At 37.0% G+C, this 271,719-nt stretch overlaps 12 protein-coding genes across 29 annotated transcripts; 5 read left to right on the top strand and 7 right to left on the bottom strand.

Moving 5' to 3' along the window:
- Positions 1-40,000: 40,000 nt before the first annotated feature.
- pi4kab (phosphatidylinositol 4-kinase, catalytic, alpha b) lies at positions 40,001-71,312 on the bottom strand. Of its 3 annotated transcripts, none has more exons than XM_032578510.1 (55): positions 71,127-71,312; positions 68,448-68,564; positions 67,521-67,614; positions 66,450-66,538; positions 66,285-66,357; positions 65,936-66,198; positions 65,674-65,740; positions 63,926-64,071; positions 63,773-63,838; positions 63,561-63,657; positions 63,290-63,481; positions 63,095-63,195; positions 62,849-62,978; positions 61,142-61,271; positions 60,958-61,053; positions 60,659-60,842; positions 60,193-60,296; positions 59,438-59,606; positions 59,302-59,352; positions 54,465-54,573; positions 53,718-53,854; positions 53,502-53,635; positions 53,320-53,402; positions 53,170-53,240; positions 52,961-53,085; positions 52,806-52,887; positions 52,011-52,094; positions 51,656-51,745; positions 51,394-51,513; positions 50,238-50,252; positions 49,998-50,090; positions 49,757-49,913; positions 49,530-49,657; positions 49,274-49,432; positions 48,432-48,583; positions 48,210-48,317; positions 47,973-48,100; positions 47,595-47,753; positions 47,414-47,493; positions 47,112-47,311; positions 46,841-46,931; positions 46,019-46,186; positions 45,842-45,895; positions 45,629-45,749; positions 45,389-45,518; positions 43,933-44,076; positions 43,763-43,833; positions 43,561-43,664; positions 43,368-43,472; positions 42,664-42,789; positions 42,451-42,571; positions 41,593-41,752; positions 41,302-41,391; positions 41,115-41,198; positions 40,001-41,025 (listed from the first exon to the last, which is right to left on the bottom strand). In XM_032578510.1, exons 1-55 carry the CDS (start codon positions 71,223-71,225, stop codon positions 40,974-40,976), a joined length of 6,303 nt encoding a protein of 2,100 aa, XP_032434401.1. In that variant the 5' UTR covers positions 71,226-71,312; the 3' UTR covers positions 40,001-40,973. The 3 variants fall into 3 exon arrangements, with proteins under 3 accessions (XP_032434401.1, XP_032434403.1, XP_032434402.1); XM_032578512.1 differs by having other exon boundaries at positions 47,595-47,711; XM_032578511.1 differs by lacking the exon at positions 50,238-50,252.
- Positions 54,872-58,682, top strand: serpind1 (serpin peptidase inhibitor, clade D (heparin cofactor), member 1). 2 transcript variants are annotated; one of them, XM_032578514.1, is made up of 7 exons: positions 54,872-54,966; positions 55,091-55,354; positions 55,505-56,148; positions 56,228-56,376; positions 57,419-57,543; positions 57,975-58,119; positions 58,200-58,391. In XM_032578514.1, exons 2-7 carry the CDS (start codon positions 55,092-55,094, stop codon positions 58,389-58,391), a joined length of 1,518 nt encoding a protein of 505 aa, XP_032434405.1. In that variant the 5' UTR covers positions 54,872-54,966; position 55,091. The 2 variants fall into 2 exon arrangements, with proteins under 2 accessions (XP_032434405.1, XP_032434404.1); XM_032578513.1 differs by lacking the exon at positions 54,872-54,966 and having other exon boundaries at positions 55,092-55,354; positions 58,200-58,682.
- Positions 71,313-72,810: 1,498 nt separating the features above from the next.
- snap29 (synaptosome associated protein 29) lies at positions 72,811-77,042 on the top strand. Of its 3 annotated transcripts, none has more exons than XM_032579380.1 (6): positions 72,811-72,921; positions 73,668-73,898; positions 74,728-74,921; positions 75,416-75,501; positions 75,584-75,688; positions 76,023-76,183. In XM_032579380.1, exons 2-6 carry the CDS (start codon positions 73,668-73,670, stop codon positions 76,181-76,183), a joined length of 777 nt encoding a protein of 258 aa, XP_032435271.1. In that variant the 5' UTR covers positions 72,811-72,921. The 3 variants fall into 3 exon arrangements, with proteins under 3 accessions (XP_032435271.1, XP_032435272.1, XP_032435273.1); XM_032579381.1 differs by lacking the exon at positions 72,811-72,921 and adding an exon at positions 73,112-73,214; XM_032579382.1 differs by lacking the exon at positions 72,811-72,921 and having other exon boundaries at positions 76,023-77,042.
- Positions 77,043-81,051: 4,009 nt separating this feature from the next.
- Positions 81,052-99,267, bottom strand: LOC116729100 (somatomedin-B and thrombospondin type-1 domain-containing protein). 2 transcript variants are annotated; one of them, XM_032577442.1, is made up of 5 exons: positions 98,472-99,267; positions 88,747-88,932; positions 87,740-87,830; positions 83,258-83,416; positions 81,052-83,081 (listed from the first exon to the last, which is right to left on the bottom strand). In XM_032577442.1, exons 1-5 carry the CDS (start codon positions 98,719-98,721, stop codon positions 82,976-82,978), a joined length of 792 nt encoding a protein of 263 aa, XP_032433333.1. In that variant the 5' UTR covers positions 98,722-99,267; the 3' UTR covers positions 81,052-82,975. The 2 variants fall into 2 exon arrangements, with proteins under 2 accessions (XP_032433333.1, XP_032433334.1); XM_032577443.1 differs by having other exon boundaries at positions 88,747-88,929.
- A 1,417-nt stretch (positions 99,268-100,684) lies between these two features.
- On the bottom strand, positions 100,685-127,566 carry LOC116729099 (tricarboxylate transport protein B, mitochondrial). 2 transcript variants are annotated; one of them, XM_032577440.1, is made up of 9 exons: positions 127,267-127,566; positions 114,212-114,319; positions 112,991-113,090; positions 106,982-107,120; positions 106,591-106,675; positions 106,319-106,423; positions 105,268-105,383; positions 105,072-105,145; positions 100,685-103,017 (listed from the first exon to the last, which is right to left on the bottom strand). In XM_032577440.1, exons 1-9 carry the CDS (start codon positions 127,376-127,378, stop codon positions 102,903-102,905), a joined length of 954 nt encoding a protein of 317 aa, XP_032433331.1. In that variant the 5' UTR covers positions 127,379-127,566; the 3' UTR covers positions 100,685-102,902. The 2 variants fall into 2 exon arrangements, with proteins under 2 accessions (XP_032433331.1, XP_032433332.1); XM_032577441.1 differs by lacking the exons at positions 112,991-113,090; positions 114,212-114,319; positions 127,267-127,566 and adding exons at positions 110,333-110,337; positions 118,891-118,897.
- A 1,609-nt stretch (positions 127,567-129,175) lies between these two features.
- Positions 129,176-169,542, bottom strand: cltcl1 (clathrin, heavy chain-like 1). 4 transcript variants are annotated; one of them, XM_032577435.1, is made up of 33 exons: positions 169,275-169,542; positions 156,246-156,453; positions 155,889-155,891; positions 153,926-154,194; positions 151,660-151,821; positions 151,465-151,578; positions 151,203-151,376; positions 150,131-150,328; positions 149,298-149,498; positions 149,054-149,206; positions 148,797-148,919; positions 147,855-147,992; positions 146,266-146,430; positions 145,941-146,121; positions 145,263-145,426; positions 145,053-145,178; positions 144,805-144,947; positions 143,992-144,226; positions 143,779-143,901; positions 143,548-143,693; positions 143,292-143,475; positions 142,390-142,582; positions 142,151-142,308; positions 141,217-141,381; positions 138,663-138,938; positions 138,141-138,290; positions 137,214-137,345; positions 137,004-137,114; positions 136,572-136,742; positions 135,157-135,378; positions 134,867-134,893; positions 131,748-131,823; positions 129,176-130,556 (listed from the first exon to the last, which is right to left on the bottom strand). In XM_032577435.1, the coding sequence occupies exons 1-33, from the start codon at positions 169,314-169,316 to the stop codon at positions 130,387-130,389; spliced, it is 5,103 nt and encodes a 1,700-aa protein (XP_032433326.1). In that variant the 5' UTR covers positions 169,317-169,542; the 3' UTR covers positions 129,176-130,386. The 4 variants fall into 4 exon arrangements, with proteins under 4 accessions (XP_032433326.1, XP_032433327.1, XP_032433328.1 ...); XM_032577436.1 differs by lacking the exon at positions 155,889-155,891; XM_032577437.1 differs by lacking the exon at positions 134,867-134,893 and having other exon boundaries at positions 169,275-169,541.
- Positions 169,543-171,022: 1,480 nt separating this feature from the next.
- Positions 171,023-182,662, bottom strand: LOC116729098 (B-cell linker protein). Its single transcript, XM_032577439.1, has 19 exons — positions 182,488-182,662; positions 179,190-179,215; positions 179,054-179,082; positions 178,940-178,977; positions 178,609-178,702; positions 177,863-177,915; positions 177,751-177,772; positions 177,574-177,669; positions 176,884-176,912; positions 176,634-176,670; positions 176,475-176,529; positions 175,494-175,524; positions 175,297-175,333; positions 175,129-175,207; positions 174,964-175,001; positions 174,834-174,868; positions 174,108-174,176; positions 172,958-173,116; positions 171,023-172,249 (listed from the first exon to the last, which is right to left on the bottom strand). The coding sequence occupies exons 1-19, from the start codon at positions 182,488-182,490 to the stop codon at positions 172,133-172,135; spliced, it is 1,047 nt and encodes a 348-aa protein (XP_032433330.1). The 5' UTR covers positions 182,491-182,662; the 3' UTR covers positions 171,023-172,132.
- A 5,855-nt stretch (positions 182,663-188,517) lies between these two features.
- plat (plasminogen activator, tissue) lies at positions 188,518-206,739 on the bottom strand. Of its 5 annotated transcripts, XM_032579331.1 has the most exons (16): positions 206,607-206,727; positions 205,982-206,051; positions 199,531-199,633; positions 198,148-198,271; positions 197,268-197,402; positions 196,488-196,598; positions 194,090-194,264; positions 192,710-192,801; positions 192,448-192,622; positions 192,277-192,362; positions 191,270-191,335; positions 190,987-191,191; positions 190,750-190,886; positions 190,359-190,499; positions 190,112-190,260; positions 188,518-189,386 (listed from the first exon to the last, which is right to left on the bottom strand). In XM_032579331.1, exons 3-16 carry the CDS (start codon positions 199,591-199,593, stop codon positions 189,219-189,221), a joined length of 1,827 nt encoding a protein of 608 aa, XP_032435222.1. In that variant the 5' UTR covers positions 199,594-199,633; positions 205,982-206,051; positions 206,607-206,727; the 3' UTR covers positions 188,518-189,218. The 5 variants fall into 5 exon arrangements, with proteins under 5 accessions (XP_032435222.1, XP_032435221.1, XP_032435223.1 ...); XM_032579330.1 differs by lacking the exon at positions 205,982-206,051 and having other exon boundaries at positions 206,607-206,739; XM_032579332.1 differs by lacking the exon at positions 205,982-206,051 and having other exon boundaries at positions 198,229-198,271; positions 206,607-206,739.
- A 4,164-nt stretch (positions 206,740-210,903) lies between these two features.
- Positions 210,904-243,033, top strand: ikbkb (inhibitor of nuclear factor kappa B kinase subunit beta). The gene is made up of 22 exons (XM_032578664.1): positions 210,904-211,056; positions 214,289-214,404; positions 219,385-219,479; positions 223,991-224,111; positions 225,867-225,936; positions 228,194-228,282; positions 230,568-230,657; positions 230,751-230,875; positions 232,683-232,790; positions 234,188-234,317; positions 234,385-234,579; positions 234,650-234,764; positions 235,885-236,008; positions 237,598-237,749; positions 237,883-237,944; positions 238,020-238,120; positions 238,205-238,254; positions 238,348-238,447; positions 241,386-241,533; positions 241,740-241,837; positions 242,082-242,175; positions 242,259-243,033. The coding sequence occupies exons 2-22, from the start codon at positions 214,300-214,302 to the stop codon at positions 242,316-242,318; spliced, it is 2,232 nt and encodes a 743-aa protein (XP_032434555.1). The 5' UTR covers positions 210,904-211,056; positions 214,289-214,299; the 3' UTR covers positions 242,319-243,033.
- A 537-nt stretch (positions 243,034-243,570) lies between these two features.
- On the bottom strand, positions 243,571-257,149 carry vdac3 (voltage-dependent anion channel 3). 3 transcript variants are annotated; one of them, XM_032578665.1, is made up of 10 exons: positions 257,026-257,149; positions 253,368-253,484; positions 251,433-251,504; positions 250,394-250,443; positions 248,010-248,162; positions 247,874-247,926; positions 247,568-247,795; positions 245,827-245,977; positions 244,546-244,603; positions 243,571-244,444 (listed from the first exon to the last, which is right to left on the bottom strand). In XM_032578665.1, exons 2-10 carry the CDS (start codon positions 253,480-253,482, stop codon positions 244,353-244,355), a joined length of 972 nt encoding a protein of 323 aa, XP_032434556.1. In that variant the 5' UTR covers positions 253,483-253,484; positions 257,026-257,149; the 3' UTR covers positions 243,571-244,352. The 3 variants fall into 3 exon arrangements, with proteins under 3 accessions (XP_032434556.1, XP_032434558.1, XP_032434557.1); XM_032578667.1 differs by lacking the exon at positions 253,368-253,484 and having other exon boundaries at positions 257,026-257,144; XM_032578666.1 differs by lacking the exon at positions 257,026-257,149 and having other exon boundaries at positions 253,368-253,504.
- A 1,416-nt stretch (positions 257,150-258,565) lies between these two features.
- enkd1 (enkurin domain containing 1) lies at positions 258,566-263,628 on the top strand. Of its 2 annotated transcripts, none has more exons than XM_032579374.1 (8): positions 258,566-259,443; positions 259,945-260,047; positions 260,668-260,892; positions 261,031-261,203; positions 261,287-261,430; positions 261,634-261,770; positions 262,546-262,682; positions 262,770-263,628. In XM_032579374.1, the coding sequence occupies exons 2-8, from the start codon at positions 259,963-259,965 to the stop codon at positions 262,928-262,930; spliced, it is 1,062 nt and encodes a 353-aa protein (XP_032435265.1). In that variant the 5' UTR covers positions 258,566-259,443; positions 259,945-259,962; the 3' UTR covers positions 262,931-263,628. The 2 variants fall into 2 exon arrangements, with proteins under 2 accessions (XP_032435265.1, XP_032435264.1); XM_032579373.1 differs by having other exon boundaries at positions 258,567-259,443; positions 259,948-260,047.
- A 990-nt stretch (positions 263,629-264,618) lies between these two features.
- Positions 264,619-270,069, top strand: polb (polymerase (DNA directed), beta). Its single transcript, XM_032579372.1, has 14 exons — positions 264,619-264,831; positions 265,082-265,139; positions 265,484-265,550; positions 265,927-266,001; positions 266,266-266,324; positions 266,440-266,489; positions 266,658-266,709; positions 266,808-266,862; positions 266,958-267,030; positions 267,110-267,180; positions 267,285-267,371; positions 267,514-267,584; positions 268,972-269,111; positions 269,200-270,069. The coding sequence occupies exons 1-14, from the start codon at positions 264,771-264,773 to the stop codon at positions 269,292-269,294; spliced, it is 1,014 nt and encodes a 337-aa protein (XP_032435263.1). The 5' UTR covers positions 264,619-264,770; the 3' UTR covers positions 269,295-270,069.
- The last annotated feature ends 1,650 nt before the right edge of the window (positions 270,070-271,719 follow it).

Here is a 271,719-nt window from a genome sequence, read left to right as displayed (position 1 = left end):
TCTTAAAACAGGTGAAACAAGATGGTGTGGTCAGTTGACATCAAAATGCATCTGTCATGCGGGCAACATGAACACTACATCCCACTGAATCCTCCGTCCTCGCCATTAAACATGGTGGTGGCAGCATCATGCTGTTTCTTGAGAGACAGGAACACTGGATGGAGCTAAAATACTAGTAAATCCACATAAAAGCCAGTAACTGGCAAAATTTAAAAACTGGTGGGTTTTTTTAGATGCTCTCCAGTCAGTTAGTATGAAATTGATTTACTTTGTAAGGAAGAGTGGGCAATCAGTTTCTAGATGTGCAGGTAGAGGCAACACCAAAAGATTATGGCTTTAAGTCCTACAAAAGGTGATTATGTAAAGGATTGACTCAGATTATCTGAGAAAAGTATCAAAGCCTTTTTCATTTTCCATCAACTTTATAATCTCACATTCTTTTGGGTTGGTCTGTAACATTTAATCCCATAAAAAATACATAGGCTTAGATGTAACTATAAAAGCTCAACTAGAAAGTGTCCTTGTTTTGTAGAAATGACAGTTTGATACATTATCTATGTTCTTCTGTTGAGTTGATTTAACTGTTTCAGTCAGCTGGCTGTTTTCAGGAAGTTCTACCTGATTGCACCAAAGTTGGGTAATGCTTTTTACAGACAGGTGCGTGTTTAATTACAGTTTGTGTAATTCATTCCTGGTAAATGAAAACTTGTTGGCAGCATTTCACACAAGATAGCAATAGGGAAGCATGCATAGAGAGCACTGAAGCATGAAGAGTAGGAACTGCCTTCAAATGAGGTTTGGCAAGTTGGCTATTTGTCAAAGGGAGAAAACATGGAAAAGTAAGAATCACTGATATTAATTTCAACAGCATTCAGGTAACTTGTATATTATGTTGCAAAAGTATTCATACTCTTTGGTTTTCTTGGCATTATAATCACAAAGTTCAAGGATTTTTATTTGGATTTTATGGTATGGACAATCAGAAGGTTGCACATAATTATGATTAGAAAATTACAGATATGTACAGATAAAACCCCCAGAAAAGTATAAGAGTAGGGTAGAGTATCTAAAAATTAAGTTTGTAGTTTAAACATAATAAAATGTGGCACTGTTTCAGTTGTATGAAAACTATTTCACACAAATGGCAAGTTGGCTATTTTAGGTAATAATGAGATTTATAGAACTTAAGTCATTAGTCTACCACTCTTAGACTGTTGAATCTAATTCATCTTCTGTGTTAGATTCAAACTGAGCCGTGGTAAAAACTGGGTCTATTCCAAGCCTCTTTAAGGGCCCCTTCCCCCAGTGTCTCTCGTTTTACTTTGATGCTCTGGCAGGAATGCCCATAGCTGTCGGCTTTTTTACCTGCCAATCACTTACATTAAACACACACACACACACACACACACACACAGAGAGAGATAACATGTGGAGTCGTTTGCTAACTCCCTTCTGAGCTATGCAGATGAGCTTGTTCAACCGTGCTGTCAGCCTTGCATCTGAGTGAAACACTTTCTGCTGATTAGTTCCCACTTTTAATTCAGTACGCTCAGTTCTTACTCTTCTGCTTCTCGTCATTCTGGCACAGGTCAAAGTGTAGGGAACTGGCACATTTATTTCTCCTCTGTGCCATTTGGGACAAACTGTGCCCCTATAGGTGTCAGATGCTAAATGACCCTGAATAGAAGTTGCTCAGAAACAATGGCCCTGGTGTCGATAGCCCTATACCCTTCCCTCCCCCCAACCCGAGGACCTCTCTCTGCTAATATCAGCGCCAACCATACACAATGGGGTGAGCATGGGAGGGAGGACGGGGGTGGGCTGTGTGAACTGAGTGGATGTTACCCACACAAAGATCTGGAGGTGCTGCTTTGCAGCCTGTTCTGACTCCTCACACTCTGTGTTTTTCTGGTTTCAATGACAAAAAAAAAAAAGAAAAAAAATCAGAATTGCACAAAAATTCCCTAGCCTTTCCCAACTTTTTCCTGGGTGGGTTTGTGGGTCTGAGAACATGAGTGGAATTTACCAGGGTCTGCCCAGGTGGGTTCAGGCTTGCCTGTTTTCGTCTGAGATGGCCCTCCATAATCTGAGGAATGTGGATGAGAGATGCCTGGCCTGCCCACCGTGGGCGAGGGAGATGGACAGAGCCTGTTACAAGGGGGTGTCCACCCACATGGAGCCCACACCCACTTTTATCTGCAGTGCCAGATGACCTTCTTGTCCCTGAGCTGATATTACGCAGATGTGCTCAAGTCTTGTCTTGGTCACTACCTTTGCCTTACCCTCAGTATGAAGAAGAGTTTGACACTGATAATCATATGGTGTAGCTTATCTAGATTTTCCGTCTTAAGTATTCGACAACTGCCAAACGGTTGTCATTTGTCAAATAAATATATATCTGAGTTTATAAATATAGCTAGTATGTTCTGTTTATTTGTGCAGAACATGGTCAGATGTTTCTTCTATTATGTTTTCAGCCCAAGCCCAAATTCGTAACCGCATCTGCTGCTCGGACACACTTCTATTGATGTGACATTGTGGATCAGCTGCACAAAGCTTTTCAATGCATGGGCATTTCATTAATTCATACCGTTTTGTCAGTTATATTATCAGAGGTGTGGAGAAGAGCATTATCTAAAAACAAAGAAAAAAGACATACCAGTTGTTTTTCTACTTTGGTTACTTTATTGGGAGGATTTTAGTGGACTAAGCATTTTGTTGACAAATGCTTAGTTAGCTTTCTCAGTAAAAAGTGTCTTCATTTTTAAATTAGATAAAATCAAAGCTGCTGAAAAGCTACAAACTAGCACAGATGATCATTTTCAGCTTTCTCATGTGAACTGTGCTTCCAGTTTTTCTTTTTATCTCTTATGAAGTTGCAAAATAATGTGCTAAGTTTACACATTTACATTAATTTTAATAGTTTGAGCTTTTACTGATTTATTGGAGCTGTTGTTTCACAGATTTTTCTGAATAAAGGTAATTTGAAAAGATTGAATTTATGGTGGATTTTCTTCTATTCCTACAGAGCAAAAGTTATGCACACAGGCTCCACTTACTGATCAATAAAGGAACAAATTAATCACTTTAAAGATGTACTTTTACACACATAAACAAGGCAAATATCTTTTGGGATATTTTTATTTTATTAAGAAAGTTATGAATGATTCAGGGTCACAATGACCAAATGTTTGCAGAAGCCACAGTGAGGCTTTTATGATTATTAAGTACAAAAATGTTGGAGGTAGTATTATGCTGTGGGAAAGTTTTGTGCTCAACAAACTGGTACTTCCAAATTCTTCTACAGAAATGTGGAAACAACTGAGTGTTTCAGGATGATCATATAAAGTTAATCTAATCAAAGACAAAACATAAAACAATTATATATTTAGAAAAGTACATTAAAAAAATCTGTCCATGGTCTATCTTAACAAGGAGAGCTAACTTGCAGGCCCAGTTTCTGGTTGGGATCTGAAAATACAACAATGAGTTTTTAAAACTAGCAGTATAATCATATTCATGGAAAACCCCACCATCAAATTAAAAACTGATTTAAAAATGGATAAAACAAATCTACTGTCATACTTACAAGATGACACTGAATCACTCCACTGATCATTTATAGATTTTGTTAAATAGGAGTTTTTGTCAGGAAATTTACCATTTTTCTCAGATATATATGGCCAGAATTATGGCAGAATTTTATTGATGATTAAAAAACATGAGACCAGGTTGCAACTTGTTAAATGACATTGGATCAGTACCATGTGTATATTTGACTGTGGATTAGAGAAAAATCATTGTCCATTTGTAATGCAAAAAAAAAGGTTTTTGTAAATATGTTCTATAAATAATTCACCCTAGAAAAATATTTTAAATAAATCATTAAAAACCAATAAAGTAACATGGGATCCATATCTATGATGAGTGTGTTTGTAACCACTGGTTTCTGAAATATAATAGACATAACTTAATCTCAAAAGACTAGGTGGTAATATCTAAATTTACCACCATCACCATCAGTATTAATGGAGGATCTCCCTTTAGCCAAAGCCTCTTGCACCAAGAAAAATAAGTATTGGTTGGTTTTAAAGCAGAACTGAGTTCTATGGGCCTAAAGTTGCTGTGTTGAGTGACTGTATATACAGACAAACTAGAAAGACAGAAATCTGCTCCAGGATATAAGGAAATGTCCAGAAGAGGGATTTATGCATTCTGCTCATGTGTGCATTTATCTTCAATGTTTTGATGGGCATCAATTATTAACAATGTGTCGGACTGACGCCATGGAGCCTCGGGTTGTGTGTGCACCCGTTACAGGCTGAGCAGGGAAGGAGATCTGGGGAAATGTTGATTCAGTGCCTGTCTACCCCTTCGAAACACAGCACAGTCTTATTCATCTCCCAGCTTCCAACGCTGCTTCTCCTTTTCAAAGTTTTTTCATGTGCCTGCCTCTGCCTGTGGGGCCGTTCCTTCTTTCCATTCAACCAGTGCTGCCCTCCTCCCTCTCTCCTTTCTCCTCAGGGATGAGGGCATCAAACCCTGTCCCACTGGGAAGACAAGTGTCTTGGCACAAAAGTGCAGCACTGCAGGCAATGTATATTTCTCCATTTGTGTGGGATTTTATTGATTTCTTTGAGCGTGTGAGAATCCACACGTGTATATGACAATACCGTGTTCTGGCTCTATCTCATTATATCTTCACGCACACGCATACACAGATGTTTCTCTGACAGCGTTGGTCTCATGGTGGTGCAGGACAAGGATTCACTCAGTCCTTCATCAATAACCCATCAGTATTGATGAGGACTAAGCTCACTCTGACCATCAATACCTGATCTTATATTCTGTAGGGCTGCTTGTGGAGCGCGGGGAGGATGTCCAAGGCTGGCTTGCAAAAACAGAAGGCAAAAACATTGCATGGTTCAATAAACAATATGAGGTAAGGTTAAATAGAACTATAGAATTGCAAAAAAGACACAGATAAACCGTGTTCAATTGATACAACATTCTGTATCAAGAGCAGCTGATACAGGAAGACAAGATACATAAATACACCCCTCACCAGAGAGAAAGAAAGAAAACTTCCAAAGAAAGACTCCCATTCACTAAATCAGAATATGCATTCTGATGAGGCTCATCTGTCAGATTAATAGCACATTTTAAAAATTGACAACCTTTAAGCAGGTTTAAAATCTACTTTTCATTAAGGTTGCATTTCTGTGTTAAATTTTATATTGGTCTGATTTTAAATGGTATGTTTTCATTAGCTGTAATCAGAAAATCATTATAATTAACAGAAATAAAGGCTTTCACACACACTGTACTTCCAGGGAGTACACAAGTTTAAATTGCATTGGGATTGCATGAGGAGGAAACTTTTGCTCACTTAGGGAAAAGTAATGTAGGTCAGGCAATAGAGACTTTAAGTAAAGACCATGACTTCAGGAACAACGCTGTTTGGACAGCATAAAACTGAATTGTTTGTGACCCAGAACATTGGACTTGTTTGGCATAAATCAAGTGCAGTACGTCAGGAATGAGTCAGGGACCTACCATGTATCAGAGGATGCCCAAGGAAAATGTAAACATTTTTAAAAAAGAAGCAAAAATACCACCTTGGGTGAAGAGTTTGCAAACATTTTTCTCATGTAGAAGAACATTGTTGATTAAATCTTTTTGGTAAATGAGTCAAACTAGTTTAATATTAGTTGTTTAACTGAAATTAAATCACTTTATATTCAAAAGATGAAGAATAGAAATATGTAGACACATTAATTATAAACTAAGTATTTAGTGTGGTGTCCTAGTTTTTATATTACTTTACAATATTCACATCTGCTTTATGTCTCAACCTACTCTCTAGATTGGATGCTATTTACTCTGTTTTGCTCTGTTCTTTTCTTTTTACCCTCTTGTGAAATTAATCTTCTCAATCTTTTTGTCCCTCTCCTTTTTTATTGAACCTGTACTGCTGAGTCACCAAGCGCTTTGACGTGAAAGGCAGAGACGGGGAGCGAGGGAAGGATGAAGGAGAAAGAGCTCGGCAGGTGGTGGGCACCGTTGCAGCCGCAGCCCGCCGAGTCCTTTCAGCTGGCACACAAACCGCGAGGCTGCCACTGAGGCCCTGCTTTCCATCAGAATATTGGCCCTGCTCTTTCCCCTCTTTAAAACGATAAACGGGGAGAACAGGCTTGGCCCGGAATAATAGGATCCTTTCTTTCTGCCCCTGCCATGTGTGAGTGTGGGAACAATGGCCGGGACAGGGAGGGGAAATGATTCAAAGTGAGATTTTCACCTGCTCCCTTCAGCCCCGGCTCTGCTCCTTTTCAGACCATGCTAATGCCAGTTCATTTGCAGAGCACTACTGTAAGCTGTGACAGAGAGGCACACACTAAAAATGCACAAGACGCCTTTCGCTTTTTTTTTTTTTTTTTTTTGTGTAGAACAGTTTAGATTATTGTGCTTCAAGGCGTCCATTTGGGTAATCACTCTCATTATCATCATTATCCCATTTTCAGGCCTAAATAAGAATTAGAAGGTGTCTCATCTTAATGGTGTTGTTGCTGTTGGTGCATTATGTTGCCTCGAATGGCAGCTGCAAAGTTTAGATCTTCTTTTGAACATTTAAATATCTTTTTCTGTATTCAAAGCCTTTATTTGGTACATCTATCAATGCTATATTAGTTGAATCGAGTATGTTTTTTTTTTGTTTGTAATATTGCTCTGGAGGAGCGTTTTCCAGACTTGACCATCTTTTTAATGATCTGCCTTATTATTTATTTCTGAAACAGTGAAAAACTGAGAGGTAAAGCAGAGATGGACTGAAAATATATCTGCTGCTCTTTCTCACTTGTCGTTTTCAAATCACTGAGAGCAGTCATCCATTTCCTTACAAAATAAATAATAATAATAAAAAAAACAATGGCAAAGTAAAAGTAATTAATATTTCCATGGAAGCAAGGGGAACCATGTCTTTGTTGAGCATTAACTTGCTAAACGACCCAACATTCAGTTGTTTCTATTTTTTGGTAGAGTCAAACAGATCTTTGTTTCGTTTGGAAGACTTCATGATGCTATGCACTATAGCTAGGATCCAAGGGAAGAAATAAATTCATAGCGCAACAGCTTTAGTTCCTACTGAGCTTTATACATGCTGCAATCAGAGTATTTGTGCTGATCATGTCTCTATCTTTATGATCACAGTCATAAGGTCTCAGTTTAACAAAGCACCTTGGAGAATTTTATCATATTGAGCTGACAACTCTGCAGTAATTATGTCACTATGTAACTATGTGATGTTAGCATGGCAACATGGATGTGAGGGTGCTGGAAGGCATCACTTTCACACTTTGTTTGACAGTAAGGCTTATGTTTTTGTCCTGTTTTCATTCTGAGGATCACTAACCTCTCTGTTTGAGGGCAACTTCTTTACCTGGCATGACTTCACCTGGAGGGAATTCCCTAATCATTCACTTTATTGGGGCAAACCATTGGGCCAACGCTTTACTTTTATTTGACACCAATAGTCAAATGCATGTTGTGTAAGTAAAATAACTTTGGAAAGTGACCTACAGTAACCTCTGACATTTGATCAGCGGATTTGTCTGCATGCACTTTAGCAAGATTGTAACTGTTGGGTTTTTTAAGCTGCATTGAAGTTGTGACCTTGGTGCCAGAAACTGCAGCTGGTGAATCTGTTAAATATCCTCTTAAAAATTAAAAGAAAGACATACAGAGTTCAGAAAAACTGCTGCAGCCCTTTTCCAGCACTTTTTTAAACCTTCATAAATGCAATAAATTAAAGTGCTGAAGAAGGCAAAAGTGATTCTAATCCAGTATTAGGAAGTTGTACCTAAATAAAGTGATAATGAAGCAGTTATTTGTCTGTTTGAGTCATTTAAAGAGGCGGGTTACACAATACAAAGGCTTCCTTCTTTCTCTCTGTCTTGCTGACACGTGAATAGCCTTCTTTTCTAAATGTGAAATTTAAATTAAATAAGCTAAAATACAAGCACAGAAACAAATATAAATATCTTATTTGTTTTGGGTCTCCAAATTTATTTGTCAGAATAAATTACTTGTCATTTTTTAAGTTCATCATTGCAGAAATCAGGTTTCAATGCTTTTCTGTCCTCTTTCTGTTTTGGAACATAATTTTGAAACTTAAAAACAACCATGTAAAGCGAAATAAAATAAAACAAAATAGGTTTATGGGTATTGAACCGTGATATAATATGTAGCCAGAAACCCATTAAAATGCTGTCTACATCGTTTTAAACTGTGTGATTGTGAGCGTGAGTGGGAATAAAAATAGCAATAGGTATTTTGTTCCATATAACACAGTAGGAGTGTAACAGGTAAATCTTCTATGGATGCAAACTCGACTAAAAACCCACCTGTTTGGAATTGTATTTGAAACGTAATCAATTACAAATTTATTGCTGGAACTTGACTTAATGTCGTGTTTTGATTGTTGATTCTATGTTGCATTGTGTTTCTGTGTTTGATATGATGTAAAGCACTTTGAAATGAATGAAAATTTGATTGATTGATAGCCTCTTCCTCATCATTTGCACCATGCGATAAGCACATTTGGAACATTTGAAGGTTATCATAGAGAAGGAAGTTATTTGTCTTAAAAAGTAATCAGTGTCATAACTCTTTTGCTTTCTAATCTCCCTTTTTATCATATTTCTCAGCCTTTTGTGTCTGTGTGCCTGCATAATTTAATTTAATACAGAGTTTTAATCCTACTGTCTAAACACACCCATAATACCACATATCTCTTGTGTCAAAAGTCCAGCTTTTATTTTAGTAGCTGCTGCCTATGTAAAGTCAAAGACAAAACATTAGTTTAACAAGAAGTCATTTCTTCAGCATGCTTCTGTTTCATAAAAGAAAGAAACACAGATGTGCGCAGAGGCGCAGTAGTTCCTTTCATGTTGGTTAAAATGCTCCTGATTTGACCAGATAAAATATGAGAAAGTAAAAGATGTAAAAGAAAAACCCCTCCTGTGTCAGGGTTCATTATTTTAAAAGAAATAACAATGGAGCCTTGGAAGGTCTTGCTCTGCTGGAAGATCAAGCAGTATCTGAAAGTGTCTCAGTTTCAAAGAAATCCCTCCTCTTTGTTTCTGCTCCTCATTAGCCTGCAGGGTGCTTTCATTGAAAGCTGGGACTTGGACTCAAGATAATATCAAACATACTGTTAAATTAAAATAGGAAATCAAAAACTTTGTTCATTTGATGATACCTCTTTGTTCCCTTAAGTTAAGTTTTGTATATTTTAGAAGTCACTACCTGAGTCGAATTGCAGAAACCTATTAAAGACATCGAGGTGATCTAATTGACTGTTTCTTTATATTTTACATATAAAATAAACTATTCTCCACTTGGAATCTTAATCAATAAAGAAGAAATAGTCAATCAGTCGTAATTAAAACAAGAGTAGCTAACATAATAAAATTACACAGTAGATAAAGTTTGTATGATGATTTGAACCGGATTTGAAAAAAATGTTTTTATTTTAATGGACTAATCTCAAATATTAACCTGTTAATATTTAATTTTAGTTCATAAGCAGCTACAGTCCCACCTTGATTTAAATGGTCATTCTGAAAGAAAAAAGAATCAACCCACATTAAAAACATACATCACAGTACAGAAATTTTGAGCTAACTCTTCTGTTTTGAAGCATTTTCATCTGGCTGTAGGGATGCACAATATAACAGCATTAACATCCGTATTGGTCAATATTAGTCATTTTTATTTGTCATTGGTCCTAGTAAATAAAACTGTACTGATATTAACAGCTGGTATTTATTTCCATCTTGTGTTTGTTTCAGAGCAGGGGGCTGGTCATGTGATATTTGTTTGGTCATGTGACCGTGACGCAGCACAGCAGGGTGTTTATGGAGAGCTTAGCTGAAGCAGAGCAGCAGTGAAGTCAGCGGTGTGTTTGTGTTTTTCAAGGTCATCAAAATAGTTGATGGTCATTCAAAACTCCAGGCTGAATAAACAGGTGACACAGCTTTTTTGATGGCAGTGCAAAAACCATGCACAATTTGAATATTTTATAAACAGCTGTTTAAAATAGCAAAGTTATTTTTTCATTTCTTTACAGTTCCCTTTAAGCTGTATGCTTCATGCTGTCATCTTTTAGAATCTGTCTTCCATTTGCTTATTAGCTGTGTCTGAGTCCTTAACCCTCTTTTCTCCACTCTGGTTTATATTAAAAATTTTTTTTACACCTTTCCACTTTATGTAGATTACAGCAGATTTCTATTTCTTATGTTTCTTCGTTTTTCTCTTTCTCATTTTTGTCCTTTTTCATATTTTATTGTCTATTATCCCTTTTTCATGCTGTCTTTACTTGCCTCATGTAAATCTTTCTTTTCTGCTCCTTCTTGGGTTAAGGACAGATAAAGAGCAGAGACAGTGATAACAAATAGACTAATGTGAAGGTAAAGGTTGTGTCTCTGCAGAAAACTCCCTGGTGGCACAGGATGATGTCTTAACCCTGAAGCAACCACATTGCATTGTGGGAAAGGAGTTTGTGGCAGCCTTACTCAGGGGAAGAAAAGAATAAAGGAATGCTTTTTTATTTGTTTGTTTCGCAAAGAATAAAATCTAACATTACACAAACTACCATCTCACAAGTGTACCTAGTGACATGTTTAACATTTTAAAAACTTGCTGTGTGAGAAATTTCTATTTAACCTTCCATTGGAATGATTTTTGTCCTTTTATTTGAATTAACAATGTGGAAAACTGGCATTTGTCTAAGAAAGTGTACTTTCAATGATGTGTCCTTTTCTGTTTTAAGGCTGAATTTTTTTTTATTTCTGCTGCAGTTGTGTGTGTGAAGGCCAAACACGTCTGCAGCATAGAAATTGCCCAGTCCTAGCCGGTGTGGTCTGATGCTGAAGGGAGACGGAGGAATCATTGTGTGCAGAGAAGAAAAGAAACAGAGGCAAGTTGTGGGAAGCATATTAAAACAATTGTTGTTCAGTTAATCTGTTATTCCAGATTTCTGATCATCATTCACTCAGACTCTTTTATTCTAAACATGGTTCTGCAGCATTAGCTTCAAACTGATCTACTCTGTGAACATGCTAACTAAAATAACAATAAAAGCGGATAATATTGAATTTCATTCCAAGCACTGTTATACAATCACAAGAGGTTTTACTGTGCTGCAGGTTGTGTGCGACTAATTTTTTAAAAATGCCAGAGATGAGATGTGGAAATAAGGAATGTAGAGTTGCAGGAGCCTTTAAGTGTTGCCTACACCTGTTCAACTCCTTATTAACATAAATTGCAGATCCGTTTGTCACTTGGCAGCAATTCAAAGCATTTTGACATTATCTCTATGTAGTGGGAAAAAATGGGAAAAATTTAGATTTAAGTGAGTTTGAATTTGATCTGGATGTTGGTGGCAGAAAGGCTAGTGTGAGTATTTCAGACTCTGCTGATCCAGACGGATCTTCACACGAAACCATTTCTCAGGTTTAAGAACACATCCAGTGTGCAGCACTTTAGTGGATGAAAATGTGTTACAGATGTCAGAGGTCTCTTAATGAATACCTATGGTGCAAAATAGGATTCCTGAAGCTAACATAAACAATAAACAGAAAAAACATTAAAGGAAAAAGAAAGAAAAAAAGAAAGGAAAATTGTAATCTGAAGAACCTAAATTCAAATGCCCAAATAATAAAAATAACCTAACAAACAAAAACACTAAGATCTAATTAAACGGATAACAAAGAAAGGATCAAAACAGAAATACAAATGAAACCCAAAGCACCACAAAACACTGATCATAAAAAACACACATTTTACACCATAACTAAAACAGGGGCACATCAAACTCTTTTTCTAAAAAAAAAAAATGAAAGAAGAAAATTCAAGTTGATCTGTTTTTCTTATGCTTTGCAATCTCTTGCAGTGTTGTTCGAAATTACGAACTTGATTTACTGGTCTGTATTTCCATGAGATTAGATTGTTTGACTTAGAACAGGTGATCTGTTAAAATATTTTCTAACGAATTCAATCAAATCTCTTACAAATTCTTTATTACAATTTTTTGTAATTTAAATAAAAAAATATTGGAAATACTAAACAAGACAAAAAACAACCCAAACATTTTCCTAGTATTGAGTTATTTGATACTCTTCCTGTTTTGGATCACAACTATCTGGTATTTTGAGCCAAAAAAGTATTCTGTTCTTTTACCTTCTTTGTTTAGAGAAGAATACAAATCCCATGATGCTTAAAAACAGTTGCACTCTAACACATGCCCTGTACTTACTCAGCTTCATCCCTCTTCATCAACTCTGGAGACGTTCCAAAATGTTGCACTGACATTTTAAATGAGCCCACAGTCTCAGCTGAATAAGGCTGTTTTAGTAAGAGGGCACCTGGAAAGGGTCTAATAACCTAAGAGCTGAGCCTGACCCTGTATTCACGACACCATTACTATGCTAATGCTTACACAGCAATTGCGGCTGTATTGTTCAGTCACGGATTCTCCGAGCGTGCCTGATATGAGTGCATTAGTGTGAGAGAGAGGACGAACGGAGACTACTGTGTCTAATGAGAGCATGTGTGTTCAATCTGCATTTATGGAATCAGATACTTTCACGTCTGAGGCCATCCAGGAGATAATGGAGTGGATGAGTGAGTGGCAGGTTCTTTCAAGGCTCAGGGATTCATCAACTCTGTCTTTACTCCTAAGTTTCTTCAAGCCCTCCCCCAAGCACTCTCTTCCCATCCTCTGCTGGAGGTGATTGGCTTCAGAGCAGGAAAGGATGTTATGGAGTATGAATAATTGAGGAGAAAAAGAAGCATGTAAGCTGACCCCTAGCTGTCCCTGCCTGTGTAGGGCCAATCCTGCTCAGGAGTCCACCTTCAACTGTTCCACAACCTGGGTATCAAACTACACCAGCCAGTCACCGGAAAGGGTTAAAGACGGTTGGTGGTGGACGATGAAACATGGTGCTTGAGAGACCTTCAGTGTGGGTTTCTACATCGTGTGAGTGTGCACACACCTTCAGTCGAGGGTCAGTTTGAGGTTGCGTTGCACTTATCCTTTCATTCCCAGGAGAGCACCACACTCTGCAGCCCTGCACGTCAGTGTGTGTGCGAGGAGGAAGGAGGCGGGAGGAATGTGTGCGGGTGAGTCGGTGAATGAGTTTTATGCCCTCCTGGTTTCTTTTAAGGTTCCAGGGGAGCCACAAAGGAATGAGAGATTGTTGCCATGCAGGCTTGACCCCATTCAGTTCCTGAAAGATGTAGAGTGGCTGCAGCGTGGGCCAGCACTCCCAGTCAGATGGTGAGTGAGGCTGATGGGCACTGCAGACCCACACAGACGAGTAAACACACCACACACCTACAACTCTCTCACCATGGTTTCTGGGGAATGTCGTGGGGCAAGTCGAAGCAGATCTCTGGTAATTCCACCCTGCCTGGCAGCGATGTTAGTGTGCTGGAGTGTTTATGTGTGAGGCAGACAGGTAAGAGGGTAAATATGCTCTGGCTTGCAGCCTGCAAGAGGATTTGAGGTTTTACACAGACATGAAGATGATGTTTGGGGCTTCTCTGTGGTCGTAATATCTTCTCTAGCAGTGACGTCAGTTTTCTACTCATAAGCACAAACAATCTGTGGACAATACTGAGAGTCATGAGAGGAAGTCTGTGCAATTGATTAAAGCATTTCATCTTCTGCCTCATGTGACTCTGTAAAGGAATTCAACTTCCCATTGCTACAGTGTTAATGATTGCTGATTAACTGTGACAGTGAAGCTGCTTGTCATAAGACCTTCTGCTGCTCATCCAGTGTTTTTAAAGGCCTTTCATGACCCCAGTTTGTTTTTTACTTTAAATAATCATGACAATTGCTCTACACACAGTGATTTGCAAAAGTATTCATCCCTCATGAACTTTTTCACATTTTGTCACATGCACATACCACAATAATCAATGAAGAAATTAGAATTTGTAAGGGAAAGAAAAATTGTATGTGCGCAGTTATGTTATCCTCATCCTGTCCAGGTTGAGGGTCATCTTGCCCAATGACTGCTGGAAACAGGCAGCAGCCTCCCTGTGACCATGCATAGATGGATGGATCTTCTTTTCAGGTCACTCATGAATCGACTTTGGTTTGTTACTTGTAGCTTTATTTAGTAATGATGACTGAGTAGCAATTGGTTTCACATTGCAAAATCATTCCAAGTATATTTTGTTTAGTTTCTAGTGCAAATATCTTAGTGCACTTGAAATAAGACAAAACTAACTTACAAGTATCTTTCCAGAAAGATATGGGAGTTTGTTTTAAGTCAATAATCTCTTAATATTAATAAAAAAATATATACTTGCATACCACTGGCAGATTTTTTTAACTTATAGGACAGGAAAACTGTAAGTACTTTTTTTTATTTATATAGAAGAATTATAGAGTTAAAACAAACTCCCATATCTTGCTGAAAAGTTACTTGTAAGTTAATTTTGTCTAATTCAAAACATTATAAACTAGACAAAAATACTTGGTCATACTTGTGTTTTTGAAATGCATTAAATTATTATTAACTTTATGATGAGAATATTGACATGGTTGCAATCAAAGATTCAAGTTTAAGGTAATTCAAAGTGTTTTTAGTAGGATAAAGACCTTGAAGCATTTTCTGATGAAGATATCTTTGCCTTTAAGTGAAGCATTTTGTGGTGGTGAATCGGCCATCTGGGGTTTGATTTCCAACGTTTTATCTTTTGCTGCGTACCTTCCACTCTTCCATTTCTATTAAAGGTTTTCTATTATTTACCAATGCATCCTGCTGATCATCCTGATATTACTGATCCAGAAAGGGAGAGAGTTTGGTGGTCACCTCAACATTTCATTTGTTTCACTAACAATTACTTTTTTTTCGTTGCCAATTTTTTTGTCTGCAACATTCCAGTCTTTATTCTATGCAAACATACGTCAGAGTAAATTTTGCTCTCTTTCAACTATGAAAGTCGTGGTTTATTCATCATCATGTTGTTTTTTTTAAAAACCTGATTAAATGCATAGTAATCTTAGTGTCACAAAACAGTTGACTTTGAAGAAAGTAACTAAAATTTTCAAAAAATTGCTCTCTATTATCATTCAGGCATTTAGCAAATGCAAATAATTTTTCTAATACAAACTGACAGAACAAAAAGAAAAAATTAATCTAATTTAGTGTCAGACATTGTGTGTAAATATTAAGTTTCCATTTGTTTTATTTTAACAATGTGTGTCAAATCATCCTGTGTTACTTCAAACCATGCAGCTGTTTATAGAGACATTTTGATGTTGTGCTAACTTTTGGTTTGTGTATATAATTTTGCAGCTAAAAAAGACAAATCCAGGCGTGCCGTGGTGGCGTAGGGGATAGCGCGACCCATGTTTGGAGGCTTTGAGTCATCGACGCGGGTTCCCGATGATATTTGCCCCATGTTGTCCCCCCTCTCTTTCCCACTTTCCTGTCAGCCTACTTTCATATAAGGGACACTAGAGCCCACAAAAAGACCCCCTGGAGGGGTAAAAAGACAAATCCAAATCTTTTAAAAAATTTCTTAAACACTTTTCCTACAGTTCAAAGTAATAATCTCATTACTGCAGTAGCAAAGCAATTTACAGGTGACTTTTCAGTCCCATGATTTGGACTGCGGGTCTCTGCATGCCCATAACCAGTAAAACCAGTGGCTCTTGTGTTGCATGCATGTTTTTTTTCTTTTTCTTCTTGTTTTCCCACCACTGGCTCCTCAGTTATGATTTCTTTAGTCTGTATGCAGCCTCACTCAATTTCTTAGTTTTTTCACATTTTGCCTTTTTTGCTATTCCACATATTTTAAAACAATTACTTTCAGTGCTACAGTAAAATTTATTATTTGAGGCTTTACTGCTTAATGTTGCTGTAATACAGTATTATATTGCAAGCCTTTAATTTAAAACATCTGTGCAAACACTGAAAAAACAAAGTTGCATTTTTTTCCAGAGCTGGTTAAATGGCCTCTTGTCTCTGAATGTTGAGGCAATAACAGCTTCATTATTGTTTCACAAGTGGACTGCTATAGTATGACAGTAGCTTGACAGGTAATAAAATCCTGGGCTACCTCAAGCAGACAAATGAGCCACACGCCAACACAATGAATATAAATTTGCTCTTGCCCAAAGGGGGAGTTATGAATCCTTATGTTGGGTTTGTTCTGGTTGCAAACATGCATATCAGATTAAAGGTAAGATCCACATTCTTTCGGGCTGTTTCTCATGCTCAAGCCCTCTTTCTGTGTGTTTGTGCGTCTTTTTGACTGCGTTGAACCTGTTCACCCGAAGACTAGACTCCACGACTCTGCTCTCACTGACAGGATTTGCTCCAGGCCTCCTATCTGGCCCCTGTTGTTCAGGTGTTTTAAAGAAGCTTGTGATGAATGATTTTTACCACTTTCAATGTGTATCTCCACTTTTCTCCAAACATTACAGCTGTTTATCATACAGATGGTGTCATAGCCTCTCCCCATTTAGGTTATGGAAAGAGAAAAGATGGAAGATTTCTGTAATGCCACCACTTGCTATGTTCTCTAGTTGGGCTCTTAATGGCTCTGTCCCCTCTTTTACTCACCAACCCACCACACCCACCTTCGCTTTTCTTAATCATAGTGACCCAGCCCACCTTGAGCCAACATGCTTTAGCATACTCAGCAGTGCTGGAGTAATCAGTAATCAGCCTATGGGCCTAAGCCTCTCCCCATGTCGGCAGCCCGGCCTCTCCTGTCATCTCTTCCAAGTCAGAGGGATAAGAGCTGTAGGCATCACCTAAAGGGTGCCCTTTACTAACACACCCAAACACGTATTATTGCTTTATAAATGTTCTTTAATTGGTTCTAATGAACTAGAAGGAATAAAGCACATTTGTTTTCAACATTAGAAACTGGTTTTCCAAAATTTTAAATACAGGTTCAAATCTGTTTTCTGCTTTCCACATGACATCTCCAACCGCTTTAGAAACCTAAGGTATTTCCTAAAGTATAATATTTTAGATCTAAATTACTCTTGTACTTTTTGTATAATTGTGTTTTACTTACAGACATTCCTCTTTATCTTTTGAGATTGTACTCTTCAATATCTTCTGATACAAACAGATTAAAGTTATCATTTAAAAGTGATGTGAGTGACTATACTTACAGTGTTTGACCGTGAAATGGCACCAGGATAATTTTAATGCTTCTAAGCAATGCTCCAGATCTTAAAGATCAACTTTCAGCGAGGTTTTGGTTGTGCAGTTGCTGGCACTGTTGCCTTGTCCCAGTCCCAGGTTTAAATCCTAAGCTGCAGTTTTTCTGCCTGGTATTTCCACATTCCCCCTTTACATGAGTGGGCTCTCGCCAGGTACTATGGCTTAATCTCACAGTCCAAAAGCATAACTTAGGTTGGTAATTCAAAATTCCTGTCTCCCCCAATAAACAATGGAGATAAGCGATAGCATCCTTGTGATCCTGCAAGGAGAAGCCAATAGTTAGTTTTAAACTCAGAACAATGTTTTACAGCCTAACTGTACTTTAAACGTCTCTATAACTTTATCCCTAACTTGCATGGTGTGTTGCTAGGTGTTTATTATGTTCAGTAATGTACTCTAAGGCACTGTAAGTCCCCACATCTTTAACTTTATCCAAGATTTGTGTCAGACAAGGCCACAACATCTGAGTCGTCAATGTTGGCGTAGTGAATCATTTATATCTCTGGTTATTCTGCTGCGAGTTTTATTTATAGAAGGGCAAAAGGACCAAAATCTCAGCATTCTTAGCCAGCAGCTCCCTTTTCCTTTTCTGTAGAGGCCGTGCATCAAGCTCTGTAATGTTCTGTTGTATGACAAATACAAATACTCTCGCCCACATGATGAAAACATCATGTAGGATGAATAATGCTTTCACATCTTTCCATAACCAAATTCTGTGATGTTTTTTTCACCTTTGAACCCTCAAAGGTGCCTTTATTGCTATAATGAGAGGTTTACGCATCACATCTCTGCTTTAATATAAAATACCAACTCAGTCACAGAAAGACAAGATGCCTTTATCTTTGTCTTCACATTTTCCATCTGATCTACAAACATGATCTGTTGAAATAGTGGAGTTCTGATTACAGCTTCCTACTTTAAATAATGATCCCTCACAGATGTCGCTGCAATGCTGGTGTTCAAACGCCTGCAGCTGCACCATTTCTCTCACCATTTTTGATGCACATCTAGTACTGGGACTTCTCCAAATGTTACATCAACCCAACAGCATAACTTCAGGTGATTTGCTTACTTGCTTGCATGAACTGTATGGGTGTATCTCTATTTCTCACATTTCTTTATTCATTCTGCAAGTTTCTGCTTGTATCTCACTCTTCTCTTCCAGCTTGCCAGCTTCTCACACTTGCCAGCTTGATTTATTTTATTTATTTATTATTTATTTTTATGATCCGTAAGGGTTTGCACTACCAACCTCTGCACAAGCAATTACATAGTATCTCGAGGAAAGGAACGGCACACAAAGACAGTGGGGGTGGGTGTCATTAGTGTTGCCACAGCAACCTCCATCAACCCCCTTCCTCATTTTATGAAATTCTCCTGGTAATCCAGCCCAGATACAGGGGAAGTTGCAGTAAATGATTTATTAACGAGCTGATGGAATTATTCTTGATCATTGTTCACACTAATTCTCAAAGTGCTCCATGGTGACATTGGGCATGCTTTCATTTTCCTGTGTAAATCATCATAAGCATTCACTGGAGCCATCATTATAATCTTACCTTGCATCAGTTCCATTTAGTACGAGATAAAAGGGAGTGCAACATCTGCACTATTATCAGATTTAATATTCCTGCCATCACGGTTTCAATCAAGGCTGCCTGCTGCTCTGTGATGTCTGCGTAGCAAAAGGTCAGAAATATGGAAAACAACTTCTGTAGCTTTATAATGCTAATAAAAAGTAAAACGGCAGTGATGAGGAGATTATTATGATTCATGGTAAGCAGTTTGTGCAGAAGATTGCTTTACTTTAATAACTAATTTGTGTTAAATACAAACAAATGTGATACCCTACAACATATTAAGCCTCTAAATTCATAAAGTCTTTCTCGCAATTAACTTTTGATTCCAATAAAGCCTAAAACTCTTATTGCAAACTTCTCCTTTTACAGAACACGGCAGGGATGTTGTCCTTTTCACCCAATTATACCGTTTTATGAATGTATTGTTTATTATTTTTGGGAAAACCAATTTAACAAGAGCAATCAGGATTTATGTTATAAGAGATAAACTCTGACTGATTATATTAGTTAACACCCATAAAGCAATGATGTGTCATTTTTATTTCTGGAGCAGTAATTGTAGTGCTCTGATGTTTTGCAATGACAAAATACACAGCAGTGAATTTTGAAATAATTTTTTTCACAACTTTTATCACCATCTTAATAAATAGCATAGATATTCTGAAAATATGCTATGTCTATGTCACACATCAGCCTGTAGCTGTGACCAGAAAACATTAATTTAAATGGAAAAAAGCTCTGCATGCATAAACATGTTTGCAGCATTAAATAGAAAACAGTCTCTAACTAGTTTAAAAGTATGCAAATTTGCTTTTGCAACTTGTAATAAAATTGTAACATACTTATCAAACTTTTAATGAGACCTAGATTTCATGTCTCATTTGTGGAAACGCAAACTGACTTAATTTCTTCCTTTTTTTACACTTAACATAAGACCTTAATTTTGAAAGCATAGCTCAACAAACTCCAAATGCCAACACAGTTGTGCTGAAACTGATGCAAAGTACAAACCAGCTTAACAGAAAACAAGATAGATATGGTATTAATTTTCCAACTTATTTTAATATAAACTAAAAAAGAAGTGACCTAGAAACTTGGGGGCACAGATGTATAATATTTTTATTTTATGTGACTTTATGATAATGTATTGTGAGCAGTGATTTACAAGGTATTACTTAACCCACTGAATTTAGCTTGAAAAAATTAAGGTCTCATAATTTGTTGAAAAAGATTTAATGGTTTAAAACTTCAAATGTTTGTTTTTTTATCCAGAAAAATTGCTGCAACTAATATGATGTAGTTGTTAATTGTCAAGACAGAAAGGGCTTATTTACATTAAATGAGCTCCTGAATTTTATATATAAAAAAACAAAGAAAACAATTGCTTGTACTGCTGTTAAAGAATGCATATCTTCTTTTTCTGTTATTTCTATATTAATATTCTCCATGTTCCTATTCACCCCATCTGTGTTTTTCTCCTATTTTCCTCTTCATGCTCTCTCTTTGGCATGTTCATTAGTGTTACAGCAGAGAGCTGTTCGTCGTGGCGAGTGGAAGAGGGAGCAGAGGGAGCCCCAGGTTCATAATGGGAAACAGCATGGTGCATATAGTACACAAACACATCAGTGCTTCCAACTCTGCAGATGCCCTGCACAGAGAGGGAGCAAGGAGCCACTTGTGTGTGGGTCAGCTGTAAAATATTCATTAATGTGGCCGTTATACAGATTACTCACTGATGCAGAACCTGATTTTTACAGAAAGTGTGTATCGCTGCAGTGGTAATGTTTTCTGCGTTCAACGGGGTAATCATATCAGAGGCAACATTGCGATCATGATGTTAAACTACATAACGATTCCTTCCTTGAATTTTCAAGCTGCACATTTACAATTTTAACCCACAACACCTCAGCAGTGGTTTCCACCTCCCAAGGACGTCCATGCAGCTTGTGTACTATGTGCATGGAAATCAGGTCAAAGATTTCTGTGGCAACTCTTTGGTATGAATGTATTTTGTTTAATACTTTTGATTTTATTTGTTTGAACCGTTCTTTGTTTAGGAGAAAAATGACAACATGAAACTTCTATTATTTCAAAAGCATGAATTTGGCACACAACTTTAAATTTATTGTGAATTTTCTGTAATCCACCTAAGGTCAAAATTATCTTGGGATCCCCTAATTGCTGCTGAAAATAGGTGCTACAAAAAAGCTATTGCAAAATTGCATTTCTTTCCTGCATTTTTATTGGTTGGAGGACAGCAGAAGGAGGGGCTTGCCCAGAGTAGCCAGTGGATGCAGACACAACCACTTCCACTAAAACAAAACTGCACTGAGAAAAATGAACCTGCCATAAAGTAAATTTAATATAACTGAATTTCTTAAGTCAACAATAAAAATTCAAGATGGTATCTTTTCACAAATATGTGAAGTATTGAAGTCAAAAATATATATTGTAATTTTTTTCTGGAAATAAATTGGATCCACACAACAAAAAACAACATTGTTGTCTTTACTCTGTTTAATTCAATATTTCAAAATACCAAATACTACCCATAAGCCAACAGAGTTTCCAAGCAGCACTGGACCAGTGGTGATTTGAAGTATATAAACTTGTTTCTTACTGTAGATTATCTTGTTGCTAAGCCATCTATGCAACAAAACTCTACACTACAGTATAATGATGAGGTAGATCTTAAAATCTTCTGGTCATTTCAGTGCTGTGTAAAGGTATTCCCAAATGTAATACTAAACCGAGAACACCACTACAGGAATTATCCAGGTCCTCCTTGTGATATTGAAAAGGTGTGTCAACCATGACAGCCAAACAACATCTAAAGACTTCTCTTGGTGCAAATATCATCCAGGAACATAAGCCATGGTGACGGACTCTCCTCAACACCTCTGACTTTCACCTTCACCTCTAAAGACATGCTGCTCCATCAGTCCATCAGCTTGTGTAGTGTACGCAGTATCTCCTGAATTATGAAACAAACATCTCTTGAGCATTTGAATCAAAGCTGTGTGTGTGTAACTAGTCACTAAACCAGTTTTCTATTCACTTATTTATTCGAAACATGAGAAATGCTGTCATTTAAGTTTTATTTAAAACCATCTTCCAGTTGTCCTGCGTTTTGCTTACCACCCTCCACCTTTTCTCATCATCACCTCCTGTAAAGAAGCAGCACCAGTGAGGATTCCTTGCTTCCCCCCTCCTCTCCTTGCTCTGCGTCCAGTCCAACACCTGCCTTCCCTCCTCTCACTCCTTCCTCGTTTTCCTCCTGGTTTCTACTTCTCCCCTCTCTCCACAGGAGTTTCTACTTTCTCAGCCTTTTCTCTGTCCTCACCTACACGCTCTCCATTCCTTATGCAGATAACTCCCTCCACTCTCTGGACCCCTCGTTGCTGGTCCAGGTCCATTCATCTCTGTCACACTGCATTAGTGCCATGAGGGGCACATACACACATATACACACAGGTTTCTGGCACAGGCTACTGTTAGGAGGTGTGGGGGAGGTCATGACAGCAGGCGTCTCCAAAGCTGGCCAATGAATATAGATCACCTAGCTATTCTGAAGCACTGAGGCCCCCAAGACCTTCTCTGTGGCCCTCGGGGACTCTGAGACCTTAGAGTGGGTCATACCTGCTCTGTGTGGATGCAGATTCGACCAAAATGGCTCCAGCAGTCTTTCTGTGTGGCGTATGTGAACACTTTGCTTCCAATGGGTAGTTGTGTGACATAAATTGTTGTAATTTACCATTTTGTCCCTGTTAGATTTTTTTTTTCTAAACGACTTCACTGCAGCTGCAGCAGAAAACAACAGACTTGGGAATAAAAGAGTGGGGATAGACAAGCATCCTTAGTGTTTCTTTTCCTCCAGCAAAGCAGAGCACAATAGAGTAATGATCTGTAAGAGTTTACCTTTTAACGACTAAATGAAGCCACCCACCCTAATTATTATCTTTATTTTCTGAGATTTTACAGGAAGTGGGAATTCCATTTTATTTTTACATAAAAAGTGCACAAAGTTAAATGAACTGTCATAGGTTTGAGTAAATTAGAAATGCAAAATTTAACTTTTTCAAGTGTCACATTTCATGCAAAGCATTTATATAAATATACACACAGCTCTGAAAGAAATAAAGAGCCCACTACACTGAACCTCATTGAAAACCTCCTGGTTATTCCATCATTGATTTCTGAACTCTTCCTGAGTTTAAACATTAGTATTGTTGTTTCTAATTGAATATGAACTTGTTCTCTTTGCATTATTTAAAGTCTGAAAGCTCTGCGTCTTTTTCGTTATTTTGACCATTTCTCATTTTCTGCAAATAAATACTACATTTTTGCTTGGAATTTCAGAAACATGTCAGAAGTTCATAGAATAAAAGAACAATGTTCATTTTACTCAAACAAAAGCCTGTCAAGAGTAAAATCAGTTTATTCTTATTTTTCTTCCATAGCAGTATGTATTAAAACTATAAACTTGCAGATGAACAAAACAAATACTCCTTTCATGTAAGAGCCATTCCAGTCATTCTTGTGGAAGATACATTGTCTCTTGAAAGTGGTTCAGGCACATGTGTATGCAGGCATACACATGTGCCTGTGTGTGAGCATTATTTTCCTGTTTCCCTGCCTTCTGACCGCCTGCATGCTTGTGTATACAGAAGAGTGGTGCCAAAAAGGATTCATCAGTAAGTCTGTGGTCAGCTATGTGCCAGTGAGGAGAGGTAATCTGTCTTGCTGTATTGTTGTATTGTGTAGAGCTTGTGTGCCCAATCCCCCGAAAGCATGCAGAAGGCATCCTAATCTGCTTGGAGAATTACTAAAGCAGCTCCGAGGTCAGTGCTGCGGTTTCTAGAAAAACAGACAAGAAAGAAAAGGGTGTGTGTTTTGAAGTCTACATTTAATAAACTCATTCTTAATGGTGTCTTTATAAACTATCTGTATTGTGTCTTTATATCTCCACCTAGCCGTCATAGTTGTGTTTATGTCACGTTTATGTCATAAATAAAAACTAAGGAGATAATCTTTGAATTATTCAAAATAGAGCATATTGGGATCTTAACCTGGAAGCAACATGTCTTTTTATCTTGTTAGAAATTATATAAATGATGTTGAACAAGAAAAGGAAATAAGTGAATATTTGCAACAAAAAAAAACAAAACATTAAGTTTATCCATTCAAAAATTACATGTCTTGTCTTTGCAGTAAATCCAACTGAATATTGGCTGAAGAAGATTTTCTAGTGATAGGATTCTGTTTTTATTAATGTTTTGCACAATATCTTAACTTCATTGAAATTTGGATTGTATGTTTGTTTTTAAGCTCTGTTTCCTAGATTGTGTTTGATGGCAGAGATTACATTGGAAGTAAAAATGAGGAGTTGAAGCGAGGAAATGCCAGACAGCGAAGCTTTTTCTGGTCCTCACTCTTTCTGTGTGTGTTTATATGCACACATTTCCTCACACACTTGCAGTCAGACTCATACATTTACCTGGAAACACTTTTTCACAAGCACAGTGACAGGATGAACCTCCAGTCCTGCAACACTTAATGAAAACACACAGAAAGTCAGTCAGCACGACCGTGAATATTAACTTTCTCACACTGACTAATGGTAATTGTGTTTGTGTGGCTCTTGTAGCAGTCTGTGCTACAGCTGAAGGTTTTTTATCTTTTCTGTTTATCATTGAAAAGAAAGAGCCGCCATCCATCGATGACAAGTGTATCTGAGGGCTGTTTGAGATTCAAACACAGAGAGCTGGGCTGCCCACACACCCTCTCCTGACATGCAAATATAAAAGGAATGGTCCCCGGGCACTGGGGGAGGAACACAGAGGGTAGCTATTAGATGGGGAGAAAAACAGAATACCAAATTAAAGAGACAACAGAGAAGAGGGAAAACAGCCGCATTCCTTAGTGCCAGGCAAATCTGTCAAGGTGAAATGAGTGAAGATGTACACTCAAACCTGTGGTACAGGTTGTCTTGCTGTCAGGTGTGTGCAATGTTTTTCTCTACTGGAAAAACACAGAAGTAGTGAAGGGCTTTTTTATGAATGCACAAACCATAATGGGAGAATGTGTTAAAATAAATTAAACGAGTCATGCATTCATGTTCCTCCAGTTTTGTGGTTTTGAGTGAGTCATAATATCTCATAACATACAGCCGAGGTTGTAGACCTACATAAACTTGAATGTTAAGCAGACATTCAACCACCTCAAGAATCTCATGAATGCGGCAATCCCTGCAAAGGTGCAGAGAAACTGTTATTTCATCATATACCGTCTCCATTTCAGATGTCAGTTCACCTGCTGCCATAAATATCAACCGCATGAAAGCAGCTTTGATTGACATGTGAATATATTCTGCAATAAGCCGCGTTTGCCTTCAAAATTAACATTCACACTTTCTGCTGTTTGCAACACAGTTCACGTGTTAAATTTCTCCCTTACACAATACATGACTACATGACTGTGCACATCTGTCACTGTCTTAATACTTAAAAAACAACAAATCTGATTAACTGATTAACTGTATGTTCTGTTTACGTACAATTACTAACATTTTTTTTATCACAGTTTGACATTAAATCATTCTAAACTTTTCCTGTTTAGACAAGTTAGGATGACCAAAATTATTTCAATTTTCTACACACTTAAATAATTAGAGCTAGAATTGTTTCATTGTATTTTTCTCACTTCTGAAGTTGACATAGAATAAGGTTACTATGCCTTTAAAGTAGTTTAGTAAAGCTTAGATGAAGACATTGTGGCTTGGTTGAATCCAAAAAAGATATGAATGACGCAGATAAAGTATTCTGGATAACACCACATTTTGAATTTTTGTTTGCCCCACTTGGAGACAAAAAGAGAGCTACCAGAGTTGTCATTTCAGTTTTGAGTTGTTGTTGTTATTGCATGTAGAAGTAATCTACCCAGAAATGAAAAATAGTTCATGCATTTGTCACTTTAAGGTTCAACCAGTGCAATTGTTTACTCTCACCAAGTTCACAAAATGAAGTGCTAATTACCAACGAATTTTGTCTCAAGGCACATTTTTAAAAAATAAAGAAATAAATGGCCTCAACTATAACTGAGACAAATCTAAATTACTTTGCAAACTAAAAGATTGTTTGAAGAAACTCTAGAGGTGCTTTGTTCTCTTTGGGAAAGAGCCTGAGAGGTTGTGTTTGTTTGTTTGTTTGTTTTTAATAAAAAGTAAGTAAGTAGTAAGTTTATGTAGCACTCTTCTCAGACAGCAATCACTAGGTGCTTTACAGTAAAAATAGCTGCCAAAAAAACAGTAAAAAACAATGAAAACGCAATAATATAAACATTTAGGAAATACATCATGACATCATGAAGGCATAGCAGCTCATGACGCAATGAGGCTAAAATGCTTGCTTAAAAAAGAACATCCTAAATGCTTAAGTAAGAACTTGAATTTCAAATTCAGTTACGACATGCAGTTATAAATAACCTTCAGACATTTTATTATTCCCAATAATAAAATGAGAATAATAAAATAATACACCATTTTTTTGTATGTGTAAGCTGATTTTTTCAGACAATTACTCAAACAGTTTGATTTCTTGTAGGCTCCCATCATCTAGTCAGATTTCATTACAGGGAGCTGAGCCAATATCATGAAAACTATCTGCAGGAAGCAGATAGAAAGTGACAAACCTGCTGTTTTCATCAGAAGGTTACCAAAACAAAATATAAACCAATGAGTGGCTATAGGCAGCTGTCAGGGTTACAGTTAGAAAACAGGACACTTGCCGACCAATTTAACTTTGCGGTGAAATGAAATAATCCTACTTAGCATTGAAATAACAAACTGAGGGAAGCACATACCAGTTACATACGAAGAATGTACTTTGTTTTTTTGTTTGTTTTTTTTTCTTTGACCCCAGTTTGTGTACATATGTGCAAGTGTGTGTGTTAAGTGTAAAAGACACACACTTTTACTGCTCCATGACCCCGCTCATGTAAACATGGACACACTCCGACGAGGTGCTGAATGGCAGCGATTATGAGAGACCAGAGCTACGCTCACACTCTCTGGGAGCTCTGCCAAAAGGGAAAGACCCACAGTGCAAGGCTTCCCCTGGCTCTCTGCCAACGCTCCATTAACAGCGGGAGGAGGAGGAGCAGGATGGAGAGAGAGAGAGAGGGATGTGGGGAAAAAGAGGAAGTGAAGAGGAAGGAAGAGTCAGAGGGGAGGGAATAGCATCGTGTTTGGGGAAACAGAAAAGAGTAAAAATCTACATGTTTTTTTTTTTTGTATTCCCTGGAAGATGGGATATAATTTAGCTATTTCAATTCTTCATGTTATTAGTCCATAATATTAGATTTTTATCCACCAGGGAGTGTTTATTCAGAGTAAAATATCTGGTTGATGAAAAATTTTGCTTGTGTGAAACAGTTTACTTAATGGAAGCTTATTGAATTTATTGGATTACTGCTACTGGAAAGTGCCAGCAGAAGCACTCTGGCAGTTAGATGAAGCCATAAAGAGGCAGATGTTCATGTTTACTTCCTTCTGTAGGGCACAAAAGGCAGATAAAGAAGTACATAAAAATCAGTAAGGCTTCCTTGATATTTGGATGAAAATCCTTTGGGAAAATATGGTTGCTAGCGAATATAATTGACAGTATCTAACAATGTTGGCCAAAATAGTGTTCTTAAAATTTTCATTCTTGTAGCTGGCAAATACTTAAAATTAGACGGCTTATATCTAAGCTGAGGCCTTTCTTTGTGCAGCTGGGATGCTCTTGCTCTCCAGGGAATCTGGCTTCAATCCATGAAGACACCTTTGAACTTGCACCACAGTCTTGTTGGTGACTCTGTGTGAGAGCATGTTTAGTCATTTCTCTCTGAGTGCACTTTGATGTACTGGTGACCCGTTTAGCGTCAGCCCACCCTCAGCAGCTGATTGCTGGAAAGGCAAGAAGCCTCGTCCAAGACCTAACAGAAAATCAAAAGTAAATGTTGTGATTTCTGTCTGTGTTCTGACCCTCTGCTTTGGTCATTAGATACGAATCATGGCCACAAGATTGAGAGACTGGATCCAAGTACTAGAAGTGAGCTGAGTTCAGTCTTGTAGATGGAGTCAGTTGAGATGGTTCAAAACCTTTGGTCTAATTGCTAAAACACATGTAAACAAGTATTTTCTATGTATTTTTGCTTTATTGTTGTAACAAATGTTTTGAAATTGTCAAGAAAACTGGAATGAGGGACTGGTCCAGTCTCAAGTCAGGAAATGAGTGGGATCTTCAACCTGTTGCTCTTGTAGTGAACAGTCTCAGATATTATATTTTCAACTCGGTTTTACTGAGTTACTTCCAGATTTACAACCTTTAATTCAGACTTCAGGAGCCTCTCAATGTGAATTTCCTACTTGTGAGACAGAAATTCAGACTTCTGAAAGCAACAGGATATTCCTGTTTTCTCTTGTTTGCTTAATTGATTTGTCTGTTAGAGCTTGAGAAGCTCTTACATGTGTGTTTGTGTAGTTGGTGTAGGTACATTATCCTTTTGTTGTGTGAGACATACAAATGGAAAACCATTTAATGTAATCACAAATCATCAATAATTTAACTTTAAATCATGGAACACATTATGGGGGCTCCACGTTGATGCCACTGTTGCCTTGCAGGAAGAAGGTTCGAATCCCGCCTTGGGGTTTTTTTCTGCATGGACTTTGCATGTTCTGTTTGCACTTGAGTAGCTACTCTGACATGCTTCCACAACACATGTGTCAAACCCAAGGCCAGGGAACCAAATCATCAATAAGTCCCTCCAGTTTTTCACAAATATGCAAAATTCACACAAAATCAACAAATCCCCCCATTTTTGTTTCTGATTTTCTGCTGCAAATGTTTCTCAAAATTGGCCAAAAACATTAAGTTTAAGTGACAGCTGCCTCAGCCTTACTTGATGTCAAATTATAGTCCGTGACCGATACGGCGATTAATTAAAAGTCACATTTAACATCATACATTAGCTCAAATATTGTAAAAATTCCTTACAAATATTTCTAAATTAGCACCACAAAATCTGTGATTTTGATTGCAAAAAACCCACAAAAACAATCCCGAAAGCCTAGATGGACTGATCAGTGTGAAAAGATGTTCAATATTATTTAATTTACAGAAACACTTACTGAATGCTGAAACAAACAGCTGTTTATTGATATGTTAACAGTTTAATGGGTTTTACCAATACATTCTGGCACAAACGGCCCTTTAAGATCATTCAGATTTTTGATATGACCAAAATGAAAATGAGTTTGACACCCCTGGGATGGAGAAACAGATGGGTAGATGAGAAAGAGGACATATAGAATTGATTGATATTTTCAGTTATAAAGTGAAAATTCTTGCTCATTTAATACTTGATGCTCTTTGGTCATTGAAACAGATGGTCGGAGCATGTTAGGTTATTTATCTTCTCTTATCCCATAAGTTTAAGAAATATTGCAGGAGCCCTCAGCTCCTGTTGAGATGAGCTGAGCATGACCCACTTTAAATGACAGAGGGAGAATCACAGAGAATAAGGGGAACAAACCAGTCCAAACAAGAAAAGATCTTTGTCAGGGTCATGTGTTGTTTGCCAGGTCATACCTTTTCTGTCCTTTGCCCGTCTGGCCTGTTATCAGAGAGTGGCTCAGTCTGTCAGCTGACTACAGATGACCATGTGCTGACCCCTAAAACCTCCGATCAAATCATGTGATAGCTGCATTTACCCCAGAACGACACTCAGTTCGACATGCTCGTCCTACAAAAACAAGATAACTTCATCAGTCATCTTGAAACAGAGGAGATGAGTCAGAGAAACAGCAAGTTTTGCACAAACTTCAGAAGGTTGGAATCACACCTCTGTGACATGTGCACCACAAAGTTGAACCACCTGTTGTTCAGTTCACATCATCTATATCAGTCAGTCAATTGGTAGACCGTCATGGTGCAGTTTTTATACCCTATAAAGGCTTTAAGATAAAAACATGAGGCGATGGAAAACAAATAAACAGAGACAACAAACAGAGGTGATACTGGTTTTAAAACTGAAGAAATAAAATTGTGTTGATAATGATTCTAATGTTATTAGATGAGTGTTAAAACACAACTTGTAAAAATATTCTAAAAAGTGCAGTAAAAATACAGACATACAAATTTAAGATTAGGATTAAATTAGGAATAATTTTACCAACATGGCTGCTGCTCTCTTTTTCAGGTTATTCTTCACAAACCAGAGAAATGGTTGAGTGTGAAACCCCCTAAAGAGTTGTGCTCAGAAATCCAGTAAAACTTTTGTTTTAAGTTGTTCTACACATAAAGTGAGTTTTCTGTTGCCTTTTACTCATCCTGTCTATTTTCTTTCTATTTTTCCAGTTTAACAGAATAAACTTTATTATGTTGCAACACAATCACACCACGTTGGCAACGAGCAGGGGTTTATTGGAATGTGTATTTCACACCAGGCAGGCAGCTCTTCTTATTAGCATGACAAGTCAAACTATTCAGACAAGCATTGATCTGTGGGAATAAAGGAACATATCAGGTTTTGGGATGTGTTTAATGTGCTCCCTTTTTCCTGGACATATTTATAGTGTGAGTTTGGTTCTGATGTCTGCTAACAGACCTCAGGAGCACTTAGGTTTATCACCCATTTGAGTTTAGTGTTCCTGTTATAAATTTCGACATTTATACCATCTGCTCTAGAACCCAGATGATTTATTTACTGCTTTCTGGGGAAAATAAGCAAGAGCGTCTTCATTCTGCTTTCTAGACATATAAAAAAAACACCAGGTGTTTGTTTACGCATTCGTTGCTTCCCTGGACAGCAGTCTTACAATTTGAGTTTTCACATGTCTGCCTGTCTCATTTTATCTTTATGCTGCAGTGCTGTTCAGGTAGACTGCAAAATAGAATTTGACCTCTACAATGTCCCTTCTAATCTGAAGTAATTGTCGCAAATAGTCCTTCGTCATAACTGCATATGTTGCAGTGTTGCAGTGTTGATCTCCGAGACCAGTTCTGCATGCAGTTCTGCTCTGAGAAAGTTTTCATCTGTCTGCACGTAAAAGTCTGCATTTCTTACTACGCCTTCCACAGTTTTCCAACAACTTTGCACTACTAGCAGTTCAATTAATATACAGTAACCAAATTCTCCTTTTACCCTCCAATCTCTTTCCTCCCCTGCTGAGGGGAAAAAATGTGTCTCATTCCAATTTAATGCATGGCCAATTCCCACATCGACAGAGCAGTAATTAAAATCCACACGCAAAGCCCCATTCATCAGTGGAGATGACAGAAAGGGGGGCGGAGCATGGGGGGTTCTGTTTCTGTACCCTTGAATTTAGGAATTCGTACTACCTTGTGAAGAGAAACAGAGAGGGAGGGAGAGTTTAGGCTGGTCTCTCTCTGTTGATATTTTGTTTTCAGTCTGGCTGCACCTAAAATTCACACAATAAACCAACCAATACAACCCGGTGGAAATAAAGCTTTGCTTTTGCCTTACTCTCCAGTACCTGCAGCATTATCCTCTGATTACCATAACCGGCTCTCCTTACAGCCCCGCCCATCATATTAGTAGTAGCTCCTCTTCCTTATGACAGACTACACACCCCACTCCAACCTATTGCAACCCCACAGCAGTTTTTTTTTTGTTCTGACAGAATCCCTGCTGTGCTTTCTTGGCTTTACGCACAAAAACACACGTACACATAACACAAACACTGCATGACCGTGACCCTCAGAGAGACCTGCGCACATTCACAATGTCTTTCAGGGGTTAGGAGGACACCAGAGGGGCTCTGGAAGGTCGATTGTGTGTGTGTGTGTGCGCGTGTGGGGGCGTGCATGTTTGTGTGTGAGACATTGTTTGTCATCTGTGATTACGTGTGGTGCCACCCAGCAGCTGTTTGCATGTTTTATACTAATGTCTGTTGGGCGAGGTTTTGTCTGGTGCCTCAGTGACATCACAAAGCTTTTGAGCTCACTCATGGCCTAACATATTCCTACAGTTATATTTGAAACAGATTTGTGGTCTTTGAAAAAATGATCAAGTTGTCCATCTGAATATTCAGAAATAACTTAAACAACTGTGTGCTACAGACATAACATAAGTAGGTGCTGATATCATCCAAGTTAACAGTATCTTGCTTTACATTTGAAAAAACTAAAGCATATTTCCAAGTCAGTTTTGTTTTAATTTCATTAGGCGTTAAAAATGAGGGATTATATCACACCTAACTCCAATTGAGAAGCAGGAAGTGCCCAGAAGTTGTACTCAAGTAAGAGTAGAAATACTTCATAGTAAAATTACACAAATGAAAGTAAAAAGTACAGCATAGTAAAAATACTTCTAAAAGTAATTCTTAAAAATACTTCTAAAAGTAATTCTTGTCAAAAAAGTTACTAGAGTAAATGTCATTGAGTAAATTACATTAGTTATTACCCAACTCTGATAATGTACATACACAGACGTTGTAACTTTAGTTCTATGAAAGGCCAGTAAAATTATGGCAGAATAGAATATTTTTCTAACAGGATTGAAATTAGTGAGAAAAAAAAACATTAAATAAAAAAATAATTATTATTATTTGTTTTTTTGCATTGACTGTAGCAAAAGGAAAGTTTGTGAGCTGTAAGGGGAACACAATGGTGGTCTCTGCACAGCCGTTCCAGTCCCAGTGGTGGTGGCATATGTCCAGGGTCTCTGTTCCCCCCTTCTACCCTTCTCCCCTCTGAGTCCCTTCTCTCTGTCTGTCTCTCTTTCTCTCCATCCAGCAGTGGACTGCACTTGAGCTTGAATGGCCAAAGCAGGAGAGGCAGCTGCCTGTGCACCAGAGAGAGAGTGAGTGAGTGAGGGGGGTGCACAGATTTTAATGAGATGCACAGTGTCAATGGCCACTCTCTCTGAAGAGGGCAAGAAGAAAAGGGCGCTCTCTCTTTTTCTCCCCGCTCCTCTGTGCCCCTTTCCTCCGGCTCCCTCACTCTGCATCTCCTGCCCTCCTCCCCAGCTGGCGAGGGGGCTTTGTTAGGCGCCAGATGATACCCCAGATGCCCCAGCCCAGCCGCCCCTTTCAGCTACATTCACCAGGCTCCCCTCAGGTCAGAGGTCACCACCGGGCATCTGAATGGGTCTCCGTGGTAACAGTGGCCACGGTGGTTGAGAGTGGCAGAGGCTTTTTGTTACCGACTGGTTGCCATGGACGGTGGTTTATTACTCTGATTCAGCCTCAAACTGAAATCTCAAGCATATTTTCAGCAAATATCTATAATTTTGAAATCATAGAATATTTTCTGCTTTTTTAAAATTAAAACTAGCTTTTATTGCACAAAATTTAACAGGAAAAGCAAACTTTTGATTAGGCAAAATGGGAGTAATAAAAAGATAAGAGTTGGCTAATGAAGCCTTAAACATTTCTTCATAGGTCTTCTGGGCTGTTTGGCAAATACTTTGACTAATAAGCTGGTAGTTTTCAGTTTGGTGTTGCTTTCGCCCTCTGCTGGCCAAACGCATAATTACAACCCGCATCAAACTGGTGCCATCCAGTGAACTTTGACTTTCAAGTCAGAATAAGAGGAAAAATGATTAATTTATTGATTCTTTTTTTTTTTTTTTTACTGTATCTGGGATGTATTTAAATATTTATCATCTGATGTTAAATCATTGACTTATTTAACATCTGTCAAGTTTTTATTTGTGCAAACACATATAATTGCTTTTTTCTTAATATTTTTGTATGAAATATACTCTGACTAGAAAGGATTAAGCAGGTGATTTTTTTAAGTTATTTGGCCTTTTTCTTTTACTACATGTAATGTATGGTCAGAAACACTTTCAGAATTGTTTCTCTAATCTGGGTTTCTTTTAACAAATTATCAAATATATTTGTTGTATATTTTTTAAATGAATTTTGCATGTTTCATATGAATGGATTATTATTTTTATTTTCTCAAACAGAACTTTATAGTTGAAGGTTTAACTGTCTCTTTTTCATAGGCTTTATTAACTGGTAATATGAAAGCAACATTTTCAGTAGCAAAAGTACATAAACTGCAGAACACTCCCATTCAATTTAACATTAAACACACACAGACTGATGCTTTGAAACTTTTATTTACATTAATTATGGGAATGTTCTGCTTATCGCTCAAAAAAAACATAACACGAAAGATGAAAATCTTACATTAGAGAATTAGAAAAAATATTTTTTCATACAAAAATTTGTGCTTAATAAAAAGTTATTATTGTCAAAAAGGTACCTTTAATCTGAAAAACAAATCTCATCATACATTTTGTTACTGAGTACATATAAAAATGCACACCACAAAAAAAGGAGTTTTCATCTACAAATCCTGCATAAAAGACCTGAGTCTTATGTGTTTTCTTGATTTAAAGGGAACCATCTTGGACTCCTAAGTTAAGGTTTTAGCTCTGAAATGAGATGGATTTCCTCTGCTCTGCTCCCTTGTCTCGCTTCTCCTTACTTGCAGGCTCTCCTGGTCACGCTGTCCAAACAGATCAAAGGTCATACGATAAGGAGACGTCGAACACTGGGGCCCATTCAGCTGCACAACCACAAGTGAATAACATGTGGGCATCCAGAATCAGCAAAGAAGGCAGAAAGAAAGGAGAAAGGAGAAAGTTTTAGCTTTGGCGTGTGTCTTGACAACTCATTGTGCGTGTTGGAGTCGATTTAATTGAAGCAGACATTGAAAGGCTTTTAAAACACTGAGTTGTTATGCAAATTCAGGATTTCAGACTGAAATTTCATCATGCGTGGATTTAATCTTACTGATGGGAGAAAAGGTTCTTGTGAGTAGCCTCCTTGTGTTTTCCTGCCCACATTTAAATCATGGTTTTGCTGCCACTCTTTGGGCTGGCAGGTAAACCATTACTGCTTAGGTCCGACTTCTCCCTTAAGTCATTAGAACATCAGATAACACAAATGATCAGCAGTGCAGAGGAAAGGCCGACCCCAGCGTTGCCCTGCGGCTACATGTAAATTGCAGCAAAGCCAGACAATGTGTCACCAATCGATAGGAAAATTTTGTTTGGTTGTGTTTCTCTTTGCTTTCTATTTCACAAAAATAAATTATACTGAATAAAAATAATTCAGAATATAATAGAAATGTTGATTCTGTAATTCTATTGAAAAAGTACAACTCATGTCACAGAGAGATCGATATATTTCAAGTATCCTTTTCTGTTTAATTATTCTGATTATTACAGATTACTGCTCATAAAAAGCCCCAAAATAGTTAATTAGAAAAGAATAATTAAAATTGTTTTTAATACTTACATACTTACAGAGAAATAAAACGAACATACAGCAATATAGGCTTAATAAACCAGTGACTTGCGGTCAGGGGAGGCAGGTGTCATCATAGAAAAATAATATATGATTATAAGATAATTTATATTGCTATTTCCACCCTGTAGTTTGTACTATAAAGTACCTATTTTTCATTTAGCTTAACCAATTCTGATTATTTTTTTCTTCAAAATCGCTGAATTTTCGCAGTATCCCATTCAAATGCTTGGAAGTGCAGCAGGTGAGGCAGCAGCCAGCTGAGCCTCACCTGGGATTGCGCAACCTCTCGCTAACTGCGCTGGCTGTCATTCTATGGGAGCATGCTCCTCCTGTCTGTACGTCCCCAATAAAATGGTTAAAAAAAAATTTAATGTATGAACTTGAATTTAGCTTATGTATATAATCTACCATGTTTTTTGTCACCAACTGTGTGTGTAACGTGTTTCCTGTGCTGAGGAGAGATCAGAAAGGCAGAGAACAGATTCGAGGTGAGGCAGGCAGTTCTCTTGCCTCATGGCAGGGGGCGCTCATGATCCCAGACATTGTGACTCTACAACTGCAGAGTAAGAGACAGTAACAGCGAGCTAGCCATACGGTAAAGTCAAGTGCAGCGATATATTTATAGTTTTTTCCTCATACCACAGCAATCACTTATTAATAATCGCAAAAATAAACATTAAGCCTAAAACCATGCTACTGCAACAGACTGAATGCTCTGCTCTTTGTGTGGGAAATATTTGAGTGGGGTTTTTTTTGTGGCGTTGTTGTCAGTTGTTATGGCAACGAGTTTGCGCGTAGCTGCGTCGATACAGAGAGCGAGAAAGAAGTGGTTTTGAGTTGTACTTTAACAGTTTTTCCCTTTGCTGTGGAGTACAGCACGACATTAATAATATCTACATGTCCAAGTTTGTTTGAGTTAATGGAATTATTCTATTCCATTATTCAGCGCGGCTGTGCATGACATGTTAAAAAATAGTCTTTTTACCCTCCAGGTTGTCCGCATGCGCAAGATTTCCTTATGTGAACAATAACATGCAGGGGGTCTATACTTGTAAATCTGATTATGATTACGTCAGTGCCTCACCAGCTATGAACCTCGCCGCACGTCACTGTAATAAACAATGTTCAACACTTTACAAATGAGCCTCATCTGAGCACATTTTAAAAGTTTTTCAGTATGACGGTACATATATTTAAATCTGTAACAGCCTTCTAATGTACTTATGTACTAATGTAACCTTAATGGACCTTAACCCATTTTCAGAAGTGAGGAAGTCTTCTGCATGTGACAGGAAACATCTTCAACAAACAAGAGAACATGTCCAGTTGCCTTCTGTTGAAACACGCAGGAACGTGTAAAATCTTCTGTCATGAGGATTATGTCTATCAGCTTTAAGGCTGGTGCTTCAAGCTGTTTTGACATAGATTGCAGAACAGTTTATTGTTCCTGCTTACACATGCAAACATGGAATGTAGTCCTTAGTGTAAATTATAACAAGATAAAATATAGATTATTCAAATATAAACTTATTTGTTGTAAAATAAAATAAATAACCCCCTTTAAAGTGTATTTAGAGTCCCTTCAGCCGTTTTTTTAATTGTCTTTAAAACTATGCAGTAATAGAGAGAAACAATAAGTGTGAAGATGAATGATGTGTAATAAAGGTGCATTCACCTGAGAATTAAAGCAGAAAGTCTCAGCTTGAGGGCATCTTTATGCATTCGGTATGCACCATAAGCGCTCAGAGAACAGGTTACAGTTATAATGCGCTATTTAAAGCCATTTGTAGTCAAAGCCATCTTGCACTAGCCAGCTGAAGTACTATGATTCAGGTCCTCTCCTGGAGCTGCAGGCCAAAGCTCACATGCTACAGCTCCATGAAAGCATGAAAGAAAAAAAAGAAACACAACTCCTGCAGCTACAGGTTGACATTTTTGTGGCAAACATTCTTTTTAAAGCCATAAAAAAAACCTGTGTCAACTCTGCTATTCAGGGTTACGGCCTCTTTTCCTGATTAGCCCCAGCACCTCATCAATAGGCCTGACTGTCTGCTCCGGTCATCCGGACAAACAGCTCTTTCTGCTCAACAGCTCAGAGAGGAGTTAATTATGGCATAGCACATGGCTGGCATACTGAGCCATGGCCTCGCCAGCGAAAGAAGCATGAATGTGTCACAAGATGCCCTGCAGTTTGATTCATGTGATAAGAAAGGAGGCCAACAAAACCAAAACAAAGGAAGAATTTCTTTAAGGAAAACAGAAATTTCACCTATTGGAAAGTCATCTAAAATGTAGATCTGAGTCAGAAACATTATAATTGATATTTTTAGTTAACACTAGGACAAATAAAATCACTTCCACTATTTACTCCTTAGGCCTACAATACTCTTATTTTTTGTTCTGTTATTGAAAGGAGACATTTATAGACTGTGTATTTGTTACTCAGACAGGGTATTTGCTTTTTTGTAAAAGCAAAAGCAAAAGCCAAGCTAAATCAGAGAAAAAGTTAAATTATAAATCGCCATACAAAAGCAATAATTTGCTTGACGCCACCTAGTGGTGGTGGCTGAAGGAGTAATTGGACTTCAAAAGTCTGGATCTCAGTTTCAAGCTGTAAAATCAGGCAGTGAGAATGCCAAGTTGGAAAGTCCATGAGCAGCTTCAAGTTGAATATCCAACATGGATATTCAAGCATTTGTACTAAAAAGCTTGAATTTCCAAGTTCTGTGTTGAAAATATTAGATGGAAATCCTCAGAACATAGAATAATAACGTGGAAACTCAGATGTTACTGATGTACATATTTTTTGTAAATATATTTCTTTACTGATAACACCAACACTGATTAGCATCTCAGCTATTTGATTTGCATTGTGGATGTGCAGCAACTGTGTGATGCCTTCATGTCAATCTGGACCAAAATCTCTAAGGAATATTTCCAACATAGTGTTAATTAATTGTTAATTATGTAATTGAAACAACATTGAACGGGAAAAGGGTTTGAACCTATACACACAATTTGTATCTAATAAAGTGGTCAGTGACTATATAATATTTGTATGGACATTAAGCTGTTGCACAAATCGGTAACATCTGGATGCTGCCAAAAAAACAGGCCACCTATCTGCATTTTTTCCCTCATATTGGCTTTATTTTAACTAAACCTCAGATGTGTTTGCTGTGAAACAGATAAGGCTCTCAGTTTGTTGTTGTGGGATCACCTCTTTGTCTTTCATAGATGTTTTCACTCCCGTCATCTCATAACGATTGCCTGGCCTCCAGTGTGTTGACAAGAGCTGTGTTGGCTTTTTCCTGAGGGCTCTCATTTTCTTCCAGCGACGCATTCAACAGCCCACATTCCATCAAACACATCCCAAAGAAGATCTCATTTTGCTCTTATTAGAGTTCACTGAATAAATAAATTACTGACAGATACTGAAGCTGAAGCAAAATGTTACCAAGATTAATATTTAAAATAACTGGATAGAATTAATCACTTTCACTGTTTTTCCTTCATTTACTCCTGGTAGGTTGTCTGCAGATGGAGCACATGGAGATTTTAGGTGCAGCCAAGGAACTAAAGTAAACCTGGCAATCTGCAAATGCCGTGGTTGGTTTTATTGTGCCTTTTAAACAGCAATAGATTTTTTTTAACAATCTGCTTTGCTAGAGCATTTCAAACAGGTGAGAACATGTTAGCCCCTATGCAAACTAATGCAGCTGTCAGTTTTCAGACTCTGTACCTAAGAGAAGCATCAACAGCATCAAGATCATCCTCAGCTATGAGTCTTTTTGCCTCTGCCTTAGTTTTCTTTTTCCAGGTAGTGAAAAGCAACAACCTCAAAGAACGAGGATTAATAATGCAGAAGAAGTCAGGCAGCGTATTGACTGATTGATCGAGTAAGTGCCATTATCCTTCAATCAGTCAAGAAAGGCAATAAAGAGCTCGACAGTGACGTCACATGCCGCTCTCTGGTGGATGGAAACGTACAATAAGCATAGTACAACAGCACTATATTTTGAGCTGATTTATTACAGTTCAACCAATAAATTAAATTGCATAAATCAACATGTTATTTTACACAGACTAATTGAGAGAATCCATTCATAAATAAAATGTTAAACTTTACTATAATTACAAGGATTACACGACACTCCTACAGTGGCAAAGTCAATAACATGAGGCAATCTGAAATAGTTCCTCAGCTGGATAAAATTTTACCATCTGGCTTTAAATTGTCACCAGAGTGAATTGGAATAGTGCTGGAATAAACTGAACTGATTTGACATTAATTTGAACCAGTTTGATTCTGGAAAATTGGATATAAATTGGAATCCGTTTACTTTGTCTTGATATTTGGTGAAACTTATGAATAAACTGAATCAAACTATTTCCTCTTTCCCCCCCCCAATGAAGCTCAGTAAATCTATATTAAAACATATAATGTTTAGTTAAGATACAACTCTATGTTGTAAAAAGCATGTTTTAAAAATTAAGAAATTATGTAAGAGTATTTTTTACTTTGAACAGTTTTATTTTACATACAGACTTGCATTAAAAATTTTGGTTCATTTTCCTTCTTTTCCCTCTGTTCCTTAAACTCATAAATAGCAGGAACATTTTACTTGAACAATGTTGCATTTAAACCTTTAAATTAAAATACAAATTCAGGGCAGGAAACATGGATTATTCTCCATCTCTAAAGTATGTCAATATGTTTCTTAAATGTCAGGTGTATTTGACACAAATTCGTAAAATCAAAATAGATTTTAAACTAAATCTACCACCAGATGTCCTATTTAAGATTTATGTTGGAACATAGAAAACAGTTTTTTTTAGTTAATAGAACTTTATTTAGTTTCATATCTGCATTCTCATTCAAAAGGCAAGAAAATAGAAAAGGAGACAGAAGATGGATCATGGATATAAATATACAAAGAGGAGGTTTGTTTTTATAACCAGTAACAATCAAGAAATTAAATTAACCATATTTGACATGAGGCACAGCCATCTGAATTACCAAAAGCAAATTCTGCCAGAAGCCACATTGGACACAAGCCAAATGGTAATTAACATTTAACTTCGTGCAACTGCCCAACATTAAAAATGTACCATAACATTGTTCCACAGACAACAAAAAACTTTGCTTTCAGTGGGCCACCTTCTCCTTCCCATACTTTGGCAAAGATACATATTTACAAGTCAGTCTTGATGTTTTCCAGAACTTGTGCGCAACGTTTCACTCGTTGAAATGGAAAATATGAAAAACTCCAAAATACACTGTGACACCCATGCAGATACAGTCAAGTCTTTCTGCAAAAACACATGGCAACTCCAGCTGGTTCATTAAAAAGAGAAGCACAGTAGTACAGTCAGGATGTAGTACAGGATGACTGAATAGGCCACATTGGTCAGAACTGGTACACGTTTACTTCTGTTACCATAAAATATCCACTTACGGTCAAATTCCAAACCAAAATTAAGATCATCAGAAGCTACATTCACAAATAGTACAATTAAGAACTTGGCACAAACTCTGACAAAGTATTTACTGAACGTGCAGATTAACGAGAGACACTCGTTGAAATACACAGAAGTCAAGATGCTAGTGCAACCGTACAATAATTAGGAGTAAGATTGATTTCAAAATAACACAATAAATAAAGGATGATAAAGCAAATACTAAGGACAATATCCAACAACCAGCAAAAACAACTAAGTTGCAATTTCCAGACGGGAATTCAACAAAAGGCACACGCATTATGTACCGGCCAACAGACGCACATGCTCAGGCACTGACGTTTAGTATGGGATCTGGTTTTGGTAGTACTGGAGCATATCGTACGTTCGGCTCCTGTACGAAAAAGAAAACAGGAATCAGTCAGGGAAAAAAAATTCTGGAATTTAACATTAAAGAATGAAACATGGATAAAATTCACCGACCTGTTGCTGAGGAAACAGTTCTGGATGATTTTAATGATGAAGGAAGCTGCATCTTTCTCACTCAAACCAGGGTTGAATCGTTGACTGCATGTGCAGAAACATTATAAGCAACAACAGCTAATGGCATTTTAAACACGAGTGTGTTTATTCAAAACCACTAAATCACCAAAAGTCGAGCGAGACTCACGTGAGTAGTTTGATGGTCTGCCCTCTGAAGCAGGGAAGTCCTGTGTCCAGCATGAGATTTACTAAAGAGACCACTGCGTCCATGTAGGGCCTGAATCAATGCAGGAAAATTTATCATTATTATTACTTCAAATCTCACTGTGCTCTAGGTTGGTGGTAATGGGCAAGCTCATTACAAAAAGCCACAAGTTAGTTCCTGACATTTATTGGATTAATTAAACATTGCCCGTTTTTCATCAGTCCTCCTGAGATTGGGGACTAAAGATGGACTTCAGTCTCTTTGCGAGCTCACCTCACAGCCAGGTATCCCCTCACACACATCTCCATGAACCACTTGAAAGGCGTCGCCTCCATCTTCCCACCCATGATCATCACCATCTCATCCGTCAGCTTGATATCCGGCTCCCAGCCGAGATTCCCTCCAGGAGAACTTTCAAACATGAACCCAAAGTCTAAAAGGCATAAACAGCCACAAACGTGATGGTTAAAGGTTGGGATTAGCTAGTGCAAGACAATAACATAATATTTTGCCACTATAAATACACAGGAGGCTACTTTAAAACAGCTATAAATATTGTGGACAAAAGATAAAATAGAAGGAATAACTATACATTCAAAGATTTTTTTTCACTGTGGCTATAATTAGCGACGCCCAACAATTTCTAGAAAAAAATTTAGCTGATATATACTATTATACTATATTTCAATATATACTTTACTTTTTAAAGCACTCATTTTCTAGACATATTTAATTGGCAACATATCATTTCTTGCTTCCCAGAGGTATAAATATGTCAGCGGCTCTCTTTTTGTTATAATAAGAAAGTCGAGAGAACATGGGATTTAATAAGGGAAGATGTGTGTTAATATCAGAAAAAAAGAAAAGAAAAAAAACTCAGACTCACTGACAGAACTGCAGCAAGAAATTTGAAACTCTGCTATATAAATCAAAAATAAATATATTTTAAGGTTCTTTTTTTTTTTTAACACATCTTCACCAGGAGTACCAATATATGTGAGAGGCTCTTTATATTTTGCAAATGTTGCCAGACTTTTTAAGGTTTTCTTGTCATGCACAAATGTTGTGCGAAACTGTTGCAAAAACATTCCAGAGAGATGACAGCAAAAAAGATGCTTCAGAGGTGCCCACCAATGTGAATGAGATGGCCCTGGCTGTCCAGCATGATGTTGCCGTTGTGTCTGTCTTTTATCTGCAGCAGGAAGAGCAGCAAGCTGTACGCTGCCATACTGCGGATGAAGTTATATCGTGCCTGGAAAGACGAGCGTTAGTGGAGATGTTAGTTTACACTGCGGCGTCAGGAAAGTTTGGATGAATAATGTCAGGAAGCCTGTGTGAGTTTACCTTCTGAAATGCGAGTGTGGATTCGTCTCCATACTGATTCCTGAAGTAATCGTACATGCCAAAGTCGGTCTGTCGGCCCAGTTGGTCCCGAGACTTACAGTTTGGGATGCACTCAATCACTCCACACTAAGAAAGCAGAGATATTACACATATTTAAAAAGGTAGAAAATGGATGGATGGATGAATTTAATAGTTTGTAGTTTCTATTTAAGGTCTACTCTGTAGTAACTAAGTAAATAGGGATCATGCACATTTTTCATATTAGCACCACAATTTCCAGCCCCTTAAGCTGGATTTCAAAGTTACATTGAGAAATTCACTTTAAATTTACAGTTAATAAACTTGTAAAATAGTGATGCTTTCAACCTGCTAAAACAAGACAACACGTGCATGTATGTGTGTATCTTTTAGACAATGTGACAGGGTATAAAGTATCTGCCAAATATTTTTCCTTTCACTTATTTTCTTTTTAGAAATAAAATAAATAAAATGGTAGGTAATTACACACTATTTTAGACTGTATAGGAACCCTCTGTGAGTCGGTATCTCTTATTTTACGAAGGTTTTGAGTTGGTATGTTTTAGTTCTTGAAAGCTTTTGTACAATTAATTTGGACTAGTTATCCTCCTATACTCCCTTTGCCTGCAGGTACAAATTTTGTGATATTTTTCGACTTCTTAGTGTCAGGAAGAGTAAAGTCTTACTCCAGGTGCTGTGGCGACCACTCTGTACGGAAATACATAGAGATCCAGCCCCACCATCTGGAAGATGTTCTTGAACAGGCTGATGATCTGCAGAGCCAACATGTCCTGAAAACACACAAACAAACAAAATGGTAAGAAAAAGATCATCTGTTAAAAGATGACATCAGGGAGGGTTGATGTGCGCAATCGAGACCTGTCTGCAGTCATCTCCAACTTTGAAGATTGCCGCCTGCCAGCATGTACTGGCCTTTTCCTCAACGTCCGTCTCGTCCTCAGAACGTAAATGGCACTGAAGGCCTGAAGGAAGTTGTTCAAAATATTGAGAATATATAAATCTTTACACATTCGGGGCAATTTATCACACAAAGTTGAAAACTTTGCTTAACCAACAGTACCTTCTTTTTCTAGCTCACTCACTCTACATCTCTTAACTTTGAACTTGGCCAAGTACGGTGCTTTGGCAGCGCTGAGTAAAGGTGCAAAAGGGAGAAAATTAATTTTAAACTTTTTACATACAAAGATAATTTGCTAATACTGATCATTTGTGGTTGATTTGGAGGCCCACCTCTGCATGGGAGTACCGGACTTATAATCTATGTCCAAAACTATGGCCTCAGGGTTACTGGGAAGGTAACAGCCATACTGGACTTTAATCTGCGACAATGCCTCCAGACAGGCTTTCTTCCTCTCTTCCCCTTTAGGAATAGGTCTAAAAAAAGACAAACAAAAACAAGTTAAAAAGTTTTCCAATCTTTGTGTTTGAATGTTTGTTACTTAGACTACTGAGCTCTATGGGCATCAAACTAAACAACTTCAGACCACAAGTGACAACGTTCTTCTGATGCAAGTCACAGAGGAGAGTCACTAATACTGAGTGGAGGCCTTCCCTGTTGTTGCAATTAGTGCTGTAATGAGGGCAGAGGGGAAACTTTCCGTCTCTTGTGAGCTGACAGAACACCTTCTCTCAGAAACCAGCGCATTGGCTCCACATATTCACTGACATATGGTAACACAGCAGTGTCTTCCAGGGCAATAGATAATGAAAATGACAGAGGAGCAAATAGTCACTAAATTAATGAACAACAAAGGGATTCAGAGGCAGGAAGTGAAACAAAACACCTTTGCCATTGGGAAAACGCATCATAAACCTCAACAGATTACTTGCCGTGTTCTCCTTAACAAAAACTACTCACTAGTAACTTTAAGACTAAAAGAGAAGATCAGCATTCTTTATGTTTCACTCACTGTCAGTAAGTTTGACTATAAATGTATGTATTGGTACCAAGACCTAACAGTATTTAACCAGGAAAAATGGTTAAATACTGAAGATATAAAGGATATAGACTTGAATGTATGTCCTTTATACATTCAAATGTATAGAGAATAAAGTTAGGAGTGTTACGGGAATTATAAAAAATAGTAAGTTGGAATAATTTTAAAAATTCTGAAGCTCTTTTTTTTTAATGTCAGTCGTCATTAGAACTTTGCAAAGAGATTTATGTCAAGAACCTTTTTTTGTACCAATAAGGATCATTTACATGAGACATTTCATGTAATCTCGTTGCTTGTACTTGTGACAGTGCAATGACAATAAAGTTTAATTCTAATTCTAATTCTAGTTCGTAGATGCTGCATCTCGCTCCCAAACCACTGCGACACCAAAACAATACCTCTGCAAATGCTATTATTGTCACTTTTGAGTTTTATTATGCTTTTTTCCTGTGCTACAACAGTGAAAACCTCTTTTTTTTTTCTCATCCCTTAAGCCAATCAATGAACAGCGCCTGTTCACGTCACATTTTGGTCCTGCTCAGCTTCAATGATCCCTGCTCCCAATCAGGGATTAAAAAAGCAAGTATTAGGCTGGAAAAACTAGTAATGGAAACCTTTACAAAGCGGACTGAGTACAGCAGAACCGAGTCTAGTAGAGTCAGTGGAAAATGGGAACGTGAGACTTCAGGGTAGAAAAAAAACAGCCTTTAAAGGATGGAGTTAGGTTCAGGTTTAAAGAGTGCGCCTACTTGATAATGGCGGACACATTGGTGATCTTGTTGAAGAAGTCAAACTCCCTTTGGTAAAAGTCTTTGGCTGGGCCAGACAGAGATCCAGTGATCTCCTCCACCATCTCTTCCAGCAGGTCCCCAATGTCCGCTGAATAAACAAACAAAAACAAAAATAAAAACCTGACTGTTTTTTTACAGTCTTAACCCCTCTGGATGTGTTGTTTGTGTGCTCATGTTGATTCTGGATAAATATCTCACGGTCTTTCTGGTGTCCTTCCTCATCCAGGAATATGTTGGTCTTCATGTTCCAGATGAACTGGTGAGCCAACAGCTGAGACTTCTGAGCGGCCCACAGGATGTACTCTCTCACGTAGCCCATCTAGATTCAAATGTATGCAGGATAAAGTTAGGAGTGCAAGCACACTGTAAGAGTTTAAATAAATTTGCCACATCAGAAAATTAAGTGCCCACCTTATCATACCGAAGGGCTTGGACAATTTGAGGAATGTAAAATAAAATGGCATCCTACAACAAAATAAATGAGAAAAAAATACTTTTAATGCATCCATTTTGACTTATCAATACAAATTAAATAGCTTTTACAATACTAATAGTAATTGTACATATTTTACGTGTGTATTTGCATACAGGAGGAAAGGAGCGTAGCACTTTGACCCCATACTGGGCCGTGAGAGGGTGAGGAGGGTACATGGAGGAGAAGTATGACAGTCCAGTTGGTGGATCTGCTGGGGCCCAGCACAGGATATGACTCAGTTCTGGGGAGTCCGCATCAATTGTATGGCAGGTCACCAAGAACTGAAGGAAAAAGTATGAAGAATATAACTTAGCCAACATTTACATCACTTGGCCAACAAGGTGCAAAGAAAAGCCTCCTGGGGAAGCTCTGTTTATGAGTCATTTAGGTGTGTGTACAAATGTAACAGGTATACATTGTCAAAATGAATTATGTAGAAAATGATCCAGCTCTTTGGAGATGGCTGGTCTCCATCTCCCCTGTTTCCTCTTTAAACACAGAGCTCATTAAGAGTTTGTTCAAGCAGAGCAAAACGACAAGGGCAACAGGAACCTTCCAGAGCAAAACATCAACTATGAGATCAGTGAGCAGCTTTTAATCAAAAACTTTAAAGTTACAAACTCTGTTTAACTTGATCCATCGTAAAGGTATCAGTTTATTAGGTACATTAATTTCTGGCATAAAAATAAAACATTGCATCGCCTGTGAAACATGGCAGTAGCAGAATATTGAGCTAATCTGAAGTTAATTCAGATGGAAATGGTTTGAAAAGCCTTGAAATATTTTGCCATAATCTAAATTAAAAAACAAAACTTGAAATTTTAACAGTGGTGTGCATGCTTTAGCCAGAAATAGGTATTTTTTAAATGTCTTTTTTAACTACAAATGCATTAACAACTATCTAGATGAATTGCATTTTTATGGCAAGCGCTAACCTTTACTGCTTCAGGAACGTCACACACAGCAGCCGGATCCATTCGTACCAGACGTGTCACTTCAGACACAATAGACTTTGAGTTTTTAAATCTGAAACGCACAAGACAAAACGGAGAATGCACGCACTGATGAAGAAGCAACTATAAAGATTTTAAAAAATAAAAGGATTCACCCTCTAAAAACTGAACTTCAATATTTATGAACAAATGAAAAACGAATACATATTTTTAATTAAACCTATTTAGGTTTAATTCCTGTTTATTTGTGTACCTGGCAGGCAGCTGCAGAGCCAGGTAGGGAGATATAGTCCAGGCCATGTTGACGTTGTCTTTCCCCTGTTTTTCTGACAAACTGATATATTTGGACCTCCAGTTGGCAATGCTGGTTTCCACTGACTGCTCTGTTGCGATGGCGAGCTCCTGAGTGGATAACGGGTTGTACCAGATCGTCAGACGCTCGATCTCACTAGCCTGGGGAAAAGCATAAAGACCTTTCATCATCAAGGACCAGGTTCCGTACTTGCCTTTACAACAGTATATTTACAAATTACAAAAGTTAATGAAGGTGAATACCAGTAAAGCCAGTAACAGAATCCTGCGTTTCATGTAATATTTGTGCAGCTCGGATCCTCGGTTGTTTTCTTTAGAGAGTCCTAAAACAAAAAAATATGACGGAAACAGACGAGTGATCTGTATGTTTATAGGAAACCAAAATAAGAAGGAAGGTTTAACTATGGTATTCTGAGAGTTTCACCTGACTTCTTGGAAATGGTGGACATCCCGGAGGTCAAGGGGTAAGTGTTGATCCATCCCTGGGCAATCTGCTGCCTCTGACCAACAGCTGCGTCCAGACTGTTCCGGCTATCTGCAACTGCCATTACAGATAGGCTTTTCAATGACATCTCCTGGGGATCTAGACAAACACTAGCATCATAAAGCCATCCTAAATTTAGAACACATGTACGGTTTCTGAAAATCCTGGAAAAGCAGAAGCTGTTTTTTTTCCCCATAAATCTGATTTGACTAGTAAGAAAATTTCTTTTAGAGTGAGATATTAGTGAAATCTCAGTGTGTCTGAATGGATGATTCATTCATTTCCTGTGAAAGACTAGACCGTTAGTCAATGTTCTACCTGGTGGGACCAGCTGGGTGGCAGTCAGGTACTTCTTGTCAGACAGCAGGCAGGCATAGAACTTTATCATTATACTGATGTCTTCTCTGAGCCTCTTATCTGCCTGAGTGGGAAATCTGGGTGCAACACTACAGAAAAGCAGAGATGAAAAAGGTCTTTACAACAAAATGTTCAGTTTAAAATCCAAAAATACAGATTTCTATTCAATCTAAACTCATTTTATACATGATTTTGTACCTGAAGAAGTCAAAGGCTGTGGAATAGATCTTTTCTCGCAGCATATTTCTGATAGTGGCGTTTGTCACAACATCAGCATGTAGTAGAGTTAAACCCAAAGTCAGCAGTCTGAAGGGAAGAAAAGTTTATGATATACTGTGATAGTTCAGTGGTTTTTCATTATTTTTACTAAACAGAGTGATATTTAAATCATTTTACTGTTTTGATGATAACAAGTAATACCTGAATCTTGGTCCAATGGCAGCAACGTGTCGATTCATGTTGCTTTTGGATCCTCCAATATTCAGTGAAAGAGATCTCTGCAAAATGGAAATGAAGATCTCCACCTGGTCTGCACTGCTGTACTTGGCTATCTCAAACCTCTGCACCAGGAACTGAAAGCAGAACAGGAAAAAGTTTGGTGTGAGTTAGTATTAAAACAGTCCAGCATTACGTACGGGACTAACAAGGATGTTTTGGATGTTTTCCGTCTTAAAACAATTCAGAACAGCTGTACTAATAATCCCATTTCTATATTTTGAGAGGTCAACCAAGAAGCTCATTTAAAAATTGTGTCTGTATTAATTTAATTCTTTAAACTGCTTTCTGAATGCAACTAGGATGAGAAAAAAAGCCACTGAAATGCAAAAATAAGCAAAACAAGCAAAACTATCCAAATTTCAGTCATCGCTAAAACACTTTGATGTTTACAGTTACAACTTGACAAAATGTGAAAAGTTCAAGATTATGAATACTTTTGCTGGGTATGTAAACCTTTAGTCTTCTAATTTTTAAACACCTTACTGAGAGTGCAAAAGCAAATTTTAAGTGTTCTTCCCACACTAAAGAGGACTTTTTGTACGATTTGGTAGGGCTATTGTGTAAGGTCTGTAAAAACCAAAACTATGAACTAATACTCAGTCAGGTAGCAGTTGAACAAAGTATAAGTATGTGATATCTGATAAACATTTGAATTGTGCTTTCTACAGTTTTACATTACTTTAACATTACCATAACACTAGTGAAATTAAAACATAAAAATCGAAAAAGCAAAGATCAAAACTGAACAATTGCATCTGACTGACCTCTATCCAGAGGAAGTGAGGTACGACATCGGGAGCGCAGGGTGCAGGCTGGCTTTCCTCCGAGACAGCCAGGGGTCCGGCCCCGGCATGAGTTTCTGAAAACAAACCCATCTTCAGCTCCACGGTCATCTGCCACGCTCCGGCCATCTCACGCATGAACTAAAATGGAAAGAATTACGATATTTAAACACAACGATGCACAGGCGTTTTTTAATGCATTGGTGACATATTTTCAAAATATGTAGGAAATACATACTGGCACTTCCACCCCATTGTGTGCAGCAAGCAGCCATTCCCAGCAGGCAATAGCAGTTTCCATCCCATGCTCTGAAAACATCTTCAGCGGAGACCAGCACAGATGGTGGAGCAGCTGTGGATCACAGTCTGAAATACAACTTAGATTAACTAACTGAAAGCACAAAATCATATTGCAAATTCATATTTTGATTTTATGAGATGGAATAGCGGAGAGCTGGTACTCACTTTTGGTATTTATAAGCAGAGCGGCCATCTTGAACATGCATTGTGTGAAGGCTTCAGGATCTTTTCTTTCTAGAGTGCTGGTCATCTGACTGATCATCAGCTTCGTAAGGTCAGAGCTGCTGTGAGATTTCTCTGAAAACTGGATCATACCAACCACCTAAAGAAAAAAAACACAAACAGATTAAGGAGTCATGTAATCTGAAGAAAATCTGCAGGAAACAAATTTAATGCTAATCTTTACCTCTCCAGTGTAGCGGTTTCTTAGGTTGAGTGATGCCATAAAATTGGAGTAATCCTTCTTCACACACTCTGGTCTCTCTGTCAGCTGAGTGATCTACACAGAAAACACACTTTGTAAAGCTTAAGACCAAACAGTGAAAAGCCTGTAGAGTAAAACATGCATCTGTGCAGTAACAGTTTAAGATAAAATTATTGTACAATGCTTAAACCTTGTCTCTCTGTTTTTAGTGTTGAGACCAACCTGAGGGAAAGCAGCCTAGTGTTGGCAGCACAATGGAAGACAGCATCAGTTTAACCAGTTAGCCAAATGGGTAACCAGCCATTCAACCCAACCGTCCATTGCGGGTAAGTAACCAGGTAAGCCGTAAATCAGCCAAGCAACCAGGAAGGCAGTTTGGTGCAGTTAAATAAAGACAAAATACAACAAATGAAGCAAATAAAAAGACAAATTGAGCAGAATGCAAGCACAGGAACATATAAGAAATGCTCAGCAAGCAAAATAACATCACACAGAGCATGCACACACACCATACAGTACCGTAAACAGCCAGATATCGGTTGCTTACATGCCAACTGTATGGATTTCAAACTGAATATAACATGTTTGCACAAAACAAACACTTCATCAGTGGCAAGAAAAAAGCCAAATGGCTGCTGTAAATGGCACATGTGCTCTTGTAAAAGAAAGCAATTAATACCAAAGTTTATTAAGCAGCCAACCAATAGGGCAATAACTTAGCAATATAAGGTTGCGATATTTATTAAAGGTACTGATAATATTTATATTGATGATGACCAGTAACAGATATGTGTTATATAATTCTGTACACTTTCAACACTATGAATATACATGACCACACGGCTGACATTGCTCCCTTCAGTCCTTCGAGGCATTACTGTTACATGCTGAAACAAATGTCACATGATCAACTCCTCCACCCCCACCCAAAACACACACACAAGCGACAAAAAGATAAAAACCAACACTGTCCACTAATATCTCCCCAGGTTTACTTATTGCACCAAAACAGATATGTTAAAAATGAATAACATCGGCAGATACCGGCGTTAATCTCCATTCATGGTGTATAATTTTGACAGCATGAAACAGAGAAATATTAATGTGAACCCATTTTTTGTTTTGTTTTTTGTTTCATTGAGGTTCTGTGTTGTATCATCACTACCCTCCAGAAAAAAAATTAAAATAAATTATTAAATTGCAATTCATGCCCAAGATGTAAACTGGATTTACTTACATCTGGCTAAAAGGGTTTAGTAATTGCTTGCCATTTTATACATCACAATTTTTATAGCCTCATAGTCTTTATCTTTGTTTAAATCTAATATTTAAAATTGTGATGATATGAAGTATGTATTATTGTGTATCTGTGACTCACCCCCAGTATAGTGCTCTGCCTGTTGTAGCCTGCAAAGTGCAGAATGCTTTCTGTGGCCATGGCGAGGCCTGTGTGCTGACTGAGTCCTGACACCCAAATATGATGTTTGTTCAGGTACTCCTGCATGAAAATTACCAGAAAACATTAACCTCATAAAATAATTTTGTAAAGTCAACCTTGACTTGATTATTCTGGCAAAAAAAAATAAAAATTCCATTCACTTTATTAAATCTGTCAGTCATCCATAAAACAAGAAACCTACCTGTAGGTGGGACTTGGTGACTGAAGGGGCCCATTTCATTGCCTCTTTTAAGATCTCACCACAGCGTGCTGCAAAGTCCTTAACGATGCTCTGCAATGAAATGCAAATGTAAAACTTATTAATCAAGAACATGAGCAAATATTTTCACTAAATGGGTACAGAAATTAGCTTCACTCTTTAACTTATTGCAGCACATTATCAAAAACCAATACGTGTACCAGTTATCACAAACTGTTCACATTATTTTTCGTTATAAAATATACTCCGAGGATTCACACTAAAATTAATACATATGTCTAAAATAATACTACTCTGCCCTCTAGTGTCCAAATGTGGTTTCACAAGTCGGACTCACCTCTCGAGCTTCATATGTGTCCGGAACAGTAATCCTGTAAGGTGTGTCTGGAATGTCATAGTAAGGTTGATCCTTGTGAATGTCCTAAATAAAGAACAAGAAAATGTATAATTTATTATACAACTTCAAACATTTAAACCATTACAACTGTTGGGCCGGGAGTCAAAAATTACTTCTTAACACAGTAAGTGAAAATAATGCCCTCTAATGCAAGTTAGCGCTCACCTTTTCATACCACAAAGCAGAAACAGCTACGTTTGTTTATATAATAATTAAGCAAAGCAAAAGGATAGAATCCTGCGTATTACCAGAGAAATATGCAGGATACTTGCATATTTTTTTTAATAGTTGCTCTTTTTTATCCAATGAATACTGCATGAAAACTCCCGCTGAGTGTGTAAAAAATTACTGTTATTGGTTTTTACTTAAACCTCAAGATTAGTGCCTTCATAAGTTATTAAAATGCTTATTGACTGTTATATATTTAATAACAAAAAAAAAAAATAATCTGTGAACAAATTTCTGCCTGTTCTTTTAGTTTATTTCCAAAGTTGTTGTTTTTTTTTTTGTTTGTTTTTTTTTGCTGGCATACTTTGATATTCTTATCTACCACCTCAAGTTCAAACTGCACAATTTTTCCATTCAATACATTTAAAAATTTGGAAAATGTCCTTGTTTTGTGTCCGAACTTTATACTAAGTAGTGCTGGTAAAATCTGCCCAACTGAGAACAACAGCTTTCAGCAATCATCACATTGAGGGATTTTTTCCCCATCAGCTTCTAGTGCATACTTACAGCATTTAAAGACAGAGAGAGTGTCTGCAAAATATCCAACATGGTCTTTAGGACTCTACCACTCCACAGAAGATGAGGGAAGCTTTAAAGGGACACAAAAATTAGCTGAGACAATTTATTAAAAATCCGAGCATATATAAACTTCGTCGACTCACGTTTCAGCCAGACCAGAGAGGTATTTGTCTGCCACCCTGCGTATTCTCTTGTGAGTGTGGTTAAAGTTGACCAATAAGAACTGAGCATGTCGCTCCAGCTCCTCTTCATGTTCTTTAGTTTTTGTCTAAAACAAGAAAAATGCAAAAATGCTCATAACCCCAAACTGAAGAATTAAGTCTTTGCCTGTTCAGAGATTACACTCATCTACCTTTTCAGCCATCATCTGGAGGAAGACATCAAATACCTTATCACCCACACAAATAATGCACTGCAGCATTCCTATAGGAAAAACATTGAGTATAGGAAGTTAATCATAAACGACAAATAATATGTGAACTAAAGTGGTTTAAGCCCTCACCAGATTTATCTTTTTGGATGGCTTTGTCCTCAAAGTACCGAAACATCACTTGGAACCTGTCAGCATCGTTGGATCGGGACATCCTGACAGTAAAAGTGTGAGAAAACTATCAAAGAACTGCACATACCAATTTTAATATATCATGGAAGAGACAGGTCAAGTGTAAAGGCAGATGAGCTGACCTCATGTATTCTAATCGGTAGACAGAGAGAAGGTAGGTGGACATGGCAAAGTCGAGCTTGTTGATGAAGACAGCGCCTTCAGGAGAAGGGTCGAGCAGATTGACGATTGTGGATCGCAGTTCACTCAACTCGGCCTAGAAGACAGAGATTCACAATCTAACAACCTGCTGCTGCAATTTAATCAAATTTAGAGCATGTAGCTATTTAAGAGTGTACCGGCGTCACTGTGTCATTTTTCAGAGCTGAGTTGTACTGCAGCTCAGAACGAAGAGGCTCTCCACTTGGGAAGGTAAGGAGAGGAGATTTTGTGGCGATTTCACACACGCCTTCGTACCATTCCTCTGGCCAAAGCCCTGAAAACACAGCACATCAAATATGTATATGCATCAATAAACTAATGAAATAGACCTATATTTCATTAGTTTATAGCAATACATGCTATATTGACTAAGCATGTATCCATGACACAGTAGTTTTGACAACCACCTTTAGCTACAGTAAATTCAAGTCCCATCTCCTGTATGACCTCAGTCTGTCGTGTCATCATGGAAGACTTTTGGCTCACAATTCTTTCACAGATTGCTTAGTTTTTTTCTGCACAGGTTTATTAAAGATCCAAACACATATTTTCAATCAAACTGAGGCTTACAATTTGAGTGGGTCTTTGTAATATGTCGATTTTGGTCTTTTTTGCCCATATTTTTCTAAATAAGCTGCTCTGTTTAGGATCCTTGACTTGTTAATGATTCAGCTGGGGCCGATCTTCAGCTGTCAGAGAGATGGCTTCACATCTGACACTATAATACTTGTGATTAACTCTTCATATGAATTTGGTAACTTATGGCCAATAAAGCAAGCCAAAATATGAAATTGTAAGTGCCAACTCTTTTTATTTTAGGTCCTTCAGAAGTGCTGAAGTTTTGCAAAGATGATGAATGCAATAGGAGTCAATCTCCTGCTCACCTGATCCTTCCGCAGCAAAACCCATGACCACAGAGTACAACCAGAAGTCCCTGAAAAGCTTCTGGAGACGAGGCTTGGCCTCCTTTATCGGTGGAAGTCGCCTGGTCAACTGTAAGTTTGAAAAAAATAATTAAAAAATGATGACAAATGTAGGATAATTACTACTCCAGAGGAATACGTTTAACTACTCCCAATGCAAACAGTTAAATTAGTTGTTACATGCAAGAAACAAGTCAAAGAAAGACCTATAAATTAGACAAAAAGTTTTAAAAGGACATGTTAGCATAGAGGAAATTAATTAATTAAAAATTAATCAGAATAAACATTTTTTTTAACAGAGGAGATGAACTGTGAAGAGTTAAAGGTTTTAGTCAGTCAGCGGACTTTTTGGACTGTTTGATCTGGTCTATTTGTTCAAGAGGAGCACACATCAAAGTTCAGTTTTGAATTCTTCGTCCTACAAACAAAATCAGCACAGAACTTCCCACCAGTCACAGTAAAGGTAAGATACTTTACAGACTGCTAATTTACACAGAAATCCTTGGCTTTTTATCTTGTTTAGTAGAATCTATTTGTCAAATCATTGAAACATTTTGCTCTAAACGTTTTATTTGCTCTGCCTTCAGGATGTGGGTCTTCACCGTCATTTCTGTGGTGTGTATGCTGGCCAGTCCGTCTCTGGCCGGCATTAAAGAGCTCAGTTCCCACTTCAATGACCCAAATCCAAACCCTAGAGGCTTACAGCCAGGTAGTCCAGTGGATGTCGAGGCCATTCCTTTGGACTTCCACAAAGAAAACACTGTCACCAATGACCTCGTTTTTGACGGCTTTGAGGATGAAGATTATATTGACTTTGATAAGATCTTGGCCGCAGGAAGTGATGATTACATGTAAGTTTCAGGGGATTTGTTTGTGTTGGATAACTTATTGAAAATAACTTTAATAATGGGGTATACACAATCTCAAAGTAGTATATTTTAGGACATAAATTCCAGTTAAATTTATTTTGAAACATGCATTATGAATTTAATAATTTTCAGTGAGGGGGATGAGATCGACGAGATAGCCACACCGGCCCCAGACATCGATGTCTTTGCAGAGTGGTCCGACCCGAAGATTCGCCGAGCCAGACTCCTACGGCTCTTCCATGGTCATTCTCGCCTTCAGCGCCTCAACATGGTGAACGCTCGCTTTGGCTTTAATCTCTACAGAAGTATCCGTAACGACGTCAACCAGACTGACAACATCCTGCTGGCACCTGCTGGGATCTCCATCGCCATGGGGATGATGTCTCTAGGTGCTGGATCTGAAACTCACCATCAGATCTACAAAGCCTTGGGATTCGCAGAGTTTGTCAATGCTAGTCATCACTACGACAACACAACAGTCCATAAGCTGTTCAGGAAGTTGACGCACAGGCTTTTCAGGAGGAACTTTGGCTACACGCTCCGGTCTGTCAATGACGTCTACCTTAAAAAAAACGTGTCAGTAAAAGAAACCTTCCGCACCGAAACGAAGGCCTATTATTTTGCCGAGCCACAGTCAGTAGACTTCAGAGAGCCAGCATTCCTGAACAAGGCCAACCGCCGCATTGAAAAACTAACCAAAGGGTTGATCAAGGAGCCGCTGAAGAGTATGGATCCAAATATGGTGCTGATGCTACTTAACTACCTGTACTTCAAAGGTGAGAGAAATACAATTTTACAATGAAGTAATGTCAAAGCATAAATGTCAATGACAGTCTTTGGTCCTTGTACAAACAGGGACGTGGGAGCAGAAATTCCCAAAAGAAATGACTCACTACCGAAACTTTAGAGTCAATGACAAAACAAATGTACGCGTGCCGATGATGATGAACAAGGGGAACTACCTGGCTGCTGCCGACCATGAGCTGGAGTGTGACATCCTGCAGGTGGGTGGCTTTATACAGATTAGAGCTGAACAATATCAGGAGAATTGAGGTAATTAGTTGAGTATTCCAAGGACAACGATTTATCCATGTTTTTCTCACCACTCTCTTTCCTCTCCATTATCATGGGGTCATGTTATGATGATCCCACCATTTTCCATGAGATTTAGCCTTTTGACCAAAATCTAGATCATGTGTTGGTGTAAAGGACAGTGGGACTTCATCTGACTGAGCTCATGAATCAAGTCACTGAGTATGAATGCAGGATGTCTGAACAGTTATAGCCTACCAACTATTGCATTCAGGAAATTCTTTGCAATTGCAATATTATATATGTTTTCACTCAGTGAGTCAAAAAACAAAATCTTGATAAGTGAAATGCTAAAATTGAGGTGTGATGTGGCAAATCAAAGATGAAGCAACAATTCCACTTCTCAAGCATTATTAGATTTTTGTCCTTAGACAAAAATGGAAGAAATTCAACAAGGAAAAAAAGTCTGGAGAAGCAAAGTTTTTTCCAAACTCATCCAGACCTAAGAAACATTAAAAGCAAATTTCAGAATTTTCAGGACTGCATAGGGACTCCTATATCAATAAGTATCCAATCAAGTAAAATCAATAAATAACTTCATAGTAAAGATGTCTCCTTCAGCAAGAATCAAAAGCGGGTGAAAACAAATGGCTTTTCATCAGGAATTTTAAAATGACTGAATCAGAGTAAACCAACCTGTCAAAGGCAGGTTCTGAATCCAGGAGGGTTCCACAGTAACTGCTTTGTTGTTCTTAAATTAAATGGGCTACAGGACAATGTAGGGAGACTAAAAAAGCTGCAATTTTGGTTTTTCTCCCCTGTTAAAGGGTACTGTAGGTATAGTTTGTAGACTGATGCCTTCATGATGACTGATTGCCCTGAATAGTTATTACAATGACAATGGAGACTGAATATTTTGTGCAGCTCTAATCTTTATATTCAACAAGAATGTCAGACAAGCACACAAAATAATCCATAATCAGCTAACCAGCATATAAACCTTCTTATCTTCAGCTTCCATACACAGGAAACATCAGCATGCTCATTGCTTTGCCAAGAAAGATCACTGGCATGAGGACGCTGGAGCAGCAGATTTCACCAACTGTTGTCAACAAGTGGCTCAAGAACATGACAAACAGGTCGGTCACAAGCAAATATTTAAAGTGACCGTATTTGCCGTTTACAAAGCAGTCCATCACTGCATTTGCTGTTACACAAATGGACAGAAAGAAATAGTTGTGATGCTGAGTAATCACTGCAATAGGGACTTACTGGAAATGCAACAGAACATTTAAATTTAGCACCTGCAAAAACTTCTTCAACAGTATGAACGTTCAATAGAAATGCCCTGTCGCAATAAATAAGCTGTAATCAGCATGTGCAGCAAAGACATGCAAAAAACAGGAATATGAATTATTAGACTAGTAAAACTGTTTATATCTTCAGCAACAGGGTAAATATCAGCAAGGTAACACAATATTTACTCTTGCTGAGTAATAAACTTTTCAGTGGAAACAGTGCAGATTTAGTTGTGCTTAATTGTGACGACAGCATCCTTTGTCTCTGCTAGGACTCGTGAGGTCTCGTTACCTCGCTTCAAACTGGAGCAAAACTATGACCTGATGGAAAATCTGAAGGAGATGGGACTCACTGACATTTTCAAGGAGAGTGGAGATTTCAGTGGAATGACTTCAGAAAAAGTTGCCTTGAACTGGGTGAGTAAAACAGAGAAATGCCAACATCACGGTCTTCATCATCTTTTTATATTCTGAAATATTTAATGGTGTTATTGCAGCTGAAGCACCAGGGAACCATCACTGTGAACGAGGAGGGAACAGAAGCTGCTGCCCTGACTCAAGTGGGGTTCATGCCGCTCTCCTCTCAGATTCGCTTCACAGTGGATCATCCGTTCCTGTTCCTGATCTACGAGCACCGCACAGACTGCCTCGTGTTCATTGGCCGGGTGGTAAACCCCTCACAGAACTGATCATCTAAAATTTGAAACAACTTCTCAGGAGTCTCTTTTCTTTTTTAAAAACAATGTAGACTCAGAATGAACACTCAAACTTCTTCAAATTGATCAAAGTACGAAGTCTGTGTAATTGGCTCACTGTACGCTTGTTATCTGTCTGTTAATGTTTTATAATTTACAAGGTGGGTGGAGAAGTGTGCAGACATTATTATGTCACTGTAGATACTCTAATGCTGTACCATGGTGATTTCAAACAAAATGTAAAAACACCACAGATGGTGAGATAATAAAATACATAACACCAAATCAGAAAAGTGAATAAAATCTGTTTTTGTTCAAATTCTTCTTAAATGAAGAAAAGTGTCTAAATTTGGTTTAATAACTTACTTTGAACTAACCTAAAACTCCTGAGGTAAACATAATGACAAAGTACTATTGGATATAAACATATTTAGTAGGTCAGTTTTTAATACTAAAACACAAAGAACGCATCAGATTGAATTTTACAACCACAATGTCCTTACAGAACTCCAGTCGCAACAACTTCTTACACATGCAATTTGTGTTCATAATTCCCAAAATATCAATGTTTTTATTACCTGGGCAGAGGCTGCTCTGTTCAAAATATGTTTGCCTCAAGAAATTATCTCCTATATGATTTTATTTTTATTTTCCCCCATTTAGAAATTCATAAAGCTTGAAAATAATACCTATTTAGTCATAACTCTTAACATTGATTCCTTTCTAAACTTTTGATGTTAACTGATTTTTGACACCTTGAATTTAAAACGGCTGCAGTCATGAGATTGATTTTGTTATTTATTGTTTTTGATTTTTGCTATTTTTCTTATTCTTTAAGTAAAAGTCAAATACTTTTACTTTGGGAAACAATTTCAATACCAACCGTCTCTAAGCACTTACTTACCACAGCTATGACTGGAATAAGAACTCCAAGGTTTCCAGCACTACTGGATGCCTATGGAGAGAAAAAAATTATTAACATAAAAAAGCAATGTGTATTTTCCTTTTGTGTTTGGATGCTGAGGCAATGGTGAACACACCTTCAGTGCTGTTCCCTTGTCAGAGGCCCTTTCACTTGCTCTTTTTCCTTCCAGTCCCAGTTGGACAAAAAGCTCTAAAAGGTTCACCAGCAGCTCATCCACCAGTTGCTCCACCTGCAGGTTGGCTGCGATGTTTGCTAAAGCATTGATCACAGCCAGAGAGCAATGCCTTGAAGGGAAAAAGGTTGAATAGATGAAAAAATCCCTGAGAAAATGCTAAAGTCTACATAAACATAAATTATTTAGGGCTAAAATTACAAACTGCCTCTTAGTTAAAAACATAATGAAGTTATTGTTTCAAGTTTCTTGAGAGGCCAAAGAAGAAGTTTAAGGGCAAATGATAACCTCCAACTTGAGAATTTAAAAGAAAAAAAAAGCTTTTCCCTCATTAAAATCACAATACAATTTAATCTGGTTTTCTTTTTTTTTTTTTTTTTAAGGTTTTCTTACACAACACCTAAACTGAAAGACCTTTGCATTCAGAGGACAAGTAGGTGGTGGAAAATTAAAGTATTTCATATAAAAAGAAGGACAAACAGTTCTCCTGTGAGAGACTAAAACCTTTGGATGATTGTAAAGCCTTGAAATATAATCCTTGACATTTTTTGTGGAAATTTCATTTGGAGTACTTTACACTGAGATGGGTATGTTATAGGTGACTGGGGAATTTATAGTATCCAACACATTAGCAAATAAAATCTGATACTAAAATATTAGAATCATCATAAAAATATATTTCTATGATGTATCCTGACCTGTAACCATGATCTCTGTAGTCTTTGGTGGCTGAGTAAACCACAGAACTGGCTTTCACGCTGATCTGCTGAAACAGATTCCACACCTCCTGGTAGATGTACGGCTGGAAGAAAAGAAGACGAAAGATAACATGCTAATCAGTGAACTGCACATCTATTTTAAACCCCTAAATGTAGTTCATTACAATCAACACTGGCTGGTTGTCACAAGATACCCTATTAAAAACCAACTGATGTGTCACATATTCAACGCAGATGGTGAGTGATTAGATAACACCCACCAGATGCACAGGAATAGCAATACTCAAGTCCGTCTTGTGACAATATATAATCTTCCTCCTCTGCCACCAAACACACAGATTTAAGCTCTGTGCACTTTTACATTAATCAATCTGAACTTTTATATTCCCTCTAATCCTAAATAGATTAAATCTGGTGCAGAGTTGTGCGACCACTTTGGACTCACATTCCCTGTGATGACCAGGCAGCCCAGTTGGTCTATGATGAGCACATCCAGCTGGGACGGAGGCTGGCAGAACTTTTGTTGAAGGATTTGTAAGATGTGTTCCATGACTTTGGGAGTGTCTCTGAGAGCGACTGCAATATGACCCAGCGCTTTGATGGTATGCTGTGGAATTAGATGAGCGTCCCTGAGAGAGGCAAAAGTTATATTTTTAAAACCATTCCTCTGAGTCACCTTCATTTGAATGTATTCTGGGTGACTAAACCAGATTTCCTAAACTTCCTGCTAGAAATGCAGCTCACTTATCCTTCTCCTGTGAAATGTACAGACGGTTGGAGAGACTTGCTAAAAAGGCCTCTACGATCACGTTGTCCAATGTCAAACCGGCTTGGAGACATCTGAGGGAGAAAAACAAACAGAGTGAACATTTACAAAAAAACCTCAGAAGTTCAACTGTCAGGTGTGCCTGGTGTGTTTTCATTTTACCTGCAGATGTTGTCGATGGAAATGTCTCTGAGCTGCTCGTACATGGAGGGCTGGTCTCTTTTATTTGTGAACATGTTGACGGTTGACTGACAATACTCATTCGTCACATTTATCTTAATATCTCCTGTGCCTAAAGAAAACAACGGGTGTTAAATGTAAGAGGTAAACTATCAGAAACCAAGCTGTGCAGACAGTACAGGCAAAAAAAAAATCTGTAACCTGAAATGCATTGAATCTGTAACTGTTCAGATGAATGGTGGATGAACATTAAAACTAACTGATGCTGTCTGTATGTCAATGTGTAATTAGTCAGACTAATTTGTCTTCTTCGCTTTCAGCCAAGATTACTTTTGTATTTTATAAACTGGACCTCTAAAACTTTTAGTGTGTTGTTTTATGCTAAGCACAGAAATATTATACATGACTCTCCTGATCTAAATCCCATAAATAAATATATAATTTTGCTGTATTGTAGTAGCATAATCTGACACAAAAACTGTAGAATCCAACTTTTAAATTTTCACCAAAAACATTGGCATCACAAAATATCTCACTAAAAAAATCTTATGGAAGGAAATTTTTATCTATAAATTACTCTTCACAATTGATCAGTGAGCCTAGGAACTGTAAATTAGTAATCGATTACTTCCTGTTTTCCTGAGGTATAGACATGATGCAACACCAAGGCACATTTCACCTAGCCACTCTTCAGAAGAGAAAACACTAGAAAAACAATCGCATTCAGAGAAGCCGGGTAGGTTTTAATCTTATTAAGTCAGGAAATGGCAGTAACTAAATAGTTACTTGCCCGCAGCGAAGTCAGAGTAATAATTAAAAGTTTAAAATGACTGGAACTAGACGAGCAAGACTGGACGAGGACCCGAGTTTGTTTTTCTGCCACAAACAGTGCGAAGGATGGAGAGAGGTTAAATAAAATCCAAAACAACCTGTCTGAGACTTGCAGCAAAAAAGTGGTATCTTGGAGTTCACCTTGTTTCCACCACAACTATATGACAATCTACAAACCAAAAATGTGTCTGGGAGGCATGCCAGAAAACATCCTGTTCTGTCCTTCCATTACAATTACAAACATAATGTTAGCTTAACACTAATTGGTTTTAATTAGGACTATGGTCAAATGATATTAAGATTTTTGGCTTTTCAGGAGCAACACTCCAGGTGGGCTCTGAGTAAAACACAAAATAAGGTTGTAAAGAATAACAGTACAGAGGAGGGTCTGTTTCTCCCTAAAGATCTTAGGAATCCTGTTATAAAGACATAACATTATGAAGTCTTTGAAATACCAGGACATTTTAAACAACAAAACTGGTGTACAGTGACAGAAAACTTAAAATGTGTTGTATTTTGATTCTTTTTGCAGGATATTGATCCTAAACATAGGGCCAAATCAACACATGACAAAAGTCATTACAATTAGGTGTTTTATTTTCTGTAGTATTTTTTTACCCAAATGAATAAATGTATATTAACTAAGAATTGAATTTTTCAAAAACTTTCAGAGTAACATTTTTGTATATGCAGCTTAACGCTACATTTATATGAAGGCATCTTACACCAGAGCTGCCAATAATTATTAAGGGTTCTGTAAATTTCAATCTTAGTTAACCAAACATTAATCCTCAAAAGTCTGAGGTCAGGAAGAAGCTGCTTGGTGCATATGAAACAGTCTGTGTGTACGGCATGTACCTGTGCTGTGTTGGCTGTGATATTTGTAGAGCTTAGTAAGAACGGGGGAAGGAACGACCAGAAAATCCTTCAGACAATTCGATGCAGAGTGGGCAACAACCGGAAACCTTTCACAAAGACGTCCAAGACCCTGGCAGAGCGGACAAGAGAAACCAAAGCAATGTAAATGACGAGCTCTCATCCAATGACCAGTACTTTGTGTGCCATATTCCTCTTAGTCTGTATGTATTTTGTCTATATACAAACCTGCAAGCAACAAATGAGCAGGGGCATGTGAGCAATAACAACTTTGCTAGAAGTTTTTGACTGCAGCTTTTCTGACAGTTTGTTGCACAAATTCTCAGCTCCTGGAAAGAGAAAAAACAGCCAAAGTGACACATCTAGAAGAAATAAAACTATCCACCTCCTCTCTGATAGTGGAGTTCTGCTCCGACGGATTACCTTGCTCGTCTTTGATGGCCCACACCATGAGATCCACACAGGCAGCATTGGCTTGGCATCGAAGTTTGAGCAGGCTCTGTTCCCCGGGCAACCCTGCCGTATTGTGAAGTACCCGCTGCAGCTCTGACTGGCTGCTGCTAAACTGCTCCAGGACAAAGTCGTGTACTTCCCGCACAAATGCATACTCCAATGCTGGAAATACAATATGGCAGCTTGATACAGTAGTAAATGTACCACTAAATAGCTTTAGTACATAAAAAGAATCTGTTACCTTTCAAGTTGTACAGAGTGTCTCGCAGCATTTTGAACACACACACATACAGGGGGTCACTGAAGGTTTTGTAATAGAAGTTGATTCCAGCATTAGACTTTAAGAATAAAAAAGGAAGAAAGCAATGAACAAATTATTCCACTGATAGAAAGTGACATTTATATTTGCACTCTGCTAATATTAAGAGAAACAAATTGCTTTTATCTAATCACCTCTGTAACTTCGGTCAGAAGGGTGTCCAGAGTCTTCAATAAAGAGTCGGAAGCAAAGTTTTTCACCTGTAAATCAACAAGATTTGCTCAGATTTGCAGAATGGAAATCAGCAGAAGCAAATGTAAAAAATAAAAATAAAAAAGCTACTGCACCATTCTGAGGAGCTGTTGGAGCAGATTAAGAGGAACCTCCACCTCATTTTCACTGGCACCCATAAAAAGAGGAGACATTGAGAAACTGGAGCTGATTGTAGTGAAATAGTAGTCAGGCTCTACTGAGCTGTTGTCTGGGACAGCAACTGTGGAAAAAAAAAATCGAAAACATAAAAAGATTAGTGGAAACAATAAGGTAAGCATTAAATAAATAATATAAAATAAGAAACAGCAATTACAAATTTAAATGTATTTATTAAAGGCAGTTATGTCAAACCACAGTTTTCTCTGAGTAAACATTATAAATATTTACATAAACCCCACAGCTCATAAACAAAGTGCATTGCAAAAGTATTTATACCCCTTAAACTTTTTCAAATGTTATAACAGAATAAAATCAAACGGGGCATTTTATTTGTATTTTATATGATAGACCAACACAAAGTAGAGCATAGGTTTTAAGTTCAGTCAGATTCATCCTAATTCACTTCAGTCTGGAGAAGTAGAAGATGACTTTAATTATCATTTTGTTTAACAAACAAAATCTAAATATGTCAAATGTATATATACACAGCCCCCATTTCTCTGATTTTCTTGAGAGAAAAAAAATCAGCGCAATCAAATACTTCCAAAAGTCTAGTTTGATATACGACTGACTCAGCATAAATCCAGCTGCTCTTTGAAGGCCTCTGAGGTTTGTTAGAGAACGATATCTAACCAAGAAGACCAAGAAACCCAGCATACAAGTCGGTTATATAGTTATGGACAAGTTTAAAGGGTGTTAGGTTATTAAACTTTGTAGATCTCACAGCACTGTTCAATCATTCATCTGAAAGTGGAAAAACTAGAGCACAACTGCAACATAAACAGACAACCCTAAACTGACTGAGCTGACAGGCTGAGCTCCAACACAACAATGGCCCCAAAGACACAGCTACTGAAACAATGGATGGTTTAGATGCTCATTTTCAAAGATGACTGACGTTGGGCCATGTCACAATAACAGCTAAGGAAATGTCAGTCTCTATACATGAAAAGCTGACACACACATATTCCTTGCAGCTGAAGTTACAGTGAAATGTAATTCTACAAAACATTGACTCAGGTGGACTTTACACAAACTAATGCCGCTTTTCATATTTTTATTTGGGGAAAAAAAACGGATTTCTTCCACATCCCAATTAAACAATACTTTGTGTGAGTCTGTCATATAAATGTGTAATAAAATACAGTTGAACCTAAAGACAAATTAAACGTAGGGTTGGGCACCTATATATATATATATCTATATATATACATATATAGATCTGTATAGATCTACATATGTTTAGACAAACAGACAGACAGACGGACAGATATCTCGCAATAGACATGTGATCAATATCAATGGGAAATACATCCGAATGAACGTTCAATAAATTCATTGAACTCCAATTCAGAACCACACAGCATTCTGGGGGATGTAGGCAGAGGAAAGGCTTTAGCCTCTCATGGCCAGATTTCTCCACTCTGTGTCATAACTGGTTAAAATTAGAAAACAACAGAATAGAGTGAAACAGGAAAGATCATGTCAGGTCGGCAGTATTTCAGGTATTTAAAACAAAAAACTAATCAAAAATTATAGACTGAAATGAAACGCTCATATTGCGATACATTTTTCAGCTGTATTGCTCATCTCTAGTTCAAAAGATATTAATAATTTTGCAGAAGGAAAGTATTCAAGACGAATTGAGATTCTTAACTTTTACCTTCACAGTTATGTAGGCTACGAGTCGTGGAAGAGCAAGGTGACTGGCCTGCTGGGTCTGTGAGAGTCTATCACAAAGCAAATTAAAAGACACTTCATAAATCAGAAAAATTTAAGTCATTTATGAATTAACCAATTCAACCTTTAACAGTAATCTAGTCACACAGGATACAAGAATGCTAAAGCTGTGCAAACACGTTAAACTTTTTGAAAACAAAGTTTTTTGTGAATATCACCAACTTTCTATCACAACGCACACCAACCTGTATAGAGGAATCCAAGTTGCACGCTGAGCGTCTGCACACGTTGTTGCCCTGAACCACTGACAGCAGTGCAGACGGCATAATAGAACGAAAGTCGTTGAAGGATCTGCGTCGGACGCTTTCATTTTCCTCCGTGGGGCAGCGGATCTGAGGCAAATCTTTGCGGAACAACTTGGACAGCAGGGCTTCTTCTGAATGGCTGTAGCGGCCGAAGGCTCGAGTCATGCCGAGCAGACTGGGGATAATGTACCTGCACAGGAAAACTGCAGAAAACAAAGGCACCCTAAAGCTTTTTTTTTTTCAGAAACATTATCTAACAAATTGTTGTTTTTGGAACTTGTGTATGTACCTTTGTCATGATTATCAGGGTTTTGGATTATATCCTGAAATACCCCCATGACTTCCAGTATTGTGCTTAAGATCTGAAGAGAAGGTAACAAATAATATGTTAGCACTTGCAAAAATTTTAACCTGGAGTCAAAAATCATAAACAACCACTTCATTTTGAACTGACATCAAGTCGGGACTGGGGGTCTCTCTGAGCCACATCTGATAAAATTGTTACTAGACAAAAACTGAAGTTTTCTGCAACTGGGAGAAAATCTGAAAAGCAAGAAGAGGAAACAAAAAAGTCATAAATATACATTGTACATAAAAATCAACAACATTAAGAAACAGGAAGAAAATTATTAAGAAGTCCCTTAAAGGAGACAGTTTCTAGCTGCTCAGAACACTAGCAACCAGATATATTACATAACATATTATACTTGCAGAAGTAATGCTTAACAAACAAATAACAGCAGCAACATACTGTATGTCTTAGTAGAGAAACTTCAAGTCATCTAATCTGAGCTTACATACAGTATGACATGATGGTATAAAGAAACCAATAAATGACCACAGCACCACTGGTTTTAATGGAGTGCTATTCCCACCTACTCCCAAACTCTGCTCTATTTTTTGTCCTTCCGCCATTCTAAACTCAGAAATCTAACTGGAAGGTGATTTTCCCTCCTATAGTTCTGATCACTTTTGCTTTTCAGATGAAATAAAACTCAATTCATACCTGCTATGAATCCGTTTTGTGCCTGACTGGAAACCCACGTAGTTAATAATTTACTGTAGATCATATTATCTACTAATACGAAGTCACTGAGTTATTTTGATTTGATAGGAAGTCTGTCATTTGTCATGATAACACAAGGGTCGACTGTCTAAGCTAAGCTCTTTCTGAAATGTTTTCTCAGCATTTACGGCCATAACTCACTGAAATACTCACCTGCCAACAATAATAAACTGACTGAAATAGCTAAAGAGTACAAAATAGTTTATTTACAGGTTTAAAATGGAAGTGGGCTGCAGCAAAATGATGATGCATAGGTACAACCTGAGCCAGAGAGAGCCAGTAGTGGGTGGACTTTAACTTTAACCAGCCGTAATCAGACACATTAAGATCACTGCCTGGATCACTGCCTTCTAAAAGGAGTTCTACTTGTACTTGTAAAACAAAAACGGTCTCTTGGTGCACTGCTGCAGCATGTAAAAAGAGGTTACTGTAAATCAAAGGTAAGAGGATTTCACATACCTTTTTCTTTCTTTCCTAACCCTTCTTCGATCCACTGGACCCGTGGAAGGCCTTTCAATAGGCTCAGCAAGTAGGGAACAATCATGTCTTTGTGCTGTGGGAGAAAAGCAAATCATTACACATCACAAACAAACGCACAAGGGAGTACCTTAGTTTACCAAGAAAGTTCTGACAGCTCATATTTATGAGGCAGGCTTAAAATCTGACATCCGATCTGGGATCTATACCAGTATTTAAACAACATTAAGGTGAAAGTTAAGCTATCACTTCTATACACTCCCAGGGTAAGGAAGAGTGTCTCAGTTTGATGAGTTTAGAGGCTTACAGGGTCAGCTGAATGTCTAATCACCTTCTTAAAGAGATTATGAGAATAAACTTATAAAAGTGACATGCATAATGTGGAGTCTTGTGAGAGACTAGAAGCCAGAAGTTGACTGATAGTAGTTAAACATTAAAGTGAATGCATTTTTTTAAAAACAAAAAATGAAAACAACATAAAATATAAAGCATTACTTTTTTGTATTAGATTACCATTTGTGCTATCTGGAGTTCACCATGCTAAAAAGTACCAATATTTTTTGTACTTTAAATGTTTTCATGATAAAATGAATATCTCTTCACTGTTTTTTTGTTTTGTTTTTTTTTGTTTGTTTTTACCCCTCCAGGGGGTATTTTGTGGGCTCTAGTGTCCCTTATATGATAGTAGGCTGACAGGAAACGGGAAAGGAGAGGGGGGAAGACATGCGGCAAATGTCATCGGGTCCGAGAGTCGAACCCGCGACGGCCGCGTCGAGGACTCAAGGCCTCCAAATATGGGTCGCGCTAACCCCTACGCCACCACGGCACGCCCAGGACCTACTGGTTTAAATACAAGACCTGAACACAAAATGAAACTACTCTGTTAAGGCAACACTGACCAACACCTACCTGAAGGCCAGACTCCACCAGAAACACAGCGAGCGCAATAACTGCATCTCTGCGCCGCACGTCTAAAGTGAACACACCACGCACTTCTACTGGACACATACATTGCAGCTTCTGGACCTAAAAGAGAACAACAAATTAATTTAAATTTAAAACATACACCACCTGACCACAGACAGCAATACAAGAGAACTAGGAAAGTTGGAAAGTCCAGAAGTTTTATAATATGTTTAATGTGTGATAAAAAAAAAGAAGAAAAAAAAAGGAGGCAAGAATATAAGAACTTGCACGACCGTGATTGTGGATCATTTTTAAAAAATGAAGAACAGAAGTAGAGAGTAAGTACTGAGAATATCTTGAACAGTGAGCATCAAATATTTTCCAGGCACATAGTGCCATTTTAGAGCAAAATCAAGTTAACTATGTTACCGTCAGTTGTTATAGAAATGTTGTGTATATTAAACATGGCTTAAAAGAAATTTCACTTGGAATTTGACACTTGGAAATTGCCATCTATCTCTATGATAACGCCTATTTGGTCCAAAACTGTGCCTTCTGCACATCCTCACAACAATGCTCCTCTATGATGCCATTTGCAACCGTTCTTAGAGCGTTGGACTGAATAATAGTTTGTATTAGCTATGAAGACATGCAGTTCCACTGCTAATTGCTGCTGCCACTAGTCTGGAGGAGCTGAGTGGGAAATGTGTGGGGGTGGGGTGGTCTGTGAGCCGGAAACTCGGCTGGAAATAGGTGGCGCTTTGTATGAGAAAGTGCTTAGGCAACCCTAAATGGCTGCCGCAGGCGATTCAAGGATTTCTCAAACAGGCATGAAAGAATCAAAGCAACACTCCAGGTATGTTTTTAATTAGGAAACAACATTATAACCTGATGTAAAGCCCAAAAAAGTCATTGTTTTTACTTTTTTACATAATACCTACCTTTTAAATGTGCAGGGGAGAACTTCAAACAGAGCTCTGACATTAAAATAAGACCTTGGTGAAAATTCAAAACCTTGGATATGATACTGCATGAGCTACTCAAAAAAATGCTAGAGTGGAGTATTTAATAACCAAACAAAAATATAAGATTATGAGTATTCTTTTTGTGTAGTGATACTAAATTTGATATCAACCCTAATAATTTATCATCAAAGCATACATCTTCACAGTGTGCAGTTCTTTCTGTGTCCAATTTTTTTCCCTCCAAAGTTGCAGTGTTTGATTAAAATTCTTATTTTTCAGTATTGTATTATACTTTGCCAATATTAGAAACTGACCAATTAACTGCAAGAAAACATTCATATCTTGTGCTTTCTATGAACACACAATCTAAACTGGTTTAGTATCTATAGCCTTATCTGTTTACCATATCAGCTTCAATACATATCCACCCTAAAGTTTACAAACACTCATCATCAGCATGACTAATATATCATTTGAGCTTTTAGTAATATATTTAAACTTTTATTTTCTCAGATGGAATAATTATACAAAACACAACTTCTAAGAATTGTGAAAATGACAATTGAATGCTCAAGTTTAACAGCTTAGAAGTAACAAAGACTCAAACAGACCTTTGATTAATATTTGAATAAACCTTTTGCTAGTCAACGGAAATGACATGCTTTTACCAACATGTTTCCGGAATAATCCTGGCAGGATATTTACACACAACTCGTGGTAGAAAGAAGCTTCTACGTACAATAAAATAGACAACTAAACTTTGTAGCCCACAGAGACATGCAAATTTATTTCTGTGCGAAACATTTTATCACTAGATGAGAAAAAGATTAAGCTATTTGGCCAGAATAACAAGAGGGATGTTTGGAACAGCTATGGTGAGGCTTTTAAAGCTAGGACCAGATAACATTAAGCAAGTAGAATCCACTTGACTTTGTAGAATATACTTAAATATTGTGGGATACAGGAAATCAAAATATCTCATCGTGATCTATTATTTCTGATAGGAAGTGTGGTCAAATATCCAGTCAAAATTGATAGAGATGTGAGTGTGTGTATGTATCCAGCCTGTATGTATTCTGATCAAAATCTCCAACAAAAATTTAGCCTGTGCATCTTACGCTCGTCTTGAAAATTCACCTTGATGTGCAATGATTTCAGTCTACAAGGTGAACATTTATTTAATTTAGTATGACATCGATGCCTATGGCAAAGTGTAAACGTGTCACTGTAACTCGAAGCTAAATAAGATAATAATTTAATTGACAACGTATGGACTCCTGGCTCAACATGTTGGACTTATTTTACTACTTGAAATAAAAAATCCTAAATAAAGGTCGATATTTGATCTCCTCTAAAGAACAGGTCAGTAATTGTATAAGGAGTGAGCTCTCGTCAATGATCTGTAAACCTGTTTGACTGCAGCATTCATCCAGTCGGACTACTCTGCCAGTGTGATGCAGTAAATAACAACTCAGCACCGACAGTATTTTCATCTACATCCCACCCCTTCTCAAACATTACATAAAGATACAGACAAGAAAACCCCGCAATAGTTACTCCCAATCACCGACGCTCACAGAACCGTCAAATATTAGCTCTGCTGACAGGTCTGTGATCAAAATAAAAAGACGCCGCCTGTGCGGAAGCGAAGCGAAACCCTGAACACCAACGTTCATTCTGACCAACTCGACTAATGTTCGTTTTTCTTTTTTCTCACCTTTTCCAAAGCGGCAGGTCTGTGGGCAGCGAGCGAGCGGGCCAGAGACAGCACTGTGTTGAAATAAAAACCTCTCGAACTGCCTCCCACCAAAGCCATGTTTACGTCTCTACATGAAGCCTGCGGAATGAATTCGCCACTGAGAGGAGTCCGCGGAGCAACTGCTACTAGCGCTGGGGAAGCCGCAGTACGGCAGCTCGGCGCGGACAAACCCAGCCGCGAGTGCCAGCTGTTTAATGATTTGCGATTAATTTGTGCAAATTACGCAAAAATAAATAAACATAAAAAAAAACAATAAAGAAGGTAATATATTTTTTTACAATTTTACAGGCAAAATAAATGAACAAAACATTTTTTTATTTTTATTATCATCTTTAGTAGTAGTACTACTACTAAAGATGTACTACTACTACTAGTAGTCGTCGTAGTAGTAGTAGTAGTACCGCTGAAAGGGTTTATATAGAATATGTTTTATTGTTCATGCCTTGCATGTTTCACTAACTATCTAATATCCCTTAAGGTTTTGTATATAAAACATTGTAAAAATTTTGCTTTTCTTATTTTCAGGTACTTCACATTTAATTTGTCACATTCATTAAATTAGAATATGCATTCTGGTCTGCTTGTCAGAAAGGTCCTTTTTTGAAAACGAACAATTATCATTATTTACAGAAATAAAGATTTCAGGCTTATGTCTGTGTGTAATTTATCTAAAAAAACCCAGATTTTTTTCAGTGAATTAATAAATTACATAAATATATTACATTTGTTACCTTTCCATTAATATTCAAATGTATTAAACATAACAGAATATACAAGTAGTGTCCCATTGCACCGTGGTGAGTAGTCCTCTGTTTATCTGAGCAATTTGTTATAGTCCAATACTATTTTGGCTGTTTTTTTATTATGGTTTGTTGTTGTATTAAGAAAGGGAGATTTCAATGACCATGACAAGTCTAAAGATCATGCACACAGACTTGGTAATTAAATTATTTCTGACTCCTCTGATTCTGATAATGTTCATATTTTAAACATTAAAATGTAAAATTATTTTTGAAATAAATTTTATATATTTGAAATAAATAGTTAAATTATTCTTATTCTTATAGACACCTTTATACAGTGTGAAGATTAAATTGTGGTCATATATTTTTTCTAGCTTTTATAAACAATGAAAAGTCAGGTTTGTGAATGTCACAAAAAATCACGTTATGAGGAAATAATCTTTTACATTTTTAAAGAAAACCTTTTCACATATACATTGTTTTAAGTTTAGCTTCTTTCACTTTCTTTTTAAAAATACAAACAAAATATCTTACTTTTCTTCACAAAATGGCTCCACTGGGCAAGACATTTCATATTTCTAAAAGGAAACCGGTTTTAGCATTAATAAACAGGATTTACCTCAAATGGAGGGAAAAGGCTCAAGAGAGAGATGTACAAGTGTCAGGAATAGCTCACACTGCAATAATTAACATGATAAAACCTGGTAAAAGACATTGAATATAATTGGTAGCTTGAAGATGAAAACTCAAAATAGATTTTATTGCTATTCTTTACTGAAACAGTAACGTACCAGAACATGTCCATTTTAATTTTTCCAGTTACATAAGTCTTATTTGTAATTACTTTAAATTCTTTAATTTGAGTAGCAGCTGGCTCCAGCATGTCTGCGTTTTTGTCACGCAGTAATAGCCCTTACGGCATGACGCAGCTACGTCAGCAAACCTGACAGGAAGTGCTAACCGTCAGCTGAGCGAGCGACAACAACGTCTGGGGCATCGATACTGAAAAGGTTTATCTGTCATCTTGGTCTTTATTGTCATTTTTTGAAATATCATTTAGATTGAATCCAATATATAAGTAGGAAAAACTTCATTTTTTCAAGTTTTTTTTTAGCCGTAGTTTATTTACTACCGGGTGTGGCCATGGGTCATATCTGATTGGCTGCTTAGCCGTCTTTCCACAAAAGCTATCCCTTGAAAACGCCAAAACCGAAAAAGCTTGTCTTTGTAATACAGCTACAGTTACAACTAATGATGTATTTAACTGTCTTTGTCACGTAAACGTCGCGTTCATTCTGTGGAGGTTCGTTAAAGCTAATGACTTTATCTTAAAAACAAATCTTAAGATTAGCATAGTATCTTTTCATAATTAATAAGCTTTATAATTATAGGTAATAAAGTGCGTTATGTAATAGTTACAGTGTTGCTTACTGAGTTATCAACTATGTTACAAAAGCTAACTCTTTTCCAGAGTGAATTACATTGTTGATTAAAGATTATTTCTTCACATGTGTTAATAATTAGTAAAATTAACTGAATGTGAATTTGTCATGTAGTTCATGTCCAGACTGATTGCTTCATTCGTTAGGTCAGCATTTTGTTTTAGTTTCACACAATGCCCTTAACTTCACTCAGGAGTTTTACATAACAAAACATACCAAGGGTAAAAGCTCATTATTGACTAAAGCTAATCCTGCTTACACACTAAAAGCTTTAGATAACACTATTTAGTCAAAACACTGTGTTTCCTTCACAGATGGCTTACCCTACATCCCTCAACCCATTTGCTGATGACAATGAGGAAGATTTTAAGCCCAAAAGGAGTGGCTTTGAAGATGAAAGTGACAGTGGGATGACGGATGCAGAGAGGCAGCAGAGGTACCTTCAGCAGGAAGTGATGCGCACTGCACAGTCTGCTGTGGACAGCTCTTACCGTTCGCTGAGCCTCATCTATGATTCTGAGAAGATGGGTGTGGAAACTGCAGAGGTACAGCCAGATGTCCACAGCAGCACCCATCATTGATATGAAAGTCATGTTCACTGGAGGAAAAGGACAAAAAAACTTATATCACAATTTTTTTTCCTGAATGGAGCAGTTTTGATGATTATCCCAATACATTTTTAAATTAAAAGACTAGTTCCTAAGATATTATTTGTTTCAAAACAAACTTAAAGAACACATTAAAATTAGTGATAAAACATTAGTTATACCTAATGATTTATTTTAAAAAATTGTGATAAATTAAATACAGATGAATTACAGAAATGTATGGATTCATAGTGACATTTTATCATGACTTTATTGGTGTACAAAACCCTTTTTCAGCACTGTTTAAAAGTAAAATATCTTTTAGTACAATCAAACTGTAATGGAAATCAAATTCATGCTTCTGTTTATAATTTATTCTCCATCTTCTAAAACCTCTCAAATAAGGTTCTGCCTGTCAGGCCACATGTATTGACTGACTTATTGAATTTTAAAGCCTCCCTATATCATTGTTGTTGACATTTTTTGTCCCTCAATAAATTATAGAATTTTTTATATTACTAAGCATTAATGGTAACACTGGGTTTTTAAGGATTCGTGTTAATTGTTCTTTTTCTGAGATCCAATGATGCCACAGTAAATAATTTTTAAAACAAAAGTTTAACAATTATACAGATAGATAGATTTTGATCATAGAGAAAGCCAAATCTGTGCACACAATTCTTGCTTTTAAAATAATTAAAGTTGTGTGATAAACAGTCATTGCATGCTGTAATTTTGTATTCTTCATCTTTACATAATTTTTTTTATCTGGCATTTGTTTCTCTAGGAGTTGGTGCGACAGGGTGAGGTCTTGAAGCGAACGGACAAGATGTTAGACAACATGGATGAAGACCTGAAAACCAGTCAGAGGCATATCACCAGTATCAAGAGTGTGTGGGGAGGATTTGTCAACTACTTTAAGGGCAAACCAGAAACAAAACCTACACCTGAAGAGCCAAAGGCCTATCAGGCTAACGAAAGGCAAGTTTCTCTTCCTCCTCTCTTGTGTCAGTTTCTTATCGTCACTTCCCTGTTTGTTGTAGACCAGATTAGTGTGTGTTTATCAGCTCTTGAAGCTTTTGTTAAGCAAGAGGTTACTGGCGTTAAAGCATGCTTTCAGGGAAACGGAATATTTTCTGTTGGTTGGAATTAAATCCAGATCATACCATATTGTTGTAACATGTTTTGTTTGAAAATGCAACTTCTGTGATTTTAAGACGAAATTTCAACCAAAGTTTATAAACATAAAAAAACGTTGGAGAAAAACATTACAAATTGTACATTAATCATATTTAATTGAAAAATTCATAATTTATTTGATTGTGAAGTGTTTTTATGACTCTTTGACAGAGACATTGATACAACATATTATTTAAATGCACAGCTTGAAATTTGGTCAGAACAGATAAAATCATTTCAGGTGGGATTATATATTGTTTTTCACTGATTGGCTGAACAATGCTTCCCTGTCTCAGACTACAGACTGCCATGTCTGGTAGCAGAGAACACGAGGACAAGTACCAGGCCAGCCATCCCAATCTAAGAAAGTTGGATACAGGAGGTGAGAGCTGGCACAAAGAAGATCTCAGCTTGGTATTACCATCATCAGCTGGCTGAAACTATTTCTAATTGTTGTGTTTCAGGTTTTGGAGCTGCTGCATCGATGGATGACAGCTCCTCCAGACAGAATGGATACCCTCAGAACAGATACCTGAGGGACGCTCACCAGACGCTTGACAACAATTTAGGTAACAAAAATCTATCCCTTTTAATTATTATAATTAAATTACTAGTTATATAGTGTATGTAATTCTGAAAGATACTCTTTAAATCATTATGTTATCTTTGTCAACCCTGAATTCTTTTTAATACAGCTTTTGTAAATGTTAAAACGTGTTAATTTTGCTTTTGGTTTAAGCATATATTCATAAAGTATATCTTTCTATACAATGTATACAATTCTACTTTATGAAAAAATAAGAGATCCTTATACATATGAGATAAAGATTTTGATTTTAAATAGCTCTTCTAATACCTGGTTAACATATGAATAATGTCTAACTTTCTCTGTGAATGACTTAGATGAAATGTCCAGTGGCTTGGCAAGACTGAAGAACCTCGGACTCGGTCTTCAGTCAGAGATTAATGACCAGGACGACTCCATCGGATCCCTGCTTAACAAAGTGGATACAATGGATGCCAAGATCATCAACACCAACCAGCAGCTTAAAAATCTTAAATAAGACTCACTAATTCAACATTAGATACAAACTAGCAGTGGGTCACCCTCACTCTGGACCCATCCTGGCCTTTGTCCAATAAAGAGTAGTATATTTTATTTTTGTCTTTTTTAGTTTATCTCCCACTAGAAAATAACTGTGATTTTTTTGTTTCTTTGTCAGGAATTGAAATGTGTTTTTCACATATGCTCTATTTTTTTCTCCGTCAAGTCTCACTACATTTCTGTCTTAATGTTTCATGAAGTGTTTTTTTTTTTTGCCCAGTCACCAAAGATGTGCATTGGAATGTTTCCTAATTTGCATTTCAAGCAAATTGATTTGAAAGATGAAGATCATTTTAAGATGTAGGTTCTCAAAATGTGTTCTTTATCTGTTTTTATGTACACTGTATAGCTAGCTTAAATGTATAAACAATACACAACCAAACAGAACATTTAGCTGAAGTCACATTTGCCTTACATGTGGTGGAAATGTAAAGTCTTTGATTCCATGTCAGGGTTATGCTTCAACCAGTTCTTCTTCCCACAAAATGGTTTGCTTTGAATTTTGTCTTATTTGATTTGCACTGATTCAGTCCTGCACAATTATTTCAAAGCATAAATAGAATCAAAAAGCTATTATATGTTAAAAAAAAAATCAGCAATGAAGGAATAAACCCACTATCAAAGTCATAATGTTAAATATCTACAATGTATTTTATTTCCAAGTTAGAAACATGATTGTTTCTCACCAAATTATTTTATAATTCTGTTGATTTATTTGAAAAAAAATGTTAATGTTGCTAAGCAATGTGTAATTTTTGCCACATATGTCATGCATTTTAATTAAATTTGTATGTATAATAAAGAATATTCTTTTGGGACTCCGTCTTTCTGAATAGTTTAAATTTTGTGCAATATCAACATTGCCACAAGATGGCGTTATACTGCTTGATCAGCTGCTAAGAAATTGTCACGTGTAATACTACGTTGTTGAATAAATCTAAGGATTTATTCTAAAAGGATGTATTTTGTGTTAGAACTGCACAAGAAAACATTTGTTATACTTTAATTACAAAGAGAACATTTTAGCTCTCTCTGTTATTAAATTATTTCACGTCTGGGGTGTGTGCCACCTGTGCTGTTGTGAACAGATCATCTCCCTATGTTAGGCTATCCATTCATTATCATTCCTCGGTGTTGGACCAGCTGCTCCCACCGGCAGAACAAGCATTCATCAGCATGACTTGCTAATTACAGTATCAGCCTCCTCAACATATTTCAGCCATAGAAAAGGAAGAAGACATTTTTGTGGTGCCTTAAGCAAAACTCGTTTTGAAGCATAAGTGATGTGGAAAGGAGTGAACCGAAGCTGTCATTTATCTGTAGGAAACATTTTTATATTTCTATGTATTTTATGCATTAAGTTATTTTGTATCATTGTGTTTTACATCTCAGGGGTAATGGCTCAGTTTAGATTTTGCTTTCATGCTTATATTAAGCTGATATCTTTTTGTGCTTTTTTCTACATTTCCTTCCTTCATTTTTGAGAGTTTTTGATCCCACCATAGTTCTGAGTCTACACTCGTACAAGTGTAAAATCACAAATATCCGATCAGCGATGCATCAAAAAATGTTTGTCTTGGCATGATTGGATCTCAGTGCTGCAATCAAAACATTTTGCCAATACATACTGATTAATTTAGCAAAAACCTGTGTACTACTCTAAGTTGGTTGAAATCTCATAGGTGTCATCAGGATTACAAGTGGAGTTCCTCAAGGCTTTGTTTTTAGACCACCTTTAGTTAATATCTTTATTATCCCCCAAGTCTTATTCTTTCAAAAATTTTTTCAATACTTTTGCTGATAACACAAAGACCAGAATATCCTACAATGTAATGCTCAAAATACAGAACCTATTGCAAAAATGCAAGGTTGAATTCTAAACTCATCAAACTATGGAAACTGTTAGATACTGAAGTATAATATTGAACTTAGATGTCAATGTTAGCTACAAAAAAGCTACTACAACTATCTTAAAATATTACAAGAATCCAGGCTTTTCTGCCAAAACAGGACTCAGTAAAAATGGTTCATTAAGGGACACAACATCTTAGGCCCCTCATCCAAAATGCTCCTGCCAGAGTTTTAACCAACACCAGAAAAACAGGCCACATCACCACACTCCTTAATTCACAGTATTTAGTTCGACAGTGACCTGTTAACACGGTGTTGCTTGATTCAAAACAATACTTGTTTTATTGTTGTCAACTTGATGATACTTTGAAATAAACCTGTTTACAGGGGAAACCTAAGCTCAAGGTGGAAGCAGACATCGTTTGACTCCTAATAAACAGAAGTTACCTCTTGGACCTTTCCCTTCACAACATACATGTGGACTACAGGAACGCTTTGAACAGCTGTCGGGTAAAAAGCAAACAGTGGCCGTGTTGTGACAAAAGCAGCCCGTGTTGGAATGCCTCGCTTTTCAGGAACTGTAATCCCAGAACACACGGCTGTCGGACCCCATCAGGCACCAAGCCAGGGACGGGCCTACCTGCCCTTTTGAGAAGCAGGAGCAAGGCAGCATGGGGGATGGACTGTCAGGCTGACGGCACTCTACCGCCATCGCTGCAGCAAGAGAAAATAAAGGGTTGTGATGAAGGGAGGGCTGGTAGAGAGGAAGAGGAGGATTGAGGGAGGAGATCAAAGACAGGAGGAAGGCAGGCAGAGGAAGCAAACCACCTTTAAGAGTGACGCAGAAAGCTTCAACAATCAGTTTTCTAATAAAGATATTTTTAAACATATTTGTAATAGTGGATTTGAGATTTTGTGATCTTATGATCTTTAAACAAAATCATTTTATATTCTTAAAGTGACTTTAACTGACTCAATATTCTAATCAGAAATAATTATACAAAATTACATCAACTGTTTGAAATGTTTTATAACATAATGGCTTTTTTTTTTTTATTAAGTGGGTAATGCGAAGTAGGTATCAGTAGTCAGTACCTTACCAGCTACAAGCTGATTTTTGTTTTAGTTTAAATAAATGTGTAAAGTCTCTAAAACAGCTGTAATACCTACTTGCAGTTTATTTGAACCCAAGTCATGACAAAGTGAGACGGATGTGAACAAAACTCCTATAAAAATAGCTAAATCATTTTTGTGATTTTTAAAATATATTTTAAAATATCTATGGATATCTACTTCACATAAATTCAGCTCTAACTGTATCTGTAAAAAATCTCTATGTAGTCACTTTGTGTGTGAATGGAATGCATATTCATTGAGCAATTATTTTTTTTTTAATTCAAAATATTTTGCATAGAATGGGCAAGGCCTAGAGAATGCAACTGCACCTCTCATTCAGATGCAAATTATAACATTTTGGTTAGACAAAATGTTATGATACTTTCTGAAGTGATATGAAGCCTAGGCACAAATTCAAACTGGAAGACTCTTTTAGCCCCACCTGCATCATCCAACCGGAGCTTACGGCTCATCACCGTTGATTGATTGACGTCGGTCCAAGACTCGTCACGTCCAATCACCGTCCAAGCCCCAGCTGATAAGGACCACCATCCATGGCGTCTCGTGCTTTCCAGCAGAGCTCAACCCACCTCCACCCCTTCACCTCCACTCGCTCGGCTGTCCGGCCGCATTCTTCACTGCCTCCACCACCAGTGCCGGGTCCTGGGGGATGACGTTCCTAACAGCATATGGAATGCTCATCGGAGCCCATCGCAAAGTTTGCGATAATGTCCTCAGCCGGGGCCCGAGCACCAAAGATTTAATTCATGCTGTTAATAAACTTTTCTAATTGTTTCCCTTTTCTCCGTCTGAGTCTCTCCAGATTGAAATGATGGATGAACATATAAAACCTTCATTTGTGGAGCATTCATATCATCCTGGCATAGAGAAATATCGGACTAGTCAGCTGGAATGCCTGCAATCAATTCCTGTGTTAGAAACAACTGTATAAATGTCATATAAAGTTTGATTTATTGGGCAAAAGCCTTATGATTGTGTTTAAATTTGGTTTCTGAAGTCTCATGACTGTCTGAACTTATTTCACTTATATGATGTTCGTATTTCAATTATACTGATGAGTAATAAAGGTTCCCTGCTTTGTCACGTTGACCATGCCAGAGCTGACATCTGGAGCTGTAAGGATTAGATAAACAGAAGTCAAATCTCAGAGCAGCCTGTTGAGAAACTAGTCCTCACAGAAAGCCTTGTAAATGTTTTTGCTCTTCTGTCCTTGACATGAATTTAACTCTGTAAGCCAGATCTGACACTCTGAAGAGCTTCTCTAACATGTTTGTGCTCACTTGTCCTTTAACAGTGCTTTTTTCCACAACTATTGACATTGAAAAAGAGCAGTAAATTCACAACCATGGTGTGAATTCTCACCATTCATCTTCAATCAAAATAGGGAGGCAACTTGTCCTTTTAAATGTTGTATTTTCTGTTTTGTTTAAAGATAACCAAAGCAAAACCAAGCAATAGATGTACTGACATATGATTCAAGCTGTCAGGTGCCTCAGCGCTGGTATTTTATCTGTCCACACATTACCTTCATGCACTGACATCTCACAAACAAACCCAAATTGCAGGAGATTGCAAAATTACAAACACCATCTGTCATTTTGCCAGTCATCGTCCCATGTACACAGCTGGGAAAAATGTTGAGAATGTTGGAAATTTAAGTTCACAGTTACATGTTGGCTTTTATTACGGTTTCGTAAATGTTGCTATTCTTGTTGCATGTAAAAACTAGTCAAACTGAGGTATATACTTACTACTGCTATAGTCACTGTAACTGAATAGTGGAAAAGTGCTAAATGCCAAAGAAGATACGATGCAGGAAGGAAACACACATCACTAAAATATGACCAAAGTTGCAGTTATATATTCAGAATACACAGTACAGTTGTTTAATTTCACTATTAGACAGTGTATGGTGTTGCACTAACAAGAATCATTAATTCTTATATAATAAATACAAAATATAAATCAAAGATGTGAGAAAGATAGAAAGAAACAGCATCAAAAACCAAAAATCCCTTTACTGATATATCAGCTTTCTTCTTAAAACAGCTGTAACTAAAACATGAACTTATTGACTGACTGAGTCAAATTTGTATCATTGCAGTTAATATGCAGTATATTTTGAACAGACCATCAAGGCAATGAGAAAGAAAAACAAGAAGACGTGGGAAGTTTTGGGAGGGGATTCAGTTAATTGCATGGGAGTAACTTGGCTTTATGTGTTATTTATGCTGGCTGATGCTCTGTTGATTAAGCTCCCCTGTGAGCAGAGCCAGTTGTGAGCAAAAACATATTTGAAGGTGGGGTTTCTTGCTGTTTGAAGAGGGGTCTCATGAAAATATTTTATAAGGCTCAGTTTTCCAAAACAATGTTCTGATATCTGCCTGGAACCCTGACTGGTCTCAACTCTTGATAGACTTTCTTTGTGTGTTGTCTCTGATCTTTTTAGCATAGCAACACGTACTCCCAAAAGACCTGAATGGTTGAGCAGCCAACATTTCAAAAAGGACAGATAATTTTCATGTGAACAAGTTGCAAAATTTAACTATAGACTGATTTTGCTATGTTCTTTAGTTGAAATAAAAAAAAAAATTAACCAACTAAATGTTATTACCCATTGAACTTGTTGTGGAAAAAAGACTGTAGTGGCTGATGCAGATCCTGCTTTTCCTGTGTAATGTGACCTTGTATGGACTGCTAAGTTATTCCCTTTAGACAGGCACAGAAAGTGGCTGAAACAGATTTACAATGTTCAAAAGAACTGCTTCTTTTAAGAGTTTTGTCTTCATAAGATTAACTTGTGCCGCACTGAAATAAGTTACACCAGCAAAATGATCAGCAAGTCACATGAAAACAAAGCCTAAACATGCTGATAAAGTAGAGAAACAAAAATAAAGCTATGCCTTTTTTAGATAGAGCACTGTCAGAGCATTATTATAACTTTTTGAGAATGAGCTACAGCAAAAAACACCTGTTGTAGGAAACACAGACTCCAGATCTCAAAACATTGTTGCTGAGTGAGTTAAACACTAAGGAATTTATCAACGAAGCTTCAGACTGTTACTCTTAAAGAATTGGATGAGTTTGAGGAATGAAAGACATAAATACAGATTATATATAAATCATGAGAACAGGCAGAAGAGGAGAGAGCCTGACAAATGACATAACGCAGGCACCTGAGTGATCAGTACCCAGTCATCCCAATCGTACTTTTTTATGAAATATTTGTAAAAATGAAATTGTAGAGCATGCATATATTTTATCAGTATTTACATCGTCTTCAGCACAGATGTTTAGAGCTTTTTGGATGATTTTTTAAACTGTGGGCAGCACCTGCTCTTTTGTCTTTAACTTGTAGATACAACAAGGTTTAGGTATAAAGGCACATACAAAGTACACAGAAACCAAAACTAGTATAAAATGTATGAATAAAAATACAAGATTTTTCAGATTTATACATTTTGCATTAGCACACACATTTGCATTGATGGAGGTAGATAGCAAAGATTCAGAGGTATAAAAATGTAGGCTTCGCAGCGGTTTTGATGTACAGCTATGTGGCTTTTAAATATGAAGAGAAGACATGCAAGAATTTCAATGTGATTAATTACTAGGATATACAGTACAGAGGATGAGATGACAAGTGGCAGGATGCAGCTGTTTTCCATGAGTTGTTTATCCAGGAGTCAGGACAAAAGGGTCTGGTTTCCCTAGCAGGGCTCTCCTCAGCTGGAAGAGGCTCTCTGAGGGCAATCAGGTTGGCTCAAACAAAAAGGACAGAGTAAGGAGGACACCGGCATTGCTCAGAGGATAGTTCCCACATCCAGGAACCATGACAACCAGGAGTAGATGCTGCAGTCCAGAAGGTTCTGGAAAATAAAAAAAACAACAAGAGGATTTATAATTACTGTATAAAAAATACAGAATGAATTTGTTTTACTGTATCTAACTCATGTAAAAAAATAATTTTAAAAAATTAATTTCTCAACAAAGTAAGAGTTTTGACTGCAGCAAACGTATTAAATTCCAGTTGTTGTTTTTTTACCTAATGCCCTCCATGCCATCTCCTGCGCAGCGATCAGAGTTTGACATGGCATCACTTTGACACTCTGCGCAGACCAGCCGCTCCCGCACCAGCTGAGCACTCCACAGCTTGAGCTTGCATGCAGCACTGGCCTGCTTCACCCTGAGGTACACACAGTAACTGCAGGAGGACAGCACAAAAAGGGAGCGAAAGGAAAAATGATTCAGAAAACCTGACTTTATACAGGATTCAAAAGCACAAAGACATAAATATTGATCATTTGGAAACCTGTACATGTTTCTCTGAAAGAACGAAGGAGGGTTTTTTTGCTCAGCTCTGCAGCAAAGAGTCACTCATCCAACTTGTTGTTCTTTGCTTTAATGTCAGTTGAGCTTCTCCAACGAAAAAGACAAATGGGAAAAATAACCAGATGGAGATGTTGGGACACATCTATGCTTTAAGAAATTGTAAAAAGGTTTTTCTTCTCCAAAACAATTCAGTTTAATGTACCCAGACTAAATATAAATGCATCAACAACAGATTTGTTCCTTTTGAAGGTGATCCAGCAGTGTCATGGTCACCTGCTCAATCCTAATGTCAACACAGCTCAGTCTGCAGACTGGAAACAATTAAAGTCTTTTTTCTCCTCTAATAGCTGTGCTCTCTGAATACTCTTTGAACTCCGCTCTACTATTTATGTTGTCTGTGACTTGCGCAGCTTTGACTAAACACAAATGTCAGTGGGAGGATTCTTCAATGAAAACATTAGATTTTAGCTTCTCTATTCCCCAGATTTCACAGTGACATTTCAGCAGGCACTGCTTTCATTTTCTTTCTAGGAAAATAAGGAACCCCAACCCTAACCAAGAAGAAATAGAGTGCCTTGTAAAACTTTACAAAATTATTCATATATTTGGTCATATTAAATATAAAAATTATATTAGAAACACAAGCACATTACTGCTAAGTGGAAGAAAAATAATATGTTGTTATTGTTCTAATTTTCTATTTTACAAATAAAAATCTAACTAAATGTGTTGCATTTGCATTAAAGTGAGAGAAAGGGCAAGGAGAGAAATAATCAGAGTTGTCAAAAGACCAAATGTAACTCTGGAAGTGCTGCAAACATCCACAGTTCAAGTGGTAAAATCTCTTTAAGGAACTATTTGTGCTTTCCACAAAAATGTCCTTTGTTGTAACATAGCTACCCAAAATCCTTTGCAAAAATCTATGCAAAAAACAAAACAAGTGTGAATGCTCTGATGCAAACAAAATAATTTTTTTGGCCCACAATATTTAATAGATTAGAAAATCATTGAAAAGTTTTATTCAGTAACTTAATACACATTGAGTAAATAATTTGCATGCAGCAAAGCCTTTATTTCTGCAAATCACCCTTCCATAGCTAAAAAAACTCAACACTTTCAGACAAATAAAAAAAATTATATAGAAATGAGGGCTTATCCAATTCAGAATGAGTTGCAAGACATGAAAACTTATCTTCACATATGCTCTTCAGACAGCCTGCCACACTTTTCAGATTTTTTCTTTACAAAGTATTTTGAAAACCATGAATTAACTTTCTTTTGTTTTAATATTATGGGCTATGTTGTGTTGCTTTATGACACAAATCCCAAATCCATTGCGTTTTGTGATTGTAATCTTACAAATACAGTATTAACACATGTATGATGTACGTATATATGTTTACAAGTTGAAGGTTTTCCATTAGACTCTGAAAATAGGTTATCTGTTAGATGTACTAAAATGCACAATATTGTATCTTCTCTCTAATTAAAGTAAAAACTTGCTTCAATAACTAATTTCAGTCGCTGTAAACCTGCTAATACCACAATAGCACACATGTAACAGAGTTACAAATGTGTTTCTTTGTTAAATTATTATTTCTTATTCATTTTATATTGAGAATTTGTGAATTTTATCTTATTCAGTTATTTATATTTATTTCGTTGTTTTTGCCTGCGGGGGTCGCCCTTCTGCTCTCCGCCTCGTTTGTGTTTCCTGGGCTTCCGTAGTTTATTCCAGCCCTCGTAGCTCCTCCCCTTTTCCCTCAGAGCGATGTTCTGCGCTGCTGTGGGTAAGTCAGAGGAAAGTTCGCTGCTGAGATATGTTTGTTTTTCTGTATGGATGTTGTTCATGTTGAGGTCTTTACCATATGTTGTTTATTATTGTTTGTTAGTGTGTTATTTTGCAGTTTTGACCGTCATTGTAGTTTTTTTTCATAAACAGTTTTATTATAATTTCCTTTTTATTTTGGCGCGAACGACCGGTGCTAGTCCAGCACAGCCCGGTTGAACATTGTTTTTATTTCCACATTTTTAGAGCTGGAGTGCAGGGAGAAAGAGTTGAGGAGGTTGTTCATTTGTTTTCCCTTCTTCCCCCAGGTATGTGTTTTTATTTTTAATTTATACTCTTTATCTCTGTTTATTTAACTCTGTCCCACTGTATTGTGTTGTTGTGGCCACCAGGTGGCGTTTTTCTCCTCTTGTTTTTAGTTTACTATTTTTGTGAGAAGATTTCTTTTTTTGTTAACTTTTGTTAAGTCTGAGAGAAAAAAATGTTAGCTGAGAGCGATGTTCTGCGCTGCTGTGGAGCCGGAGTGCAGGGAGAGGGAGTTGAGGAGGTTGTTCATTTGTTTTCCCTTCTTCCCCCAGAATAAAAAAATAAAATATCTGGTTGAGACCCACCCGAACGACTTCTGAGACTCATTGATGCCACCTGTTACACACATATTCATGCTATGTCTCACACTCCAAAATTTCAGACAGAGTTTTAAGAAATCTGAGGGCATGCAGATTAATTGCATGTCTCTTGGGTCAATTTCCATGACAACAGTGGTAATACACCAGATGTCTGTTTGAAGTCATATGTACTCAGCTTCATTTATGAGGACTCAGAGTTCCCTGGTGCTTTCCGTTTCAGCCAAAACAAAGAGATCTCATGTCCATTTTAATCAGGCTTAATGGTTCTGAGTAGACAGGAAACAAGTCACAATTTTGTTCTCTTGTTTTTTAGCAGTTCAAATAACACTAAAATCAGCTTTGATAAAAAAATGACACAGATGCAGTGAGGGGTTTTCCATTGATATGGATTAAAGTAACTTTATCAGTAGAGGTCAGCCCATGATACATATTCAGTCCTGCCAGTTACACAGCCAAAGCACAAGGAAACATTGGCCTTGGTCCGTGTTCTCTAATCTTCATGCAAAACTGATTTTAGAGTGACCTTTGAACTGACGTCAAAACTGATATGATCCAAGACAAAAATGCTGCAGCTTTGAAGAATCGTTTTCCATAACAGAATGAGCTAGAGGTAAAAGTTCACTTGAAAAATGCAGGGCATTTTCCACCAGGTTTTGGAAATCAGAATAAATATTCAGTCTAAATCCATCCATCCAGTGTCTATATCCACTTGCAGCATTGCAAGAGAGTCCCTATCTTCGGTGAAAGGCGGAGCACATTGTGTAGTGCTAGCCAATCCATCACAGGAAAACACAGAGGCACAAAGGACACAAGCATGCATCCATACACTCACACCTAAAGGCTCTTTTAACCCCTTAAATGCCCCCATAACTCTTACATGCTCAATGTACTAATGGCAGAGAAACAAACTATTTATCCGTCGTTATCGGTGGCCATGCTAACTAGTCTGGGTGTTCATGACAGCCTCTGCTATCGGGAAGAAGCAGTACTGTAGCAGAGAGCAAGAAGGGGAGTGTAGCTGTGAGAAGCACATATACAAGCAAGATTGACAGAGCTAAGACCCGCCTCCTGGTTCTGATTGGTTGTTAGTTAGTGCTGCAAGAACTGGGAGAAGGCAGAGGAGTTACATTTTTTCACAGATCATCTGTCTCAAATTGTACTGTCATGACATAGTGACAGTTTCAACACATATGTTAAGAAAATTTGTTACATACTGCAGCTTTAAGAGGTTAAACAACAATTAACATAACAAACATGATTTAGGACTCTGGGAAACCGAAGTACCCGGAGCAGAAATCAAACATGTGCGGGGAAAACCTGCAGAATTCTTTAAAATTTAAGAAACAAAGAAAGATTATTTTATTTAAATGGAAAAATACAACGAGGTTGTGATATCTGAAAGTTTAGTCTGTTACTCCTTAAAAAGTCATTACGGTTTTTATTGTAAGTGCATGCACTCATTAGTGAGGTTGGTTGTTTATGATGCTAGAGGCATGAGACACCCAGCTGTAAACTGTTATGTAGATCTATCTAAACATATTTTGAGCCTGCAGAAGGGGATATTTGTGATTTCCAATAGGAATTTGAAGTGATTTTTGTCATCTAAAATAAGTCAAGATATTTAAGCAAACCTCCAGGGACAGATGTCACATTTTTGTGTGGTTTAATTTTTCTATAAGGAGAAGCTAAAAAACCTTTCAGCTTCAACAATTGTTTGTTGCTGTTGTTTGTAATAACATAGAAAACATACAGTATTTATTGTAGTGTGGTGTGGCATTACCTGTCCTTCTCCTCCTTCATCAGCATGTGAGGTCTCCTCCAAGGGTCCTTGAAGTTCCTCTTGAAAAAATCAGGCAGGATTTTTGCCACCTCTAAAGTTTAGTGGTGGAGATACAAACAAAAAAGAAATCAAAGTTCAAATACATCCCTATCAACAGTTTTAGCAGCATAAGAAAAGGTAGATACAAATCCTAACCTTTTAGCAATTTCTTATTTTGTGAAACTCAACATACTGTATATCTACATATACATCATAGGTTTCAAACTCCAGTCCTGGAGGGCCACTGCCCTGCAACTTTTAGATGTGCCTCTGCTGCACCACAACTGAATAGAATAATTAGGTCATTAGCAAGGCTCTGGAGAACTGATCTACACAAGGAGGAGGTAATTAAGCCATTTCATCACAGCGTTTTGTACCTGTGGCAGTGACCCTTGAGGACTGGAGTTTGACACCCCTGATATACATTATATAGACAACATGTTCTCATATCTTTCATGTTTGAAAAATGGCCAAGGGAAAGCAGTATATGTGATATGTCATATTTACACCTCTCCTTGCTGGTGTATCGTGTTAGATTATACTCCTGCAATAAAAGTTGAACTTTTTTTTCTACTTTGACTTTTTGTATGTCCTTACCAGCTGCATACTGTATCTCAATCTGCTGCTTGGCTGATTGCTCAAGCTGTTTAGATGAGTCAGAGTGACACAGGCCAGTGTTTTACTCTGTTTTCTGAAGAAATGTTCTGCTTGCATCAGAATTATCAGTGTCCTGGTGTCTTACAGTCTGGAAAACCTCTTAATAGTGAAGTCTGTAACTGAGGTGATGAAATATTCCAGCTGGATGTTGGATGTCACAACAGATGTTTTGAAATGTCTTGTTTACAGTGCAACTCCTAACAAGACCTCTTTTGGAAAAAACTGAAACCAAATTAATATGTAACAGAGTTCAGACAAGGAGCTCTCACATGCACAAATGTAGATCAGAAGCAGTCACACAGAGGTTGTACCTTTGGCATTGTCACATATGACGTTGTTTCCGTAACACCCTCGTCTCTGTCTGAGATCTGGGCAAGGGGTTCCTCCATTTCTCGGGGGAATGGTCACTTGGCGACTCCTCTCCTTGCTGCCGACTCCACAAGGAGATGAGCATGACGACCAGGGACCCCATGATCCAACCGCACAGTCGATGGCTGCTGAGGGGTGCAGGAAATCATAGAGATATTTCACAAAATAACTTTAGAGAGCTTCAAAAGATCCTCAGTGAGGAGAAGTTAGCTGAAGTTAGCAACAGAAGGGTTCGACATGACTTAGTTTGATAAAGTAAGCAAATCTGGAGAGACTGCAGCACATATGTCTGTATGTTTATCTGTATATATAGATAATTGTTAATGTTGTTTTTTGTTTTGTTTCTTTAAGCTTTAATGTAAAAGTCCTTGGCTATCAGATAAAGAAAGCAGTTTTTAAGTATTATTGATAGAAATGCTATTTTTAAGCAGTTCTGTAAATGTTATTCAAATTTACAGAGGGTAAGATTTGTTCATCATTTTTTGTCATTTTACAAACACAAAATTCAATGTATTTTCTTGGAGGTTGAGGTGGAGGTTCACCTTCCAGCAGAAAGACAAAACTAAACTTACAGAACTAAACAAAACTGAGATTCTGAAAGAAGTTTTAAAATTGCTATTTGTAGACATTTTCCAGTGCAATCTGGCTGAGCCAAAAGAAAATTGACCAATATGTCAGTCTTGTTAGAAAACCAACCCAAAGGACAGGAGCTGATCCAAGGGCCCTGATATAAAACATGCCACACTTTCTGGGAGTTAAAGATATTCTCCTAATCTTTGCATTCATGTCACAGTGTCTGGTTTTTAGCATTAGCTGACACACACACATATATGTGTGTTTGTAGGTAGGCAGGTGGCATTGGGTAGCTGTTATTAAAAGTGATTTATGTAGGATCAGCTACATCCCAGACGCAGGAAGTCTGCAGCCCAGGTCATATGTGTTGTGGTGGCTTTAGATAGGGGCTAATTGGCATCCTGTCCCTTCTAGTTTTGCCCTTTAAACTCACACCCGCAAGGGCAACATAGCACGTAAACAGCAGCAGCAATTAGACTTCCTGCTCAGGAGGCTGATTTGGCCAATTACAACAAGCTAAGGGGAAGTTGTATTCCTGAGATTGCTATTCTGATCAAAGCCAAAAAAACAAAAACAATAATCAAGCCTTGTTCAGTTACCAGATTTAATGGCTGTGGGCATTTAAGGGCCTTGTTTTGAGGAGGAACCACAAACATTATAAACAAGGCAATGAGAGGCAATCAGGACCTAAACAAAAACATCAAAATCTGAACAAACACATTTACACCAGAATATTATTTTCATTCACTTCACTTCCACTTCCATGACATGAGAACACGAGAACAGAACAGGTGCACATAGCATGATACTCTGAGAACCTTGATGAAATGACAGAGAAGGAGTGGATAAATATACCATAACTGAATCTAATCTCCCCCGCCACATAAAGGGTTCCACTCTTTCTTTATAAAACTCATCCAACCATCAGTACAATACTGCGATTGAATAATTGTGTGTGTGCGTGTGTGTGTGGGAGGAAAAAGGGGCTTTTAAGGTGCCGCCTGTTTGGCTCACTCCCAAGCTAAATTTTGAGAGGAGAGAGGGCGGCGCGGTGACACGGCGGAGCCACAAAGCCACTGTGGAATCTGTGAATTCCTGAACATTAGTGCTTCCAACCTGACACTTTACTTTCCCACAAAACAATGTGCAAACAGCATCTTGCAAAAGTATTAACATGCTTAAACTTTTTTTATTATTATTTTTTTCAGTTGCAATCACAAAAAAAATATGTTATTTTAACTACATGTAACATTAGCTCTTGCTAATTTAATTCTCGCTGTTCAGGAATTATCCTGAACAGTGAGGACAATTCACAACTCTAATTATCCTTAGACATTAACGTTGTCAGAGGACAGCTATAAATTAGAAAACTTGTAAACTTTCATTCTATGTAAACAATGTACACTGAGTTTTTTCATTGTTATAAGTTAGAGTATCGTAAAAATGTCTTGTTCCACAGGCAGATTATTTCACTTATAGCTAATACTTTTTCATCAATATCAAGAAATTATTGGCTGAAAACAAGCTCATACTGAAATGTTACTTATAAGTAAGTGGAGTCTTATTTCAAGTATACTAAGATATTTGTGTTTTTGTAGTATATTAAAACAAGTGGTTTCTTGCATAAGATCCCAATAAGATACATTGAAGTCTGCTTTTGTAATGTGATATGAATAGTTTTGAAACACATCATTTACATACAAATAAACATAAACCTACACACAAATGACTGGGGAATTTCCACTTTTTTTCATCTTCATATAAAACACACACAGAAACGTTCTCTTGAGAAGAATTTCAAAGATAAACGGGTGAAAAGCATAATAACTTCCTACTTATGCCTTCTGCGCCTGTTCTTATCCTAACATGCCTTTCCTTCCGCTTGCACAGAGCAGTTTTAATGTTATTTTTGCCTTTTTTTTAGCAGCACAAACACAAACAAGCAGGACACTTGAGGTTTTGCCACAGTGAAATCAGTTCTGTTTAATGGTTTAAACACCCACTGAGGGATAGAACTATTTTATCCCTACTCATCAACACACTCATGCAAACAGGAATAAGGTTTTGTCTGGAAGCATAAACCTGTTGGCCCCGAGCCACCAGAGGTCAGGAGGAAATTACCAAACTGTGGTGGGCCCCCACTCTGCTTCTGGTGCCACCCACATGCTAACCCTGACAGTCTGGATCACACAGTCACCATTGTGCCCTATTTGCATTGTGGAGGAGAAAGTCCCATTTGGACAGCCTCTCACCAACTCTGACCTCTGACCCCAATGCAGGAAACAAATGGTGTTTGTTGCTCTATTTACTTTGGAAAATTCAGCTTTCCTCTTTAATATGAGTTTTATGCTAGAATCATTTTTTGAGCATTATCAAATATTTTGAGAGAAATTAGATCCTAATATTGAAACCAGTGAAAGAAAAACATCCTTGCTGCATCAAATATGTTCTAATCATTTATTTTCTTCAATTTATATAGGGAAAATTTCTTTTCACTGCAAAAACGTACAATCTTACCAGGTATTTTTGGTCTAGTTTCTAACGCAAACATCTTAGTACACTTGAAATAAGACAAACTAACATACAAGTAACTTTTCAGAAGGCCATAGAGACATGTTTTAATTAAATAATTTCTTAATATTGACTTTTTAAAAAGTCCTTGTTCCATTGGCAGATAAATTAACTTATAACATGGGGAAAATATAAGTTAAATAATCTGTCAAAGGAACAACGATTTTTTTTTTCATCAATAAGTTTAAGTAAATAAGCTTGTCTTATTTACTTAAGAAAAGCTCCTATAACATCCTAAAAAGTTACTTGTAAGTCAGTTTTGTCTTATTTCATGTGTTATAAGATATTTGCACTAGAAACTAGACCAAAAATACTTGGTAAGATTTTGTGGTCTTGCATTGTTTTGTTTTGTTTACTGTTTATGATAAGTTAGTATTATGTAATGGCTTTAAGATGAAAGTAAACGATCCCTTTTTATTTATTTTGTAATATTTCAGCACAAAACTAAAAGTGTTGGGGAGTTCCCATTGTTAAAGAGGCCAAGGAGCTCAGACAATTTGGCAAGATTTTTAATTTATTTGTAGAATTTGTCGCAAGTATGAATCGCCTCCATCCTTTCGCTTTTACTCTAATAAAAAGCATGTTTTTAATAACATAAAAAATCAATTAGCTATATCTCTGTTTTGTCTTCCACTAGCCATTGTTCTGCTCCATCTGTTGCCTTTATTTGGTTCCTTTTTGCCTCCCTGTTACGGCCCTGGGCCTTATGGGCTGGGTTGCAGGTGTCTTGTCTGTCTTTGTGCTCCTCCCCTTTACAGGTGCTGCTGATTTTATTCATTTGGAGCACAGAGCATTTAAACCTGGCTGTCTCCACCTTCTGGGTCGCCATCGGCGTCCACTCTGCCTTGATACTTTGGAGTTTTGATAATTCTTTCTTGTAATTGGTCCGTTAATTTGTGACGCTGTTGGACCGCCTATAAATAGGCTGGGTTGCGCCAGGTAAAGGCGACGCCCTCCCAACCAACACCCAGGATGCGTTCTGACGCGGTGCGCACGTCTCCAGCCTGCCACACGGTAGTTTTTGTTAGCTGTTTGTTTGGTTGATGTTTTTTTTGTTGTAATTTTTGACCTGGTGGGACCGGTTGTCCTGTTTTCGATTTTTCTTTAACAGTAGTTTCTTTTTTCTTGTAGTCCGGTACTAGCAGGGGCTTCGACGGCCCTGTATAGGGTTGGCCCCCTGCTGTACCGTTTTGTTCTTTTTGACCGGCTCATCAGGTCCAACTTTCTGTTTATACTTTGGGATTTTTGTGTTCTTTCTTTTTTGGGACATGGGGAACCGAGGATTTAATTCTCTTTTTTCTTCACAGAAAAATCAAAAGAAGCTCATCTTAAAGAAAAGCTCGAGAGAATTGAAATTAAAAATTACTTTTGAATCCTCATTTTTGTCTTCGTGTCCTCAAATATGTTGTGCCCTTTGTGGACGTAACATATTTATGTCCACATAAATATGTTACGTTGATACTTTGGAGTTTTGATAATTCTTTCTTGTAATTGGTCCGTTAATTTGTGACGCTCTGGTTTTCTGATGGGATGTCCACCTGGTGTCTGAAAGGCCACGTTGGCTCAAAACCACCACACTGTCTCCTTCTCAATACAGTGAGTCCCACTAGGCCAAGGTCTGACCACTGTTAACATTTAGGAACATCGGCAAAGGAAACAAAATAAAACCACAAGTCTGGTGAAACCTTTGATGGGGATGAATTTTTCTAATAACAGCATAAACAGGAACAGCAAACAAACCAACCCCTTAACAAGGATTAATTAAAGCACTTTTGTCTTAAACTCTATGCACTTTTCCCCAGACATCCATAAAACCCTAAAGAATCAGAGAAATTAGTTATTCTAAGGGTATGACTGCAACACTGTCGTCATTCAAAAAAGTATTTGTATTTAGACACTGCTATGCTTTAACAATGAAGTACTTAATGTCACTAAAGTTGTCTCAGCTTTGAATTCATTGCTTTATGTTTGAGGCAATAACAATTGGGCAAGTTTAGAAAGTGTTGGAATTTTAAGTTTTATCATCTGACAACATACAAAATAAACTTTTAAAGCCATAATCTGACCTATATGAGAATATTCATATAAAGTGAACGTCATATTTTTAAGGATATATAAACAGTAAATATGACCTAGGAAATTGATAAGGAGGAGATCATCAAGTGTTGACATGGATGTGAACCAAATGTGATTGTGATTTGCCAAAATTTCAGACAAATTACCATGCTCTTTTGTTTTTTGTTTTTTCCTTCTCTGGTTTAAATTTTTTCCCAGTGAACCTTTTATTTGTTTTCAGTCATGAAGCAGATGTTGGACATCAACTTTGCAATCAGGACTTTTCCAAGCACAGGAAACTAAATGAAGAGAAATGCCACAGCAGCTGTGGCATTTCATGTGGAAGGGGAATGAACAGGAAACAAGGTGAAGGAGGAGTGAAAATAAATGGAAAAAGGACGAAGAGATCTTGGCATTTCAAAAATACCCAAGTGAAAAGTAAAAGAAGCCAGATATCTGCAGCAGAAGACGGCATGTGAGTGCATTTAAGGTGAAGAACCTGTCAGAGTGAACACAACCAGACCGCTAGAGTATAAAGGAGCCTCCTCCTCCAGATTTTTGAGGACCTGCATGATCTTTACAGTCTGTGCAGAAAAGATGAGCAATTATTTTGATTGAAAACACACTGTGAACATGAAATTTATGACAGAACTCCTTTAAGGGGCTTTTTGTGTCAAGGGCAGATCCTCATCCAATTAAAACAGAAAAGAGACAACCTAAACAAGAACTTTGAGTTTCTGCTTCTTTAATTTTTCCTTGGAAAAGTCCTTAAATTTCCAGGCAAATAAAGTTGAATTGTATTGAGTTGAGTTAAATTTGACAGAATCAAAATCAAACCAACAATTCCTCATATTGGTAAAATTCAATCCTGTCAACTGAGTCTCCAGGTTGTCAGGATCAGCAACAGGTTGAGTGGTCTTTGTATTGAACAAATCTCAGAACTTCAAATATCACATTATTAACAGTGGAGGCTGTGTATTTTTAAGATTATTTAATAATCTTAATGTGCAGAAAAAATAAATTAACCCAAAATATCATGAGAGCATGTCGACCTCCAGCCAAATCTATAACGCAGGAGCTTTATATTGAGGAAAAATAAAACTCAACTCAGTTTAAAATTACTTTTAAAACTAATTTAGAGGCTTTTCCCCCTCCATAATTGTTTTGCAAGTATTACAATATATACAACAACTACCAAGCTGAACATGTTTTATTGTGTTTGACATTTTGTGTGATCCTTTGCTCTATTTTTAGACTTTGTGGTTTGTCTTTGAAAATTGTTTGATTGATTTGGTTTGACTGGTTTTGTTTCATGTTCTGTGTTCCTTTTTATGTTCTGTCTGTGCTCAGTTATGATTTTAGTTGATCTTGCCTGCTGGTCTGGTTAGACACTTGCTCTGGTTTCTGATTACCCTAAAAGTTTGAAATTATATCTCTTTCAGGATGCATGCAGGCTGGTTGCCAGTTGTTTCTTGCGTTTTGTGGTCCTTTAAACACTGTTTCTGCTGTGATGCTTTGAATTTTCTTTTAAAAATGTGTATTTTCTGTGATCTCTCTCAACCTTTAACATCTTCCATTACACAATTTCTCATTTCCATTACTGTATATTTTCTTTCATACAATTACAACACAAACAGATCCCCTTATAAAAGTATTTTTCCATGCTGTACAATAAGAGAAATGAAATGCAGCTCTGGAAAACATTAAGAGCCCACTGCACTGAATCCCATTGAAAACCTCATGGTCATTCTACCAAATATTGATTTCTGAACTCTTCCAGAGTTAAAACATTAGTATTATTGTTTCTAAATCAATATGAACTTGTTTTCTTTGCTTTATTTGAGGTCTGAAAGCACTGCATCTTTTTTGTTATTTTGACAATTTCTCATTTTCTGCTAATAAATACAAAATTCTTGCTTGAAAATTCGGAGACATGTTGTCAGTAGTTCATAGAGTAAAAGAAAAAAAATTATTTTACTTAAACATATACATATAAAAAGTAAAATCAGAGAAACTGATCATTTAAAGTAGTCTCTTTTTTTTTCAGAGTTGTATTTGTTGCTTCCTGCCATCAGTAGAAAGAATTAATATTTTCAGATTTAAATAAATGTGTACCTTATATTAAATATCCTGTTTACATACTAGAACTATCCAGGATGTCCTTCACATTGTTTAGACGCAGCATGCTTCCCCGAAAGATTTCATTTCAACACCCTCCCTGGGAAAAAAATGCCACCGCTTTGAAAACCGTTAAGTGTTTGTGTTGTAGTCGTGATAAGCAGTGTTTTAGTCTTCTGATGTCACCCACTCTACAGTCTTTGAACTGCTGCAGCTGACCCAGGTTAATTACAGACTTTGTGTTCACCTGCTGCTGGATCAGAATCAGATCAGGTGTCTAGTATCAGGACACCAGAGCGCTTTGATGAAACCGATCCATGCTTCTAAGCATCAGAGGACGCTCACTGAGGCGCATCTGCTCTAATGGTCATGGTCATTTAGAAGTACAGGAAAATTGTACCTTGTGGAAACGACATTCAGTCTGCGAAAGACAAACCGCGCTGCAGCTCCTGCATCTCACCAGACATAGCTGTCAGAGATCCTCAGAGGAAAAAAAGCACTGTGAAACATGTGATCCATCTGCTGCACGTGGGAGTTTTGACCTCTGAGGAAGCAAACCTTCTAGACAGACTGGTAATGTCAACACTGACCTGAAGTGCTTCACTGAGCTTACTCCTATAATTTTTATGTTTGGAAAATACATGGGACTAATTAAGAGATGCCTGAAACCCCCTCAGCTGGCTTCCTCATTTACTGACATGCCGGGAGTGTAAAGTTTTGTTTACAGTTATTTAAAGGGGCAGTGTTATTCTTTTTGTCAAGTCACAAGTATATTGTGAACATTTGACTCATAAAATTGAAATAAAACACATTTATCTGTTCTTGTGATGTAGAAGAGTATGATAAAGCTCAAAGAGTGAGGATATATTCAAAAGGCATTCCTGAATATTATCTTTAAGACAAAAATCTTTCTCACTAAAGAACGTTTATTGAGACAGATCACTTTAGTAAATTAATAGAGGAAACCTTAGATGAGACCTAATTGTAATCTCTTAAAGGGGTTTTGATGAGTGATCTTTTGGCTTACTGAAGGTTACTGGCTCAAGTCAAAATGAGACAGTTTACCCCACAGCAAATAGACTGAACTCTACCAGTAATTGTGCTTTAATAAGAGGTTCTCTGCAGCACTTTATGAGCTCCTGTGACCCTGCAGGTGCTCGTTTTGTGCACTTAAGTCAGTGTTCACATTCACTCCTTATGGGTCATTTTAAGACACAACAAAGTTACAGCTCTCTGTCTCCTGATTGTCACACTGCAGACTAAACTCCACTGCAATCCTCACCATCTTTGGCAGTCTCTTCCTAAGACATCCATTCCTTCATCTGTCCATATATAGCAGCAGTCGAGATGATTGGGTGGAAAGAAGTGAGCCAACCATTTGTTTAACTTGTGTCTTTCTTATGATCATTTGCCCCACTTTGCACATGTAGCTGTGTAATTTCAAGCTTTAATGAGAAGGCTAAGGGTCAAAACTGCTAACCTGAAAGGCAACTTCCTTTTAAAACACACACAGCAAAGACTAAATTTACCTCTCAAACTTTCAGCACAAGAGATTATTGCTGGTCTTTCAGCTACAACAGACAGCCATGATGGAGACACTAGAGGCAGTTATGTGTAATATGTCTCACAGTCTTACTGTCACCTCACTGACAGCTACCTTTGTCCATATGGGGAATTAGAGGACCTATGAGAACAAGCCTGTGGTAGTTTTAATGTAGAGCACAAAAGAAAAACATGTTTTCTTACAGGTACAAGATATTGATTAGCCAAACTTCAACTGAATTATTCTATACAGATAAGGTCATGTAATCTATAGCTAATAAATTCAAATATGGATTCTGAAGAGGCTCAGATTTTGAAAACTGATAACCTTTAATATATTGATTATATGCTTCATTATGACTACATTTCTGTATTAAAATGTTACTTTGTTTCTGATGCAAAATTCTCATCAACTGTAAGTAGAAAAGCATTATAATTAACAGGAATAAAAGCTTTCGAACATCTGTCTGTGTATAATGTATCTATTTAACGTGTTTCACTTAGTAATAAAGTTCCTGAAATAAACTGACTTTTCAATAATATTCTACATCTGTTTTTGCATACATAGCTATTTATGTATTTACTGATTTCCATTTGTAAAACATCAATCATTCTTTTTTAGTTCCTATTGTTAGAGATAAATCACATGAGAAGTTACAGGAGTGGGGGGCATAAGGTAAGTACTCGCCCAGGACGTTATTAATGCTAAAACCGCCACTGAAAGAAACAATTAAAAGGTTTTGAAGAGCGTTGCATGTTTTCTTATTTCCGGGAGTCATTTGGGGGGAAATGACCAAGAAAAACTCACCTGATATTTGACATACGTGTTGGTAGTCTTCGCAGCAGTCTCTGGTTTTTTGACAGTAGCTGTCGCAGTAGCACACCGTTTTTCTCCTCGTGTACTCAAAACATTTGTTGTCTCGGCTGGGGCAGCAGTTCTGGTTCCCCCTCTCCCTGCAGCCGGCTTCAGTAACCGGGACGAACTCACTGCAGAAAAACGCCAAGTATCCACAAACTACGATCCCCATTCGCACCGCGCTCCATCCGTGCGCTCCCATGACAGATGCTGTTCCAAGACCACCTGCTCTGCACTTGCACTCAAAAAAGTTTTACTCTGACAGATGTTTCACTTATGATGTTAGCTTTCGAATACATACAAAGTAAAACACAGTCCACCAACATGCAATCAAGTGTTGCGTAAAACTGGATCTCTGTGCGTAAAAAACTGTCCTGTTTGTCTGACGGACACCGCCCCTTTAGACTCAAAACTAGGTGAAGAATGATGCCAGTCTATCGTCAGGGTCCCTTCCCTCTTACTCGCTCAGTTGCATTTTATTAGGAGGACGGATTGACAGGGTCCCCCCAATAGTGAAATAATAACTTCACTTTAAAAAAATAAATAAATGCTAACGCTCAAACCGAGGAATAATCGTTGTACTGCACCGATCAACATTAGATTCAAATTATAAAAATTCAGCACCACGGACAGAGGAATAAATAATCCAGTAAACAAAAAAATACACAGAGAAAGCGTGAAGTCACAATCTCCTGCGACTAAATCATTTCTTCTCATTCCGCGGAAATGACAGCAAGTACCCACTGAAAGAAAGGCTGAGGGAACAACGACGTTAGTTATGCTCCACTGCTTTTCAGTGAAAGAAGGTCAGAACATGAGTTATAGATCACAGTGAAGCATTTCTTAGGAAAACCTTGACATTATGCTTCTCATTGAATTTTAAAAACAAACATCTGGTTAAAAATGATATCTGGATTATATGCATCAATATAGATGTAACGCTTTCTTGTATATATATTTTTTCTCAGGCTGTAAACAAGAAAGTAGTGAGGGTGATTTAAAAATAACTCCATTAATTAAACTCTATTCTTTTTAAGTTATGTTTATTTTTTATTTTATTTTATTTATTTGTTTGTTTTGCCTATTTTTACCTGCCAGCAGGTATTGGATTTTTTTTATTTCTTTTAGTGCAGATAATAAATGAGTTTGTGGGGAGGGATTGTGGTAATTTGGCAGTGCAGCCTCCAGGATCTTAAACGAGATAAGGAAGAGAGAGTGATGATGATGATGATGATGATGATGATGATAAAATAAAGCGAGATTTCTTCATATGAAGACTGCGAAAGAGTGCATTACCAGCGAGGTATGATTGTGTGTGCAGTTGTGTTTGGGAATTCAGAGGTGTGCTGGAGCTACAGCGCCCTCTAGTGTGTTGGATTAAATTTGCAGTTTGAACTTTATTTCTACCTGCACTCACTTAGACTTTAGATATACAGTACCAGTTAATTATATCCTTTTCTTAAGGCCAGTAAGCCAGGATATATCTTCTGTGCTCTTGTGATAATAATAAAAAAACCATACAGTACCAATTTAAAAGATTACAAAAAACTGCAAATGCTTGGAAGAAAACTAAAAAGGAAAAAAGAAACACTAAATTAATATTTACATTAGTGTGTGACAATGAGATTGAAATGTCAAGCAGCAGAATTTGAAAAAGTGTTTTATAAAAGTTCAAAAAGAAACCTTCATTGCACACACTAATAATGGGATGATAATACATTTGTAATGGACTGTGTTGCCTGAAAGTACAAACTTTAAGTTACACCTTTAAGTTTTTTTCTTATGTTCTAAATTTGTCCGTACTGAATAATCTCTTTTATTAATTCTGTCTGTATATTTTGTCTTACATCTGAATGTCTGTACTAAGGGACAACAAATATTTTTATTTTTCCTAATTTTCTCTGAGAAATTGCTAGGTTTCTCCTCAGATTTTAGTCAAACAATGTGTAAAGTGTGTGTGAGACAAGCACAGATGAACAGTTCATTCACTCCAGAAATGTCTGTCCAAACTGGAATGAATAGCATCCTCTTTTGGTATTCCCTCACACTCCTATCTTTTATCAAAATCTGCAGAAACCAAACGCACAAGACAACACACAAGCTGCTGAAGGAAGATTAAAAGCAGAAATCCTCATACAATGCAGGATTTAAGTACAGACATTAAGTACTGACAAAAAAAAAGGGGGCAGCATTTATTGCACAAACATCATTTTAGTCACCCTCACAGCCTAAACACACCTACACATACAACTTCTGGTACACACCGATATAGTCTCAGAATCACGTTTTGTTTTAGACAACATTTGGCTACACAGAATACAACTGCTTTGTCAGGAAAAGCAGGAAAATAAAGATTTACTTTCATAAATAATGAAACTAGGCTTTAATTTTACTACAATCATTACAGTTACACCAGTTAGGACTGTTTGCACATCACAAGTAAAACGAACCACAGACACCTCAGACAAAGCTTTCACCATCGAACACATCAGCATAAAGGCACATGAGTGAGAACCTGAATGGACGTCTGCTTTAAACGTGAACTGCTCAGGATTTAAATAAATCAAACTTTTCCTCAAAGCAAACAAAACGATCTCTTCTTATGATTCTTCTGCTTAGTTTTACAAAAGTCTAAGAAATGTAAAAAGGTGAGACTATAAGTGGAAATTTCTAAGGAAGATGGTTAGTTTTCCGTAAACTCTAAGAGTTCCTTTGGATTTATCTTGTGACACTGATGTGAGGAGCTTATTTTATATTTAATTGTCAAATTGTTTGCATTTTATATGTTTCTAATGTCTATTTTTGTTATTTCTGTTTACTTGTCTTGTCTTTTATGACTTGAAAGAGGTCTTGATCTAAATGGGTTTTAATCTGGTTAAATAAATGTTTAATTTAAAAGAAATAGAGTTAATATCCGTCTGAAACAGTAACAAAATAACTCAACATCAACTATTATTGGCACCCTCAGTAAAAATGTTGACAAAAAGCCTAAAAGAAACGGAAAAGTTTTCACCCAGCACTCTCTGTCACAGTTTTTTTTATTTTTTAAAATCTAGTAATAAATTATTTAAAAAGTAATAATTATGGCTTGATTCTTAATCTTACTGCCTAATCTAATGTTCTATTGTTTTTCCAATTTTCAAGAGTAACTAAGAAAAATGGGTCTCTATGTCACATTACATTTACTCCCCAGGGAAATATAAATAATAATTCCAGACTAGAAAGTTTTATTAATCAAATTTTAAAAGTAAAACATAAATCAAATAAACACTTTGCAAGAGCATAAGGGTTGCATTATTTTTAAAAAATGTAATATGAGATTATGCATTCTGAGACAAAAGATAAATAATTTGATGATTTTCTTCATATCTTTTCCTGTGTTGCCATAATTCGGATGGTTTACGGCGCTGTAACTACTGCAGGCTCCAGTATTACAATTATTTTAAAAAATGACTGGATTGGGGTAGTTCAGGTAATTCACAGTGAAACCCAACAGGTGAAATAATCTCATAAACATCTTTACAGCATTTGATAATAGAAATGCATGACATACTTAACACATTTGGCACTCTTTAACAGCAAATGGTCTTGATTAAATTTAACATTCAGCTCTTTATAAATACATTCACTTTTAATATTCAAATAAAAAGATCAACTTTAATATTTTATCTGAAATTATTTGAGTCATATATTTTTTTACTCTGAATAAACCATTTGATTTTTGGCACAGATTTGATATATAGTAAATTACACAAAGATACTTTTAAAAACATATTTTATGCTATACTATATAAAAATAACTGGCATACTCTAAGTGTAAAATTACATTAATTAAAGGTCTATCTGTGTGCGTGGGGTGCGTGTGGGAGGGTGGGCGTGTGTGTGTGTGTATGCATGTAAACTTCAACCAACCGCAGAAGAGACAAAAGCACATCAATAACACCTAAATTATTGTTGTAAACATCATTAAAATAAATTTGGACAGACAGATTATGATTGGATTATGACAAAAATGAAGCAAATGCGTTAAAAATGCTTTTAAAAATAAATCTTAATGCCAAAAACACAGCTTTTTCACAGTGATTTAACTAATTTTGTAATCTTTCTAAACTATAAAAGACTCTTTTTCTTTACTTTGTGAGGAAGAAGTCTCGGTGTGAAGTATAAAGGCTCTGCTTCACCTCCAGCTGTTCAGATGTAAGCATCCATTCTGGCTTTTCTTTACTCCGGAGCCTCTGTTTATCTGCATTTTGACATAGAGGTCAGCATATGACGCAGATCTACGTGCAGCCATTCACCCCAGTCTGTTCATAGCTGGTTTTATGATACAGATGAGATCTGGCAAACCTAGATCTGTGCCAGCATTCCTGCACAACCAGCAGCTCAGTCTGTCTTCCAGACAGTATTCAGGACCTTCACAACCTCCTCATAGATGATGAACACAATGGCTACATCCAGACACACACGGCCAAGCCGGGGAATGGTCCCTTTGTAAAAGCTATGGGCAGAAAAAGGCAGAAAAAAGTAAAATTACATTTTTTATCCACTTACATTTATCTTAATCTCTATGGTTTTGTTGATGCGAATCTAGTATATTTTGAAAACACACATTTCACTTTACATCAGAAGTTAAAGTACACTTGAAATAAGACAAAATTAGCTTAAAGGTAACTTTTCAGCTCAATTTAGGACCTTGCTTTAAGTCAATAATTCCTTAATATTTATTTTAAAATTCATTGTTCCACCAACAGATTTTTTCCAATTATGACAAGAATATTTTTCTATGTTATGTAGCCTATAGGCGTAAATTCAAGCTGTGAGACTCTCTTCAGCCTACCAGCATCATCAATTACCACGCCTTCGCCTCAGCCAACCAGCACCAGATTGTTGCTCCGCTCCAGCCAATCACCACGCTAGAGCTCCTTCAAAAGGCCAAACAACCACGGATCCACCTGCTTCAGCCGCGCTTTGACCCACCACCTCCCCGTCTCCACCCTCATCCTCCTGGACATCTTCCAGACTCCCTCCAGGCTCCTTCCTCTCCAGAGTCCACTCCACCACCAGTGTCCGGGCCCGGGGGAAGGCTACCCTGAGCTTCGCCCCGAACCGATCATCCAAGCTCACGGTGATTCTCAGCACACATGTCTTCTGCCGGTGTCCGAGCGCCAAAGAACTTTGGGTCAATAAAACTTTCTAACTGCTGCTTTTTCTCTGTGTGAGTCTCTACAGATGGAAATAAGTGAAATAATCTGCCAGTGGAACTAGTACTTTTTATTAATATTGGAGAACTATTGATATAAAACAAGCTCCTAGATTTTACTGAACAGTCACTTCTAAGTTTGTTTTGCCTCATTTAAAGTGAACTAAGATATTCATACTAGAAACTAGACAAAACTTACTTGGTAATATTTTGTGTTTTTGCTGTGCATTTAATTGTAAAATAAAGCCAGTAGTGGTTTTTATGCTGTTGTAGCAGCAAAACCTAGAAACCAAATGAGCTAAAACACCAAAACTGCTAACCAGAACCCAGCCAGGGTCACCAGAAGGGCAACCTGGGCACATGAACAGGGGCCCTTTGCACAAAGGAGCCCTTTGTGTTAATGGCGTCTTTGTGATGGTAGAACGAATATAAAATGGCAGCTTAGAATATTTGTCCAATTGGGTTAAAAGAGGAGCCGTTTCCAGGCTGGATTTCAGAATAATTACATTTGACAATGACCTATTACTGGCTAACGAAGTGTTAACTAGTGATTAAAATTGTGAACTAGATTTGATAATGTTTAAGACAAGTGAGCAGAAGAAAGTGAATTATTTTCACTGACTTGGGATCTTTTTATTTTTGCTGCTCTTTATCATTAAGGTGCGAACACATTTCTACTATAATAAGCCTTAGACATCCTTTTCCATATTTAGCAATATTCTACAGTGACTGTGGTGAAATGAAAGCACTGGGTCTTCCTTCCATTATTACAGGCTGCAGTTCCTATTGTATTAAACTTTAACTTGCCTGTAACAGGAGCTGCACTGATGGCTAATACCACATTTTCAACACTTTTTTTTACTACTGAATAAATGTAGATTTTCTTCAAAAATAAAATAAAATCAGTGTGAAAATATGCTGCAAGAAGACAAATAATCTGGTAGATTGTTATTTTCCTCACGCAACTAAACCAGAGATGCTTTAAAGGAGATGTTAAGTTAAGTTGTAGCTTGAAACCTAGCAGAGGAGTCACATTATGATAGGTCAGTATTGGGTTAAGAGCTATTAAACAATAAACAGTGGTAGAGACAAAATAAGCTCTAAACGACAGAATTATTAGAGTGATGTTGCTTTGTTTTGAAATTATTTTGTTTTGAACAATTTCATTGTGACATGTACAACCTCTTGAAATAAACTCCACTGGATGGTCAGATACATTTGGGCTTTGATATACTGCAAACTTATGATAAATCCACATGTAATGGTTCGCCATGGTTTAGTGAGTTTGAGTGCCAAAAGCAAAAAGTAAGCATAACAAACGTTATAAAGCCAACAGATGACTGATTACTCACGCTGCCAGGCCTTCATATTTGAGGATCTTCAAAGCGCAGTCCAGTGTGCTTTTATATTTATGAGCTTCCAGACCCTTCAAAGGCGACAGCAGGATTACATCAAATAAGCATGATTTGTAACAGTTTTCCAAATCTAAATTGAAGCAGAAGCAAAAAGCAGAGATCCTCTCCCCAGTGTGTTGCAGCCACTGTGTACCTGCATCCTTGTCTTGATGACGTCTAAGGGCGTGTTTCCAAATACACTGGCTGCCCCTGCTATTGCCCCGAACGCCCCGGTAATGATGGGATTAATAGTTTTGTTTTGGTCATCACCTAGTGGCAGAAAAAGTGAGGCATCATTCAGTGGACACTTGTCTATTATCCAGACATTACACAGATAGAAGATTCTGAGCTGTGGTGTTTATGTAGTACTTAAGCTTTAAATTAACACAAACACATTTGATGAATTTAATATATCCATACCGCATGAAATTCCAATTTTTTGTCACATTAAAACCACAAATGTTAATGTATTTATGTATAATTTTATGTGATGTGAAAGAAAAATGATACAAAGATTACAAATCCTTTCAAATCGAAAATCTTAAAAATGTAGTGTGCATTTGTGTTCTGCTACTAAATAAATACTTTGCCATATTCACTGTAATTATAGCAAAAATGCTTTTGCTATAATTACAGCTCCGGTTTTGCACATCTAGAAACAAATTCTAGAGGTTCAAACTGTCAGTTTTAATGAAGACAACCAAGTCTCAAATTCGTCAGCTGGATTCAGGTTTGAACTTCTAGCAGCTAAATATGAATTGATCTAAACTGGTGGAGTTCAGTCGGTCCTCAAAGGCCAGCATCCTGCAGGTTTTAGAGATTTCCTTGGTTCACCTGTGGATATTATTTTATAACCTAAACCTGCTGTAGATTTTTCCACAACCTTATAGTTGGCCTACCTGCTGTGTTCCTTGGTCTTCATGATGCTGTTTGCTTACTAAAGTTTTATCTCCACAGATTAGAGTGAAGGTGGCTGAGTACAAATATGTGGACATGGACTGTATTTTAAACCTTTGAAAACTATTTAGAATTGTTCCTCCACTTCAAAATAAAGCACTTTTTGTGTTGGCCTCACATAAAATCCCAATGAAACACAATGAAGAAATTTAAGTGCGTTAGTATTTTTGCAAGGAGTCGAATTCCTCCTGCAGATGTTACCTTTACAAATGAAGTTAAACACACAAACATTGTTTGTGCACACTGACCTTTGTACCAGTTCTTTAAAGACGTCATTACAAAGAAGCGAATAGCCTGGTTGGAGCCTTGTTTGAGGACCGTCGCGGTCAAACCCTGATATGTCCCTCTTAGTCCTGTTCAGAAAGAAAGATAGAGGTCAACAGAGGTCAACATCGCTCAGCTGTCCTCAGTTAATCAAAGTCAACAACACAGTTAATGTCAACAGTGATTATTCAACTGCTATACTCTCAGTGTCCAGCAGAGGTCAGGTGAGTCACAAACATTCAACACTTTTTTTTACCTTGTGACCTGACAATCTCTCTCACTCCGTGGAAGAAGCCCTTGTACTGGGGTTTGGCCGACGTCTGGTCATGAATAAATTTAACCTTGGGAGATAACAAAGGGGACCCACAGGACAGAAAATATTACTTTACAGAAAAAACACACGCTTGAGGATGTGAAAGCTGAATGAATGTTTTGTCTATTTCACAGACAAGGACACTATAAAACTTTTCAGTAAAATTTGAGTTCAGGAGAATAAAATACTTTTGATATTCTTTTGTTGCCTCCCAACAGATTTACCGAGTAAAAATTCACACAGTACACAGACTTTTCATGTAACCAATTATTAGATGTCTTCAGCAAACAAATCAGCTCAGTCAATAAACCATAAACCAGTTTCTAATTAATACCTTAACGGTTTCCATGGGACAGACCACCAGCACGGCCTCCATGACGCCCGCGCCGAGCCCACAGAGGAGGCCACGGGTGCTGTCCAGTCGGCCGTTCTCATCCTTCGCCCGGTTACTGAGGAACTCAAACATGCCGAACCTGACAGAGAAACTGCAGTGAGCATAAAATGTTAAATTAGAAATTCACCTGCAAAATGAAGTCCTGCTTTTCCTTCGATTCCAGAAAGAGGCTGTAAATGATGATGGTAGATTCATGCAGATTATTTTAAGATGAGTTATGTTAACATATTTACAAGAAAAACAACTACACTGAATGATTCTTTTATCTTATATTGTGTTATATTGATTGTGTATGTTTTTCCGTATAGTGAATGTCCTTAGAATGTTCTTCATAATAGTATAGTTTATTTATTTTTATCTATGGCCTTTATTTTGTATTTGTTTATATTTACACTTATTTTTATTTTGAATTTGTAATGCGATCTATGAATGTTATGAAACATATATTTGTTTATGTAGAATATGTGAAGCATAGATGAATGGAACTGCAAATAACAGGGATCCAAATAAATAAAAGAAAAGTTTGTTTCAGCCACTTATTGATGATGATTTTTTTTCTGCTCAGTCACTGTCAAACTTTGCTCACAGAAAATACTTTTTAAGACTGTCACCTTATTTGCTGTCTTTACAAAGAGCAGTGCATTACAATCTTTGCTCCCAAAATTTGCTTTTTTCAATCAGTTCAGCCACTGAAAGACAGATTTCCACTTCGACTGATGTAGGCTGATTGAAGACTGTAACTGCATGTATCAAGTCAAATGCAAACATAATTCCAGTTTTTTCTCAAATATATTAAAAGAGACACAAACATTTTCTGTCAGTATCTGGTATAATTTTTCCTGTTTTACGTCAAAAAAGTCTGTCTTTTGGAGTGGCCATCACAAAGCCTTGATCTCAGAACCTCACGTCCTTCTCTGAAGGACTTACAGAGAAGACACAGTGACTATTTAGTTAGTTTTTGTTGTTGTTATTTTTTATTTTTCGTGTAAAATAAAGTTTCCGTGCTGTAACAAGCTGTTTGAGTCAGAGAGAAAGAGTTGAGATGAAACATTTTAACTCTTCACTGTTGCACGTAAATCAGGATGAGCAAATAAAGAAATTATCAAGACGAAGATGGTCTGGGTATCATAAAATAGAGAGGAAGGATTTATGTGGCACAATATCATCTGCTTACATAATTTCAGGTTAATCTCTGTTACTCTTACCACGATATGTGCTGAAGGACGTATCATGCTTTTTGGACACAGTGCTCAGCATAAATCTAGGTCTAAGGTTAGTAATACATCAGAAATCTGATTTGGCTGTCTAGTTTTATAATAATAATGTTACCGATGCATATAAATATTACAAAAATATAAACAAAAAGAAGTCAATCTTATTATTTTTGTCAGACTATGTGTTGAATTTAGTCCTACTCCATGCACTGTAGCTTACAGGAGACCTGAAGGTTTTCACATTAAAAGCTGGTGGCCAATCTGACTTTTCAGTAGTTGAATAAAACAAAAGAAAATAGAAAATACCAACACATTTTTCATCTAGCTAGACGTAAACTGCTTCACCAAGAGATTCTCCATATTTATGTGTAAAACATTCAGTGGCCTCAAAACTTCATCTGCTCTTTGGCATGCCTCTGGCCCATCAATTTAATTGAAACTTTTCCTATTGTACTTTTATGACCACTTTCAATACTGGCTTTCTTCCAGTATTCCTGCAGATGTCGTCATGGTTACAACTGTTTGTCTCCCATGATGACCGGTGGGATTCTTTGGGCATCACTGCACACCAGGAGCTAAACTGGCCCAACACTTGATTCCAACTCATATTTCTATAGATGACAATATGCTGAAAACGTGTTGAAGGGTTTTGCTTTATTGTGCTGGCTGCTGTGTCTTCATTAAAGATGCCCCAATAAACCACAGCAGTTCTGCAAACAACGAGCGACCAGTAGCAGCTGCCACTGAGGCCATTCCATACAGGAAGGTGCGGTTCCTGCATCTATGCAATCAGTGAACGTCGTGCCAGCGAGTCCGTTACGAGAAAGGTTATTTATAGATGGAAATTGAATTGTGGTGACAGCAGGACGCTGCCTGGTAGGCTTCCTGAAAGGGGAGTGGCAGGCCAGGTCTTAATAAATGCAATGTTTTCCTCTGTCTGCTTGGACCGTTCACCTGCCATCGTCTTTGCTCCAGCAAAATGAATTTCTCTTTGCTGGGCTCATGCAAGCCCAATTTTATTCTCCATCTGCCTTTCTGCTGCAGTAGGTTCCTCCTCTCAGTATGGCTCCACATCTGTTCGTCACGGATTCAGACGGCTTTGAGAGGCAGGTTTTCTACCGTCAGAACTTCTCTCTTTATGCACACTAATGAATAAATATAAACAGCTTCTTAATAAATTGAGCACGTGTCCACAAAAAGCTTCCTTTGACTCCACAGGGTGGCAGAGTCCTTATTAACTACCTCTGTGAATCAAACGCTGTTCATTAAAGGCTGCCAGGGAGAAATATGTCGGTGTCAGGCCTGCTCTTCCGCCAATTTACTCTGCTCAGCCGTTTAACATGTGAACTACACTTTATGGTTAAAATATGACACATCTTTTGGCCGACACCCGCAGTCAGAGATGAGTCAGCCCACAGCAGAGACAGAGCTGCCCAATCTTCATTAAAGGGACTTCCTACAAGGTCAGTTCCTGTGTGAGAAGAGAAGATGAAGGATGAAAACATTGCAGTGGAGGGAATGAGCCACGAATGAAAGAAGAGTATCGATATGAACGGGGGGTTAATAGGAGGAAAAAGCAAGTGGCTCGATTGGACGTCCATCTTGTACCTCCCTGGCAATCTTCCATGATGATACCGAGCTAATCAGCTAATGGGATGGAGGAGGAGAGTTGGGGAGGCAAAGGGAGTGATACAGAGGAGGATAAGAGAATAAGATAAAAATAGAAAGTCAGATCAAGCTGTGGTTAAAGGAAAACTGCCAATGTTGTCCATTAATCAAATGCTTTGCCTGCACTGTAAAACATTTGAGCCGCTTTTAGTTGTGTCTACCGTCTTCTACTCTTCAAGTGAAACAAATTTAGTGAGTTTTAGATTTTTAACCTAAGTTTTTTATTAATTTTGTCAAACCTCCAATGGTTATGGCAAGAGTCCTCCAGTTGAATAAACCAGAGTTTTTAGGTTAGCACTTAAAAAACCGAAAGAAGAAAACGACAGGAGTCTTTAGCTGGGAAATGCAGCTAAGCATTTCCCACAATGCTTAGCTGCATGTTTTGTATCCTGAGATGGAAGTGCGTTACATGTCCTGTTTTATGTCCTGTTCAAATTAAATATTTTTGAGCAGAATTCATTGTGATGTTTCATAAAATTCATGATCAGATCCAAAATTTTGTTCATGCAATTTGAAACAAGAATTTAAATTATTCTAAAGCAAAATAAGTAGTTATTTTTACTTGATATTGTGAGTAAAATAATAAAGAAATGTGTACTCTTTAATGAAGGGAGGGCAGTTTTTTCTTGCATATTGTTAAATAATTAGTTGGTTTAAATTGCAGCATTAAGATAAAACTCACAGTTCAAAATTAATGAACTTAAAACACAATGTTCAGACAACTTGACTCTTGTGATTAAATCAACCTCATGGACTTTTATTTCTGAGTTAAAACCAAAACAATTTTTTTGTTGGCTAAAATTACATTTTCAAGGCAGCATGAGGACTTTCTTTTTCAAATTAAGCCACCTTCAAATATTTTACAGTGCATTTTAACCTTTAAGTTTCACTTATATTAATTTAGGTTTTAGGTTTAAATTGGTCTGAAGTAAGGGCGTACTTCCAGAACGGTGAAGATGAATGTCATGTTTTGGACTGCGTTGCAAACTGCAGCAGCACAAATTAAATACATAATGATCATCTGAATCATCAATTAATGAGCCAACGGAAGAGACGCACAGTACTTTTTAAAAGTTGCTGCATGCACTCTATGAAATTAGTCAGGTTGTCTGTCGACTAAAATATTCCTTGAAGAAATGTTGGAGGACACATTTAGACTCACGTTTGATTGAATAAATCTGCAAATTTTGTGCTGTACCAGTTTTATTTCAATGTACTTAAATCCATAACTATATAGAGCAATGTAATCTGAATGGATGAAATTAAAACCTGAAAAGCTCATAAATAATATTTGCTGTTAGTATTTCATATTTATATCCTTTATATTACATTATTACAATTTTAAAAATGTATATCAAATAGTTTTTCCTGGAGTTTTACTGTTTATTTCCTCTTTGATCTGATTATATTTGTCATCCACAAAGAGTTTTAATTAGTAAATAAATCAAAACTAATAAGAGCTTAGTTTTGTTTGTTTTTGTCATGCTAGATGTGGAACTGTACATCTACATTTCCTACTTTCTTGCGCAAGTCTTCACCTATATCTAATTTTATAAAAATGCAATAAATGGAATAGTTTACTGTAGAAAAATAAAAACAGCTCAATTGCTGCTAATTTTTTCTTCTTATTAAAATTAGTTAACGTTTTTTACATTATGTGGCCCCTCTCCTTTATCTGCTTGGATTAGAGCAGGTGCTGCTCTACAAAGAAGAAGAAACTGGATGGACGATGGACAGAAAAACAATGAACATCCAACTTGATTTGTTTCCTAAGAGAAAATTTTCCTTCAAGTTGACAAAAACACAACCCCAGCTCCCTCTGTAAATGATGCTGAAAGCTGTCAGACACATGTGAATATACACACACCCAAAAGCACACCCCCTCCCTGCTAATACACACAAACACACTAGAGTCTCAGTCTCTGTAGCCCCATTGAGACCCTGTCTGAGTTTGAATGGCATCTTTGCTTCGCCTGACTGGGCCTGTCTCTCCATCATACAGACACACTCTACCCTCCAGCATACACACACACACTCGCTAACAGTGAAAGAATGAGAGGAACCGAGTGAAAAAATGAAACACAAAAGCAACAACAAAAGCAACCGGCTTTGGTTTGTGACGTATGTGTGGGTGTGTGGGTGTGTGTGTGCGTGTGTGTGTACCAGGTTTTTATATCCTTATGGGAACCTATTTCTGTCTACAATGTGGGGTTATGGGGACCATTGTTCCTTGTGGGGACATTGTCTTGGTCCCCATGAGGGGAATTGTTGTTTTTGGGTTAGTGGTTAGGTATGTGATGGTTAGGTTTAGGGTAAAGGTTAAGGTAAGAGTTAGGTATGTGATGGTTAGGATTATGGTAAGGGTTAGGCTATAGAAATTAATGGAAGTCAATGTGAAGTCCCCACAAGAGATGAAAACACGACTGGGTGTGTATGTGTGTGTGCGTCCCTGCTTGCACAAGAGGTACAGCGTGCACATTTGTCTGTAGATAAATGTCAGTGGTGGGAAAAAAATAACATAATTACTGTATACTGAGCGCTAGTGTGGCATTTGTGCCAAGCCTTGTGGGTAATGGGCTGGAATAATTGGACTGGGTGAGTTAGACGTTTCAGCTGGGAAACCATCACAGCTTAACTGGTTTTGTTTTCATCAGCATATGTTCACTTTGTGAATTTAAACTTAGAGTTTTATATATAATTATGGTATTATAAATGCAAATTTTAAAACATCTGAGGGGATTTCATTTAAATAATAATAAACACGTAAAGATACATAGAGATTACATGTTGAAACAAGTTCATAAAGTTAGAAGTGAAGGTTCAAGGTTTTGTTCTTTTGTGTTCAATTAGGAAAAGAAAAGAATATTTTATTCGATGTATAAAAACTATACAGAGAAAGCAGATTTACACACCAAATAGAGTCATTTCTGATTTTACTGACCTAAGAATTGTATAAAAAATGACTTTTAAACAACAAGCATTCTCTAATTTGTAAGGCAAACTCTTTTAAAGTTGATTAAGCATGAACCTTTTCAATATATTTGTTATTTTTCATTGTTTCACTCACCTGACTGCAGACTTGGGTATGGATCCATACAGCAGTGAGCTGAGTCCTCTGTAAAGTCCTTTAACACCGTGACTCTGAACTGTCTGCTTCACACAATCACCTGGAAAGAGACAGACATTCAGTAAATTAAGAAATTAAAGCAGCTTTCTACTTATCGTTCTTATTCATAGGAACCAGCTTGAGCTGTAGCACAGGAAACTACTGCAGGAAGCTAGTAAAGCTGCTTACATCAGATTAAGATTTATAAAATCCATGGGAAGGCACCACTCATTTGAGAATGAATGAGATAAGATATTTGGGATCAATTAATTTGGACTGATTTATGGATCCATGCTGAGTAAATTTGGAGAATTTGGTGAGTCTACAAGTTTGAAGCAAAGAAACATAAAGATAAAATCAAACCTACTTTGTCAGTGCTGATATACTGACAATGAACGAAGACAAAGAATGTCTAAAAAGATATTTCTGATATAATTTCATTGACTCTACAGCAGGAGTCTTCAAATTCAGTGCTGGACCAGAGACACATTGAAGACCCATGCTCTTGTGTCTCCAAAATCTCATAAATTTTGTTAACCTGTTTCTCTTCTTAAATCTATGTCTCTCAGCTCTAAGATTAAAATACAGATCAATTTGCCCTTAGACATCAGTTCTGCTGCAAATCTCATTTCCAGAACTGAGGGAGCAAATTTTTATGATCCGTATTTTAATTTTGCCTCCTGGCATCCAAGGAGATGTTTTTATGGTCAGATTATTGCTTGTTGCCAGGTAGCAACCTTTCTGCTGGATAATTATTGTGCTCAGCAGTTTTCAGTATTGGTTTTGCTGATTATCTTCCTTTAAAATTGTGAATTAAAAACAACCACATGAAAGTCAGAGTTAGCACAAATAATTTTCATCCAATGAAACCAAAAGTTTTCCTTTCGACGCCAGCCCAGAAATCTGTGTGGCTTCATAAAACCAACAAGCAAGTAAAGCAACAGCTGTCTGAAGTGCTAATTAGCATCATCTCCAATCCTCAGAGTCCCAGGAGACATCAGCAGATCCTGGCTGTGTTTGTTTGCGACGCGAGGCACCGATAACGAGCGTGCGTGTGAGCACTGGGCTCTTCAGCCACACAAGCAAGCCCGGTGACGGCTCTCCAGAAATGGTGATGCACCTGAAGATGTCGGGTAATTAGATAATAAGCGCCAGAGAAAGGAAATAAGACGGGGTGGATACCTATTCCTCTGTATTTCGGCGGGTTGGCCTTCTCGTCCAGCTGTAGCTGCGTTTTCACGTACTCTGTGGGGAAAGTGATGCAGATCTCTATGCCACCGGCGATTCCACCTGGGAATAAAGACAGTCAGAGTAAATACTGCACTGAGCACAAAATACAAGCCTGAAACTGAAAATAAAAGTGTTGCTGTTTCCTTACTGCCATGTTAGTGTATTGTTCTTAAGCTTATTTTTTAATAACCAATTAAACAATTTATCGTACAATAAATTCAGTTTTATTTGTTGTTCTTTGTTGATATGTTTTACTTTGTTTATTTCAAATATCTTCCGGTTTCAGGATAACCTGTTAAAATGAAGTTTATTGATCTTAAAGCAATAGTGCAAGTTTAAGAGGGTAAACTTGCACTATTATGCCATTAGTCATTTTTTACTAAAAGTTTTTTTTTTCCTAAATCATCTTATAAAAATAACTTCAGCCATTATTTTGTGACGGTGACAATATATTACTTGAAAATGATCTGAAAGAAAACAATATTTTCATTTATTGCAATAATTACTGGGCCAATTTATTGGCCAGCAAAAATGTGTGATTGTGCCTTTAAAAAGAAAATATCATCCATTTACCTTTTTCACATTTTACTACCTGAGAACCAGTTGAAAGTATTGCAGCAGGATCTCATAGGATTGACCAACACAAACTGGTGCTTAATTGTGAATGAATACTTTTCTGTCTGGATTTTTTTTCCTGGCATTTTTGGATGCTACCTTAACCAAGCATTACTCAGCCCCCACTATGAATTACGTCATGGATCATTACAGTGACGCCACAAATAGCTTTTAGTCCATAAACATTAAAAGCGCCACTGCAGAGGGAGAAAGAGTAATGAGGTCGCCGAGGATAAATCATCTGCTCCTGCAGTGGCTCAACTGGACCAAAAGAATAAGAAGGAATGTCATATGAAAGTCATATACCATAAGGCTGGCTGGGAAAAAATAGGAATAAGAAAATGAAATAAATGTGTGTAACAGCAGCAAGGTTCAGTCGGAAACCAGCCACAGCAGAGATGAGTCACATAGGAAGGAGGGACGGAGAGAGAAGGTTGGTATTAATTAAATTATCCTCTCAGCCAGTGGGGAGGGTCTCCATTACCCAGGCCAAGACCCTCCATTAAGTCAATGACACAGGAACAAAAATGCACACTCAGAGAGAAACACACACTTATTGTCTTCTTGAACATCATGCATTACAACTGCTGTTACACTGTTTCAAGCTGATAAAAAGATCATATTTTGATTATTTAAATCAACTAATGTGTAAACCTGATCAGTCCGGAGTTTGACTGCATTGATATTTTATAATGCGAGTTTAAATTTAACTCCAAGCTAAGCACTCATCCTGTGTCTCACAGTCTTTTATTGCTTTATTTAAATTCTGGACAGATACCGTAATGTGTCAGGTTGCATGATGGATAGAATAATGAGTCAGAATAAATTTAGGACCAATCAGAGCTCAGACTACTGTGTGTTATGAATGAAAATCTAAAATCACTACAAGATTACAATGACAGAATATTTTCTCAAGCTCACAAATCACTTTTAATTTGTCTCAGCTTTGAATGCAGCAGAAAATGAAAGAATTGCAAGATTTCTCACATTTATGCTCTAAGCATACATTGCTAACCTTTAATTTTTTCAAACTTAACTCTAAAAGTGGAGGCAACAACCGAGTTTATGTTGTTGGTTCATGACCTGCTGCACTCGATCTCAGACCTTCTGAGTCATGTATCTCTACTACTGACACAGAAAACCCTGACTACTCTGACAGATCGTTTTTGGTGGCGTCTCCTCGTCCCAAACATTTCCTCCTACACAGCAAATGTGTAGGAAAATTTTTCTGTTTGTTATCTTCTTTGGCTGAAAAGTGTGGAAGTGACAGAAAAAATGAGTGGACCAACTCCGAGGCGGCAACACACACAAACACACGATCAATCCTCATCAGATGTGCAGTATCTGTAGTGCAGCTTGTCTGTCTTCCAGTTCATTTTGCAGCCTGCATTCAGCACAGATTCACACACACACACACACGCCCGTATGTTTCTACACACGTTTACAGGTGACAGCCTAATGAGTCCAGTGTATCTGCCAAACATAGGTTACACAAGAAAAAATGGCCATAAATCTTCATCTGCAGACTCTCTTCCCTCTCCTAATAAATTCTCTATTTTCTTTCCTTCAGCAGCATCTTCCCTCACCTCTCCTGTTTCTCAGGTTTCCCAACATAATGCCTTGAAAATCAATACATCAACACAAACCTTTGACACTTGCTATTACAGAAGAAAGAAATTGCAACTCCAATGTGGAGAAATCCAGAGGTGGTGAAAAATATTACAGCACCTCAAACAAATCTGCTTTAACAGACACTTTTAAAGCTGAAATATCCACAGACTGAGTGTATTTTACATCAATCTGACACACTGTTGGAGCAGCTGGGCTGTATGAAGGTAATGCTGTCGCTCTCTGACCAGACAAATAAAATGAACAACTTAATCAACAACCCTACCCTTCACATCTGGGCCTGGGCTCAGGCTACAGACAGACACTGCCAAACATACGTGAAAAACTGTATGAAACGTTTTAATGCATGAGCATAGAGAGTCTAATTTTAAAATCAGATCCATTAATTCTCTCCTGGATTAGAGTTCATATGAAAACATGTTCATAAAACTGGCAACAGCAGAGTTGGCTGCATAAACAATGGTGTTTTTTTTTTGGTTTTGTTGTTTTTTAAAGCAATAAAACCTGTTAGTGGTGAGAATTTATCAGTGGGGAATGAAAGGTTCCATCTGCAGTCATTAAAAAAAATCAAGTTAAAAGCAAAAAAAGGAAAAATCATACTAAAGCAGCTTTGGTTTTGTTTATACCAATATTTTCCAGGTACAAAAAAATCCATGTGCGACATTATTTACCCAACCGGACAAGTGATTAGTACGGTTCAATAATTTACCAATAGTCTAGTATCAGGAACTGTGATAAAGTAACTCCAATAAATAAGGCAAGATATGAAACTAATTTATACACCACAGAAAAAAAGCAACCATCATGGCCTAAAAGTGTTTCACATGATTAGAAATTTAATAATCCATAACAAATAACAGCAATAGAGGACAGAAAAAAATAATCAGAACCACAATTAATTTTGCACATTAATTGTGTAATTTAAAGTCTGAAAAATAATCCAAAGTTAAATAACTTGCAATATGTGCCACGTTTTATATTTTTTATAGATATCCATCATAATTTATCCAAAGTATTTATCTCCCATAAGAAAGCCTGTTGTCTCTCATAGAAATATTGAGACAATATTGAAACATTAATATTATAATATGGTTTTAATAAATTTTTAATAATTATTGACTCAGTAAATTGTATATTTAATTAAATTGAGATAAGGGGAATGATTAAATAAGTTTTCACTTCTTCCTATTAGTTTTCAGACAAAAAAGTAGTGGTAAATAAATTATTTTGTTCTTGGTTATGAATGTTTTTTCTACCTTACTGACAGCTTGTTTTCTTGTTTTTAAAAACCTGTTTGAGAATAAAGAAATCAAATCAGATCAAATCAAATGGAATAATTAGCTAAACAGACATGAAGGAGTTGGTTAAAGGGAAGAACCTATCATTTGATGTTACAAAAACAGAGGTTCAAATTAGCAAAACTTCTGCTATTTCATTTTAAATCATCATTCAAAATAATCTCATCAACAGAAACATGAACAAATATATGCTAAGTTAAAAGCCAGTTCTTTGCAGAACAGAGAGAAGCAAAGCAAAGTTGAGCCAACATGCATCCAGCTGACAGGGAGGATCGGCCCTGAAATCCTGCCCTCCCTGATCCTGAATATCGCTAATGAGCCTCGGACACATCTGTCCCACTATCAACTTTCCCTTTTCATCAGGATATAATGACAACCGAGCATCGAACAGAAGTCCAGCTCCAAATCCTTCAATATTTATTTTTCTGTGCAGCATGACAGAAAAGGGTTTTACTTTGCAAAACTCACATGTAAAGAAAAGACTAAAAACTGGTGTGTTTGTAGGTTTGCAGATATGCGAGGCGTCAGTTTTGCAGGAGAATTGAATATTAATCCTGATCATCTTTTATCTCATAAAAATCTCCAGCGGGAGGAACACAGAAGAGGAGGTCGGAGGGAAACTTGTTATGTCCACATAGGATCTGAGTGTGTAGCCAAAGGAATGATGCACTTCAAAAACATCAGGTCTCCTGTTTGCCTTCTGCAAAGATGAAAAGAATTATTCATCTGAAGCCTGGCCTTTCAGGCTTTCTCTGTCCTGAACAACACTCTCTAATTCAGCTGCTGATGCCTAATTACAGGCAGGATGTTGATTAATTTTACATGGAAACTGCTTAAACTGCTTACAGCCCTGCAGTATGGAGGAAACGGGCTCATTTACAAGAGGAGGACAGCTAAAGCTCCGGTTGTTTAGACCGCCTGTGCAACTAGAGATACTGCTGCAAGGCTTTATGCTGGGAAGGGATGAAACGCTGTTGTTTTACATGAACAGTATTTATGCACCTTGTTAAGTCAGTGGTAACTCACAGACTGTTCTGGTTGCACACAGACTTTCTAGTCATGAGTTTGTAAAAACAACTAAAATAAAACTGGCATCAAAGTTTCATCTATGAGCCGTTGTGTATTATTTTACTACTTTTAATTTTTTTATTTTGTTGCTGAATGTGGTGATCACTATATTTTGTATTTTGATGATTAAAGGTTTGCCAAATTATTCCAAAATACTCTCGCTGTAGCTTCTCCAACTTGAGAGACCCTAAAAACCAACATTTTTATCATTACTTTCAAACCATTTTAAAAATACATTTAATTGGGCGTGCCGTGGTGGCGTAGCGGTTAGCGAGACCCGTATTTGGAGGCCTTGAGTCCTCGACGCAGCCGTCGCGGGTTCGACTCCCGGACCCGACGACATTTGCCGCATGTCTTCCCCCCGTTTCCTGTCAGCCTACTATCACATAAGGGACACTAGAGCCCACAAAAAGACCCCCTGGAGGGGTAAAAAAAAAAAAACATTTAATTGTTCCAGAAAGCAACATTTGTGGTAAAACAAAGTATAATAGGAATATTTACCTTTTTTCTGCAGAGGGGATTTTTGGATGAAGTTAATTGTGCAGGTCTGCTCTCATCTATTTTTTTTGGCACTTCTGCATCAAAGGTGATGTCTGATAACAAATATTATTCATCTTGATTGAAATTTTTGTTATCAATATTTACTGAAGCATATAAATCATGATAGGATAATTTTCCTGGAAATTAGGATACAAACAAAGCTTTTAGTTCGCTGTTTTAACCTCAGTGTTCATGAGACATGAGACTGACCTCACATCTGATTGTGATTAAATTGTCTCATTCTCCCAATAAAATTAAAAAGACATTTTTACAGGCTTCTATCAAATCTCCGTTACTACAAAGAGCCAGTTTGTCTGAGCACTAAAGCACCACACTCATCAATTTGATTAAATTACCTAAACTATGTCTAGCCCACTCCAACAGGAAGAAAATGATCGATGTGGCATTTTTCTACAGAGGCAGGTTTCCCCCACAGGACTGTGAGCTGCAGACGACAAAGAAAATAGGATTTGTCACCTTTAAAAGATTGTTGATGGAGACCATTTTTCAAATCTAAAGTGTTATTTTCTTAACAGGGAAAGGTAATAACTCGAAATCTAATTCCCTTCTGTGATTATTTAGGTTTCAGGGTAAAACAAATATTTATATATTTTTATATATGCCATCAGTCATCAAGTTTCACAACATTAATTTAATCCTGGTGAAGTGAGTTTCTAAAACTTTACAGATTTATAATGTTATTGCTGGAATATCAAGTCAAATCTTTATCACACATCATCTGTGACAAATCAAAAAATATTAAATAAAATGTTTCTTGATTTTTAAAACCTCCTATTTCAATTAAACTCTATCTAATAACTTAAATCTATCTTTATTTACAGTGAATGTTGGTCCACCTTGTAGAGAAGTTAAGATGTAAAAAGATTCAAAGTAATTTATTATTTTATTGAAGAAATGTCAAAATGAAAAATGAATGGATGGATAAAAGTCAGTGATAGTGTTACTAACATCGGGTGCTATTTAAAAGTTGTTTCCTACCATCGCAAATGTAAAGACGCCATTTTCTAGACGTTACAAGAACTTTAAAGGGAGCCATTTGCTTTGGTTAGACAAGACTGAGGCAGAGTTTTTCTAAACCTTCTGGTGGGTTTCATCTGAAATAGAGGACAAAAGGAGAGATGCAGCATTCTGATATTATTTAGCTGTATCAATCCTGATGTTGAAAAAAGTAACAATGTGCCCGATGGATAAATGCAGATCCGTTCAGTCTAATTCTATGCTTTGTGCTTCGAGCAACATCCTCCTTTATTATTTATTCTACAATATATTTAGAATTCCTAATTGCACTTTCTGAACCTTTTAAAATGAGGTTTATTGCAGTATATTTGACATGTTTGACTGAGGTAGCCGACCTATTGTTTCTGACACTTTCAGTTTCTTTATTATTCATTTTACTTTGGGTGTTCTACTCCTAATTTCACTGACTGAACTTAATAAAGTTTAGATGTTTTTACAGGTTTGACCAAACTTGTGAAGCTATTAGAGTGTCTAAGTGTGCTGTACTGTTATCAAATGATTTTGTAATTCACTACATTTATGTTTACGTTTTAAAAAAAGAAACGTTTTGAGTCAATTCAGGATTCTTTTTCTATATCAGATTGGTATCGGGCGACACTAAACCACGGATATCTGTATCGGTATTGGAAGTGAAAGAAGTGGATCGGAGCATCGCCAGATGAAAGTACAGAAAACTGTTGATTATTGCTCGGTATGGTGGAAGAAAGTCATGCTGTGGGCCTGATACTGAAAAACTCTCAGAGGATGATTTAAAATACTGGGAATAAAGAAAAGAAAAAGAAAAAACTAACGGCCTCAGCTGGAAAACCAATAATGGGTCGACACCGGGTTTTCAGCACAATAATGATTCTGCTACCAGTCATTTTTTTAAACACCATTTCTATACATGAGATTTTCCCAAAATAAATAAATCTACTCAGCTTATATGGGGAATTTTCTGCATGTTGCAATCACAAAACATAAGCAGCTGCAATAAAATAGAAGTTCATCCGAGGCTTTATCTTAGCCAGGGTTCTTACTAAATGTGACCAGCACTGTATATCTGCAGGTGCATCAGACCAACATCTAGCTGACAGGCTGGAGGAGGAGAAGGGAGTTGGATGGGAGACGGCTCAGTGATTTATTAGCTCGCCTCCTGGTGCCGGTGCTCAACAAGCAGCAGGGACAGCGCAGGGGGAGTGGACTCTGTTTGCGCCGCCTGTGACGTGGGGAAACGGGTAATAAGCCAGAGTTTGACGAGCCCTCTGAGCCTGAGATGAGACAGCTACTCTGAAAACCCGACCGGCTGGCCTCAGGCTACAGAGACAGAGAGAGAAAGAGAGGGAGATCTATGAGGGGGGGAAGTGTGACAAAAGCATCAAATATTCCAGAAATTTGTTTTAAAATTAAAGGTCTTCCTCTCAGCAATCTTTCATGTGAAAAGCTACAACTAGAATCCCTCAGGCTTCTTATGGACAAAAACTCTCTTTTCCCTTCCCTCAGCTTCAGCCACCATCACTGGATGTTAAGACAAACCAATAGAAGCAGAAAGAGCTTTAAGAAAACGGAGCATCCCTCCTCCCAACCATTAACTGAGTGGCTTCTTTAATCCATTAAGGTCTGACCTTCTATCTCCACTTGCTTTGTCTTCATAGAGCTGCAGGGAACGTACAAGTGGCTCGTTTTGTCTGCAGAGAAATGCTGCCAACAAATACACACACCAGGCATGGTGCAAACTAGATTCCCTAGGATGGGAAAATACGTCTTTGTTCTGGTTGTATAAACTGTCAGTTTTCCTGAGGATGATATCTCAACCCAGTGACACATTTTTACTCCAAAACAATTGTATCTTTCCAAAGAAACAGTTGCAGCGTTCCTACTGAAACAAAAAACTCGTGACCATGACTTCTTATAATTAATTAGTTCCCACAAGTTACTGAGTTATGGTCAATATTTGCTTTTTTTTTTTTCTCCCATGTCACCAGACGGGCTCCGTATGAAGACAAGCTGCTGCTGTGAAACTTGACAGGCAGGCCTGGCTCGACCTTACTGGAACAGGGATCACCACCGGGCCACAACCAGTCAGTCAGGCTGCGCCAGACTGACGGCGGAAAGCCTCTGCATGGCCAAGTTTGCCTTATTCAGCCTTAAACCTGACAATGAGGGACCATTCTGCTGCAAACAGCAGCTTTTTAACATTAGAGCCCAAACATTTATTCATCTTTTAGAACAATTAGACAATGACAAAAATATGGAGAAAAGACAAAACATGTACAGAACCATCCATCATTTCTGACAAGCACTTTAGTAATAAATGCTCACCTTTGAAAGCCAAGAGTATCTAAATCCTATTGTCCTAAGCATGAATATGAAATGACATGCAGGCCAATTTTTCTTAGTCATAATTAAAAACCAGAAAGACAAGAACACATGCCATTCTAGTAGCAGCTGTGTGTTGATCAGGAAATTGCTCGTCCAAACTTGCCCAGTCAGACAAATGAATAAAAAGGGTAAAACAACTGGAGCTGTCGGACGAGGCTGGGTAACGTTGTGCTCTGAGCAGGATGGTAAAGTGGTTTGGGAGTCATCAAGTCTCCATGACAACAAATTATTTTGAGGCGTTGCTTACCCAGTATTTGAGAGAAACTGCATGTGAAGAATAAATCTCTCTCAAAATGGTGTTTAACTTCATGAACTAAACTAAACACCATACAGTATATGAGTCATGAGCACATGCTCCTCCAGTTTCCATCCTGGACTTAATATTAATGTTGGCCTCAAGTGATCTGCATGTTATCAATGCAATGCTAATACTGGATTCCAGTTTTCACTTGTTGAGCCTTTTACGGTTTTTGAAGAAGCTCTTTTAAAAACTTAAAACATCTACAACTACTGGACTATCTTAGACTAAATCTTGATTTTTTTGAAGCAGTTTACAACTTTGGTAAGTTTAGTTTGTTTATAACAATTTCAGAAAACAGCAGCATAGTGACTTGTTTGGCATTTTTGACCAGAGATCCAGTTCCACCTGAACTTAAAGCTCCCTAGAGACCAAACAGGAAGTGAAATTGACCTTTCTGATTCCCTGAGAAACCAGAATATTGATCAATAAAATCTATGCCGATCAATGTGGAAATTTGAAGCATCTAAATTCAACATAAATATGTTAAACAGCTTTGCCATTAGACTTTTAAAAGCTGAAAAAGAAAGAAAAATGTCTTTAAAATAAAGTCTAAACATATTTCCACAAGTCATTTTCCTTTTATTGTATTTGTCCAGAACTTATCGCTGACTAAAGCAAACTTTTACTTTTCAAAACTACATAAGAATGCTGTATAGATCTCTGAGGAATGCATAGTTTGTACAATATTACATGTGACTGGACAGACATGGCTACATGTTGCTTCCTACTGAAACCTGCTTTATTGTCGCTCAACTGCCTGCAGGAGACAAACTCACCCAACAGGTTTCAGGATTATCAGTTATCTGTTGGTAAACTCCTGAAACATTGTTAGAAAATTAATACCCTGCTGCATGCTTCTGTATGCTCAGCAGATTTTCTTTTGCAAGTTTGCAACAGTTTGAAAAACAGAAAACTAAAAGAAATAATATCTCCTTACCACCAATTTCTGCACACTGATGGTAAGCTGGCTGAAATAAGGCTGATTCTTAACTTAGAGGCTGTTTGGAATTATTTCTGGTCACAGAAATGGTGTGAAAACTAGCAGACAAGATGTTTTACTAATTTTTTGTTTGTTTGGTTGTTTTTTTTTTTGTTATTTTAGTCTCTCTAGTTGCAAGAACCTTATACTGGCTCAAGCCCTTTTCAGGTTTCAGGTTTAAATATTCTATATTTTTCTTAGTTTTATGTGCATGCAAGCTATTGATGATAATTATTTTTTACATTATTGTCTCAGAGGAAAAGTAAATTCAGAATGAGTGTGATAAGTCCTGTTTGGAGCCAAGATGAGTTGTTCTTGTTTTCAATCAGAAGAATTCAGGAATATGAAAGATTGAGAAAGCGACATTTGGCAGAGCACAGAGCTGAAATCAGCAGAGCGCTGCCAACCTCAGCATGAAGCCTCGATAAAGAGGCACCTCAGAGAGGTTCTTCATCAGCTGGAGCTGCTGCAGCCTGATCATCATCATCATCAGACATGGAGGTCGGCAGCCGGGGTAGGGGAGGAGCGCACAGGGCTCTGAACTGATTAATTACAGATACGACTTAAAACATACAACCTGGGTAGCGCTGAATGATAACAGCTGATGTAATTCATTTATTTGATTAGCTAAAATACTTGGAGCTTTTTTTATACCGTTTGATTAAACCTTTGTCTTTAAAACCAGTTCTTTTGACTTTTTGATAAATATTGTAGTTAGAACTATTTTAGCTTTGATTTCTAAGTTTTAAAGATGTATTCTGAAACTGACAAAGCAAAAATTGACTGAAACAATATATCCAACTAATGGTGTAGCAATAAGCAGTTAGTTTAAATGATAAATTAAAATGAGCTCGATAATTTCCATTTTGATTATTAATATTTTTTTAAGGGTCATTTTGTTTACAGAGACTTTATAAGCCATTTTATTTGTGGTCTTGGTTGTTGTGTGGTTTTTATTTCCGTTTTATCTCTTGTTTATTGTTGCCATGTTGTATTTTGGATAATTAAAACATTCCAGATTAAAGTGTTAAGTGTTCCTTACTAATTTAAATTTATCAGCCTTTGAGAAGGAAAATTTTCACAATAAAGCTAGTATCAACATGGCATTTGAAAATGGTCTCAAAACAATAATATTGCCGTTTATTGCAATAATTTCTGGAAAACTTTATTTCCCAGAAAAATAGGCCTATAGCCATCTATGAAATAACAAAATATGTTAATGAGCTGCTTGATTTTTGCCAAACTTTGGAGAAAAAAAGTCCAACATGCTGAATGGAAAAAGACGTTCTGCGTGAATACAGTACACAGGAAACTTTTTACTAAAACTGAGAAATAACACCTGGCATTGATGTTAAAGGGTTCTTTGCTGATTCATAAAGTTAAGAAACAAAAATTCAACGTCTGATTCGATCATGTCCTGTACATCACTGCATCACTCTGATGCTCTAATGGTGTTATGTAAACCTGCACAGGAGGAAAGATGAACAGAATCCCCTGCAGGTCGAACCGAACCCGGACAGGAAGGAGGGACGAAAGTAGCTGAGCTGTTAGTTAAAAATCCTTTTCAAAGAGCAACATCTTCAATTTAGGCTGGAAAACAATTGTTATTTCTCCTTTCTTTTCTTGTTTTTAAATCAGCTTGTCTATCTGGAAACGTATCATCTATCTTATGTAAGTTTACAACACACTAAACAACAGTTGGCAACCTAAAAATTTATTCGCATCATAAATTGATTGTCTTGAATTTAGCAAGTACTAATAAATGCTGTTCAGACTGCAGGATCTTGTTTGAGGTTTTTAGTGGTCACAAAAAATGTAAAGCACTGCAAAGCAAAGGATGGATGTTGTCCCATTTATATTTACAAATAATCTGAAAATATGGATGCATTTGAATTCAATCCCCTTTACTTTTATACTGGTTGTACTGGAAACATCCAGAACATCTAATGGATGTTCAAAGCAGGAAATAAACATCCATTAGTATGGCACAGTTGTGAAATTACCAAATCGACAACCCTGAACCAGGAGTGTAAACTTATTTTCATTTTGGCCCACATTAAGATCAAGAAATGTCTTTAAATGTGGCAGAAAGTATTAATAACCCCTGAACAAACTGTTAAACTAAAGAATATGAAATTATGTGTATATAATCTGGAATTGTACAGACAAAACTGATTTATTGATCAAATAATATTTGAAAACACAACTACAATCTTGAAGGTGCCATTTCTAGAGAGGGCCACATAAAAACTTCTGGTGGGCCAGATTTGGCCCACATGCCTTCAGTTTGGGCACATGTGAGTTAAACTGGCAGATTCAGTGGTCAGATTATATGTAAATGTTATGGCTCATGCGCAAAACGCTACACATGATATGTATCATCCCAGTGGTTGCCGAATCATGATGTGGGAATGCTTTACACCAAAGGGGGCAGGGAAACGGAGCAAAGTGAACAAATGGAGCAATAATCTAATCCTGGGTAAACGTGGTAACAGCTGCATTGGGCTTCACACCTGGGTGGAGGTTCACCTGCAACGCTAAACATGCAGCCAGAGCTTTAGATCAAATGGTATTCATGTGTTAGAATGGTCCAGTCAAAGTCCAGACCCAAGTCTGAGAATCTGTTGCAAGACTTTAAAATCTATATTCAGACACCCTCCATCTAATCTGACTCCACTTGAGCTTTTTCGGCTGTTTCATGTATGAAGCATGTATTCTGAGACATGCCTCACAATATCTCTAAAGTTAAAATAACAGAAACAATTAAATACAGTTCTGCCATCACAAATATACGCTACTTTACGTTGATTTATTGTTTAAAATCCCTTTTAGATTCCTTAAATTTTGTGGCTGTAACATGTAAAATGTAAAAGTTCAATTTTTTTTAACTGTATATGAAGTCTTGATTTCCCCAAAAGGTCCTCAAGAAAAGCACATAATAAATATTAGTGACTTCTCTTGGAAATATAACTTTCTGCTTTGCTTTTATGCCAAGTTAAATCACATTCCTTCCAGGATTTTCACACTGAAACGCTCAGTTGTTCAACAGAGCCGGGCTTAAATCAAAGTATCTAAAAACTGTGCTCTCCTTTTCTACGACTGTAACTTTTCTGTAAGCTGTAAAACCTCCGGTATTCACCACTTTCTCCCCCTGCGCGGCAGATCGCCATGAACTCACCTGCCAGAATAGCTTTTCCAGGATGAGTTAGTTTCGCTCTTCCAGCCGGAGCCGCTGCCGCCAGACACCGCGGTCTGCAAAGGGGGCTGAAAAATGCGCCTTTATCCTGCATGATTAGACAATAAAATCTAAAAATAAAAATACTTGCAAATCTAAGGATGGAGTTTGTTTTTTTTTCGTAGACAAAACAGATTTTTCTCCTCTATTTTTCTTTTTTCTGTTAGTAAGGAAAAGCGCGCTGTCGCTGGTGCGCTCCCTGGCTGCAGGTGATCTGAGCTGCGCCCGGAGAATCCCGGATATCAGGAGTGACAGTGGGCGGATACAGTCAAGGAAGTTGGAACCGACTATTTCCAATATCTGTTGATTGTCACCATGGAAACATCCTCGCTAGAAGGTTGTGCGTAATCCTCACCGGAAGTAACGATGGATAAATATTTAGTTTCGTGTCTTAATTAATTTCTCGGTAACATACATGAACTTTAGAAGTAGGACAAGGGGATTTAGTGGTTGCCTTTCTGGAAGGGACCAAACGTACACTTTCTTTTGAAATAATAATAATAAAAAAGGGGTGGGGCTCAGCATCTCCTCTCTGTTAAATGTAGCACAAGAAGAAGGAAGAGGAGGAGGGATCTGATCTTATTAATTTATTTAAGCATTTGCTTCTTTAATCAAACAGATTTATCTCATAACAGCTACAAACATCCAACCACGCCCTCTCTAGACAAAGAGGCTGGAGCTCTGGGAGACTCTCCATCAATCATGTCCTGGTTGCTCAGTTACCAAAATGTCAGTCTGGTCCAAATCGACGATGTAAAACCACACGGACCCAACAATAACACCCCTCTTGAAATTTTAACTCATTTGTAAATAAAAATCACACGAGGAACAAGAATAGACGACGCTTCAATGTCAACTTAATTTTTCTTTCTGCCAAGTTAAAAGTAATGTTCAAGAGAATTACAGCCGCATTTTGAAAAATCAGATTTAGTTGATGCACAGAATGATATATTTCAAGTAAATGTTAACGTGGCTCAAAGTTAAAACCCCCAAATTTTGTTGATCAGGAAATGTAGAACCTATGAAGAACTATTTTTATGCAAAATTAAAGTTTATGGCCTAGTTATTCCCTACACAATCTTGAAAGTTGTTTAGCATACAATCATTGTCCAACTCAAAAAGGAAAGCAAGCCACAAAGATGCTTACAGAGTGTTGTATCCAGGCATATTTATGAAAAGTTGAGTGGAAGGAAAAAAACAATGGCAGAAGAGGGACGAACAAGCAACAGGTACAAATCCGTTTTGACAGGATTGTGAAGCAAGTCGCTCATACAGATCCACAGTGTGTAATTCAGAGATTAAGATCTACAGAGGATGATTAGTGCCAGTGAGAAAAAAAATCTGACTCTTTTTCTCCAAATTCTGACTTTAGTCTTCTGAGATTAAAGGTCAGATTTCTGAAAAAAAAAAAAAGGCAGAATTTGAAGACAAATTCAGACTTTTTTTTTTCTTCCAGTGGCTCTAAACCTTTTTGAAACTCAAGCTGCTTCAGGTTCCAGTTTAAGTTTCCACCGTCCTTTACCAGGAAATTTTAGAGTACTTCATGCTTTCTTCTGCAAACAAGATAAACTTTATGGAGACGTTTAATGGCACCAACAGCTGGTTCAGTGATCCTGGTGTTACTGTGTTGATTGCCCATTAAACTACCTGATTATTGAAACAGGAAACTGAGAGAAACACCAGACAACAATACAGATTCGCTAACGACGGTTAGCAACCTGGACTGATCACCTCCATGTCCTGCTGCATGGATGCAGTAATTCATGCAAAAGTATAAATAGCATACAGAATATAAAGATGTTGCTATATCTATACATGAGCTGAGAAAAAATTTAAACCACTTTGAGCAAACTTGTCTCAAGACTTTGCCATTTATTAAGCTGTTTTTTTTTTTGCCATTTGTCTTTTTCTTACAAAAAAATTCTTTATACTTTTTTAGGACTACAACACATTATAGACAATACATATGGTGCTTCATACCATTTTACTTCTGATCTGTAAGGAATTTCATTACATTTAAATTATACAGTTTTTTTTTTTTACCTAACTGGCACCTCCTTGAGACTCAAAGCTTCACCACATCTTTTTTTGTTTTGTTTTTTTTTATTTGGTGGGAAGGTTTTATTATACATCTTTGTTTTTGACACAAAATCTGTAATACTTGATATACTTGAGTGAAACATGACAGTTGTGCTCCTGGTTGCAGTATTATTATTTGGCAGCACATGCACATATTTATGATTTTACCTCCTTTCTTTCATGGTTTTTGTCACACCCATCCCGACGCTCCGGACTTCCACTTTCGGGGCTTTGAAAAGTCGACCGACGAGATCAGATCTACGGTGGGTGAAAGTTTCATTGTGTCCACAAAAGCTTCAAAGGCTCCACACACACACACACACACCCACACACACATTCACAGACTGTAATTCTTATTCACAAGTGGTCAATAGTCTGTATACTGCAAATACTTGTACCTGCTGTGAAAGGACACAGAACGATTGCACAGCGACTGTCATTCAGAACAGAGCATGACACAGATGTGAATTCAGATGTGAGACAAACAAGCCGCCTCCTTAGATTAAATAAGGCCGCAACAGTGCTTTCAAGAGGAAGGTAGAGAAGCAAACACATGCCTCCCACCTTCTGCTGCTTCTCAGAAAAGTCTCTTTTTACTCAGTGCGAAATAACAAAGAACCAAAAGCTGCTCTATGGTTAATAAAGTCTACATGGAACAGCAAGAGGACCAAGTGGTTTGGTGCTCCTCTGGCTGCTGAGAAGCGACTTCATGCTGTTTAGATTTGTGATGCAAGTGGGGGAAAAAAATGGCCGGGAGGTCACCGGATTCCTCGCAATGTCTCTGAGGCCACTCATCTAAACGGGGCGTGAAGAAACTTGAGACTGCAGTTTCAGTGAGCGTGGGTGGAGACTCTTCAAACTCTTCAGCCTCCGCCGAATCAACTGGGGCTCGGAGCAGTGCGGTTCAGTTCAAGTGTGCGCAAGTTTTTCAGGTGAAGGGAAACCAGGAGAGACAGATGGAATAAGATGAGGAGTTGGGGCCGTTTACATGTTGAAGCCATAGGCTGGCTGGGCGGGATAACCTGCGGCAGCAGGAGGAGCTGCGGCTGCGGCTGCGGCTGCGGCTGCGGCGGCGGCAGGGGGGAAGCCGTAAGCCGGGTACGCTGGCTGAGCCGCCACAGGAGAGGCAGCTGAAGTCAGCATCAGCTGCTGGCCTGGCGACAAAGAAAGAACAGCGGTTACTGAGGGACAAATAAAACTTAAAAAGTAGCACAGAAAGCTGGCTTTCAAAATTCAGTCTTCAATGAAACAAAAGCTACAATTTGCTATATATTTTTGATAAATCAAGCTCCTCCTCCTCCTCCCTGAAGCTACTTTTGCAACCTACAGAAAGGCGCCACTTCTCTTGAGAAACTACCAATCAGAGCCAGGAGGAGGGTCTTCGCATTGTCAATCACACTCATGTACACACTGCTAAATGTGGACAATAGCTGAGAAAAAACGTAGCATTCAAGGAAAACCCATTTATCACCGTCATTGGTGGCTTTGTTATAGGGAACTAGCTTTAGAGTAGAAGACAGCAAGGGTAAGGGTGTGAGCAGCATTGTTATGTTCACTGTTTCGCTGATGTTGTCTTATTTTACTAAAGGATGCCATCTTGTGGTCATTCTTGGTTAGTTATCAAAAAAGCAGCAGTAGAAAAACTGGAAGTACAACACAGTTGCAGCCACATGGCAGCTCCTCAGCCCTGCTCATGTCGTTTTCTTGCCTGCGAAAGCAACATCTTTGAGTATTATAAGTTGAATTAATCACATATGAGAATAGTATACACCTTCATTTGTGGAGAAATTGTGTATTTATATGTTTGTAGTAAACTCGGCCTGTTGTTAAGCTAACTAAGACCACTAGTATGAGTATAAAAATGGTGTATGCAGGGATTTTAACATTGTTATTGCAGGATTGATACCTACATGTATTCCATTGTTTATCCTGTTAGTTTCACATAAAAATTTATGTCAGTAAATGTACACAGGCATGATTGACAGCGCTAAGATTTCCTCCAAGATGTGAGTGACTGAGTGGTGTATTCCTGCAGTTAACACTGGGAGGAGGTGGAGACTTTTTTCACAGATACTATAATGTCACAACATAATGACAGTTTTAGCAAATATGTAAAAAAAAAAAAGAAAGAACATTTTTAAAGGTTGTATAATGCATTTTTAATCCTAGTTTTGTTTTAAAAACACTTACAAAACAACAAGTTGTTTTTCTTTCTTAAGTTAGTGCAATGAATTAATACAAAATTGTAGTTTTACCTGAAGCAAAATTGTAACATTTCTCTTCGACTCTTGTCAGTATACATTGAGTTGAATATTAAAGTCACGGTCAATTCGCTTTATACTTACCAAACACCATCGGCTGAGGCTCTTTCACGTCGTCCTCAGTTTTCCTCTGGCTTTCTGCCTCCTCCAGTTTGTCCACCTGGGGGCAGCAGAGAGCAGAGATAAAAAAAAAAAAATCCTCCACATCGTCCTAACAGTCTGAGATCATAACCTGAAGGTATCCTGCAGAAATCTTTCTATTCAAAATTATGTACATATGTAGTTTAAATATTTTACTGTGCTGGATTATCTTGCAACAAAAAAATTAGCTGTTTAAAAAATGTATATTTGCAGAGCACCTACATTGTTATGATCACAGAAATGTACAGACTTCATTTAAATGTCTTCTTTTCTCTCTCAGAGAACTTAAACTGTAAAACTTCAGGTGCAGAACAACAATTACCCTCATTTTCCTTCACATCCACTGGATAAATATTAAAAATGAAGTTTCAATTGCGAGTTGGCACAACCTCTTTTTAAAGATTATGCTACAAACACACTGTTACGGACAGTGTAGCTATGATTACAGAGGAGAAGATGACATGCAGGACTCTAAAACATCTTCCAGTGTAAATGTTACAGGATAGAATAAAGGGTCAGCTCACCAAAGTTGCACGTAAACAATACACATTTGTTGCCATATTCAGGATGTATTTCTAGAAAAACTGATCAGTGAAATGCAAGATGTTTATAAAGAACAATAAAGGTGTTTATAATAAAAAAGATTCAGATATGTGGCTTTAATTTTATCACTAAAAACAGAAAGATGATTCTTAAATATGTGTGAACTGGCCCTTTATAGGCAGGATTATAACATACATCACAGTTAAAGAAATATTATATTCTATATTGGGAGCCTATATACATGCCTAAATGCAGGTGGCACATTTCCAGCTAGCTCAGTATCATAAATTGCAGAGCTTTAACATGCATCTCATTCATAGCTGTGAGCAAACACTCCTCTGAAAGCAACTAAAACTGAGGCTACAAATCAGAGCTCACATTTGTTAGGCAGGAATCCAGTTTTTATAACCTGAGCTGCTCAGTTATTTGGAGAAATTGGAGAAATTGTGTACTGTAGGTACAGCTGGATATGAAACAGTGGTGCACTGCAATCAGAAAGGATTTTACAAGAACTAAAGAAAGAGGATTTTTAAAAGGAATTGAAAAGGTTCAAATCCACATCACTTTAACTAACAATTGATAGTGAAAGTGCAAACCCTTTATTTTTAAATTAATGTTTTCTGGGGATAAAAAAAGGACTTTTCAAGGAACAGAAGAAAGGAGGTTCACTCTTCATTTGTTTGCAGCCTGTAGTTAAAAACTACAAATCTTTCCCTGCAGGTAGAAACATGGGCCTGCATCTAATAAGCTTTTGAGTGGTGCTTTTTTTCTAAAATCCCCTGTGCATCATAACTCTGCAATAAACATGCAAACATGAACCCCCCACTGACATTTAAGGTCTCAGATCAGAGAGTTTGGAATATTAAGCAGCTTTGTATCACATCAAGACGTCACAGTCGTTCCCCAACCCTGGACTATGTTTTATATTTGATAGAGGTTACGGATTTATAAATACATCCGGAGGTGGATCAGGTGGGGGATATTGATGGGATGACTTCAGCCAACCATTCTGTAACCTTACAGTCCATCATGAAACATAGAAAACATGTGAAGATCAGAGGAAGAAAGGATGATTTGAGATTAACATCAGTTCAGAAAACTAACTTTTAGGCATAGTCCACATATAGCCGGTTATCTGGGAAAATAAATAAAAAAGTTAATGCCTTTTTGCATTTAACCCACACAAAACTCCTTTTAAAATCACTAAAAAAACTCTGACCAATAAGAAATTTTTAAAAAGTCTGTATTTTTGTATTTATATGGGAAAACAAAGATGTACTGTAGGGTCCCACACTTTAGTCTGCGACAAATAATGCACCAATATCTCCACATACTTTAGATATAATTCCCGATCAACACCGTCTTGTGTTTTATTAACTACATATTCTAATACGCCAATTAAATGCATTTCAGCCATGTTTAATTCTAAACAGAAAGTCTTTGTTGTTTTGAAGCAATCTGATTGGCTGACATAGATTTTATCTTAGCACTACACTGCCCCCTATGTGTTTGCCATGTTTAAAGCAACGTTTAGAGGTGGATTTGTACAGGTTCATGTGGATGAAAACTTTTCTGAAACCAATCCTGTGTGTACACAATTATTTTTTAAAACAATATGCTGGAGATATTTGTTTTTAAAATACCCAGCTATGTGTGTACGGGGCCTTGGTGGAAGAATCGCTCTGTTTTTTTGTACTCTATCAAGTCAACATTTCAAAAAACACCACTTAGCACTAGATGCAGCCCCATGACATCCAGAGTTAGAGGGTGAGAGGGTTTTGTTAGGCCAGGACAGAATAATGTGTGGTCATGAAGAAAAATATATTCTGAACAGGCTTTAGCTCTGGGCACCATCATGAGTTGCAATTTGGAAGCAGGCTTGGGCGAGTTTCTTGAATCAAGATATAAAAAAGTTTTGAAAAATTAAAGCACCCCTCCCCCCGACCTATTGCTGCACAGTGACAATCAGGTGGTTGATAGACGGTTCCTTCACCTTGGACTCCATCAGAAGTTGAATTATAACTTAAAGAGTGGTTAAAAAGTACAGCTGGGAAACTACAAGCAGCCTGTTTACAGACTGGTTACCTGAGCAGATAGAAAGAGTAATTAACCAGCCAACACAGTTAATTGTGTAAAGAGGAAAACAGTCAAAAAGGTCTAATATTTTGCTCACTAAGCTAGTATTTATTCAGCGTTTTTACAAAGGTTTATGCATAAATATCAAAATAATAAAATGTTTTAGTTTAATCTGTATTGACATTCAGTTTCTTGCTTTAATTCCTTTGTTATTTGTTTTATTACTCAAAGCAAGCTAAAGTCTGTTGTCTTCCAGCTGGTAAAATTAAAATGTGTGGATGATGAAGTGGAACAAAAGCCTGCACACTAAAACCACAGCTGTCCAGGACCGGGCTCGTTAGGTCGTGCTTAGTCTACAGTCCATGCTACGATCCTATAAGTGTTACAACATAAAAACAAACAGAACACATTTCTCGCTTAAAGAAAAAAAGAGGGCCAGAGACCATCACCTTTGCTGCAAATTCATCAACCTAGAAAAGAACCCAAACAGATGACTGAACATGTCTACAAGCAAAAAATTATAACAATTAGTTCTGCTTTCTTCGTCTCAGTGTAGCTATTCTATAGCTTTTTTTAAAATCTGACTTGTCAAGGCAAGCATTTACATAAACTTTTAAGACTACTTTTTAAACTACTTTTGATGTGCAGCAATACTGTGCTGAAATGATCTAAAAATACATCTATTTTATTGTAAGCAAAGATGATCAGTTTTTAATCTCTGCTCAGCTCTAACCTTAGTGAGGTACTCTCTCGTGACTTGAATGAAGTAGGGCATGGCAAAGTCCATTATGTTGTGCCTCCAGGCCAGTTCGAGCACCACATCAGGATGGAGGAGGTCGTAGGAGGCGAACAGGCAGGCGGCAAAGCACTCCTTCCTGTCTTCCTCCAGGAACCACTGCAGCAGAGTCTCTGCCAGCTCGGCATCCTTTGACTCTGCAGCGAAGAGCATGGCATCCTGGGAAACATCAAGAGGACTTCAGTTACTTCATATTGGAGAAAGACTTTAGCACAAGTCTGAAGCTTAAAGAAAGAAGCCAGCATCGCCATCTGCTGGAAGTTGAAGTCACTGCTTGTGGTCAGAGTCTCAGATAAGTAAACCTCATCACTCACTACAACAGCTACATAAACAGAAAATCTGCTGTTTCAGGAGTTGAATTTAAGACTTTTTTAAGACCTTTTTAATGCCACTGACAGAATAAAAACTGTAAATATAGTGGATGTTGGGGGAACTTGCTGAATTACAATCAAACATAGCAAAAACTGTGAAGTCGGCATTAGCCTTAGCTCTACAGCCACCATACTGCCAAGCTAAAAGTGTTTTTTCACCTAGCCTCATAAATGGTGCACAACAAGATCATTCAATCATATTTTGAAATGTAAAAACAGCATTTATTGATAACACTGGGTTACAAAATATATATTTTATAAGTTGTCTATGTTTTTTCTAATATATTAGGATTTTGCATCACAAATGACATCCATTTTTCTCAATCAGGTCATGTTTTTATTCTAATTTGATTTAGAGAAATCTGATCTTCTGACTGAACTGATTACATTTTTGTGTCATTATCAGTTCATTTCCATTAATATTACTCATCCAAGAAAGGTTTCAGGAGAAAAAAAAGTTTTATAACAGTGTGTGTTACTTAGATGTTACAAACTTGGATTTCTGTAAATTGAATAATAAACATTGATAAGGGTAAGAACATGTAAAATGAACATTACGTAAGCAAAATTATCCATCTCTTTTCTGTCCTGATGGAGTCTCTTTCCTCCTGCTCATCACTCATTAATCCTCGATTCTCAGGAAACCGATCGAAACGTGAGAACAAGTCATGCATGTTGATGCTCATGCTGCATCCATAGTTCACAAAGTTGACCTGATTGAGCAAAACCAATGATTTTTGGATTCAGCACATCAAAAGTAATCTAAAGCAGTTGAAAAACCCCAGACAATTTTTGTGGCTTTTGACCAGAGTTATTTCATGGAATCAGCGGCGGGAAAACATTTCAAAGACAAAAAGTGATAGACAATCCAAGTCATATCAATTTTCTTTGTTAGAAAACACCGATACTGTTATTGTGACAGGATGACCAATCCATCTCCAATTCATATCTGGCAGAAATAAATGTTTTGGTTTTGTTTACCTTGTATAGCTTGTCCTTCTTGCAAAGCTCCACACTCTGCCTCCAGCGGTTGTTTCTTTTGTACAGATAAGCAGCGATACGCCTGAACTCGATCAGTTCGTGTTTCTCTAACCTCTGAGCCAAGTCGATTGTGTCAAAGTTATCGTAAGCATCGATGGAGGCTCTCAGGCTCTGCAGACAAATCAAATTTAACTCACATTACAGAGAAAAGCAACCAGAACAAAACCCAGGGTAAAGAACTACAATATATCTTAACATAGTTTAACTAGTCAGTGGAAACATGAATCATACAAATCAAATTTAGAAATTTCAATAATCAAATGACAAAATAACTTTTCAACTGTGAAAGACACTGATTCAGCTTTTATGTAAATAAACTATTAATATTTAAATAATAGCGAGCTGGCAGCAGATCCAACCAAACCATCCAACCTGGTAGTCTTCCTCCTCCGTTAGCAAGTTGTTGAGCGCTTCATTGACGGCCTTATTGTTGTGATTCTGGACCGATCTCAAGTAGGGCTTGACCAGCTTTAGCTGATTCATCTGGTTAAGCAAAAGCAAAATGCATCATAACAATAAAGTGGACACAGATGAAGGAAGGGATCACGCAGCGTAAAGGTTTCCTTCTTCACACGAGGTTACCTTGGAGAAAAAGCTGACAGCTCTGTTATGATCCAACCGGGGAGACAAAATAGTCAGCAGGTCATTAATGAGCAGAGGTTTGTATTCCAGGTAGAAAGAAAGAGATTTGTAGTATAACTCCACGTTGGCGACCTGAAAGGAACAAGGAACAAATGTAAGATAATCTGAAACTGCAAATACAGAAATATAACATAAATGTAAAATATACAACAGCAGAAGCTGAAACTGCTGAAAAAAAAAGCTTAAGTCAAAGTGGACTGACAATCTGAAGTTAAAAGAGTTTGGGGTAAAGACTGAAGAAAATAGAAACAAAACTAGAAAAGTTTCAATAAAGTAGAAGATCTAGTCCACTATGATGGAAGAGCTCAAAGTTAAATATAATCACAAAATACATTTTAAATGCTTATGTTAGTTTGTTAGCATTAGCTAATGCTAATGTAGACCAACATGCTACCAACAACATGTTGACTAAAACTATTTTGTATTTCAGACCTTAAGAGTAACATAACAAAGCCTGAGACAAAAGCTAATAAAAGAGATTTCAGATTATAACCTTAAAATCAGGCGTATTCCTGGAACTGTGTCTGCCTTTATAAAGTCTTTGAAACGGTAGATTTAACAAAGGTTTGACAAATATGTTGGCATCTTTGTCTTAGTATCATGTGTTGATACAGCAGCAAGATAAAAGCACTCCACCATTTTGCAATTTTTCACTTTTCCAATAAAAAGTCAAGGATTTTTTGCTCCTGAAACATGTAATTATTATTTTCTTAATACAATATTATTTGAAAATCACTTTATGTAATGTTATCTATGTCTGTAGACAATTTAAATATGTATATATGTCTTGCTAGAAATGTAGAAGCAGTAGAAGACTGGTTGTAAAAATTGTAGAAATAAATAGTTGAGTTAAAATGACGTGTTTACCTTGGCAATTATGTCTTTGAACAGGCCTTCTTTCCATGCATCTGTTGCATGGTTCATCATAGTGATGACAGCATTGTCGTACTCCTCGTATTTATCATAAAGGAAAACCAGCTCTGCCCATAAATGAGATTGCTCAGCTGCACGAAGAACCTGAAACCAAAGAAAAATGGCATTTGATGTTTAAAGTTTACTTTCTAGAAGCCAAATTAGCATCGCGTACTTGCAAGAACAATTGAAAAAACTGCTTTTTGGCAGTTGTTTACAAGTGTTTATATTTATAAACAATCCTATGTCATAATAATCTTTAAAAAGGTTTTGATTAAAATATAAAAATGATGAAATATATCAGAAAAATTTTGTAAACCACAAAGAGGAGACGAAGGAACACCAATTACTCAGATGGTGTTAATTAAAATCTGTTTTGCAGATAGGTAACTTTCATAAATCTGATATTTCCGCACAGAGAACCCACCAAACACACACGCACACACACACACAGACCAAGATAGGGAGAAAACCAACCTTTGGGATGTTGACTCTTGACCAGAAGAGCTCCAGATGTTCCCTCATTTTCTGAGGTTTGAACTTGGAGTAGAGGATGGCGAGCTCTGTGAACATCCCCATGTGGGCGCGCTCCAGGCCCAGCGCCGCCTCCAGCAGAGCGATGAGCTCCTCAAAGTACCCGCGGTCCTGATAGTAGCTGATCAAGTCCTCCAGCTCGTCGGCGTGGATCACAATGTGAAGGCCGCAGATCTGCGCCAACCGGAACTCCTCGCCGTCGACGCACGCAAAGCAAACCTGTCAAGGTGAGAGAAAGAAAAGTAAATGGCAAGGTTTTATTAAGGACGAAAACCCTGCGTGTGCCTTTTATTTTGTGTCTATAGAGCTTTCCATAATTGTGTTCCGTTTTCTTCTTACTAAGCAAATTGCACTAACAAAGGAGACAGAACATAATCAGAACAGGCAGCAAATTGAAGGAAAATTTATTTGTCTGCACAACAAAATAACAGAATTACCAACAAACTTCTTTTGGGATTTTTGTATTATCAGTAAAGTTATCTATTTTATCTATTTGAAAGGTTATTCTGCATTTAACAATTAAACTATGAATACCCATGTACGTATACTTTCGGAACAGGTGTGCAAACTCGACACTTTAGTTCGTCTTTAGTTGACGTTTAAAATGAAGACCTGAAGCATACACAGTTCCAGAATATTTAGCAAAACCTAAAACCTAAATTTGAATTTAAGAGATAAAGAAGTGTAAAATCAAAGACATCTGCTGCATCATGGTTTATAAAGCCAAAGGAGAAAATTAAAATGAATAATAAATTTATAAATGTATTTTATAAACATATACATAGATATATTTTGGCTTTAAAGGTGTTATTTTTTTCAATCCCACAATACCGTTTTATTTTTCCCTTCTTGCATTTTTAGATTTCTTAATTTCATGTTTTACTAGGCCTGTCACGATAGCAAATTTTGTTCAACAATTAATTGTCTCAAAAATTATTGCTATAAACAATAATATTGTTTGAAGACCTTTTTACACTGATTTAATGGAAATGACGTAATAATCCATGCGATTTCCTGCCAAAGATAGATACACTTTATTTTCAAAAGAATATTTAACACTGGAGCTGATAAACAAAATAAACAAAACAACCAAAAACAAAAATAAAATAGATTCTCAGTCTCCATTAGCAAAAAACTCACTTGAACAAAAAACTAAACATAAAGCCAAAGTGGAAATAAATACTGCATTCAACCAAAAGAGGGCAGATTATGTAGTCTGTATATCATGTTGCCCTTCAGTAATAATTAGATTTAAATAGAGAACATCGACTACCTGATGCAATAGTTCACACTACATGATTTTTTGCTGCTATTTTTCCCCTTAAGACAATCTTAGAACCTTGGTCTTTCTAAGATTCTAAGAGAACACACCACAATCTTACAAAGACCAACGTTCTAAGATTGTGTGGTGTGTTACGGTAGATCGTCGTTGCCGCTCCGATCCAAATCAGGGTTTTTCCCCCGACTGGGAGCTTTAACGCAGCCTGTTGAATGTGACAGGCAGCCAATCAGAAAGCGCGGATTCTCCTCCGTGCTTTCTGAGGGGAATCCCAAACAGCTGACACGGCGCAACCCGAAGTCCAGCGGACATCGGAGATGATATGTGGAAACAACATTAATGTTTATTCAGCATGCAAAGAATATAGAAATGACAAGAGGAGGAGTTAGAGCGAAATTGCTACCGCAGTTGATAAACCCGGTAACTTTTCAGCTGTTCTTCGTTAACGTGACATAAATAGGTTCTAATGATTTTCATTCAGTCAGGACTTTACGCTGACACTAGCCACATGCATTGCAGGTAGATTGTAGTAAAGCATTGATTAATGCCTGGTTTTAAAATTAGTTAACTGAACTTGTAGCCATTATTTTGTGCCCATTGTTGGACACCACACGGCAGGAACGAACCCGATCGAACCGTTATACCTAGGATTTCTGTCGGCTAATGTGTGGTCTGTCAGGTTTTGAAAATGGGCCGACAATCGGCCGACAGCTCGTGTGCGCTGGGCTTTACACTAAGTAAAATGAGGAAGGGAGGGTCAGTGGAGAGCACCGGAGTTGAGCCTTTTGTCTTTCGGTGTCATCAACAGAAAGAGAAAAAGGCCAGAAGAGACGATAATGCCGATAATTAAAATGACGTCGATAGTTTTAATTTATCGTACGATTAATTGATTTACCGTTTATCGCGACAGGCCTATAAAAAGAAAATGCTTTTAAGAGTCTTAATGGATAAAATTACAAAAGTAAAAATATGCCAGACTTTATTGAAAATTTAATAGGATTTACAAATAACAGTTCTAACTCATAATTTCATAGGGATTAATAAATTGACACCTAACCTTTAAATTAAATTAAAATATTTTTACATAACTGTTAGGCCACAGACAAATTACTAAATCTGACTGTTTAACCTTTTCAGTTTCAGAAAATTAGTTATAATTAAAAAACAATGATTTTTCACTAATGGCCCGATGAACTGAGGTATTTGTGCGTCTTTTACCTCCTTCCACGTCCGAGTGCTGTTTGCTTTCCTGGCGCTGTCCACGGCTGCCTGGTACTCCCCAAGGTGGACCAATGTAGACGCAAGTCGGGCAAAGTTGGACACGTTGTTGAACAAAAGTTTGGCCGCTTCGTACATTCCCTCCTCGTAACATCTGTCTCCCACCTGAAAATGAATTATCGGATTTACAGCAGAATTATTTACATTTTGGTGGAAAAAGGTACCCTGTTAAAGTGAACCTATTATGCAAAATTCCCATTTTGTATATTTTGTATATTTTTGTACATCCAGACATTTTTTGGTGATAGGTTAATGTTTTTTGGTATCTGAAAAATTAGCCGTTTCAAAAACTATCCCAACATAACGTCACAGATCCGCAAGCCCAGCCCGTTGCCTAGCAACCCCAACAGAGCTCTGCCCGTTACCAATCTATGTGCTGTATAAAGGCTACTAGAAAAGACAAGTGTTTGAACTACTTGCTACATTCTGGTTGGCTACGCACTAGGCTCTACTTCTGCTTTTCAAAGATGAATTGTTGTATAAATGTGCATCTGTTTAGAGTCATTTTCATGTGTAAATGTAAGCTTTGAGTTAAGGAGTTTGACCAGCAGAAGCTTAGTGGGATTTAAAGTGACAAGAAGCCTTAAAGCAGGTCATTCTGAAAGGAGCTCTGACAGACAGAACTAACCAAACTAAATATTTTTTATAAATTATAAAATCTTAAATAAACTCATTATCTAAGAATGAGTTTGTACCAAACAAATGTTACGTGTAGCCCATAAATCTATCCTAACTTGTTCAAGAAAGCATTTTAGGTGACCTTTACAGCAGTCCCATTCTGAAATCTAGGCACTTATTTTACGTTAACCCAAAACATTTAAGGTTTAAAAACGTTCTAAAGCCTTTATATGTGAAATTATTACGCTGTTTTTACCTGCTGAATGTGAGCATTATTGGGCCCACTGACAAATTCTTCCAGCTCAGCCAGACGGTTCGTTTTAGCCAGAGCAAAAATCAGCTCCGTCTCTACATACGACTCTCTGGCTTTCTTACGAGCCATCTGCAGGAACTTCACCAAATCCTCCCAGTTATCTGCAGCAAAGACACACACCAAGAAACTCACATGAAACACACACCAATGCAGCCAACATATCTTATAAGATAGATGCTTACTGTTCTTGCTGGCTGCATTGACCACCTCCATGTACGCTGATGGATCCACGGCTTTGATGTAGGAGTCGATGGCCTCCTTGACGAGGTCCCTGTGCAGCTGAGCTCTGGCTAACTGACTCCACACTGCAGGCTCGTTACAGCGCTCCGCAAACTCATAGGCTCGGTCCAAGTTCCCTATGTGCTCAATCAAAACCTACAAAAATTAAATAAGTCGAGAAATGGGAGAAAACTTAGCAGTGGAAATGCATCAAAAGATTGGCTATTGAAGAGAATTGAACCTACAAATAACAACAACACTTCAGAGAGGAAGTTATTACTAGAAGAAGGCTTAATACTAGTTACTCTCAGTATTAGTGAGGTGCCTTAAATATTAAGCCAAATGAAAAACAGAGATGTAAGAAGACATTTATAAGGACAATTCTATTTTCTAAAATATGTGAAGACACATCTGAGAGAACGCAGAGAGAGCGAAGCTTAAAATAGATAACAGGAAGGCTGAAAGGAAAACAGCAAAATGCTATGTTTCTATACTGTTAATATTAGAGTTTAGGAAAGGATAAACACAGACAGTGCATAGGCACACTAATGGTTGACATAAGATCCTACAGAGACGTTAACCGTAGTGCTGTAATGGTTTTGTCTTTTTTTTAACTTCTGCTCTGAATAAAGTCCTACTTACAGCATAAAATCTAGAAGAATTAAAAGTGATTCCTTTGTCTTCTTGTGACTGTTATTTACTAGAAATTAAGTCAAATCTTTGCAAAAATCAGAGATCTGCCTCAAACCTGGGAGACCTGATCAACAACATCAAATGAACTTTTGGTTTACTATGAATTTGCTGGTCCAAATAAACCAATACTCTTTCTGCAATCATCAATATCAATCTCTAATCTTGTTTTTACCTGAATGGCTGAGGTGTTGACATCAAACTTCTTGAAAATGGCAAACGCCTCTTCAAAGAGCTCATTGCTAATTGCGATGTTAGCAATGTCAGGAGCGTCATAGTTATCTAGCCTGTTGATGTACTCCATCACACGAGTGCGGTCGGCCTTGATAGCCGTTAAAATCAGCAGATTCTGGAGGTTTCTGGAGAAAAAATTGAAAAAGTTTAAAAGATAAGACCTGCACTGTGGATATACAAAGATGTGCCTAAAGTACCTGTGTTCACTGAAGACAGAGTTATCAAGAACAATCTTCTCCAGCAACTCAATCAGCTCGTTTGGTAGGTCTGCAGTCATAAAGGCCTTGACTGTGACCGACACCTCCTCTGGGTCCTGGGTCTCCGACAGAGCTGTCTGCACCACCTGAAAGTGCAAATAGTATAAAAATATTCATTAAAAAATGAAGAAATTTCTGGTCACAGCCGAATTGAAGTGGAATGAAACCAACCTGATCGATGAGTTGTCTTCTGAACGGGTTGTCTTCCTCCAACACTTTGGCCCAGAGCTCCGGATCTTTTCGTCGTACAAGATACCGAGCTTCACTCTTAAATAATGAATTTTCATTGCAAACCTGAGAGAAAAAATAAATAAATGTAGCAGGTAGTTAAACATGTCTGTGCATTAAAAATCTTCTACGGTCCGTGTGATGGGATCTACACACTTTGATGAGGTCCAGGTCGCACTGCCCCCTCTCATACGCCACGCAGGCCAGGTGGGGGTCTCTCTTCTCGCAGTAGCGGCCGACCACGGCGCTGTCGTAGAACGGGTTCTCCTTCAGGAAGCGCTCCGGCGTGTTGTTGCTGTCAATGTAGATCTTGGCTAGTGCATTGTGGGTAGCTGGTTCCTCACATCCCTCGAGAATACGCGACTCCAGCCATGGCAACAGAAGCTTCAACCTGAAAAGGCAGCAAAAGAAACTGACTTATGTAAAATATCTTCTCTTACTGTAACAGAAAAATTCAAAAACTTGACAAAAAAGGCAAGTTTTTATACATTTCATATACATGGAAAGAAGGAAGGTAGCAACGAAGGAACAAACAAAGTAACAAATTATGGAAAGAAGAAATGAATGAACAAATGAAGGAAGCAATGAAAAAAGAAGGCATGAACAAATTATGGAAAGAAAGAAGGAAGGAACAATTGAAGGAAGGAAGAAATGAACAAAGAAAGGAAAGTACAAATAAACAATAAAATTCTGAAAAGAAAGAAGGAACGAACGACGGAAGGGAGGAAGAAATGAATGAATAAACAAATTACGGAAAGAAGGAAGGAAGAAATCAACTTCAGAAAATCTATGGAAAGCAAGAATGAAGGAGAAGGCTTTAAATCAAGTCAGGAAAGAGTGGGGGGAAAAACAATGGAGGGAAGGTAAGAAGACAGGAAGAAACTGGGGAAAAGAAAGGATGGAAGAAAGAAAGGAAACTGGATATTGCAATGACAATAACTCATGGATCCAAGCATAATCTGGGATCACCTGTTCCTCTTTTCCACCTCGTCCACCAGCTCATCGGTGGAAAACTGTCCTCTGACCACCATGATCAGGTTCTTGATGACATCCTCTGAACAGTCTACATCCAACAAACCACCGATCACCACAGGCAACCGACTGGGATTCACCTGAGAATGCAACGAGCAAATTCAAAATAAACAAGCAACATTTACAGAAAATGATTAGTTAGGAAGCCATGGTGGAAGAAATCCCAGCTTTGGTACTGATCTTACTTTCTGAACATAGATTTCGATGTATTTCTGCAGATTGTTGCGGTACAGGTAGAGCACCAGATCATGGACAAAGTCAAAGCGATCGCACACAATGATGAGGGGAAGCTGGTCTGTTAACTTCGCCTCCTGTGAACAGCAGCAAAATGAGAATAATATTCTATTATCTTATCTCTGTAGAAGAAATTACAATTAATGAAGAAGCGGTTTTACCTTTAGGAAGTTTTTAACCCTCTCTGGGTCGTAGCAGTTGCTCTCTCTGCATATTCTCTCCACTTCTTTGATCTGACCCGTCTTACAAGCAGCCTGGATGTATTTAAAGTGAACGTCGGGTTCCTGGCTGAAATTCACGATCGAGCCAAGGAAGTAAAACAGACCTTAAAAGAAAAGACAGGAATATTTTTAAATCAGGTAGGAAAATAATTGTCATTTAAAGGTGACCTATTATGTTTCCTTGAACAAATTAAGGTAGGTCTCTGGGCTAAACCAAATATGTGTGTTACATTTTTGTCCAAAGTAGATTTAACTTATGGCATAGTGAACTAAAATCTTAGAGAATATTTTAGTTCACTCTATTTTGAGTGGGCTGGGCTTTGCTGGGGTTGCTAGGTAACGGGCTGGGCTTTGCTGGGGTTGCTAGGTAACGGGGCAGTGCCTTCTGACATGTTACATTCTGGAGGTTTTTGAAACAGACAGCAAAATACATTGATTTATTGTAAAAAAAAAAAAAAAAAAAAGCAGCTAGGTGTTTTATTAAAGCGCTTGGGCTGATTTTAAAAGCAGTTGAAACCCAAATCAAAGTGTAAACAGTTAAATATGTGATTTTTGCACAGTAGGTTACCTTTAATAAAGTTTTTATCATTTTTAAATTAATTAAGAGAAAATGCCTACCTTCATAACTCTTGAAGGACTCGAAGAGCTCCACTAGCGCCTGAGTTCCCAGCTGCTCATGATACTTTGATGCTACCTGCACACACAGCTGCAGGTTCTGCCTGATGTTAGCCGACAACATGGCCCTCAAACACTCCAAAGAGTCGTCGACTGACAAGGAGCCGAAAAAGTTCACCAGCCACTAAATGGTAGAAAAATGAAAAAGTAAAGACATCTAAATGCAGAGAAAGAGATTAAAGTCATTCTTATGCATCAAGACGATAAAAACCAAATGTTTCCCAATGGAGCTGTGTTCACAGGAATGGCTGCACTGCTACAGGCGTACCTCAGGGTTGAGCAGATGTGTGTGCACCACGGCTCGTTTGATATCGTACAGGTCGGTGTAGTGTTCGAGTGCTCTCTGCAGCAGCCCTGCCTTCTCACACAGCTGAGCGACGTGGGCCCGGTCATAGTGTGTGAACATCTGGTTCCCCAGGATCGCATCTGCTACCTGAAAATGTTCATTACACACATCAACACACACATCATATTAAGAGCGACTTTTCGCATCAAAGTGAGAATCTACAGCAGTGGATGAATGAGTTCATTACAGGGTCAAAACTTTCCACTTCATTGCTCTCTTATTCAACCCTTGATATTTTTCACATTATGACGCCAAACCTCTATGTTTATTCAGTTCCTGGGTATTAAAGTGGCATTATTGTGTACAGTATTTTCCAAGTACATTTTGTCATTTTATACCACAATCAAGTAACTTTGTTACGTTCAGTTCTTATGAAAATGCTGTATATATCAAACATAAATTACAAGAAATTTGACTTTGCAATGTAACACCTTGAAATTAGGCCTCTGTCTCTTTAAGAAGCTCCTGCTCTTTCCAACACTTCAGCAAGTAATCACAATGTTTCTCCATGATGCCATTTATAACCGTTCTTACCAGCATTGGGCTGAGAAGTAGCACGTAACATATAAAGCTCAAAAAGTTTGGTTTTACATAATGCCCTCCCTTTAAAAAGTGTTTAATTGTAAAAAGGAAGAAAAACCATATGACTTTCAAAATGAGATTGTTCTTCCAACAGGAAAATGACCCTAAACTCACCACCACATGCAGATCAAACATTCAGATTTTTATTGGTAAAAACCATTGAGGATCCATTTATGCATTTCCTTATAGTTTAGTTATGTGCAGTTATTTTTGGTTTGTTTATTATGTGAAATCCTAAAGAAACATGTGATAGTTTGTAGTTGTAAAGTGGTGTTTACATTAGGAGTGAACAAGTTTGGAAGAAACTATAAAATACTGTGGTTTAGGGAAGGTTAAGACAGTAATTATAACTAAAACCGAACTCTAACTAGTTTTACTCTGCCAGTGTTTTTTGTTTTTTTTATTCACCAATTAGTGTGTATACAATAAACATTACAAACTGACAAAAAGCAAGAAGGGGTGTTAATATACGGAATAATTAACCAGATAATAGAACGAGTAACAGCAATAAAAATACAGTAGCCAAACATACAATAAAACAAGCAAACAAACATGGAGGTATATATAAAAATGAATACATTCAAAACAAGAATAAAACAGAACATAATCAATCTGTGTCAACAAAAATGAAACTGATTAATATGTGAATTAGGACATCCTTTTTTTAAAATTATGGCAGTTTTTTTCTAATTTGAAATATTTTTCTCTTCTCTAATTGATTAACCGGCGTCTCAGACATTTTGGGGAAGAAGTGGCCACTGTTGACTATATGTTCCTGAGTGAGTGTATGTCTCTGTTTATGCAATATGCTCCATATCCGCACAGTTGATATTCTTACTCTTTGTGGATACAACATCAATGGTGGCTATCGACTAGATGTAGCCATCAACTTCTCCAGTTAGGAAAAAGGAACTGGTAAAACAGCTCACCTGGGGAGCGTGTATCAGGTTCATCTCAAGCAGACGTGTCTGTAAGTGTCCTTCAGCTGGACGGTTGTTCTTCAGAGCATCCAACAGAAAGGAAGTGCACTGCTGAATCAGGCTGCCCTCCATGAAAACATCAACAATCTACCGAAAAAAACAAAACAGCACGCACAAAAGTTAGGAATACTAGAGACTTTAAATTGTGCTGCATAGCATCATTTCAGCTAATGTAAAAGTCACAAGTTATTAAACACCAGCCAGATGTTTCTGCTCCTTCAATTTTCTGCTTAACTTGTAATTCAAAGCAAGAGCAAGGATGTGGCTTTAAAGGAAGGAGGGAGTCACTGACTCAGTGGATTCTTGGCATTGCTAAAACATCTGGAACAACACAGACACAGACCGACTCCCATCCAAGACACCTTTCCAGTTGATGTGCGCCATTGAATCAGACGTGATTTTCTTTTAAACTTTGCAACATAGTTTTTATGCCACATTTTTCTACACTTTAATCATCACAGCTGATGGTCCAAAGAGTAAATGCTGTGAATTTACTGCAGATATTTCAGATGGAGTTAGACCAGAAGGAAACAAAGACAGAAATAAAACATGAAAGGAACCAAGAAAAAAAGAAAAAGAAATTTAGAAAGAAAGAAGAAGAGAAACATGGAAAGAAACCTAAAATGAGACAAAGAGAACATAAAGGGTGGAGAAAAAGAAGGATACAGGAGAAGGATGGAAAAGACAGAAGAAGTAGAGAAGGAAAGGTGGACAGAGGGAAAATTCAACGTTTTGACAATGATGTAAAGAAATATCGCTTGGCAAGACAGACATTTTTACTTTTCTTTAGTTTTTTACCCTTTCCATACTAATCTGAACCTGGAAAATACTTTAAAAAACAATCAATAAATCACACTTTTAAGAACTGCATCGGAACGCTGCTTATGTTACCTGGTTGATGTTGGCCAGCGGCTCCTCATCTTGGACAAGCATTTGGGCAAACTGCAGTCCTTGGTCTGGGTTGACTCGCATTACGTTCCTTAACAAAAACACCCAGTCTGGGGTGTATCCCACCTACAGAGGGGCAGGAACGATGATAAATGTGAATCTGTTTGCACCTTTTTCAGTACATTTACATTTAAGACTGACAAAACCAAAGATAATAATAATATATTATTAAAAGTAAAGTAAAGTGGAGATCTGATTACCTTTTTGGCATACAGCACTATCTTCTGGAACTGTCCTGTTTCTGCAAAGCACTGAATAACTTTGTTGGGGACATTTGCTCTGAGATAAACACTAAGAGCTAACGTTGGGTCCGAGGCCTTTACCAGATCGCCCAGTTCCTCTGAACACTCCAGCTGCAGAGCACACATATTCACATTTACTAATTATGACAGTCCCATAACAGATGAGCAGAAAACTTTCACCAGCACTCCAAAGCTGACCTACCTTGTCCTCCTTCAGCCATTTCTCCAGTAGCTGCTTGCGGCCTTGCTGCAGGACGGGCCTGCACAGCTCCAGAGACTCAAACTTGTTGAGCTGGCCCTGGTCCAAAAGAATCCCGAAGTACTGGAGCAGAGGTGAGGCTTGACCAGGTTGGGCTGGGACACTCTGGAACTTGCGTATGGTTTCTGCTGTTCGGAGGATACCCTGAGGGTCAGAATACATCACACAATGGAGGAATTACTGGAGCAGGGAAAACAGAAAATTTCTATTGATTCTTTAGACAAATTTCATGGTGGTTCAGTAAAACTCACAAGAAAACAACCATTTTATTCTTTGAAACTCTGTAGATATGACAATCTGGTAATCAAATGAACTAATTTATTCATATTGTGTTCTTTAATATAAAATGAACTCAGATTTAAGACCTTTAAGGCCATTACGAATGGAATTTAAGACTAAGATCGCCAAGGAAATGTACGAACTAGCAATATATTTGCACTTACCAATGAGAGATGAAAAAAAAAGAGCTAGCTAGCTAACAATGGTGGTTAGAGGAGAATCACAGAACGCAATGAAGATGTCTGCATGGGACTCAAACTTCTGCCAGACAGAAAAACCCAGCAAGAAAAATAATACATTGAATATACAAGAATAAATAGACAACATTTAAGACCTGTGATTAATGTATTTAAAGTAAACTTCTTTTTTTTTTTAATGAATTTAAGACATTTTAATGCCTTAATTTTAGATACATGATGAATCTATTTATTACCGAAGTGCACCTGGTAGGAGAAGAAAATGCAAGCGCTACACTTTAACTGCAGAGTCTGACGTACCTTGGGTGCAGATGCAGCAACCTTTGCAGCCTCTGAGTAACTTCCCTGGGCAAACAGAGTATTAAACTTTCTGCCAAAAAGCTCCTCAGCCCCAACAAGATTAGATCTCACGGCCATCCTCAGGGCGAGATCAGGGTTCTGCAGAACGTTTGTAGCATAGTTGACGATGTTTTCTTCTTCAACACACACTGACAAGACCTGTGAAGTGTAGAAAAGGAAGTCACAGTTTGTCAATAAAACTCAAGAAATTAGAAACGGAAATAAAATTAAAAGGTACATCTTTCAATCTACATTTATGCCAAGTTCACATTTTGCACATTTTTGGAGTTCAATTTGGATCTCTACTGTCAAGTCCAACGCATTTAAAAAAAAACAACAACAAAAAGTTTATGTTTTTTGGTGTCTGGAAAAAGAGCCGTTTCAAAAACCCACAGAATGTAACGTTACAAATCAGTGGGTACTGGCCTTCACCTAGCAACTCCAGTAAAGCCCAACCAGTTACCTAGCAACCAAACTGAAGCCTAGCCCATTACTTAGCAACCAAAAGAACTCAAGCAAGTTTGGTCAACTGGTTTTAATGTATGTGTGATACAATGGCTGCTGAAAAAGACAAGTGTTTTGTTGTGCAGTAGGCTCTGCTAATGCTTTTCAAAGATGTCTGGTTGTAAAATTGTGCATCTGTTTTCAACCATTTTCATGTGTGAGTGTAAACATTGAGTTGGGGGCGTGGCCACCAGCAGTTTATTTGGATTTAAAGTGACAAGAGTCCTAAAACAGCTTATTTTGAAAGGAGCTCAAAATATGCAGAACTGAGCAGACTAAAATCTCACTATCTAACAATGATGTTGTGCCAAAAATGTAATGAAGATGCTTTGCATAGACCATAGACTTATCCCTAACCTGTTCAAAGAAGCATAACATGTCACCTTTAAGATACGTTTTAGAGGTATCTTACAAGGTGAATCTTGAAAATGTTGTAAACCCTTTGATAATTTTTTAGCAAAATAAGTAAAAATGACACTCCCTAAGTAACAGAAGCTTTGTATATAACACTTATCAGTTTTTTCCTCACCTGTCCCTTCTTATTAACGCCGATGATCCCCGAGGTGGCCTCATGAGGGGCCGTAACAAAGATAGTCTCTGCACTGATTCGGTTCATGTATATACACACTCCAGATTCCAGGTCGTACAGGTGAATGTAACCATATTTTGTGATCAAATATATCACACCATGCTTGTTCCCAATCTACAACAAAAGAGCAAGAAGAGATTTTAAGAATTCACTAGTCACCTAAAACTCTCAGGTGTTGAACAAGTAGCTGCCACACACTTACCTGCATAGCTACAGGGAAGTCTGTCTGGGCCTCTGGAGGGAAAAACACATCCACTGCTTTCTTAGCAAATGGCTGGTTTCCTGCAGCGGGCTGACCAACTTCAATGATGTGCAACTTTGAGGAGAAAGTTATCATGCATAAATAAAATAAGCACAGCAAGTAGGATGTAAAAGAAACTCGTTAATAAAAGTTCACCTTTCCTCCTGCCTGTGAGCGCACAGCAAAGCAGAACAACGTGGAAGGTTTGGCATTTCCCTCCACTTTGAACTCCCCAAAGGCAGCGGCGTGGCCTTCGATGGGCTGGGAGACTTTCCTGTCAACCGAGTACAGCTGCATCGCTCCGACTACGCGATTTTGCTGCAAAGAAAAACAAAACTGAACCTCAGACTCATGGGACTGTCAAAACTCCAAGTTGTTGAATTGTGATGCAACACAGTGCAACAAAAGTTCAGATTCGTTGTTCGGCTGTTGAGAGTTTAAGATAAGTCATTATAATTGGGAACAGTGATTACTTAAACAATGAGGAGCCACGAGTCAGTGCTGTGGGATGGAAACCGACACACTGTTTGCAGAAGAAGGTTTGTTTATAAGAAAAAAACAGAAAAGTGTTGTTTTTTTTCCACTGTGTGACTAAACTGTTTTCCAGTATTTTCCTCCCTCAGTTTAATTTCTCTTCATTAGAGCATTCTGAGAAGCTTTTATGTGCACAGCTTAGGTGAAAGCAGAGCTTCCTGTTCAATAACAGTGAAACCCCTCAGGTGTCTTTCATTAAGTCTAGCTGACAAACCATTGGACTGTTCAGGGGAGAAAAATGCTTCTGCAGGGATTGAGAAGTATCCTAACTCATTCTCTTATCCAGTAAATATCTAAGGAGTTACTTTACTTCCCTTGACTAAAAACTAATCATTTACTTAATGTCATCTTCTATTTTATTAGGAAAGTGTAATTGGAGTGCATACTTTGGACAGCTTTGACCTGTTATTCAAGGAAGAAAAAACAAACCATTTCCCAACTGAGGTGTAAATTTTACTCAGATCCTCAAGCTATTAAATTTGATCCTGAACAATCTAATCATATCTGAGCAGATCAAATTTTGAATGTTCAACCCAAAAAGAAGTTTTGTTGTCTGAACTCAGTCTGAGGGAAAACCTGAATCCTCTTGAGTAGTAGAGTCTTAACTTGCTGCAGTGAACATATGTGGATATACAGTTCTGAAAAAAAAATAAGAGCCCACTGCACTGAGCCCCTTTGAAAACCTCCTGGTTATTCCACCAAATATTGATTTCTGAACTCTTACCAAGTTAAAACATTAGTATTGTTGTTTCTAAATTAACATAAACTTGTTTTCTTTGCATTATTTGAGGTCTGAAAGCTCTGCATTTTCTGCATTATTTTGACCATTTCTCATTTTATGCAAATAAATATCAAATTTTTTGATTGAAATTTCAGAAACATGTCAGTAGTTCATAGAATAAAATAATGTTAATTTTACTCAAACATATACCTATAAAAAGTAACATCGGAGAATCTGATCATTTAAAGTGGTCTCTTATTTTTTTCCAGAGCTGTATATTATTTGCAAAACACATCAAGACTTAAGTAAGGTGTGCCTTAGTGCTACACCCAGTTACATTTATCAAATCCATAGCAATCTTTGTTCAATAACAGCAACTAATATGAAAATTAATGACTGCTTATGGCAGTAACGTTTTAAAAAAGTATATATACAGGTGAATGTAACCATATTAACCTGTATATAGGTGAATATATACACCTATATATATTATACACCAGCATTCAAACTATTAAACAGTTTGAATGCTGTTAAGATATGTTAAGATATTATACATTGTTCCTAAATACAGTAGAACTACAGTGTTAAACAAATTTTAACTGATAAAGATAACCTGAGTAATATTATTCACTGTTCTATTAACCATTTATCTTTAACAGTTTTTTCTACCTTTAGCATTTATGTACAATGATTCACCTCAACTAAAACTTCTCAAAAAAATTAGAAAAATGTGAATAAAATTTTCACCATATCAGCAGAATCAAAGTATATCAAACTGAATAAAAGTCTAAGACATGGCTTTTTATGCAACTCTGATGTAGATGCTTTCTGCAGAAAAATTCTCGTGTATATAACTGTAAACTCTAACAAAACCTGAGAATCTGATGCTCTGCCTCCTCATTAAAACTGTAAAATAAGGAGAAAACAGCAGAATCGTCTCCTCCAAGTGTTAACACCCAAAACGTGTCCTTGGAGCAGCGTGTTAAAGCTTTGTCTGTGGGTGTGAAATTACAAGCTCAGACTGGACAGAAGGCCAAGCAGGAGATGCAGAAATATGGGAAAGTTTTTTCGCTCTGATTTATTTTTTTTTCAAAAGTGCTGCAGACCAGAGATGTAAAAGGTAATTATGACTCGAGGGGAGACGTGCTGAGGGGTGTGAGCTCGTACCTGTGCAGAAATCCCGATCAGCAGTAACCACTTCTGTTGCTCGTCAGTTCTATAGTGGATGATCTGACAACCTGCCAGACTGGCGTGCCGATCGAACACTTTGGTCGGTTGGGAATCCCCCTCCATGCTCCAGTGGTAGACCGCCGTGTCCGTCACCAAGGCAACGGTGTTCACAGATATCCACTTCCAGAACATGACCTCCTCTGTGGTGGTGTGAGCCTTCATCTTACTCTTCATCTCGATGTTGAAGATCTGCAGGGTTTTGGCAGCTGTGAGGATGCATGGAAACACAGAAATCAGACAAACTTAAGATGTAATGATGGGGCTTTTTTTGTTGTTTGCAGATTGTTTTCCTATTTTAATGCTCAATGACATGTAACCTCTCATAAGGCAGACATTTTCTAGCATAAAGAAAAAAAAAAAACTAAATCTAAACTTGAATTTGAGTACATTTATTCAGTCAGTGAAAATCCTGTTTAAAAATTGTTTATATTATCTGATATTAACAGTTACTTTCAACTAAATACAACCAAAGCAGTTAATGAATGTATACTTTACTTTTTTTTTCTGAAGAGACCCTGGGAACTTTAGCTATCCACAATAAAATATGACGTAACATAGAGACCCGTTTCTTTTAGTCTTCAAAAACCAGGCTAGACGAGGAACCATATTTATGGACCATGAGTGTAAAAATTAGCGTATTTTCACACCTGATAGTCCAGAAAAAACAGAAACTGGTGCAGTTCGCTTTCACAGTGCACAATTAAACAAGCCAAACCATTTGAAAAACCTGTTCCCCTCCTCACCTGTGGTGGCACTGCAGCACTTTTGAAAGAACCAATGAAGGAAGAACCAATGTCTGAAGAAGACATGACCGCACAAAACTAAGAATGTCGTTTTAATTCCTTCTTTTAAAAATGCTTTAGAGTCAAACAAAATATTTATCACATAAAAAAAATCTGTAAAAAGTAATAGCTTTGCACACATCTATTATGTTCAGGACATTTATTCACAGAAATCTCAGTTTAATTAATGACTATCAGTGTTTTGATTGAAATTGAAGAGCATAAGAGCAGTGCCAGGACTTGGAGAGATTTAATCTCTATATATGTACGTTTAAACTTTATGAAATGTAATATGTTTGAGTTCTGCCATACCATCAGGATTTGATATGCTCATTGAACGAATGTACTCAAATAAAAGTTTGCATTTTCCAGAGTGAACGTACACCATTACAGTACAGGATAGGTTTATTTTAAGGTTTTTTGCATATCTTTAAGCAGATTTCCCAGCAAATTGTCAATCTGTAATAATATGAATACCACAAAGTGTTGTGAAAGCCGTCGAAGCCTCACTTTGTGCACCCAGCTGACATTTGCACCTAAAATCAACTGGCCTCCAGCTACAGAAAGCAGATGGCAGCTTTGAGAAAGGTCATAATGGCTCGCAGTAACCGAGTCATAGCATTGTTTCTGAGCTCCAGAATAGACTGGTTAGCTCCATATGCGACCAGTAACAACCTTCATCAGCCATTAAAACTCTCAACATAACAAACAGGTGACGTAAAGCATGAGGTTGGTGAATACTGGCTCTGTTGTGCAAACAACCATCAGCACAGACAGGCTTTATGATAAGCTAATGGGCTGTCTAATTAACAACAATGATATGGCTACTGGCTCACGCAGGCGTGCAATGACCCACGCAGGGCTTCAATGCTTTTTACTCTAATATGTGATGATTTCAATGAGACACACACACAGCCATGCCAACGCATGTTGTTCTCATAAAAGAAGTGCATCTGCCAGCAGGTTAGATTAGAACATAGGTTTGGATTATTTTGCAGCTGCAGAGGGGTGAAAATACCTGGGCATAGTTGTTAGAGACACTTTTATGAGAGAGAGACATGGCTACTGTATCATCACAACGGGGTGCCAGACAGGCAGACACACAGAAAGCAACTCACCGTCTGAGAAATTACAGAAAGCAAGGGAGAAAAAGCAGAATGTCAATCAGGTAAGAGTGAAAGGATGACATTAAGGAGGGCCAAACGGGGGCGAGTTATTCCCAGAGCGAGGGGGGAGGAAGGAGAGAAAAGGCATTACAGGCAAATCATCCTGATCAGCACTTTCATTTGTGCTTTACGGGTTGTATTCACTAACAGATAATCAATATGACGAATCAATTAGGAACATTGAGAAAACAGATTTGAGTGCTTTTGGCCAGCATTCATCATTGCATGACTCTTTTCTACTACAATTAATTGTACTGGAGACAGAAATAACTTATACAACACAATGTACAACGAATTTCCCCATCTCACCTTTTAGCGCGATAACCTTGCTTGCAGGGTTCATAATGGCGCTGTCAGCGGAGATCGGCCTCCTGATTGGGTTGTTGGGGTCGGACAGGTCAACGATCACCACCTGGTTCTGCTCGCCCACTTTCTCCCGGATGCAGATGAACTTGTCTGACTCCATGGTCAGGTAGCTGAAGCCGATGTTAGCTGGGTTCACACCCAGGTTCTGCAACTGGAAATTATTTTTTTTTAAAAACAATACAAGAGAATTAAAACACCAACTGGAACATCAAGTAGATGGTTTTAAGTCAATCTGGATAAAGAATTAAAAGGGATGCTTTGTAAATTAAGTCAGTAAAACAAACGCCACACACGCATACAGTATTTCACAAAATATCTTTAGGTTCTTTTCTTTTTATTTTACCATTTGTCAATCACTTAGTTATATTATAAAATAAAACTATATTCTATTGTTTACAGGTTATTAACATCTGCCATGTTCCTGATGTCCGAGCAGAATCGGAGGCCCAAAACAAATCTGTGCAACTCCTTGGCCAGTAATGTCTGTCTACATGCCTGCATTCAGTCTCCATGGTAACCAGTTGTTTCACCATCCAATCACTTTAGAGGGAGTCCCACAACTTCCAATCCCACCCATACCGGAAATGTAACAATTTCATAAATACCGGAAATGTAAGAATTTCCAGTATGGGTGCAGAATATCAAGAAAATATGTAATTGTGATGTTATTGCTGAAGATTGCAAAAATGTTAATTAACTCACATTTTCTTGACTCTTCTTTATTATTGCTCAATAAATGTAAATGTAAATTAGGTGTATTAAGAATGTAAAAAGGAAAGTTAAGCTGCCAAGACAAATTTTCCAACATGCAGACACTTGAAATTTAATATTTTGCTAACTATAATGTCCAAGCAGGCATTGAAGATTGTGATAATCTGAGGATGATGATGATTCAATAGATTGTGCATATCTAATTTCTAACTCTCTTGACATTTTAACTACTGACACTGATTTTCTAGTCTAATACCTACAACAGAAAGGGGAAAAATATGCGGCACATTGTTTTATGGTGCAAGTAGAATCTATAGTTGAATCTAAAAAAATCAGGGACTACAAGATTACGCATTAAAATAACTTACATCCTGATTTTTATTTAATCCAAATAACTTTGCAGTACATCCTGTTGGTTGATGTGCTTATAGAGCAAAAATGGTAAAAGTTCTTAAATTTTGATGCATTTAATGAAGGTGATACAAGAAAAAAAAACATATTTTCACCAATCAGACTTGATTATGGGAATAATTTTGATTTCCAGACCACTGATTGGTGCGTATCTAATTATTGCCTCAGTTTTCAACTCAGATATACACTAAAGCATCAAGATACAGGTTTTTTGACAAACCAACCACATTTGGGTTTTGGATAGAAACATAAAGTCTTTAAACTATATTATCTCTCCTTTTATACCATTATAGAGAAGAAACAGAGATTATTCAATATTGTCCAATAAAACATTAACTCAACTGATATACATGAAATAATTAGTACGTGTTCAGGTGGTTATTTTAAAGTTGTCTCATCCAAACATGTTAAATAAGCAGGACAGACATTTGCATTTAATTTTACAAACAATGTTTGAACTAAAAGTTACTCAAGAAAACTTCTTTAAAGAATCTGGAGGGGGAAAAAAGTCCCTGGGAAAATGTACATGCCAGAATAATCTTTGCTTTGCTGGGATAACCCAGTGAGAGCCACAACAAAATATAGTTTTGATAAAAATAGCACCAGGTCTGCTCCAGTCCTCCAGCTATTATCTCAAAGGGTGTTTTCCCAGACAGGGGTCACAGAGAGCCAACGAACAACCACAGAAACCTCTGATAAAACTAAAGGCCTTCTTTTAAACACCTATTTCAGCTCTTTTAACACTAAAATGGTGTAAAAATATTAGCATAAGTAAAAACGTAAATCCCTCCAGCTGCACCCGGACTATTTGTCTGAGCAGAGAGAGCGGAGCAGAACAGGCATTCTCCGTCTGATGACTGAACTCACTGCATTATGCAGTCTGAAGCAAGCAGAAAGGAATCTTTACACTCATCACAAGGACCGCACTATCTCCCAGTTGGCTGGAGCAGCAGGACAACAAATCATTTGAAGCCATTTAAGTGGGGTCTTCAGCAAAACAGGAAGAAAGAGGCGATCATAAATCAGGGTTGTAAACCGGGGTGCGCCCGCTTAAGTCCGCTTTTAAAGAATTTTTTTTCCAATCCAGGAGATTATCATTTGCTTGATTAAATTCATGCTTTATGTTAAAAATTGGATGTTTTACCCATTTGTAGATAGCTTCAAAATTCTGAGCAAAAACACACACAACTTTAAACTTTTTTCCTGTATATTTTTGAATCCACTCTCTTCACCTGACATTACAATTATTTAGCCTTTATCTAAAGCATGCAAAAATCGATGAATCTAACAGGGAAATATAAACTATACCACCTTTAGTCCTTTTGTTACTCTGTCATGATTCTTTTTTTCCCAATAAATATGCTGGATGTGTCAGATTTGTACACTCAAGAGTCTTAAAACTCTCCCGAGTTGTTCCACAAACATCCGAGAAACTTCCATGAAGTTTTGAAGCCAGCTCTCTAAACTACCCAAATATCACTCTGGGACAGAGTTTCCCACTGAATGCATGACAATAAAACAGAGCTGGAAACATCCCTTAGTTACAGACTGCTTCATTCTGAATAGGAATGCACAATATTAAAAGCATGTGGTGGCAGTATTTTGGTAAATACCACAATAACAGTATTTTGAATGCCCAAATTTCTTTGTACTCTTTAGCATCTAAAGCATTGCATCTGTATCAAGTGTTGGATTCAGCCTGAAATTTCCATTGGCATGCATTCTAACTAAGGATGGGCATTTAGTGCATCATTTATCAAATCTTATAAGAATTTTTGATTTATCTTTGTCATGATAAATTCTACTACAGTTTGACAGTTTTGTTTTAAAAAAACAAAACTGTCCATATTGTCTGGATTGTTAGTTTTTCTATACCATTTGTTTAATGAGCGCATCAATACATACTCAATTTTTTTAAATATGATTAAATGCAGCAGTGATACAAATCACACTTCTTTATGTGACTGGTGTTCTAAAGAACCATATTCTAAATTGAAATGTTTTGTTTTTCAAGAGCAGCATTTGTGGTTTTGGGGTTATGATTCTGTGCCATGCAGTCATAAAAACAACAGGAACAAATAGTTCTTATTGTTACTTTTATTGTCTTATTGTTACAATTGTACTACAAATTTTTGTGAATCAGTACTTTGCAATACTATTACTGTGCACACTGCTCCAACACATAAACAACCTAATCATACTCAGCAGCTCTTTGCACAGATTTTGTCTATTTTTCCACAGATATTTTCTCATTATTACTATCAACATTATTGTTTTTCTAACATCATCATCCATGTGCTTCTATCTGATTAACATTTTGCAACTGGTACATTGAATTCACACTGAGAAACAAATAAAGAGTTATTGTTTTGTTGTCTATCAGGATTTTCTAGAAGATTGCTCTGCAGGACAATGTGCAAATGCAGCTGTGGATTTGGCAAAAGCCTTTACTGAGAGTGATGTGTGGCTGCAGGGACGAGTGTGGAACCAAACTCCCAGGATGTCCTCATATCAAGTCAGGTCAAATTTATCTGCATAGCACATTTCAGCAACTAGACAGTTCAAAGTGTGCTACATTATTAAAAAAAAACTAACACAGTAACCAATTATGAGATGAGCAACAAACATTGCATTTTTGTCAAATGCCATTTAGCTATTCAAGGAAATAATATAAACATCAAATATATTGATCAATATATTGATCAATGTTCCAGTAATTATGAATCAAAGGCAGCTCTAAAAATGTGAAATTTCAGCCTTGATTTAAAGAAATGTGAGTTTCAGCATCATTACATTTTTCTGGAAGTTTGTTTTGAAGCATAAAACCAAATGTTGAACATTTAAGGAATAACAACAATTGATTCTGTCATATAACTAAGAAAGAAGAAATATCAACTTCAGATTGTAGAAAAAAAACAGAGGAAAGCTACCTTGGGCTTATTTTTGATATTTGTTACATGGTGGGAAATAAAACAAAAAGAAAAGTGTTGCGATTGTTTAAATTAATGTTAAGAAGCATCAGCAAAAAAAGTGTTGTGATAATCATTTTTACTGGTTTCCTGAACGTTACAAGAACGCACAACATACAAGAGTCTTGAAAAAGGCCACAGAGAAGACCTGAGGGCGATCAGAGCCATATGCTGCCCCTCCTGTAAGGACTGCCAAAATTATCCAAGGGTGCAGAAGGGAAGAAGCACAACAAAGATGGTAGGGGGCAAGATAAAGATGAGAATGTGAGAAAGAGCTGAAGAAAACATTCAGAATTGAGATAATGTCCAAACAAGGCAGTGTGGAAGCGAGGAACAAAACACGCGGCTGAGAAGTTGACCTGTTTGGAGCGGTAACACACTCCTTTGGCATTTTACAGTTCAGGGTGGGGCGACTGACTCACTGGACTTTTTGGCAGAAGATTCCAGGCTAAAAATCACACTGCAGCTCTAACCTACCACAGACCCATAAATTACCTCCATCGATTCCTCACACATGACTGCACATTATCTTTCTGTAAAAGGTGGAGTTAAATATCACAAAAATGGCATTAATGCTGATGCAGCTTGGGTGGTATGTGGTGAGTCAAAGACTGGCTGGAAGTGTTGCATCAGCAGATCAAGTGTGGAACGATGCAAAAACACTTCAGTGTTTCACATTGTTCCATGACAAATTGTTGTAAAAGTCTAGCCGGTAGCTAATCAGTAAAGAAGGTAAGCTAAAGTAGAAACTTCCCCTGACCAATTAAAATTTTTCTCTCTTTAAAGTCGCAGGTGGTATTAGCATCTTTCGTCTGATCTCCTTGGATGTTCAGGCACTTTTCAAATTCACATTGCATTGTGGTAGTAGCTTTTTAAAAATAAAAGCTTTTGGTAGATGATTTCAACTTGCTCAGAGTTCGCCAACATAAAACAAACAAATATTAGAAAAGCTTGGGAGGATCTTTTCAAACTGATTAGAGATGCACAAATGACTTCCAGCTGTGAATGAAAGGTCAAAAACTGAAAACTGAAATGTACTTTCCAATAATTAAGTGTATTCAGTAGAAATACCTCAAAAAACACAGAGTACTTTCAATACAGATCAAAGGTTAAGGACAATTCAGAAATGGGGATTATTTTGTAGAAGATTTCTGCCTCCATCAAAATATCTTTTTCTCTATTATCTGTTATTCTCAGCTTAAAAAAAACATAAGACCTCAAAGAGAAATGTTTTTGATATTGGAGCATCTGTAGTGTTGCATAAGAACTTTTTCCTGCAGCTTTTTGGAGGAGAAAATGTTATACAGTACAGCAGCTTGTTCATTATAGACTTTCAAAATCTTCTAAAACACAACTCTGAATAAAAATGCAAACCTAAAAGTAGAAACATCCACCTGAAGGTGCCATTCTCAAGTCCTGCTTTCTTTCCAAACTATTCCCTCTACATAATCGCTAAACCCAACCACAAACGCCACCATCATTTACAAGTGGTCCACTTTGTCAAGTGTCTGTTTTCCTTGCATATGTGAACAAAAAGGCAAGCTGGACAGCAGTCAGAAAATGCCTAAGCGACCAACTTTATTAGCACACCCTTCAGTATTTATATTTTACATGCTAAATCTACTTCTTTTTAACTACTTCCTGTGCTCTAATGCAATCATATATTAATGTTCTGAGTACTGTGGACCCTTCAGATCATGCATGAGTTCTTGGGCCTAAAAACACTTTTCCCTAATGTTACTCCCCCCTGCTGGATGAGTCAACGCTCTTATAGTTTCTACGTCTATACTGTTAAATGTTTGTTATAAAACTTTTGAGTTGTCACAAAACAAAACCCAACTGCTGTTTGTGTTAAAATGTTGCTCTTATCAAAAAGGCAATTCCTCTCCTCAGTTTATGCCTGCACTGCTGAGCCTGTTGCAGTAAGGCCACCCACAACCGTCTGTCAGTGGATGGTAATGTAGTCCTGAGTGGGACTAAAGCTAAAAAAAGCCCCTACAAAGAGAAACAGACTAATGTGGATTTTCTAAGGATTGAGTTGTGTTAGCTGTTTTAAAGGATTTGTTTTAGTTTTCACTTTTGCTTTCATTTGTTTTTGGTCTCAAGCCCCTTCAGCAGGCTTCTACACTGAGGCAGTACGATGCATAAATGTGAGGTTATGTCATTTCTATTGTTTACCCGTTTACACTCCTCACATTTAGCTATTGGTGAATATTGCTTTGAGATGAACCAATGAGGCTTTTACTGATCGATACCAATTTCCAGTTTTCTTTGACTTCTCACTTGCCTATTCTAATTTTTGACCGTGTAATATATGACCTCACTTATTTAATGTGAGAAGAACTAAAAACAAGAAGAAATGCACCTTGACAGATTAAGCAATTTCACTAAACCTATAAAAAGTAGGCAGTTTCTTGACTTACTGACAGACATTTTTTTTGTAAAGTGACCTAAGACGATATTTGTTTTAAATTGGTGCTATATAAATGAACTAAATTGAAAATAATTAAAAACAATACAAGCACTGTGTGCTCCTTCAAATCTTTTATATCAAAGTTTCAGTGACTGAACACAGGCACACATCCTCATCCCGGTCTATGCCTGTTCTGTTCCTCTGCTTCCTTTGCTGATGTAATTTGCTGGATCTAAACAAGTCCTGTTTACATCACATGTCCATCAAACGCATCCTGCCTGATGCAGGGCAACATTTCATAAGATGCTGCTGCAGAAGCTGCTGCAGAGTTGCAGGTTAGAGGCATTAAACAGCTTGGCAGGACAGTTTTCAGGAGGTTTAGAGCTGCAGGACATTTTGGCACTTTCTCATGCTGCTACAGAACGTAGGTTGCTGCACACAGAGCTGAACAAACTGCAAGTGACTCTCACTTTCAGAGCTCAGCAGACCTTTTCATCTCAATACAGCATGAAGCATGATTATGAACTTCAGAGCATAAAGCTTACTTAAGAAACCCAGCATGACAGATGTGTATTTATTTAATCTATAGACAGAGATGTGAAAAGTGAGCCATCTGCGACAACAGAAAAATTAGGATGACTGAAAATCAATAATTTGGGTTTCCTACACATTTTCCAGTTCAAAACTCCAAACATATCCAAATTCAAAGTCATTAGTCTTTTATATATATATATATATATATATATATATATATATATACATATATACACTGCTCAAAAAAATAAAGGGAACACTTAAACAGGTGTTTAACACTTAAAGTGTTCCCTTTATTTTTTTGAGCAGTATATATACAGTACAGACCAAAAGTTTGGACACACCTTTCTAATTCAATGGGTTTTCTTTATTTTCATGACTATTTATAAGGCAAGAAATCCCACTTATTAACCTGACAGGGCACACCTATGCAGTGAAAACCATTTCAGGTGACTACCTCTTGAAGCTCATCAAGAAAATGCAGAGTGTGTGCAAAGCAGTAATCACAGCAAAAGGTTGCTACTTTGAAGAAACTAGAATATAAGGGGTATTCTCAGTTGTTTTACACTTTTTTGTTTAGTGCATATTTCCACATGTGTTATTCGTAGTTTTGATGCCTTCAGTGTGAATCTACAATGTCAATAGTCATGAAAATAAAGGAAACTCATTGAATTAAAAGGTGTGTCCAAACTTTTGGTCTGTACTGTATATATATATACACTGCCTGGCCAAAAAAAAAGTCGCCACCAAAAAATGGTCACACTCTCTAATATTTTGTTGGACCGCCTTTAGCTTTGATTACAGCCCGCATTCGCTGTGGCATTGTTTCAATAAGCTTCTGCAGTGTCACAAGATTTATTTCCATCCAGTGTTGCATTAATCTTTCACCAAGATCTTGTATTGATGATGGGAGAGTCTGACCACTGCGCAAAGCCTTCTCCAGCACATCCCAAAGATTCTCAATGGGGTTAAGGTCTGGACTCTGTGGTGGCCAATCCATGTGAGAAAAAGATGTCTCATGCTCCCTGAACCACTCTTTCACAATGTGAGCCCGATGAATCCTGGCATTGTCATCTTGGAATATGCCCGTTCCATTTGGGAAGACAAAATCCATTGATGGAATAACCTGGTCATTCAGTATATTCAGGTAGTCAGCTGACCTCATTCTTTGGGCACACAATGTTGCTGAACCTAGACCTGACCAACTGCAGCAACCCCAGATCATAGCACTGCCCCCACAGGCTTGTACAGTAGGCACTAGGCATGATGGGTGCATCACTTCACCTGCCTCTCTTCTTACCCTGATGCGCCCATCACTCTGGAACAGGGTAAATCTGGACTCATCAGACCACATGACCCTCTTCCTTTCCTCCAGAGTCCAATTTTTATGCTCCCTAGCAAACTGAAGCCTTTTTTTCTGGTTAGCCTTACTGATTAGAGGTTTTCTTACGGCTACACAGCTGTTCAATCCCAACCCCTTGAGTTCCCTTCGCATTGTGCGCGTGGAAATGCTTTTGCGTTCACAATTAAACATACTCCTGAGTTCTGTTGTTGTTTTTCTTCGATGTGATTTGACCAAACGTTTAAGTAATCGCCGATCACGATCATTCAGGATTTTTTTCCGACCACATTTCTTCCTGGAAGACGATGGTTCCCCACCATCCTTCCAGTTTTTAATGATGCGTTGGACAGTTCTTAACCCAATTCTAGTAGTTTCTGCAATCTCCTTAGATGTTTTCTCTGCTTGATGCATGCCAATGATTTGACCCTTCTTAAACAGACTAACGTCTTTTCCACGACCACAGGATGTGTCTTTTGCCATGGTTGTTTAAGAAATGAGGAGTTATTCATTGCATCAGCTGGGGTTAAATAACTTGTTGCCAGCTGAAAGATAATCGCCTATGCAGTACTTATCCAATAGGAGGCTTGTACCTATTTGCTTAGTTAAATCCAGGTGGCGACTTTTTTTTTGGCCAGGCAGTGTATATACTGTATATTCTAGATATTTGGGCACAAAACATTTACCTTTTAGACTTGATTAACTTTATATTCCACAAATCATGAAAGCAAAAGTCACACGTTTTTTAACGCAAAGCAACAATAAATGATGTCATTTAAATAACTTTATACAGCCTGATGTTTTTTTATTAATTCAGATTTTAACTTTTAGATATTAAAAGGAGAGATAACGCCTGAAAAGTCAAAGTTTTTGATAAAACTTAACCTAACTAGGTATAAAAAAGTTATTTTAAAACATATCAGGCGTCTTGATCATACTGAGCTGCATTCCTGCACCCTGCCTCTGACTATATAGGCTGAGCTGTAAATGCCAGGCTAAAAAAAAAAAAAAAAAAGCTAAACAACTTGAGGCTCAAAGTCTTGGGTTTGCAAATTCCAAGCATTTTTCACTCTGCTTGAGCCACCTAGATTTGCACAGGGATACAACAGGCCAGAGCTGGGATTTCATGCAAGAAGTGGAACATAAACCAGTTTGTTGTTTATCACTACATCATACTTAAAAAAAGTTTGAGGGAAAGGTATGTGCCTCTGAGAACAGACGACCCAGACATGGCCTGATGGCGCTCTGTTGTTGCTGACACAGTTTTGAGTCAGAGGATCTAAGGTCAAGAAAGAAAGTGAAGCTGCAAACCAGAGGAGCTAGAAAAGAGGGGTGGGGATTGCTTTTTTCCTTCTTCTTCTTCTCTACTGAAAGGCCATTTCACAGCCGGCTGCTGCCATAACAACCAGCTACAGACCAGTGGAGGTGGTGGGGTGCGTCACAAGTTTCTCTTTTGGCCTGCACTGGGAGACGATTCAAAGTCCAAAAAACTGAGGGGAAGAAGGGGGGACGGTGGTGGAAACGGTTCCCCCGCAGACCGCCATACAAACGGCTGTTTGTTTCTTTTATTGCTATGGATTGTAAAGAGACATTTTTCTAGTAAAGGTCATGTGCTATTCTTATGCTTATTGCTGTGAACCTGCACAGATGCTTCAATTAGAGCCTGGAAATACAGTACATTAAATCAATATAATATTACTGTTGTAATAGAAATCATGCATTAAATGCTCTCATCCTGCCAGCCTGGGTGCAGTGAAGGGATTCAGTTTGAGAGCAAGTGACGGATTTTACTTCTGCACAAACCTGCCTGCTAATTTTCTCCAAATTCTGCTTAGGAAGCAACAACCATACATTAAATTCACTGAAAATAGGGAGTGTGTTCTCATAAAATATGGGAGAAAAAAGCAATAAAGCTTGAGAGCCAGTGTCATTCAGGACCACAGCTACAAAACAATGTCTTCCACCCACATAGGAAATAAAGCAATCTACTGTTTCATATGGATCAGGGATCAATTAGTAAGTTTGTTTTTACAAAAACTGATATTTTCTATGTTCTACTAACATACAAATAATGATTAAATGATTTAGATAAATAATATCAATAAGAAGGAGGTTGCTCCAATTTACTTTGGATATCAAAGGTTAAGAATTGACTGGTTCAAACAGGAATCTGGGAGCCACAATAAATGGAAATTGGGGAAATGTGTAATTTAAAGAAAATAATGTTCGACTAAAACAAATTATACATGAAATGGTATTTTTGTAATTATCTCCACAATTCATGAAATTACTTGACTGCAAAGGAACGTAAACTGAATTAAATTCAAACATCATTTAAAAGTAAATATGTCACTATATCATTCAAACTGTGATCTCCTGTAGACTCTTTTCACTTGGAGAGACATATTTCATATTTTGTTCCACAGCCTTGTCAAGGTAACACCTTTTATTCCACTAGACTTTTCCTTCCACTCAATTTTCCAATTTTACATTGTATGATTGGACAATGTATTCAGAACAACACACTTCTTCTTTAGTAATCATTTTTTGTTTTTCCTATCCCTGTGTAAAACAAACAATTACATGACGTAATGAATTTTCACTCGGTAATGTGTAATGAATTTTATTTTTTTAAATCTGATTTTAAATTGCATTAATGTAATAAATCCACTTTTGAAAAACATTCTAATTCATTGGCATGCAGCTGTATATGGGTACAAAATAACTTGTTTACGTGTATGAAATAAAGGCAAAAATGGTCAAGAGTTGATGGAAGATGTTTGTTTGCTAAAGTTCTGGAGCAAAACACTGAAGACTCTGAAAAAATACACTAAGATTTATTGTCCACACTTTCAGAGCGTCTACCAAGGAATCTTGGAAGTATTTTTGCAAAGCGCGTATCGAGACTTGTGTCGGTGACGCATCTAAAACCTCACTGCCCGTTTGCACCAAGTAGTTTAGAAAGTGGTTTGAGATTTTGCAACAGAAACACAAAAAGAGCAGCAAAACAAAGTAAAGGTCTAAGTTTTATATTCAGGTTTCTGAAAAACTCAAATTTAACACTTTTTTTAAGAGCATTACGAATGAAATTCAAGACTTGTCACAACAGCCATATACAAAAGACAAATTTAGTATTTTATATAGTAGTGCCAAGCCAGAATGCACATAGCATCATACAGATTGTCAGCAGAAATGACTCAGTGGCAAAGTCCAAACAACTGGTGGTAAATTTACACTTAACAATCACAGATGGAAATAGCTAGCTAGCAAAGGTTCATTAGCAGCTAGTTAGCCATAGCCTGAACCACCTTGAGTCACAAAACAAATTAAAGACGTCTGCGTGACTCAAACAGAAAAGTCCTAACAGAAAAATAACCTACCTAGATCATACGAGATTAAAATAATCCTGCCACGACAAAATGTAAAACTTGTAATTAACATATTTAAGGCCAACTTCCTAAATTTTAAGAGATTTTGAGGATGTGCAGAAACCTGATATTCTGTTTTCAGATCATTGATTGTGACTTCATCTCAAACCTTAACCCTAAAGAGAAGGTTGCTATTTTCAATACAATTGACAAAAAAGTCTTCTTGAATAATTCCTTAAAAACAATGCTATTTCCTGAAGCAAAATGAAAATCTCTTAATTAGAATCATCTTCATTGAAGCTTCAAAGCTCAAGCCTTCTAGCCTTCACTAGCCTGATGTTACCATTATGCACCTCTCCTTGTGATTTCAGAGTAAAGGGATTTACAAATGCAAGCCACACTTTTCAGAGCATTATTTGTAAAACTTGTAACACACGAAGTCAACATCTTTATATTTTAAAATTAAATGCTACGTTGTTTTGCATTTTAGCACGTAAAATTCCAATAAAATACATTGAAGTTTCTGGTTTTAGATAAAATGTGATAACTTGAAAAGAGGCGCTTTGAAGTAAAAAAAAAAAATAGCAAGATGTCATGCAGGGCTTGCAGGATAACGGGCCCAGAAACGATCTCATCCTGCAGGCTGGAATGCAGTCCAAGTGCAAAACAACAGATTGTACTTCTGCACACACCTGCCTGGAAATTTACGCCCAAATATCCGCAAAAACAATGCTTTAGCGCATAAAACCACCTAGCAGAGGCGAAAAATGCTGCTGCAAGATGATAACGCGGTAGCAACAAAGCTTAACAGCAAGTGCCATTCAGGGTCTCAGTTACAACGTAACCGTGAACAGCTGAGCTCAGTTGTAGGCGGTAAAAATAAGAGAGAGAGCGAGAGAGAAAGTGTCGAAACGCCGCAGTTAGTTTACACACACACACAAAATGACGGCGGCGTTTTCAAGTTGAAAACACCGGTCCGCATTGGAGCTGTGTACAACCTGCCTGTTCAATTTTTACAAGTCATCATCTGCCCGGCAGGAGCAGAAAACTAGGCCTGTAGCTATATTGAGCACCACCCTGCAGCCCAATTTCAGATTCCATTTAAATGCGACATGTGCTGTTTGTGTGCGGAGGAACATGGGTGCAGAGCGAAGCAACCCCCCCAAAAAAAACAAAACAAAGGAGCTAAAATTTTTCTGAGGGTTTTTTTTCTTCCCGTGTGCTTACCTGGAGATGTTCCTGAAACCGTATTGGTAATATCTGAGCCATTTTCAGGTGATTTCTGCGCCTGAAGAGACCGTGAAGAAGGAAAGGGGATGAGGGATAACCAGAAGAAAGAGGCGGCTGTCTTCTGTTTTGTGTCCCCCGAAAATCCTGAACGATGGGCGGTAATGTAGCCTGGGTGGTATCACACGAATCCAGTGACTGCTCCCATTCAGGAGCCCCCCTACACCAGCGCTGAATCAAAAGCTCCGCTCCTCCGCTAAGAAAAGTAGTCCGCTCTACCTAGTAGCTGAACCAACCCTGCTCTCCGCGGAGCCTCGTAAGGAAACCAGGGTGTCCTAAAAATCTGCACAGACTCTTTATAAGTCATGACTTTGCATGTGTTGGCGTGTTTTCCTTCCACATGATGACTGACGATTCATCCCGTTAAATGTGTAGATTGTACTCTTCCGCTGATACCTCTTCCCCCTCCCCATTTCACCAACTTCAAAATTAACAATTCAGTTCAGCTCTAGCTCTGTTTTGACAGGATAGGAACGAAAATATTTATGTTTCTGAAATATATTTAAACCGGAGACTAATTGCGCGTTGAGCTACATTAAACTATTTCACATTTTGTCACTTTACAACCAGAAATTCATATATTATTAGATATTTTTGTGACAGACCAACACAAACGTTTTAGGAGAATGCAAAGGTTTTGGGTTGTTTGTTTGTTTTTTAACAAATAAATATTTGCTTATGGTGACATTTTGTAGCTCTTTTTGTTATAAACTTTTTGGTTGAGGCACCGCATTTCTTAAAAGTTAATTAGCCTCTCAAAAGCTCAAATAATACTTGAATTAAGACCACAAATCTTGAGGACTTTGTGGAAAAAGAGTTGGACCAAAGAGCAGAGGAAGTTCAAACCATCTATCAATTATAATGGGCAAGAATCATATCCCCAACTCCAACATCTCTCTGCCAGCCTCAAATATCTACTGAAAAACCAGTTTTTAGATTTTCTGACAAACTCCACAAGTTTTGGTTTTTTTTTACTTGTTTTGTTTTTGTACCGTATACTCTGTCAAAGTTTCCCAGTTTGATTGGCATCTTATATTTACTGTCCCATAAAAAAAGAAACCAGCCTCTTTGTCATTTTTACAGGAAGTCCTATTCAAAGTCACGTATTTCTATTTGCAACTGAACGACACTCTGACCAACTAGGACTAGTTGATAAAATATTTAAATGTCAAATATTTGTGAATAAATGTTCTTAAATAAAAGTTTGAATGAATTTAGTTTTTTTTCTTAACTGATGAGAAGTACCAGAGGGGGGCGCTGTTTGTATGTGTAAAGATTTTACAGCTACAGCCTTTTGCAACCTTAGGATTTACTTCTAACATTGATACGTTACATTAATTTGTACCTGATTATGTTTTAGTTAAAAGCTTGTTTGTTGCTAAACAAACATAAAATTAAACGTTGTACACTGAAAGATAAAAATGCATCTATAGAGACAGAAAACATTTTTAAATTTGGACATAAATTAAAATCATTTATATTTTGCCCGTTGGTGCTTTGTTGACAGCCGTACTTCCAGAAAAGACATGGTTTGTTCCTTTTTTTGGTCCAATCTTCAACACAAAAATTAAAGAGTGTGTTTTAGGCAAATAAAAATATTCCCAAGTCACTGGGAAAACAAATCATACGGTTAGTTGTGGAAATTAGACCCAAATAAATGGTTTATAGGATGACAGCAGAACATGGTGAGCTTTGGAAAATTTAAATTTTCGGAATAATAAAGATTACAAAAAAAACGTGAGCATAAGAAAAACAGAAAGAGCTGAAAATACTCAGTTTGAGTTGACCTTGGTGAGGTTGTCCTGAATTCCCTGTCAAAAACAGGAACATGTATAAAACTTTGCTGCGGTTCTCAGGACTTTGAATGGTTCAAGCTCAGATTATTATTAGATCTCTTACTTGCCACATGTACAGTAGCAGGCTTCAGGAAGTAATTCAGTTCTCCTTTGCACCTCTTATTAATGCAAATTTCACTGGTACAGTAGAGCCAGTGAAAAATCTTTTGCATTTTAACCAGCACAGACGTTCTGTACAAGCAAAGCGATATGTAAAATAAAAAGGCTTTAGAAGAAGCTCTGAGTCTGATTTACATCTCGGGATCTAATCCGTTTGCAGAATGCTGTAAGATTTACAAAATATTTTCCTAAAAGCAAATAGACACACATTTGTTGATCTACCATTTGGTAGAAGATTTATGGTTTGATCACAGAGGAAATGTTTGACCCTGACAGGAAGCAGGTGGAGCCGTCAGCGTCTGGTTAGCAGCTGCTCCCACAGATCCTGGAGACCTGCTGCTCTCATCAGGATACGTCACCAGAGAATCAATTCTTCCCAAAAAACACAACAAAAACCCCATATGATGACATTCAGACATACTAAAATTCAACTTTGGTAAATACGGACAAACCTGGACGAAATTAACACAACAGAAGCAATGCAAGTCACATTTTCTGGATTGCAGAACAGCCAACATGTTACACTAAAAACTGAAAGCATTTCAAAACAAACACTCTGACGTGAACTTATAAGATGGTGACAGAAAAAGATCTGAGCAAACAAATTTATGTAAATGAACAGAAGCGGAAAAATTGCAACAAATAGAGTTGAGCCCTCAAGTGCGACAGCTGATGCTTGATATAATATAAACTTACAGTTTTCATCTAGACATCTTCCTCATAGAACCTTAGTGGATAAAAAATCTATTTTTTACAATAACAGGCAAGATTAAGGTGTTTTTTCTTTAAAATAAAGTTTCAGTTTCTTCTGTTTATCTCACACAACATGTAATTAGTGTCATTTTAGGGTCGAACAGGCTGCGTTAGGTGTGCTGTGTGCTTGGCCTGGCTCTTGCTGTCAATCAGAAGTATTTGGTTGTTCTTGTGGTAAGAAATCATCTCGTCAAGACTGCTGAAGACCTGCAAGAAAAGGGAAAATAACAAACAGTAAAGACAGCGTATAAAAGTATGTTTAAAGTGCCTTCCTAAAGTATTTTTACCCTTTGAATTTCACATTTCACCCACAAAATATAAGGAATTTAATGGGATTTTAGGTGATACAATTGAAGAGCTGCAAGTATTTCTTTGGTCTTTTCACAATGGCTCTTGATGTCTTTGTCTAAAATTTCTAACGAATTTAAATATAAATATAAATACAACTGCAAATTCAAGTTGGCACTAAAAAGTACCAGTAAGATTCTGTTTTCTTATCAGGTTACACACTATTTGCTTTTTTTTTTAGAAAATATAATTTTTCACAAATATCAACATGCCATTTGTTAGCTTTGTTTTTCTTCATTTATGACCTAAAAACAGAAGTAAAAACTTTAGTTCTTCAAAAGTGACAACAAATTTCCTATTTCAAAAATCATAAGTTGTTTTTGTAGAAATATCATGTGACATTTTCTGCTCTAAACCAGTTCATTTAGCTGGACTGAGAGCAAAAAATTGCTCTTTTAAAGGTTGCAGACCAGTCATATAAAATCCATATAAAATTCATTTAACTTTGCGGTTGGAGAATGACAAAATGTGGAAAGACTTTATCAGGCACTGTATTAACTTTTCTCTCCAGAATCCTGTTATCTTTCTCTTCTTTTATATTTTCCAAATATGAGGATTTTTCTTCACCTCTTCATTCTTCTTGCCCTCCTTTCCGAGGGCGTAACCTTTTGACTCTTCAATAAAACGGATGGGGATGTTGTACACCTTCTGCTGGTAGAGGACAGCCAGTGTGTACGGCTGCTGAGGTCGTTTGTCTGAGCTGTATCGAATGAGAAAGGCTCCATCCTGCAACACATTACACAAACGTACATCTTTAAAAAGCAGAAGTGGAGCCTCCTGCACAACCAACGAGAATGTGACACGTGGTTTCCCCACAGCAAGTCAACAACAAAGCACTTGTCTTTTAAAACCAGTTGACTAAATGTGCTGGAATTCAATTTGGGTTGCTAGGTGACGGGCTGGGCTCATCTTAAGTTGCTAGGTAACGACGCAGTGCCCCTTGGTTATGACTTAATCAGGAGGCTTTTGAAATGGCTCTTTTTTCTTACACCAAAAAACATGAACATTTAGGCAGAAAAAAAAAAGCTGGGTGATTTTTTTCTCTGTTTACAAGCAGTTGAGACGCAAATGAAAATATCAAAACATGAAAAATATGAATTTTGCAGAATAGGTTTCCCATAAAACATTATACATTGAACAAAGAAAAACAGCTCCAAGAAAGTTTGTGAAAGTAGAATTGAAAAACAAACCACAAATTGGAAATTATAATTCTTTACAACTTTTTAATTTCACTTTGTTTGTTCTTGAACTTCACAACAGTTAAATTCATATCCAACTTCTAAGTCAAGAAATACGGAAAAATGTACGATAAAAAAGCAAGTACACAACCTGAATGTAATTTGAAACGTTTTCTTTCTTTCAGAATTCATGTTTTTGCTTTTTTGTCACATTTGAATGTTTAAGATGATCAAATAAATGCTACTGCAATAAGTTGTGTTTTCTATCCCAAATCCTTTGGGTTGTGCAAATATGGCTTCTTCTTTTTTTGAAGAAATTTTACTTTCACAAATCTTCCTGCACTTTCTGAGTATAATATTTGTGGAAAGTATCCTTGGGCCAAAACATAAACCTCCTGAGGTACTTTTGTCAAGAAAATTGTTTTTTTATTTACAAAAAAATCACAGCTGCTCTATGCTGTTACCTATACAGTTCCCATTTTAGAAAGCTTTCTTTTTTGTCAGAAAATTACATTTTATAGTGATTTAAGTGGGCTTACCTTTCTGACTCTATTTAAGAGATTCTCAGCTGTCTGTCTGCTACAGTCTCCAGCAAACCACTCTTTATCCTAAATTGAATGAAAAACAGAAATTAAGTCAACAAATGTCCCTCTATTATTATTTTGAGATCAAGTTCTGAATATGTATCAACATTTTCAATCTGATTTGTATGGAACAGACATTTTGTCCCCATTCTGTGCCTCTCTGCCACGTTTCACACTAAAAATCAATCCATCCATCCATCCATCCATGCATCCATCCATTTTCTAACACCCCTGTATCTAGTGGCGTCCGGAGGGGTGCTGGTGCCTATCTCCAGCTAACAGTGCAGGCGAGAGGCAGGGTTCACCCTGGACAAGTCGCCAGTCTGTTGCAGGGCAACCAAAAATACAAAATAACTCTTTATTATTGGAAAATGACCCATTTGGTGTTTTTCTGCTGCTGCTTTACAGGAGTAGAAAACACAAAATATTTCCTCTTAAATCTCCCGAGTTATCTATTTTACTGAACTCCATACCAACATTTTCATGTTGTCTAAAAAAACTCCCATTTGTAAAAATTCATGTTACAAATGGGATTTTTAAATCTGAGTATTGAACATATGAGCATATTAATAGTAAAATAGTCTAAATTAAGTTTAGTTGCTAACCACAGTTTGTTTTTTGTGAATGAAACCAGAGAACTTCCGGTCTAAATTTATTTTTTCCTGCAGGTTGATACTGTACCTCATTTCCACTTTGCTTCGTCATCCTACTGCCACCTTGAAACAGATATAAAACATGCAATATGCTGAATATTATCTGCATATTGTCAGAAACAATCCAAAGTAATAATCTAAGCAGACTCCCAGCTCACCTCCAGGTTTGTAGTCTCCCATCAGAGGATGAGGAAGCCTGCAACAAAGACGGGGTAGTTTAGTTTTCATTTAAACATAAATTAAATGAAACAGAAAAAATAAACTGGAAATCAATCCAAATTCCATCACTTTAAATAGTTTTGCCATATAGCCAGCACTCATACATGGGTTTAGGTTCCTTCAGATCTGGAGGCAGAACTCGTTGCGTTAGCTGACCGGGGAAGCTGGCGCGTCTATCCTCAGCTGTAAGATAAATTATGACATTTTCCTCTGGCTTCATTATCTCTCGAGGTTTGTTGCTGTCCATTTTCACTGGTTAAATAGTTACTCACATGTCTTTAGCTCATGAATAGCAGAAAACATTGGTTGCTAGAAGAAAAGGCAAACATTGTTCTAGTGTGGGATTTGTAAATATTACCTTTGGCACAGAATACTGAACGATTTTTCATGGATCAACACCTATTTGGGCTCTGTTACTTTTACTAGGACAGTTCCCAGCATTTAAAGAAGAAAAGCAAGATACACTTACAGTCTCAGCTCTTGGAACTGGTGGTTTTACCCTGCAGATAATGTGAAAATAAGAGCTTATTGTCTTATTATAAGCTCTGATTATAAAAGAGTGTGAAGCTGTGAAAAGGCCAGACTGACTCCATCTATGTAGCTTCTGTTACTCCTTTGACACCTTTTGGTTTGATAAGTGTCACTCTTCTCTTCTCATGTGTTTTGATTTGCAAAAAAACACAAATATTACCAAATATTTTCTTGTCTAGTTTCTAGTGCAAACATCTTAGTTCATTTGAAATAAGACAAAACTAACTTACAAGTAACTTTTCAGTAATATATAGGAGCTTGTTTTATGTCAATAATTCCTTAATATTGATAAAAAGGCTCCACTGGTAGATTATTTCACCTACAGCGAGACATTTTCCCGTGGTATAAGTGAAAAAATCTGCCAGTGAGCTAGAACTTTTTCATCAATATCACTTAATTATTTACTTCAAAACACGCTCATATTTCTTGCTGAAAAGTTACTTGTAAGTTAGTTTTATAGCATATTTGCAGTAGAAACTAAACAAAAAAAATAATTTTCGCAGTATGAATTTGCTCATTTTTCTGGTTCAGAAGCTTCTCTGTTCATCCATTCCTTCATTTTAGATTTCCCCATTTTTTTTCTGTCCTCGGTTTTTCTTCGGGTTTGACCTCCAACACATTCTGCCAACCAGGTCCCAATAATTTCATCCTATAATAACTCTCCTGGGTTCTTCAGGTCTTAATCAGATCCTCCTGTTTGGATTCAGTTTTCTGTAATAGACTTGGGTTTTTTTTTGTGCAGACAAATTTTTTTTTTTCTTGTAGATCTTGTCTCATTTTGCCAGCCTACATAGTGTCCTCCACATCCATAATACATGAAATAACAGACATTTAACAGGCTGCACTGGCTGTGGTTTTAATGTAACTTTCTATGGTGAGAAAACAAAGAAATGCACAAACTCAAATGGAAAACACTTACATGGGTTTTGGAGGAGGAGGTTTGGGTCCTCTGTTTGGGGCAGGAGGAGGGCAGGCTGGAGAGCAGAGAGAAATGAAATGATCAAACATTTTCTGTAGTGATATTCTGGGACCTATTGTTGTCAAGCAATGTTGTTTTTCAGTGTGAGGTGCGACATACATGCTTCTGGCTCCAAATACACGTCATCATTGTCTTCCTGAAATAAAAGAGATCATTAATTTGTGAAATAAAATTACAATTTGGTTGTTTTCTCTTTTTTTTTTGCAGTTTAGCTATTATTGAATGAGTTTTGTACACCCCCTAATGGATAATTATTTATGTATTTATTTATTCATTTATTTATTTATTTATTCATAAATATTTACAAGCATGTACAGGTCATAATTTAAAACTAACAGATCAGACTAACCTGTTCTTCATTTGGATCCAGATAAACATCTGAAAAGAGATCAAACAAGGAGTAAAAAACATTTTTACCATAATATTCTCACTTTTAAAGGCAATAAACTCCCAATCTGAAGAGCAAAGCTGTGAGAGGGAAAATACTTTTTCACAACACTGCAAGTCATAAAGCTGGATTTTTATCTATATTATAGTTCAGAACATTAATTAAAACACTCCATTTTTATCAAAACAAACAAAATAAAAAAACGTGGCAAGCAGAGCTGGATACTGAAATTATTTGTGCTATTTATTTCAAACAGAACTGATCAAAAATACTTTGCATAAAAACAGATTTTATATTTATAGCTTGTCAGTAGGTTTTAACTTTAATGTTGTGAATGATAAATCAATGCATCCTATGTATTAATAGTTTTGTTGTTTTTCTCAGTTTTTCAAATAATAAATTTTTTCTGATACCCACAAGTTGCTAAGAGGTGTGGCGCTGTCTTCTTTGTTTTTTAGTTTTCTTTTCTTTTTATTTCCCAAAAGAAAAAAATGTTGCTAAATATAAAACACAACTAACCAGCTCTGGGTTTTAAAAGTACTTGAACCACAAATTGGAGGAAATCTTTTTGACTGCTCTGTAAACTCATTTAAATATGAATTTAAGGTTTCTTTCAGTGATTTAAACCTGTGACTGTGGTGTTTATTTCACCTTCTTCAGGTAAAGGAGCCGGAGCGGGAGCACTGCGGGCCGGAGGATCGGGCATCTTTATCCTTCCAGGTTTCTCAGTTCTGTTTATTTCAGGAGCTGGAAGGGAAAACAAAGCTTTTCACCCACATTATAGACACATGTCTACTGTTAAATAAACAAAGAATGACGACAACTCACGTTTTACAGTGTTCTGTGGTGTCTGAATGGAACAGGTGAGAATATTTAATCAAAACTAAAGGAATATATTTGCACAATTTTAGAGAAATACAAAGTTTGAAGCTGTTCTTACAGAGGGTTTGGATATTCTGGGTGGGGCGTGAATTTCAGGACGAGATGCCCTCTCTGCAAAAAAGAAAAAATACAAAACTGACTTGAGGAAAAAAGAAAAAGAAATATAGGAATTTTCAAAACTGTGCTTTTTTCAAACTTTGACATATTTTATTTCCATTTTATGTGATAGTGCATTTTTAATTAACCCTCTTTGAGTTTGCTATGATGTCAACTCTCCAACTTCTTTAAGCATATCTCCACTAGCCCATGTATTTACTGAATTATTTCTTTGTAAAATTACACAATCTCAGCAGGCTCTTCTTCTTCTTCAAAAATATGTTCTACTTCCTGTCAACAACAAAGCACTTATCTTTTCCAGCAGCCTTTTTTTTTGCAGCGGTGAAACCAGCAGACCAAACATTCTGGAGCTCTAGTGGGTTGCTAAGTAACGGGGCGGGGCTGGCTGGGGTTGCTAGGTAACGGGGCTGCGTCTGCTGATTTGTGAGTTTACATTCCGGAGGTTTTTGAAACAAGTCAACAAATATTAACTTGTTGTTTATTTAAGCGATTGGGCTTTTTTTTTTAGAAGCAGTAGAGACCCAAATGAAAGTACAGAAATGTATTGAGCAAAAGTTTTGTAAGACTATCGCTGTAATGTGGCAAAACGTAAACAGAAGTTCAAGGGTTGTGAATACATGGGTTTGCACTTTTTTTTTTTTTTACATTGAGCTACATTAAGAGAGAAAATGCAGAGGTTTTTTTTACCCAAGTAAATGTTTTCCTGTATTTGTGTCTGTGGGACCTTGACAGGCTGACGCTCACAGGGAGGAACTTCATACATGTCCCCGTCTTCATCATCCTGATAGAGACAAACACTGTCAGAAATCTAAAATATTTTACCTCATCTTTACGTTAGGATAAATGCTGGCGTTAATCTGCAGCTTCTCATTTCTCCAACCACATGATGAGACTGCCATGTTACCCTCTGTGATCGTAAAAACTAACTAGGACACGTTTCACAAAACCACTAAAGCTGTGGTACAAAATAAGAAATACACAAAGACAAATTAGACATTGAAAAATGTGGGCTACTCACAAATTCATCCTGTGGCCATTCAAACGCTGCATTGTTGTCTGAAACAAACAAACAAAAAAATTAAATGTGAGAGGAGAAACCGAACCTTTGTTTTTAAGTGAAGGTAAATCTCACCTGTCCTCCTTGGAGGGGCCGGAGGTCCACTGTGTGTCAAAGGTAGAAGAAAAGACTCAATCAAAACATGCTGCTGTAATGTATGATGAATCTTGGTGCACTGAACCAGATGAAGGGCTTCTTTCTTTTTACTTACCGGGGCTTCAGTTTTCCAAGGAAACTCTGAAAACAATAGAAGCAGAGAAATAAAGCACTGAGGTGTCAGATGACGTTGACCTGTTATGCTTTATGGAACAGGTTTGGATAGGCCACACAAAACATGCTCATCATGTGTTTTGCAAAAAAAATAAAAAATCCTTCTTAGATTATGACATTTTAGTCTGGTCATTTCCGTTCAGATTGAGTTCTTTTAGGGCGTCTTGCCACTTTAAATCCAACTAATCTGCTGCTGGCCACGCCCCCTAATTCAACGTTTTCACTTACGTGAAAATGGCTGAAAACAGATGTGCAGTTATACAAATGTACATCTTTGAAAAGCAGAAGAAGAGACTCCTCCACAATCAGCAAGGATGCAGCAAGTGGTTTCTGAATGATACGTCAACGGCACAACACTTTTTTTTCCCCCAGCAGCAGTTTTACAGCAGTAAAACCCACTGACCAAATGTTCTGAAACTCTAATAGGTTGCTAGGTAACGGCTGGGTTCGCTGGGGTTGCTAGGTAACTGCTGATTTGTTACATTCCGGAGGTTTTTGAAAACAGTCAAAAAAACATGAACTTATTGGGGGGTTTTAAGCGGTTGGGCTTTTTTTTAGAAGAAGAAGTATAGACCCAAATAGAAGTACAAAACTGTACAAAATGTGAATTTTGCATAATAAGTTCTCTTTAAAGGATAAAACTGAGCATCAGCACATTCAAAGTCTCAGAGCATTGCGCTGTAAGTACATAGTTTAAACAATGGTCACTTTAACTTGTTTATCTAAATAATCAAAATTTGCTGCCAGGTGGAATCATGAGACCAGAAGCCCATTAGTTTCATGATTGTATTCTTCTGGTTATTTCTGTTTAAAGAAAATGTATTTTATTAATTTATTTTAATCTGCAACTTCTCACTTCTCCAACCAGAAGTGGGGCCTAATTTTAGTTGGCTTTTGAGAAGAATACAAATGTGTTTGTGAGAAAGAGATAGCAAATGGTAACCTGTGCCAGAACTCGTTAATGAAGCCGTCAGTATTTTAGCCTGAGATAAGCTGCACAAAACGGAAAAACACCCTTTTTTAACTTCCATAAATTTCCCTCCTCTCATTCTGTGGACTTTGAGTTTTGTTCATCACTTTTGTTTTTAACTTTGTATCATATATTTCTGTGAAATATGCTGTACATTCCTGATTACTCATGCACTTTGTGAATTTTTTATCCATCTGTGTGTTTATTTTCAATCAATATTTTCCTGTTGCACATTTGCTGCCCTTATTCCTTGCTTTTCCCTCCCTGTCACCTGACTCTCCCCATAATCACTCTTCTTTGTATTTACGTTACGTTAAGTATTAGCTATATTTACATTCACCTTGCAGGTAGAGAACTATTTTCTTTTACTCTTTAACATTAGACCATGTTTTCCTGGTTTACGTCAGTCAGAATTACCATAACGGTGACTTTTTTAGGGATTTAGTTTTACTTTTATTTGCATAAAAGTATTTGACAGAATAGTCTTTTGTGACTTGGCTTAAAAACTTTGGGTATCTGCCCTTAGAAGTGGGAAGAGTAAGCAAAGATTGTACTCAAGTAAAGGTAGCACTACTTCAAAATTTTACTCAAGTAAAAGTAAAAAAGTATAAACTGATTATAATTATGACTTTAATGTGGAAATTCTGTCATTTTTAAGACTGAAATAAAAAATTCTGCAAATAAATACAAAATAACACATTTAGGCAAAAGAAAACTTAATTCAAATATTAAATTTAGCATAAAATTAATACTTAAGGTAGGTAATATGTCTATGTTAGAACACGTTAATCTACTTTCAGAGACAATATGTAGTGTTTACTGTGTCTTATTAAAATTACAAGGACATAACAAACAGGCTCAGCAGACAGAAGCATTAAAATAACAAAGCTTTCTTGTATATTTTTGGTTAAAATATATTTTCTTTGATGTAAGTTTGTATTGGGTAGAGTATCAAGAACTTTTACCAAAGTCAGATTATCAATTGTTCAACTGCAATGTTTATAATAAGAATAGTGTGAGGAGCAGATTAACGAACACCTCAGGTGAAATCAGGAAGTGGAGCTTTTCCCACAGCGCAGGCGGTCAGAGGGGAAGTATCGTGCAGAGTAAATGATTACGGACACACGGAAAGGTGGAGAAGAACCGACGGTTTGTAGCGAGTCACTTGTTAACCATATCAGAAAACAGTGGCTTCACTGTAAGATGAGCAGTAGGTGGAATGATGAAAGAGAACTACATCACCCTTCTGCTATTTATCAGCTTTTCCTCATGCAGTTATGTTCAGATAGAGCTGCGTTTTAGGGTCGGGAGAAGCCACAGTGACAAGGTTGTGCTTTGTGTTAGCTGTTTTATTGCATCCTGGCCCGGCCCAAAGAGGAGAGGGCAGCAGGAAAAAGGAAATTGCATCTGACTATGAAATGAAATCTAATGCAAACAAGGACAAGGCACGCACCATTCAAATGTCTCACCATTCACACAATAGAAATAGTGTTTCTGTGTTAGTGACAGCAGCTCAATCGGCTCCCACAAAAAGTTTTTTTAAAAAGAGCAACTAAAATAGCTTTTGTGCAACTTCAACCCCTTCAAAAATATTCCTCTCACTTTTTTGACAGTGTGCTGTGGGCTTTTTCACCCAAAGGACAAAGTGAGACTTTACGAGGAACACTTAAAATAGACTCCCTCCTACACTGAAATTAAAAGTGAGAAATGAATTTTTTTTTACACATCTTGAAACCTAAAGTTTTAAACTGTAAATTACGCATTTTTTTTCACATGGCAACAACCACCACCCATCATGATTTCCTGTCCAAGAGGCTGAAACTCAGCATGAGGAAGTTTGAATAGAAGAGTCAAATAAAGACCTGTGTTAGGGACAGAACTGGTTCTGAATGAGACAAAGAATCACTCAGACTGTATTTTAAATTACGTTAAATCTAAATTAAGTGAGATTAAACTACAGATTAGCATCCTGTGACTGACTTTATGAAAACTTTTCACAACAAGGAAATCTGCTTGTCATCACTAAGAACAGACACCTGATTTTCTTTACGCTTGTCAGGTAAGCACATCCTAACAAACTTTTCTGTTCTTAACGTCGTCGTATTATTCCCTCATGCAGCCCTGCTAAAGAAAAACAAACAGAAGTGACAGTAACTGCACAAACAGTCAGCAAAAGTCTGTGACAACACCTTCCCACTTCCCCCTTATTCCACCCAACATTAACAAAGCATTATCCGAAGTAGAACCAAAGAAAAAATATTTACTTTACCATGCTTAGGATGCTGGCACGAGTCTCACAGCTCAAGTCATGAGGACGTGTCTTTGTGTCAGATGCCAGATGCAAATAGTCTCAGAGATTAAAAGCGTGTGGTATCATAAGAACGAGCGGCAGCTCTCATTTGCATTTCCTACCTGTCGTCAGACAGACAAGCAGAGAGTCTCACCTGCAGCTAGATCTCCCGCCTCTAAATGATCTGCAGCAAAGCACAAATATGGTTTGCAACCCTCTAATGGCCAATAAAGAAACTGACTGTGATATCTGAAGCTGTAGCTCATATAACCTGCTGTGCAGTTTGCTTTACTTTTCTAGGATACAGATATTTTTTCTTGTAATCATGTAAAGACTGAAAGTTTCTCAAGGTTTGTTGTTGTGCTTCTTTTGGCTGTTTTTCTGCCGGGGCCCTGTTGACTGGAGCCACATTTAGCCATTCAAACTTAGAAATTCATATGCTGATATGCAGATCAGCGGGTACACTGAGAATAAACTCTCACTCAAGGTTTTTGACTCCTTGCTAAAGGGGCAGTATTATGTGTTTTCCAGACACATAATGCCATTTTATAGCACAATCAAGTAGCTATGTTACCTTCAGTTGTTATAAAAGCAGATACATATCAAATATGTATTGTATCTGCTGTATGTATTTCAAAGTAAAGAAATTTTACTTTGTAATTTAACTCCTTGAAATTGGGCCTCTGTCTCTTTAAAAACTTCTGCTCTTTCTGAAACTCTGCCTTCAGGAAGTCATCACAGCAGAGCTTCTCTATTTATCTTTCAACAGCATTTATACCGGTCATGCACTGAGAAGTAGCTTGTTTAATGAGTTCAGCTCCACCAGGTGTTTGCTAATTGCTGCTAGCTAGTCTGAAGGAGCTGAGGGGGCGATTCGCGTAGGATAGCTGCTCTGAACCTTAGAAACTGCAGCTCAGAGGAGGTGCTTCGTCCTGAAGGCGGAGCTAGATCCACCCAGTCATGGAGATTAAAGGATTTCTCAAACATGCCTGAAAGACAACTCTATGCTTTTGATGGTGGAATAACATTATAACATGATATAAAGCTCAAAAAAGTCCCTTTAAGACATTTTATGAGCAGTTATTTTAGATATTTTCCACTGATTTTTTCTAAGAAATATTAAGAAATTGTGTCCATCAGATAGGCTGCTGGCATTAAAGTTCTAAAAGATTTATTTAAAACTGCTTCTGGGACAGTATTTTGCAAAACTATTTGACATTTTATATTATAAACCACAAACTTCTTTGTTTTCTAATAAGATTTTAGAAAAATGCTATTAGATTTTCCTGAAATCTGAAAAGTGTGGTGTACATTTGCATTCAGCCCTCTGTGAATCAATTACTTGGTAGATCCACTGTTCTCTGCCATACCAGCTCCAATACTTTATTTCTAGACAGGGAAATATTTTACAGTCTCACAACAGATAATTGGTTGAGCTTAGATTTGGACTTTAACTGGGCCATTTTCACAGATGATATGTTTTGATCTAAACTATCCTGTTGGGTCGCTGGCTGTAAGTTTGTTGGAAGGTGAACCTCTTCCCCAGTCTCACGTAGAAAGAGGCACAAATGAAGAATTTAATAAACAAAACTTATAAAAACTCAGAAAAGTTAAATTTCTCACTGAACAGCGAGAAATCGAGAGCTCATATAAGTTTTAGTTCAGCTGAAACACATGGAGATGACGAGGCAGCGCATGTGAGTGAATACAATAGAAACAGGAAGCAGAATAATACAATGAGAGAAGCTAAAGAGGACATAAACAACAAACCAAACCGAGAAGGCAATCACTAATCTCAGGAAAATAAAATAAAATGCACAAAGTTACAAAATGCAGCAATAAAGAAAACTAAACTTGAAGGAATAATCCTGTATGGCAAGACATTTTGAGCAATAATACAAGGAAGTGAACAGCATGAATAAAAAGGAAATAATCAAAATACAAACACAGTAAAACATGACAGGAATACAGGAAATAATATAAATATTCAGTAAAGACAACAAACTATGAAAATAAACCTGAAGGTAAAAACCAAAAGGTCAGAAATAATCCATAAGAAATAATCAAACACCGATCAAAACCCAAACACCTGTAGCCCCTGACTGGTTCTCTTCCAGTTTAATCTGTATTTATCTTAATTAACCACTTCTTCCTCCCTGATACTTTGTTTCATACCTCAGCATGATACTGCCACTACCATGAAGATGACATATTCAGTGTTCATTTAACCCTGTATAAAATAAATGCAGGTGGGCCAGAAAGTTAAGTTTTTATCTAATCTGATTGATGGACTTGGTTCCATGTGTTTGCTGATTCTTCTACATGAGTTGGGTTTCTTCTTGCCACTATTTTATAAAGATCATATAAAATCTCAATAAAATCAAATACAACACAAAATAATAATTGTCCTGTTGCCTTCTAAGCTTTGGATCTCTTCAGCTACTGGGACATCCTCTTCCCAGTTTCAGGTTACTGATTTAGCAAAGCGCCAGCAGATATTTACAGCTTGTGCTTTTATGACCTAACCCTCCATCTTTTCATCACCGCCTGACACCTCTGAGGTGTTAAAAAAGCCACTGTATTAGGACTGAGATTAAATTACACACTAGTATACTGTGTTTACATGAAAGGTGAAGGCAATTATTTGAACTGAATCTTATCCAGGGTTATCAGAATAAAGAGATCTGAATAATAAGATAAAAATACATGGCACTCTGGGGTTTTATTTGTTTGTTTTGGGGGGGGGGTCTTGTAAAAGTGCTTCAAAAACATATTATTTACAATTGTGTGCTACTTTGTGTCACTCTTTTAAGTAAAATCCCAATAACATACTCAGACTTTCAATGCAGTAATGCAACAAAATTTGTTTATGTTTTATGTAAACACTATCATTTATACCTGGAGTTTAAGAGCATTTTTGTGCCAAAGCGATTCATTTGTCAGAGTTAGTCAGCTTTACAAACAAAAAAAAACATTTTTCTGACCGAGGCAGCCAAAGTCACTGTTACTAATCATAGTTTAAATACGAGGTTTCAGTTTTGCCAGTCAGAGTAACTACTTCCCTTTCAGAAAAGGTGATCCCAAAGTTACTAAGGTTATGATATTATTAGATTACAAATTTTAGAGCTGAAATAAATGTCATTATTTTCACCACCAACCAGGGTTTCCAACATGCAAGAGAGGAAGTTACCCCCAGCTATTTACGACAACTTCAGGAGGAAAGTAATTAAATCTACTTCATCATCTTGCATGGCCTTGATTCTAGATGAGAAAAGTTGTGCTCATCATACAACACTGGATGCAATTTAGGAAAAATATATTAGATTTCTGAGAGAACAACACAACAATCCGCTTTCTAAAGCAGCTGATTCAGAATCACCTGCCATGTTGCAGCAGGTGAATAACGAAACATCGTGCAGGAATAGTCCGCTTTACGGCCTGAGCTGGGGCCAAGAGAAATGACAGATGATTTTTATTTTTGGCTCCTTCTGTTGGGCTTCATTATTCATGTCGAATCAAGTTCATTTGTTTAGCACATTTCAGCAACAAGGCAGCACTATAAAATTGTAATACAGTAACCAATTATGAAACAAGCAACAACTATTACATTTAGTAAAATGTTGTCATTGAATACATCAGATATATTCATCCAGTTATTATAAATCAAAGGGGGTTTAGCATTGATTTAAAGGAACTCAGTGTTTCAACAAGGCAGTTCAAAGAGCTTCATATTGTGAAAACATAAAAATATCAAACACATGCAGTGAAACCAGTAACAGACATTACATTTTGTCAATCATTAAAATCATCAATACACATCAAATATGTCGGTCAATGTTTCACTTATTATGGGTTAAAAGGCAACTAGTCTAGATTTAAAGAAGCTCAGTGTTTCGGCTATCTTGCAGTTTTCTGGAAGTTTGTTCCAGATTTGTGGAGCACAGACACTGAATGCTGCTTCTCCATGTTTGGTTCTGGTTCTGGGGATGCAAAGCAAACCAGAACCAGAACCAGAACCAGAACACCTGAGAGGTCAGGATTGTTCATACAACAACAGCAGATCTTTAATGTATTGTGGTGCTAAACTGTTCAGTGATTTATAAACTAACTTCCTCTGAGCTACAGGGAATCGGTGTAGGGATTACAAGGCTGTTCGGGATAAAATTGTATGTAATTTAATCCTAATCTGTCTGCCTCCCAACAAGAACATCCAAAAGGTTTGTCTGCATGTTTGTTTGTCACTCACTTTTTCCATGCAAAGTGGCACAGACTGGTAGACTTTCAAGTTTACAATAATACATTTTACTATAAAACATTTGTGACTAATTGTCCAGTAATTATTACTGCCAGTATGACTCAGAAGACTCAGTCACACATAAAGGGAAGGAGACAAAGACATATTGAATTAATAGATGATAGTTGAGGAAAATCTCCATGATACAGGAATAGGCATGTGCAATATTCCAATTAATTTGATGGAAATCATTAAGACTGTGAATGAAGGAGTTGAATAAAGCTGAAACTAAGCAAGAAAATACAACATTTAAGGCAATTCAATGATTAAATTGATGTAGAGAAGAAACAATAAAGATTTGAAAAGAAACAATAATAAAACAAAGGAGTAAGTAGAGAAAGAGGAATATGGGACGACCAGGAAACAAGCATCTGTGTCAAACAACAAAAACCACAGCCATAAATCATAAACAAAGAGTAGAATCGGGAATTTATGATTCACAGAGAACAAGTTGACACGATTTAAGTCTCAAAACCTGAAACAGATGTGAAGAACATTTTTAAATTATTATTATTATTTCATATAAAAGAGTCATTTCTTCTGTTGCTCCCAACCAACAAAAAGGCAGAAAAATATTTAAATTCAGTGCTGAACAAAACAAGCAAAATATTCTTATTTTCAGTAGCCAGCAGGGGGCGACATTGATCCCTTGATTGCACACGAAGAAACGCAGTAGAAAACTTGATCAGGGGTAACTAATATGTAAATTTTATTTCCTAACTCTGATGTTAGTGTGTTCCTCTTTCTATCGCGGCGCATGTGGCCCTCATAAACACCGCCACTGACTTCTACACAGAGATAATTACCAGAACTTAACATCTAAGTCTGACGTCAAAAACAGAATCCTGAAGTGTGAGTTGTTTCTGCAGTCCCTCTTTTTTTCTTCTTCTTCTTTGTTTCCTATCCTGACAACAATCTGAGCTCTGTAAAAATGTCTTCTTGCTGCACAAAACCCAGAAACTAACCAAACGTAAATAATGCTCTGCGCCATTGTTGCACTTTTTGTTTGCTTTGTGACTTCGGACAACAGAAAGCACACTACCTGCTGTGTAACTTCCAGCCTAGGGCTATAATAAGATGTGCATTTACTCTAAAGTACATATCTAAAGTTGTTGCTACTGATTAGCAAACTTCTGGTATAATTCTGGCTGAATAACTAACCATTCATGAGAGATAATGTAGCTTTAAAGTGGCTGATTTCATCGTCTGCACATTTTCATCAGGTCTATCTATGTAGGGATTTTCTTCCCAACTAGTCTTAAATTGTTTGGGATTTTTTTCTCCTATATGAACATCCGGTTATGTCCAAGTTTCAATTGTCTGAAAGTTAATTTAACTTACAAGTTACATAAAATATAAAAATGCATTATAAAGTCAAACTTGTGTTTCAAATTCTAGTTTTGTAAAACCACTGAACCTTTTTCTTTTCTCAAAGTATTTTATTGAAACAGAAATGTGTTTACATACAAGGTTATAATAACAAAGACAATAAATTACTGATAACAGGATACTCAAAGTATGTATATAAACATAAAAATGTCTACAAAAACTGTACATAAATATTAATTTAGCGCATCTGAAACTCACAATCGCAGAACAAAGCAAGTTTAAACAGTTCAGCTTTGCAAATCAGTATGCGGTTTACGGTACAAAATATTCATATAAAACTAATAATCATAAAATATGCTTGCTGGGATCAACCCAGCTGTCTTTTGTAAAAAATTTAAAAAAAAAAGAGAGACTGAGACGATTTCCGCTCTGATGATTGGCTCGAGAATCTCCTGCTTTTTGCCTCCGTGTTGTCATCTGCAGTTACCTAAGAAGCTAAAATCAGAAAAAATCTGCACAAATAAACAGAATCTGAACCAGCAGATTATTTATGGGGTTTGGTTGCAGGTCTGGGATCCCTCAACAATATTTTAAGTTGTCCTATAAATGCCGTCATAAAATAAACCCTCTTTGAGAGTAGCTATGAGTAACTAAAAAGCTCTCTGACGAGGCAGAGGGAATAAAAGTGCTTCAGGTCTGTCAGCAGCTCCTAATTTCTTTCAGTAAAGCTGCAATAAAGTAAAAAGAAGCTTAGAAACTTCCTTTCTTCTTAGATTCACTGAGTAGGCAGGGAAGAACCTTCGTCATCAGGAAACAACAGAAAACGTCAGGATTATTAAACAAGAAGGAGGACAAAACACTTTTGAAACAGTCCGATGATAACAGAGAAGACTAGAAACATTGAGGATATGGAGCTACGCTAAACACCACAAAACCCTCTGGTGTGTTTGTGTCCTGCTGACTTCAAACCTCCATCCGTTCACAAAACAGAGCGCCGTGGATTTCTCCGTCTATCATCAAGATAAACCGCTCGTCCACTGAGTTTATGAGTCATTTAACAACACATTTGTTTGCAGTTTCTCCAACTTTAGACCGGGTTTGCTTTAACTTTGCTGTTGATCCAGTCGACGTAATTGGTGACGCGTGTGTAGACCCCGGGCTTATCCTTATGGCCGCACCCGTCGCCCCAGCTGATCACACCCATCAGAGTCATCCGGTCCTTGGTTCGACACACCAGGGGGCCGCCAGAGTCTCCCTGTGGGGGAAATTAGAGAAAATCCACATGAATAAATTAAACTTCTTTGATTTAATTACCTAAATAGACACACTGTGGTTTATAGTTGTGAAGCAGAAGGATAAATACTAATACTTTATCAATCAATTGAAAGCGGTTTTCAATGGAAGAGGATTACAGCAACAGAAAAAAAATCTGATTTTTTTTTTTTTTTTGCAGTTTTGACCTTTTTGTTCAGAATTTTGACTTATTTTTTCCAGAATTTACCAGAATTACTCTGACTTTAATCTTTTAACATCAAAAGTCAAAATTCTGAGAAAAAAAAGTCAGAATTATTCATATTTTTCTAAAGATTTTGGCGTTTGATCTCAGCAGATTAAAGCCAGAATTTTTTATTTTTTTTCACAATGGCCACAATCTTTTCTTGTAGTTTTCATAGGTATTCTGCCAAATTACATCAATGTGAAATCATGTTCAGTATTATTTAACTTTCAGGAGAAGTACTCATTGAGTGCAGGGACGACTGCTTATTCAAATTTCAGAGGTTTATTAACGGATTTTATCAACACGTTTTACAACAACCGGCCCTTTGAGGACATTCATAATCTTGATATGCCCCAAAATGAAAATGAGTTTGACACAGCTGGCTTAAACCAGCCCCATGGGGTCCGAAATGTGATGCACTGAACTTTGAAAAACTTCAAAGGGTATAATTTGTTTGTAAGGCTGAATTGAGCCGTTCTGACCTTGCAGGCGTCGTCGAGCCCTCGGGTGTCGCCTGCACACAGCATGTTGGAGGTGATGGTCCGTCCAGACAGAACCTCTGGAACGCAGCGCTCTTTGGGCCAAAGCCGCACGTGTCCTCGTTTAACACGCTCCGAGTACTCATCAGAAACTGTGGAGAAAGATTCAAATACCTGGAATTATGCAACACTCCTATATGAATATTTCCACAAAAGCACCAAGGGAGAAGCTACTAGTGTGTTTTCTTACATTCTGAGTTTTTTCCGTAGCCTGAGATCTCGCACTCAGTCCAGTCGGGCAGCACCAGCCCGCGTTCAGGCAGACAAACTGGATGAACCTCTGGAGAATCCACAGCACATAAGCCGATGTCCGTCTGAAGCTTCAAAATAGCTGCAAGAGGAAAGTGACCAGAGGAAAGTCAGGGTAATGCTCAGGGAAGATGTGGGGCGTTTTAAAGTTTTACAAGCCTTCATAGCCCACTTAAAGCTTTCCATATCATCATCACTGAGGAAAAACACTTCAGTTTGAGGCTCCTATTCTGCTTTTATTGTTAACTTTACAGCTTGGTGAAACTCTGTACCCTTCAGCTGTTGCTGTGAACAAATTTTAAAAAGCTAGTGTATAGTTAAAGTCTACTCACCAATGTCGTTGTCAAATGTTTCATTGTTAAACTTCTCATGGATCCAGTACTTCTCAACTTTAAAAATCTGCTCACTGCTGGAGTTCTGCTTCCGGAAAGTTCTTCCCAAAACCACTTCCAACTTGTCAGGTCTGTCACTGAAAAACAATGGTAACCTTCTGACATGCTGCCGAAAAAAAATGGTTTTTTGTGTTGTTCTTTTTTATTAGCATGTGTGCAAACAGGTGGAGGTCATACTTGATTTCGAAGCAATGTGCTGCAGACAGAACCCAGCAGGAGTCGATGAGGATTCCTCCGCAGCGGTGGAAGTGTCTCCTGAGGCGGGCCTGATAAACGTTGATGACGGCCTGCCACGGCTGCTCCGTGATGTCGCTGTATCTGCCTCCGACCATGCGGAAAGCTGGGCGATTCAAGGTGTTGTCCAGGCGCTGGCCGCACGTTGCTGCAGAGAGTCAGCATGAAGTTTAAATACAAATAACGCTAAATCCACTGAGGATTTGTTTAAGTTGTCTTAAAGTACCTCCATTGTTGTTGTTAGTGGTGGGAGCTCGTATGCCAGGAGTGGTGATGACGGATGGATGTGTCACTACAATACAGAAAAAAAAACATACTTAGTTCTGGTGTAGAAAGCCTTAAAATGAATTTCTCTTCTACTGCAGGAGAATAACATTCAGAAGAATCCATGCTTTGCTCCGAGTCCAACACTTTGAAAATATAAATGTTCCTGAAACATTTTTAAAGGTGACATGTTATGCTTCCTTCAACAGATTAGGAAAACACGTTCATTGCATTTTTGCACAAAATCATTCTTAGATAATGAGATTTTAGTTTGCTCAGTTCCATTTACATTCACACGTAAAAATGGCTGCAAACACATGCGCAATTATACAATTGTACATCTTTGAAAAGCAGAAGTGGAGCCTCCTGCACAACCAAGAAGGATGCAGTAACTGGTTTATAGATGAAAAGTCAACAGCAAAACACTTGTCTTTTTGAGCAGCTATTAGACAGCACATACAGTGGTAAAACCAGCTGACCAAATGTGCTGGAGCTTCGCTGGGGTTGCTAGGTGGCGGTGGCATTACCTGTTGATTTATTCGTTCGCTATTTTCTTCAGTGATTTTCCATGACCACATTAATAAATATCAGTACATTCAAAAATTATTTAGAATTGCCGAGTGCAGTTTTAGTGATATAAATTACACTTTTTTAAAGTAATTTATATTCAAATGGGAATGTTTTTCAAGAACAATGTTCATGTTTGTGGTGCTATGAATGCTGTGTCGTGCATTTACAGCCATGCAGCTACCTAAAAAATAAGTCATAAATAGTTTTTTTTTAAATCATAATCTTTACTGTTATCATAATAGTACCACAAAATATTACAATAAAATTCTAAGTCCACAACATCTGCCCCTAGTTTCTCTACACAGTGTTTCTTCCATTGTTAATAAACATTTTCACCAGGGGACAAGCATTTGTGGACAGTGCTGTTGTCCATTAAAAGCTTAAATGAAATTCACTCACAGCATTTGGGTATGTCACAAAGCTCCCAGGTCAGCTGCATGTTTTTGTAGGTGTGACACCAAGGAGCAGCATCATCATCTGGGTTCCTGTTAAAAAATGGGGGAAACACAGAGTTACAATTATGTCTCTACATATGACAGGGCAAAAACAAAATTAAAGCGTGATTTTTACCTGCAGAAATTGTGGTTGCTGAGCCCTAGGTTCAAGGCGTTCGATCTCCAGGCATTGTTCACCTTACGTCTGATAGCAGGAAAGTCCCACGGCAAACACTTGGAGCCACTCTTCGTGACAGAAACCGTGCCTCTATAAGTCTGACCTAAGCCCACCATGCACTCTCTGTTCTTATCTGTTCAAACACACACAAGAAACGTGTTACTGGCAGACTTCCTACATTTTGTTTTTATCCTTTTGGTGTGTTTTTTTATTGTTTTACCTTCAGGACATTTGGGCACAGAGCAGAACTCCCATTCTATCTGTGTGCCTCTATAGACGTAACACCATGGTGAGCTGTCGTGGTCAGGATTCCTGAGGTAAAAAATAGATCATTTTAAGGGTGTGTGTGCTGACTCCATCATTATGTTTTGTTAAGTATTTGGTTGGTAAATTTTAAGTTAAACTGTGGACCCTTACTGACACCTAGTGGACATTGTTTACATATTTAATTTGGTCAGTCAAGCAGAACTTGTCCAGCTGTACGGTTGGGGTCTTCGTCTGTCCTTCAGACACGTTTGTTCCTTGGACACTATTTGTCTGTAAGTTCATTTTATTAAAAGTTATTCCAGCATTGTGTAATATTTTGTAGAAAAGTTTTACGTTTCCCAACCAATATTTAAAGCTACATCGTTAGCTAATTGGAGAGAATTGGGAGTCACGTGTTTGCCTAGTTGTTTTCTGTATCTGTAGCTGATGTATACTTTTGTGTTTGTTGCAGTTTTACAAAACTAAAATAAAATAAAGGAAAAGAAAAGAAAAACAAACCAGCAAAGAGTTGCAAAATAAAACAAGAAAACTATCAAGGACTGGATTATTTTCAACTCAAGTGTTAGCTAGCTGTCTAGCTTTGTAAGAGCAACACATCGTGAGGGCAGCATAGTGTGAACAACCCGTAGTTATATAAAACATTCTTTTTTATGAATTTATAACAAATATCAATGTTTGATGGCTTTGCAGCAGAATTGTTTCCAGTTATTTAACTACTTTTATATTTAAGAACTTCTGCTCAACAGAAATGTATTGTGCTCTTGTGAAAAAGTCCTGGTTTCCTATTTTGTTGCATGTTTTTCACGCTTAAGTATTTCAGAAGGTCAGACCAAGTTAAATATTAGTCAAAGAAAACACAAGTTACTATATATATATATATATATATATATATATATATATATATATATATATATATATATATATATATATATACATATATAAAATGTCTGAACAAAAAGACAACAGTAACTACAAGTCAATCTCCCAAATAAAATGTTAAAAACCAACTTTTACAAAGAATTAGTCCAATCCTTAACCTAAGTCAAACAAATATGATAAATTACAAGTTACCAAACTCTGCTTAATAGTTCAACTCTAAATTTAGTTTAAGTCAAATAGTGACTACGAGTTGCATTTTTATGCAAAAAGTTTAAATACTTTTTGAGAAATAATTTCCTTTCTGATAACAATTCCAATCAATTCAATCACATTATTAAAACCAAACACAGGGATAATGGCTTGATTTCTTGCTGATTTGTATACAATTGGATTTATGGAACATCCAGAAACTTTGCACTTGTCATTTTCAGCAACTGTTCTGGTTGTGGTTTACCTGCAGAAGTTGTGATTGCCCAACCCAAGGCTGTTGGCGTCTGATTTTTGAGCTGTGAACCTTCTTCCTCTGAGAGAAGTTGAGTTCCAGTTGATGCACGCAGCTCCAGTCTGACTGATGCTCCAGGTCCCGCGGTATCCTTCGCCCTGACCCACTGCACATTTCTCATTGGTGTCTGATGGACAAAGAAATACAGCCACTAAAATTCATTTGACAGAGTTTAGATTAGCAGTGACCCGGTAATTGAGTTCCTACGCTACTCCGCTGGCAATCAGTGCTCCGACTGATAGCAAAAAACGTCAACGTGCTAAATTTCGAAGGGCGTACTGCGCATGTGCCGCGGCCATATTATTTTCGGACAATCAATGGCGGTGAAGCCTGGGTAGAGAATAACAAATCAATAAAATGAAGGTAACAACAAGACACTGCTTCTTTTAGCTCAGTATGGGATTTTCCTGATTACTTAGATTCCCTGAGGTACAATTCAAACGCGCCAACCAATCAGCGAATAGAAGGAGAAGTTGTGAACAATGACGACAATTTTCAGTGCTGTTTTATATTGTAGTCTGCCTGTAGTTTTATCAATGACCGCAGAGGATGTAAACGAAACCACGCTTCTAAATACTGAATTAACAGTAACAGCCATCTCATTCAGCTTCTCTCTTGGCAGTAGAGGACGATTGTTTACAATGCGGGCAATTTCCGGTAAGCTCCATAGCGTCGAACCGGCGCATCACATACGTCACGGCTAAACTTTAGCACCATGCAGGAAGCAATAATTTCTCAATAACAGAGAGCCCAAACCAGTTGATGTAAAGCAAATAGCGTTGGAAAAAGGGGCTGGATCTATTTGGAATATTTTATTGACGTACTATAGATCCTTAAAACAAATTACGAAGGAAAGTTTATTTCTTGTATATCGTATAAATCCATAACATGCTTTACAATAGCATTAATATCATAGTTTCCATATTAGTGGTTTAAAGCAGTGACCACACACAAAATATGGCCACATTAACTGGCTGCACTTTTGCTAAAACGCACTTGGCTGGCCTTTGGATAATTATCCAAGGGTGGGGTGTCCCTAAAACCACTGAAACAAAAACATTCAAGTCCAAGAATGTCTTTCCATGGTTTATGATCCATCTTTTTTCTTCTCTTCAAACCGCAGGTCTATGACAGCAGCTGTGGAGTCACCCAGCCAGACTGTGACCTTATCAAGAGTCAGAAAAACATCTTAATGAATGCTGCCTTCAAGATTCAGGGTATTTTTAATATCCCCTATGGGGCAATTTATACTACAGCCAGAGGAATAAACATTCACCAACAATAAATACAGTAAATAAGATTTTAAAAAACATCACAAGACTCAACTCAAGTATTTAAAAGGCCATTAAAACCAGGAGAAAATGAATTCTTAAATCTGCTGCTTCTGCAGCTTTTTAAAGCAAACCTGCCTCCTGATGGTAAAAGAGAAAATTAAACAAGGGATGGTTAGGTGCAGCTAAAATTGCTTGAGCTTTCTTGGGGGATCTGCTTTGTGGAGGGTAGAGATGTTGCTTAGGAAGGCATTTTCAATTTTGCACTAGCATTGAAGCATTGAATGCGGTTTTTGTTTTATACCAGCAAATAAAAGAACAAGAAAGAACAGATTCAATAAAACAACTATAAAACATTCCCATAAAACTACTATCCATGTTAAAATGTCTTAATTTATGATAAAAGTGTCTACGTTGGTGAGCTTTCTACATGTTTGTCAAAACAAAGTCTATTGTCAGTGATGGTCCCAATATATTTGTATTCAACTGCTTGATCACGAATGTACAAAGAGGAGACGACATTTTTATTTTTCCTAAAATCAATCATCTCTTTCGATTTTCTTATATTTATGTCTAAAGTGGGCCACCAGTTTATGCAGGTGCTTTTGTATTTAAAAATATTGACACCCCGCATTTTGGTGGTGGCAGTATAATGATGTGGGGAGGCTTGATGGCTGAAGCTAAAGACGGAACAATCCTGGAATAAAACCTTCCAGAGGCTGCAAAAGTCTTGAGACTGAGGCAAATGTTCACCTCCCGGCAGGAAAACGGCCTTGAACACTTTCAGTTCTACAATGGACTCTGGGTCGCAACGGCCTAGTCAAAGTTCAGACATAAATCCAACTGATAAACCTGAATCATTTTAACAACTTAACATCAATACAACTTCAGGTACATTGAAGTTAGATGTTGAGACGTAACAAAATGTGAAAAACCTCAACGTCTTTTCCAGGTTTTATGGATTTTCTCTGAATATTTGTGGTTTTGCACGGTTGTTTGGTCACTTTTTTTACAATTTCGTCTGTAATTTTAAAGGTTCAGAATTATGACCCAGATTAGAGTGTCACGTGTGTACTTACTGATCTCACACCGAGCTCCGCTGAAGCCGGGGGGACACTGACAGATGTAGTCGGACGAGTAGACGGCCTCCTTGCAGGTTCCCCCGTTGTAGCACTGGGACACGTAGCAGTCTGGAAAAAGAAAAGGCAGACAGAGGCGTTTAGTCAGCCACACGTCATCCAGCTCTTCAGAGCAGCATCAGCTTAAACAATTTTAATTTGAGTGATTTGTCATCGCTGGTCAAAGAAAATTAAAAAACTGTGGGTGTAAGTAGTATGCAAATGTCTTCATTTACGCGGTTTGACATGGCTCCGTTCCCTGCCAAGGATTTGTTAAAAACAAGTTTTAAGTGTTAACCAATGCTGGTTTTGTTTTATATCAAGCCATGTTTGGAAGGGGTTGTATGAAAGATGGAAAATGTGGTTGCAATTTGTCTGAGGGAGGGTTAATCATGCTTCGAAGAATCTCTCAATGGGGGTGAAAATGCGCACAAATGCTGGTCTGGCAGGAGTATTTTCAAATAATCTCAGACTAAACTGAGAGCAGCGACTCTTCATGTGGATGCAGTGAAATAACAGGGAAGTGGAAACGTGAGCGAGTCGGGCCAACATAAAATAATCAGCTGAGGTCGTAACAGCAAGTTAGAGGTAAAGACTGAGCTATAATGGAAGGCGGGCAGCTTGGTGAGGGCTGGCAAGCAGACGGGTGATTATGAGGCGACAGAAAGAGAGAGAGAGAGACAGAGGAGCGGTCGGGTAAGTCAGATGGTTCTGATTGTGTTTGTGTTAAATCCGACTCACTGATGACAGGCACAACATGACAATTCTCTCTTCCTCTTAACGCGCAACGGCAAAACTCCACGCGCTGTCCTTTCCAGCGCAGCCAAGTGTCGCCAAAGCTACGCACGGCTGACGTTTCACTATCCACACACAGGACTGAAGAAATGCATAAAAACAGTGAGAAAACGGGTAAATCAACAGGACATAAATAAAGCTGTAACTTTTATTAAAAATATATATTTTTACATATTTGTTAAAACTGCCAGTGTCGTATGAGACAGATAATCTGTGAAAAAATCAAGCTTTTATACCTTCTCCCAGTGTTCCCAGTGCTAACCAATAAGAGCCTGGAGGAGGGTCTTAGCACTCTGAATCAAGCTTGTGTACTTGCTGCTCATTCCCCCCCTTTCTCTCTAATAGGTTACAGCTTCTTCCTGATGGTATTGTGAATACTTAGCCATAGAAAAGGAGATAAACAGTTCTCCTTGAATGGTAAGTTGTTTCTCCACCATTAACACATTTAGCAGTGCATACACGAGCCTGATTGACAGCACTAAGACCCTCCTCCTGGCTCTGATTGGTTGTTTTTGACTGGAAGCGATGCATTTCTTCAGATGGCAGTAGTAGCTCAGGGAAGAAGTGGAGATCGATCTTTTCACAGATTATCTGTCTCCTCTTACACTGTCGCGACACAGTGACACTTTTAACAAATATGTAAAAAACATGTTTATTATTTTTTATAAAAGTTACATACTCCAGCTTTAACATTAGTTTGATTCAGACATGAACAACTAAAAGGAGGATGACTGACAGCAAAGGATTATAAGACAATAACAACGATGGGGGAGGTGGCGGTTATGATGATACGGAGGAAGTTAAAGAAAAACATGATGAGGCTCACAGGATGTTTCAAAGGAAGATGAAGGTTTCTTCAACTGAACAATCAAAAGTGTCCGTCTAGCTGGCTGCCGGTCAGGCTCACCTCTGTAAAATCGGGTCCCTCGCTTGCTGCGGAGCAGCGACACCTGCAAACATCAAGGAAACATGCTGGAGGTTTATTTAAGGAAAGAAATGCTGTGTATTTTGGGTAGGCTCTGAACTTAATGAGCTAAAGTGTTCCACCAATAAAAAATAAAAGAATCTATTAATATTTTAAAGTGAATGTTTTTTAAAGCTTCTACAGAAACTCTCCCCTGAAGTCAAAATGAGGGCAAAAAGTAGATCAGCTACAGTCTGTGGAGAATTTTTCTGCAACCTCAAGTGCAAGAAAGTTTCTCAAAACTCCTATGATTGAACACAGTGATCTGCAGCCCTTATAAACCCATATTTAAATCACAAGAGAACACAGAAAACACATTATATGTTTAGGAAACTCCACTGTTTTTAAGGCAGAACTAACAAACGTTGGTTCAATGCAGAAATGCATCAAACCAACAATGGTGCAGTTGGAAGCATGGTTGCATTGCAGAAAGAAGATTTCATTTAGCACGGACAACTGCATGTCCTCCATAACAGATTTTCAGATTGATGTGACCCCTGAGGTGTATGTAGGCCCAAAAAGGACAAAATTAGATAAATATGTAATAAAATGAGTAAATATACCACTAAATGTCTTATTAAATAATGTATAGGAGTATACTTTTTAATTATATTTACCAAAGAAATTCCTTTTAAAAGTATCTAACTATATATTTATTTATTTCTAAATAGATTAATGGAAATAATTATAGGTATTTTTAGGGCAATGCCATTCTCTGGCGTTGTTATTTTGGGGGCCACAGGTTGAAAAGATTGGGATCTCCTGACCTTTTTGAAAAATCCAGGTTTCTTACCAAGTAAAACTGTTTGACAAAAGTGCAGCAAAACAATGTTAGTAGAAAATCCAGCCTTTTTGAGAAATGTGTCCACCATCAAATATATATTTTTTATTAAAATGGTACATCGTTTTTCTTCTTGCACATTTACAGATTTGATGTTCACTGTGTTTTGTTGTGGGTTTGTGAGATTTGCTTATTTTCTTTACACACTTTGCAGTGTCCCAACTTGTATTTTTAAGTTGCTTCAAAACTTTTTTTTACATTTTATCTTATTAATTCAAAAGCTGAATAAAGTTTCAATATTATTTAATTGGGTTGCAGGCCACATTAATAATATTGTTTAAAACTATATATGTGCAGAATTATTTTTAGTACAGTAGGATTATATTTTACTCGTATTTTATGTTTTAACGTGCATTATTTAGAAATACAGTAATGGGGGTTTATAACCAGTCTGTAATACTTACGTTGTCCGCTAGGCAGCAGCAGAGAGCAGAAAGGAGGAAGATTCCTTGATATAAACTCATCATGACTTCCAGGTTTTCTGCCGTTTCAGTTTTGCTCAATTTTCTGGAAGACAAACAAGAATTTATCAGAAGAGTTTGCTTTAGATTCACTAAACTAAATCAGACTGTTTATTAACATTTTCAACATCTACATACCAACACTTAGGGACTCTGAGAAGACATGCTGTTCTTTAATCCCATGACAGTGCAAAATATTATAAAATATAAAACATGATGTGAATATCCTGCACCATTTTTACAAACGCAACAATAACATCACTGCTGACAGGAAATGTAAGGATCTGCAAAAATGTTATTACCAATGACAAAATAACTGTCCCCCACACACATTGCGGTTTCTTTATCTTTCGTCACCAATATGTCATCAACTGAGACAATCACAGGAAAATGTCAATACTGGTCACCTTCTCCCAGCTGAACTGTTCCTGCATTCAGTTCACTTCCTCCGTCAAACACTGAGCACGCCAAAACGGGTCGCCACTGGAGCAGAAGGGCTGTAAACATTTAGTACCAGAGGAAACTCGAAGGCCACTTCCAGTTTTATTCCGTGCAGGACTCGCATATTTCAAGTTTTCAGTCCACCTTGAATTCATTTCCCTCTTTTGTTTACATTCCCTTTATGAAGACCCCTCCTATGGTTTAATTACAGGTAGAAAAGACAAATTTGTTTTTCAGAAGAAATAAACAGGAAATGAGTAATTTACTGTTGGTTAACAAACAAAAAAAATACACAAGAACCGCCACATCAGACAACATGATGTGGAAAACCCTGCAGTTATAAAAGGCTGAATACAATAATGCTTTAACACATTAAAGCAAGGAAACAACTAAGAACAAAGGACAGGACTGGGATAGACCTTCTAATGTTTCCATCTTAAATTAAAAAAAAAAAGAGAAGTGGTTTGCAAAATCATTCACACTGTTTGAACTTCACAGATTTCATAGTATCTTGAGATTTTAAATGGTAATCCAACACGAAGTATCACAGCACAAATATTCTCCAAACAGCCTGACTAAACTTGACCTAGTTTGCAGAAGAAGGGTGGACAAAACATTCAGTTTCTAGATGTGTGAAGCTGCTTAGAGACAAGCGTCAGAAGACATGCAGGTGTATTGGGACTCTACACTTTTTTGTCCAGTTTCTGGTGTAAATATCTTAGCTTTGTCTTATAGCAAGCGTACTAACCTACAAGTAACTTTTTAACAAAATATCGGAGCTTGTTTAAAGACAATATTTATCGCTTAATTTTGATTTTAAAATGAAGTACCAGTAGGTTATTACACTTACAACAAGAGATTTTCCCATGTTGTAAGTGAAATAATCTGCCAGTAGTGGAACCAGTACTTTTTAAATCAATACTAAAGAATTATTTGCTTAAAACAAGCTACTATTGTGGAAATGTTATATTACTAATGTTACTAATACTTAGTAATATTTTGTGTTTTTGTAGTGTGCCTCAAAAACATGTCAAAAAACTTCAGAGTGGTTCCTTGTGGTCTAAGAACTTTTATTCTGCAAAAACGGGAGTAAAAAACGGGAGTCTGCTGCCCCACATTCGAGTGTGAGTAAACATGAGTCACAACAGTCAAAGATGAGAGAAGGATGCACTAAAATAGAAAATGAGAAAGCTGTGCAAGACATAAATAAGTAAGACGGATTCCTAAATAAAAACCTTCAATGTTGAAAAGGGAACTTCCTTCACAGAGCATGTGCATAACAGAGATCCAGTAATAACCACCTGAAGCCATGCCAGCTGTCCTCCTCTCTGTCTTGTGCAATCTCCAGTGAGTCACTCTCTGAGGTCATTAAATACATGAAACTGTATGTGAGGTAAAACAGCTACATTGGCAGGCGCTCTCAAAAAAACGAACAAAGTGCTCAGGAACGTGGAGATAATCCTGAAGCTACTGCTCATTTCACCCAGTGTTCAGTAAAGTAAACTCCACATGCACGGCATTTAACGCATAAACTCACCGCAAACTGCACAGGGCCTGGCAGAAACTATACGTGCCTGAGTCAAATAAATAAAAAACGTTCACCCCCCGATACAAGAGCCTCACTGGCAGAGTGACAAAGACACGCCAGTTTCTTTTTTGTTTCCTTTTGTGCATCTGTTCTGACCCATTCAGCCGCCTCTGCAGCCGTGTCAGCTGAAAACATGTGTTTCCTGCTCAAACCGGCGTCAGGCCTCTGAGTTTAAAAAAAAAAACAACTGGATAACGAAGCGTGCATGCACGAAAACACTCATCAGAACATCAGATATGAACACATTTGCCTCCCAGCCTGTCACGGGCCTGACATGCAGGGGCCCATTTAGGGGAACATCAGCACTGGAACGGGTCCAAGTTTCTGCAACTTTATTACATATAAGAGGAAAGGAAGCCGCAGTATGCAGACAACCAGACCTGTCGCAATAAGGAATAATTCAATTAATTACATGATAAATTAAAAGTAACTCAATAATGATTGTGCATGATGTGTCGTTTTTCTCTTTTCTTTCTCTATTTCTACTGAAAACTGGATGATAAAAGTCTTCAGTCTGGTGTTTTGATCTCAACTAACCTTGACAATTTTGTTTACACGTACTTCATAATTCATTTTATTTGTTGTTTTGTTTGTCTATTTTGAATATTTAACATGTCTTGCAGTTCCAGTGTCAAATGTTCATTGGGATTTAAAGTTTATTGATCCTTGAGAATCTGTTCTTTCTTTATGTTACTTGAAAATGGTCTCAAAACAACAATATTATTGTTTATTGCAATAACTCCTGCGACAATTTATCATCCAACAAAATTTGTTGTCATGACAAATATTGTTTAGATATATAAATACTGTGTTTATATCTACATGCAATATTTAAATGTTTAGATATAAATATTATATCTCTAATTATACAGTTAGAGATATAATATTTATAACCCAAGTGTGAAATTAGAAGAAATCTAAATATGACCTAAATATGAAATAAATTGAATACACAAAATGAAATAAAAACAAGTATGTACATGGGAATGTGTAAATCTACACACCTATAAATGAGTTCAGGGTAAAACTAAAACACATTTCTAACATCAATGACTAAAAAATATTAAAATATTCACAACATATACATTTTTTCTAAATTTTGCATTTTTGTGTAACAGACCAAGATAAAAATGTCCTAATTTGTAATATTTAGCAAAAAGTAGGATATACGTAGAGTGCCAATAAAAATTAGTTTTTAAGTATTGCAACAGATTCTCGTTTGAGCTTAGGTCCAAACTTTGACTAGGCCTTTAATGCCTCTGCCTGTTTGTTCAGGGTTGCTGTCCAGCTGGGAGGCGCAGCTCCAACATATCTGAAGTTATTTAAACCGTCTCACAGGTTCACTGCCAGAGTTGTCCTGTTTTTACCTTAAGTCACATTCTGATTCACTCTTAACAATTATCTGCTGAGAAGAGCATCCCCACAGCATCACACTGCCATCACCGTGTTTCACTGTCAACTGTCAGTTTTTCTCTACACTCCTGAATTATTTCAGCAATAGCCTTCACAGAATTCATTAATGACTTTGTTGAAATATTTTAAGAAACGTGCACATAACATGCTTATAAACATGCATTTTAAAAAACGCCTGTTTTCCAGGTTTTTATATTCACAACGCTTCAAAGGAAGTATTTTTGTTTCAAATCTTGATTTAAAATTGTTGGCTATAAACTGGAAGGATAATTCATCATTGCAATATGCAGCCTACATGTGACCTTGGTTTTATCCAAACTTTATTGCTGTTTATGTTTTTTAAGAGAAATTTGCCACTGAGCAAACTAGTTTTACTACTTTTACTCTCCTCGCTCATGTTTGCACTCTGCACTACAAGACCGGGTAACGTGCTGTTTTGAACTAAGTAACCAAACTAGTTCCTTTGAACTAAGCAAAGAGGCTTTTAGGCCACAATAGGTAAGGTGATTAATCTGGGTTATATAGCATTAACATATTAAGATATTTAGATTAATCACATGCATTAAACTCCACATAAATTCACTTTATTTACTAATCAATTATTCTGAAGGCCCTGAATTTTATTTAGGGGTGCCATATTAAAGGGTGATGACTACAAATAAACACCACACATTTTTCATTGTTGTTTACATTAAAAAAGACTATTTAACTCGTCATAATCCTTCAAAAAATGCGCTACTTTGTGTTAGTTTTATAGCACACGATCCATACTGTTCCAAATGTGCTAAATTTAAGGTTTCAGAATAATTTTGCAAGGCCCTATTACCAAGTAGATGCCTAAATATTTATTCTAGTCATAAAAAAAAACCAAAGTTAACATCCGAAACATCTGGAACAGAGTATGCAGCTTGGAGAGAGTGTGGTTCCTCTTCTTAGTGGGTCAAATAAGAAAAGACAACATGAAAACATCTTTAGAGAAGCTGAGGTCAGACTGTGACTCATAATAGCCGGTTAAAGATGGAGAACTTAAGCACTGCAAACAAATACAACAGACGCCGGCGATAGGTTCGCACAAACATGCCTGCGCTCTGCAGTTATGTCCAAAGCTGGAAGCAGATGCCACCAGGTGCGTGACATTTCTGTGTATTTATGGAACTGGTCCTTAGTGCTGACCACCATGTTAGCGATGAGAGCATCAGAGAAGATTTGTAATGATGACGATGTGCAGAAAAAGATTGCGTGTGAAAGATTCCTTTATGACCAAAATGCTAAACTGTGAATGGTTTGGTTGTGAGGGACAGCATTCAACATGCCTGCTAAAGATTCAAGCATCTCTACCAAGTTTTTATTTATTTCTTTATTGTTCCTCTTTCTCCTCATCACGGCACGATAAAGACGCCACAACAGGCTTTGGTTTTCTAAGTCATGTGATTGATGTGTTAACTTATTTTTTCTGATCTGATACATTACTGAAGCCTCTTGTGTTAGCTTCCATTTTAAATGCTCCGCTTTGCCTTCTGTCTATAAAATCTATAATCGCCTATAATTATTTATCTGGCATAGTTTATTCAAACTAACTCATTTTGAACAATGGCAACTCTACTTTTAATCTACACTTCAACTAATCTTTCTTTTTTTTTTATTAAAAAATTGGCACATTCTGAAGATATTTCATTTACCACTTAAGCTTATTTTATTAAAATATATAGAAGCAAATAACTAAATTCCTTTTTGAATAAGAAAACAAACATTTTATCACCTAAAACGGAATAACATATCATTCCTTATACGCTTGACAATTCATAGGCAAGGATTTTATTCCAGTTAAAAATGCTTCTACCATCTGACAAGATGAAAAGAACAATGCAAAGCTGATGTGTTGACTATTTTTAGATTTACCAATTAATAATTGGGCAGCAAAATGTGTTTAATGTGAGTTTTTTTGCAGTGCAAATATCTTAGTAGATGTGAAACCAGACAAAATTAACTTACAAGTAACTTTCCTGCGCGATATATTAGCTTGTTTCAAGTTAAAAATATCCTTAATATTGATTTTAAAAGTGCTAGTTCCTTTGGTAGATTATTTCATTTATGATAAAACATTTCCTCATGTTGTAAGTGAAATAATCTGCCAATGGAACACGTATTTGTTTCATCAATATTAAGGAATTATTTACTTAAATCTTAAAACAAGCTACTATGTCTTGCTGAAAAGTTACTTGTAAGTTAGTTTTGTCTTATTTCAGGTGTAATAAGATATTTGAACTGGAAACTAGACAGAAAATAGTAAGATTTTGTGTTTTTGCAGAGTATATTCGTAACTACAGCTCAGTTCTTGTGTAACTTTTTCAAATCAGTTGGTTTTAAATTTAAAGAAAATCATGGTAAAAAGTTATTTGACCTCCTAGGATCCTAAAATGTTTCAATTAATCTAAACGTACAAGTTTAACTACATAAATTTTAATGAGAATGTGTTAAAACCTGTGATGTAAAGCACTTATAAGGCTCCATTAATACTTTGCCTGAGGCTTTTCAGGCTTCAACAATGCAGCTGTGATCTGGTTTCTGTAAAGTCCTGCTGCAGAACAACCAGCTGCATTGTTACCTTCCAGCCTCCTTCTGTGCAACAACTCTGGGAAATCCTTATCAGATAGAAACACGACCTGGAAGGCTCAGCGGAGGCAGACGTACAGGTGTTGATATTAGGAAAGAGCGCAAACTGAGGCCACAATGAGTAGTGAGGGAGTTTCAGGGAAAGAAAAGATGAAAGAATGGAGAGTTTGGATATCAAATGCCAGCGGTCAGCAGAAAGACAGTGAGTAGTTGTGACTCAGCCCCGCTCTGAGGGCTGGAGACACACTGAGGCATTTATGAGATGCAGAGGCAGAGTTAGACTCTTTGGATGAAAATGCAGGTCAAACATGAAGTCAGAAATGATTTATTTCTTCAGACCTCGGCTGCCCAGCATTGAAACCCCGGTGTGATTCAGCCTCATCTTCTGGTTAAACAGCTGTGGCTTATTCTGTGAGTCACAAACATCAGCATGAGGCGCAAACCCAGCTGAGGACGCTCACTGAGATCAGATGATGTACATAAAACAGAGTATCTGACCCATGAAGAACGTCTGCAGGAAAGGAAACGAGTACTGAGCTTAACTCAGATCAAATTGCTCAAAAAATCACCAGATTTACCAGCTTTTATGCATCTGAAAATCACCCAGTTTCTGCTCTTTCCACAACATATAAACCATTTTAAAAATCCAATAGCAGAAGACTCTAAAACTGAATTTGAAGATAAGAAAAAATTGGCAGAAATTAACACTATTTCTTCTGCATTTATCAGCTGAAAGACATTTCTCCTTATTTACATCTTACATGTATCTGGTAAACTGTTTTATTTAAGATGGAAATGCGAGAAAATCTAATGACTCTTTTCAAAATAAAGCAGCAAAGCGTAACGCAGGTGATGAACAGAGAAATATAACTTAACACTTCCTTTTAAACTTTTAAGATCAACAGGCTTGCAGAAGTCATTATGCATCGCGATCGTAAATCGTAAGGAAAAGAAACAACCTTACCAGTTACTGGGTCTTGAAATTCGCGCTTTTCGGGATGTTTTCAGCAACAGCTTTGTTGTCGGCGTCCTTCTGCTAACCCCGGCACCGTCCGGACTTTTTATCGGACCATTCCGGTCCCGCCGATGCCTGATGGGCGGGCCGATGTGACCTCAGCAGAGGAGCGGCTTACCGGGCCAGTGATGATGATGGTGATGATGATGCATCCTGTTGGGTGGGGCTCACGTTGATTAGTTATTTTGTTCTGAGGAATTAAGGAGCATTGAAGAATGTATTGACATAGTTCCTCTGTTCCTGCTGTTTGTCTTCTTTGGAAGTAAATGAACAATTATAATGCTATTAAAGTTACATTTACAAAACAGTTAACATGACTTCAGACTTTTTTTTATTTAATTTATTGAAAACGGCGTAAATTTAAGGCACTTTTCTGACTTTCACACCTTCACCCATCCACTCTCACTTTCAGATCAATTCAAAAACATTTTACAGATCCCAATGGGAAATTAAATGTTCTAACTCATATTGTTCAAGATTTTTCCTCTGACTGAAGGCACTTTATTGCATGGTTGTCTCATTCATAGGCTGTGATTTATGGCAATGTGCCATGTATGGAAGTCTTAAGCTTCCTATTTGTAACTTCCTTACAAGCAGGAAGTTACACACAACTTCCTGTGTGCTAAAAAAAAAAAAAAACACAGGAAGTTGTGGAAGTCATGTGTTCCAAACAAATAACTTCCTATTTGTCAGACAACTACTTTTATGATTTAATAAAAAAAAAAATTCTTGTGTTTATACCTACAAACAAACAAAAAAAAGTGAGCAAGAAGCAGGAACCTAACAATGATTAAAAAAAACTAAAGAACAGTTTAAACATTTAAATTCACTGATCAATCTCAATATGAATTTTGGGTTTTTAAAGATGGATTTGACCAGTTCTCATTACCATGGTTGAACAATTGTAATCATTAATTCTTAAAAATACAAATCAATTAGAATTTTAATTCATTATGAATTCTCATAATTGTTAATATTGACACACGTTGTTAGCACAGGGATTTGGAAAGACCGTTTCAGGATGTTGTCAAAAAACAGTTTTGACGTTCGTTTGGGATTTTTGTCAGAACTAAAAGTTTCAAACGTCTGACCCAAACTGAACCACTCGGACAAAAGGGAACTGGTTTGGAGGAACAACCTAAGAACCACCAACGCTGAAGTTTTAAGGCTGATCAAAATGTTAAGTGTAGAAAACTTAAGGCCCATTTTTTAAGCCTGGAAAATGAAATTGATTCACGGCTTCCATTTTGATGAATTCAAAGCCATGCAGGTCTGTCTGGGTGTATCTGAGTGTCGACTCGTTTGGCACCAGAACTCATTTCTCTCAGCTGCAAACCCCCTTTATTCAACCCAGCCCTTCCTCAGCCACTTTACCAGTGGCTCCATCTTCACTCAGAACCACAGTGGGTTAATTTAACTGAAATAGTTTCAACTCAGGGCTTTTTTTTACTGGTTATGAAAACCACATCATATCAAGTACAACCCAGCACTTTAGCATGTGATATAAGATAGGCGCCAGTCCAATTTGTTTGTTTTATTGCTGTCACTTCCTGTTTAGGGAAGAACGCAGAATCATGGGCGGCAGAAAGACAGTCAAATAAACATCTTTTATACACTGCAAAAACTATTGTTGTCTGGTTTCTAGTGGTAATATCTGGCGGTACTCGAAATAAGACAAAACTAACTTACAAGTAACTTTTCAGGTAAGAGCTTGTTTTCAGTCAATAATTTCATAAAATTAATAAAAGCAAACCAGTTCCACTGGAACATTATTTTATTTACAACATCAGAAAAAAGTTTTGTTTTAAGTAAAATAAGCTGCCAGTGTATTTTTTAGTATTATTTCATTAATATCAAAGACATACATTATTTATTTAAAACCAGCTCCTGTGTCTTGCTGAAAATCTACTTTTATGTTAGTTTGGTCTCATTTCAAGTGTACTATTTTTATTTATTTTTTTTTGCACTATATTAGATCAAACATACTTGAAAAAGTTTTTGAGTTTTTGAAGGATAAAAAATCTGTTTGGTCAGTTTTTGTGAGATTTCAGCACAAATCATTCACTGTTAATGATACAAAAGATGGAGTCAATCATACGTCAGAGTTTGGTGATTATGAACGGATTTCCTTTCTTCTTGCTATTTTATTACGCTTAAATTAACTTTAACATCAGAGGAAGATAACATGACAAAATACAAGAAGTTGTTTTCATGAATCAAGAAATCACCCAAGTAGAAACTCTCTGACATGATGAAGTAGGCATAAAGGTCACACAACATCCAAACAAGAAGGGTTTAAGACAAAAACTGGAGGAAATTTTGTTTTATTATTTGCAGTTTCCATCACAACTCCTACTTTACTAAGAATTTAACTTAAATCTGCTGAGTATTCTTCTATTAGCAGGTACTTTTGTCTCTGTGAATGTTGAAGTAAAATAAAGTATTTAAGATATTAGCTACTTAAAGACCATCTGAGACATTTCCCAGACTACTTAGAGATCCAAATTAACACAATTAAAGTTTCTTATTACAAGTTTATGTCGAAGCTTTTTTGAGGCTCTTCTTGTTGCACTTCTTCCCTGGGATAAATTTGGATGTGACGTCTGACTCTAAAAAAAGACATGATTTGCAAATTCTCCAACATTTTGTACCTGATAACATGTTTTCAGACTGATTTCATCAACAAAGTGTGCTTCAGATGTTTGCGGCACATTTTACGGTAAGTTTTTTTTACTCTCCATAACAGGCGTTGAAAGGAAAACGTCACTCCCCTGGAAAGTCTCAAGTACATCTCCAAATACAACATCCGCTAGATCAACAGTGACACAGAAGATTTATAAGATGTTGCAAACATAACGTAACAAACAGGCACTTTAGATAAAAGGGAGATAATGGACGTGAAAAGCACTGAAACATTGTGCATCACAAACACTGGCAGACTTTGCAACACACATTTGTTTTATTCCTAGAAGCCCACTATTATACCTAATGTGATGATCACCCACAAACTGTTTAAGTGTTTTATAAGTCAACATGGAAATGCTAAAATTACACTGGAAATGTTTGTTCAAGAACACAGAAGAAGAAGAAACATTTGGCTTCAACCTGAATATGTCCAACTCACTGGGATTTGTTGCACAGGAAGTAGTGAATAACTTTAAAAAAGGAACCAAATGCAAAAATTATTTACCAATAATTTTAAAAAGGCTTATGTTTGGCCTCACATCCGCTCTATCTCCTTAATCTGAGCCATAAATAAAACACCTTGCAACCAACTGACTTCAAAAGTCATTCAATCAGCGAATTAAAGTTTCTCTGCATGTAATTTAATCTCACTGCGAAGGCCTCTAAAGTTTGTTAGACATTAGTGAACAAACAGCATCATGACGAATTTTAGTAGGCGTAAATGAGTGAAAATAAACTTTAATTTACTACATAGACACATCATAATTTTAAGACAAACCTAAAAATCCACTTTTGTACTTTTAGGTTTTTTAGCTTAAGTTGCAGAGATTATTTCAGCTTTTATTTGATCTATTTTCTTACTTATTTTTGCTTTATTGTGTCCAGGAAGCAAGAAAAAACAAGTAATTTCTACAGTTTACAGCTATAAAGAGTTGCGTTATTTTTGTTAATTTTGTTGTAATGTAAACCTTAATCAAAAGATTTAGCATAAATTTTATTATTTTTTTGCATTTTTGAACAAAAAAATACCAAGAGGGGAAAATCCACCTTTTTGAGTGCAATGAGACCAATTTAGTTCTTTGCATTTTTAGAAAGCAAACAGTCCACTTAAAAAAGTAGAGTAGATTATTTCAATTCAGTGAAATACAAAGTCAAATTATTGATCCCAAAGTGGAATGAATTAATTAACATTGTATTGTTAATTATTTTTGAGTCATAATTGCATAATTATCATGATTATTATATATAATTATAGTATAATTTTGTATAATTTGGCTATTATATATAATTAAAACGAGCTCATTTCTATGTTTTTGTCTTAGTTATTCATCTAAATCTAAATCACTGCATAGTATGAACAACTCCGAGGGGAAACTGAGCTGCCATACACTAATATGCAGGCTCAGACTTAGCTCTGGAAATTAGCATGCTAACATATATTTTATTTTTACTTTATTTCTAAAAGTATCTTGTCCCCAAGCTTCACCTGAAACCCTCCAGCTGCTCAGCTGTGACCGGTGAACTCTGAGTGGGCGGGTCCAAAGTCTCATCAGGTTTACAGGAAATGTGAGTACCAGGAAGTAGACAGAACTGCTGGGAGAGTTGTTGTGTCGCCAAAATAACTACAGGGGAAAAAAGTTAAAATATCTTAAACACACAAACAGACAGCAGAGTTTAAAGAAAGTCAAGAAAGACGCTGCAGAGGAAGTTTAAGGTAGGACGGATCTGAGCCGGAAAACAAAGTGAAAGAAAGAACTGCTGCAGTAACTCTGTAAAACTGCTAGCACACCGACAGGAGACGTGTTTTTATATGACTTACGTTTAGTTTAAACTCTTAAAACGTAGAAGCATGTGATGTACAACGTTGATTAGGTCACGTTATGACTCCAGGTTTGACCTCAAACATCAAAGTTTCAGTCAGAAGTTGGATCACTGCGAGTTAAATTCAGTCAAGTCCAAAACTATTCATACCACTGGCAGATGTAGCTCTACAGTCAGTTTCATTCAACCAGTAATTACTTATAGGAAATGAGACATGCCTCTCCCGTTAGATAACAAAGCATATTGAAAATTATTAATACATTCATCATCTTCAGTTGAGAAGCCTTTATTGACATTACAACTTTCAAACTCTTTTTTTATATGATTCTTTAGAGAGATTTCTGGTAATTTTTACCATTTTATTTTTGGCTACAAACTGCTTGGAAAGCCTGCTAATGTTTAGCTCCCTCCAAATATTCTTTGTCACATTCAGGTCAGGGCTGAATGTCTCACATTTACTCCCAGTAAATGTGAGACAGTAAGTAAGACTAGTAAGACTTAGGTCTTACTAAGTCTTACTTCCAGGGCTGTTCAATCCATCAAAATTGATATATTGCTGGGCAATAAATCAATAACAATATATATCGCAATAAACACATAATCAATATCAATAAATAGTACATCTGATAGAATATCCAGTTTTTCACTGAACTGTTATCCAGACCTGCACAGCATTCTGGGGGATGTAGGCAGAGAAAAGACCTCTCTCAGCCAACTAAGCAAGGAGTGTGACCTCAACTAACTCACTCGGTCTTTGGTTACCTAGCAACTCACTCAGTCTTTGGTTACCTAGCAACAACCTATTGAGTAACTTGCGCAGCAGTAGTTTAAGATTTTGCCACAGTTCCTCGAAACAGCTTAGAAAAAACTGCGTGGAGTGAAAAGATAAAGTTATGCCACCAGTTTGGTAGTATTTCAGATATTTATAACAAACAAACAAATAAATAATTATCTATGGACAGATATGAAACACTTATATCGCGATATGTTCTTCCAGCCATGTCGTCCACATAATTTAATTCTGTTGTAATCATTTTGAACTTGTGGGATTTATCAGAAATTTTATCTTTTCAGGATTTAATTATTATATCTCACGCCATGTCAATTACTTCTAAAAACAAGGATTTGGTGCATGAGTTTCAATTTATAGTCAATTTCCTCCAATCTGCACCTCTGTGAATAAGTTGGACGCTCTTCTTTGCAGAATTGGTCCAGTTAATTTAAATTGTTTCATTTCCTGGTGCTGACTGAGCTAGCATAGTCCAAACATTTTTATTCACGTTTTGATCTGCTTTTTAATTCCAAAACCAGCTTTTTTTGTTTGGGATCAATGATCTGTTTGAACTTGGGTTGTGCATTTATCGCTTCGTTTATCACTTATTATGAAAAATATTGTGAATAATTTTGATTTTTTTGTTGTCTCAATACATTTCAATTAATAATAACAAATGAAAAACAAAACTGACAGTGTTGTCGTAAATTTTGTTCTTTCTATTTTCTGCACTAACGAGAACATAAAAAATGGTAAATTTGAAAATATGATTGAATGCAGCTACTGTGTGCAGTTTAGTGATATAAATCACACTTATTTAAGCCAGTGGAGTCCTGCAGAAGTCTATTTTAAATAGGGATGTTTTTCAAGAACAGTATTTGTGTTTGTGACGCTGTTAACACTGTGCTATGCAGATACAACCATACAGTTGCCCAAAAAATTGGAAATCACAGTTTGTATTATCACAATATATCGCAATAAAATTCTAAGTCCATATCCAGCACCTGTAGTTTGAACATGTAATTTCTTCCAAGCTGTTGATTTGAGCTGAAATTGAAAGGATGAAGGTAGTTGTAGTTGTTCGTTTGTTTCAATCTACTTTGTGCCAGGGGATGAATCAAACTCGCTGCACGATGCTCCAACCATAACACTTGACATCATGGCGTCTTACTGAGACTCTTCCAAACAAACCTGCCAAACCGCTCCATCTTTGTCTTGGACTGACCATGTGAACAGCTGCAAATTTCAGTCGGGCTGGAAGGTTTCTGCAGCCTGGGTTTCTTCCTTCCCCATTTAAATCTGCGGACAGAGACGCTGGTGTTCAAGCAGGTCATGGCGGCTTCAGCCTCGGTGGTTTTCTGCTTGTTCTTGATGTTTGAAATCCTGTTTCCTTTCATCTGAGCACTGTAAAACATTTGAAGGTGACTTAACTTGAAAATACAGGTTCATCTGCTGCCTTGAAAATGCAGTTAAGGTCAACAAGAAAATTGTTTTAAAGTTCATGAAGTTGATTTAACAACAAAAGACAAGTTGTCTAAGCATTGCTTTTAAGTTCATTAATCTTGAATTGTGAATTTTAGAATTATTTCACAATATGCAAGAAAAAAAACGGCCCTCATCTAGTTAAAGAGCACACTGTTATGCATTAGTTTCACCCACACGATCAAGTAAAAATAAATACTTATGTTACTTCGGGATAATTTAAATTCTTGTTTCAAATTGCATGAACAAAACTTGTGATCTGACAGGGAATTTTATTAAACATTACAGTCAATTCTGCTCAAAAACATTTAGCGTGAACAGGATATTAAAATAAACATTAGCCTTAAAAAACAAGAGTCAGATCGATGTAACGCACTTCCATCTCAGGATACAAAAACATGCCGCTAAGCATTCTGGGAAGTAGTTCCCACTCATGTCTTTTTCTCCTTCTAGTTTTTAATGTGCTAACCTAAAATCTTTTGTTTATTCAACTCTTGGAGGTTTGACAAAATTAATATAAAAGTTAACACGCCTCACTGCTGTAAGTTTATCTTTCACAAACTCACAAAATCTAAAACTTGCTACATTTATTTGACTTAAAGAGCAGAAGAGAGTAAACACAACTAAATGTTTTACAGTGAGGCAGCAGCTTGGCTCTTAACTCTGAAAATCCTCCTATTAAATGATTAAATGTTGTCAGTTCATCTTATTATGTCATTAGTATAGATTGTGTTTTTTTCTCTAATATCCTGTACGAAGCAAAGTAATTAATTTACAAGGTATAATCGTATGAATGTTGAAGCATCAGATTCAGTCAGAAATGTAACCAGTAAAAGTCATTTTTTCATGCTTGTGGTGGTGCTGGGTTTAGGTGGGGAGGCCATGAATCGGGTCCCGCTGCAGCAGCCGCAGACCTGCGGCCTGTGGGAGCTGAAGGAGAGGCTCGGCACCGGAGGCTTCGGGAACGTCACAAGATGGCAAAATAAGGTAAAGCAAATCAGAACCTGTAAAAATACTACTAAAATACTCTTTTTGGGATTTTTTCTGTCTTTCTGGTGATTGAAGTGTCCAAATAGTTGCCAACTTATCCACTTTGTTGCTATATTTAGTCACTTTTCACACCAAAACAGGGGGACCGATCACAGTCAGACTTGGCAGGTCAATCTATTGTTGATCTGTGCACACCTGGCCTGCTTATTAGGGGCGGGCGACATGGACTTTGAATTTTATCACATTATTTTGATATCGATAACGATTATGATAAGAAAAACTATTTATTACTCGTTCTTTAGGTAACTGTATGATTGTGACTACGTGGCACGGCTTTCATATCCCCACAAACACAAATATTGTTCTTGAAAAAGAATAAATAAATAAAAAGTGTACTGTATATCACAGCATTTAATCTTATTTTCAAATTTACTGAGATTTATTGATGCGCTCGAGCAACAAACAGTGGAGACAGTAGCAAAAGTAACATTTCCAGTCATGTTTTTTTATTTACCATCAATCAGTGAAATTTATAACGGCAATAATAAATCAAAATTCTTATCATGAAAATAGATTTTTCTTGATAAATGATAAACAATATGGTAAATGGCAACCTCCACTGCTCATTAGTAGTTTTCAAGCTTTGTGAATGTCCTGGAAAATATTTTAGTATGAATTATTTAATGTTAATTATTCTGAATATCATTACTGTGATAATTTAGCATAGAACATAAAAGGATAGAATAATCCTTCAATTGCCCTGAAGTGTGTAAACTTCCAGCAGCAAATATCAGACCAAGATTCACAACACTACCCACATTTTATAATCATTTTATAATTAAAATAATAATTTAAACATTTTTTCTCCCTCTTGTAAAACTTGTACCATGTAAATAAACTTTTTGTTTTGTAATCTCAGCCTGCAGAAAACACTAACTGTACTTTTCGTCTGTTCTTGTGTAAAACAGGGCAGTTTAATGCAGCTCTTACATTTTCATGTTTCTTGTTTTTTGCTTTTCAGCATTTGTATCTTGGAGAGAATAACTCGTGTGTCAGCAAAACTTAATCTGAAATTACGTGAGTCTTGTCTGATGTACTTTGCTTTGACTAAATCTTTGACTCGGAGGAAGAAAGTCAAAATGTTCAGCAGAAGCGTTTGGGTTTTCACGTGCTTTGAATAGAAAGAAAGAATGAGCTCAGTCCTGGAAACAGATGCATCGCTGCACTTGTTGCAGCTGAAATGGTTTCTGTTGTCATGATAAGTCATAGCAAGATGAGATTATCAAGTTGTAATACCAGTAAAGGGGAGTATGGGAAAGTGAACACTCCCTCCCTAGTGAACCTTTTCTTCCTTTTGTTGCAGCCATTTAGCGGCATTACTCACCGATGCTGCAGCCCGGCAGCAGCATCCTGTGGAGTCAGTCTGAAAGCTTATGGGAGATTCTCAAACAGTTCCTGCAACATGTTTTGTCAGATTACAGTTATTTTGTGAATCTGGCATGCAGAAAGTATTTGTATTTAGAATGCTGTTTATTTTATAATTCTGGTCAACAGCCAAAAATTTGTCTGAGGTTTTTCAAATGTTTTAGGGTCATTTTGATGGGCTGAATTCAAAAAATCACATTGGTTTTGCTCAATCACGTCAACTTTGTGAACTGTAGATTCATCATGAGCATCAAAATGCATGACTTGTTGTCACGTTTGGCTCGGTTTCCTGATAATCTGATCAAGCAGGAGGAGAGAGACTCCATCAGAACAGAAAAGAGAAGGAGAATTTAGCACAACGAAGACGTAATGTTCATTTACCATGTTTTTACCCTTATCCGGGATTATTATTCAATTTACAGAAATCCAAGTTTGTAACATTTAATTAATACACTGTTAGAAAAAACGTTTTTTTTCTCCTAAAACCTGTTTTGGATGAGAAATATTAACGGAAATGAACTGATAATGTCACAAAAATGTAATCAGTTCAGTCAGAAGATCAGATTTGTCTAAATCAAATTAGACTAAAAACCTGACCTGTTTGAGAAAAATGAATGCCATTTTTGTATTCATTGGTGCAAAATAGTCCTAATTCAATAGAAAAAAACACAGACAACTTATAAAAAAATATTTTTATGTAACCCAGTGTTATCACTTCTGATCAAACTGGTGGTCGTTTGTGTTGCTGCGTCTTGGACTTCAGGAGGATATTAGATGTTTTCCTGCTGGCACTGCTGCTGCCATGACTAAGCATCCTGCATTGAAAGTTTCCTGTATTGATGACAACACTGTGGGTTTAAATTAGATATTTGACCACAGACAGAAACAGGATGGTGGGGAGAGGAGTGGCACCACTTCCTTGATGAGAAACAGGTAGTAGGATGGAGCTGAATGGGTCATTATTTTTGGAAATACAGTCACTTTATTGGTCACACCTTGCTTGTTTCTGGTTGGACCCTCTTTTTGATTTGTTTATTTAAAACGGGTTTTTAAAAACAAGAAAAAACGCAATCAACAAGACAGAAGAAACATGTGCATACATAACCAAGAACAAAATAATTAGTTTACCAGTACGTTTCTGTGTGGAAAGGAGTAGGAAGATTTAATAATACCCCTTATCACAATTTAATTAAATGTATTGGTTACTGACTCAATAATTATCAAAAATTGGTAATTACAACCAGGTTACCATGCATTTATGAGACAACAAATTCATTATACTACATAGACAAAATGGTTACAAACCAACTCATAACAAGACAAGAAAATCTACATGCAGAATAATAGAATAGAATAGAATAGAATATACTTTATTGATCCCCAAATGACAGAATAATTACCAACTCCTTGACAAAGTAGACCTATAAATTCTTCTTAGTCTGTGTTATAAAACAAATAAAATGCAAAAAAAGAGAGAGGAAAAAAACTCAGAGGAATCATATCATATAATATAATATAATAGTAAGATAAGAATAATAAGCTAGCAATATTGGCTTATTATTATTTTTCTGTAATGAACATCTAATGTTTGTTTCCATCTTGCTGCTGTTTGTGTTTTTGGAGCAGCAGCGGGTCGGTCATGTGGTATTTGTTCATTCATGCGACATGATAGTGATGCAGCAAATTATGATCAATATAATGCAGTTTAACAGAAGCAGAGAAGTAATGGAGTAATGGTTGTTTTTACATGGTGCTGAAAGTGTAGGGAAATATATGTAACACATATGATATCGGTAAATACTCCCATAACAACAGTAATAATATCAGATATTGATCATTTTCATATTGGTGCATCCCTAACAAATACTCTTCTATAGCTTAAAGCTCACATTTGAAGTCAAACTGCACAAAAATTACACAAAAATCTGAAATTGTTCTCAATGTAATAATAAAACTAAAAAGCAGTAGTCTCATAACGACGCTTTAAAAAATAAAGTGTGTTATCTAGTCTTCATCTTCAGTCAGTTTCATAGATGAACTCTCACTTTGTACAGCCTTTTTATAGTTATACTGTCCATGTGACCTACAGCCATGTGCAAAAGAAATTTATTTCCTGGTGCATCCATGACTCCTCCACTGAGCTCCTTCAGACTAGCAGCAGCAATTAGCAACCACTGGTGGATCTGCACCTCTGCTGAGATCTTTATATGAACAATATGTCTCCGACAAATGTTTGTGAACACTTGATAGAGGACAGTGGATGTGATAACCTGAAAGAGCTGGAGCTTCTTAAAGAGACGGAGGCCCGATTTCAAGGCGTCACATTTATTTTAGGTCATGTTTGACATATATTGAATTTTTATGATAGCTGAAGGTGATAATAATTACTTGATTGTGCTATAAAATGATAATCTGTGGCTGGAAAACACATAATATTGCCCCTTTAAGGTTTTCATGGTGGAAAAACCTGCTATTTACAAGTTTCTGTACCTCCTTGTGAATCCTCCTTGGCTAATGTAAAACTCTTTTAATTATCTTTTAACTCCTAACTCTTATGAGCTGCACCTGGCCGTAGCTGTTGCATGGTCAAACTGTGTTCTTGACCGTTCCGGATCATGACTTTAGCTGCGTTCACTGGAAAATTAAGAAGTTAGAAATTCAGCTGCACCAATCATCGCAGTCTGAATACTTTGGTAATGAGAAAATCTTTTACATTGTTTTGCACAAAGCAGAAGGAATGCTTTCTTGGTTTTCTGTGTCTTTTTATATCCTTTTCTTTCTGTGCGTAATACTTACACCCTTTTCCAGTCCATCGTATTACACATAACGGTGGACTAATTTGTTTTGGTTTCTTTGAGTTTGTTCGTAACCGTTTTGTATTTCTTTGTATGTTTGGATAGCATGGCTTCTTTACTGACTTCTGGTGAAATATTAGACATGTCCATTTTTTAATAACCATCACTTAATATTAACTAAAAAAGAGAAATTTAGCAGGTTTTTCATCCGCTGCTGGAAATGAAATCATCTTATTTTCCAGTTATGAATAAATAACTGGAAACAATCATCTTAATAAAAGTATTGTTATACTTTAAAAAACCTAAACAAACAAAAGCTACATTGAGTAAAAGTAAATCTAGAGACTTTATAATGCAGAAATGTGGAAGAGGATTAATTATTTTAGTGCCGTTAGTGCATTATTATGGTCATGCACTATTTGTATCTGTGATGCAAAGTTTTAATAAGTTTGGGCTACATACAAGCTTTTTATTAAACGACTGAACTGGAACTGAACTGGGAGCATTAATTGCCTGAGGGAATAATGTCTCATTTTAAGGGCAAATAAAAGTGGCCACTTGATGTTATGAGAACAAGAACCCGAGGCTTCGTTCTCGTCCTGGAATTAATGCCAAAGCAGTACAAATCAGAACCAATACTATCAGCTTTTATTGGCGGGTTTGGGGAAGGATTACTGAAGAGCACTGGCAAATGTGGAAGTAATAAATGTATGGTTAGTCCTCTTATGGAAACCCGGGTCTCTGTTTTTGCTTTCAGGACACAGAGGAGCAGATCGCGTTAAAGCAGTGCCGACAAGAGCTGAGCGAAAGAAACAAAGAGCGCTGGAGTCTGGAGATCCAGATTATGAAGAGGTACGTCTTACTGTCACATGCATTAACATTAACAGAGACCTTTCTTTTTTTACTCACTGTTATTAAAGTAGCACCACTTCAGTACTGTTCTGTTTTTATAAGTTATTATACTCCTTTAGCTTTTGAACGCATAAAATGGGAAGAAATTTAAATTTGTCAGCTAATAGTTTTCACAACATCAAAAACAAAAGAAATATTTTTTTTTACTTGCATCCAGAATGCATTTAACTTAGGCTTTTTTATGCAATATGTGACCTCAAATACAGAAGTAAGTATTTTGATGACTTAAGAAGAAAAAAAAATACATAAAAATCCTCAAATATCAAATGGAAATACTTTAGTTTGTTTCCTGAAAACTTTATCCTGCTTCACTTAATAGTGGTTTGTTGCTTTAAAGAAGTGTAATAAATTATAACATTTGATCATAACTAAATATCTATGATTAAATTTACTTCCACTGGATTGTGAAATTATTAAAAATTACTTTAATACTCTTCTATCAAATCAAGTTCAGGTAAACATCTCAAATTGTGTGCAAAACAATGAATGATTGTGACTGAAAGTAAACTAAAATCAAACAGATGATAACAAAATAATGGGAAAAATAAATAAAAAAATAGGAAAAATTAGGAAAGCTAAATAATTGACTTGACAAAGTAATAAAATGTTTAAATATGTAATAAAACAAAAAAGAAGTAAAAAACGATGTACTATTGTTTTTTTCCATTAAGAAAGAAATATGCATAGAAACATTATTGAAATTTTATAAAAAAATAACTAAAAAAAAGTTTTGTTTAAATTTCTTACCTTGTTTTATTTTTTTTATATATGGATTTTTCCCAAATATTTATTTCTTACATGTTTTTGTTAAACTTTTATTGATCTAAATGTTTGATTAAATAAGCATTTACTTTTTTAACTTCTTTTTGTTTTAAAACAAAGCCTGTTGATGCTTCCAGATTGACTTCTGGGGCATAATCCCTGTTTAATTTGCTGTTTTATGAGCCAGCTTGGTTTGTTCCCTGACGTCTTTGGTGTTTCTGGGTTTTCCGTTCTTATGTCTCCATCTCCCACTCAGGTTTCCTCTGAAAAACAAAAGACAAAAATTTCTTTCCCTAAATAGAAAAAAAAATCACCCATTTACCAATTAATAAGCTTGGCTGTTTGGGTTATTTTAGTGACTTTGGTTATTTCTAGCACCACAGTATTCCTCCGCCTCGCTTTGCGCTGCATTTTAAACCCAAATACGCCCGTGAACAGTTGCCGTTTAGGTGTCGGTCCCTCCGGTTCTGTGCCAGCTCGTGTGGGATGGGATGTTTGTCAGATGCAAAGTGTGCGTGTGTTTTGTTATATTTGACAGTGCAAACTCATTTTTCCTCATTCTCACTTTAACAAGTGTGTTGTTTTTGGACAGACATGGTTAGAACCACAGCGGCCCATCCTCCCACGCTTCATTCATGGAAAAACCACAGGGCAGGGGACATGGCAACATTAGCTATTATATTATAGCAGCTTCTTAACACAGATTTGCGTTTCCACTGAAAAACATCTCGCTTTGTTTGGTAGCCATAATGTGTTTATGAAGCTTGAATTGCACCATTTCTCAGTTTGCTGAAAGATTTGAGCAAACAATAAAACAAAAAAAAGTTTATTCTACAGTTTCTCACTGTTTTTATCTTCAAATTGAGTTCACAGATCCAAACTTTGACAGTTTCCAGATAAGAAACATTTTCTTTCTGTTATCAGAAACAGAAAAAAACATCCAAAACATTAACTTCCTTTGTTACAGCAAGATTTCAGAGCACTCCAGGTTTCTTTGGAATAATCTGACAAGATTAAAACAGATTTACTTTGGAAAGGTATCTCTGTTTTTCTTGGCATAAACATTAAAAGCCTGCCTTACTGGATTGGAGAGTCCTGTTGTACCTTTGAATGGGTCAGATTCGTGTGATTCAGAGTTTTCCTGTAGCCACATACGTGTTTCTCCAGAGATCCCAGCATGAGGTCAACACAGAATCACTGTCATTGTGTCATGTGGAATCAAACATGGAGAAACAACATTTAGTTTTATACTAGCTAATTTTACCAAACATGGAGAAACAACATTTAGTTTTGTACTAGCTAATTTTACCAAACATGGAGAAACAACATTTAGTTTTATACTAGCTAATTTTACCAAACATGGAGAACCAACATTTAGTTTTGTACTGTACAAATGTAGAACTAAACCCAGAACAACTGGAACCAATGTTTATTTTTATAATCAAACATGGAGAACCAACCAACATTTAGCTTTATACTTTTTAGTGTATTACTTTTATAAACTGTGGAGTACTTATTACTTTAGGCCAATATTTAACTTTATACTTTTAACATCGGAGTCCTAGAGAAATTCCTGTTAGTTTACTCAGCAACTCAGAACAAGAATCAATTCTTTTGGTTTTGTGTTTTGTATGTAGCTTTATATTGTACAGATCTAGAACTCAACCCAGAACAACCGAAACCAACATTTAGTTTTATACTCACTAACAGAATCAAACAAGGAGAACCAACATTCTTGTTTTATCAGAACAAGAATCCAGAGAAACCCCAATTAGTTTATATGGACTACTTATTCTTATTAAACATGGGTACCAATATGCGCCTTTACCTTTTTGTCTTTCTTTTAGTTTTGTTTTGTTTGTATTACTTTCTAAGCACTTTGAACTGTCTTGTTGCTGAAAATGTGCTATATAAATAAAATTACCTTACCTTACCCAGAATTGATCGAAACTTTTTCTGGACGTTTTCTCTCTATCCCGACGTTTCTGTCAACCCGTCTTACAGAAAATCACAGAATGATGCAGCCATCATCAGCATCAGAAAAAACCCTAAAAGTCTACAGAAAAAAAAATATTTTAGCTGCTCAATCTCTCCTTCTGTAGCTGAGTAAGGTTGGTGGCATCAACTAACTCGCTCGCTCTGTGGTTACTTAGCAACAACCAATTGAGTAACTGGCACAGCAGCAATGTAAGCTTGAATTCATGGATGATATATTGATGCATTTCTTGGTGCCCTTTACCTAAACCTTTTCAGATGCAGTTTTGACATTTTTTTGTCATAATCCGAGTGTTAATTTTGTAATAATTTTTTTTTTTCATAAACTTCCCTCATTCCATTATAAATCTCATGCTGCAGCTTGTCTCTTCTCATTTTCATGTTGACGGATCTGGTTTGCTTTTTGAAGCAAACAGTTTTTCCGTTTTTATTTTGCCATTGCGGACATCATTCTGACATCAGTAGTGAGAGCAACAGATTATGTATTCCTGCACATAAAACTGGATTGGATTGCAGTTCTTTGTTCCTTTTCTAGTTTTGTTTTGTCAAAGAAAAATAAATAACAGAATTACCAAAAGCTGTGCTGCAAAATGTCATAATATTTGTCTTTTAATGCTAGAATATGGAAAACACATTGTTGATTCTTCATCACAGAGGAAGACTTTGTGTTAATTGATGTGGGGAAACAGTCTGCATGCTCCTGGGGAAAGGTTTTTAATCATCTATCCTTTCTAACAACCAGCCATTTGGAATGCACAATGCAGCAAATTCTGCTATAATACAGCAATATTTACTAAACGTGGAAAATTTAAGATATTTAGAGAAAAGTCTAGAAGTCTACAGAAAAAAAACAATTATTTTATCTGTTCTGTGTCTCACAACTAGCTAAGCTACGTCGGTGGCACCAACTCACTCACTCTTTGGTCACCTAGCAACTCACTCATTCTTTGGTTACCTAGCAACAACCCCTTTGAGTAACTGGCACACAGCAGCAGTTTCAGGAATCATAACTGACACAAAATAACCAACAACAATGTGGAGTGAAAACTGTGAATAAAACAGGAAAAGGTCATGTCACCAGTTTGGCAGTATTTTAGATGTTTAAAATGAATAACTAATGAAAAATTATCTATATTGACTGATATGAAATGCTGATATTGTGATACATTTTTCAATCGATCACGTTTATTTGTATAGCATATTTCAGCAACAAGGGAGTTCAAAGTGCTTTAAATCATAAAAACACAAACTACACAGTCATAAAAAAAACCACCATGCAGTCAATAATTGAGAAAACCAGTAACGATTGTTACATTTTTATGAGTGGTGTCACCAAAATTATTGATACATGTCAAATAAGTTGGCTAATGTTTCATTTATTATGGTTTAAAGACAACTCTAAACAGAAAGATTTTAGATTAGATTTAAACAAACTCAATATTTCAGCTGTTTTGCAGTTTTCTGGAAGTTTGGTCCAGATTTGTGGGTCCAGATTTCAGTCATATCTGGATGTTATTTTGTCCCTCCAACATATTAAAAAAAGGCATGAAAAAAAGTGACAGCAAATTTCCTGATATGTAACCAGAGTAACAAATACATAATACTTCATTAGTTTGGAGCCAAGAAACATAAATTTGAGGTTTAAACAAAAATCTCAATCTTTTCACAAGACACGGTTGCCCTGTCTTCACCAGGTTGGATCATGTGAACGTGGTCGCTGCGCGGGAAGTTCCTCAGGGGATGCAGAAACTGGTGGCCACCAACGACCTGCCGCTGCTCGCCATGGAGTACTGCCAGGGTGGAGATCTGAGAAAGGTGCGCAAACCCAGACGAGCTGGACATGCCGTTCGTTTGAGCCCAAATTCATTCATGCTTAACATCCGAATCACTTTGAGATGAGAGATTAACCACAACTCTTACTGAATTAGTTTTTCCTAAACTTTGGGTGTGCATGTCTTTATTTTTTATGAAACTAAAAATAGAGATGAAGGTGCTAAAAATAAACATTCCTGTTTTATTTAACTTCTCCGTGCTCCTGGGGCTGTTTCCTCTTCTGACCAGCAGAATGTCTTCATTCTGGGAAACAAATGTGGTTTTTCATTTCAACACATCCCCACGAGGATCGTCTGAGGATTTGCAAAAACCGCAAACCGTTACACTTTAAGGCAGAATTTTAAAACATTATAGGTAACTGAAAACAACATGACTTATTGGAGACAGATGGAGTGATTAGTGGAGACTACAAGCAAAAAAACATTACATAATCTTCTTGAACTTACTATGTTGCAGAGATTTTCTATATGTTTTTAGATTAGGATCTGTTTGTTTGTCCTCATTTATTTTATTTCTGTTGTTTTTTTTATCTGGTTGATGTAGTTTTAGGTATTAAACTTAATTTCAGGCATTATTTTGTAATTGTTTAATTATAAATATACATTCAAAGATATATTCTTTACATTGTAGGTATAACAATACATTCAGCTCACAAGTCAAAATGACGCACGTATCAAGTACACAAGAATGAATCGAGATTTTAGCAAGATTTCTCAATATTTTCGGGTTGTTGTTTATACAGACAAAATTAATGTTTCAAAAATCTAAAACTATAAATGAAGTTTCGTTTCTCAATGTAGACATATTTCTTTCAGGTTTGATATAAAACAGGAGAGGAGGCCAGAGCAGATGCTAGCTTTAGCATTGTTAGCGGCTAACAGTTAGAATAGCATTATTTCAGCATATTTTTAAGAAATGCTGCTATTTTGAAGACTAGAATAAACAAAACATATGCAAATAAACAACATAATTATAAAATCACAAATTCAGGTAGAGGAAACACTTTTCCAAATCCTTGTTTTTCCAACATAAAACTTACAAAACTAGCACAGTAGATAATGAATAAATGTACAACTGGGTAAAGTGCTTCCAATGACAATGTTTACTGCTTTATCTTTACTTGACCTCCAAATGGCACAACAGTTTCACCAGATAAATAATAAATAATATCAGAACAATGAAACTTATGGAAAAACAAGAAGTCTCTCTTTAGCTTTAGGTGTGTCTTTGTGTAAATGTTTGTTCTTCATTCAATGAAGTTACTTGCACTGAGTAGAGCAGACAGAAACATTGCTCAGTTGGAGTAGCAATACTTATAACAATATTACTCCAGTGCAAGTAAAACTACTCCTAAGTACATGTTTTCCAATTAGCTACTCAGTTAAATGTAGCTGAGTAAATGTATCTAGTTAATACCAACTTCTGGCTATAGGTCTGTATTTACTGTGACATTTTTGAGTATTCTAGAAATTATAGGCCTTTGTATTTACATTATAATGGGAAAAGCTACATGAGTTACAAAATGTCAAAACAAAATGGTTAAAATCTCCAGTTTTAGCCTAATTCCCTATAAAGATAACCACGAATGGGAAGAAAATTAGTTTTTAGGAGAAGAGGCAGTAAGTAGGGAAGCCAAAAATAACAGTAAAAAGTAAGATTAGTGAACCCGATTGCATTTTTCCTTCTTCCCATCATGCATGTTACTCAGCTTACGAATGCTTGTTCGTTTCTCTGCAGTATCTGAACGTCCTGGAGAACTGCTGTGGAATGAGGGAGGGATCCATTCTGATTCTCTTGCGGGACATTTGTGAGTTTTCAGCCCCGACTTGAGTCTTCTAATGTTGCAGTTCAGGTTTGTGTCAGAATGATGGCTTAATTAAGTGATGGAGTGAGCTGGCACACGGGTTTATTTCCTGAGGTTAGGAGTAAAAGTTCCCAGTGAGAAACATCATGATGTCATCCTTGACCTGAAACCCCTCGCCGCTTAGTCACCACGGCGATACCTCCGACTCATACCGGGCTTTACGTCAACACATCGGACAGTCACATGCTACATCTCAAACTTTGTGTACTGACGCCAACATCGACACACAAACTGCATTCCTTTGACTACATAAACAAATGAGAAAAAGCAGTATACGGTATGGGTCGCAACATATTTACATATTTAGAGGGGAGTAGACGTAGAAGAGCACAGAAACTTCCTTTGCTGCTGCGGTTTAGTGGACTTTTCCTGATAATGACTGATCCAAACGTCTTGAGTGAACACTGGGAATTTAAACCACACCCATCTTAGGACACAGATGTCACACGTTCTGATTTTCTGAGTAATCTTTGCAGGCACATGTAATGTGAGTTTAAACTTGATATATTTAACTAGTAAAAGATTAGAGGATAAGATAGATAGAGATAAATGATTCTTCATTCTCACTTCCCATAACTTAGCTTCTCGTTTATTGTAAGCAATGAAAGTGTTTGTCACACATAGTACATTTGAAGCCAAAAGTGAGTGATGTAATGCCTCATGTGACCACCAGGGGCTGGCATGACTCATTCCCAGCAAAAATGCATTATTTCATTAAATTCAACAATATTTTAATGTCATCAGTCAGATTTATATTCTGATGTTTGTTCATTTTAGCTTTCATTCTGCATTGAGATGAAAAGATGTTTCACAGTTTTATTAATAATTCTGGTCTGCATTTTAATACTTCTTGTTAAAAAGAAAACATTACATGAGTACATGTAGTCTGAAGAGATACCAATTAAAGCACAAGCTGAGATTTATTCTGCTTTTGGAAACACAAATATGGAGCATTTTTATTGTTTTTTGCTCTTAGGCCTGTCACAATAACAAATTTTGCTGGATGATAAATTATCCCATAATTTGTTGCAATAAATGATAATATTGTTGTTTTGAGACCATTTTCAAGTAATATAATAATAACAGCATAGTAATGTAAGAATACATTCCCAAAGATAAATAAACTTTAAATATTTAACGGTGGAACTGCAAGATATTTTCAATATTTAAAATAAACAAACGAAACAACAAATAAAATCAAAGAAGTCTGTAAACAAAATTATTCTTTAAAAACGGAGCTAGTTGAGACCAAAACGCCAGACTTAAAACTTCTGTCATCGAGGTTTTGGCAGAAAAAGAAAAATAATTATGCAAGTGCTTATTATTCAGTTCATTTACATTTATCATGTGATTAATCAATCTTATAATTTTATAATAGATAATCCCACAACTTTTGACGTAATATTTAAGGGAGTTTTAAACAATTACATTTTCTAACTTCTCGCAGCAGCTAGCTGTGCTGCAGTGGTAGCTTGTACATAAACAAGAACAGTGAATGGGAATTTGGTTCCACATATGAAACAAAATGATAGTTTTCTGGTAAGGCTTGTGTAAAGTTACTATGATGATGCAACGTAATTAAGTCACCTGCTGCATGCTAGCAGGAATAACTTCATTTTGTTTAAGCTGCATTGAATTTATAAACTTTTAGTTACAGTATTGAGCTAAATGTGTTCCTAAAGTGTTCCTCAATTGATGCAGTGAAACAATTTAAAATCAAAACATTAGAAACATTAGATGCTTGTGCGTCACAATGGTGATAAGTTAAATTTGTTGCATTTTTTGTCCATTTCTAGATCTGAAAGTTTAAAATACATCAAAATGTTTCAAATTTCCATTTGAAACTTTAGAATTATTGATATTCTGCATTTTAAGTAAGACAAAATGCTCAGAAGTAATTGTTTTAGGTTGCGACAACCGGACATCTCCTGGACACGAATAAATATGTTTGGAAGAAATCAAGAGTGAATTAAAGCAACATAAATCAAGGGAAAAACTAAACTTGTAAATCCTCTCTGTTGGACAATAAATATTTAATTAGTTTGAAATTAAGCACAATTAGTGTCAATGATTTTTGAGCCTCCTTTATATTCTTTTAGCCATACTTTAAGTAGCTTGCACTATAAATTCATAAATTTACTTCTCTGCTGTAGTTCTGAGTCACATTTCTGCAAATTGTTCCTCTTTTTCTGTTCCTTAGCTTCAGCTCTAACCTACCTCCACAGCAAGAGGATCATCCACAGAGACCTGAAACCAGAGAATATCGTGCTGCAGCAGGGGGAGAAGAGGGTGAGTTTAAAGAAAAACTCCCAAACCACAACAAAGACATTATGAACATAAATCTTCTCAACATGTTTAGTCCTTCCACTTCATATGTAATGTGGAAAACTGAGGGGTTTTCACTTCACTTTGCCTATTGTGCAACAAATCATTGCATGTCATGATCCAGCCTAAAATGTTATGCAACTGAGGTCAGACTCATTAAAGAATTTATATTCATGTTTATGCACAATCTTATGACTTCATAAAAAACAGCAAAAGCCAACAAACTCCATCTGCTCAAGTTTATAGTTTAGCATAACTGTTTTGTCTGACATGCACACAAAAAAAAGTCTCTGCAGGTAATGTCAGTTTGTCCTTACATTATTTAGAGAATCATATTCCTGTCTTGTGACATTTTAAATAATAATAAATTTTAAATAATAGATAGCAGGGAAATGTATAAAATAAAATAAAAACTAGAATCTATAAGGCATGACTATTTTAATTGGTTTACTCAATTTTTTTATTTCCTACAAAACCAAAATACAGAAACACGTGAAGCTTTTTAGAAGACTGCATAACTTTCTCAATAAAACAAAAATCTGTTTAATACTTTTCTTACCATGTGTTTTTTTGCAGCTTTTTTTAATGGGGTGAAGTTCCTCAGAGTGATTCCACTGCTGTTTTCTGCAAGGACGTGTCTCTTTTGAGATGATTGTTCATTATTGTGGCTTTGAACCAACATGCAAACACAAACGTTTTGCTAGCACCGATTCGCAATGAATGAAGCATGTTGCCGTTTGAGGAACTGTGCAGCACTTGCAGGCAAACGAGTGAAAACAAAGAACTGATCCAAACGGATTTACTCATCCTTTTATTTTGCGTTTTCTGTTTGACCATTGAGGAAAGTAACTTTAATAACTGGTAACTTTTAAACCTTATACTTCATTGTTTAGTTTTGTCCAGGGATTTTTTTCAACTTCTAAGTCAGAGGTTTGCCAATGGGAAGACGAAAAGAATCTAATAAGGTTAGAAAGATTGGTCAATATGAACTTTAAAGTAAAAAAAAATAAATAAAACTTAATTTAAAAAAATAACTTTGTTCTGTCAAATTGTATTTGAGTCATTCTGTCAAACTAAATAGTTCAAAAGAAAAATGTTTTGTGCGTTTTCCTGGAAGGAGTCGAGTTTTTTCAGTAATTTTTCTGCTTTATGGTTGTTACTTTTCACAAGGCCTTCATGGTGTGCAGTAATTCAACATGCCTTATTTGCAAACACCATAACTCCAAGAAAAATTAGTCATTCTCATTTTGATTTATTTGTCAACCAAGAAAAAGAAAAAATAAAACAAAAATATTAAAGAACTTCTTGATCATATATACAAATAAGTCGATGTGTGTATTTGTCAGCAAAGAAAAATACCTCTTGTTTTTTTGTGTTTTCTATTTTATGCAATTAAAAAATATTTAAATATAAAATTGATGAAAATAAATAAACATCATATAGTGATACCAAGTACCAATTCATGTCATTATTTGTGAATATGAGAGCAGAAATGAGTTGCAAGATCAAGATATTTTAAATTTGTCCGATTTCAAAAAAGTAGATGTGAACAAAAAAATTAAACGGATAGATAATTATTCCTCTCTATCACCCACTTGCCCCATGGAGGCATCTTTTTTTCCCACATTAAGAATCTGATGCGGCACAAAAGTGAATGTGCAAAATCTAACCTTGTTCTAGGTCTTTTCACATTCTTACCGTCAGAGTTGGACAACCAAAACGACCCCAGAGACGGTGCTGTTAGAAATATTTATGCATGCAGAACGGTTACTGCGGTTATCAGGGCTGGATGGATGACAGAGGCACCGAATAACGTCAGTGGATCAGATTAAACCAAAAATCTGTACATTTTTCTGTTCCCTGGTGCCTAAAACGAGGCAGAATGAGCTTCGCTGCAGCTGCGTCACAGATTTGGATGCTGTCATGTCAGAGTTTACTTTATTTGAGCTGCAACAATTAAAGAATGTTGGTCAACTGCTACATTTATGTGTTGACGGTTTCCTGTTGCAGTGGAGAAACCGCCCTTGCACAAGCAGCACCCAAGATAACTGGGAATTTCCAGGTTTTGGTTGAGGTTTTAGGTTTACCTGAGAGTAATACTCAGGGTGGTGTTTTCTCTTCTGTTAGCTGGAAATGTAAACATCCAGGCTGATTGCTGTTTCTTTCATAATATGCCTCCCTTTCAGTTGCCGTATTGCTTTTACAAAGACAAAATTTGATGATTTTATCTTTATATTTTATTATTCCAGCTCATCCATAAAATCATAGATCTCGGCTATGCTAAGGAGTTGGACCAGAGCAGCCTCTGCACATCGTTTGTGGGAACACTGCAGTACTTGGTGATTGTTTTAATATTCTATTTTTTTTAACCATTTTTGACGTCATCTTTTCGTTCTGGGCTCTAAGTCTGCTCTTTCTTGTTTTTATCTCAGGCTCCAGAGCTTATTGAGAGGCAGAAGTACACGGTCTCTGTGGACTACTGGAGCTTCGGCACGCTGGTGTTCGAGTGCATCACTGGATTTCGGCCATTCTTACCAACCTGGCAACCTGTTCCCTGGTAGAGTCACATTTTAAATCTTTTATATGTGAAAGAAGTAGGTGATGTGATGATTTAAATACAAATTGGGTTCTTGTTAGTGCATTGAAGTGTTTTTATTGGTCAATATTCTCAGTAAAAAGAATCCCAAAATGTTTTTCTTACACTTCAGAGCAACATCTGCCACCTCAGATCATAACGTAACCTTATTTAAATACAAAAAAATTATTTTGTTTTGATATTTTGTTTAAATCACAGAGGCTATTAGTTCTCGATGCAGCCGTGTTGTTTGATTCGTTTGATTTTCTACCAATTTTCTGTCTGATTATTGCAAATAAAGTCCCTAGTGATTCATAAGTGGAAGTAGATACAAACATCACAAAACCCCAACATTTATACAGTTGGATTCATTTAAACTTAATTTTTTTTTTTTATTTCAGATTTTTAACAAACCAATGAGCACCATACATAGACATTCAAGTAATACTTGAGACAGTACTTTGGAGAATAAACACAAACTAATAAATGGCAAAACAAGAACCAAAAATAAGACAAGACAGACAAACAAAACCCAGCAATTATTTTCATAAGTACGTGGATAAAAAGTACATAACTAAAAAATAAACAAATAGTAATAATTTTTTTAAACTAACAATATTCAAAATAAATTTGTAAAAAGAAGACAAAACATATACTGTAGAACTTAAAAGGAATTGAGATTTTCAAAGAATTTAGATTTAGAGGAAATATACATTTCGATTAAAGGTGTTTGTTTATGTAAGAATATCAACAACGAGATAAAACAATCTAAATTTCTCTGCATTTAATATTTTTTTTAAATCATCATGATGAAGAAATGTGGCGTTGAATAAGCTGATATTTTGTTGTGTGTTTGTGAATTTGAATTATGTCTATAATAATATTTTGGGTTGAACAGCTTAATGTGATTGGGGGGAAATATAAGTTTATGCTTCCTTCTACTTCTTTTCATTCAGGATTTCTCTGTTACATTAACTATTCATATTTATTGAGTGAAGTGAATAAACAATCAGATGAAAAAAAACTTAAATCAGCCACACGACATGATGCTGCCACCACCATTTTCCACGTTGGTTTTCTGTTGGTGGTTTTTATGCCAAATGTGGCTTTTGTCAACATGGGCTGAACTCTAGACTATAAAATTGTTTGATTTTCTTTCAGAAGACTTCAAACATGTTTTTGCTTAACTGAGCTATAAAGGTAATAGGTCACATAAAAGGTGGAAAGAAATAATTTGTCTTAATCTTCTTTTTTACATCAAGAAAACTTTCTTAATCCACTCCACGTCTATTGTTGCAACAATGAAAAATCCCAAGCTGGCATCAATAAAGTACATCTATTTTATTACAGATAAAAATCATGCAATCTGCAGTGACTCACTGTGGATAATTTTTACTGTTGGGGTCAAAACACAGAACAGTGATTAAAACTTCTGCCTTTCTTCTACCTTATCCCATGTTCTATCAGCAGTAATAACTTAAAACACTTTAGCAATAATGTTTTGAAACGATAAGGCATGACATCTGGACCTAATATAAGAAAAACAAGAGTTGCCAATGAATTGCAGGATATGTGGGTTGTGCCAGTATCAGTGCCCCTTGTTTCACCAGTGTGCTGAATGACGTGAGGCTCATGGGGGACGTGTTGGAAAAATACTCCCTAACCTTGGCAGGAAGTCATGTTCTGGTCTTTGCAGAGTGGAATTTCACTCCAATAATTATCCCACCCTCCCAAAGTCACAAAGAGGACAAAGTCGACATGAGGCTCTGACCCATCTGTGTCTTTTTAGGCACAACAAAGTCAGGCTGAAGAACGACAACGACATTGTAGTTTACGAGAACCTCTCTGGGGACATCCGCTTCTCCAAAAACCTGCCCCAGCCCAACAACCTCAACAGGTGATTTTATACACAACACTTTATAAATATACATGTATTTATATGTAAAAAAAAAATTATTAGAGCCCACTTCACTGAACCCATTGATAAATTCATGGTTGTTCCATCAAATATTGATTTCTGAGTTTAAACATTAGTATTGTTGTTTCTAAATGAATACGAACTTGTTTTCTTTGCATTATTTAAGGTCTGAAAGCTCTGCATCATTTTTGTTATTTTGACCATTTCTCATTTTCTGTAAATAAATACTAAATTTCTGCTTGGAATTTGATAAAACATGTTGTCAGTAGTTCATATTGAATAAAAGAACAATGTTCATTTTACTCCAACATATATATATATATATATATATATATATATATATATATACTGTATATACAGTATATATATATACAGTACAGACCAAAAGTTTGGACACACTTTCTCATTGAAATCGATGAGAAAGTGTGTCCAAACTTTTGGTCTGTACTGTATATATAGAAAGTATGTTTAAAAACATTTTCCACTCACTGTCTGACATTTAATTGGACTAAACCTATGGCTGGACAATATTGCTGAAAAGTGTATCATCATATAAGGGTTTCATATCAGTCGATATCAATAATAAACACACCAATTGCTGTTTTAATGCTAGTAGTACGTGATTTTTTTGATCAACAACCGAATGTTGTTGATCATGGCGCAAACGACAAAGGAGACAGGGAGTAGTTGGAATATGACACTGCATGGTTTTCAATGTCATGTCGCATGAACAAAGTTATTAATTAAATGTGATTCTTATTTAATGTAAATCTTGGGTCATTTCTTTTGATTTTTCCTATGATGTCACGTAGGGATGGAAAATAACTCTCCGGTTACCTAGCAACAACTTGCTGCATAACTTGTGGTTACCCAGCAACGATCTGTTGAGTAACTGAGTAACAGTTTCACCACTCCGTCTCTTAACTGCTTAAAAATAAATAAATAAAATAAAAATGAAACTGTGAATAAAACAGGAAAGGTCACTAATTTAACAGAAAACTAATCAATAATTATCAATATTGACTGATATGAAATATTGTGACATGTTTTCAGCCGCCAGTGTTGTGCTTGAAGTGTTTCCTTAAAATCCATTGGTATCCTTCCAGTTAAATCAAATGCTGTGAATTAAAACCATTACATTATCTGGTCTAACTCTGGTCGAATTAAAGAATACTAATCTTAGTGTATGAAAAGTTCAGTTTTGTTGAAGTTTCTTAAACAGAATCTCATTATTGGATTTCAAAGCAAATAGAAATAGTTTTGTTGACTTAAAACAAAAAAAGGTCAGTCTGGTTTAATGTTTGAAAATCGTTGTGTTTATTTTTATAAAACATAGCGATGTGATCTTATCTCCATCTCTGTCTGTTGTCTGACAGTCTGTTATCAGAGAGGCTGGAAAAGTGGCTCCAGCTCATGTTAAAATGGTCGCCAAAGGAGAGAGGCAAAGACCCCAATAACAAGCCCAGCGACTGCTTCCACCAGCTGGAGTCCATACTGCAACTCAAGGTGAGCAGAGAACCATTTTTACTTTTACATCCGGCTTTGTTTTCCTCATTTTATACCGTCTCTTCAGCTGGTTCATGTCCTGAACATGATGTCTGCTAAAATCCTGATATACGCCATCTCTGACGACGAGACGGTAGCCAACCTTCAGCTGAGGATTGAAAAAGACACCAACATCCCTGCAGCCAATCAGGAGCTGCTGCTGGAAGCGGGGCTGGTCCTGGAGCCAAACGCGCTCGCCTCTCAGTCCGCTGTAGATTACATGGTAACGACGTCTTACAAGCAAAGTGTAGCATCAAACCTTGAGACTGACACATTATTTTGCTTTTCTATAGGAGGTAGATGGACGACGAACAGACTACACTCTTGTTTTCTTGTTTGATTGCTCCTCTTGCACGTATGAGCCCCAGTTTAGCCCTCGGATACTTCCAGAAAATATCCGCTTCATCCGTAAGTATACAGCAGCAAACTCAGCATGCTTCGGTTTGCAGAAATGTCCTGAAACCTCCTCAGGATGTCCATGCACAATGCAAAACACCAACTTTTACCAAGTAATCTTATTCTACTTCAAATATCTTATCGCACTTGAAATAGGACAAAACAAACTTACAAGTATCTTACAAGATATCACAGCTTGTTTTACGTAAATAATTCCTTAATATTGGTGAAAAAGTACTAGTTCCAGTGGCAGATAAATTTACCTATAACAAAACAATTTTCTCATGTAATAAGTGAAATAATCTGCCACTGGAACTAGTACTTTTTTATGAGTATAAAGAAATTATTTACTTTAAACAAACTTCTGTATCTTGCTGATAAGTTACTTTGTAGTTAGTTTTGTCTTAATTCAAATTTGCTAAGATATTTGCACCAGAAACTACAAATAAGATTGAAAAGTCTTCAATTAATGTATCTAAAAGAAAATCATGACCTTCCTAAAATAATTGCCTGTCTTTTCTTTCTTTCTTTCTTTTTTTTTTTGCTAAGTGATTTTTGGAAGACAAAAAAAATTACCACTTCTTTTTTGCCAAAAGATGATTTAAGTTTTTTGTCACAAGACTTTTGGTAACACTTTATTTGAAAGGGTGTGTATAAGACTGACATGTTATAAATAAGATATAACAACAGTCATGATCATGAAAGAGTTTCCATAAATATTTATGACTGTTGTCATGAAGTGTCATTTGGTAAACAATGGCATTTTTAATGTAAAGTTGCAATAAAAGTGCATTAAAAGTGTCAAGTTTGCAGTTTTTGGTAAATAATGACACTTTTAAAGCAAAGTTGCATTGAAATAGCATTAAAAGTCCATTGAAAGTGTCAACTCAATCAAAAGTTTGAAACATCTTAATAGGCTGAAACATGATTGTTAAGGCTTGCTAGCGTAGAAACAAGCCATTAGCAGCTAGCATATTGCTTTCTAGCTAGCTGGCTAGCTAGTTAGCACAGTTTTGGTTCCCTACATTTCTTTTGTACATATCTGTCATGATATAGTTCTTAAATGTTATTAAAAAGATCTTAAAATGTCTCAAATTTGAGTGGTGAAACCTGCTCCTTGTGTCTGTCGCAGAAAAAGATCCCAGGATCCCTCTTCCATACAGCCAGCTGAGGAGGACTTGCGGCCAAGTATGGCACACCATCCGCTCCCTGAAGGAAGACTGGCAGCGGCTGCAGCAAGGCCAGAAAGCTGCCATGTAGGTCCAACACGCGAGTTAATCCACACAGAGCTGAGCAAAAGTTTTAAACCACTCCTGATTTATGTTTTACTGCTATGGAAACTAAAGGGAGGTCCTGGAAATTATTTCTCTAACTGAAATACAATTTAAACAGCAGGATTGAAATATGTATAGTTAGAAATACTTATGGTAAAATTTTACCCCAATGGTTGAGAGTCGGATCTGAACCCTCACCACGACTTTTTTCTGGGGTAAATTTCTACCCTATTATTTGTTTTTCCAAGGAAAATTCAATGGAAATAAAGGAGAGTAAAGATTGTTATCAGAAAACAGCCTTAAGAATAAAGTTAATCTTACAGTTTAAGTTAAGATTTAAGTTTAACTTAAATTAAAACTTAACTTAAAATCTAACTTAACTTAAATTTTAAATAAAATTAAATCACTGTCAAGTTTTAACTTAAGTTATTTAAGTTAACAAAAATTTTAAATTAAGTTAAAGCTTAACTTAAGTTTTAACGTTAACTTTCAGCTTACTTAAGACGACTTTAAAATATCACATGATTATTTTCAGTGACGTGCGGTGAGGTTCATAGCTGGTGAGGCACTGACGTCATCAGAATCAGATTTGCAAATAGATGCATAGATTGACAGCAGTTTACAGGTTATGTTTCACTTCTGCATTCTTACACATACAAACTGTAGCTCACAAAACACACATTTCCTTAAAAAACAAAACAAAATAAATGTTATTACTGTCTTACCTGCTTTGATTGAAAGTCCACTTGAGAAAACTTTTTTAGTGTTGTAATGTAGTCATCCATGTCGAAAGTCGGGATAAGCGAGAGGAAAAAAATCACTATCTCTATTATAATCTATCGCTGCACTTGACTTGCTTCCCGAATCGTTTAGCCTAGCTCGCTGTCACTTACTCGGCAGTTGAGGAGTGAACAAGACGAACGTCTGGGATCTTGAGCGCCCCCTGCCATGAGGCAAGAGAACTGCCTGCCTCACCTCCAACCTGTTCTCTGCCGTTTATAATCGCTCATTACACGAAACACGTTACACAAACACAGTTGGTGACAAAAAGCACTGTACATTATATACATAAGCTAAATTATTGGAAATAAGTTCACATATTAAATTTGTTTAAACCATTTTATTGACGCCGTACAGCAACATGCTCTCTCCGCTTAGCAGCCAGCGCAGAGCCAGGGGTTGCGCAATCCAAGGTGAGGCAGAGCTCGCTGCTGCCTCACCGGCATCGCTTCCAAGCATTTGAATGGGAAAATAAGAAAATTCAGCGATTTTGAACAAATAAAAATCGAAATTGGTGAAGCTACATGAAAAATAAATATTTTTTAGTACAAACCACCGGATGAATATAACAATTTAAATTACTTTATGATTATATATTTTCTTTCTTTCCATGATGGCTGGTGAGGCACTGCCTCACCTGCCTCCCCTGACCGCACGTCACTGATTATTTTTACTTTTTTGGAAACAAAATACAAACTAGGTTAAGGCAGTAAACGAACCAAGGTTTCTGCACACTGTTTACAGATTTAGGCACATGCAGAATGAACATTTGCTCCTTCTTCTTCTCTCAGCATGAGCCTCCTGCGGCACAACTCCACTTTGTCCAAACAGAAGATTGAGATGGTTTCCATGTTCCAGCGGCTGACAGCCAAGCTGGATTTCTTCAACACCAGCCTTCACATCGACATGGACAAGTACAATGAGCAGACGGCCACAGGGATCGGTACATTATATTTTTATTTTATAGACCTTTGAACTAGATTAGGAAATATTGACATTTCAGCTCAGGAGAAGCTAATTTATCCCAAACTGTCTGAATGACACTGAAATCACTTGTGTGTTTTTACATTTTAAAGCATCGGAGAAACTTCTGAGTGTTTGGAGGGAAATGGAGCAAATTGCCCTGAGCTGTGGTCAGGTATGCTGGAGTGTTTCATTGTCTATGTAAGGAGTATTCAGATTATTCAAAGGATTAAAATGTGTGTGTTTGAAGGCCCAGGTGACCGAACTGGAAGAGGAGATGATGAAGCTGCAGCCAGACATCGTGGATGTGCAGAGGCAGCCGTGGAGGAGCGGCGAGACTTTGGACACACTGTGAGTCTGACCCAGAGTTTAAAAATAAAACCAAAAACCCACTTCTCCTTCAGCTCAGACTCACTTCAGCTTTCTAATCATCAGGGAAGGAAAAGCCATGGAGTTGTTCCGCAAACTCAGAGAAAAACCCAGAGGTATGCGCTTTTTTTTTTTTCCCCCTCAAGCATCAGCGCTCGTCTGGGTGTCTGCAAATAGAAACAAACAATGTTCTGGTTTTCCTTCCTCAGACCAGCGGATGCCAGGAGACGGCACAGAGGCGGCCCGTCTGATGGTTCAAGCGGTGCAGTTCTACGAGAAGAAACTCAGAGATTTCTACACAGTCCTCAGGTACTTCACTGACTTTCACATGTAATTTAATTAATCTAATCTCTGCCTGTGCATTTATCAGCCAAGAAACAGACTAACGGAAATAAATTACAAATTTATGATTATCATAGCACAATGTAGTCAAACTTCTAATAATCACAAAAGAACTTGCTTACATTCCTCTAGGATATTTAATCAGCGGCTTGTTAAGGTGAAAAAAATAACTTCATGGGATCGCAAATTTTTATTTTTTTAATCTTTTTATGTTTTAATGAATGTATGTTTTGCACACATTGTCCATGTAAGAGTCGTAGCGCCATGTCAGATGAGTTTTTATAGTATTTGGGATTTTTATGGATATAAACAGTACTCAAAAATTCAAAAATTATTGTTAGTAGTAGTCTGACTTTAATGAATGTAGTGTACAAAGTTATATAAGTTAAACAAAATAAATTTAAAACAAAAGCAAACAAATCAAAAGAAGAACAGTAACAAAGTATATTTACATGGGGTGAGTAAAATTATGAAGTTGTACTCTTTTTTGGGGGGGGAACAACATGAAACTATTGACCAAGGGATTCAAAGCACTGAAATTGGCATTAGCAAAATAATCTTTCTTTACCATTCAGCTTCTGTGCAGCACAAATCTGGAATAAACTTCATCAGAAAACTGGAAAACAGCCAAAACTCTGAGTTCCTTTAAATCAGTGCTAAAATCAGTGCATGTTCAGAGTTGCTTTTGAAACATAATCACTGGAACAGTTACCAACATATTTGATTTGTATTGATTATTTTGATGGGGCTGCACAGTGGCGCAGTTGGTAGCACTCTTGCCTTGCAGCAAGAAGGTCCCGGGTTCAATTCCCGGCCCGGGGTCTTTCTGCATGGAGAACCCTGTGCATGCGGCTGTGCATGCGGGTGTGCATGCGGGCACTCTGGCTTCCTCCCACAGTCCAAAAACATGACTGTTAGGTAAATTGGTCTCTCTAAAATTCTCCCTAGGTTTGAGTGTGTGTGTGACTGTTTGTCCTGTGTGTCTCTGTGTTGCCCTGCAACAGACTGGCGACCTGTACAGGGTGTACCCGCCTCGCTGGCGACCAGCACCCCAAAAATTCAACAAAATGCTCAATGATGCTTTTATAACTTTTTATTTTTGTGTTTTTATGATGTTGCTGAAATGTGATAACAAATTAACCTGATTGATTGGATAGGGCACCAAAACAGTTTCCAGCCCCACATTCTTGTAAATCCGGCCCTGATCACAATAAAAATAATCTTTCCTAAAGCAACATCCTTCCATGTTTATTCGAATGGAGGACTGAAATGCAGACAGGAGGCAGAGCTGAATCAAAAATATAGGATTTAATGATGTTAACTCAGACAAAACCCAGACATATGACAAAACAAAACAGGGCAACCACAGCTCAGAGTCAAGATAACCAGCACAGAATAAATACAGAGCAGAGTGATTACAAGTGAGACTAATAAAACCAAGTGGAAACAAGAAGCCTGGAGGGGATCTAACAGAACGAACAAAAACAAACAGAGGAACTAGAAAACTAAATAATCACAAAGCCATTTCTGCAAACAAGTAGTCTGATTGTTTCTATGCATTGGCATGGAGATCATAGATTTCTCCTCATATTTGAGATTTTTTGGTTGAATCCAGACCAGCAGCTGGACACAACGCGCTCAAAGGCCGCGGGCGCTTCGGCGGCTCAACTGGAGCCGTGCCAGTCCAGTCTGGACTCAACCAGGTTGTGTCTGTAATTTTATTTGACCAAACCAAGCCATGTATGCATGATGCATTCACTGCCAGTAATACCAGAATGCTCCCTCACACCCGACCCAGTAACCTCAGGGTTTAACACACAAACAGATGCACTGCAGAAGAATTTGTAAAAGCCTGCAAAACCATCCACTTCCTAGCTTGTTTTTAGCATCATAATGCAGTCTTCATATGTGTGAGGTTAAAGGTGTGAAATTATGCAAAATTTACACTTTGCCCGTTTTTATACTTGCATTTGGGTCTCAACTGCTTGAGTTCTAAAGTTTTAGCCGTTTAGAAACGGCTACAACTTTTTAGAAAGTTTTAGCCATTTCTAAAACTTCCCGATTCTTAAATCCCATTCAACAGACACTGCACTGTTACCTAGCAACCCAAGCTGAGCTCCAGCACATTTGGTCAACTGGTTTTACCGCTGTATGCGCTGTACAATGGCTGCTGGAAAAGACAAGTGTTTTGTAGTTGACTTACCATCCAGAAATCACTTGCTGCATTCTTGTTGGTTGTGCAGGAGGCTCCACTTCTGCTTTTCAAAGATGTACAGTTGTATAGTTGTCCATCTGTTTGTAGTCAGTTTCATGTATGGGTGTAAACGTTGAGTTAGGAGGGCCGTGGCCAGCAGCAGCTTATTTTGATTTAAAGTGAAAAGCTTGAAATAGGCAGAATTGAGCAGACTAAAATTTGATCATCTAAGAATGATTTTGTGCTAAAAATGTACTGAACATGTTTCATAGATTGGGGGTGAACCGATTTTATCAGCCAGCCGATTTATCATTGTCGATTTCCTAAGTACTTAGTAAGTTGATCTTACCTGCTTCAGCAAAAGTTTACAAATTAACCTCTGTCCTCTTCTGCTCTCCTGTGAGAGAAGGTTGAATGATAGATTGACCCATTGTTGACATCTTTGCAACTTTATTGCTTTATTTAGTAACATTTCAAACATTCAGAAAATTGGTATCGACCTAAATCGAAATCATTAGGTCAGGCTTTTTAAAGATTGGTATCCGGTGATAGGCCGGAAAACTGCAATCGGTGCAGCCCTGCCATAAGTCCTGTTCTAACCTGTTCAAGGAGCATAACAGGTTACCTTTAATGGTTACCTTTTGCACAGGTAAATCCCAACAACAGCCACTCTAGTTGCTAAAATTTTTTTTTTTGTGTGTGTGTGTGCAGTAAGACTGCAATGTGTCGCCATCGTGTGATGGAGCTGCTGCCGAAGGTGGAGGAAGTGGTTCAGAAGTTGGCCGAGAGCGAACAGGTCCTGATGGGTCTGCAGGAGAAACGACAGAAGGAGCTTTGGGACCTGCTGAAAATCGCCTGTGTAAGGACACTCAATTAATTTGACAGAAATATACGACACAATATTATATTTATTTATTTTGAATGATTAAAATTTTAAGAAAACAATCTATAAAACAGGAGCAGGAAGAAGCAGCTGGTTATCCAAATGTACAATCAAGACACAAATATTCAGCTACAGCACCTGCTGCAGCGAGCGTGAAAAAGCATTTTCTTTTTTTTGTGCAGAGCAAAGTTCGAAGCCCTGTTAGCGGGAGCCCTGATGGACTCCGGACGCCTTCATCCGTTCCTCCTCTGTTAACCCCTAGAAACAGCTTGCAGCAGCAGTGAGTATTTAATCAGTAACAACTCTTTAACCTTATGCAGCTTTGATAAACATTGCGCTCTCTGAGGAAGCCCTGAGAATATCAACTCATCAGAAAACATGTGAAGGCGTTGTTTGGAGTCGAATGCTCCCTTTTTTCTACCCTCTTTATTTTTCATGCTTGCATGCAGTCCAGTTTCCTGGCAATACAGTCACAGACAAGTTGTGATAAGAGTATTAACGCCATGAGTCATGTGTTTCTGCAGGGATGAGTCTCTAGTGGAGGAGAGCAGGACGTTCGAGAGTCGCCTTCAGAGTTTACTGCATGAAACCATCCAGGAGTCAGAGAGCAGCATGGAGGTTTGTCCACTCATACTGAAAGAACTGAGCCTGCTGTTCTTTAATGTCCTGCTGGAATGGTGAGAATGTTTTTTTTCTCCTAGATGCTGAAGGAATGGACTTGGCTGCGAGGAGAGCAGAGCTACTCCAGCGACCTCTCCTGAAAGTGAATTTGCCTACACGTGACTCTCTGCTGCCTCCGTGTGGTCGGCGGTTGTAACAACAGGATGATGTGAAACAAGTTCTGGGGTTTAACTGAGAGATTCATCTGAGGGATCCCACATTTCCAGGAATATGGGATCTAAAAATTAACATTCTAGGGTTTATTTTGTAAAATACTTATTTACCAGGAGATTGACCATTTTTAAAATTCTTTCACTTGGTTTTAACATCTACAAACACTTAACAAAAAAAAATTTAAATTTTATCCTCAGTTTTATACTTTAAGGTGAATGTAAATAATTTTATGCAGAAATGTAAGGAGATCCATTTCTATGCTGGATTTATTCCTCTTATGTACGCTGATACAAATACAATCCACCCTATGGTGTGTCTTCTTACAATTATTTTTTTAACAGACGCTTTATTTTTAATCCAAATTGTTACTGTACAGAGAGAAACATTACTGGTTATTACACACATTATACCATTAGCCCTGTAAATATCTTTTAATCCCAATTTATTATTTCAAGTGTTTACTAGAAGAAATTAAGAGGTATTTTTATACTTTGGTTAAACCAATTCAGGTGTAATTTTAACTCATTTTCATGTTTTGAGTGAAAGAATACTTTTGGTAACATTTCTTTAAATGTGGTGTCCTCTCTGTCACAGTTTTACTCATAAACACAATCTGAAATAAACCAAATACTGACAAATTAACATTTTGTGTATCATTTAACAGCTCTTAGTATGTGGGTTAGTTTTTCCAGCTTTGGTCATCAGAAAGATTCAGCCTTTTAAAAAATATTTAGTTTGAGACTTTTGACTTCTTCCAGAAGCTCTGTTTGTTTTGAGGAAGATGATGAATTTAGAAGAATTTCATCCACTATAAGCAGTGCAACAACAACTCTAGTGGTAAAACATCCCCACAGCATGATGCTACCGCCTCTATACTTGCTTGTTGGCATGTTACGTTTGGAGCCCCACATTCACTCTACAATCCTTTTCAATATTTTTGTCTCATTTGACCATAAAACTTTTATTCAGAAAGCTTTCCAACGTGAGCAGCTGAAAGTTCAAGTCCATCTTGAAGTTGTCTGTTTGCGTCTGCACAAGTTTAAAAGTTTTTGTAAAACTCTCTTCTTTGTGGATCATGATACTGATGGAGCCTTGGTGGTTTCCCTGACTAGACCAACTTCTTCTGTGGCTGACAAATTAACTAAGACTTAGTAATAAAAACACTACAAATCAAGAAGATTGTGGTGTTTGACATTTTTTATTTCACTCATTCGATAAAATTACTTTGAGGTTCTACATGTTAACGATACTTCCTATACTTCCACAGTACAGTTGTGAAATGTGACAAAGGCTGAAACATGACAGGATGAGTTGACACGGAAATCCAAATATCAATCAATCCCATTTGTTTTTTTTAACCAAATAAGATCTGAAAAACGGACATCTAGGCAGCTGAGGATTTATAGTTTGCTACTGAGGCCAGGAGGAAGAATCAAAGTCAGTTTCTCAGGCTGAGAAGGAGGTTTTATCTTTCTCTCCGGTTTTTATTGCATCCGTTTTGTACAAACTTTCACAAAAGTCTTAAAATCATGCAACAAAACCCCAACACTCCAAACAAGCAGCCTGTGTTAATCCTACCATAATCCAGTTGAACGTAACTAAACCAACCAGACAGTTAAATTGAAAAGATGCCTCAGAACTTGCGCCTTATCTGAAACACAAATGCTCGAGTTAAAAGTGCACTTTTATTTGTTAATCGTATTGTTTTGCTGCATACTGATAAAATACACTCTTAGGTTTGTGTTGAAAGTCATAGATATACTAAAATGTAAAAATAAATTAGGACTGGGTGACAGTTACAGTACTGTTGGTCTTGGAGGTTATCAGGGTTAAGGCCAAAGAGCGTGTATCTGTGCATGTGTGTGTGTTGGACTCAGAGGGGTGATGTGTTCACGTGTTGCTGAGTGTCGTCACATTTGGGGCTGTTTTGTTTTTTTCCTTTCCCATCTCCGTTCTCTGGTTTACGCCTCCACCTCGAACGCCATGCCGACTTTGTGTCCGCCGGAGCTGACGCTCTTCCCATTGATCATCGCAGAGAGGGTGATATTCACTCCTGCATGGGGAGAGCATCGGGAGTGAGTTTCAGGTAACTTTGGTGATTGCTCTTTGAGTTGTTTCTGCTTAAAGTAGCATTCAAAATGTCAGAGGGCGAACCTGGCCTGAGGGTATGTGTGTATCCAAGCCCAACGACGCCGGCATTGCTGACTTTTGCCTGTGAGGAGAGGGGGGAGTAATAATTCAAGGCATTAGAATTATTCTTCAATTAACATTTTGCACATTTATATACTTCCATTTGGGTCTCTAATACTTTAAAAACAGTCCATGCGCTTAAAAGGAAAAAAAAAAAAACACGCAGCTGCTTTTTCGCAATAAGTTAAGAGTTTTTTGTGTTTGGAAAATGAGCTGCTTCAGAAATCCTCTTCCAATCGACAGGCACCGCACCGTTACCTAGCAACCCTGCAAAGCTCAATCCGTCTCCTAGCAACCCAGGCAGCGTTCCAGCAGCAGCTTATTTGGATTTAAAGTGACAAGACGCCCAAAAGCAGCTCATTCTGAAGTAGCTTAAAAAGCTGCCCATAACAGTCGATAGGCGTCGTCTATTTTCTCTACAGCGCCCCCTAGAATATTTTAAATGATCGGCCCCAAACCATGCTTCAACACAGAATTATGAAACTTGGTACACATGTGTATCTTGTCAGGACCTACAAAAATCTACCATGTCTTACTTTTACTCTATGATTCATATGGGTTTAACCCTGTGCCAACTGACACAAAATGACATGATGATGAACTCTGTCAATGCTGCCTGCTTGCTGAACCGTGTGACTGTGGCCAAATGGCGAATTGCAATCCCTCGCCACAAGCATACGGTCGTCACTAAATCACACATGGATCATCCGATTTGGACCAAACTGAATATGTATGACCTTTGTTCACCTCTAAATAGCCTAATAGCATTGAATTGTAATTTGACTCCACTGCGCCCCCTAGCTTATTCCATCACCTACTGTATATCTCCTCAACACAACAGAATATCTGCACCAGATTTTTGGTGCATCATCAGGGAGCACTGTTGATTGTATCAGTGTGTATCGCCTGGCTGACGGGTGCGGGAACTGCGTGAGAGCGCCTGCGGTGGCTGGCGGGCGGCGTCGCTGGAGCGGTCGCCAGGAGGCCAGAGCGGCGCTGAGTGGCGAGGGCCGCCCTACGCCATTTGCGGCTTTAATATTTTCATTGTCTTCATTGAGCGGAAAAGAAGGACTGAAATCAGCCTCCTTGTTTGTGTGCATAAACACATTAAAAGCTCCTCAACACTCAAAAAGGACATTTTCACTTATTTTAGAGGATTCACTCCTGTGATTTTGTACAAAATGTAATTCATAACATGAATTTCTAACTCCAGTAAATAAATGTGCTGTATGTGTTATTTCTTACAGACAGGGAGGAGTCCTTGTCCAGCTGGTATTTGGTTCCAATCCCAAACCGTGTGTTGTTGCTTCCTGCTGTCCAGGCCAGGTTCACTGCTGCCTCCAAGTTCTTGTTCGCCTTGTGGTAAATGGAGGCCCCAAACTCTGTACCGTCATTCCTGAAACAAAAAGACCCAAGCACAACGTAAGAACAAACACACCAAAAAATAAAAAAGTGTCTTTATTACAGAAACCACTTTTTCCTTTATCAGAAACATTTAAATAGAAGGGAGACTTCTAAGGATTTCAAATAGGTTTTCCTTAGATCATATTTCAGTAACACAATTTACTGAAACTCATATTTTGTTTTAATTTTAAATATAACAAATTTTGAATCATCAGAATATAGTCCTTAATTCATTTTATTTATATTTTAGGACTTTTAAAACTATTTTTTTCAAAAGCACTAAAAGAAACAACCAAAACCCATGTGAATTATTACCTGAAAGCAGGAGCAATTTAGGTACGGAAAGCAATTTTGGTCATTAATCACAGGCTTGCCAGCTTCACCTAATGTCTACCAGATGCTATTAGAAACTCAAATGTATATTTAATAGAAGCCAGCAGACATTTAATAGACACCCCTAGCATTTTAAAAGTGTAGCACATTAATTAAACACTTGGCGGTATTTTCTGACTAAAGTTAGTAACTCTTACCACTGATTTTTCTTTTAATACCTGCGTTTTCCTTTAATTTCAATTTCATTACAAGAAGAGCTATAAACATCTAGTAATTTTTCCTAAAAAAACAAACAAAACTAGAGCACATCTATTTATTAAACTTGGTTAAACAGAAAAAAGGTTTTTTGAATAAAGTTTTAATTTTTCTTGCTGAGAATAGATCAAAAGATGTTCTAGACCTAAAAATTAGAAAACAATTACACAAAAAGTTACAAAACTCTATGCCTTTGTTTAAAAAAAATGCTACTTTGTTTTATTAAATATTGCATGTTTAATTTATTGCTGAGCAGATAAAACATGTTTTAAGCTGGAAAAACAATTTGCCTACCGAGTACTTTTGACTTTGGGGTTCACGTTTGGACACCACTATACTAAGTGTACATCACACCTGCTCAAACAGGATTAAATTAATTTTACACATTTTAAATGCCGGGCGCCATCTATTAAGCATCTGCTACCTTAAGTTTAAAGTGTAGTGGTGCTAAAGCAACACCAGATGAACATCTTTTAGTTAATATTTAACCTACTCTAACTGTGTTTAGAATACAGTTTCACAGTTTTAGCTCTGCAAGATGATCACAAATTCATATTGGGCATCTATTATATCATGTATCATTTATTGTGAAAAATTTCTTATCATGATAAGAATTTTGATTCAAAATCAAAATTTGATTTTGAAATTGATCAGGATCGTTGTCCTGATCAATTTCAATTGACAAACTGACAGTGTTTATCTCATATTTTTTATTTTTACTATTTTCTCCACTATCTTTTCATCCATACAGTATCAGTAAATTTTAAATGCAGTCACTGTGTGCAGTTTGTTTATCTAAGTCTCACTTCTTTAAGTAAGAAGCCTATTTCAAAAACAGCATTTGTGTTTGTGATGCTATAAATTCTGTGCCATGCAATCACAACCAGACAGTCACCTAAAAGAAACTAATAAATAATTTTTTGAATCAGAATTACAACAGTACTACAAAATATCGCAGTGAAATTCTAAGTCTACATCGCCCACCCTTACTCACAAATGGGCGTGCGCCTGGAAGTCAGAGCCCTGGTATCCAAAGGTGACGCTGTATTTAGTGGTTTTAGACTTGGCGGTCTCATAGACCATCTGGTAGCCGCCGACCCAGCCGCTGAAGGCCAGCACAGCGGCCGTGTGGACGGTGGGACCGGCTCTGTCAAGGTCCAGGTCGCAACCCAGGTTCATGTGGTTCCGCTTGTATCCGCTCTTCACTTTGCCACTCTTCTTGCTAAACAGACAGCAGGTCAGCATAAGTGTAAAGTTTAATTTAACTTTGTAGTTTTAGCATGAAAAGGATCGTTGTTACCCGGTGCTGGAAACAAACATTGTATCCAATCCGAGCTTTAGCCCTGTAGCCAGCTAAAGACACAAGAGACAACCAGTGAACTCATTCTTTCAATTTCTGAGTGCAGCGCTTTTCACAAAACAACTTTGAGTTCAACCTGGTCCTCCATGGTGATGTCCATGGACAGAGTGTTGTCTGAGATCCATTTCTGGTTGAAACTGAGACCCAGATTGTTCACTTTGCAATTTGACTCCAGGTGGGCTCCTGACTTCCCTGTGTCTGTGTTGCTGAAGCCCGAGTAGATAAACTTCTGCAGGGACAAAGAGGGAAGAAGTAGTGGAAAATGAAATGAGAAAGGAAAAAAAAATCACAGATTAGTAGATTGACACAGAGGCGTGAGAAAGTGAAGAAAATAAGCAGCGGTGGGAAACCATGGGCCATGTCAAGAGTACATGGCCCATTATGTAAAATGGAAAACTGGAAGCTGGAGAATCACTGGTGAGGAAAAGCGAAGGCAGGACTGAGGGAGAGGCTGGTGGAGTGGATTTAAGGGGGAACACTGTCTGCTACTGCTGCAGCTGTGTCTGCGTTTCCATTGACCATTTAATGGTGCAAATTAGAATTATGAAAATAATTCACTTAATGGAAACATTCTTCAATAAAAAGTTTTTGAGCTAGTTGTATCAAAATTAATATATCTCGCAAAACTGCAATGGAAACACGTTTTTCGCATCCCACGGATGTCACTGCTGGAGGAAAAGACAAAGAGGACAACAGGAAGTGCAAGGAGGAAGATGGCACAGCATGTTTTTTAATGGGTTATCGCATGAACAAATTTACTTACGTCTGATTTTGATTGCATTTCTTATTGAACGGAAACACTGCAACTGCGAAAATTTGCTTTTTCCACATTAGCAGAATATCAACAAAATTTTGCATACATTTGTAACGGAAACCCAGCTACTCAAGACCAGTAATTGCTGGAAAGAAAAACAGCTGTGCACATCACTGGCTAATCTCCGCTACACCTGCTGATACTCATCATGTCTGAGGAAACACACACAGACCTTCTCTGTCGTACCATCTAACAGAGGAGTCCAAAAAAGTAGAAGAAAAAAGGAGATGGAGAAAGTTAAGGAGAGCAATAGTTTGAAGAAATATTTGCAGCTCCGCAGATACAGCAGATAGTGTACATAAAGTATGTTTCTTTATGTGCCCATGAAGCTTAAAGTTGTTTTTACATTTAATAAGCACAAACTTTGATGTGTTTTAATGGGCTTTCATGTAAAAAATGAATAGCACAAACTTGGAAAATAAAAGAAAAGCAGCATATGGTTCATAATTCTTTTATACATAATAATCTGAATGATATTAAAGACATTGCTTTCTTTTTTTATCCTTTTTATAATAATACCCCTTTAAAAAATCAACTTGCAGTCTTCAGACGTCGCCTATTAATACCTAGACACTAGGAGTGAATCCAGCTGTTCTGTGAAGGCCTGACAGGCATTAGTGATTAAAAAACACCATAAAAACACTCAGGAAGACAGAAGACAGGGCAGGGATACAGGCGAGGAAAAGTTGATCAAGCAGGGAAGGTTATAAAAACAATACATGTAGCTCGACCTGTCACAGTAACAAATAGTGCTGGACGATAAATTGTCCCAGAAATTATTGCTATGAACAATACTATAGTTGTTTTGAAGCCATTTTCATCTAATATAATGATAACTGTGCAGGTACACTCACTCAAAGATCAATACATTTTCATTTCTAATGAATATTTAACATTGTATCTGGAAGACATTTTAAATATCAAAGATAACTAAACAAATAAAACAAAAAATAAAATGGATTATGAAGTTTCTGTAAACAAAACTGCCTTTCACGACATATTAATCATCAGGCTCAGACAGGAAAACAGGAAAAACTACCAGTTTTTAGACTTTTATCAAATAAAAGTTCAAACTAACCACTCTGTATTGTGTCAAATGTTCGTGGCATTTTTCAAAATGGTGGCTTTTCAATAACATTACAGGAAGCATTTCTTTAAAAATTAAGCAAACTATACAAACAAGCCAACAAATGGAAATTTTTGCTGATATTTTAATTTCTTGTGCAAGTTATTGATATATTGCTTATTGTGACAGGCTACTGTGTGGCAAAAACTAACTGCATCTGATGGATGCAGTAGAGTACTGCATCCATCAGATTTCAACTTACTTTTCCTCCACTTCTTAATTTTGTACTCATCTGTGTTGGTCTATCACAGAAAATCTCAATAAAGCACAATAAAGTTTGTGGTTGTAATGTGGCCTATGTGAATGTTCTTGCAGAGCACTACATGGTTTGGAAAGAAGAGATTTCAAAGAAAACACACAATGTCTAAAATCAAACTTATATCTTATATCAGCAATTTAGAGATTAAAGTAAGAAGAACATCCAGCCTATTATATTTGAAGTAGATGAGATCCAAGACAGAGAGCTCTTAAGTTCAATGCTTAACTCTAATGACTGAAAGATAAATACAAAACCACTTACAATCCCATTCTGAGACTTGGTCTTGATATCCAGCTTCATAACTCCATAGCCTGACAAAGAAAAGCAGGAAATAAAGGAAAGGCTGGAGAAATATCATTTTGTGGCTGCAGCGTTGCTCTAAAAGTTGCAGAATAAATTAATATGTGCAACATGGAGCAAATGAGTCCTGAATGATCACAGAGCTGAAAACTAGAGGTCAAATCTGGGTGTAGTGATGGACTCAGACCTGAACCTTCAGAGTCACAAAGACAGTTACAAAGTCGGCCTTCTGTCGCCTGAAGAACATTTCCAGGATTACAGGAGTAATGTCTCAGCGAGATCTAGAGAAACTCATCCCTGCGTTTATCTTTAGTCGCATTGATTTCTGCAACAGTGTGTTCACAGGTCTGCCTAACAAATCAATCCTCCAGCTGCAGCTGATCCAGAACACTGCTGCTGGCGTTCTGACTAAAACCAGGAAGTTGGAGTACATAAACCCAGTTCTAAAATCCCTACACTGGTTCCCTGTAGCTCAGAGAATAGATTTTAAAATACGGTTGTTAGTTTATAAATCACTGAACGGCTTAGCACCACAATTCATTAAAGATCTGCTGTTGTTGTATCAACCTTCCAGACTCTTAGGCCTTCTAGTTCTGGTCTGCTCTGCATCCCCAGAACCAGAACCAAACAAGGAGAAGCAGCTTTCAGCATCTATGCACCACAAATCTGGAACAAACTTCCAAAAAAATACAAAACAGTCGAAACACTGAGTGCCTTTAAATCTCAACTAAAAACCGAGCTGGTTAGAGTTGCTTTTGAAACATAATCAATGAAACATTAATCAACAATATGATGTGTAACGACGGCACTTAACAAAATGTAATAATTCAATTACTGAATGTCTGTTCAATGACTTTGTATTTTTATGATGTAAAGCAATTTGAAATGCTGTGTTGCTGAAATGTGCTGTACAAATAAACTTAATTAACAGATTGATTAGATAGACAGAATCCTGTATTAATGCAGAAGAGGTCCACATTAATCCAGTACCGTGACTCACCGTAGCCTTTGCTTAAGATATCTTTGGCAGCTTTTTCCAAGTCTGAGTACGCCGGGGGGACAACCATTGTTCCTGAGGAAACACATCCAGTCTACATTTAAATTCTAACTAACAGAAAAAAACATGCAGATACACACTTAGCTGCATTTTCCTGAAAGAGGCATAATGGCAGATTAGAAATATTTATAAACCAAAATGCTCCACATGTTTAGTTTCCATTTGAAGTTAAGTTTTGGGCTTGATGACTCATTCTTCCATTTCCAGACCATTGTTCAACAAAGCCCACTTTTTCCTCTCCAGTTCATCTGTAGAATGGTCCTGATCCACTCACCACTTTACTGTTATCTCAAAAAGTAGATATTTTTTTGAAGCATTTTACTGACAAATGTTGCATTTTTCTGCAGTTCGTAGCAGCAAGCTTTGAAAAGCTATTAATTGAATGTAGCTTTTTTTTTTTTTTTAAAAAACACTTTGAAGCATAAGGAAAAACATCAGTAGAAGTAACAACAAGCCAAGAAAACATTGCATAAAATGTTCAAAAATAGATGTGACTAAAAAAATAGGAATCATTGAGCATCTTCTTTCCAAAACCACTTTAAGAAAGTACTGAAATAAATCAGATCTTTGAAGCAAATTCAAAAGGAAATTAGATGTATTCTACATATTGTTATAGTATAGTTTAGTTTGCATATACTCATCATTAGCATGAGGTATTGATTTTGACTTTTATATTATTGCTTTTTATGGTGAAACAAACTACTCAACAGACTAAATAAAATTTACAACTAAGAATTGGATGAACAGATTTTACATTTGTGTGGATGTTTATTTTTCAAATGCATACTTATTTAAGCATGCATTCAAATAAGTATTTTAATAAAAAAAGAGAACTATATGGTCTAAAACTGGAAACAGCTGAATGTTTAACAGGACAACGACACATTTGGAGCAGATCAATCAGACTGAAGTCAAGCATCTCATCTTAGCAAAGGCCTCACCTCATGTGTGGACTATACTTAAATAATTAGTCCAATCACATCAAACTGAGACTGAAATAAAACAAAATAGTTTTAACTGAACACTAAGCACTGGGAATATCATTTGTATCCATACATTAAACAACAGAAAGAAGAGCAAACATTCAGCACACGCCATCCAGCCAGCAGACGGGTTTCTTTCTGTGTGACTGACATCTCCAGCCCATCAATGTGAAACTATTGATTCTTTGGCAGCAATCCCATCACAATCCAGCAGCCATTATTAAGCTAATGAAACCGTTGCTGAGACATGCAGAACCACAGACAACTTGTTGCCACTCACAAAATGCATGACAAACAAAATCCTTCATTATGCAACACATCAGAGCAGGAGGAGATGTAATATGTATGATGTGCAAAGACATACGACCAAGCGAGCGCAGCAGAGCTAACTTAAGTAGTAAAAGCTGGATTCTGCTGCATTTTCCTGCAGCATGTAGCTGCAGTCAGCAGCTATATGCTGCTGCAGCTCTGCACAGCGTTGCACTGCTTGGCTCTGTCATCAGGGTCCCCTGAGTTAGCATGCATGCATGCAGGCATGACCTTGAGAGGTAAGAAGACATTTCTGATAAGGTGACTCTAACCGAGCATTTGCAAAAAATTTTTGCCTTCACTCGCAGTAAAGCTTGGTTAATGTTTGACTTGATTGTTTTCTTTCTTTTGCCCCCTGCCCTGACCCTTAAACCCATCATCTTTTTGCAGAAGAGTTGGACTTTGCCCATCAGGCACTGTATCCCAGACAGAACCGGTGTAGTCCAATCAAATGCCTGAAACAGACCAACTGAAACTGGAAAATCTTTAATAGTGGCTCCAAGGTCAGCGCCGTCACCCCAAAGTGATCGAGGGACCCTGATGATTATTTTTCCTCTGTCTCCCTCCATGCACACCCTCCACTCACCGTGACCCTCAGGGGCGTGGTGCTCACATGCCACACAGACATCTTTGTTTTCTGCCTGCACACCCGTTTCTGTCTTCTCCTCCTGCAGCACCACAATCCCCACTTTCTCTTCCATGTCTCCTCAAGTCGAGGGAAACACCAAGAGGAACAGGAGAAAGGCGAGAAGTTCTGCAAAGTTCTGACATCTTCAGCTCACAGGACAGTGACTGGATATATGCATATTTTATGGCAACTGTGGTAATATTACGCACAGGTCAGCAGAATAGTATGTGGGCTTTCTGCACAGTTCTTTATAAACTATATTCCACATCTGGAGCATTTAAGCACATTGATCATCTGGTAAAAAACCTTGAAATTAGCAGCTTTTTACAAAGCAACAAAAAGGATTCCATGCTATTCGATAGTTAATATAACCCACAAGAACCAAATAAATACAAGAACATCTCCACAATTATACCTTTTTTAACATTTCAGTCAACAGGACATACATGTTTTAATATTTCATCAAAGGCAAATCAGCAGTGAGATTTTAAGCTAGTGAGTAAAGTATGTTTATTAGAGATGCACAGATCAGCGCTTCTGTGATCAATTTCTGATCTGTTGACATTTGAAGCTTCAGAACAAATCAGAGAATTTTGGGGCATAAAAACACAAATAAATGAAATGCAGTAAATAAATTTAACATACCGTCTGATGTTTGTGGTATGCAATGCCCTTTAGTCAAACTAATTTCTAATAAAAATCTAATAAATAGAAATATTTTTCACTCTTTGTAAATGTTCATATTATAAACTAAAGTGTCAGATTTACTGTTATCTGTTTAACTATTCAATAATTCAGGCCTTTAAAAGCATTTCATCAATGTTGGACTACAACTATTTAGATTAGGAGCAGAGGTGACCCAAAAAGAAGTATAAAAACATAGAAAATGTGAATTTTGACCACTTTTCCTGTTCTTTCAAACATAACTTATTTTCCCCGTAAACAACTTTTTTCTTCCATCTTAATAACTGACAATATTTAATAAAAACTAATTAAATTAATAAGGAAATTAAAGTGGTCAGAAAAAGAAATGAATTTCATTGGCCTCTACCAAAGTAAATACCTTAATTTAAACTGAGGCAAAAAGCTTTCTGTCATGTTTTCACTCCAGTCCCATCAATGAGGTTTCAGGGTCGCTAAGCTTCAAATTATTCTCTTTCGGTCGGTGTCAGAAAGCTTTGTGGCTTCTGTGTTGCTCCTAATTTCTCCCTCAGCTTCCTCAGTATGTGCAAGTATGCAGCTGACCAGCAGACTTGCTGACAGCATGCACCCCGTTGTCAGTCATTGTCATTTCAGCATCAGACAAACAGACACTCCTCCTCCTCCTCACACTGTCCATCTCTGCCCCCCTTCCCCTCACGGCCTTCATTGTCTGTCTGGCCGCTAAGTTTGGCTCCAGTAAACATGACACTGCAACACGTGGCCTGGCAGTCAACATGTGTCCTCATCTAACATCAACCTATTGAAATAAAACCATATAAAATAAAGGTATTTATCTCTATTATACCTCCACTCTGTGGATGCAGGCAAACGTGGGCCTGTCACTCCCAGTGTCACTTTAATTAGGCAACAACTAGACAACCCAGAATGAACTGAAAGGTCAAAAGGACACATAAGGGGCCACAAACACAAAATGGTGGTTGTTGACAATCAAACATAATTTGTTGGAAGCAGTCTCTTTATTTTGATACATGTTGCTTTGAAACCTAAGAAAATGCATCTAAAAAGCCATTTGTTGCATTGCTCTTGGGTAAAATGCAACTATTAGTCTGATTTTAAGGAAATAAGTGACCTATTCAACATCTGCTGAGGGAGAGAGACAGGGGAAAAACAATCTAAAATGTGTAAAAAGAGCAGTTACTCAACACCAGCCTAATCTCTAGATAACCAAGGTAGTGTGTGGTTGTGGCATATACTGAAGGAATGTGTTTGTGTGTGAGACAGAGAGATAAGGCCCAGTACAGCAAAGATGACCATCAAACACATTATAGGTTGAACCTAAGCTGCTCCATGTTATGTGGTATTTTGGATGTGTTTGGCTTGACTATTATTTTTCTCTGTGCAGTGAAAACATCCATTCTGCATGTTCACCTGTGGTATTTGGCCTCAATAATAGTTACAGCATCACCTTTTATCAGCATTAAAGAGACAGAAATTAGTCACCTAAATTCACCTCAATCAGCTCTGATCAGTGATCGGCAGGTTAAATGTTAAAAGAAATCCTAGAGTAGTGTTGCTAATTATAAAATTCACCAAAACTATGAAATTGTACCATACTGAACAAAAATATGATACAAGTTAGGAACCAGAGGTGCACCGATTTCATTTGATGGCTGTTTGAGATCTAGCCACCCGTTTTCACTATTTTTCTTGCAGACTTTAAACAGCTAAAAAGGATTTAAAAAATGTGCTACAGGTTTTTTGATAGTCTAATTCAATTTAAAAAAAAGTACTGGATTAATTTTTTGTCCATTTATGGACATGTCTCCTTTCTCTGATTTTTGATAAATTCAACATTACTGCATCAAAATACATGCTTTGCTCAAAAATACTGGAGTTGCAAGCTTTGATTTAATAATTACTATTAACATTGAACATTTGCCTCTCTGCCCTACCCCATATCTTAATTTGATAACATCATGCTAAATCTCTCTGGTTTTAGAAAACCTTCTGCCACATCTGGCTCTTTCCTATAACCTGGAGGATTGTTTTTATGTTTATGTAATAGTCCTTGGACTTAAAGTAATCTGGATCTGTGAAAAATTAGGGAAAAGAGTTAAGATTTGAAAGAAAACAAAACCAACTAACAAAACAAAAGTCGGTATCGGCCAGAAAAAGCCTAATTGTTGCATCTCTAATAGTTAATTTTATCTGAAACGGACAGAGAACTGAAACCTGACTTCAGAACTTTGGATAGCGACATAAAAACCAGTAGCATAAATTTACATAAAAACTATTAAAAATATATACGTCATCATTTTTAAAAGCAATTTGCATCATAAAGACATAATGAAATCCTTTAGCACGGCTTTAAATTAAGTATCAGAGAGATAAAAGTCTTTGTTTTGCTAGTTTTTGTGCTTCTTCACGAATTCCATATGACTAAATTTCCTTAATATTTATGGCATCCTGTCGTTTTGACCCTCAGGGGAACATGTTCATCACATGGGATGTCTCCAAAGGGTAACTCTTGTATGCAGTGTGCACTGAAACAGACATTTTATAAATACCACCCCCATACTTTAAAATACTGTATGTAGTCAATACTTCTACATAAACTTTTCACCAGTTATTGTTTTTGAGCGCATCTAGATGCGAATTAATGCAACTAATAAAATGTGTAAACTTATAAAAACACTTTTTGTCAAGTGGGTTTGAAGCACTTTGCCGCTTGCAGTGATTTTTATGTACTTATTACAACTGATTACAACAAACACAGGCCTAAACTAGTATCAAAACCTGGTAACGCGTCTGCGGTGCCCCCCACTCCCCCTCTGTGACTCGTTTCTCATTCACAATCAAGGCAAACTTTGTCAACAACTACAAATTACGCTGACAAACAGGCACCGCGACAAGTTTAAGAAGCTACAGCTTTAGTAAAGTTATTGTATCTTACCTTAAATTTACAACGGAGTGTGTAGACTTTCGCACCGTTGCCCAGTGTAGCTGAGTGAAGGAGAGAGCACCAACAGACACTCCGTGCGCATGCGCAGTCAAGCCTCCCGTTGAGGGCGGGGCAGTTATGTAAATGTCATTGGTTAGTGGCTGTACTGTTATAAGTGGGAATAAACATTGGACCTCTCTAATACAGCGGCCATTTGTAAGGGTCGCTGATTCATTTCTTGCATAATATTCTAACTGATGTGGCATAATTTGTACTGTACTATGAAATTTGATCAGAACATAATATGTATTTTTTTCCCACTCTTCTTATTCCACAAATAAATATTTTAGTACTGCTTGATTAATTGATGTCTACAATACAAACTCCTGAAAAATGTTTGCGCGTATAGGTCATGGGCTGTAATTGTTCTGTAGAGGCATCATAAAGTTGAAAGCAGACATTTACATGCACTGTAAAACAGACATATAAACTCTTTTTTTTTCAATGTTTGACATTAAATCAGACTAAACTTTAGTGTTTGTTCAGTTTTGATTACCATACACCCATCCATTGGTAAAACGCAACATCCACCTATCAATCGATCAGTTAGAATAATCATTTATTTCCAGAGTTGGGTAGTAACTAGTCACATTTACTCAATTACTTTCTTTGAGTAACTTTTGGAAACTTTTAGGGGTTTTTTTTCTATACTGTACTTTATACTTTTATTTTAGTAATTTTATTATGAAGTATCAATACTCTCACTTGAGTAAAATTTCTGGATTCTCACTGTGAGTCATTTCACTGAATAAAGAACAAACATGTTTTAACCAAAAAATCACCAGATACAGACACACACCTGCAGTTTTTGTTAAAGTTTCATACGTTTTTTATTGAAAGAAACTGATCTGCCTGATTTTGTTATTTTTTGTTACTTATATGAATTATTGTCATTTTGCATTTTGGTCCTTGAAATTCCCAAATTTCCACTTAACTTTATATTTTGGTCCATCTGATTATGTAATTTTGAAATATTAAATTATTGATCATTTGATCAGTTACTCAGTACTTGAGTAGACTTTTTACCAAATACTTTTTTACTCTTACTTGAGTAATTTCTTCGACAGCTACTTTTTACTTTTACTTGAGTAAAAATATGTTGAAGTATAAGTTCTTTTACTTGAACACAATTTATAGTACTCTGCCCACCTCTGGTTATTTCTACTTGCTGAATGCAATAATCCTGAGAAAGTATTATTTTTGATCATTTTTAATTATTTTCATTAATGTAAGAAGATTATATGCACTAAGATTATTGTGGTTTTAAACACTTTCACAAAACCCCAAATTAGAGCTAACTGTCGGCTTATTTTAAGGCAAAAGCTAAAGAATGCAGTTTCCTTGTGTGGGATCTTGGGAAAAACAAAACAAATTTTGTCAAGATATTGGAAAGAGAATTATGGACAGAAACGAATCTGGCCATTCTTTGAGTATAATTTCCAAATGCACAAAAGTTCATTCTTTCGAACAATAATATGCAACCAGCATGGGAATGTTCTATGGAGGTATTACTGGTGCAAACATATTTGTGCCTGGTAATTGTGAAGTTGAATTGTGAAGTTTTGTAATTGTAGATTTTTTTTCTCAATCTTTCACAAATACAAAACAACAGTTAGACCCCTTCAAATTCCTAAGTGCAAGTACACAAATTATATTCTTCGAGTCAAGCTTTAAAAACAATGCTACACTTACAGTTGTGCTCCAAATGATCCCGAACAAAAGGTGCAAAACAAATCTGCATATTTACTATTTATCTAAATAAATAGTATATTTTTTAGCATTCACAGACACAAAACTACTGTTACGCTTTCATTAATTCTTTATGACAGGTCACAGACTCCATTCTACAAGTAACAAAATATAAAAGTCCTGCTCTAATATTTTTGCTCTTTGATGTAATATTCATTTGCATTATTGCAATTATATCTTTAGCTCTCATCAGGGTTTATTTTAACATGTAATAAGGTTTTCACTAAGCCGCTGAGTGGTTCCAGAGAAACATGCTCTCATTTTGCAAACCTTCCTTGCAGCGCCTGAAAGACAGAACTCAGGATTAAAGAACTCCTCTCCTCAACGAGATTACAGCAGAAGTACGTATTGTTCCGCTCCACGGGTAGATAATCATTAAGCGAACGTGTAACAAGGCTAGTTTTACACTTTTTAATTGATCTACAGTGAGTTTTCATGCTTTGTTTACCAAGGTGTGGGCTAATATCTGTATTCCCTGCTGTCATTGCCCTTCAGTTAAGATCTGTTTGCGCGTGCTCCGTTGCCATGGTGAAGGATTCGCCAACAAGTGTTGATATCTAGGCGTCATCGGCGCGCGTGAACAAAACCCTTCACCGCTAAACAACGACTCGATTTTAAAAGGTAAGCTTTTATTTAATTTAGTTTGACCGCTTGCAGGTTTTGTGGGACGTCAAAATGCGTTTTTGCTCCTCTTAATCCGTACGGAGTTTAGTCGAAAACACTGTGTGGTGATTAGCCTACTTCAAAAACACCATGGCAAACAATAGCTGTGGTTGGCGTTTAGTAGCCGTTGAAAGCAGCATTTATATAGCAACATTCATACGCACATGTTTTTATTATTTTTATTTTGTTTTATTTACGTTTTTACCTTTTAGTATATGCAGGGAAACATGCAGTTTAGTCGTCTATTTTTATTCTCAGATTGTGAGATTTGGTCTCTATCTCAAATTTTACTAATAGTTGAAGCAAATAAACACGCAGATATTTCGTTTAGATTGTGCAGTTTGTAGTAAAGTTATTTTAAATCATACTGATAAAAGAAATGTCGGTAGTCGTACTTTTGTGTTTTCAATTTTGATTGTTTCTTATCTGAAACTGTTTATATCCGATATATCTGCTCAGCAGTTTCTGCACTTTCAAATGTGTGAGGGACCTTCCACAATATCTGGGCCAATCCCCCCAGATCCCTCCCTGCTCCCTCAGTACTACAAACGACCTGCTTCGGGTAAGATGCCATCTAATAGTTGTGTTCAATAGGTCTTGTGTTAAACAAAGACATGATTTTAAAATTGCCGTGGTCAGAATGAAGGATGCCTCATAACACTTAGCAAAGATATTCAAACCCCTTGAATATTTTTGTTGTTGTACATTTTGTCATCTTCAATATACTTTGTTGGGATTAGGTGATTAATCAACATAAAGTTGTCTTTAACTGTGGATTGGGAGAGAGATGATGCATGTTTTGTTTTTTAACACTAAACATTTGACAACTGGCTGCTTTGGATTTTATTTAGAGGTATACGAGTAAAGAGGGCAGAATACAAATTGCACCCTACATCTTTCAGATTTTTCTGCGTGAAAAATGTAGAAAACTGTGTATCATTTTCCCTCCACTTTACAAAAAATACTTCATTCTCTGTGTTAGTCTGAAAAACTGATTAACGTTTATGGTTTAAATTGACAAAATGTAAGCAAAAAAGCTTCTAGCAGGATTAATAGTTTACAAGATACAGTAAAATGGAATGTTTAAAAAACATTAAAAGAGGACTTGGTGTCTATTGAATAGAAAACCTTTAGTAACAAATACATAATGGCAATAAACTAGTTTTTTTCTCTCTCTTCCAGCTCATGGTTGTTTAGAAGGACACCAGAAAGGGAGCTTGGCCCTTCAACTGGGTCCTCTTGCTCCAGATCCTGTGTTGTACCCAGAAAGCTACAGCGCTCGCTTACCATCCCGCCGGCCCCGCGTTGGCCCTAATGCCACTTATATTCTGGAACGTGGACAAAAAGGAGTTGTGGGAGACTTACTAAGACTAGAGGGGTTATCCATAACCCCTGTTCCCAAACAGAGTAAGTTTCAGCAACTAATGTAGTTTTTAAACTTATCCATTTTGGATTTTCTTTGAAGATGAAAAACTGTGGATTTAAACATAAATTTCTAGTCTATTGAACTGTAATTAGGATAAATGTTGTTGCTTCTTCTTGTAGAGCAGAAAGTACATGACTTTAGTAAGGATAATGTACGTCGACTCCGGGAGATCCAGAGACGCTGCAAAGAGCAGGAAGCTGAGAGAATTCATGCCGGCCCTGTCCCAGTCAAAGCTCTGTGGACCTCCTCAAAATATCACAGCGTCCCATCCAGGGTGATGGCTCAGTTAGAGGCGAGGACGAGATCTACTTCTAACAGAAATTTGAACATTTCATATTTTCCTCATGTTTTAACCTGCGTGTTTATTTCACTCAGGTTTCTAGCCTACCTGTTAAACCTCAGTGTCAAACGTTTCTAAAGGCCCACTCTAAAGGCGGCTCCTCCACTCCACCAAGACCTTCGCCTGTGGCTTTCCAGCGCCCAGCTTCCTCCAGCTCCACACAAGACCTGGACTTAATGGTGGGTTCTAACAAAATTATGCTTTTTGTAAATTATAATACAATCATAGAGTTGATCATTTGTTTAAATGTTATGCTTCCAGTGTATTTGTTTTATGCCAGCCATTAAAATGTTTTCAAAAATTCTGTGAAAATAATTTAAGAAGGGAAATTAGTTGTAATGGAAGCATAGATTTATGTCTTCTTTTTAAATTATGCTTTCAGGTGCAAGGTCATACCATAGACTTTGTGAAATATAATGCGCGGGCTGCAAGAAAAACTACCCTTCGTCGATCCCAGTCACTGACAAACCTCAGGGATAAGCCTGTCCCCAGCGCAGTGAAGGGCCAAGTGCCTCAATAGTGAGTATTTTAACACCATATTCTACTTTATTTATAACTTACTCTCAAATAACTTCTAATAAGTTTGTATGTTGTAATTATTTTTGCAATATTTCACCTCATAAACATTAAAATATTTTAAATAAAATGTTTTTAGGGATCTTTTACATGAGTTGCTTTTTCCTTACGGCACTAGTCATTTCAGCCTTTCTTTGAAGAGCTGTTAATTTCAGATCCAACTGAAAACTTGAACAAATTTTACGGTTGCTCAGAATTATTTTATGGCTTGGCCGGTGGTCTTAATTTCTCATATTTCTGGAGGATTAACTTGCCTAAATATTGACAAGAACCAGAATGAATGCAAATGAGGTATACTACAAAGTTTTCAGAACATAATATGAAATTGTAATCAATTATAAAAATAAAATATACTGTAAATGAAATTTGGGGAATGTTTCTATGATTTGTTCTTTTCCACTGTCACCTCATGCTTTGTCAATTGAGCATCCTTGGATGGAAAATTTCTTACCAACTAGCAGTAAAAGTTGGGTTTTCTGCTCTGTGTTAAAACTGATTGATGGATTAATTATTTCTGGGTATAAATTTCAACTGTTTATCTTGTAATGAGCCTTGAGATTATCTTTGTTGTGAATTAAGATTATAGAAATAAGCTAAAAAATAAATGGAAGTATGGAGAGATTAAGAGATGAAATAGGTGAATATAGGGGATTTGAATTGCTGAAGGGGCAAACTGACCCAAAACTATTCTTTATTGTCTCACTACCACTTAATGCAGTCTTGAGGAAAGAAAGAAGCAGTGGCAAAAAGAGGAGGAGGAGAGGAAGAGGAATGCGCCTGATCCTAGGGTCCCAGCTGGTCACATGACATTGCCTGACAGCGATAGACAGCAGACACTAAAGTCCCTGAAAGACAGTAGGTCTCCTTTGGATGAGTAAATCTTCTGGTAGACTGATGTTCACATGGAGAAGTTGTTGTTTTTGTTGTTTCTTTTTCCCTCAGCCCACTGCTCATTGGTGTCGGAGCTGCTCTCCCTCCCGCTAAGGTCTGATGGTCTGAGCGTTCGCACACGTCGGGCTCAGCTTGACTGTAGACTCTCTGAGATTGAAGAGGCCATAAAGATTTTCTCCAGGGATAGGGTTTATGTTAAAGTTGATTCCTAACACACCAGAAGGGCTTTAAAATAAGACAAGATTGCCCTGCAAATCTGCCATTTTGTTTTTACAATTTATTTAATGGAAAGAAGCTGACTTTTATGGAAAAGATGATTACTTTATTGTTGTGGAGGGATTTTGTTAAAAAATATATTTTATATAATAATTTTATCATGTTAAATTACTACATTTGCTTAATGTCAGTAACTCTAACATAACATTAAAATATTCCTAGTTCTTAAATGACATGCTTTGGCTTGTGTATGATTTAGGAGCAACAGTGTCTCAGAAAATTGTACACATCTCTGTGAAAATGCTAGGTTTTCAAAAATATTAAGCCTAACAATAAATAATTTAAAAACTTTTCTCCAATATTAGGTGACACTTATCCTGCAGAATTCAATGGATGTTAGAAAGAATATTAATGATTTTGCAGCAACCTCAGTACATATGCAAACTTAACACTTTGTTGAACCACCTTTAATTTAATTTTAGAATTCATTATTTTTAGTTTTGTTTTTATCTCGACTTATACAGAGATTATGTTACACTGTATGTGCAAAAAGTTTTAAACTTATTTATTCCTGGTTTTATGCTTTAATTTTAAAACCTGGCATTTTAACATGATTGTGAATATTTGTGAAAGCTACCTCTAAATGTCCTATAAAGTTGAAATTTAAAAAACCCTGTTATTTCCTGTGATTAGACTTATTTTGTTGCTAATTGATATCATGTCATGTCATTCCATGTTTTATAAATTTTATTTTCTCATCAGAAAACCAGTAGTGAAAACAAAAAATGCGGTTAAAATGTTTTCCAAAAATACGTATCATACAGTCACCTCGAAAGTACAGGTTCCTGTTTATATAAAATTCTTGCGTTGCTCGTGGTGTCAGCATGTTGGAGTAGCTTTGTGTTAGTTCTGATTTGTTTTATATAGACTTTTGTTCATAATTTTTGAGATTGGAGTATAATCTGGACAATTATTTTCTCTGGTTTTGAATGCTCTGTAGGTGGAAGGACTTGTACTCATAATTTTTTACTTCCATACAATTGTTGTGACGTGTAATTGAGACAAGGTATTGTTTTAACAACTGGGAGCAGCTGATTAGCATCTCAAAAGTTCAAACAATACCTGAACTATGACCCACAATTCCCAGTTTAAAAATGAGGCTTTTTTATGTAGAGCAGGACCAAAGAGCAGAGAAAGAAGGAGGCTGTTTAAACAGGTTCTTTCGTTGATTAAAGAGGGAAGTATTCTATCCCCGTTCTAACCATGGCAAGACAGAGATTTAAGGAGGAGGGGCTAAAGCAAAGTAGGTGGATTAGCAGTGCTTGCTCACTACTGAATGTGTCAACCAGGACATATAACTGTCGATTATCCTCTCTGCTGCTGGATATTGAACTGTTAGCATGTTATGAAACTCATGAGACTGTCATACAGCAACAGTCTTCAGTCAGAGGCCTCTTAAGATTCATTGGAAAACTGACTGCAACTGGAGATATTATATATTTGATATTGTACTAATCCGTTGTTTTGAAGCAAAACTTTATTTTACAAAAACAAACGTAATATTTTGTATTTTCCCATTATAAAAAGCGTCAGAAATAAAAATTCGTGATATCTAATTTTAAAAAAGAAAAGTAGAAGTGTTTCGTCACGTGGGGGTTATTAATGACGTGTTACGCATTTCCAACCCCCGCTACGTAATTCGGGTCATTGTTCAGCGTGAGTACTGGTTGAAGTGTTAGCAAGGCGCTAATTAAAAACACAAAGTGGTACTCACTCCTGCGTGATAATAGTGCCACCGGACTTTCACAGGACATCTCGCAGTTTTCGTATTCTACGATGAGCAAGAGGAAAGCTCCACAGGAGTCCCTAAATGAGGGAATAACTGACTTTCTTGTCGGTACGTGATGTTACGTTTCAGCCAGCAGTTAGCTAGCCTGAGAGTTGCAGTGTTTTTACTATTTAAACTGCCTTCATATTACTTTCAGTGAGTAATGCGCTGATAAAATTGCTTTCATGGACATTTCTTTTGTTTGTTTTTAAGCATGGGAGTTTCTCTGCATTGCAGTTTTCTTTAGAGGCTGTAATTTAAAACCCTACTTCCGTTCAGTGTGGCTCTAAAATTAAATGGGATGTGCTTCTGGTTACAGAACTGGCTAACTACGAGAAAAATGTCAACAGGGCAATACATAAGTACAATGCATACAGGTGAGTTCCTAAAAACCTTTGCTTTTATTTGCAGATACGAGTAGAATCCACATATTCAGTGGTTATTTTGGATAGACTTAATTTATCTGCTCAAAAGGTTTTATTTCTGCTTCATTTTTCACTCACTTCCGGTCAGATATTTAGAGAATACTCTGACAATGACGTTTTAAAATCCTTTTGCAATAACAAAATCATACATTCATTGTATAATTTATGGCACATGAGATCAAGGTATTGTAAACTAGCTTGCTTGTTCATATCATATTACTAAAACTTTAAAGTACTTTCTTTATAAATACTTCTTTTAGCCATTCGATAATGTTTTTATTCTGTACTGTGGATAGGAAAGCAGCATCCACCATTGCCAAGTATCCTAACAAGATTAAAAATGGAGAAGAGGCGAAGAAACTGGTATGTCCTAAATCCATTTTGTATGTTGTTTTTAATACTACTAATATTTAAAAAGTGAATAATGGAAGCAAAACTTTAGTGATGACAATGGACAAGGTAAATTATGAAGATGTTTCTTTATTACTATGTCTAAATGGATAACCCCTTTATTTTTTACATTATATTCATATGTGAGACTACCTGTGTTTTATGTTGACCTTAATGTCTTACTATCAATCTGTCCACAGATGGAATATGTGTACTGCCTTTAGATTTAAACATTCTTATAGCATAAGTTATTTGTCAGAGTAGCAGTAAGTGTGTTTGTGCTGCTTTCCAAAAGCTTGTGTGAATACATTTTAAACATCCTGATACGTTTACTTTTACCTTTCAACAGGATGGAGTTGGTGCTAAAATAGCTGAAAAGATTGATGAGTTCTTACAAACTGGAAAACTAAGAAAACTTGAAAAGGTGAGTCAAGGTGTTAAGGAATACACAACTCCTTCCACTCTGTATTTTATTTTATTTTAACTTTATGGCAGAAGTGATAGGAAGTACATATGTCAACAACCTAAACAGAGTGAGTGTTCAGCTTTATATTTTACTTTGTTATGAAGTAACAGAACTCCACCAGTAGAGCCGGTTAAGTGCTTAAGCTCCCTGCTCTTCCTGTAAAAAATAAAACAATGTCAATTTTACTACACAGACTGATTAATCTGACTTATTTTCATCTAGATCAGAAATGATGACACCAGCTCTTCCATAAATTTCCTCACCAGAGTCACTGGAATCGGGTATGTTGGTAATATTACCAAATAGGACCAACTCAGTTGTTGCTGCTTTTGATTTTTATTATGCATTCAATTATATTCCTTTGTTATAACAAAGTATATGTGTCTTGACCTTTAGGCCTGCTGCTGCTAGGAAGTTTGTTGAAGAGGGGGTGAAGACATTGGATGGTTTGTACCGCACATACCGTAGATCACATAACATTTACATATTCTCTTTAACAATTAAACTCACCAAAATAATGTTAGACCTAATTTACAGATTTCTTTGTGTTTAAGGTTTTGAATAACTTTCAAGGAACATTAAAGTGCTATTTTTATATTTTATGTTTCTTTTAGATTTGAAAAAGGTAGAGCACAAGCTAAATCACCACCAAAAGATTGGACTCAAGTAAGTTTGTCTGAAAATGCCTCAGGTTTATTATTTCTATTTTATTTCAGTTGTCTTCTGTTAGACCATACAGTATTTATGTTTTATGGTGCATTTAGGTACTTTGAAGAATTTGAGAAAAGGATCCCAAGAGTTGAAATGGAAAAGATGGAGGTGATTATGCTTTTGATAATTTCTGATGTATTTTTAAAATTATTTTATTTACAGTTTTTTTTTAACTGTAATCTTCTGTTTTGTTTTTTATTAAGGTACTTATTCTGGGGGAATTAAAGAAAATTGGTCCAGAATATATCGGAACAATCTGTGGAAGCTATAGGAGAGGTACTTTCATCAAACTGATATTCAGTCTTTAATTTTTAAGAGTGGCTCATCTTTTTAAAATGATATTTCTAATTTCCAGGTGCAGCATCGAGTGGTGATATTGATATTTTACTGACTCACCCAAATTACACTTCTCAAACAGAGAAGCAGGTAAAACCTAAACATATACTGTTGCTTGCTTAAAGTAAATAAAGTATGTTGGTAAGAAGAAGTGGATCGTTTTTTTTAACTAATTGAACTTTCTCTGTTTCCAGCCAAAGCTTCTTCATGCTGTGGTCGATCATTTGGAGTCCGTTGGGTTTGTGACCGACACTCTGTCCAAAGGAGACACCAAGTTCATGGTGAGGCCTCTGGTGTTTGTTTTCCTAGATGCAGTCAGCTGTAGCTATCTTAATGTGACTGGTAATGAAGTTTGTGTTGTAATTCCACCCATCCCCTTTAGCAGATGACTGTTCCCATAATGTACTTCCTCTGTTTGTTTAGGGAGTCTGCCAGCTGCAGGACACTGATGATAACGAAGAGGAAGAACATCTTCACAGACGCATTGATATTAGGTAAACTTTTTTTTTTATACTCTTGGGATATTTATCTGATATATTTCTGGTCAGAAACTTATAAACATGAACATCAGATTGATTTTGGTCTTATAACAATGCATTCAGGGTGGATTAAAGTTAAAACTTATTCTGGGATTCCTACAATCTACACAAGATCTAAATTCTAACCTCAAGCTCAAATGTATTCATGCGTTTCTGGCACACTCATACATCTGATGTACAAGTGGCATCCGCAAACACCAGTGATGGACGACAAAGCTGCTTCTCTTGACCCACTGGGGGTTTATTCCTGATCAGAAATTGATCTGATGAGACTCTGGAAAAGACTTTTGTTGTGTGTACATTATGCAAATAGGAGTTGGATTATCACCGAAGCTATTCAAGCCTAAAATAACATCTCAAGGCAAAACATGTTGCAGCAAACAGAGACATCCCCAATGCTAATGTCCGTATCTACAGTCCACATTTCATGAAACACTTGAAAGCTGAATGGGTATAATAGCACTTTGCACCAATCTGATGGTTCAATAACCTAAACAACAGATTAGAAATGCCTCTTGGAGGGAAAAAAGACTATGGTCAGAGGAGACTGAACTTCTTAGCAGCAACAACAGCCAAGGTGGTGGTAGCATCTGCTGAGGATCCATTCACTACTAGTAGTACTGGTATTGCACAAATTTCATGGATTGATTGAACCACTTCAACTCAAATCAACATCAGGGGTGCCCAAAGTCGGTCCTTGAGGGCCGGCATCCTGTACGTTTTAGTTCTCTCCCTGGTGGTAGTAACCTTTTCAGCATGTCAATGTTCTTCTTAGGCCTTCTAACGAGCCATCATTGGATCCAGGTGCGTTAAACCAGGGAGAAAACTAAAACATACAGGATGCCGACCCTCGAGGACCGACTTTGGGCACCCCTAGATGGTTGAAACATAGATACAGTTGAATGTTCCAGCTAAAAAATTATCCAAACCAAAAATCCAAACTGGTTTTGAAATGGATTAAGCCATGCTTAAGCTATTGAAAACATTTTAACTGTGTGTAAAAACCAGGTGTATGCCAGGAAACCAACATATATAAATGAACTCTAAAACTATTGATAAAAGGAATCGCCAAATATCCAGGAACAGAAATACTATCAAGTTACCAGTTTCTGCAGCTTGTGAACGGAGATTTAAACAAATATTGGTGTGGATATGAATGTGATTAAATCTGTATGTGTACAATAACACAAAGGGCCAGGGGAAATACTTATTTAGTCTTTAACATGCTGGCTTTGTATTTATGACATATTTTGAGAAACTATTTTGAGCTTCCATTTAGAACTGAAATCTGTAGTAATTTTTTTTTTTTTTTTTAAGTCCAATCATTCTTGATTTTTGCCAGGTTAATTCCCAAGGACCAGTACTACTGTGGAGTTCTGTATTTCACTGGAAGTGACATCTTTAATAAGAACATGAGGACTCACGCTCTGGAGAAGGGCTTCACTCTGAACGAGTACACCATCAGGCCACTTGGTGTCACTGGTGAGTCTCTGTCAGCTGCAAGTAATTGAATGCTGTTTCACTTTGTAACTTCAGCCAAAAGTGATTTTGCTGATTGTATTGATTGCAGGAATGGCGGGAGAGCCTCTGTTGGTGGACAGTGAGAGAGACATCTTTGAATACATCCAGTACAGATACAGAGAGCCGAAGGATCGCAGCGAGTGAGGGAAATCGACAGCAGTCCTGCAAACATGGATTAAACAAAAGGCATCTAGTTTGTTTCTTCTTTTCCACTTACTCATGACACTGAAAAAAAGAGTAAATGTGAAAAGAATTTTAATTATAAGAGTTGGATGTTTTCCCCAAATGATCTTCACATTCTGGACTTAATATTTATTTATAACACTTCACCTTCATGCCTCATGAAAGTGCTTCTGCTTTATTTTTAGGGTTTTAAATCATGTCAACTGTAGTTTGTTTACCTCATTTTTAGATTTTGTTTTTGGTCAACTAAAAGGGAGTTATAAATGTACATGAGACACTTAAGGTGGATAGTCTGTTGCATTTTGTTTGTACATCATGAATGTGTCTGGTTTTGATTTTTATTATTGTACTACATTAATATTTTAGTTTGAAGTTTAGACAGAATGAAAATGTTACAATAATGCACCATTGGATTGACGAGTAGCAATATGATCATCAAACCAGATGAGAGTAGTCTTCTCAGCATTTAAATTTGATTTTGTTGAATAGTAGGTTTAATTAACCTATTGTATGAGATGAGGAAAAGACTACATCCAGTGTTTTATCATGTCAGAATGTGTCCTTTTTTCAGGAAGGCAGCAAAACTGAAACTTGTAATAGTAGATTATGGTAACTTTCAGGTTTGTCTCGCAATCTCTGCAAATATGTCAGAAGTTATTTAAGAAGAAAATGAAATGTGAAGCATTGCTGTCACTAAATTGAAATAAACTGGAAGAAACAGTTAAATTTTAATGTCTATCTGCCTGTTGCTTCTTCATGAATTTTGTTCAGTAATATATCTGAGTTTGAACATTTTGCACATCATCTTGGTAGTCTGTTGTCCATCTCCAGTCCTCGAGGGCAAGATTTCCACTTGTTGCTGCACCAAAGGTAACACAAATGGCTAAATTAACTCTGCAGCATCTTACCAAGTTCTTCAACAGCCTCTATTGACCCTATCATTTGAATATGAGCATGAAACCAAGGAAACATTTTACTAATACAGAACTGCACAAAACTGATTTTTTAATGTCATTGGTCTACATGATATTATCATTTGTCTTTTTGTCTGTCAACTATCACATATGATCAGTTGGTTAGACATGAGGTGCCTGTCAGTCTGGATCTTCAAGTCCCACATATTTTTACTTTTGGTATTCTGCACCACCCATTGATATGACCTCCAGCTCCAGATGTTTCTGTACACTCCTCCAGCTACTTGGCTTAAGTTTTAAAGGTTTTTTGTGCAGTTTGCCTGGCATCGTCATAAGAACCTGTTATTAGTTTTAAAAGCGGGGTCTTTTAAGACCTAAATTTTGATTCCTGTCTGGCATAGTAGACCTCGGTCTCTGCTTTTTTTTGCAAATCAGGCATTTTCTTGTGCTGCCAACGTTACTCCCTCATTATTGCACTTATCCCCAGTTCCTTCTTAACACTGGCAGGGAATCTCTATATTTTTAATTTCCTCAATCTGGCTCTGATGCATGATAACAGCTTTCATGTTGAGTTTCCAAAAACAACATTACATTTCCCTTTGAGATCAAAGTATTTTTGAATTTGAATTAATTTTGTAGCTCATCTTTGGGAGCCATTATGCTTTTATTCTGGTAAATTTGCTATTCCATTCTCATTGGTGAATCTAATGCCTACAAGTTTTGACTTCTATCTTTTTTAGTAAATTATATGGATGCACGAAAGCTAATTATTTTTCCAAGGAGTTAACAGTTTGATGTACTTCTACATTAAGCACACTGCTAAAATATAAAATCTTGAGAAGAAAAGGAAAATAAAATATGAAAAAATATTTTCACACTTAATTCCTTGTCCCACTGTGAACATTATAGTTGAGTGAATCACTCAAAACACATTCTTCAAGCACTTGTTCTTTATGCTGTTTATGTAATAAATAGATGCATATAGAAGTGTTGAATTTATCTAAACATCTATCTTTTTGTTCACTAATCGTGCATGCATCCAGCTAATAACCCATCCATTTATTGATCTGTCCATTCATCCAACCTTTCATCCATCAGTTTGGTAATCTAATTTATCCATCAATGTTAGTCTCATCACACATTAATCTGTTCATCCATTCATAAATGTATCCATGTATCAATTTATTATCTACCCATTTGTCTATCCAATATATCTGTCCATCCTTCTTTAAAGTTTATATTTTAAAGAAGGTATTATATTTAAAGACTAACATATGGAAACTTCAGTTTGGAAAAGTCTAATTTTGACTTGGAAATTAATTACAGGAAACCTCTGTAAAAATTATATTGAACCTATTGACTAATACTTTATAGAATATTTTTACAGACTTGGCTTTCTAAGGTCATGGTTTCTTAGAAGTTATGTACAAATTCTAATTCATACCATTATAATATCTAGATTTTTATAGTTT

This window comes from Xiphophorus hellerii, chromosome 12 (genome assembly GCF_003331165.1).
Source record: "Xiphophorus hellerii strain 12219 chromosome 12, Xiphophorus_hellerii-4.1, whole genome shotgun sequence".
Taxonomy (NCBI): Eukaryota; Metazoa; Chordata; class Actinopteri; order Cyprinodontiformes; family Poeciliidae; genus Xiphophorus; species Xiphophorus hellerii.
This window is presented reverse-complemented; position numbering and strand designations above follow the sequence as displayed.

Excerpts from the sequence above, each read along its gene's own strand:
- serpind1 (XM_032578513.1), top strand. The coding sequence starts at position 55,092 with ATGTGGGTCTTCACCGTCATTTCTGTGGTGTGTATGCTGGCCAGTCCG. Across the intron at positions 55,355-55,504 it reads GCAGGAAGTGATGATTACAT|TGAGGGGGATGAGATCGACG; the intron begins GTAAGTTTCAGG and ends AATAATTTTCAG. Across the intron at positions 57,544-57,974 it reads CTCAAGAACATGACAAACAG|GACTCGTGAGGTCTCGTTAC; the intron begins GTCGGTCACAAG and ends TGTCTCTGCTAG.
- pi4kab (XM_032578510.1), bottom strand. The coding sequence starts at position 71,225 with ATGGCTTTGGTGGGAGGCAGTTCGAGAGGTTTTTATTTCAACACAGTG. Across the intron at positions 59,353-59,437 it reads ACAAGGGAACAGCACTGAAG|GCATCCAGTAGTGCTGGAAA; the intron begins GTGTGTTCACCA and ends TTCTCTCCATAG. Across the intron at positions 42,790-43,367 it reads TGGTCGCCACAGCACCTGGA|TGTGGAGTGATTGAGTGCAT; the intron begins GTAAGACTTTAC and ends CTGCTTTCTTAG.
- snap29 (XM_032579382.1), top strand. The coding sequence starts at position 73,668 with ATGGCTTACCCTACATCCCTCAACCCATTTGCTGATGACAATGAGGAA. Across the intron at positions 73,899-74,727 it reads TGGGTGTGGAAACTGCAGAG|GAGTTGGTGCGACAGGGTGA; the intron begins GTACAGCCAGAT and ends TTGTTTCTCTAG. Across the intron at positions 75,689-76,022 it reads GACGCTTGACAACAATTTAG|ATGAAATGTCCAGTGGCTTG; the intron begins GTAACAAAAATC and ends TGAATGACTTAG.
- LOC116729100 (XM_032577442.1), bottom strand. The coding sequence starts at position 98,721 with ATGGGAGCGCACGGATGGAGCGCGGTGCGAATGGGGATCGTAGTTTGT. Across the intron at positions 83,417-87,739 it reads ATGAAGGAGGAGAAGGACAG|TTACTGTGTGTACCTCAGGG; the intron begins GTAATGCCACAC and ends GTCCTCCTGCAG. Across the intron at positions 83,082-83,257 it reads GATGGCATGGAGGGCATTAG|AACCTTCTGGACTGCAGCAT; the intron begins GTAAAAAAACAA and ends TTTATTTTCCAG.
- LOC116729099 (XM_032577440.1), bottom strand. The coding sequence starts at position 127,378 with ATGCAGGATAAAGGCGCATTTTTCAGCCCCCTTTGCAGACCGCGGTGT. Across the intron at positions 114,320-127,266 it reads TGGAAAAGCTATTCTGGCAG|GTGGAATCGCCGGTGGCATA; the intron begins GTGAGTTCATGG and ends CTTTATTCCCAG. Across the intron at positions 105,384-106,318 it reads TTTAAAGAACTGGTACAAAG|GTGATGACCAAAACAAAACT; the intron begins GTCAGTGTGCAC and ends TTCTGCCACTAG.
- cltcl1 (XM_032577435.1), bottom strand. The coding sequence starts at position 169,316 with ATGGCTCAGATATTACCAATACGGTTTCAGGAACATCTCCAG. Across the intron at positions 149,499-150,130 it reads TTGCTGCATCTGCACCCAAG|GGTATCCTCCGAACAGCAGA; the intron begins GTACGTCAGACT and ends TCTGACCCTCAG. Across the intron at positions 146,122-146,265 it reads CACATCTGCTCAACCCTGAG|TGGCTGGTGAACTTTTTCGG; the intron begins GTACGCCTGTAG and ends TCTACCATTTAG.
- LOC116729098 (XM_032577439.1), bottom strand. Across the intron at positions 178,978-179,053 it reads GGCCCCTCCAAGGAGGACAG|ACAACAATGCAGCGTTTGAA; the intron begins GTGAGATTTACC and ends TGTTTGTTTCAG. Across the intron at positions 177,670-177,750 it reads ACCACAGAACACTGTAAAAC|CTCCTGAAATAAACAGAACT; the intron begins GTGAGTTGTCGT and ends TTTCCCTTCCAG.
- plat (XM_032579330.1), bottom strand. The coding sequence starts at position 199,593 with ATGATGAGTTTATATCAAGGAATCTTCCTCCTTTCTGCTCTCTGCTGC. Across the intron at positions 192,363-192,447 it reads AGCAACCACAATTTCTGCAG|GAACCCAGATGATGATGCTG; the intron begins GTAAAAATCACG and ends ATTTTTTAACAG. Across the intron at positions 189,387-190,111 it reads GGCTCGACGACGCCTGCAAG|GGAGACTCTGGCGGCCCCCT; the intron begins GTCAGAACGGCT and ends TTTCCCCCACAG.
- ikbkb (XM_032578664.1), top strand. The coding sequence starts at position 214,300 with ATGAATCGGGTCCCGCTGCAGCAGCCGCAGACCTGCGGCCTGTGGGAG. Across the intron at positions 234,765-235,884 it reads AGAAAATATCCGCTTCATCC|AAAAAGATCCCAGGATCCCT; the intron begins GTAAGTATACAG and ends TGTCTGTCGCAG. Across the intron at positions 241,838-242,081 it reads AGAAACAGCTTGCAGCAGCA|GGATGAGTCTCTAGTGGAGG; the intron begins GTGAGTATTTAA and ends GTGTTTCTGCAG.
- vdac3 (XM_032578665.1), bottom strand. The coding sequence starts at position 253,482 with ATGGAAGAGAAAGTGGGGATTGTGGTGCTGCAGGAGGAGAAGACAGAA. Across the intron at positions 251,505-253,367 it reads CCACGCCCCTGAGGGTCACG|GAACAATGGTTGTCCCCCCG; the intron begins GTGAGTGGAGGG and ends GTGTTTCCTCAG. Across the intron at positions 248,163-250,393 it reads CCAAGTCTCAGAATGGGATT|AAGTTTATCTACTCGGGCTT; the intron begins GTAAGTGGTTTT and ends TTGTCCCTGCAG.
- enkd1 (XM_032579374.1), top strand. The coding sequence starts at position 259,963 with ATGTGTGAGGGACCTTCCACAATATCTGGGCCAATCCCCCCAGATCCC. Across the intron at positions 261,204-261,286 it reads GGGTGATGGCTCAGTTAGAG|GTTTCTAGCCTACCTGTTAA; the intron begins GCGAGGACGAGA and ends TATTTCACTCAG. Across the intron at positions 262,683-262,769 it reads ACTAAAGTCCCTGAAAGACA|CCCACTGCTCATTGGTGTCG; the intron begins GTAGGTCTCCTT and ends TTTTTCCCTCAG.
- polb (XM_032579372.1), top strand. The coding sequence starts at position 264,771 with ATGAGCAAGAGGAAAGCTCCACAGGAGTCCCTAAATGAGGGAATAACT. Across the intron at positions 266,002-266,265 it reads AACTAAGAAAACTTGAAAAG|ATCAGAAATGATGACACCAG; the intron begins GTGAGTCAAGGT and ends ATTTTCATCTAG. Across the intron at positions 266,710-266,807 it reads CACCAAAAGATTGGACTCAA|GTACTTTGAAGAATTTGAGA; the intron begins GTAAGTTTGTCT and ends TGGTGCATTTAG.